This window comes from Equus caballus, chromosome 7 (assembly GCF_041296265.1).
Source record: "Equus caballus isolate H_3958 breed thoroughbred chromosome 7, TB-T2T, whole genome shotgun sequence".
NCBI classification, from domain to species: Eukaryota; Metazoa; Chordata; class Mammalia; order Perissodactyla; family Equidae; genus Equus; species Equus caballus.
The window spans coordinates 84,720,967-85,005,361 of NC_091690.1; the positions used below are offsets into that span (position 1 = coordinate 84,720,967).

The window sequence follows — 284,395 nt, forward strand, 5'->3', positions numbered from 1 at the left end:
ATTAAAAAAACAAACAAACTTGAAAATTATACGTATCCAACTTTTTGTCCATTAAAGTTTTAAAAAATCTTAGGGTTTAAAATGTTCTGGAGTAAATGAACGAATTGAATTGAAGTAACTCAAATGTTTGTTGAGCATCTATTATATGCAAGCACTGAGCCAGGTAAATGAGTACACTACTGAAAAATAAAACAGTACCCCTTGCCCTCCTTGAATTTCAGCCTAGTGAAGAAGAAAGGTAATAAACAAATGAATAATTAAATGCAAATGGTGATAAGCACCATGAATGAACTAGACTTGGTGCCATGACAGAGAGTAAAGGCGTACGGGGAGGGGATGATACCCTCTTTCAATAAGATGTCAGGGAGAGCCTCTTTAAGGCCAAGCTGTTTAAGCCAAGATTGAAAAGTGAGATGCAGCCAGATGTACTGAACAGGTGGAGCCGCGCGTGCGCAGGTTCTCCCCTCTGGTGTCTGCAGAACTGAAGACATGTCAATGACGGTGGAGTTCAACGATGGTGAGGAGAGGAAGGTGTGTTAATAATTCACATAGTGCCTAATAGGATGCTGTAAGGGGTCTGGATTTTATACTGAGTGCAATGAGGGTGCCAGACAGGATTTTAAATAGGATTGGGATGAGAATTGGACGGAAGTTGTGATTAAATTTACAATTTCAAGAGATTACTCTGGTTGCTCTGTGGTGAGTGGATAGGAAGGATGCAATGGATAGCATCCAGGAGACCCGCTAGGAGGTTCTTGCAGGTGAGAGATGAGCGTGAGTCCAGGCGAGAGATCAGGGTGACTTGGACGAGGATGGTGGCATAGGGATTTGATCTGTAGGTGCGACTGGAGGTGGAGGGTAAAAAAAGATAAGAGTCAAGGATGACTAACTGTTGGCTGCTCCTGTCTTGAGGGCACTTATGTAAAGGCTTCTTTTTCTCTTTGAGTTTATGTCCTCTTGGCCTTAGATTCAATGACACTGAATATGATCAAGAGCACATTTAAAAACCTGCAATTCCCATAGCAGCTATCCAGAAAATGTACAAAATGAAATTTGCATTCCTCACCATTACAGGTCGTTACATTTATCCTACTAGGCGGCAATCCTACATTCTTAGTTCTGGTGCTAAAGTTTATTCATCTCTGTATCTTTTGCCATACTTAGCACTCTCAACACAAAATTGATGATCAACTAATTATATGGAGAACTAAACTGAGGGAAATTAAACACCCTCAAAGTTGGCAGGTCTATCCTTTGAAAATGGTTTCAGAATTTGGGAAGAGGCAAAAAGTCACTAGGAGTTGGACGTAATAATAGCTCTATTTAAAGGCATGATGTGGCCGTAAAGTAGTGAGTGATCTTCTTGCATAGCTCATAAATTGACTGAAAAGACAACTCCCAGAGAGGGGCTACTTCCTCCTCAAACCCGTGAATCCACATACCAAGCTGCATGTGCCCATTGATTGAGTACTTACAATATTTATGGTACTATCTGGGCACAGGAGATATAAAGCTGGATAAAATATGGGCCCCCAAGACTACTTATGGTGACCCTTCCTACATAATGCACCCATAGCAATCTATACTTCCTCCATCAAAGCATATATCTCACTTCGTTGCAGTTTTTTGTTAGTCTGTCTTGCACTAAACAAGGCTGACGTGCTCCACAAGAGCAGAGATGTGTGTATTTTTTGTTCAGATTGTATCTTTTGCCCCTAGCAGTGCCTGGCACGCGGTAGAGTGGTTGTCTTTGGCTTCGCCTTCTTTGATAAAAGCACCCTCTTTCCCGTGAAGCATCCATTCCATGTGGTTTACTTAGCTCAGACCTCATCTGTATTCAAGAGTTGAACAAATCAGAGTTCTCCCGGAACTTTCCAGTCAGGGATTTTAAGGGGAAGACTCTTTCCTCTGGGTTTAGCCAAGCTGCAAATGAATCTTGGCAGCCCTCAGGCCTGCCACATGAATGCTATTGGTACCCCACCCAGATCCCCTGCACCAGGGAGATTAGCATAATCCTTCCCCCATCTCACAGCCCCTGCCTGACTGACGAGGTGCAAAAGGCAGACCCTCTTGCCTCAAGGTGGGACAAACTCTGTGGTATGATTTATGCTCCGGATCTCCCCGTGGGAAAAGGCTGAAGCTAGCCTCCCGCTGAGACCGCATTGTTGCTTAACTTTCTTCCTCTGCTTCCCTCACACACCTTTTCCTGAAAGCATTCCTTCAGTAAATCACTTTCATAAGAATCCTACCTCAGGCTCTATTTCTAGGGAACTTAACCTAATCAGCCTGTACAAAAGAAAAATGAATACTAATGACATGATTTGAATGCCTGTGTCCCACCTCGTACTTTTTACTTAGGTGAGCTAGTTTGTTTAAGCCATTTGGATTTGAGTTTATGTCATTTGCATTTAAAAGAGTCCTGACATTTAGCAGCATTCTATAAATGTCTGTTGACTAGTATATTGAATTATAAATAGAGTAAGTGGAAATATAGGTGAGGATGGAAACATGGCGAGCCAGTTTGTTTAAGCTACTTGGATTGGGTTTCTGTCATTTCCATCTTAAAGAGTCCTGACATTCAGCAGGCATTCTATAAATGTTTGTCGAATAAGTATACTGAATTATAAATAGCGTGAAATGGAAATAGAGACGAGAATGCACTGAATATCACTGAGTGTTTTGAGGAGAAATGGTAATTTACGCTTATCTGAGCCTGTAAGTGTGAATAGTAGATCAGCAGGAAGGTGAGCAGTGGGGATATCCTAGGCCTAAGGAACCTTTGTAAGAAGAAAGGTTTAGCAATTTGAAAGTACTATATGGTGTTTGAGAAAAAATGAGTTGTCCTACTTGGGTAGAGAAAAGGAGTGAAAAAATGCATACTTTGTCGAAGCAACAAGTCTTTGAGATTGCATAGGAGGATAGGCAGACCATCACTGGCCTGCACTACCAAGATCGTGGGTAATGCTGACAGGTAGGCTATGAAAGAAGGTACCAGATGTACAGACAACACTCTGACATGTTTGGGATCCAAAGGGAAAGACATTGCAGCCAGTGTAATCAAGCTGTGGCTGGTAGTCATGGTCACATGCAATCGGGCTAAAGATCTGCTGAGACCCATTGATTTTGAGGTATGTTCTTCACCCACATGAGAGCTCAGTGCACAAACGTCAGTCTCCTTGGTATCATTTCGTCCTGATCTGTTTCACTTGGGTGATGTGAGAGCTGGCCTGTACAGAGTCAAATACATTTATTTTGATCATGTTAAGTCATCATCAAAGTCGTCAGATTTTTTTCAGAAAACAATATCATAGGTATACAGTACTATTCATATTGATTGCTCATAATACTGCCTGCTCCCACAATGTATAATATGAATATCCATGGATATAGCCAGATGCTCTCACATGAATTATCCCATTTAATCTGTACAATCGTCCAACAAGCTCAAAGAAGTTTAAACTTTACGAAAGCCACTAGACTTTAGACCATATCTTCTTTCTTCAAGTTCATGCCTCTTTCTAATAACTGAGAGTAGTCTCATGGTGACTCCTATGCGCATTCAATAAATATTTGCTAAGATGAGCTGAAATAGCTCCATTCATTCTTGGTTCTTGTTTCTCTATGCTCCTCAGGACAGTGGCCTTCTCCATCTGACACCTGCCCCAGCATGGAGGGAGGCAGGCTTCCCTTGACAGTAAGCGCTCTTCCTCAGCTGCTTTTCCTGCTGGAAGAGGCTGACCCTTATCCTACGTACCTTTTGGGCGTCTCACAGAAATTTCAAACTTAACATGTCTAACATGGAATTCTTTTTTTTTTTTTTTTGAGGAAGATTAGCCCTGAGCTAACTGTTGCCAATCCTCCTCTTTTTGCTGAGGAAGACTGGCCCTGAGCTAACATCCATGCCCATCTTCCTCTACTTTATATGTAGGATGCCTACCACAGCGTGGTGTGCCAAGTGGTGCCATGGCGCACCCCAGGATCCAAACCGGCGAACCCTGGGCTGCCGAGAAGCAGAATGTGGGAACTTAACCGCTGCGCCACCGGGCCGGCCCCATATAATGGAATTCTTGATAATTTTTTAAACCTGTATATTCTCTAGTTCTCTCCCACACTTCCCCATTTTAGCAAATAATGCCAACACCCAATGAGTTATTAAAGCCAGAAACTTGAGTGTCAACCTGTTAATTTCACTTCCAAAATACATCTAGAATCTTTTCACGTCTCTCCATTTACCTCCCCTAGTATCATCCTAATCTAAGACATCCTTCTTTCATTTTGATAGCTGTAATAGCCTCCTATCGGGACTTTCTGATTCTAATCTTGTTTATTCTATACACCCAATCCACTCTACACACATTAGCCAGAGTGAGCTTTTAAAAACGTAAATTAGATCACGACATTCTTTGTTTTAAAATCCTTTAATGGGGCCAGCCTGGTGGTACAGCAGTTAAGTGCGCACATTCTGCTTTGGCAGTTCGAGGTTCGCTGGTTCAGATCCCAGGTGTGGACATGGCACCGCTTGGCAAGCCATGCTGTGACAGGCATCCCACATATAAAGTAGAGGAAGATGCGCATGGATGTTAGCTCAGGGCCAGTCTTCCTCAGCAAAAAGAGGAGGATTGACAGCAGATGTTAGCTCAGGGCTAATCTTCCTCAAAAAAAAAAATTAAATGTCTTTATTAAAATCCTTTAATGGCTTCCAATTGTACTTTGGATAAGTCAGTTCTCCAGTAACCTACAACGCCCTGCTTCCCTCTCCAGGATCACTGTCTTCTGTGCACAGTACACTCTAGACACATTGGCTTTTTGTCAGTTCCTGGGGTACATCCAGCTCTTTCCTGCCTCAGGGGCTTTGCTGTTGTACTTTCTCTGCTTGGAATGCTCTTGACAGGGCTATTTCTCCCTTGTTCTTCATGACTTGACAAAACTTCAACTCTCCAAGGGGGCTTTCTATAAAACTCTTATTGACAGTAGTTGTCTCTGATAGTCTCAATTATGGCACATTTTCCTTTTCTTTACAGAAATCTATAGTTATTTGCTGTAATTATTTTATTATTTGTGAAATTCCTCGTTATATGTCTCCTGTGCAAGAAAGTAAACGTCTTGAAGGCAGTGACATTGTGTAGTCTTGCTTATATCACTAATTCTTGGCATACAGTAGGCCCTGAATAAATATTCTTTAAGTCAACAAATGATTGAACGATCTCCCATCTAATTGAGAAGGCTGTAAGATCCAGTGTTCATCATCGTCTTCATGCCACTTAGGTGACCACTGACCTAGCCCAGCTCAGAGAGAAAGTGTAGAAGTTTGAGAACTATACACAGGAAGCCAACCTATCAGCCTCGTTGTAGTGGAAACATTATAGGACTTGGAGTCACAAGACCAGCATTCTAATTTGGGAGAGTTACCGAACGCTTCTGAGCCTCCGCTCCCTCATGCATGAGAACTGCGATCGTGTTGCCTATCTTGAAGTCCCAGGATCTTGTATCCACAATGCCTGACATATAATAGATGTTAAAAATATGATTGTTTAATTAATAAAATCATAATACGATGCTACAGAGTTTCTGTAAGAATTAAATGAGATATACATGTGAGTTTTGGGTGTATTATAAGTGCTCCTTAAATGCTTATCTCCTAGAACATGCAGTTGAAAGAAACTTAAAGTTGCCTTCTTATTCAAAGCAGCTCTGAAGAAGAACAAAGTCGGAGAACTCACACTTCATGATTTCAAAACTTACTGAAAGGCTACAGTAATCAAGGCAGTGCAGTACTGCCTAAGACTAGGTATAAAGATCAATAGAATAGAGTTGAGAGTCTAGAAATAAACTATTACATTTATGGCCAGTTGATTTAAAAAAAATTTTATTGAGGTAAAATGTCATAACAAAATTTATCATCTTAATGATTTTTAAGTGCACAGTCCAGAGGTATTAAATACGGTCATAATTTTGTGCAACCATCACCACCATTCATATCCATAACTTTTAGTCTTACAAAACTGAAACATTATACTCATTAAACAATAACCCTCATTTCCCCTCCCTAGCCCCTGGCAGCCAGAATTCTACTTCCTGTCTCTATGATTTTGAGATACCTCATATAAGTAGAATCATACAGTATTTGTCTTTCTGTGACTGACTCATTTCACTCAGCATAATGTCTTCAAGGTTTAACCATGTTGTAGCATATGTCAGAATTTCCTTCCTTTTTAAGGCTGAATAATATTTCATTATATGTTTGTGCCACATTTGGCTATTCTGTTCATCCATTGATGGACTCTTGGGTTACTTCTGTGTTTTAGCTATTGTGAATAACACTGCCATGAACATGGGTGTACAAATACCTGTTTGAGTCCCTGTCCCCAATTCTTTTGGATACATACCCAGAAGTGGAATGCTGGATCATATGGTAATTGTGTTTTTAATTTTTGAGGAGCTGTCATACTCTTTTCCATAGTGGCTATACCATCTTCCATTCCCACCAACAACACACAACGGTTCCAATTTGTCCACATTCCCACTGACACTTGTTATTTCCTATTTTTTAGTTAGTCGCCATCCTAACGGATGTGAGGTGGTATCTCATTATAGTTTTGATTTGCATTTCCCTAATGATGAGTGATATTGAGCATATTTTCATGTGCCTATTGGCCATTTGCATATCTTCTTTGGAGACTTGCCTAAGTCCTTTGCCCAATTTTTAATCACGTTTGCTGAGTTTTAGGAGTTCTCTATATATTCTGGATATTAATCCCTTATCATACATATGATTTGCAAATATTTTATTCCTTTCTGTGGGTTGCGTTTTTACTCTGTTGATAGTGTCTTTTGTTCCACAAAATTAAAAATTTTTTCATTAAGTCCGATTTGTCTATTTTTCGTTTTGTTGCCTGTGCCTTTGGTGTCATATCCAGGAAATTGTCGCCAAACACAATGTTGTGCAGCTTCTGTCCTATGTTTTCTTCTAATGGTGTTGTAGTTTTAGGTCTTACATTTAAGTCTTTGATCTATTTTGAGTTAATTTTTGTATATGATGTTAGATAAAAGTCCGTTCATTATTTTGCATGTGGATATTCAGTTTTGCCAGCACCGTTTGTTGAAAAGACTGTCCTTTACCCATTGAATGGTCTTGGCATCCCTGTCCAAAATCATCTGCTGACATATACAAGAGTTTATTTCTGAGCTCTCTATGCTATTCCATTGGTCTATATGTCTGTCTTTATTCTATTATCACACTGTTTATGGACAGTTGATTTTTGAGAAGAGTGCCAAGACGATTCAATGGAGAAAGAATGGCATTTTCAACAAATGACGTTGGGACAACTGGATATCCACATACAAAAGAATGAAATTGGATTTCTACTCACATTATATACCAAATTTAACTCAAATGGATCAAAGACCTAAATGTAACAACTAAAACCACAAAGCTCTTAGAAGACAACATAGGTGTAAATCTTTGTGACCATATATTAGGCGATGGTTTCTTAATTACGACACCAAAAGCACAAGCAACCAAAGGAAAAAAAGATAAATTGGGCTTCATCAAAACTAAAACCTTTTGTGTCAAAGGACACCATCAAGAAAGCGAAAAGAAAACCCAAAGAATTGGAGAAAATATTTAAACATCATCTATTAGAGAAGAGAGTTATATCCAGAATACATAAAGAACTCTTACAACTCAACAACAAAAAGACAAACAACCCCATTTTAAAACGCCAAAGGGTTTTTAGTGACATTTCTCCAAGGAAGATATACAAATGGCCAGTAAGCACATGAAAATACGCTTAATGTCATTAGTCATTAGGGAAATGCAAATGAAAACCACAATGAGATACCGCTTTATACCCGTTAGGATGGCTATTAAAAAGATACAAGATCCTGGGAGCCAGCCCAGTGGCACAGTCTTTAAGTTTGCACATTTCGCTTTGGCGGCCCAGGGTTCACCGGCTTGGATCCCGGGTGTGGACACGGCACCGCTTGGCAAGCCATGCTGTGGCAGGCGTCCCACATATAAAGTAGAGGAAGATGGGCATGGATGTTAGCTCAGGGCCAGTCTTCCTCAACAGAAAGAGGAGGATTGGCAGCAGATGTTAGCTCAGGGCTAATCTTTCTCAAAAAAAAAAAAAAAAAAGGATCAATAAGAGTTAGTGGAAAAAAAAAGAGACTGCAACAAATAATGCAGAAAATCATTTAAAGAAAGAAACGTGATGCAAAAGAAAAAGGGTTAGTGAGGATGTAGAGAAATTGGACTTTGATAACTTGCTAGTAGAAATGTAAAATGGTGCAGCCATTTTGGAAAACAACTCTGTATTTCCTCAAAATGTTGAATATAGAGTTGCCATATAACCCAGCAATTCCACTCCTAGATACGTATCTAAAAGAACTGAAAATACATCCACACAAAAATTTGCACACAAATGTATTCATAAAAACTAAAAAGTGGAAATAACCCAAATAACCATCAAGTGATGAATGGATAAACATCATGTGGTATATTCTTACAATAAAATATTATTCAGCAATAAAAAGGAATGAAGTACTGATATATACCACAGCACAGATGAACCTTGAAAACATTACGCTAAGTGAAAGAAGCTAGACACAAAATACCAAGTATTGTATGGTTCTTTTTATATGAAATATCCAGAGGGGTAAATCCATTGAGGCAGATTAATGGTGGCCAGGTGCTGGAAAAGGGGGAATAATGGGTATAGCCTCATTAGCTATGACTGCTAATGGGCATGGGGTTTCTTTTTGGGGTGATAAAAATATTCTGAAATCACATAGTGGTGATAGTTGCACAACTCTGTGAATATACAAAAACCCACTGAATTGTATACTTTAAAAGGGTGAATTTTGTGGTATGTGAAATATATCTCAATCAAGCCATTATGAAAAGAAAAGAACATTTATCCAAAGACCTCATTTTAAATGTGAAGAAACTGAGACCTGAAGATTTGAGTGTTTACATATATACCAGTGGTTTTCTCTTCAAATGATAGTATTATGAAAGTATAAAGGCAAGCCACAGGCTGGGAGAAAATATTTGGAAAAATATATCTGATAAAGACAATTATCCAGAATATACAAAGTACTCGGTGATAAGAAGACAAAACAACTCAATTTAAAAAAAAAAAAAAAAAAGAGTAAAAGATTTAACGATATCTTCTTTGACCAAAAAAAGATATAAAGAAGGCAAATAAATACAAGGAAAGATGCTCAGCATCATTATTGATTAGGGAAATGCAAATTCAAGCCACTATTAGATACTTCTTCACACCTACTAGAATCGCTAAAATGAAAACGACTGACAACACCAAGCGTTAAAAGGTATATGGAACAACTGGAGCTCCCCATGTTGCCAGTGGGGATGGGAACTAGTACAGCCACTTTAGAAAACAGTTTGTAGTTCCTTATAAAATTAAACATGCACTTACTTTCTATCCCAGCAGTCCCACTTCTAGGTATTTATCCAAGATAAATGAAAACATATGTTTACTCAAAGACTTGTATATAAACCTTCATAGCAGACTTATTAATAAAAGTTAAAAAAAATCCTAGGAATGACCCAAATGTTCAACAACTGGCAAAGAGATAAAAATTGTGATATACTCATGCAATGGCATACGATTTAGCAAAAAATTAAAAAACTACTGATATGCACAATGTTGATGAATTTCAAAAACATTATGCTAAATGAAACAAGCCAGACACGAAAATTTTGAAAAGGCAAAATTTTCAAATTTTGTGGTGATAAATATCAGGTCTGGGTTTTCCAAGGGCCAAGGATAGGAAAGGAGATTGTTTACAAAGGGGCAGGAGGCATCTCGTATGGTGATGGAAATGAAATGTTCTATATAACGATGATGGTGGTGGTTACAGGACTATGTACATTTTCGGAACACATCAAATTACACTTAAAAATGGTGAATTGTATATACCAATAATATCTCATTAAAGCTGATTTTTAAAAAGAGCATCACCCAAAAACCTCAGTTAAGGATGAAAAGTTGAGAGCTAAAAGTGAGTGGTCACACAGGTAGCAGAAGTTCGAAGTTCACCAGCATTAGGACAGTCCTTGACTCCTCATCTGGGCTTATTTGCATTATAACTTGTAGGTTTTTTCAGAAAGGAAAGCATCAAATGTACTTTTATTTATTTATGTGTGTCCCGGGCCCCCCATTTTGCTAGATCTTCTCGGGAACGTGGTAATTAAAGGTTTATATTATCAGGTTTGTCTTCTATTTAGCTCAACCTAGGATCAAACCTCTTGATAATAAATAATACATTGGAGTCGTCAGTTGAATGATAGATTGTCTTAGAGTTTCTAAATCCCTTCAGGAAAAGGGGACTAAGAATTCCCCTGTTCACTTTTAAACAGGCTAAGAAAAACTGAGAAAGTCTCAGACAGCGGTTTGATAGAAACGAAAGGTGTTATTTCCAGACTTGTGACTTGTTTTGTGCTTCTCTATTGCCTTCTCCAAGAGCAAGTGAATACCTGAGAACTCAGGTTGGTGAAGGATTTTTTGCAGACTTCGTTTGGAAAACGCAGGGGAGCCCCCTGGTGCAGCTTCTTGTTACTGCACGTGAGTGAGACTGCCATCAAGCGGCGAGAAGAGAACCGCGCGGGGACCAAACAAATAAAAGGACTAATTTGACATTTTGCTGCTTCATATGCTCCTGATCCTTTGTGTTCATAACAGTGACCAGCCAGGCTAATGCGGAATGTGTTTGAATTGGATGTAATTCAACAAGAATTATTAAGAGTCTATTATTTTGCAGGTGTTAGACCGACGCGTGAAGAATGGATACTTGGAGACAGATCACTTTAGAATCAAAAGTTAAATGTTACAAAAACGTATGGCTTACAAAGTGCTTTTATGCAAATTATTGGGTTTGATTTATTAACAGCTCTACTGGGTAGGTATTATTATTCTAACTTTACAGACGAGGAAACCAAAGCTCAGAAAAGCAGAGATTCGCCCAAGATTAGTTTTTTTCAGAAAGCACTTTAAAATTAAATGCCTTCTATTATGTACCTCCCCCTTGGCCAAGTCCCAGGCATACGAGGGGAGATAAGTTCAAGAATCTTGGGACCAGCCGGGTGGTGTAGTGGTTAAGTTCGAGCGCTTCAGTGGCCTGGGGTTTGCAGGCCTAGATCCCTGGTGCAGACCTATACACTGCTCAACAAGCCGTGCTGTGGCAGGACCCCATGTACAAAGAGGAAGATTGGCAACAGATGTTAGCTCAGGGCCAATGTTCCTTGCCAAAGGAAAAAAAAAAAGAATCTCACGGTTCATTGTAAATATCTGATTATAACACAGAGAAGAAAGCCCCCAACTGTGATAGGGAGAGTTGGGAAATATTTCCTAAGGGTAATGAGTTGAATCTCAAAGAGTGTAAATGAATTTGCTATGTAGAGGAGAGGGGGAAGAGGTTTCCAGGCAGAAAAAAAAATGTCATATACAAAGATATGGGAGTACAGAAAGCGAGGCATGAGAGAAGGGTGAAATTTCCATTGACTGGAGAGAGCATCACGTACATGAGGAGACGTCCTGAGGCTGAGCCTGGGAGTCAAAGTAGCAACCAGATTGTAAAGGGCTGCTATGCCACTCTAAAGAGTTTGGATTCTCAAATCTCTTGTGTGTTTCTACTGCTTACAAAATCAGCTGAGTAATGTTTTAAGAAGATAACTCTGGAGCCAATGTGGAAGGTACCCTGGAGGAAGCTGGGGGCTGTTGGAATAGTCAGGCATGAGATGATGACAGTGTCAACCAAGGCTGACACGATGAGGATGAGGACAAACAGGCAGAAGTAAGAGATACTAGGAATCACACTTGTCAGAAGCAGGTATTCAGTTGGATTTGGGGGGCTGGGAGAAAGGGAGAGGCAGACGACGACTTCAAGTTTGACTTCCTGGGTGGATGTGAACACTGCCATTATTTACACATAGGGCATGGGATTGGGAGCCAGTAAAGGAGGGATCCAGAACTCAATCTCAGGCCAACTGACTCCAAGCCTTCTGCTCACTGTACTCTAACATACTGTGTTTTACAGGCTAGCAATGCCAATTGTGGTAGAAAAATATTAATGAAAGTAATTCAAAATTCCTACAGAAACAAATTCCGCAATATAACTAAATTATTATATTATCATAGCCTCTTCTTTGAGTAATAACTTCTCAAGAATATATCCCTTTAGGGGCCAGCCTGGTGGCACAGAAGTTAAGTTCGCACGTTCTGCTTCTTGGTGGCCCGGGGTTCGCCAGTTCGGATTCCGGGTGCGGACATGGCACCGCTTGGCACGCCATGCTGTGGTAGGCGTCCTGCATATAAAGTAGAGGAAGATGGGCACGGATGTTAGCTCAGGGCCAGTCTTCCTCAGCAAAAAGAGGAGGATTGGCAGCAGTTAGCTCAGGGCTAATCTTCCTCAAATAAATAAATAAATAAATAAATAAATAAATAAATAAATAAAAAGAATATATTCCTTTAAAGTCCTAATATACTTATGTCACTTCCTCTCTGTCACTAATTCCCTGCTAGGTCTTGATCTACTTCCAGAGAAGTTATTTATATAGAAAACTTGGATATATGCTATCTAGTCCGAGTTATATTAATGTAATGGCACAGAAGTCAACTTGCTCAGGTTCAGAGGTGCTCACTCTGCCTGACGATACTGTAAGCCCCCTAGCCACCTAGACCTGTCACTATCTGTCAGTGATCCACCTCTGGGTGTCACTTTTTCAGTCACTGCACCGTGCTGGCCCCTACACCAGGCACTCTGCATACGGTAGCTGATTAAATTCTCCTGAGGAAACTATTAAGGGCTGGAAGACCCAGAGAGTCTGAGTGACTTGTTGACAGTCCCACAGCTTGAAGTTTATGTGCAACTATTCCCACACCTGCACTTCCAGTTGAAACACTGCAAATCCCAGACCGTGATCTCCAACACTCTGCCAGCCAGCCCCACCCAGACATCCTTCACATGCCTCATAACAAAATGCCTAACATCAAGTTCACTATTTTTTCCACAATCTACCACTCCTCTGTTTCCTATCCTAGTTGATGGAATCAGTATAAACGTGATTACTCAAGTGAGGAATCTGGAAGTCTCTTAATCTCCTTGTTATCTTCACCGTATCCAGGAACCTAACCTCTTTTTTTAGGAAGATTAGCCCTGAGCTAACTGCTGCTAGTCCTCCTCTTTTTGCTGAGGAAGACTGGCCCTGAGCTCACATCCGTGCCCAGCTTCCTCTGCTTTATATGTGGGACGCCTACCACAGCATGGCGTGCCAACCGGTGCCATGTCTGCACCCGGGATCTGAACAGGTGAACACCAGGCTGCTGAGAAGCTGAACATGCGCACTTAACTGCTGCACCACTGGGCCGCCCCAGAACCTAACCTTTTTCACCTCACCTTCCCAGTCATCTACATTTACTTTAAAACTTGATTCACTATATAATCATACATGTTTTCTTAACTTGAAAAATAATTTCTAAAATCTGTCTCTCTGGCTGGTGCATCTCAATAAAACTGCCACTTGTGGGACCGGCCCAGTGGCACACCCCAGATCCAAACCGGTGAACCCCAGGCCACTGAAGCAGAACGTGGGAACCTAGCTGCTGTGCCACAGGCCAGCCCCCGTAGGTTCTTACTACTTTACTTCTCCCACTGCAATAAAAATTCTTTATACAGTATGCGTGGAAGAACAGAACAGACTGCCTAGGTTTGTATCCCGACTCTGCCACTTTCAGCTGTGTGACCCAGGCAAGTTACTTAACCTCTCTCTCTCTGTTTCTCCATTGGTAAAATGAGGATTGTGGGCCAGCCCTGAAGGCCTAGTGGTTAAGTTTTACACACTCCACTTTGGCAGCCCACGTTCAGTTCCTGGGCGTGGACCTGTACCACTCACCTGTCACTGGCCATGCTGTTGCAGCAGCTCACATACAAAAAGAGGAAGATTGGCAATGGGTGTTAGCTCAGGGCAAATGTTCCTCAGAAGAAGAAGAAAAAAAAGAGGACTGTAATAGTACCCACCTCATAGACGTCTTGTGAAGGATTAGATGTAAAGAGTTTGCATATTGTTAGGTGATTAAGAAGTTTGTTATTAGGGCTGTCCAGTTGATTCCGACTCCTGGAGACCCTATGTACAACAGAACCGGACCTGGTCCAGTCTTTTTGCACCGTCCTCTCATCTTCCAGCACTATATCAGACAATGCTCCACTGCTATTCACAAGGTTTTCATGGCCAATTTTTTCAGAAGTGAGTGGCCACGTCCCTCTTCCTAGTCTATCTTAGCCTGGAAGCTCTGCTGAACCTGTCTACCATGGGTGACTCTGTTGGTCTGAGAAGTACTGGTGGCATAGCTTTCAGCATCACAGCAACACACAGCCACCACAGATCACAACTGATGGGTGGGTGGTGTGGTTCCCTGAATGGAAAACGAACCCAGGCCACAGTGGTGAAAGCACCAAATCTTAACCACTAGACCACCAGGGCTGGCTGATTAATAAGTGGTAGCTGTTTATTACTCTTCTGATTATAAAAATATATACACTCATCATTCCAAAAATTCAGCAATATATAAAAGTAAAAAAAAAAAAAAAAGTAGAAACCACTCAAATGATTCTATGACCGTTGCTAGCATCTTGGTGAAAATCCTTCCAGTCATATTTTTATGTGAATGTGTGATGTGCAGAATCTGAAATTTACCCCGGAGGGGGAAGAAAATTTATATAAGGAGCACTGGTATCTCCAAGAGACAAGTTCCAGATCCTTCTTTGATATTCACTGTTATTGAAGCAGTGGTCTTAAACAATTTGGAGTGGCAAGCAACTGGTCCCTAAGACAAAAAATGCCTGTAACCATCAAAAACAGAGAAGGTGGTGGACTGGCTTCTGCCCTGCAACTCAAGTGAGGAAAGTTTAGGGTCTGTGGGCCAGCAGACACCAGTCTCTGTTTCAGTATGTATGAGAGGAGGCTTGTGATCCTAGCATGCGGTGAGTGTGTAAACAATAGAAAAGCCTGTCCATCAAGATCTAAGTTGGAAGTCAAGATCTGCTTTGGAAAGCAGTGATGCATTTGATCCTCAAGCTTTCTTAACAGTGACAAGCAGCATTAATTCAGAAGACCCATGTGTGGGGGACTGGAATTGGCCACCCCAAGATATGTCTGTTTGGCATGGGGATAATTTGGGGCTGGTTACTTTTAAAAACTGCAGACAGGAAAGAAACTCTGAAAAGCAGAGTTTACTTACCCTTTGTTAAGAGACACTTACATTGTTAAGGAAATCTCCATCTTTAAAGGTGTCTCCCTCTCTGTACAGGAGGAAGGGGGATGATCTTATGTCTAGAAACTCTTATCAATGTGGAAGGCAGGGACTCAAGTCTACATAATAACCTGACTCCTGTTTACTGTACTTGTGTGGTAATCTCCCATGATTGACTCCCCCTACCCCCAATATCCTCTTTTGTCTTTAGCTGAAGATGATATTTAAGGTGGTGGCTTCTGCCATTTTGGCGAGTTGCTCAGGTTGCCTGAGCCTCTCCCATGTATACATGTTATAAAGCTTTGTTTAATTTTCTCCTGTTATTCTGTCTCATGTGAATTTAATTCATTCTCTGGCCAGAGGAACCCAGAGTGGGTAGAGGAAATGTCTTCCTCCCCTACACATGTGAGAGTCTTGTCATTTAAGGAATAATCTACCTTTGCACCTTCAAGCAAGCTGAACCCAAAGCTAGAAAGAAGAAAATAATAAAGACCAAAGCAGAGATAAACAAAATACAGAATGAAACACAGTAGGAAAAAAATCAGCAAAAGTAAAAGTTGGTTCTGTGAAAAGTGACATTGAGGAATGTCATTGAGGAATCTTGGGGCAGGAGACCCAAGAAAGAAAACAATTTGCTGCTAAAATGAGAAGAACAGAATTGAAGCTATTATCATTTGAACAATAGAAGAAGTATAACTTTATTTTATAGTAAATGAACAGGGCATACTTGTTATTGATCTTTGTGAAATATTTTACATACATGAGATCATACATACATGACATTTTATAACTTGCTTTTTTCCCTCAACAATATGTTGTGGACATCTTTCCATGAAGTAAATGTATAAATGTGTATTTGTATCATTTTTATCAGCTGCACGGTACTCCATTATACGCACAACCAGTATATTCCACTCCGCAAAATCAGGATATAAATACTGTGACAGCTCATTCCTTTTTTCAATAAATTACTAGTGCCCCCATCCACTAGAGCAATAGAAGATTCCTTATCTCCCTCTTAGGCTTCCTATTTTCCTTGATTATCCAAAATTCTAGGGCCTTACATAATATAAAAGGAAGGTCATTTGTCTTCCACTTCCCAGTAGGGAGATCTTGTTGGTTCTCTCTGTCTTTGTCCTCCCCTGTCTTTCCACTGATGGCTCTTGCATCTAAGTCTGCCCTATTGTGGTTCTCAAACTTTATAAGATTATAGGATTATGAAATAATTTTCAATCCAAATATCTGATGAAGTTTGGTAACATTTATCTTCCCAGCCCAGGAGTTCAATGTGTTATCATGCCCTTAGGCTGCTCTCAGGTTCTCAGAAGATGATAGGGAACCCAGTGATTAGTATCGATGCTGCCTGAGTCATGATGTTTACTTCTCTGTGAATTTCAACTTAAATTGCTAAACTGCCTTACTCTTGCCAGTGCCCTCCTCCTAGGGACTTGGTCCCTGTTCACTGCCTGGTGGCTGTGGCCTCACCGATGGGGCCCTCAAAAGTTTCCCTTTTAAAACCCCATACCTGGATTATAGCTGAGCTCATTCTTTAGATGTAATGCCTTGTTGGCCTGGTATCGCCCTCTCTCAGTCCAAGGAGTCCTGGCCAAGAATACTAAACAAGAGCGTCTGGTCAGGAACCAGAGCAAGTCTTCAGGACCAAAACTGACATTGTCTGGAGATGCAGCGTGGTGTGTTGGTGCAGTAGTCATGGTGATGCGCTCTTCGCTCCCCGTCTGCTTCCAGCCCAAGCGTGGTAACTCCATTCCCCTTAGTATAGGAGCAGCTGAATCCTGGCAATGAAACACAAGGGGAAGGCTGCTGAGGGAGCCAATGAAGAAGACTTCCTTATTCCTAAAATAGAGACACAGAGAGAGATGGCCCCTCTTCCTTTGGACATTGTGATGTTTAAATGAGATGCCTGGAAGCACTTCAGCCTCAAGCCAATCCACTCTGGAGGAAAGAGCCAAGGGAAGTACCCAGAGGTAGGCAGGAATCCAGGCACACTGACCCGAAAGGCTACCTTACCTCTAGACTTAGTAAGTGGGAAAGTATAGTTGCTTACAGTTTAAGACTGTTTAAGGGAAATTTCCTGTTACTTGAAACCCAAAATGCTATGAATCTTTCATGTGGATAAATTACTTAGCATTTTTGAGCCTCAGTTTCTTCATCCAAAACAATCCCTACATTCCTGTATTTTGAAGTTTAAATGAGCTTTGTCATGTACGTCCTCATGAGGCTATCGTTACTAGAGTAAAGATAATACTTCTTTGCCCTCTTCATAAGCTGGCTCCGCAGTGAGCTGCTCAGGTCGTTTGGACTCTATTTCATATTCTCTAAGGAATTCAGTAGCATGCAATCTGGACTGCAGACTTTAAAACCAGGTAAATCTCAGTCAGCTCCACAGAGCTGTACGGCAATGTGGTAGAATGGTTAGGAAAGTGGGGTCAGAAATCAGACCGCCCCAGTTCGAATTATTGTGCTCTTGGGTAAATGGCTTAACTTCTCCAAGGTCCAGTGTTCCCAGCTATATGTTATAGATAATAGTACCTACTTCAGAAGGTTGTTTTTACATCCAAATGTGGTGATCTACATTAAGCTTTTAACCCTTTGACATAGTTGACAGTAAAAAAAACAATGCTATTATTACTTGGTCACAGTAGTATAATGATTTGTTGGTATATCTTTAATCTCTGTTACTTAGCATCTAAAGTTTTCCTGTACAGGTTTCTGTGAAATTCTGCAAAATATACTGAACTTGAAATGTGGCTGTCTTATTTTTCTCACCCTTTACTATTATCAAGTATCATTTTGAGTTCTTTCTCTTAAAGTTTCTAATTTTGTGTTTGAGACTTCTGAGTCTATTTTTGAAGTGGCTCACATGCCTGGAAAGAGAAAGGACTGAATTCAGAACAAAGGGTCAGTGACTGACTGAGCAGACTTTACCCCTCCCTTCCCCACTCCTAAGGCCTAAAGGAGAGCGGTGACTAAGGGGATGAAAACATTATTCACACAGATGAGGCGTCCCCAGAGGCTGCTTCTCCTGAGCTCAGCCTCACTTTGAAAGCTGTCCTGAGCTGGAAGAACCAAGGACATGGACCAGCACAGCTTTAGGATCCTTCCTTTTTTCTCTCTCTCTTTTTCTTTCTTCGCCTGACTCCTGGTTTGCTCTATCAATTCAGCTAATTCTGACTCAAGAGACAGTTTCTTTTAATGCTTGCCTACCTCTGCCTTACAGAAAAGAGGTGCCCAAGAATCACACGGACCATTAGGTGTGAGGACCCTTAGGGCTGTGAGGACTCAGATAACATCCAACCCAATCTCCTTATTTGATATTTAAGAGACGGGGCTCCTCAGTGTCTAGTGATCACACAGCTACTTAGTGAGTAGAGTAAGGACTTAAACCCAGGTGTGGACACTCTAGCCAGTGCTCTTTATTTTTATTCAATGAGTTAATCTGGCAAGAATTGCTAAGGAAATCATATTTAGGTAATACTTAGTAAATGCTATGGACAGGTCAGGAGCTGAGCCAAATGCATTTATATTATCTCATTTCATCTTTACAACTACCGTGTGAGAGGTCTGGAGAGGTTTAGTGACTTGCCAAAGGTTATAATGGATTCTAAGTGGAGAAGTTGGGATGTGAAACTACAACATCTGAGTCCAAATCCAGAGTTCTTAGAAGAGAAAATGTTTGTGCTCAGTCTACCTACACTTCCTCCTTCCTCCCAGATGCATACTTGCATGAGCATGGGAAAGATTCAATGAACAGTTCCCTCTCTCCCTTCAATCAATCACACTGAGAAAAGCGAAACATTATTTATTCACGAACTTCAGAGTTTTTAAGAAAATTCTCCTAGGGAACTGGAGCCTCTAGTCTCTAGCTACGGAAAGTGTGGTCTTCACACCAAGAGCGTTGGCATCTCCTTGGAGCTTGCTAGAAATGCAGACTATCAGGCTCCACTCCACACTCCCCGAATTGGAGTCTGGAGGTGAACGGGCTCCTCAGGCGGGTCATGTGCGTCTTAAAGTGAAGGAGCTGCGCTCCAGCCTGACTGAAGATGAAGGATTCCTGACTTCTGGAGATCAGACAGCATCGTTACCAAATTTCTCCCTGACGTGATGAAATTTCCACATAATTATGTCCAAACCACCGTCTCAAGAAGTCACAAAAGAAGAGCCTTTTGGAGAAAAATAAGATTAATACTAGACAGTATATCTTGCTAAAGCCAAAGAGACCTGAAATCAACTTGAAAGCCTTTTTAAAAAACTAGCAAAGAATTTAGACAGAGAAACTTCATCCATACCTCAAACCACTGAGTCAAACGAAGATAATAAAATATTTATCGAAAAAAATGAAACCATGAAGGGAAAAATATTTTATAGGCATTTTACATAGTTTAGTTTCTCATCACATCATTGAATCCTTACTGTATATATAAGGAAAGTGAGGAAGAAGATGTTAGATAAATTGTTCAAAGGCCATGCAGACTTGTCTCTGAATCCAGGTTTGTCTGATTCTAAAGCTCCCTATATCGCTCCCTGTGTATGACCCACATATATTGTGCCAGGTGCTGTAGAAATCCAAAAGCAGTACCAATTTCCTCAATTCTAAGATGCATATTTTTTTTTCCCCACAGCTTAATGTTTCTGAAGTTAGGATGCCTCTTAAAACCAATGTCAAAGGAAACTTGCCGAGGTGCTAAGAAAATTCAATGTAGACGGAAAGTTTTTTCAACAAATAGTGCCAGAAAAACTGGATATCAAACTGAAAAAAATGAATCTTGATCTATACCTCACACCACACACAAAAACTAATTTGAGATGTATCATAGACTTAAATGTAAAAGCAAAAACTATGAAATGTGGAAGAATATATTTGCAACCATGGGAGGGGTAAATATTTCTTTAAAAAGCCACAGAAAGCACTAAACAACCTCAGGGCCATTAGGATGTCTACCATCAAAACAAAACAAAACAAAACAGCAAATAACAAGAGTTGGCGAGGATATGGAGAAATTGGAATGCTGGTACACAGTTGGTGGGATTGTAAAATGGTGCAACTGTTATGGAAAGCAGTATGGAAGTTTCTCAAAAATTAAAAATAGAACTAGCATAGGATCCAGCAATCCCACTTTTGGGTATATATCTGTAAAAATTTAAAGCAGAGTCTCAAAGAGATACTATTCACAATAGACAAGAAGTGAAAACAAACCAAAGGTCCATTGACAGGTGAATGTGTAAACAAAATGTATATACATACAATGGAATATTATTCAGCCTTAAAAAGGAAGGAAATCTTTGCACATGCTTCATCATGGATGAATCTTCAGGACCTTATGCTAAGTGAAATAAGCCAGTCATAAAAAGACAAATACTCTATGATTCCACTTATATGACATCAAATTAATAAACAGAAATCTCATTAAATTGGAGCCAGGAGGCCAAAAGGGGAAGCTCTTACGCCTTATGTCAACAGCAGAGCCCAAAAGGGAGAAGAAAGACTTCCTCTTCTTGAGCAGCAAGAAGCTCAGACAATGAGAGACTGTCACAACTAAGCCAATAAAAAAGCTACTACACCTCGAGCTCTTTGTTTATGATAGCCCTCTCCATTTCCTCTTCCCCTCTGTAAAAGTGCTTCTCCTCCCTTGCTTCTGGGGGGCTGGCACATGGTTTGCTGTGGTTACAGACTCCAAATTGCAATTCTTCAATAATCCTGAGTAAACCCGTTTTTGCTGGAGAAATAACTGGATGTCTATCTGTTGAAGGTCAACAACGTACACAGAGTAGTCAAACTCATAAAGACACAAAGTAGAACGGTGGGTACCAGAGGCTAGAGGGAGGCGGAAGTGAGGAGTTGCTGTTTAATGGGTATAGGGTTTGAGACTTGCAAGATGAAAAAGTTCTGAAGACCTGTTTCACAACAATGTGAATTACTTAGCACTACTAAACTGCTCACTTAAAAATGGGTAAGATGGTAAATTTTATGTTATGTGTTTTTTTACAATAAAATTCTTTAAATCTTTGCAGAAAAAAAAAGCACTTAACATAAAAGAAAAAATTGAGTAATTGGACTTCATAAAAATTAAAACTAGCCATTCATCAAGACACTGAAAAGAAAGGGAAAAGCAAATCACATATTCACAATATTCACAATACATATATCTGCAGTGGATGCTTCCCCGACTGCCAGAAGCTTTCGGCTGCTGGAAACTCAGCGGTTGAGTCTCACTTGAGACATGGTCCTTGGCCAGAAGGAGCTGTCAGGAACAGACTGCCTCTGTCCTGAAGCGATTTGGGAACAGGAATGTGGAGGTCCCTGTTATCAACTGAATCTGTTGTTCTGTGTTGAAATGTCCTCGGGACAAGAGTGTGGAGAGAGAAGAGGCTTACAATAGAGGTTTGAGGAAATCAATGTTTAGTGCTTGGGTGAAGGAGGGAGAAGAGAAGAGAGGAATAGAAAAAAGATAAGAGCATCCGGAGAGATGGGAGGAATATTAGGATTGCATGGAGACGTGGAAGTCAAGGGAAGAGGAGGCACCTAAAAGGAAGTAGTCTGTAAAATGCTGCTGAGAGATTATGTAAGGGAAAAAATGAGCAAGAGATATCAGATTTAGCAACACGAAGGTTACTGGAGACAACAAGTAAGAAGAATTTGGTTGTGTAATGGGGCCAGAAACCAGAATGAAAAGCATTAATGAGTAGGAGGTAAAGAAACAGACACAGGGGGCCAGCCTGGTGGCGCAGCGGTTAAGTGTGCACGTTCCACTTTGGCGGCCCAGGGTTTGCTGGTTCCCATCCGGGGTGCAGACGTGGCACTGCATGGCAACCATGCTGTGGGAGGCGTCCCACATATGAAGTGGAGGAAGATGGGCATGGATGTAAGCTCAGGGCCAGTCTTCCTCAGCAAAAAGAGGGGGATTGGCAGATGTTAGCTCAGGGCTAATCTTCCTCGAAAAAAAAAAAAGAAATAGACACAGCAAGTGAAGCAACTCAGAAAAATTTGCAAATGAGAAAGAGAAGAAGAATTAGGTTAGGATCTGGAGCAGCTACCTGGATTGGACATCAAAATACTTAAAAATTCAGTTTAATTATTTTTTAATAAGTAATATATTCATTTGGTTCAAAGGTTTAAAGAATTATACATTGAGAAGTCTTACTTTCACAGATGTCCTTCTATTTTCCTTAATCTATATTCCCTACCCTATCTTCTATATGTAACCACAATCTATTAGTTTTTTGGAATCTTTCCACTATTTCTCTTCTTTTTTTTTTTTTTTTTTGAGGAAGATTAGCCCTGAGCTAACATCTTCTGCCAATCCTCCTCTTTTTGCTCAGGAAGACTGGCCCTGAGCTAATATCCGTGCCCATCTTCCTCTACTTTACATGTGGGATGCCAACCACAGCATGGCTTGCCAAGTGGCGCCGTGTCCACACCCAGGATCTGAACCTGCGAACCCCAGGGCGCTGAAGCAGAATGTTCGCACTTAACTGGGCCAGCCCCTCCACTATTTCTTTAGGCAGATAAGAGCAAATACTAGTGTAAATTAATATCCCTCCCCCCTTCCTTACACAAAAGCAGCATACCAGTTTGATTTTTTTCACTTCACAATAGACCTATATATCTTTCCAGATTAGTACCGATAGAGGGACACAGGTTGTTCCCAACCTTTTGCTACTATAAACAATGCTGCACTGAATGACCTCGTACAGAAGAAAATTCACATCTGTAGGTGTATTTTTAGGCTAAAATTCTAGAAGTATAGTTTCTGTATTGGAGATTAATGCATTTTCATTTTGATGGTTATCGTCAAAATGCCTTCCGTAGGGTTTGTCCCATTTTGTTCTCCCAGGCAGTCTGTGAAAGTGCCTGTGCCCCTACCTCCAGCAACAGAAAATGCGACCACACATTTGAATTTTTGGTAATCTGATGAGTGATCATCGGTATTTTGATACACTTTTATTTTTGCATTTATCTTATTATAAAAGAGGTTGAACATGTTTTCATACGTTTAAACGTAATTTGTATTTCTTTTACAGTGAACCGTGCTTCTCACAGTCTTATGGTTTACGTCTTCATCCATTTCTCCTTTGGGTTGTTGGCCTTCTTCTTCTCAATTTCAAGGAGCTCTTTATATATTAGGGGAGAGGGAGCTATTGATCATATAAGTGAAAGAGGGATAATAAAGCAAGCGTACCCAGAAGAGATGGGGAATGAGGTCAAAGGCAAAAATGCAAATATTAGCCTTAAGTAAATATTAGCCTTTAAGCAAATATTAGCCTTCTTACTTCTTCCTTAAGTAAGAAGAAGGATACCTGCTACCTTATAACAAAAGAAACAGAACAATTGCGTGCACGTGCAGATGGGTATGAGGATGTTGTGGTAGAGAGTTTCAGGAGTATCAGTTTGTTGGTTTCTGTTTTCACAATGATATAAGAGGCAGGTTCATCTGCTGAGAACTGATGAGGCAGCAGGGGTGGGAAGAGAGAGGTTGGAAATGGAGAGGGAAGTTAGATATAGTCACCAGAAAGAGTAGAGGAACAGTAAGACTCGAGAGATGCCGTAAGTCTTGGGAAGCCCTGAAGGCTCAGCTGAACTTGGTGACCGGGAATTTAGAATGACAGGTGTAGGCCTGGCTATGTGATCTTTCTCCAGCTATGCTCAGAGGCCCATGGGAAGGCATGGTAAAGGCAGACAGGACTGAAGTTTTCATTCTGGAACTCATTTACCCGGAACTCAAGTATTTCCCCAAAATGAGCCAAAAGGACAAAGGGGCAAAGGAATATAGATCACGGTCAAGAGAATAACAGAAATGACTGGTTGCGAGTTGGATTGAGGCAAAAGGAGGCAAGAGGGTACTAAGAAAGTACATGTGTCAATAAATCAGAAGTTAGTCTGAAAAGCAAGTATATGGGGAGAAAAGCAAAGAAGCAGAAACAATGGAAGATGGTGGCTGAGAATGAGTCGTTCCATTCTGAGACAGGTCCAGGGTATAACATTGGGAGTGTCTGGCTGAGGCGAGGTCACTGAAAATAAAGAGACCAAGAAACTGAAAGCCAGGGTGTTGGATAATCGGTACTCTCTAGATTCTAAAGTTACCCCTATTGATGGCAGGAGTAAAGGTGGACAGGACAGCTGATGAGCTTATGCCTGAGTCTTCAGTGAACAAGAGGCAGTGTCTACGATGTCAAGAAATGACAGAACAAGGAAGACTAGAAGGTGATACAGCCAAATGGCATGAACTATGAAAAACAGAGATTTTTACAAACAGTTGGAAGAGTAAGGGTAAAAAAGCGGTGTTAAGGAACAGAGAAAAGAGGCTTCTGACTCTGCCTCTGGATCCTGAATATCCAGAAATCTACAGGGTTGTGAATGAATGAGCAGCCTTCACGTGAGCAGGCTGTTGTGGTATCTGATCCTCAGGGAATATCCTTTATGGATTTTAAGATTTTAATAGTGTGGAGCCATCAGAAACGCATCAGCGCTTACATACATGAAGGCCATTCTCTCTCCTGGCTGAGGACAGCCAGCTTTGAGAGTGATCTTGGCGAGGAATGTTCCAAATGTCAGCACCACATGCAGCTCTATGTCCGTCATTTCAGGTCGAGTCTTGCGAGACTGCGAATGCCCCTCAGAATTCAAACCGGAGCACAAACATGCATGACCCCTTTCCAGGGAGTAGTTTGAACATGACAGAGGAGGAGAGGATAAGGAGATGGATGTTTGAAGGAGGGGTCCTCATGAGTGAGGGAAAATGGGAGACGAGGGCACCTCAGGTAATATTAGTAGCTAACACTTATTACTGAGAGATCACCACCCGTCAGGCCCTGTTCTGAGCACTTCATGTGTAAAAACTCATTTAAACCTCACAAATAGACTAATGAGGTAAGTTCTAGTACAGTCACTCACATTTTTAAAATGGGGAGACTGAGGTAGAGAGGTAAAATAGCTTGTCCTAGTTATGTCACACAACCAGTAAACAGCAGAGCCAGGATGGGAGCTGAGGCAGTCTCGGCCCCCAAGGCCACACTCTTAACTACCCTAACTCTGCTGCTTCCAGCCAACAGCATGCAGAGACAGCCTCGGGAATCCTTAAACATGACACAGATTTTTCTGGGCTGCTGCTCTGGAGCCTTCCCATTATCCCTCAAGGAAAATCTCAAAGAAATTAGTTCCGGACTATGCAAAGAATTAAACTGCGGGAGGGAGAGACAATAGAATCAGACTGTTTACATGACAAAAAACGAAATAGGCTCAAGGGAGCTGTGTTCAATAAGGTAGGAAGAGTTTTACAGATGAAATGAAAGAGTGGAGCGGCCTGTCTGATGGCTCCTCTGTTCTCAGCCATTCTCCTGACCCGGCGCTCTAGGACTTTGAGAGAGGTAAGGTCATTCTGGAGTAATGCTGTGAGCTGAGCTTCACGACTCAGCTCTTGAAATCTAGGGGAGGGAGATGGTGGGGAAGACAGAGGAGATGCCTCTCCACCTCCTGTTTCAGTCTCAGAACTGACCTTCCAAACCTCCAGATCCACTCGATTCTTTGGGGTCTTGTGAGGAACCCAGCCCAAGCAGGTCTCTGATACTTTTCAAACAGCTGCAGAGTCTTTTCTATAATCACAATAAACATTTTTGTTTGTTTGTTTATTTGTTTGGTTTTTTTTAGCTAGTTGTTCAGGATAGCAAGTCACAAAATAGTTTGTGCTGTTTGAGACCATCATTTTCTCCCCTAGAAAAATGTCTGTATCTGTATGCAAAAAACTTTAGATGGCATATATAACCAAAGTGCTTAACTCCAAGGAGCTATTGTAAGTATTTATATACACATTTTACTCATCTATAATTTTCTCCTTTTTTGTCAATGAACATGAAACTTATGAAATAAAAAAATAAAATAGTTAATTATGAAAACATTAATAGTGGGCCATGAAACCATTCAGCAGAATGAAGTCAAGAAAATAGAAAGGGTCTTCCTGAAAACTCTCCCTTTGAGAATCCCTTCTCTCATCAAGCTTCTCCCAGGACTGTGTCCCAGAGGATAAAGTTGGAAGAATGCCACCTCTCCACTCTTCATATGTGTGCTTTCCCCATAATGACCAATCACAGCAGGGCCACATCAGTTCTCAGTATCCTTGGTTTGACTTTATCTGATATTCTCTGATTCATTCCCATCTTGGAAGCTTCAGATCTGCGCTGTCAGGCAGCCAGGAGGCCCGGGCATAGTTTTCCATGCCCACCACCATCACCTGCTGCTGAGCACCTGAGCGCGCTGCCCCCTCCCTCGGTGCTGTGCTGGCAGAGCTGATAAAGTTGTGCACTCTCCCAGACTCAGTCCCACTTGCAGCTGCTAGCACTCCCTAACACTGCAATTCTCTTATTTCTCCTCTGCCCTTTTTCAGTCATCCCTGGCCCCTCTGAGCTACTAAATTAATAAATGCCACTGACAAGTTTAATACTCTCTCTCCTTCTTCCTGTTAGGAGTGGACGAGGGCAAAGAAGGAAGACCTTCTCAAGAAAGTGATGCCCCTGAAGCTTACTTCAAAGAGGTGCAGCAACTTCCCAGTAGTTTCTCTGTTAAGAGGGACTATTTGATGAGGTACGGTCCTGGGGAAAAGCTGTAGTTTTACCTTAACCTTCCCTGCTGAGGCTTGACCGGAGTAACCAAACTAGCAACATCCATATGCCAGATGTACTCAACCTTTCCCTGTCCTTGACTTACGAAGTGACCTCAAGGTGTGGCCCAGACTCATGATATCTTTCCTTAGGTATTCTACTAAATCGGAGCCCTTTTATCCTGCCAAAACACTTAACATCATATGTGTAAGAGAATGTCTCTAGATTGTTTCACCAGGCTTCTCCTAATTGTTTCAGAAAGCTTCTCTTACCAAGCTTCTAGGGGCACCAAATGCCAATACGCTCATATCATTTAGTCATTACTGCTTCATACCATTTTTGTTCTGCTAAGAAGGACCAATTAGCCTTTTGATTAACCAGAAACACTAACAATGCCACTTAAACCAAGACAAGTGTGCAACAGGGTGATTTATTGAGAATTAAATGGAGCAAGACTAGATGTAAACACTCAACATTATTATTTATTTTCTGTTGCTTAGAAGCAGCACGCTGTGTATCCCTGAGAGACTACTACTTTTCTAAAGACTGAAAGCATCTTATCCCCAGAAAATACCCTTTCATGATGTTAAGGTTGGGTTTTCACTGTTTCAAATATCTAAAGCTTCTTAATAAGCCGTTAAGCCCATTATTAAAGAAAGTAGTGGGAAAAGGAAGCCTGGATGTTTTTTCAAGTATCAGAGGAGTGAAAAATCTGGTCCCTGGAGAGGTAGATTAAGAAAAAGTGGGAGAGAATCAGTGGAGAAGTAGGAAAGTAGTGGATTTCTTTTAGTGGTAGAAATTAAAACTACTCAAATGTAGTGCACTGGGAAGATACAGGTGGCTGCATTAAGACAGGGCAGCACCCTGAGTGCCTGTGGCAAAGTTCCCTGTGGCCGAGTGGGCACAACTGAATGGTGGTCTAGGACAGTCTAATGAGAGATGGTCCTGTGGCAAAACTCATGGACTAAAAGAGACTGAGCCTTGAGCATGTCTTCAGTAATGATCACAACAGACAGAAGGCCAGAGGTCTCTCCCCTGTTTATCCCAGAGCTGAATAAGCTCCGGAATCTTGATAAAACCCGAAGAAAGAGAAGGGAGCCGTGAAGAATGACTGATATTGAGCTTATCACTCACCTTGGCATAAGATTTAATTTGACAAAGAAAATTAAAAACAGTATCACATTCCTGGTACTGCTGTGGTACTGGGAAAGCCTGGAGGAGTCAGTTTCCTCAAAGCAAACTGGATAAATCCCCATGTTAGTGCTTAAAGACAGTCAGCCTTCTAACACAAGTCCTCTTATTGTTGCCACACCAGGTTTGTTTTTGCCCGTCACCCGGAAAGCCAAACACCGAGACAACAAGATTGCAGCAGAGAGAGAGTTTAATCACAAGGCAGCCATGTGAGGAAGCAAGAGCATGAATCTCAAATCCACTTCATTGAAAATAGGGACTCAGGGATATTTATGGGATGGGGGGCAAGGTGGTCTGAAATGTGGAGATAGGTGAGTGGAGGTGAGGAGAGGTGAGGTAATTGATGATCCACAGAAGCATGGTAAGACTCCATGCCTCTTCATAGGACACATGCTCACAAAATGGCGGTGTTAACACGATCTGGAGGTGGAGTTTTTAGCCACTTGACGTCAAAAGGTTGCCTATTGGACATCTGCATGGACAATGGGTTGATGGGTTCGTGGTCTTAACCGGCCTGGAGTGGACAAAGGTGTTCTAATTCCTGAAGAACAGCTCAAATGCTCACTACTATAGCAACCCAGGCTCCAGGGAGATCTTATCTATAGGAACCTAGCGGGAGTCAGATAGCATATTGCCTAAACAGTAAACAATGGGTGTGTTAAACAGCTAAAAGATATAATCAGTAATTGCAAAAAGGAAAAAATACTTTAGTTCCTAGCTACTTAATCATCAATGGCTAACTATTTGCCAGTTTCATTATCAGAGTCCCCAAAGATTTTTACATTATATCACACATAACATGTGTGAAAGTTAATTTGGTTGACAACTATTTTAGTTTAAATTTCTCACAAAACAAAGTCTGCAACAAGGACTTGGGTGTAGCAGGTAATATCAGGAAGCAGGAGTGAGGGAATAAAGAGAATGAGACAGATAGTGAGAAATTGCCGATAAAGGATGTGTTGTTAAGCTAGTAACTGTGTGAACAATTGGAGTTCAATCCCCCTTAGCACCCCCTAAAGAACCACACAGGGGCCTGCCCTGTGGCCGAGCAGTTAAGTTCGTGCGCTCCGCTTCGGCAGCCCAGGGTTCGGATCCTGGGCGCGGACATGGCACCACTCATTAGGCCATGTTGAGGTGGCGTCCCACATGCCACAACTAGAAAGAGCCACAACTAAAATATACAACTATATACTGGGGGGATTTGGAGAGAAAAAAGCAGGAAAAAAAAAAAAAAAAGAAGAACCACACAAAATGGGCCTCCGAATCGTCCCTCTGAAGGATGGGAGGCTAGAGCATCTTTTCACTGATTCCCATCCCTCATTGAGGCTTGCTCCCAGGAATGTTTCTGGACTACCCTATGGATGGATGATAAATCTTCCTTGGCTTCAGGAAAACCTCTGAGGCTGGACACCAAGCCACAGGGAGAGCCAGACGTGGGAGAACTTGTGCATGGGACTGTCCACCATAACTGCTACCAAAACCCAAGCTGGGCTGAGGGGCTGTGGCTTTGGGCACAAAGAGCACATGCTACATAAACCTCTACCAGGAGAGTGAATGGAAGATGTTTCATCTTTTAGAGAAGAGTCTTTCTCTCCTCCAACCCCCATCCCGGGTTGTTGGGGAGGAGGGAGGGTATCATGCGACCTGCTACCTTTGCACATGTGTTTCAACCTCAGATGACTTCCCTGTTTTCAGCAGCAGTTCTCCTTCCTGCTCTCAGTTGTCTCTGCTGACTCAGACTCTAAGGACCGTCCGAGTTTGCCAGGCCCATCTCCCTCCTGGCTATATAGCAGCCCCCTTAGTTTAGGCTGCAGATTCCTTTGTTATCTCATCTAGTAACACATCCTTGTTTATCTTCCATCTTCTAGAATTTTGTAAAAAATTTTTCATCTTCTGATGGAGAAATGTCTATCCTTTGCCCATATTTTAGTTGAGTTATTTGTCTTTCTATGATTGAGTTGAAAGTGTTCTGTGTATATTCTGGATTCTAGTCTGTTATCCAACATATGATTTTCAAATATTTTCTTTCATTATGTGCATTGTCTTTCATTTTCTCAGCGGTGTCCTTTGAAGCACAAACATTTTTAATTGTGATGAAGTCTGATTAATCTATTTTTTCCTTGCCTGCTTCTGCTTTTGGTCTCATATTTAAGAAACAATAACTTAATCCAAGGTCATGATTTACACCTATATTTTCTTCTTAGACTTTTATAATTTTAATGTTTAGATTTAGGTATTTGATTCATTTTTAGTTGATTTTCAAATGGTGTCAGATAAGGGTCCAAATCCACTCTTTTGCATATGGATATCCAGTTGTCCCAGCACCATTTGTTGAAAAAGTATTCTTTTCCAATTGAATTGTCTTGGCACCTTTGATGCAAATCAACTGAGCATAAAATGTGAGGGGTTATTTCTGGATCTTAATTCTATTCCATTGATCTATCCTCATGCCACTACCACGCTGTCTTGATTAGTATAGCTTTGTAGTAAGTTTAGAAATTGGGGAACTTGAGTCCTCCAAATTTATTCTTCTTTTTCAAGACTGTTTTAGATTGTTTGGCTAGCCTGTGTCCCTTGAATTTCCATATGAATTTTAGGATCAGTTTGTCAATTTCTGCAAATTAGTCAGCTGTGATGAAAGATTGGCACTAACTTTTCTTAATAATAGATTACCTGTAAGATACCTCATAACTGATCATAACACAGCATTTCAACATGAATATTGAGAATTATACACACATTTATTGTTATTGTTCACTTGCATTATGAAATTCTATGAAGTTGCTGTTTAGAGAGCAGTAGTTGAAAATCATAGCAGAAACTTTTAACTTTGTGAAAGTCTATTTTTTTCATATTATCCTCATGACAAATAATATTATACATATAAGAGTAATACAACATAAGATTCTTTTTATCCTTTTCAGATGCACAAGTGATATTTTTGCTGTAGAGGATAAATGTTATTAAGATGGCAGACAGATTCTTCTTTTTTTGCTTAATAACAGAGTGCTGAACAAGTATGTTCAATAAAAATATTCTCTAAAATAACTTCCTTACATTTCTCAATGACTTTGGTGTGTTTTTTTTTTTTAAAGACTTTATCTTTTTCCTTTTTCTTCCCAAAGCCCCCCATTAGATAGCTGTATATTCTTTGTTGTGGGTCCTTCTCGTTGTGGCATGTGAGATGCTGCCTCAGTGTGGTTTGATGAGCAGTGCCACGTCCTCGCCCAGGATTCGAACCAATGAAATACTGGGGCGCCTGCAGCAGAGCATGCGAACTTAACCACTCGGCCACGGGGCCAGCCCTGGACTTTGGTGTTAATCTTGAAGTTCAATTGAAAAATTCGCACATTAGTATGGAATTTCTTTTCCAAAAGAGACTTATCTGTGAATCAAATCAAATCAAATTTAATGCTCTTAAAGCAGAAAGGATACACAGGGTAGCTTCTGTGGGTTCAGCCCATCTCTTCATTGTGTAGCTCCTTAAGTGAGCTATATAATCACTGTATCCGACCCAGATAAAGTGTTTCTTTAGTTGTTAAGATGTGGCTTCCTTACCTCACCACTCATACTGTTCTCACCACGGCTTCCTGTGTTGCCACATCCAATGGTCCGTTTTCCTTTGTCTCATGTAACTTCTACACTGCGTTAGACACAATTGCCTGCTCTCTGCTTTGTGAACTTTGTCCTGTGAGCTCTGTCCAGGTATTATACCATGCTGGATCTCCTACTTTTGAACACCTCGTCTCCGTTTCTCCACTACTCTCCTCTTTCTTCCCACCGCACCCCAGGGCCATACCCTATGCTACCCTAGTTTTTGCTCACTGGTTTCACAACCATTCCTATCCCGTTATCTTCTCATCTAGGCTCATGCTTCCTCCTGCATAGAGAGTACATTTATTTGTATATCACATCACCTCCAGTACAGTATGTCTGGGTATGGACTCGCTTAGCTCTCTAGGTTAACTTCCCTTCAACTCCATTTCTTAGTGGTAACAACTATTTCCCATGGTCATTAGATTTCAGTCTCCCACCCCTTCATTTTTTACATCTAATCACTTGCCATAAAGTCCTGTAGGTATTTTGTTGGGTTTTTTTTTTGGTGAGGAAGATTCACTCTGAGCCAACGTCTGTTGCCAATCTTCCTCTTTTTTTTTTCCTTGAGGAAGATTAGCCCTATTAGCTCTATTTTGTATGCAAGTTGCTGCCACAGCATGGCTTGACGAGTGGTATAGGTCTGGGCCTGAGATCAGAACCCATGAACCCAGACCGCCGAAGTGGAGCATGCTGGACTTAACCACTACGTCATGGGGCCACCCCCGACAGGTACCTTTTGAAAAAATTCTCAAATTAATCTATTCATCTCCATTCCACTTTGACCACTTGTTCAACTGCTTATAAAACTTCTGGGAGGGCGGCCCCCAGCCTGCGCCCCGCGCCGTGGTGGCCCTGGAGCCAGAGCCCAAACTGGCTGCCTGTGTACACCTGGCCAGCACCGATGCCAAGCTGAGCGCAAAGCTGAGCCGACGGCTGGACATCAACAAGGGCGCGGCATGGCCCCGCCACTGCAAGGTCTTCAACCCCGACACCGAGTTCCCAGAGTTCAGCCACCGCCTCATCAAGGACCTGGAGAACATGTTCAAACTGTACGATGCTGGACGGGACAGCTTCATCGACCTGATGGAACTGAAGCTGATGATGGAGAAGCTGGAGGCTCCCCAGACCCACCTGGGCCTGAAGAGCATGATCAAGGAGGTGGACGAGGACTTTGATGGCAAACTCAGCTTCCGTGAGTTCTTGCTCATATTCCACAAGGCCGCAGCAGGGGAGCTCCAGGAGGATAGCGGGCTGATGGCGCTGGCGAAGCTCTCTGAAATCAATGTTGCCCTGGAGGGCGTCAAAGGTGCCAAGGAAGTCTTTGAAGCCAAGGTCCAAGCCTTGTCCTCTGCCAGTAAGTTTGAAGCTGAGCTAAAAGCCAAACAAGATGAGAGGAAGCAGGAGGAAGAGAAGAGGAGGCTCCGCCAGGCGGCCTTCTGAGAACTCAAGGCCGCTTTCAGTGCATAGTCAGGCAACCTTGACCTCCGTCCACAGCTGTGCCCCACGGATGCCCCAGCTGCGAGAGCTTTCCAGGCATCCTCACTCCTGCTGACCCGTCACCCTAACCAGCCTCCGCACCCACTGCCCAATGCAAACTCCTTAGCCTCATAGGGGTGACAGGAGATGGCTCTCATCCCAGAGTGGGAGCCCCTCCCTGACGGTCCTAGGATGAGCCAACAGCCCCCTCGCCTCTCTCTCCTGCCCACCTGCCTCTGTCCTTCTCTGTAGCCAGAACGTGCCTCTACTTGGCACCCTCTACTTGTGCCTTGGCCCTTTACCATTCCACGTTGAAGAGTGGCCTGCTGGGTTAATTTGTACAGATACTTCCTTCTTTGGTGGTCCTCAGAGAAGATAGTCCCTGGAGGGCTATGATGCTAAATGCTGCCTGTGTCCTTGGGTAATTATTCTCTGCACCTCTCTCTGGCACATCCGCCTCCTCTTTGTTTCTCATTCAGTTTCCTTATTCTCATGCTTAGCCTGATTCTGTCAATTGCTTTTGCATCTTCTTCTGTCCTTTGATGATGGTGAGGTTTAAGGGGAGCCAGGCTGGACCACTGCCCTCTCTCCAACAGGGGGCGTGGCATGCCACCGAGATGACACACAATAGAGAAAAGATGGGAAGTTCTGTTTCTTCCCATCACCTTTCTCCTGTCCTCTTAGCAACCCCCATATCCTCTACCCTCTTCATCCCCCTCCATTCATATCTTCCCTTTTCAGCCTTTTTTTCTACTCTTAAACACTGTGCTACTTAACTGTAAGAATGAAAGAATACTTAGAAGTAATATTAATGAATGGAAGAATTTCTGTTCTACATGATTCTATGCAAATTATATTACAGTAGATCCCTGACACTCCCAAGGGACAAATCCAGAGCCTTTCAGAATCCCCCGAGTCATGACCACCCTCATCATCTAGCCAGTTTCCAACGTCTGCTCCCAGGCGTTGGGGTGAAGGTGTTCCCACTCCCAGCGCAAATTTTTGTATGTTGTGAGTTCCTGGGATTGCTCACGAATGCAGGGGTTGGTTGTATTTTGAAAAGTAATTCCTAACATCATATTTATTACTTCTCTTTTGTAACTGCTGTCTTTACAATAAAGAAAATATCTGCATTTCTACCTTAAAAAACAAAACAAAACAAAACAAAACAAAAACTTCTTGTTCATGAGGTCAAGGACGACCTAGTGAGAGCTTTAATTTGCAAGGCATGCACCAACCTACAAAGCAAGTTAGGCCCTAAAAGCTGGGCCAAATAAAATGAGCTGTTGATCGAGGTTGAAGGCTTTTCAGAAGGTGTCAGAAGAACTGATATAACCATTACCTCAGGATTGTATTTCTACAGCTCTCCACCACATCTCCCGGATACTGTACACTATTAACATGTTTTGTTCACACCCACCTCTACACTTTTCAGTCTTTGGTTAGTCTGGGTTGGTGGCACTAGTTTAGTATTATCTTATTTAAAGCTTGCTGATTTACGTCATAAAGGCTTTAGTACCATTGTCAAAGCAAGAATGTAGTCTAGCATATCCCCACGTTGGTTTCCATGAAAACCAGAAGGTGAGCAGACACAAGGAGGTATCATCTTTAGCTCAAGAAGTTGTTCACTAAATCAACAGGACGGTGTCAGGAACTAGAGTTGGAGTAGAGCTTGCCAGAACCAGGGGAGACACAAACCAACAGAAAAATTCTGGGCAGGAGTTTTTCTAAGCTTCCTAGCTTTCTGCCACCTGTAAAGCAAAAGCAACTCAAACTTTCACACTGAGCTTCATCTGAGATCTTCTCGTATTTAACTTCTTACAAGGCTCAGTATCTGCGGCAGAAGAGTAGCTAACACCTAGGCAGCACTTTCCATGGGCTAGTGTATTAACCATATTTTTAATATTTTACGATGTTTTGACATCTTGAGGGGCCTAACTGGCTGAGGAGAGACTGCCCCTCTCAGAGCTATCTAATTCCCAACTTGCCTGAAAGCATGCTTTTCATACACAAACTAACCAATCTCAAGTCCATACCCCCAACCACCTCCTTTATGAAACTTTCCCACACCAAGCCAATATTTCCCCTGCCATAAATCACCCAGGGCCAGGTACCAGACAACTAGAGACCACCCCTATAGCCCAGAGCCCACCAGAATTATTCAAACTAGCAAATCTCTAAGCAGTTCCCCTGCCCTGCCTTGCCTTTCCCATGGAAAACATAAAAAGCTCTGGGTCAGGTTTCCCCCCTCACTCTTTTCTGCCTCCTGATCAACAATGGTGCTTCCCCTGTGGCCCCGCGTTATCTGGTGTGCCTCCTCCTCTCAGAAAATGTAAGTCATAAAGACTTCTTTCAATGGCATTAGCCTCTCCATGTCATCATTCAGTCACCTCCAGAAATTAAAATCCCATGAGTACAACTCAAATAGCTAGGAACCCTTCTAGTACTTTGTATAGATAAACTTGTTTAATCTTCATAACAACTCTATGATGTATATCTTATATTATCCCCATTCCAATAAGGAGGACATTGAGGTACAGAGAAGGTAAGTAACTTGCTCAAAATCCTATGAGTTAGTAGGGGAGCTGATTTGCATCTAGGCAGTCTGGTGTTAGTCTGTGATTTCACAACTACACTGTATTGCCTCTTGTGGAATTTGGAGTGTTCACGTGTTTTGGAATGAAAGCTATGGGCTCTCTATTTGTTTCCAGTCTGTATGTTTAAGTGTGTATATGGATGTATATTATGTCTATGTGATGCTTTTCTAGCTCCAGAGGGCATTGCCAAAATTATTTTCTAAAAGAGTTCTATTTAATTGGCTTAAAGAAAAATAAATTTTAACATCAATAATATATTTATGTAAAACTGAAACAATTTCCTTTTATCTGATAAAAGCACAAAGTTTTCTTGGACTATTGGTCTATTCTTCTTTTTTGAGGAAGATTAGCCCTGAACTAACATCTGCTGCCAATCCTCCTCTTTTTGCTGAGGAAGACTGGCCCTGAGCTAACATCCGTGCCCATCTTTCCCTACTTTATATGTGGGGTGCCTGCCACAGCATGGCTTGACAAGCGGTGTATAGGTCTGCACCCAGGATCCAAACTAGCAAACCCTGGGCTGCCGAAGTGGAACATGCAAACTTAACCACTGTACCACCGGGCTGGCCCTTGGTCTATTCTTGATGGGAATGTGAGGAATTTTTCTTTACCTTTTGAGTAACCTGCCTAGAAAACAAAGATTCTGTGTTTTATCAAAATAATTTCCTGTGCTCCATGTTGTCTTTATCAAGTCTTTGATTATTTAATAAACTGAATCTTCTCTACTAAAAGAGCTAAGTTTTTTGCAACTATGTAACTTTTCTGTATTTACCTTTGAAGTGTTTGTCACTTTGGTTAAATTAATAACTAACTATTGTTTCACAGTGACCTATAATCCTATTTAACCAAGTGTTTTAAATCTTTTGGTATTTTTAACAAGCTTCTCCCAAATCAAATTCTAAATGAAGTCTTGTTGACCTCAAACTAACTTTGGGATTTTCTAGATGGTCCTCGGAACATCTCAAAAGATATGTCCTCTCTCCTTATGAAAGGAAGATATTAAACTAATTAAGCTTATTTGGTATGTTAAATTGCATGGAAAGCATTTTCAAACAAGAAGTGATGCTAAACTTTCCTTATGGTATATTTGTATAAAATTTCTAAAAATCTGATATGTCCTGGTATAACGTATCAGTCATAAATTTAAAATGTATGTCACAGAAATAACCAAATTTTCTTGTCAGTTTTATTATAATGAACTCTCCTCAAATATTTTTTAAAAAGATATTTGTTGCTGCTTTTCTTGGTGAGGAAGATTGGCCATGAGCTAACATCTGTTGCCAATCGTCTTCCTTTTTTTTCCTCCCCAAAGCCCCAGTACACAGTGGTGTAACCTAGTTGTAAGTCATTCTAGTTCTTCTATGTGGGATGCTGCCACAGCATCACTTGATGAGCTGTGTGTAGGTCCATGCCCAGGATCTGAATTGGCAAACCCCAGGCCGCTGAAGCAGAACATGCAAACTTAACCACTTGACCATGGGGCTGGCCCCAAAAGGGCAGCAATTTTTAAAGTATGGTGTGAAGACTCCCTGAGGGGGTCCCTGAGGCCCTTTCAGGAGGTCCACAAAATGCTCCATTTCCCAACTACAGATGGTCACTGAATTATGATGGTTCAACTTATGATTTTTTGACTTTACCATGGTGCAAAAGTGATATGCATTCAGTAGAAACTGTACGTCAAATTTTAAATTTTGATCTTTTCCCAGGTTGGTGATATGCAGTACAACCCTTCCTCTCTGATGGACAGTGGCAGTGAGCTGCATCTCCCCGTCAGCAGTGTGATCATTAGTATAAACAACGGATACACTTACAAGCATTCTGTACCTGTACAACCATTCTGTTTTTCACTTTCAGTATAGTATTAAATAAATTACATGAAAGACATTCAACATTTTTATAGAATAGGCTTTGTGTTCGATGATTTTGCCCAACTATAGGCTAATGTAAGTGTTCTAAGCATGTTTAAGCTAGGCTAGGCTAAGCTGTGATGTTCAGTAGCTTAGATGTATTAAATGCGCTTTTGACTTAAGATATTTTCAACTTACGATGTGTTTATCCAGATGAACCCCATTGCAAGCTGAGGAAGATCTGTATATATCTGTGTGAGACCAGTTCTTCTTCAAATACTTCAACGAAAACCCTATATCACAATCAACTGAGTGCAAAAGCAGATGAGAAACCAGCTGTTTTTCTTCAAGCCAAGTATAAAAGAGATTTGTAAAAATGTAAAACAATACCACTCATCTCATTATTTTGTATTGGAAAATATAGCTATTCTTCATAAAAATATGTTATATCTGCTAACATGTAATGTGATTATTATTGTTATTTTTTTTTAAGATTTTATTTTTTTCCTTTTTCTCCCCAAAGCCCCCCCATACATGGTTGTATATTCTTTGTTGTGGGTCCTTCTAGTTGTGGCATGTGGGACGCTGCCTCAGCGTGGTTTGACGAGCAGTGCCATGTCTGCGTCCAGGATTCGAACCAACGAAACACTGGGCCGCCTGCAGCGGAGCGCGCGAACTTAACCACTCGGCCACGGGGCCAGCCCCATTATTGTTATTTTAAGTGAATTAAAAGTAAAAGTTCTGGGGCCGGCCCTGTGGCCAAGTGGTTAAGTTCGCACACTCTGCTTCAGCGGCCCAGGGTTTCGCTGGTTCGGGTCCTGGGCGGGGACATGGCACTGCTCATTAGTCCATGTTGAGGCAGTGTCCCACACACCACAACTAGAAGGACCCATAACTAAAATATACAACTATGTACTGGGGGGATTTGGGGAGAAAAACCAGGAAAAAAAAGAAGATTGGCAATAGTTGTTAGTTCAGGTGCCAATCTTTAAAAAAAAAAAAACAAGTAAAAGTTCTTAAAATGTCTCAGTTATAATTTCTAATATAAGAAATATTGATAGACATAGCCTTTATAAACAAAAACTCTTTGGGGTTCTTAACAACCTTTAAGAGTGTAATAGGGACCTGAGACCAAAAAGTTTGAGAACTGCTGCTCCAGGGATCATATCTAGAAATAGAATGGAATTGCTGAGACATAGAGTGCGTATTACATTCAACTTTAGTATATAATGCCAGGTTGTTTTCCAAAGTTGTGATATCAATTTACACTCCCATCAGCAATGGAGAGCTCTAGTTAAAGGAGCTGGTACTTTCTGATTTTTATTTGATTTGTAAAACACTCCACACTATGGCAGAGGTAGCAGATTTTTGGAGAGAGTAGAAGTGTAGCAGTCTAGGTTCCACCATTTAGCAGCAGGGCGGTCTTGGACAAAGTAGGTAACCTTAGTTTTTTCGTGGGATTGTTTTTATGACGATGTGAAATCATACATGTAAAGCACTAGAACTGTGCCCAGTACATAGTAGATGCTGTACATAATTGTGCTTAATAAATATTGGCTGTCATCATGGTCACTGTCCATTTTTATGGAAATATGGAGTTACAGCCAAGAAATGCTGTGATCAGCACTGGGATTGCAGCTATGCTGATGAAATGAGTACTCTATTTAGGCTTCACCTTGCTTTTGGTGAGGGCAGTGGGGGGAGGGGAAGTCTAAGAATATAGAATATAGAAATTGAAATATCAGACCTCCTTGTGGTGGGGGTGGAGAGTCAGAGTTTTTTCTTTTATTTAAACAAAATGAAAGCCCAGATGGTGTTTTTCATCCGTTTCGAATGAGGAATTTCCTCAATCCTGAACCATAAAAGACTCACCTGACTCAGTTCCTCATGACTCAGGAAGATGCAAGACAAATAGACTAATAAAGAGCTAACATTTATTGAGTGTTTAATATGTGCTATATACTGTTCAAAGAAACTTACCCTTTTTTTTCATTTCACTGCATAACAACTCTACCTATTGGATATTTTTCTTAGCTCATTTTACTGAGGCATGGAGAAGTTGAGTAACTTTTCCAACCCTACACATTTGTTAAGGTATTGAGCTTAGCTTTAAGCCAAGGCAATCTGACCCAAGAGCCCCCCATCTTAATTACTCCCTGATACTGCCTCCCTTGAATATATGATTTTCAAAAACACACAGTTTGAGTAGATTGGAGAGACTGATATATATTTTAGTTAAGTCAATGAACCTGTGGGATAGAAATGATAGAAATGATTTAGCTAGTGATTCAAGAGCACTTTCCCTGAAATGAGGAGGGGCATAACCCGAAGCACTTGTGTATTACTGTGCAGAGGATAAAGAATAAAGTGATCCGAGGACCAACTCTTAAAGGGCCCATGTGCTTGGACCCATGCACCCCAGGGCCCACCTCAGAAGCAGCCAGTCATGCCCAGACTAAAAGTGAAGGAGGCTCACCTGCTTATACTAAAGCATGGCCTGAGGGGCAGGTATCTAACTCAACACACACATCTAGGAGCCTGCTGGAACACTCTAGAGAGAGCTCTCCCTCTGCCATGCTCCATCTCTAGATGGAGGAGAGCTTTACATGAGTCTGGTGCCCCAGTTTTATGTCTGGTGACCTGGTTTTTGTGGCTGTCACCCAGGGGACACCACCAGATCACATGGATTTGGTGGCCAGCAAGGCTTACACTTGTGGTCCCACAGGACTGTATACATTTTCATACTTTTATAAGCTGCAGCCTTAGGGCCTACCTTCCAATCAGCTAGAATCTAGGTGCTGAGATCTTCCCTTTAGGGACACTGACAGGTCTCAGCACATCTTCAACTAGTGGGAGCTATCAAAGATATCACAGGCTGCTTGGACAAGTACAAGGATGTGAGAGACAGCAAAGAGCTGGGGCAGGGTTCAACAACAAGATTTATCTCCTACACGAGGCCACTCTTTCAAGACTGGGAAAGGTGGTTGCTTCATCTACTGTATAGAAACCAATACAGAGAATCAAGCAAAATAAAGAAACACAGGAATATGTTCCAAATGAAAGAACAAGATAAAAACCTCAGAAGAAAAAAACACTTAATTAAACAGAAACAAACAATTTACCTGATAAAAAGTTCATAGTAATGGTCATAAAGATGCTCACTGAACTGGGGAGAAGAAGGAATGAACACAGTGAGAATTTTAAGAGATGGAAAATATAAGAAAGTACCAAATAGAAGTCATGGAGCTGAAGAATACAATAAGTGAACTGACAAATACACTAGAGGGATTCAACAGCAGACTAGATGAAGTAAAAGAAAGGATCAGTCAACTCAAAGACAGGGAAGTGAAACTCACCTAATCAGAAGCAGCAAAAAGGAAAAGGAATGAAAAAAGTGAAGATAGCTTGAGAGACTTATGGGACAACATCAAATGGACTAACATTTGCATTATAGGGGTTCCAGATGGAGAAGAGATAGAGAAAGGGACAGAAATCTTATTTGAAGAAATAATGGCTGAAAATTCCCCTAATCTGGGGAAGGAAACAGACATCTAGATCCAGGAAGCCCAGAAAGTTCCAAATAAGATGAACCCAAAGAGACCAACACCAAGACACATTATAATTATGATGTCAACAAGGAGACAAGGAGAGAACCTTAAAAGGAGCAAGAGAAAAACAACTTGTTACACACAAGGGAACTCCCGTAAGACTGTCAGCAGATTTTTCAGCAGAAGCGTTGCAGGTCAGAAGGAAGTGTTACAATACATTCAAAGTGCTGAAAGAAAGAACTTCCAACCAAGAATATCTACCAAGCATCATTACCATTCAGAGTTGAAGGAGAAATAAAGAGCTTTCCAGATAAGCAAAGGCTAAAGGAGTTCATCACCACTAAACGGGCCTCACAGGAAATATTAAAGGAACTTCTCTAGGCTGAAAAGAAAGGACACTAATTAGTAACAAGAAAACATATGAAAGAATAAATCTCACTGGAGAGGTAATATATAATAATTAGTATACATAAATAAATATAATTAATCACTTATAAAGCTAATATGAAGGTTAAAAGAGCAAAGCAGTAAAAATAACTATGATTACTCAGGGCTGGCCTAGTGGTGTAGTGGTTGAGTTCACATACTCTGCTTTGGTGGCCCGGGGTTTACAGATTTGGACCCTGGGTCTGGACTTGGCACTGCTCATCAACCCATGCTGTAGTGGCATCCCACATAAAATGGGGAAGATTGGCACAGATGTCAGCTCAGCGACAATCTTCCTCAAAAAAACCCCCACAACAATTGATTATAATAATTAGTTAAGGGATACACAAGATAAAAAGATGTAAAATGTGACATCAAAAACATAAAATGTGAAGAAAATTGACAAACCCTTAGCCAGATTCACTAAGAAAAAAAGAGAGCTCAAATAAATGAAATTGGAAATGAAAGAGGAGAAATACAATGGATACCACAGAAACACAAAGGATTATAAGAGAATACTATGAAAAATTATATGCCAACAAATTGGACAATCCAGAAAAAATGGATAAATTCTTAGACTCATACAACTTCCCAAAATGGAATCAAGAAGAAATAGAGATCCTGAATACATCAAACACAAATAAAGAGATTGAAATAGTAATCAAAACCTCCCAAAAAATAAAAGTCCAGGACCAGATGGCTTCTCTGGAGAATCCTACCAAACATTCAAAGAAGATTTAATACCTATCCTTCTCAAACTATCCCAAAAAGTTGAAGAAGATGGAACACTTCCTAAAACATTCTACAAGGCCAACATTCCCCTGATCCCAAAGCCAGACAAGGACAACACAAAGAAGGAAAATTACAGGCCAATATGGCTGATGAATATAGACGCAAAAAACTTCAACAAAATATTAGCAAACCGAATACAGCAATACATTAAAAGGACCATACACCATGATAAAGTGGGGTTTTTACCAGGGGCACAGGGATGGTTCAATCAGTGTGATACACCAGATTAACAAAATGAGAAATAAAAACCACATGATCATCTCAAGAGACCCAGAGAAAGCATTTGACAGGATCCAACATCCATTTATGATAAAAAGTCTCAATAAAATGGGTGTAGAAGGAAAGTACCTTAACGTAATAAAGGCCATATATGACAAACCCACAGCCAACATCATACTTAATGGGGAAAACCTGAAAGCCATCCCTCTGAGAACAGGAACAAGACAAGGGTGTCCTCTCTCACCACTCTTACAGTACTGGAGGTTTTGACCAGAGAAAACAGGCAAGAAACAGGTATCCAAATTGGCCATCAAGAAGTGAAACTCTTGCTGTTTGCAGTCGACATGATTTTATATATAGAAAACTCTAAAGAATCCATTGGAAAACTATTAGACATAATCAACAACTACAGCAAAGTTGCAGGGTACAAAATCAACTTACAAAAATCAGTTGCATTTCTATGCACTAATAACAAACCAAGAGAAAGAGAGCTCAAGAATATAATCCTATTTACAATGACAACCAAAAGAATAAAATATCTAGGAATAAATTTAACCAAGGAGGTGAAAGACCTGTACAATGAAAACTACAAGATATTATTGAAAGAAATTGTTGATGACATAAGGAAATGAAAAGATACTCCATGCACGTGGATTGGAAGAATGAACATAGTTAAAATGTCCATACCACCTAAAGCAATCTACAGATTCAATGCAATCCCAATCAGACTCTCAATGACATTCTTCACAGAAATAGAACAAAGAATCCTAAAATTCATATGGGGCAACAAAAGACCCTGAACAGCTAAAGGTATCCTGAGAAAAATGAACAAAGCTAGAGATATCACAATCCCTGACTTCAAAATATAGTACAAAACTATAGTAATCAAAACAGCATTGTGCTGGTACAAAAACAGACACACAGATCAATGGAACACAATTGAAAACCTAGAAATAAAACCACATATTTATGGACAGTTAATCTTTGACAAAGGAGCCAAGAACATTCAATGGAGAAAGGAAAGTCTCTTCAATAAACGATGTTGGGAAAACTGGACAGCCACATGCAAAAGAATGAAAGGAGACCACTACCTTTTGCCAGACACAAATGAACTCAAAATGGATCAAAGACTTGAAGGTAAGACCTCAAGCTATAAAACTCCTAGAACAAAATATAGGCAGTATACTCTTTGAAATCAGTCTTAGAAGGATCTTTTCAAATACCGTGTCTACTCAGACAAGGGAAACAAAAGAAAAAATAAACAAGTGGGACTTCATCAGACTAAAGAGCTTCTGAAAGGCAAAGGAAACCAGGAACAAAACAAAAAGACAACCCATCAACTGGGAGAAAATACTTGCCAATCATATATCTGACAAGGGGTTAATCTCCAAAATATATAAAGAACTCACATTACTCAACAACAAAAACACAAACAACCTGATCAAAAAATGGGCAGAGGGGGCTGGCCCAGTGGCATAGTAATTAAGTTTGCACACTCTGCTTTGGTGGCCTGGGGTTCTCTGGTTCAGATCCTGGGCGCGGACCTATGCACTACTTCTCAAGCCATGCTGTGGTAGGCGTCCCACATAAAAAGTACAGGAGGATGGGCACAGATATTAGTTCAGGGCCAATCTTCCTCAGCAAAAAGAGGAAGATTAGTAGTCAATGTTAGCTCAGGGCTAATCTTCCTCAAAAAAAAAAAAGGGCAGATGATCTGAACAGACATTTTTCCAAAAAAGATATACAGATGGCCAATAGGCACATGAAGAGATGTTCAGCATCAATGGTCATTAGGGAAATGCAAATCAAGATATCACCTTACACCCATTAGAATGGGTATAATCACCAAGACAAAAAATAACAAATGTAGGAGAGGATGTGGAGAAAAGGGAATCCTCATACACTGCTGGTAGGAATGCAAACTGGTGCACGCTATGGTAAACAGTATGGAGATTTCTCAAAAAATTAAAAATGGAAATACTGTACGAGCCAGCTATCTCACTACTGGGTACTTATCCAAAGAACTTGAAATCAATAATTCAAAGAGACTTATGCACTCCTATGTTCATTGCAGTATTATTCACTATGGCCAAGAGTGGAAGCAAACCAAGTGCCCATTGACTGATGAGTGGATAAAGAAGATTTGGTGTATATATATATATACAATGGAATACTCCTCAGCCATAAAAAAAAAACAAAAACTGTCCCATTCACAACAACATGGACGGACCTTGAGTGTATCATGTTAAGTGAAATAAGCCAGACAGAGAAAGACAAACATTGTATGATTTCACTCATATGTGGAAAATAAACTAACACATAGACAAAGAGAAAAGTTTAGTAGTTACTAGAGGGGAAGGGAGTTGGGGGGGCACAAGGGGAGAAGGGACACATTTATATGGTGACTGACAAATAATAACATCCAACTGAAATTTCATAATGTTATAAACTATCATGACCTCAATAGACAAAACAAAACAAAACGAAAACATGGGGGTGGGGGAGAGTAAAAATGTTGAGCTTTAGAATGGGATCGAACTTAAGTTATCAACTTAAAATAGACTGTTGTAGATATATGTTGTTATATGTAAGTCTCATGGTAACCACAACCAAAACCCTATAGCAGATACACAAAGATAAGAGAAAGGTGTATAAGCATACCACTAAAGAAGGTCATGAAGCCACAAAGGAAGAGAGTAAGAGAAAAAGAAAGGAACAGAAGAATTACAAAATGGGCAGAAAATAATTAACAAAGTGGCAATAAGTACATCCTTATCAATAATTACTTTAAGTGTAAATGGACTAAATTCTCCAATCAAAAGACAAAGAGTGCCTGAAGGGATGGAGAAACAAGACCTATCTATATGCTGCCTATAACAAACTCACTTTAGATGTAAGGACACACACAGACTGAAAGTGAAGGGATGGAAAAAGATATTCCATGCAAATGGAAACCAAAAGAAAGCTGGAGTAGCTATATTTATATCAGAAAAAAATATACTCTAAAACAAGACTGTAATAAGAGACAAAAGTGGGCATTACATAATGTTAAAGGGGTCAATGTTAAAGGATATATATATCCTTTATATATATATAAATATACATATAGCAAATATTATATATATATATATATAAATATATAAAGCAATATATATAAAAAGCAAATATTAACAGACCTAAAGGGAGAAATAGACAGCAATACAATAATAGTAGGGAACTTTAATACCCCCATTTACATCAATGGATAGACCATCCAGACAGAAAAATCAATAAGGAAACATCAGCCTTAAATGACATGTTAGGCCAGGTGGACACAACAGACATATACAGAACATTCCATTCAAAAGCAGCAGAATACACATTCTTCTCAAGTGCAAATGGAATGTTTTCAAGGAAAGATGATATGTTAGGCCACAAAACAAGTCTCAATAAATTTAAGAGGATTAAAATCATGTCAAGCATCTTTTCTGACCACAATGGTATGAAACTAGGAGTTAATTACATGAATAAAACTGGAAAATTCACAAGTATGTGGAGATTAAACAACATGCTACTGAACAACCAATGGATCAAAGAAGAAATCAAAAGAACAGTAAAAAAAACACCTTGAGACAAATGAAAATGGAAATATAACATACCAAAATTGTGGGATGCAGCAAAAGCAGCTCTAAGAGAGAAGTTCATAGCAATAAATGCCTATCTCAAGAAACAAGAAAAATCTCAAGTAAACAACCTAACTTTACATCTCAAGGAACTAGAAAAAGAAGATCAATCAATGTCCAAAGTTAGCAGAAGGAAGGAAATATCAAAGATTAGAGCAGAAATAAATGAAATAGAGACTAAAAAGACAATAGAGAAGATCAATGAAACTAAGAGCTGATTCTTTTAAAAGATTAAAAAAAAAATTGACAAACCTTTAGCTCAACTCACGAAGAAAAAAAGAAAGAGGATTCAAATAAAATCAGAAATGAAGCAGGAAATGTTACAACTGATACCACAGAAATGCAGTGGATCATAAGAGACTACTATGAACAATTATACACCAACAAATTGGACAACCCAGAAAAATTGGATAAATTCCTAGAAACATACAGCCTAACAACACTGAATCATGATGAAATAGAAAATCTGAACACATTGATAAATAGTAATGAGATTGAACCAGTAATCAAAAACCCCCCAACAAACAAAAGTCCAGGACCAGATGGCTTCACTGTGAATTCTACCAAACATCCAAATAAGAATTAATACCTATCCTTCTCATACTCTTTCAAAAAACAGAAGAGGAGGGAACTCTCCCAAACTCATTTTATGAGGCCAGCATAACCCTGATACCCAAACCAGACAAGGACACCACAAGAAAAGAAAATTACATGGGCCGGCCCCATGGCCAAGTGGTTAAGTTCGCACACTCCACTTCGGTGGCCCAGGGTTTCACTGGTTTGGATCCTGGGCACGGACATGGCACCGCTCATCAAGCCATGCTGAGGCAGCATCCCACATGCCACAACCAGAAGGACCCACAGCTAAAAATATACAACTGTGTAACACGGGGCTTTGAGGGGAGAAAGGAAAAATAAAATCTTAAAAAAAAAAAACTTAGCAGAATGTTTGAAAAAAAAAGAAAGAAAATTACAGGTCAAAATCCCAGATCAACAAAGATGCAAAAATCCTCAACAAAATGTTAGCAAACCAAATTCAACAATATAATAAAAGGATCATACACTTTATCAAATGGGGTTTATTCCAGGGATGTAAGGATGGTTCAACATCAGCAAACCAGTCAACATGATACACCATACTAACAAAATGAAGGAAAAAAATCATATGACCTTCTCAATAGATGCAGAAAAAGCATTTGACAAAATTCAACATCCATTCATGACAAAAACTCAACAAAGTGGCTGAAGAGGGAATGTACCTCAACATAATAAAGGCCATATATGACAAGCTCACAGCTACCATCATACTCAGTGGTGAAAAGTTGAAAGCTTTTCCTCTAAGATCAGGAACAAAACAAGAATGCTGGGGCCAAGCCCCGTGGCTGAGTGGTTAAGTTTGCGTCCTCCGCTGTGGCGGCCCAGGGTTTTGCTGGTCTGCATCCTGGGCGTGGACATGGCATGGCTCATCAGGTCATGCTGAGGTAGCATTCCATATGCCACAACTAGAAGGACCTACAACTAAAAATACACAACTATGTACCAGGGGACTTTGGGGAGAAAAAGGAAAAAGTAAAATCTTAAAAAAAAAACAAAAAACAAACAAGAATGCTCATTCTCACCACTTTTTTTTTTTGAGGAAGACTAGCCCTGAGCTAACTGCTGCCAACCCTCCTCTTTATTGCTGAGGAAGACTGGCTCTGAGCTCACATCCGTGCCCATCTTCCTCTACCTTATATGTGGGACGCCTACCACAGCATGGCTTTCCAAGTGGTGCCATGTCTGCACCTGGGATCCAAACCAGGAGCCCCAGCCAACGAAGTGGAATGTGCGCACTTAACCACTGTGCCACCAGGCCGGCCCCATTCTCACCACTTTTGTTCAACATAGTATCGGAAGTCCTAGCCAGAGAAATTAGACAAAAAAAAAGGAAAAAGAAAGAAAGAGGGGCTGGTCCCGTGGCCAAGTGGTTAAGTTCACGCGCTCTGCTGCAGGCGGCCCAGTGTTTCGTTGGTTCGAATCCTGGGTGCGGACATGGCACTGCTCATCAAACCATGCTGAGGCAGCGTCCCACATGCCACAACTAGACGGACCCACAATGAAGAATATACAACTATGTACTGGGGGGCTTTGGGGAGAAAAAGGAAAAAAATAAAATCTTTAAAAAATCAAAAAAAGAAAAAAGAAAGAAAGAAAGAAAAGTCATCCAAATTGGAAAGAAAGAAGTAAAACTGTCACTATTTGCAGACAACATGACTTTACATAGAGAAACTCTAAAGACTCCATTAAAAAATTGTTAGAACTAACAAGTGAATTCAGTAAAGTTGCAGGATACAAAATCAATACATAAAAATTGACTGTGTTTCTATACACTAATAATGAACTGTCAGAAAGAGAAATTAAGAAAACAATCCCATTTACATTGCATCAAAAAGAATAAAGTACCTGGGAATAAATTTAACCAAGGAGGTGAAAGATCTGTATATTGAAAACTATAAGACACTAAAGAAAGAAATTGAAGACACAAATAAATGGAAAGATATTCCATGCCCATGGATTGGTGGAATCGATATTGTTAAAATGTCCATACTACCCAAAGCAATCTATGGATTCAATGCCATCCCTATCAAAACTCCAATGGCATTTTTCACAGAAATAGAACAAATAATCCTAAAATTTGTATGGAACCTCAAAAGACTGAATAGCCAAAGCAATCTTGAGAAAGAAGAAAAAATCTCGAGGCATAATGCTCCCTGATTTCAAACTATATTATAAAACTATCGTAATCAAAACAGTATGGTATTGGCATAAAAACAGACACATAGATCAATGGAACAGAATAGAGAGCCCAGAAATAAACTTACGCATATATGGTGAACTAATTTATGACACAGGAGCCAAGAAAATACAACGGGAAAAGGACAGTCTCTTCAATAAATAGTGTTGGGAAAACTGGACAGCCATATGCAAAAGAACGAAACTCAACCACTATCTTATACCATACACAAAAATTAACTCAAAATGGATTAAAGACTTGAATTTAAGACTGAAACCATAAAACTCCTAGAAGAAAATATAGGCAATAATCTCTTTGATATAGATCTTTGTGATAATTTTTTTAACCTGACACCAAAAGCAAAAGCAACAAAAGAAAAAATAAACAAGTAGACTACATCAAACTAAAAAGCTTCTACATGACAAAGGAAACCATCAACAAAATCAAAGGGCGACCTACCAAATGGGAGAAAATATTTGCCAACCATAAATCTGATAAGAGATTAATATCCAAAGTACATAAAGAATTCATACAACTCAACAGGAAAAAAAAGCAAACATTCTGATTAAAAATGGGCATAAGATCTGAATAGACATTTTCCAGAGATGATATACGGATGGCCAACAAGTATATGAAAAGATGGCCAATATGATTAATCATCAGGGAAATACAAATCAAAACCTCAGTGAGGGCACCTCACACTTGTTAGAATGGCTGTTATCGAAAAGACAAGAGAGAAGTTTTGGCAAGGATGTGGAGAAAAGGGAACCCTTGCGCACTGTTGGTGGGAATGCAAATTAGTGCAGCCACTATAGAAAACAGTATGGCGGGGTTTGTCAAAAAATTAAAAATAGAATTACCATATGATCCAGCAATTCCACTTCTGGGTATTTATCTGAAGGAAATGAAAATACTAACCCAAAAAGATATATGCACCCTCGTGTTTGCTGCAGCATTATTTATAATAGGTAAGATATGGAAACAACCTGAGTGTCCATTGATAGATGAACGGATAAAAAAATCGTGATACACACACACACGCACACACACACACACAATGGAATATTGTTTAGTCACGAAAAAGAGTGAAATCTTACCATTTGCGACAACATAGATGGACCTAAAGGTCTGTCCGTTCGCTTAGAATATCATGCTAAGTGAAATAAGACAAAGACAAATATCATATGATCTCTTTTATATGTGGAACCTAAAAATAAGCTCATAGATAATGGAGAACAGAGAACAGATTGGTGGTTGCCAGAGGCAGGGGGAGGGCGTGGGAGAAATGGGTGAAGGGGATCAAAAAATAAAAAGAAAGGAAAAAAAGAATAAAGCTGTACTTGGTCTCTGGACAGTCTGTCCGTCTTTTGGCAGCTCTTATCTCCCTGAGGATTTTACATGACTGAGTTGATCTTGTTCACTCCTTTCTAATTCTTTGGAACGCTTTTGACTTTGTCAGTCCTTTTCCTTCCACAGTGCCTTTCTCAGCAACCCAGGGAGGTAAGCAAGGCAGACATTCTCATTCTCGTTTTGTAAGTCCGTTAAGTGGTTTCCCTAAGGTCACACTAGAAAGCGACAGAGTCAAAATTATCCAAGGTTATTGTCTCCAGATTCTGTGCTCTCTACGTTCTGTCACAATCGACATTCTAAAATATCACCTGCCTCCTTTTCTTTGCGGTTTCTTTTTTTGCTTTTTAATTTGTCCCTTCCTTTTTCCCTAAAGTCTATTGTACTAAATAATTACACGCAGCAACAACAGGTTTTCCTTAGTATCCATGTCTACCTTATCAAGAGATCTTGATGACCCCATTCAAGTGTTTTTTAAACATTATTTGGAAACATAGCTCCTTACTGATGAATTCAAATGTTTTAGATGTTTGAAAAAACTTTTCTAATGAATTCTTTGTATGACTGAATAATTAATTCAAGGCACTTAAAAAGTATTACCTGAGATTCACGCGGCTTTCATCTGGGCAGAGTAAAATAAAACATAGTCTAATACTTTTTCCCTATTCTCCCATCCTTAGGAAGACAAGAATACAAATCAAACCTTTCTTTCAACCAAGTCACATTGACCAGTTCAGAATATATTTATTCAGAATTAAAATATATTCACTATTTAAATCTTAACTTTGAATCTACTTTTTTCTTCTTTTATTATTAGTATCATCCCTCCATGTAAAAAAATATTTTGGATCAGGCTAAAATCCCCTTTTACGGCCTTTAACAATCCGGATCTGTCCCCTGCCACTTAGGTAACCACTGATAACACTTTCATTTTTGACTTTCCGAACTTTTTTCTCGGCATTTCTGTACGCGCATGCATACATCCCCATGGGAAAGGGAAAGAAGGTCGTCTCGTACAGTTCCCCTCCCTTATTTGCGGTTTCGCTTTCCACGGTTTCAGTTACCCAATTGGGAAATTTCTAAAGCTCTTTCAAAAAGTGAAAATGGTTCTCAAAGCAGAGTTGGAGTCAGGTAAGGAAGGCACTATTTCAGAGAAAGGTACTTCAGACATATAATAATAATTAGACAAAGACTGAAAAAGAAAGCAAAATAAACAAAAACCTCCACAAAACCGAAAGTCTTCCTGAAGGTGGAGGTGAAAGGAAAGGAACTGCAAAGTCTTTTCCACGCTCTGGTTCTCGTCTATTAACTTCTCATCTGTTCAAGCTTAAAAACAAAACAAAACAAATGAAATGCAAAATAATGTCCTCTTGAATGAGGTGCTAAGCCAGAGGCATCCACGTAGCAATTGGTCCTGCTTGCTTCTTTCCTCTCTGCCTGCAATAAAGAAATTCAAAGGAGCAACTAAAGGACTACATTTCTAGTGCTAGAAAACCAAGTCACCTCATTCCTACCAAATGACCAAACACCTCTAAAGCCCCCTCAGCGTTTAGTGAACGCTTCTTTCACTTGCTCTCTTCTGGTCTTTGGACACTTGGTCTTCCTCCAGGGAAGCCTGTGGCAAATACACAGTAATACTCAGTAGAAGCAGAAACCCTGGTGAGGAACTTGGATTTCTTCTTGCATCACTGTTTACGGAGGATCAGGGAGAGGCCCTACATCAACTCTTCAGACACTGTGTTATTCTCTGTGTCTGCTCCACCAAGCTCCTTGTTGAGGTTGTGACTTTTTTGGGGATGATGTTGAATACCAGAGAGAACTATGGAGATATTTGCAATGTCACCAGACCCATCACTGGCCCCTGCTGACCGAGTAACCTTGGTTTGTATCATGTCATCACTTCACTCCATATCCCATGGCTACAGATAATTGAGTGAATTGAGTGAAGAACAACCAATACATAGGCTGGCCCACATCCTGTACAGTGGGATGGCATGAAATGCTTTGTCTTAACTGAGGTAGGGGTTTGCTTACTAAAGACTGAACCTTACAAAAAATGTGGATGTGTGAAAATTTTCAGTTTATGTATTGCAAGCACTTTCTGTCATCCAGGGTAGAAAAAACAGCTAGCTTTTGGGAGCAGACCCTCTCTGCATTCTGGGAAGTACTATTTTTCCATGACTTTTTAGTTATATTGATATAAATCAAGTATCAACTTTTCTTGGGAAATTCAATGAAAATACCAAAAACAGAGGATTTATATTGAAAAACTGTGTCCTATTTAGAATAGGTATGTTTTTTAGAAGAACCATGTCCCTGAAAATGATATTAAAGACATTTTCCCCTAATCTGTAATTAGAATAGCCTATACCTAAAAATCACTGTTTTGAAGAAATGGATGTGTTTCTGTCCAAGTAATTAAAAATAGGAAATTAGGGCCGGCCCCGTAGCTGAGTGGTTAAGTTTGTGAACTCCGCTTCAGCGGCCCAGGGTTTCGCCAGTTTGGATCCTGAGCGCAGACATGGTACCACTCATCAGGCCATGCTGAGGTGGCGTCTCACATAGCACAACCAGAAGGACCTACAACTAGAATGTACAACTATGTACTGGGGGCCTTTGGGGAGAAGAATGAAAAAAAAAAAGAAGATTGGCAACAGTTGTTAGCTCAGGTGCTAATCTTTAAAAAAAATTAAAAAATAGGAAATTAGAGCCAGAGACAAACCACAATTATCCAAAATGAACTTGACGGTTTGGTTGTAAGCCTATTTTGTGATATTGTTAAAAATTAAATGTTTCATATTTTGGCAAACGTACTCCTCATTATTTTCAAAAGAATTTTCTGGTGAGAGCCTAAGGTGAGAAAGGATAGCCTCAAGGGTGGGGGATAAAAAGAATGCGTGTTTCCACCTTCACTCACCCTGGGGAAAAAAATTCTGGAGCATAAAATGAGGACTCTGTGGGAAAGACAAAAGCAATTTTCCCTCCTGGAGCCTTGGGAATTTGAGGAACGGACCTAAGGGAGGAGAACTTTGCTCAAGGGTACCCTAGCAAGAATTAGGCTGGCCCTAGAGAAAATACCTTATATGATTACTATAATGGTGGATATATGTCATTATATACTTACCAAACCCCATAGAATGTACAAGACCAAGAATGAACCCTAAGGTAAACTATGGACTCTGGGGGATTACGATGTGTCAGTGTAGGTTCATCACTTGTAACAAATGTACTATTCTGGTGGGGGACATTGGTAATGGGGAGGCTATGCATGTGTGGGGACAGGGGTGTATGGGAAATCTCTGTACCTTCCTCTCAATTTTGCTGTGAACCTAAAACTACTCTAAAAAAAATAAAACCTTTTAAAACCACAGCGACAAACAAACAAAAGAATTAGGCTGGCCCTCACATGAGGGTAAGATAAGGCACAGTTTCCACTCTGCTGAGACAGATGGGGGCCAGCATTAGTGTGAGGGGAGCGAGGCACCCAGCGTGCAGCATTTCCGGAGCCGCTCCCTCTCAGGGTGTGCAAGTGCACAGCTGGCATCCCAGAGTGAGTACCTTCGGAAATTTTATGTCCTGGGCACCTTGCTTGCCTTCCCCCTAGTCCTGGCCCTGCGTGGCACTCTGAATTACTGGGGAATGAGCTGTGGCAAACAGAGTCTCATTCACACCAGTTTGATTGCAGAATCCTGAAAGGTTCAGTCAGCTAAAGACGAGAGCGGAGGCCAGAAGTCTGCTCTCCGAGGGGCTGCTGCATGCAATATGCTGCTTTGGCGTATTGATTACTTTGAGCTGAAGGTGCTTGAGAAACAGCAGAGGCGGGAAGGGCTCAGTGACCTCTCTGTTTCTGCCTAAAAGCAGACCATAAAACTTCCCATGAGAAAGGTGCCCTCTCTGTACCAGGAAGAGAAGAACATTCTTATCACCAGAGACCAGGAGTCAGTGCCAAAATGGAGCTGTACAAACCAACCTACTAAACAATCCTTATCTCCCATTAGTTTCTCTCGTGTATTTCTTGGTCACTTCCTCACAATTTACCATTTCTAGAAGTTTAACTTCTTTTCTTTTGTCTTGTCACTCCTCTACAAATTTATCATTCTTTGTTTTACAAAAAGTATTTAAGCTGTCGGTTCTAAATGCTTCTTCAGGTCTTCAGTTTTCCTATGAAGGCTCCAAGTGCATGTAAAAATATTAAACGAAATTTGTATACTTTTCTTCTGTTAATCTGTCTTGTGTTAGTTTAATTCTCAGTCCTGGTCACAGAACCTAAGAGGATAGAGGAAAGGTTTTTCCTCCCCAACATGGGCCATAAGTATATTGAAGAGAATGATTGGAAGTTTGAATATACAGAAACTGTGAGCTGGAGAAAAGATAAAGGGTGAGGAAGTCAGTTGGTAATAGGGAGAGAAACAGATGCAGATAGTGGATTGTGTCACATTAGAGAGAGAGTTCTTGAATTGCTCCTGCTGAGGGCCCGAGAGCTGTTTTGGATTCTGCATTACCACCCAGTCCACGGGACCCAGCCCTACCACGGTTCCCGCCATTCACGAGTGCATCTTTCTGGAGCGGCCTGCAGAAAATGTCTCTAACTTAAGCAGAAGGAAATTTATTAAAAAGGCGTTAGGGATATAATCAAATTGACAGGAGGTGGGAGAGTCAGGTTTGAGAACGGGAGGGAACCAAGACAGCCCTGGAGACAATAGCAGTCTCTGTGGCAAGAATGGTCTGATCAGGATGCTGCTACACAAGCAGAAGGGAAAACCCGACCATTGATAGCTTCAGTTTCCTTGTCCCTGGGCTAAAGATTCAAATTCCAGGGAGGGAATACACAGTGCCCTAGCTTGGGTCATAAGCCAAGTCCCAAATAATTACTGCATTAATCAGAGTAGAAGAGGCAATGGGGGAAAAAAAGGAAATTGGGGTGTTAAGAAGGGGAAAAGATGAATATTGGGAAGCCAAACGAGGAACTGTCACTGCCCAGCAAATGGCTTTTTGTCCTTTCCTGAGTTCCCATGGGCCTTCCCATGTGCCTGAAATTCCGGTCTTTTTATTTCTGTGACTACCGGAGCTGTTACCTGAATGTTTCTCAGTCTCTTGCAACCAAAACAGCTGAGACAGATTGCTGAGGAAAAGGCGCTGTTCTGTTTTCTTTGTTTGTCTCCTACAGAAATTATTAAACCCTCTCAAAAAGGCCCCAACTTGCTTCTTCAGGCAGTGTTTGGCTCTACTGGATTCTCTTAACTTGTGTCTTCTGCCAGCTTTCTCTGGGGACATTGTCCACCTAGGAAGGGAAGAGGTCATAATGGTATAGCATTTCCTTTTTCAGTTAATGCTTTAACCTGGTGTGGCTCAGAGATCAGCTCAAACAGGGGCAATACATGGGCCCTCACACTCTCTCTTTTTTTTTTTTATTGCCTTATAATTCACATGCCATAAAATTTGCCCTTTTAAGGCATGCAATTTGGTAGTGGTTGTATATTCACAAGCTTGTACAACTATCACCACCATATAATTCCAGAACGTTTCTATCAGTTACTGCCCATTGTCTCCTCCCCTCAACCCCCAACAACTACTAATCTATTTTCTCTCTCTATAAATTTGCTTATTCTGGACATTTCATACAAATGGAATCATATAATATGCGGCATTTTGTGTCTGGCTTCATTCCCTTAGTATAATGTTTTTGAAGTTCATCCATGGTGAAATGTGTATCAGAACTTTTATTTCTTTTTATGGCTAAATAATATGCCATTGTATGAATACATCACAGTTTATCCATTCATAATTGAAAGAGATTTGGGTTGTTTCCACTTTTTGGCTATTATTAATAATGCTGCTATGAACATCATGTATAAGTTTTTGTGTCAGCATATGTTTTCAATTCTATAGGGTATATACCTAGGAGTATAATTACTGGGTCATATGGTAATTCTATGTATAACATTATGAGAAACTGACAAACGGTTTTCCAGAGTGGCTGCACCATCTGCAGGTATGAGGGTTCCATTCCACATCCTCAACACTTTCGATCATTTTTATTTTAACCATTCTAGTGGGTGTGAAATGGTATCTCATTGTGGTTTAGATTTGCATTTCCTTAATGGCGGATGATGTTAAGCATCTATTTTTTTGTGTGAGGAAGATTGACCCTGAGTTAACATCTGTTGCCAATCTTCCTCTTTTTGCTGGAGGAAGATTGTTGCTGAGCTAGCATCTATGCCCATCTTCTTCTATTTTATGTGGGATGCCACCGCAGGGTGGCTTGTGTAGTGATGCCAGGTCTGCACCCAGAATCTGAACCTGTGAACACCAGGCTGCTGAAGTGGAGCGTGCGAACCTAACCACTGCAGCACCAGGCCAGCCCCTGAAGCCCCTTTTCAGTTCTATGGGCCATTTGTGTAAATTCTCTGGAGAAATGTCTAGTCAAATCCTTTGCCCATATTTTAAACGGATTGTCTTTTTATCGTTTAGTTGAAAGTGTCCCTATGTATTCTAGATATCAGTCTCTTATCTATGATTTGCAAATATTTTCTCCCATTCTGTGGTTTGTTATTTCACTTTCTTGACATTGAAGCACAAACATTTGTTTTTTTTAAATATCGGCACCTGCGCTAATATCTATTGCCAATCTTTTCTTTCTTCTTTTTCTCCTCAAAGCCTCCCAGTACATAGTTGTATATTCTAGTTGCAGGTCCTTCTGGCTGTGCTATGTGGGACACCACTCCAGCATGGCTTGATGAGCGGTGCCATGTCGGTGCCCAGGATCCGAACAAGCGAAACTCTGGACTGCTGAAGAGAAGTGCTCAAACTTAATCACTTGCCCATGGGGCCAGTCCCCGCACAAACATTTTTAATTTTCATGAAGTCCAATCTACTTTTTATTTGGTTGCTTGTGCTTTTGGTGGCATGTCTGATCATTAGCTAATCCAAGGTAACAAAACCTCACCCCTATGTTTTCTTCTAAGAGTTTTATAGTTCAAGCTCCTACATTTAGGTCTTTGATTTATTTTGAGTTAAATTTTGTATATGATGTGAGGTAGGGGCTCCAAATTCACTCCTTTGCATATGGATATCTAGTTGTCCCAGCATCATTTGTTGAAAAGATTATTCTTTTCCCCATTGAATTGTTTTGGTGCCCTTGTTGACAATCAAATGGCTGTAAATGCAAGGGTTTATTTCTGGACTCTCAATTTGATTCCATTCATCCATGTTGCTATCTTTATGTTGGTGCCACACTCTCTGGGTTGCTGTAGCTTTGTAGTTAGTTTTGAAATCAAGAATTCTGTGTCCTCCAACTTTTCAAGGCTGTTTTTGCTATTCTGGGTCCTTTGCTATTCCAGGTGAATTTTAGGATCAACTTGTCAATTTCTGCAAAAGAAAAGCTGCTGGAGTTTTTATAGGGATTGCACTGAATCTGTAGGTCAACTTGGAGAGTATTGCCATCTTAACAATATTAAGTTTTCCAATCTACGAACACGTCTTTGCATTTATTTAGGTCTTCTTTAATTTCTTTCGAAATTTTTAATAATTAAAAAAATTTATTTCTTGAGCCAGCCCTGATGGTCTAGTGGTTAAGGTTTGGCACTCTCACTACTTTGGTGCCCTGGGTTCGCTTCCTGGTTGTGGAACCACACCACCTGTCTGTCAGTTGCCATGCCGTGGGGGCAGCTCACATAGAAGAACTTACGACTAGGATATACAACCATGCAATCAGGCTTTGGGGAGAAGAAAAAAATTTGGATTCTTTCCAAAAAAAAATTATTTATAAGTATTTTATTTCTTTGATGCTTTTGAAAATGGAATTGTTCTCAATTTTCTTTTGACTGTTCTTTGCTGGTGTACAGAAGTACAATTGATATTTTGTTTTGATATAGTATTCTGCAACTTTGGTAAATTAATTCTTTTCTTAGTTGTGTGGTTTTAGTGGAGTCCTTAGGATTTTCAATATATAAGATTATGTCATATACAAGTAGAAGTGGCTTTTACTTCTTCCTTTCCAATCTGGATGTCTTTTTTTTTTTAATTAGATAATGTGGATGCCTTTTATTTCTATTTTTTTGCCTAAATACCCTAACTATAGTCTGCAGCACAATGTTGAATAGAAGTGGCAAGAACAAACATCCTTGTTTTGATCTTAAGGGAAAGCTTTAAATCTTTCACCACTAAATATGATGTTAGCTGTGGTTTTTCAGAGATGCCCTTTATCAGTTGAGGAAGTTTCCTTCTATTCTTAGTCCGTTGAATGTTTTTATCAGAAATATTGAGATGATCATATGGTTTTTAAACTTTATCCTATTAATGTGGTATATTACATTGATTTTTGTATGTTTAACCAACCTTGCATTCTTGGCATAAGTTCCACTTGGTTACAGTGTAAAATCCTTTTTATTTGCTGCTGGATTTGGTTTGCAAATACACAAATATGTAGCTATTATTTTGCTGAGGATTTTTGTGACTATATTCATGAGGGATGTTGGTTTGTAGTTTTGTTTTGTTTTTTGCCTTGTGATGTCTTTGGTTTTGGTATTAGGGTAATACTGGCCTCATAGAATGAGTTGGGAAATGTTCCCTCCTCTTCTACTTTTTTGAAGAATTTGGGAAGGCCTTTAGTAACGCAACTAAGGTCAAGAAAATGAAAGACTGCTTTGTGCTGGATAATTCTATCCTTCTGGGTTATAAGAATACAAAATATTATATACAAAGATAGACTCTTACGAACAAGATACTAAATATTTAAAAGACAAAAATCAAGCCAAGAAGTTTTCTCCCAGATAAAGTTTAAACTCTTCTAAAATTTCTAGAGATAAGCTATTTATTTAAGCTATATCACAAATTTATTTTTAGACTAATGATCATTGTGTTTGTGAAAAGAGAAATACAGCATATTCTTTGAAAAGCATTCAAGCAACACTGCAACATATTAATAAGAAAGTAAAAAAATAATCAAAATCCTATCACTCAGAAATAATCATCAGAAATATTTGGTGAACACCATTTCAGACGGTGTGCTCTCTATCACAGCTATTTAATTCCATATTTAAATGTTTTCCTTGTTTACCACTAATCCTTTTACTTTACCTTCTCTATACTTAAATCTCATGGATGTATGGATTTTATTGATAGCAGTTTTATTCTAGGACTCCTGCGTAATGTGATTCCTGAGCTCCTTTCAGCTTAGGAATGTAAATATGCTTCCTTATATGCACACTACTTGGCTGTGTAATATTCCTGTCTCACATTTTAACTTTCTAGATATTGCTGTTATCTTCTGGCATTGGATATTGCTGTGGAAGAGTGGAGGATAATCCAATTTCCTCTCTTACGGATAACCTTCTTTTTCTGTGTGGATGCCTGAATAATATTCTTTAATCCTTGAAATTCAATTTAATTTGACGTGTTTCATCTCAGGTCAATCATTTCATATCACTTTCTTCTGGAACAAGATGGGCCCTTTCATTTGCAGATTCAGTTTAATGTATTTTTTTTCTGCTGCATTTTTTAGGCTCACTCTTTTAGGGATAATAATTAATTTTATGTTGGATAATGTTTGTCCTCTGCAATGACTAACTTCTCATTAATTGCCTTGACTTTTATTTTCTTCTCCTCTGCCATTGCAATGATTAGACAGGCTTTCTTTTGTGTCAGAAATCGCATTTCAGTTGTGTCCGTTCTGTTTCTTGCTATTTCATAGTAATTTGTTAGATGACAGTTGGTGTTATTTAAGTCCTTAAATTGTTTTCTTAACTCTGTAATTTCCTTTTTCATCTCCTGTTGTTGTTTTATCTATCTTCAAGCTCTTGCTTTATTGAATGAATATTCTTATTAAATTTTCCTTAGGTGAAAAGTACTCACGAACATTTTTATTCTGTTGCTTAGTAGTGACTATGCATAGTATTTAAATAGTTACAGATGTTTCTTCTTAAACATCCCACACTGCTCTAAGTTTTCAGCATTTGAGTATTTTTAAGGAAGGGGGAGAATGTTTAATGTGGGTCCCTATTTCTATCCTGTTTTAATCCTATCAGTTATGATGCTTCTGGCCACAAATAACAGAATCTCTAGCTAACAATGTTTTCAACAATAAACACATTCTATTATCTCACATATCTAGTATCTAGAGGTAGTCAGTTCCAAGGTTGGTTTCTCAGTTTAACTATACCATGAAGGATCTAGGCTCTCCCCATCTTTCTGCTATGCCATACCTCAAAATCACAAGATGGCTGCCACGGCGCCAAGATTCAAGTCCATACACACCAGCATCCCAGGTAGCAAGAAAGGGGAAGGAACTAAAAGGGCCTCATCATTCTTTAGCTCTTTTCTTCAGAAAGGAAATTCTTCCTCAGAACCCTCTTCCTTCGACCCTCAACTCCTAAACAGACTTCTCCTTTCATTTGCCAGAATTGCATCATATGTCCTTTCCTAAATAAGTCAGTGATAAAGGAGAATTGGGTTGTTCTGATTGGTCTAAGACAGCGATTCTCAACTGAAGGTGATTTTATCCTCCAGGGGACATTTGAGAATATCTGGAAGCATTTTTAGTAGTCCAACTACAAACCAAAATTGGAGTTCCATCTGGCAAGGGTGAAGTGGGGAACAGCAGTTGAGCATATGCACTCCCTATCTATACACCATCATCTAGTGGGAGGAAACCTAGTTTTGGCTAGAATACTAATCAACAATTTATTTATCTTACCAAAAGGATTGTTAAAAAGTCTTTCCTTTGCCATAGAAAGGACAAAACAGAACTCAGAGAGATGTAGAGCTCTCAGGTATATAGAGAGAAATGCTTCAGAATCATGCAATCAGAAAAAGAGAAAAGCATTTGGGGTTTAACAAGTGAAAAATACTTGTGCAGAGTATTTGAAGAATAAACCTATGGAGGATAAAATAATCAAAACAGTCCTAAAAGTGAACTTTGTAAATAACTCTATGAATAAAAATAAGGGCTAAGTAAAACAGAGGATACGTTAGAAAAAAGGACATCTGTGGTATATAGAACAAGGAGTCCTCAAAGATACCTACGTCCTGATCCCTGGAGTCTGTGAAGTTTACCTTATATGCAAAAGGGTTTTTTTTGTTGTTGTTGTTGTTTGGAGGAAGATTAGCCCTGAGCTAACATCTGCCAATCCTCCTCTTTTTGCTGAGGAAGACTGGCCCTGAGCTAACATCCGTGCACATCTTCCTCTACTTTATATGTGGGACGCCTGCCACAGCATGGCTTTTGCCAAGCAGTGCCACTTCCGCACCTGGGATCCGAACTGGCGAACCCGGGGCGCCAAAAAGCAGAACGTGTGAACTTAACTGCTGCGCCACTGGGCTGGCCCAAAAGGCTTTTAACGATATGATTAAGTTAAGTTGTCATGAGATGGGGAGATTATTTTTGGATTATCCTGGTAGGCCCAGTGTAATCACAAAGGTTCTTATAAAAGGGAGGCAGGAAGGTCAGAGTCAGAATAAGAAATGTGACAATAGAAGAAAAACTTGAAGTGGTGTGAAGAAGGGACCATTAGCCAAGGAATGCCAGTGGCCTCTCGAAACCAGAAAAGGCAAGGAAATGGATTCTCTCCTGGAGCCTCCAGAAGGAATCTATAACCCTGCTGACACTCATCTTAGACTTGACCTCCAGAAGTGTAAGATAAACTTGTGCTGTTTTAAGCCGCTAAGTTTGCGGTAATTGTTACAGCAGCAATAGAATATCCAAGTGCAGACAGACAGAGAACAAGAACAGCATGAGACACAGCAACAGCCCATCTAGAGGACTTGGAAAATGCAAAGATAAGGGGAATCAAATGTGAATCAAAACGCAGGCTATACCTGGCTAAACACTAAGTAAGAGCTGTCATCATCTTTCATAGGGAGAAGGGAACTGGACATTTCTACAGGAATCCACTGTGTATTTGCTACAGTTTGAAATATGTATTACTCAGCGTTCTCCAGAAAAACAGAACCAACAGAAGATTTTACATATGTGAGTGTGTGTTAGTGTGTATATATTTTTTTAGCAATTGTCTTATGCAATTGAGGGGGGCTGATAAGTCTGAAATCTGTAGGGTAGGCTGGCAATTCAGGTAAGAGTCGACGTTGCAGTCTTGAGAGTCCTGTAGAGCAGCAGGCTAGAAACTCAGGTAGGGTTTCTATGCTGCAGCCTTGAGGAGAATTCCTTCTTCTTCAGGAAACTTCAGTTTTTGCTCTTAAGGCTTGAACTGATTGAACGAGGCCCACACACATTATGGAGGGTAACCTGCTTTACTCAAAGTCTACTGATTTAAATGCTAATCACATGTGAAAAACACCCTTAAACAGAATACCTAGACTGGTGGTTCACCAAACAACTGGGCACCAATAGCCTAGCTAAGTCGACACATAAAATTAACCATCACAATGCACGTATGTACATTTAACTCTATAGTACAATACATTCATTAATTATCGACAAATCCTTTGTTATGTTCATCAACTTGTCTTAGTGTTTAGATCAAGATTCATAACCTGGTATCCATGGACCTCTGGAGGGTCACCCATCTTCAGGTCTGGGGAGAGGGTTCATGAAACTTCTCTGATTATATACAGCATTTTGAGTGGATGCATTTTTCTGGAGGAAAGGTCCACAGCTTTCACCATGTTCTCAGAATCTAGAAGGGTCTGAGACTGGCCAAGAAAGGTCAAGGAGCCACTACAGATAGACATCGAAACTGAGTGAACCATTTTTGACACTTGAAGGCCTAATTCTGATGTCTAAAAAAGCAGCACCCTTACAGACTGCTCATCACACAAATAGAAAGTCCTCACCAACTGTAAATAACAGATTAAATATGCATCTCTGCTTTCCAACAAGGTTTTTCACATCTTACTCTGATATGATATTACAAGGAAGATGGAACAGTCCCACAGTTCAGTCCAAAATGAGTTTTCAGAAGCAAGTTTTTGCTTATTATAATTTTATGGGCAAGCTATTTAGTTAATACATGGCAGTGGAGTAAGCAACAGTGAGAAGGCTTTCAAAATCTTAGAAATGAGAAAGAATGCTGCCCTCTGAATCCTAAACTTACCAACTCAGCACACATGAGAAGCCAGCAAAGTGTCTCCTAGGCCCTCAGAACAGCTGTGTGGTTAAAGCGAATGAATCAATTAATAGAGGAAACTAGTATTTTAAAACAGTTCAGACTATAAAGGGCTGCACAGGGGAATTTCTGTTAAGGACATTACAGTTGTATATAGATGACACATGCATTTGTCAAACCCCATAGAATTATGCATCACAAATAGTGAACTTTTCTGCATGAAAATTTTAAAAATATCAACCAGGATGTGCAAGGATCCCAGGATGGTGTGTGGACAGTGACGAATGAATCTAATTGTATTACAAATGTATGATATAATTTCACTGAAGGAAGTGGGGAAAACAGGTGCTAACCTAAGTAACTTTGGAGAACTATGTTTTGACTGGATACTTTAAGGCTAAAGACAAAAAGAATCATATATAAGCACTAGATTCTAATTGGCATGAGTTAGCATTTCTGAAACTGCTTTACATGTATACCAGGGTAGAATAAATAAATAAGCTGTAGATGATATGAGCCAGATTTCTCACTGGCAGAGAATAAAGTTAAAAATTAATCAAGGAGAGAAGGCTTGACTGAATCCTGCAGTGCTGTGCTATAGTTGGGGATCTCTGGATGAACTAAAGTGTATTTTAATATATATGCAGATAGACACAGAGATGAATATGAACACATGCGTTTACATGTTAATGTAAATATCTATGTGCACACACACAAACAGATCGGCTCGCTCTGTTCACTGAGTGGGCCTAGGAGTGGTACCTCAGTAGCGATGAGCACATCCAAGACTCAAATCTTGGTTTCTAAATACAGTTCTCCAATAAAAGGACACAGGAGGTAACCTGGAAGAGTTCTCAAAGCCAGAAAAATCTGGCCAAAGCTGAAACAATTTGAGCAACAAAATAACGATAGTATTCAATTATAACCCAAAGAATAAAGTAAATATCCACAAGCCCATACTGATATAAATAAACAATTGAATATATAAGTAAATAGGTAAGTGAGGGAGAAAAAACAAATTTCCCTTACAGAATTCAGAACAATATTTGTGGACACTTCCCCCTCCGCGAAATAGAGCTTAATTCCCTTCTTCTTGAGTGTAGGCTGGACTTAGTGATTTGCTTCCAAAGAACAGAGTATGGGAAAGAAAAATAGTAACGTTACGGTGGAGAATACTGGCAGGCCCTACCTTAACCAAGTGGGTAAGGTCAACATCATCACTGATAAATCGTGTTAATACCATATGCCCCCTGATAATATGTGAGGAAAAGGCACTTCACCTTTGTGGTAATTTCCCCCAAAACTCGTAACTCTGGTGTAATCGTGAGAAAAGCCCAAACTGAAGGACATTCTACAAAATATCTGACCAGTACTCCTCAAAACTGTCAAAGTCATGAAAACCAAGGAAAGACTGAGAAACTGTCAAAGACTGGAGGGGATTAAGGAATTGTGATGACTAAATGCAATGTGGGATACTGGGTCAAATACTTGCATAGACAAAGGACATTAGCGGAAAACTGGTAAAATCTGAATAAAAGGCCACAGTTAATGGTATAATACCAATGTTAATTTCTTACTTTTGACAACTGTACCATGCTTGTGTAAGATGTTAACATTAGGGGAAGCTGGGTGAAGGGTGTATAGGAACTCTCGATACTACCTCTGCAACTTTTTAGTAAATCTAAACTTATTCCAGGGGCCGGCCCCTTGGCCGAGTGATTAAGATCGCGCACTCTGCTTCGGCAGCCCAGGGTTTCGCCAGTTCAAATCCTGGGCACGGACATGGCACTGCTCATCAAGCCATGCTGAGGCGGCATCCCACATGCCACAACTAGAAGGACCCACAACTAAAAATACACAACTATATACTGGGAGGCTTTGGGGAGAAAAAGGAAAAATAAAATCTTTAACATTATTCCAAAAGAAGCAGGCTCAGGAAAAGCAAATTCTGACAGAGTGTCTAGTACAAGAAAAGTGTTCTTCTGCGGGTCAGGAATATTTCCTCAGGCCTTAGCTGGCTGAAATATGCCTCAGGTCTGTCTCCTTTGGCTGGAATTCCCTGATTACCCAACAACTTTTGGACTGCTGATGCGGCCTACAGGAGGCTGTGGTCCTGGGAGGCCTGCGTTGAAGAGGGCACATGAGCATCCTGTCACTATAGAAATATATCTCCTGATTATAAATCAATCAACTGGTACTCGGGCCAATTGCACCAACCTCAGAAAATTTTGCTATTAATCTCTCACTGAGAACCTGCTCATTCTAGGGTCCAAAGTCTGCTTTCTTGTCTAGCAAGTCTCAAATTCAGGCCCTGCAATCTGATGGGTTCCCTTCCTAACTCCTGCACACTCCCACACCCAGCCCTTTATCTATGTTGTTGCTGCAGTCCCTTAGGCCTCCTGGCAGCCAGCTCTCCCAGCAACACTGCCAGTAACACCATACTTGCTATTTTGGATACCTTGGCATCCCTTCCACTTTCCTGAGTAACATCAGTACCAGTTTCAAAAGTGAGATTCCTTCAGCCCCCTTGATGTTTTTAAGTAGAAGTTGTGGCTGTATTCTGGAAAAATTAGGGCACTACACCGATAAAAAATGACTGGAATCCAGCCTTTACCAGCTTCCTACCATGTTGAAAGAAAATAAGTTGATTTTCTCTCTCCTATATAACTAATTTTTCTTTAATCTGTGTTCTTTCCTTGTGCTTTTCCTTATCATTCTACAGCTGAAGGCCTGTGTAACCTGAATTGCCACTTTTCTTTTCAGAGATGAAGAAATATTCGTATCACCTGTATATCAAGCATTAGGTCCTTCCCCCTTCTCACTTTTTACTGTTTCTAAAACTTTGCCTTGAACTTCAAGTTCTTCTGGCCACTATGGCTCTAGCTGGTTACCAATAATTTTTAGTTTAACTGTGGTACCTGAGAGTTTCCTTCCCACTCAGATTTCACCAAACCCTTGAAAACTACAACGTGTTGGCGAGTCGAGCAAAGGCAGGCAGAGCATCTTTGTACGTGAAGCCAGAATGAGAACTCAGGGTGCTCAATATTTCTTACCTCTTCATTTTTCAAATTTTATTACACATAATTTTTTTTCTGATTACTACAGTAAATAAACACTTGACTTTAAAGAAACGGATGGGGTAATTTTTGACTGACAGAATTTTTGTCCTGTTACTACAGACAAGCCTGGACTTAGAAATGCGTGACTTCTGTGTATTCCTCCCCCAGGATTGGGTAGAGCAGGAAATTTCCTTCCCTCTACACTGTGGATGAGCAGTTAACCCCACCTTGTTCTCCTCTCTGGGAGCTGATCCTTGTCAGTCTCAGGGCCTCGACTCAGTTTCCCCTTCCATTCTGGTCCCTATTTCTGTACTGTGCCCATGGTGGGAAAGGTGAGAGGGATAGCAAGCAAGAAAGGGAAGAAAAAGCCCCGTCTGCTGTTGCCATGGTATTATTCCACACCATGTCCTTCATCCCCTCCTAACTTTTATACTTCCCTTTGGTCAAGAAAGGGTGACTGGACTGGGAATTTCCAAAGCTGAGATTTTATGAAGAGGAGAAGGAGCGAGAAAGGGCAGACTCCATCCCAATACATCTTGTGACCATAATTCTGGCACTTCCTGATATACTGCCTCTCCCTTTTCCATAGAACTTTCTGTTCGGTTCTTTGTTACACTAATCTCTTGCCTCATAGTTTAGACTTTGGCCAGTTCCTTAGCCCTAAGGCCTGTCTTCCTTGCTCCCCAGCAATCCCACACCCCAGGCTGTTCTTGCACCAGTGCCAGTGCCCAGGGGAAAGGCTGTCAGAGGGAAGAGAATGGCACCTCGAGGGGGATGGTAATGAGGGAGGATTTGCTTCTAGCACTTCAAGATGGAATTCTGTCATTTACCTCAATAAACTTTAATAATATTGATATACTGCTCTCTTGGTTCATCTGTTTTATTAATAAATTACCTACTAACTTCCCAGTCTTTCCGTATTTTCAACGTAATCATATATTTCCGAGCGAAGATACTTGGTGGGCAAAGTTCAGGGGAGAAGGTAAGCCTGGATGTTTAAATTTGGGAGTTGTCAGCATGCATGTGATATCTGATACACAGACTGGAGGAAGGTGCCTGCTTCAATCCTTAGACTAAATTTTAGTAAAGCTCAATTTCCTTTTCATTTCTGTATAAATATATATTTTTAAAAATACATGTAATCGGAAGCTCTTCTATTTTCTTTCCACACATGCCTGGGGCACTGGACGCTCGCTTTGTGGAGCACTTTCAGGGATACAGAAATCCAGTCGCTGAGTTCTATGAAGTGCACATTTTGAATGTTAATACAAACTACCAAATTGCTTTTCAAGATGCAATTTACTAATTTACAAGCAGTTGATGAAGGAGTTCCTGTTTCTTCATATCCTTTCCTAAACTTCATATTATCAGACTTTATACCTGTCAGTTGTGGGCTGACCTCTCCCCTCAGGGATCGGATTCCTGCTCTAAGTGGCTCTCTCATTTGATGAGGAACTCCTCCTCTCACCTTAGCACTGAGCTTTAAGCTCCCAGAAAATAAGATATAATTCCACAGAAGTAAAATAAAAGTTTCATTAGTGGGTCAATAATTAAATATGGATTTAACTATTTATTCTTTTCTGATCCCTAGTAAATGTTTTAAACATAATCATAATATGTCATAATGTTAAGACATTGTCACAGGGGTCCATTAAGCACTATTACCTTTTACCTGGCACAAAAGTAGGCCTTCAATAAATATTTGTTGAATAAACAGAAGGAACTGTCACTACATAATCATGTACAATTACAACTGGTGTCTCTCTTGATCCCTCTCTTTTCTTTGCTTCCCAGACATAAGGTATCAAGTCTTGTCAGTCCTACTATCTTTTATGGCCCTGTCCTCCTCTGACTTCCCAATACCATTGCCCAAATTATGGCCATCTAAATCTCCTATTTTTGTTCCCCATTCTCCTGTCCCAAGTTTTTTTCCTACCTCCCATCCAATCTCCATATGGCCACCAGAGTTATCTTTTCGTTGTTGTTGTTGCTGAAGAAGATTCGCCTTGAGCTACATCTGTTGCCAATCTTCCTTTTTTGTTTTTCTTGAGGAAGATTGTCCCTGAGCTAACATCTGTGCCAATCTTCCTGTTTTGTATGTGGGATGCCACCACAGCATGGCTGACAAGTGGCATAGGTCCCCGCCCGGGATCTGACCTGTGAATGTGGGCTGGTGAAGCAGAGCATGTTGAACTTAACCACTATGCCATAGGACCAGCCCCTAGAGTTATCTTTCTAAAGCTCAATTAAATTAACATGAGTCTTCTTTCATAAAAAACTTCAATAGTACATGTCATGCGAGGCTTTTCATAATCTTTCTTTAACCTCTTTTTCCAACTTCATCTCTTACTGTGTCTCATCAAGCACTCCTGCCCTCTATCCCAAACTCGAGGAAAGTCAAGCTCTTTATCACATTTCAACTTGTTGGTTACTCTCTCCTGTTTATGTGACATTCTACATGCTCATCTTCTAGCTGGAAAACAGTCATCTGACAATACCTTGCTCATCCTTTGGGATTCAACTATTACCTCGTCTGTGAAACTTTTCTTGACTCCTCTAGGCAGCTGATCCTCAGTGTTCCCACAGAACATTCTTTTGACTCTTCTCATAGCACTTATATTTTATTGTGTTCATCTTTTTTGCCATCTTGACCAATACTGTGCAACAGAAATACAAACCACATGTAATTTTAACTTTTCTAGTAGCTACACTAAAAAAACTAAAAAGAAACAGAGGGAAAGAATTTCAATAATATTTTTATTTAACCCAAGATATCCCAAGTATTGTCATTTCAACATGTAACTAACAGAAAACTTGTTAATACGGTATTTTATCTTTTTTTTTTGTACTAAGTCTTCAAAATCCTGTGTGGTTTTTGTACTTATAGTACATGCGAATCTGGACTGGTCACATTTCAAGTGCTTAACAGCCACATGTGGTTAGCGGCTACCATACTGGACAGCTAGTGTGAGCTGCAAAAGGAATCATATCTTGCTCATTTTTGTATTCCCAGGTGCCTGATTTGTAATAAATGAATGTTAAATGAACGAATAGCTAGTGTTGATTGCTTACCATGTGAAAGGCACTGTGATAAGTCATATATATAACTGTGTATTCTTTTCCTTATCACCAAATGGTTGGTTGGCATTCAAAGGCTACTTAACAGTCATTAAGTACTTAGGTAGTCTTGGGAAAGCCACTTAACTTCTTATGATCTCTTTGTGAAAGGAGAGAGGGGATGGGCACAGTGACTCCTAAAACCAGTTTTAAAATAGTGTGGATAGAGGCCAGCCTGGTGGTGCAGTGGTTAGGTTCGCACTTACTGCTTTTTGGCGGCCCTGGGTTCGCCGGTTCGGATCCCGGGTGCAGACATGGCACCGCTTGGCAAGCCATGCTGTGGTAGGCATCCCATATATAAAGCAGAGGAAGATGGGCATGGATGTTAGCTCAGGGCCAGTCTTCCTCAGCAAAAAGAGGAGGCTTGGCAGCAGTTAGCTCAGGGCTAATCTTCCTCAAAAAAGAAAATAAATAAATAAATAAGTAAAAAAAATAAAATAGTGTGGATATAAATAAATGTAGAGGAAGAATAAGTTTTAGGGAACAATGTTGTGCAGTGGAAGGGCACATACTTTGGAATTAGACACATCCAGGTTAGAATTCACAACTCCACTACTCAGTTATGTGCTCTTAGGCAATTTAATTAGATTCTCTAATCTTCCACTTCCTTGTCTGTAAAACGAAGACAGTAATACCTACCTTGTTGTGCGGTTTGGAAATAATATCTATAGTGTTTGGCGTATTAGTATATCTTTAAAAAGTAGAAGATAGGCAGTATTATAGGTTCTGGGAAGTCTTTCACTCTATTTTCTTTTCCTTAAGAATTAATAATCTTAAAGGTAAGCCTTTAGATAGGGCTTACAATGTGCCAGAAACTGTGGTAAGTGCTTTAAAATAATAACTCATTCAGCTTCATAGCACCCCTAGGAGGTAGGTGCTGCTATTGTTATTTCCTTTTACCCCCTGAGAAACTGAGGCACGGAAGGTAAATAACTTGTCCAGAGTCACACAGAGAATAAGTCGTGGTGCTGGGATTCCACAGGCAGGATTTCAGTTCTAGAGTCCGGACTCTCATCACTATGCTCCATTCTTCTCAAGCCAACCACTGCCGAATTCATTAGGAAAAACCTGCAATTGGCTGCTCTAATCCATAATCATAATAGAGTGATTAAATGGCGCTTTTTTTTTGTGGAGAAACTGTAATCCATGCATGTTCTCTGCTCTGGAGAATAAGTGACTAGGGACTGAGTCAAAGTTTTATTTTCTTACAGTCGCACCTTTGTACATACTGGCAATGTTTTTACATGGAGGTATGGTTCGCTGCCTGAGGTTCTCCAGTCCCGGGCGTTTGTTTGCAAATATTTCTGGGAGGAGGTGTTTCCCTAGAAGCTCAAGGGTGTGCTGGTACTGATCTTAGAGACTTCAGTCACAGTTCTCAAAAAGCACCATCCAAAGAGCCAGAAATAGGAGAGTCAGAGTCTGTGGCTCGCACCTGGGACATGCTGTGATGTTGGAACCCAGAGGAGGAACAAGTGATTCTCATTTCTGGGCATCTGCAGCAGCTCTGTTCTGACTCATGTACAAAAGGAGTAAATCCCGAAAAAAGAAAAAGAAGAAAAGGAGGCAGGAAAAAGAAAAGAATAATCTCCAGGTCTCAGGGTTCTACTGAGTTATTACCACCAAGAAATGCGGTTCAAACACTGACAATGCCATCCACCAGAGAACGGCCAAACGACCTTCTCAGCAGATGTGGAAAGAAACTGGCTAGCAAGGTGGTTTCTTCTTTTCAGAATGATGCTTAGAAAATAGACAACAGATGATATTTACAGAAATGCTACAAATACTGTTCCTCTTCCTCCCAACACCTGTGAGCTAGGTAACACCAGAGACAGTTGAAAATGTGGAGGCAAAATTTTACCTCCATCTTCTCAGGGTTTTTCAGCTGGGCCTGAGAATTAAACTGATATAAGACAGATGAACCGGAGGAAAGTATACAAATTTACATGTTTTACATGATACAGGAGCTCTCATAACAAAAGACTCAAAGAAATGGCAAAGCCTATAGGCCTTTACAATAGGTTGAACAAAGACAGGCAATTGTGGGAAAGTAACTAAACCATATGGGGAAGCTAAGGGAAGATAAGAATTATTTTAACAATCCTATTTATACAGGATTTTCTTGGCTTTGATTCCCCAGTGAAGAAGGTTTCTTTTCTTCTCGTATAGGGAGAGCATCTTTCACACCGGAGCTCTTACCTCCGGTTTTCAGGAAGAAGAGGTCAGAATGCCCTCTTGCATCTACCGTTTTTAAAGTGCCTTTAGCTCAAAATAGTCCTTATACCAAAGTGGCATATTTTGGGGTGGCATATTCTGTCACCCTTCAAGAATGGGAAAGTCAAGAGTCAGGACACAGGGAATGATTTAGAAGAGCCAAGGACATAGCAGCTCCATCTTTGTCCCACCTCGATTAAGGCTGTTTAATAACTCAGGGTGAGATGATTCACCTCCAGACAAAAACTGAACTTGTTTCACAGATCTCTGAAACACTCAGAACAGATGCTGGGCATTAAGCTTCACCCTCCTTTTAGAGATGAGGAAATGAAGGCACATGGACCTGTGTGTCCATACTTGCTCAGACTGGCAACTGATGTATCAGTGGAAATGTTAGAAACTGGGCAGATTTTTTTTATGGTGAGGAAGATTGGCCCTGAGCTAACATCTGGGCCAATCTTCTTCTATTTTATGTGGGATGCGTCCACAGCATGGCTTGACCAGTGTGCTAGTTCCACAACCAGGATGTGAACCTGTGAACCCTAGGCTGCCAAAGCAGAGCACACGAACTTAATCACTATGCCACGGGGCTGGCCCCTTTATTTTGTTTATTTAATAAAAGGCTTTAAAAATATGTTTAAAGCAGACCAATTCTGGATGTCGTAATTGAGTATAGGGCAAAGCAGAGATTACCAACTGAATTGCAGAGAATAACTGCCTTCTCTAAAATTTGGCTCTCTTGAGAAAAGTTGTCTGAAACTCTTTTCTACGCTATGAAAATGAGCACTACTGTTGCCTTCTACATAGTTGTGATGGGTTCTCCATCACAACTTCTACAAAGAAAGTTATGCTCCCTTTAGTTTCATCAACATAAATATTTTTAATGTGAAATAGTTACTTTTTTTCTTTTGAGGAAGATTAGCCCTGAGCTAACTGCTGCCAATCCTCTTTTTGCTGAGGAAGACTGGCCCTGAGCTAACATTGTGCCCATCTTCCTCTACTTTATATGTGGGATGCCTACCACAGCATGGCTTGCCAAGCAGTGCCATGTGCACACCCGGGATCCGAACCAGCGAACCCCAGGCTGCCAAAGCGGAATGTGCGAAGGTAACCGCTGTGCCACTGGGCCAGCCCCCCTGAAACAGTTACTTTTAAATATTCACACTCTCGCTTGTCATGAAATGTGTAAAGATAAAGCATGATGCAAGCAATTTTTAATTTCCATGAGTTCCATGAGGGACATATGGAAGATTCTGAGCTACTCATTGCAGTGAATATAAAGATGTACAGTCATGTGTTGCTTAATGATGGGATTAGGTTCTGAGAAATGTGTCATTAGCCAATTTCATCATTGTGCAAACATCATGGAGTGTACTGAAGGGGAACAAAATCTGCCACTCAAAAAAATGTCTCTTTAACATGAGGATAATTTTAGGCTGATTATTTTTAAGAAACAAAAGACTCAGAAAATTTTTCTTGTTACCTCCCCCTTAACTGCCTAAAAGAATTCAGATAAAAACCCTGTCTCAGGGAGCGAGCTATCACCTTAGCATCACATGAACTAGGTGGCAGATAGGGAAGAACCTAGAAAAGCCTGTATGTTGAGCTCCCCTCTGTGTTTTTCCATGTCTGTGTGGCCAAACACTTGCTTTCCAATGTTTGCTTCTTTTCACCTACCTGTGAGTTGCCTTCCTTCTCTTTGAAGTCCCTGACTCTCCCCACCCCCAACATCTTCTTTTGTTTTTAGCTGAGGACAGTATTTAAGGTGATGGCTTTGGCCATTTCGGTGAGTTACTTGGTTTTCCTGGTTTTCTCCCATGTATACATGTTATTAAGCTTTTGTTTGTCTTTCTCCTGTTAATCTGTCTCACGCCAATTTAATTCTTGGGCCAGCCAGAAGAACTTAGTAGAGGAAAATTTCTTCCTCTCCTACAATACTTACACAAACCTACATGGTACTACCACACACCTAGGCTATATGGTACCAATACTACCACACACCTAGGCTATATGGTACCAATACTACCACACACCTAGGCCATATGGTACCAATCTTATGGGACCACTGTTGAATATGTGGTCTGTTGTTGACCAAAACATCATTATGAGGTGCATGAGTGTATAAGGACAAGGCAAAATGACGTGATCTTGTTTTGGAAGAGGCAAATGTGGCATAGCAGAATGATTAGGGAGTTTGCCATCAAATTGACATAGATTTCAATCCCACTTCTGCCACCCAACAGCTATGTGACTTTGGGCCAGTTAGTTGGCTCATTAAGCCTCAATTTTCTCTTCTGTGAAATTCAGACACATAGATGAATATTTACATAAGACTGCTGTGAAGAACCTCGCCAGAACTGTGTTTAATAAGACATTGACAGAAAAATATGTAAGATGAGTTAGAAATTGATACATGCTATAAGAAAAGTGTTTACTCAGAGCAGGAAGAGGTATTATTTGCATAAAAAAATTAAAGCTTAACCTTGTTTTCTGTTTTTAAAGAAGTTATGAAATTCTGAGGGATTCATAAATATCTATAACTACATTATGTGTAGCATATGTATTTTTGGTGTTTATTCCTATCTATTTTCTTAGTAATGTATGGTATCTCTCTTTAGGTTGTAAACTATAATATCACATTTTGGGCTTGGTGTAACTTGCCTTCATTTACAGAACTATGTTTCTATAGCAAGGATAAAAATACATACAGGTGTTTCATATTTGAATAAAATTACAATGCAGTTGATTCCAATATATGGTAGCCGAATTTTCAGAGCTATTGTGGAAGAAAGATAGGAAAAGCACTTGAATGCATGATTACCTTTTCCCGTATTACTACAGTTTATAGGTTAGACCCCCAGCAAAATCCTTCAACGCCTTTTGTGAAGACTATTAATTACTAACTGTTTGTAGATATATGAATTCTTTGAATTCACTTAAGAATGATAGTGCACTCTGAGCCATACAGCATGCCCAACCTGTCCTCCTTATCTTGGAGAGTACCATCTCGGAGAGTGAACTGTTGTTTTAAGTTCTCCTCCGGAAAGCACAGTGTGGGTTCTCTGCTGGAGACACATGCTGCATACTCATTGACTTGAATCAAATGAGATGACTTTATGCTCTTAATCCTCAAGTTATTTTTGAAAATCATAATGTACTCATTAAGCAATTACTTAATTTCCTCATGTGTTTTCCTCAGAACTAAGTATTAATTTATGTTTTTGTATTTATATATAGCTATTTAAGAAAATCAAGATATTTGCACGAAAATTTAAAAATTTGTCATGAAAGTATTCTCCAGAAATAGTGCCTAATTGCATATGGTTTGCTCATAAACCTCAGCAGTGGTTAACTTAGTTTGTGTCTTCTCAGAAGATGGCCTTAAATACCCCCGGCTGGGTTAGATCCTCTTTATATGTATATCCTCATCCTGCATTATAGTGGAATTATCTGTCTATGTCTGTCTCCCTGTTACACCCTATGCTCTGTGGAAGATACTGTCTTATCTAACTTTGTGTGCCTACTTCAGAGACGAGTACTTTAAACAAAGACATTTATCTGAACTGAACAACTTAACGGATAAATGAGTGAATATGAATCCTGTAATCTTTAACTGTTTTGCTGCTGCCCTTTCACAGGCTGGAATTTGGCCCAGAGTTCTTATGTTTCTTTTGGGGAGAATATTACTGACTCATTTTTCTTTTTTGAGGAAGATTAGCCCTGAGCTAACTACTGCCAATCCTCCTCTTTTTGCTGAGGAAGACTGGCCCTGAGCTAACATCCATGCCCATCTTCCTCTACTTTATATATGGGACGCCTACCACAGCATGCCTTTTGCCAAGCAGTGCCATGTCTGCACCCGGGATCCGAACCGGCAAACCCCAGGCAGACTAAGCGGAACATGTGCGCTTAACCTCTGCACCAATGGGCCCGCCCCGACTCATTCTTAAGAGTGTTTCACCTAAGCCTGGCATTTCATAAGTCTCCTACTGTACTAAGTTCTAGGCCCACACACTTTGCCTAATCCAGTAGAACGCCTCATCCCTGAGGGTAAGTAGCTGTTGGCTTTGTGTACTGCGCCCTTCTCCAGGAACAACTGTACTTACTGCTGCATTAGGAGCTCCTCCAGGGAAGAAGCCACGGTATTCGAATTAAAAGTCCCTTGGGCTCAGAATTTAGGTTAGCCACAAGGTACGCAGCTCAGCAAACTTTGTAGTTTTCAACTGGGTGCAGTGCCATGGGTGCTTTTGTGCTCCTAAGAGGGACAGGCACCGAAACAAACTCCAAATGCTCAAAGAAAAAGCACTCTGCACCATCTCAGGTCACCTTTCAAGCATCAACCTGCCCGTGTTATTCACTGTGCCAGGAGCTTTCACTCATTTTTAACCCTCACAATCTTTTTTTTCTTCCTATGGTTTGTAGTTTTTGAATGATAGTTAAATCCTAGTGAGATTGTTTATACCGTGGGAGTCACAGGGAGCCTAAGGTTATGGTAATATTACAGTTATTCTCACAATCCTTTCATTATTTCAAAAATTGAGATATTATACAAAGTGTGTTGAGTGCACTAATATGAAGTGTACAGCTCGATGAATTTTTACGTATGTACACACCTCTGTAATTACCACCCGGACCAAGAGACAGAGCCTTTCCAGCTCCCATTAGGTTCCCTTGTGTCCCTCCATCCCCCAGAGGTAACCATCATTCTAAGTTCTCTCATCATTGGTAAGTTTCGCATGAAATTTTTCTGGAGAAAGTGAAATGATTTGACCAACAGTCCTGCGGGGCTAGACCACACGCAGGCTCGGTTCCCTCCCTAATGGGCACCCCGCGGAGGTTCCAGGGGTCCAGGGAGCGGCGGCTCCGCGCTCACTGACCTGAACCAGCCCCACCAAAAGGCGCTCCGGGCCCCACGTAGGCGGTACGGAGCACGCCACAATGGCTGCCCCGGGCTCTCCCGCGCTGGCCTGGCCGTATCCTTCCCACCTTTCGAGCGGGTGCCCCTCCGGCGCGACCGACAGCCGGGCGTGGCCCTGGGCGCCACCCGCCCGAACGTCAGCAGCCAGGGTGGGGGCGCTCCTGAACCCGGGATGTGGGGCGCGCGCCCATTGGCTGCACTTCCCTCGGCGGGCCGGCCGGCCGGCCGCAGCGCCCACCTCCCGGGCGTCTCTCGGGGCTCCCATTGGCGGTTCGCATCCCACCCGCGCCTGCTCCCGCCCCCCTCCGGCCCGGCTGGAGACCGGGTTGGGGGCGGGGGTGCTGAAGCCGGGAGGAGGGTGAGCGGTCCTCCCGGTGAGGGGGCACGAGACAGCCAATCAGGGCCGGACGTGGAAAAGAAGCGCCGCGCCAGCCAGTGACATCGCGAGGTCCGGGTCGGGGCCGGCTGACGCGAGTGCGGGTGGCAGCCAATGGGCGTGCCACTGTTCGTCCGCTCTTCATTAGCCGGTCGGGGGCGGTGGAAGAGCGAGTGAGGAGAGCGCGGCGGCGGCGGAGCCATCGTGGACGGCCAGGGGGAAAGCGAGGCCCGAGCCTCTGCGTCTAGGTGAGAGGCGGGGACGCCGGGTAGAGAGGCCGGACCGCAGGCCCCTCCTCGCCTGGCCCGGGGGCCAGCGCGGGAGCCCGGGCGGCGGGGCAGGCCCAGGCGGGGGCGACCTCGGGCGCCCCTTCCCCGCCCCCACCCTCGGCCGCCCGAGCCGGGGCGCCCACCTCAGCCCGGTTGGTCTCTGCGCCCCTGGCCGGGCCGCCGCCCTCGGCAGGGCCGGCACCGCGAGTGGGGCTGCAGGGAGGAGCCTGGTTTGCAGCCGCGGAGCCCGGGGGCGCCGCCTGGGGTGGCGAGGCCGCTTCGAGGTGGCGAAGGTTGGGCGGGGTAGGTAACGGAGGAGCAGGCTCGTGTGCCCGAGGGTGGCCGCCAAGGGGGCCTGCGATTGCAGGATTCTGGGTCTGGGGTAGGAAATTACTGATGGGAAAAGGATGATGCTCAGAAAAGCGTGCCCGGAGAGAAAGTGCGGAGTCCGGGAGTGGGGTTGGCTTCTTGGAAGTAGGCATTGGCGGGGTGGGGGTCAGTGGGAGTGGAGGGAGGACAGGCTTGGGTTTTGAAGGTTATGATCTCTGCGCAAATGGGGACACGTGGATCCGAAGTGAGGGGCACCTACTGCAAACGGCAGGTGAGAGGGGAAGGTTTTTAGGTGCCGTCTGGATGGAGGCTGATTAGAAGGCGTTAGGTGGCCAGTTAGGATAAAGTCTACGGAGAACAAACGGCGTAGGTTGAGCTATGATAGCTCAAGGGTATGGACCTTTTATGAGTAATTGAGCAAGAACAGCTGTTCGTTTGGGCAGGCACGGGAGAGCCGAATGTCTCAGGTAGGAGCTAGTCAGGCAGGTTCATTGGCTCATTCGCTCCTGATCCAGGGCCCAAACACTCAGACTGGTTAACTCTCACTGCTGAGACTGATGGTCGTGTGTCTCCCCGCCCCACCCCCGCCCCCATAGTTCGTCTCATTGTTTTGCCTCAGCAGCAAACTCACCCTCTCAGAAGTAATGACACAAGGATTGTTTGATTTGGATTGGATGGCAGTGAGGAATCACTTAATGTTTTATATTAAACAAAGTGGAATGCGTTGGCTTAAAGATAACGTTGGAAGATACAGAAAATGTGCCCTACGGGGAAGTTTCTCAGCTATCTTGTTGGGCATGTGTAGTGTAGCTTAAAAATGACGCGAGATTTCTTATAGTAACACAAGTGAGAATTAGCATATAAGTACAATCTTATAGGATCAACTATTTTGATGTGGTAGAGTTTGATTGTGTATCATGCTTGTTGAGAAATTTTTCAGCCTTAGGAAGAGTTTTGTAGCTAAATAGGTTCAAAATTCTTTTCACTTAGAGAAAGACATAGTATGTGTGTATCACTGCTGTTGCCTTTTTGGAATTTTTATTTATGGGGTGTGGGTAGAGCTTGGGGCCAGAGAAGAAGGAATAGGGGAAAAAGTGACCGCCTGCTGCATTTCCAGTGGCTTTAAATGGGAGGAAGTATAGACAGTGAGGTGTACTTTCTGCTTGAAGGTAGGGTGAATGGGTTGTGAAGAGTTAAACACTTCTCGACAAACATAAGACAGTATAGTGTCAAGGACAGAAACCAAAGAGGGCATTTATTGTATAGGATGTTTGCTTATTAACTAGATCAATAAAGCATTGTATCGAATGGCTCATTCTTTAGGACATAGAAATGATTTTGTGGAAGTAATTTCTTGGTAATGCTATTCACTGATCACATTTTACCCTTAGTATAACAGAATACCTCAGTGCTGAGATGCTGAGGCGACTGGGAACAGAGAAGTAATCTGAGTGGTGTGGAGTTAATCAGGGAAGGTTTCCTGGAAGAGGTGAGTTTTGAGCCATTTTTTGAGCTAGGAGTTAGGATATGGGTTACTGGAAAACATGAGGATGAGGTTCCAGTAGTTTGGACATGCTATTGGCAACTGTGGGCAAGAGTGACAAATTAAAAATGGTTTTTAGGGAGGATTGAAGATTCAAATCAAGATTTAACGGTGTAGAAATCAACTAAACCTGTTACTGTAGCTTAGTTGATAAACGATGGTTCCACATGGTGGCTAGGAGAGAAGAATTAGAATAGTTGGTGATGGATAGGAGATAGGTAGTAAAGGGAAGCACAAAAATATTTTTTGATAGTTATGATAAGAGAATATGGTGAAAGTTTTTAAGTTGGGTTATTGAGAGGTAGATTTGGTGTTCAACCATATATGATAATCATCAACATTTTTTGAGTTCTGCATTAGATTATGTTGTTAATAATAGCAAAATTTATTGGGTGCAACTTAGTGTGAGACACTGTTTTGAGCTTTCTAAGCATCATCTTCCTTTTTCATTGTCCCTATTTTATAGATAGGGAACTGAGATTCAGAAAGATTTAATTTGCCCAGGGTCACCCATCTAGTGAGTAGCAGGTCAAAATTGGCAAAGCCAATTAGTAAATGTTAATTGAGCATCTGCTTCATGCCTGGCACTTTTGTTGAGTGCTAGAGATTTAAAGTTGACAAGCCAGTCCAAAGATTAGGCCTGAGCCTTTTTTTTTTTTTTTAAATTTCTGGTGCACATTTTTAGTTTTCAAGAGTTCTTTTTTGTTATTTGAATGTTCCTATTTTATAGTATCCTGTTGTTTTATTTTATTATTTTTTTGTTTTATTCAAGTATTGAGTCATTTTTTTAGATTATCAAGAGTTAACAGAAGAGAGCCAGTGAAGAAAGAGAAAAAGATTAATTGGAGAGACTTTTGTAGACACTGAGAAATATACTGTTTAGGGAAACTTCAGATAGAGTTTTAAGAAAGAGGAAGTGGTCAGCAGCAAAATATGTAGCTGAGAGAACAAAGATTGAGAAGAACTCCTGAGTTGAGTAAGGAAAAAAGTAATGTAAATTTAGTCTCAAGAAAGCCAGAATGAAGATATTAAGATATAGGCTGGTATTTAATCATGTTTAGTGGCAAGTGCTCTATATAAATTTAAATTTTGGTATGATCACAGTTATGGTCAAATTCTTAGGAAAGATGTAGGAATGTCCCCTTGTAATATTTTGATTTTGGGCTGATAAGATCATGGTTGGTTTAAAAATGCTTGTACTTTTTGTATTTTCCCAAGTTTAAAAACACAAACATTATTTTTATAGTTAGTGGAGAAAAATCACTCAACTGAAATGAGTTTATAGTGTGGGTGGGCTAGTCTGTACTATGTTTGAGGTAGGAGAAAAGGCAGTCTTATTTCAGTACCTACTGTAGATCAGCCACTTTGAAGGGCACATACCCATCTTGGAAATGACTGGGTTGTTACTGGCGGAAGCATCGTGACTGTATATCCTGAAAAATGGTATTTGCTTAATCTGAGGGGTCAGGCTACTAAAGCACCCTGAATCGAGGAGATATGGTTTTGGCTCTCCTGAACGTTATTTTCTTAGAGTGTAATAAATGAATTCAATAAAAAAAAAAAAGCCCACTCATACAATTGAGTCATTTTAACTGTCTTTTGGCCTTCCATCCTTTCCTCTTCCCACACATTAGTTCTATAGTTCCTCTCTTCGTTAGGTTTGTAAAGGGTTAAGATGATATGAAAGTCCTGAATTTACATGTAACTAATACTTAACTTAAACACTTAACATTCCTCATTGTTTTCTGTTCCCAATTTGAAGAAGAAAAGAGACAAATTTCAAGAAGCTTTTCTTATCAAATAATTATTTCAAAGCAAACTAGTAGGATTTGCCCTAGAAGCATTTTAGATTTATTCCAATCTCTAAAATGGAGACAGAGGAATCTTGTGGGTCAAGAGTGGGACTTAGTGTTTAGTTTAATTTCATTTGGTCCATAGGGATTGTGAGAAGAAACTTAATGTTTCATCTAGGCACTGTACTATGTTCCTTAAATAAATGATCACGTTTAATTTCTATATAGGGGCTGGCCCCGTGCCGTGGTAGTTAAGCTCGTGCGCTCGCTGGCCCAGGGTTTCATGCATTTGGATCCTAGGTGCAGACCTGCATACTGCTCATCAAGCCATGCTGTGCCAGTATCCCACATATAAAATAGAGGAAGATTGGCAACAGATGTTAGCTCAGGGCCAATCTTCCTCACCAAAAAAAATAAAAAATGAAAAAATAAAAATTTCCATACAGTTCTCTAAGGTAGATATCCCATTTTACAGATGAAGAGACTGAGGCTCAGACAATGAAGCTTAGTAACTTTCCAGAGCTGAGGGAGCTAAGTGGCGGAACTGAGATTCAGCCCTTGCTTTGTCTAACTCCAAAACTCATGCATGTGAGACAAATGGCAAGAAGGACTTGTTTTTATTATTACCTACAATTGAAAAAAATGCCCGGGCTGGCCCTGTGGCCGAGTGATTAAGTTCGAGTGCTCCGCTTTGGCAGCCCAGGGTTTCGCCAGTTTGGATCCTGGGTGTGGACATGGCACCACTCGTCAAGCCATGCTGAGGCAGGGTCCCACATGCCATAACTAGAAGGACCCACAACTAAAAATATACAACTATGTACCTGGGGGGCTTGGGGAGAAAAAGGAACAATAAAGTCTTTAAAAAAAAAAATGCCACCTAACCTTAGATATTTAGTAACTCTTTGTTACCATAGAAGATAAGACTCTGACTGTGTGTGTGGTGCCTTGTGACTCTGGCTCTTAAATGATAGGGTTTTTGTGGGTCTTATAGGATACACTATATTACGTTTAGAGGTGTCTGTTTTCCATTTTAGTAATTTTTGAAATGAAGATGTATTTTACGGTCTATTTTAAAATGTTTATGAAATGGTACTGTCTTACAGTCACGTGTCTTAGAACTGAGAAAGTGTGGTATGTGCATGTAGTCTTCACGTGTAACTGAGCAGTTTGCTGTGTGCATTTTCTTCCATCTCCCCCGTTTACTTAGCCTGTTACTTCCTTTTTTTAGTATAGTATAATACAGAATTGAAGTATATATTGATAACAAAATAGCCATTCACTTTAGCTAGTGAATATTATGGTGTAGAAGAAAATAGTTTGCTGTAGAAAATTTGCAGGGCACTGTTAATCATCAGATCTGAGTTTTAATTTTGGTTTTGCTTCAACTTGATGTGTGGCTGGAGGCAAGTCACTTCTCTCTGAGCTTTAGTTTCCTCATCTGTAGAATGAAGTAGGGAGGGGACCTTTAGGCCTGTCTAGCTTGAACAAACTATATGCCCTGTTTCTAATTAAAAACGTGGATGTCTTAGATTCCTTTGCTAAGGGGCTGGCCCCATGGTTGAGTTGTTAAGTTTGCGTGCTCTGCTTCGGTGGCCCAGGGTTTTGCTGGTTCAGATCCTGGGTACAGACATGGCACTGCTCATCAGCCCATGCTGAGGTGGCGTCCCACATAGCACAACCAGAGGCATTCACAACTAGAATATACAACTATATTCTGGGGGGGCTTTGGGGAGAAGAAGAAGAAGAAAAATCAATAACTGTATTTATTGCTTTTTACTATTTTTTTCTTGTCTCCCTGTCTTCTCTTCCTACCCTTTTTTTCATGAATTCTTGAGGGTACTGTCAGATTCTTAATTAATTAGATAAGATTTTTTTTTTTTGAGGAAGATTAGCCCTGAGCTAACTGCTGCCAATCCTCTTTTTGCTGAGGAAGACTGGCCCTGAGCTAACATCCATGTCCATCTTCCTCTACTTTATATGTGGGACGCCTACCACAGCATGGCTTTTGCCAAGCAGTGCCGTGTCTGCATCCAGGATCTGAACCAGCGAACCCCAGGTTGCCGAGAAGCAGAACGTGCGAACTTAACTGCTGTGCCACTGGGCTGGCCCTGAAGATGAATTATTTTTGATATCCTCATTTACCAAGACAGAATATCTGAGAATGTGGGTACCTAGTAAATAGTTAATGAATGAATAAATATATGCTTTATCTGAGTTAATAAATCATTTAAATAAAATACCATCAAAAAACTGTTGAAGTTTCATTGAAAGGTAGTTCTGTGTAAAGATTGAAATGTGTTGAGTAAATTTGTCTGCTCTTTACTGGGAACATGTACAAAGAAGGAAACTACTGGGTCTGTCTTTAAGAAGCTCTCTGTTCTAGAAGGAAAGGCAAAGTTCTTTAAACTGTATTATAGGAAATTGCCAATATAAAAAATACAATAATATACATATCACCAACTTTAAAAATACAATAACATATGTATAACCAACTTTAACAGTTATCAACTTGTGGTCAATCTTGTTTGATCTGTACCTCCACCCACTTCTGCTCCCCCCCCCCCTTTTTTTTTATTTTGAAGCAAATCCCTAGACATTTTTAGCAATTATTACCATTGTTAAAGAGAAAACCACAGGCCCAAAATGGCGTCACTGGTGCTGAAGCCCATGATACCAAACCTAGATTTCATACCTAACCTAATTGCAGTTACCCAGAAATGTAATCTTAATCAACCAGTCTGGAATTTTCTGGTCAGTACCAATGAGATAATCTGTCACGTGGGTCCTCTGGGCCCTCTGCTTCCTCTCCAGAGGAGGAAGAGGCAATCTGCATGATAAAACCCTTTCTGGGCCCTTCCCCCCAAACAGCAGGTCTGGCTCACAATAACCTTTTCTTTTCTCATAGCTTCTTTGCCTCACCCTCCCTCCTATAAAAACCTTCCATTTTGTGTAAGTCCTCTGGGAGTGCCTCTGCTTGCTAGGTAAGATGCTGCCTGATTCATGAATAGTTGAGTAAAGTCAATTAGATCTTCGAATTTACTGCTTGGATTTTTGTTTTTAACACTATACAGCGTTAGTGTCACAATAGACATGCTAATCTAAGTGAAATGGAAATTTGTTCGTATAAGTATATTTTGAGACTTGTATTTTTATACTGTGCTGGGCGAGAGAAATTAGGATAATAATCGGTAGGGTGGGGATAATGTAACTGGGGAGATTGAATATACATGTATAAAACAGAATGTAGCAATGCGAGATCCTATGCCAGAATTGGCGACAGAGATTCTAAGTGGAAAATGACATTATTTCTGAATGAAAGTAGGATTTAGGCAAGGAGAGAAAACATTTAGGGGGTAAGATGAGGATGATCACATGGAGAAAACATGCAGTTAGAAAAATCTAACTTTAGCTTCAAAGAAAAAGTTTTGTCTAAATCTGTATCTCTCTATATCTTTTAGACCTCTACAAGATGTTATTGACATAGTGTAGCTCTTACATCAGTACTTGAAAAAAGGCAGTTCCTGTATTCAAATTGGGACACACTACTTTGTAGTAGGACACTTTGTGTCCATGGTGAATTATTTGACACATTCCTTTAAAAAGGCTTCTGAATATCTTAGTTCCACATGTATTAATAGATCCATTTTGTCTAGAATGTTTGTGTGTGCCATCAGCTTTCAAGTATAATCATTTTGAGATTTTAAATGGTGGCATGTCTGTGTGTGTGTGTGTGTGTGTGTGTGTGTGTGTGTGTGTGTGTTTGATAACCATTTGACAATTTTAAGACTACTTTGAAATATCTAGTTTACCTCATTCTTGTCTTTGGAATTTTTGCCAGAAATGTTGGCATGACAGTCACGTGAGAAATCCTTCTTGAATTTACAGAATTCTTACCATTATACCTTATTGTTTTGGAGTATTAAATACTTTGAAGTATTAACTGAGAAATAAATCTTAAAATATATTCCATAACGCAGAGATTCTTACTCAGAGGTCGTGAACCTCTTAGCATCTCCTCAGAGCTTTGTGCTATCTCCTCAGAAAAATGTTCATCACACTTAGTTTTTCATGTAATTTCTGGGGGGTAATAAGACTCTCAGGACCCATTCATATATCCTTGGGGTTCTATGGATTCTGGTTTAATAATCCATTCTTTAATGTATTGGCAGAAAGCATACTACTAAAATTGAACTCAAATTTATTTGTTCACCTTTTACAAACAAATGGCTTTTTTTTTTTCTTTTGAGGAAGATCAGCCCTGAGCTAACATCTATTGACAATCCTCCTCTTTTTGCAGAGGAAGACTGGCCCTGAGCTAACATCTGTGCCCATCTTCCTTTACTTTATATGTGGGATACCTGCCACAGCATGGCTTTGATGAGCAGTGCCGTGTCCATACCTGGGATCCGACCCAGCGGACGCTGGGCTGCCGGAGCAGAACTTGCAAACTTAACCACCGTGCCACTGGGCCAGCCCCTCATTTTCATTATTGAGTGACAAAATTATAAAACTCATTATGCAAATACCTAATTAAAAAAATAGGCCAATTCTTATTTGGTTTATTGGGGAAAAACAAGCTGTAGCGAGTTTAATAAGTATGTAGGAATGGATTTTACCAAAGATTTTGGAATAAATGTGTGGTACTTTGTATAATGGCTGCTGTCCATCCTGAATTAACAGGAAGTAGAATATATGACTTACGAATGAATAAATTTGTAAATACTATTTTTTTCAGAGGTAAAGGAAAAAACTTCTTTGAGCCATCTTGCCCCTACGTAGTTAAGATCCGTGGAGTGTTAACCTAAAAATAGCCAAAATGAGAGGGAGAAAGGCGTTTTTTGGAGGTCAAAAATTTGGCAATTTGGGGAGCATTGATTCAGGTAGAAACCCAAATACTGTCTGATTACAGGAGAGGGGCTCAAGGTTTTTATGGGAAAAAAGGAGGAAGATGAAGTAAGTTGCATTAAAGAAGAGTTCATTGGTGCCAGATGAGGTAAGGCTAGATTTGTACTTCTTTGATTGGTTAGTAATTTGATCATCAGCAAAGTCCAGTTTCATCAGTCCGTATAAACAGTATTCTTGTCTTTACTGAGTTCTTGAAATTTTGGTGATTTGGTCCAGTTTGGAAGATAAAGAAAACAAGATGTGCAAGGCAGTTCCTCTGAAATGGCGGCTCCAGCTCTGTTTTAATATGGCTCCATTCATCTCATCTCTCACAGGAGGAAAGGATCTGTTAAAGTATTTGAGTGGGGCTGGACCCGTGGCGTAGTGGTTAAGTTCACGTGCTCTGCTTCAGCAGCCCGGGGTTCGTTGGTTCGGATCCTGGGCGCAGACCTAGCACTGTTTATCAAGCCGTCCTTTGGCAGGCGTCCCACATATAAGTAGAGGAAGGCACAGATGTTTGATCAGGGCCAATCTTTGTCAGTGGAAAGAGGACGATTGGCAGTGGATGTTAACTCAGGGCTAATCTTTCTCAAAAAAATATGTATTTTGAGGTTCACATTTGTGTTAAAATAACTGTGATACAGGGGCTTAGTGATACAGGGGCTTGCAAACGTGTATTGGACTCACAAACGATTGATTCTCAGTGGAACCCTGTCATGTGTTTATCATCCATCTAGTTCGAAGGATGGTCTTAATAAGTTTCTTATAAATATGTGGTTTAAAAAACCTGTGGATTGCACCTAAAATGTAATCATGATAATGGTTGTTATCATTAGCAGAGTCCTTAGGAGATGGGAACACGTGAATTAGCTGCTTATGGGATATTTGACTCTGTGGAGCAGTGTGTAGGCTGTTTGAAGATCACTTAATATTAGTTATATTGCTTTAAAGTGATAACCCTCTGACCTGTTGGAGTTAATAATTTTCTGAGTACCTAATGTACTACTAGGAAACAACTCATTCTAATATGTAGAAATAGATACACAGACTTTGAGAGCGAGGAGAGGATTTAAACATCAGTCATCTTGCCGCCCCTTCAGTGAATTTTACGGAAGATCACAACAGTTACTTGACTTGCCCAAGGTCAGGTGGTTAGTGGCAGTCCTGACGGTGTAGTTATTCATTACTCTGCCTGATTTTTGCTAAGTCTCTTGGGCTTATTTATTTTGGCTGTCTTTTCTTTCTGGATCTCAGTTTCTGGAGAAGAAAGTAGCTCAACACTAGAGTTTTTATTTAGCATTGTGACTTTGATTCTCAAGTGATAAATTGGCTAAAAGTTACCTGAATTTTTATACTCTAATGTTTTTACTTTGCTATTCATGTTCTCACCCCATCTTTAGCACAATAACCCATGATTACAAAGCTCTTTGGAGTAGGCTTCTTAGGAGGTTAGGCAGTTTCACACCTGGAAACAGATGCTAAGAATTGAAAAAGTCATCAAACACTTCCCTCATGTTTTCCATACCTTTCTGGGCTGATCCCTGCCTGTCAGCATTTAGTTGCAAGCTGTCTTTGAACCTGGCAAAGGTTTTTTTTTTTTAATTATTTTTTATCTTTCCTTTTTCTCCCCAAAACCCCCCAGTACCTAGTTGTATATTTTAGTTGTGTGTCCTTCTAGTTGTGGCATGTGGGACGCCACCTCAGCGTGCTCTGATGAGCGGTGCCATGTCTGCACCCAGGATCTGAACCGGTGAAACCCTGGGCCGCCAAAGTGGGGTACGTGAACTTAACCACTCCGCCATGGGGCCAGCCCCCTTTGCAAAGTTTTAAAGATAAACTGGGAAAAGATTCTTTTGGGGGGGGGTATTATTATGAGATTTAGTGGATTTAAGACATTCCTGAAGGCTTCCGACTCAAAGCTAGAGTCTGGAAGGATCATTGATGGCCAACTTCAGATAAGTTATTACTTCCATGAGGGCCCTTATTCCAAGTCCTTAGGCCGCATTTGGTTGGTGTAGTCCTGGTGGCCAGGAAGAAGACCTGCCCCTTAGTGATTTGTTAAGCAGATGTTGGTTAGAACAGTGACTTAGAACAGTGACTCTCAAGCTGTTTTAATCACGGCCCTTTAGCTAGGTCATTATTTTTTCTTTAATTTTTTTAAAGATTGGCTCCTGAGCTAACAACTGTTGCCAATCTTATTCTTCTTCCTTTCTTTTTTTTCTCCTGCTGTTTCTCCTCGAATCCCCCCAGTTCATAGTTGCATATTCTAGTTGTGAGTCCTTCTAATTGTGGCATGTGGGACGCAGCCTCAGCATGGCCTGATGAGCGGTGGCATGTCCGTGCCCAGGATTCTAACTAGCGAAACCCTGGGCCGCCGAAGCAGAGCACGCGAACTTAGCCACTCAGCCTTGGGGCCAGCCCCTAGGTCATTCTTTGGTTCAATAATTTCCACTTTCTTGTGGAATAAGAACAACTCGTTGTTCAGGTACAAGCATTTTTTAGGGAGAGGGACTTTCTACAGCAATTGTTACTGAACCAGTTACATTTTGCCTACCGCGCGAAATGCCAATCACCAAGACAGACAAATTTGCAGCAGAGAAAGGATTTCTTTACAAGCCAGCCAAGCGGGGAGATAGGAGACCAAATCTCAAATCTGTACCCCTGGCCCACCCCCGAGAATGGGGATTAGGGCTATTTATGGAATAAATGGGGCAGGGTGGTCTGAAGTGTGGGGATGAATGATCGAAGGTAAGGAAGTGCGGTAATTGATGATCTGTCCAAGTGTAGTCAGGCTTCACGGCTCTTCATAGGCCACGTGTTCACAAAATGGTGGTGTTAGCAATATCTGAGGGTGGAGTTTTCAGCCCCCCGATATCAAAGGGTCACCTTTTGGTCATCTGCACGGCCCAGTTGATGAGTCAGTGGTATTAACTGGTCAGAACTGGAAAAGGAGTCCAACTCTCAGTTCCTGAAACGCTTAAGCACCCGTTACCGTGGTGACCCAGGCCACAGAGATGCTCTCTAAGGGGTGGGCTCCAGTAATGCATTATCTAAGTACTTTTGCAAACAGCTACCTGAATATAGTTAAAGCAAGTTGGCCCCTGGTTTCCCAGTTAGGGATATGCATGGTTCCTAATTGAATCACAGAAAATAAAGTCTAGACTAGTTAAAAAACTAGGCCTCAAATCCTAGTGATGCAATTGTGTAATACATTCTGCAGGTTCAATAAAACAACTAAAACTAAAATGAGAATAATGAAGCTCATCTAATGGTAATTTTTAATTAAAAGTAAGAATAATGATAATTGAAAACCGTGACCAGCTAAAGACAACACAAATTCACTGACGGGGAGTGTCCCTCTTGAAAATTACAGAATTCCAGCTTTTGAGTCTGCACATATGGTAGGAGCTTCGCAGCATAGCGAGTTGCAGCAACTAGTTATTAATTATATACAAATTGAAGTCTTTGGTACATTCTAATAATAACATGCTCATTTTTGCAATATTAATAACTGGCTTAGTAGTTTATTCATAAGTAGCCTTATGGATCAAAGGAACGTCATGCTTTCTCAATCATTTGTGGTCCATGGGAAGTTTGGCCCATTTTTGGACAGTTAGAAGGTAAGGGGCTTTTCAGGAGCATTGTTTCCCTAGCTGTTTTGGGAAATTTGTGGAGGGCTGGGCTTGAATGGAGTTCAATGAGCCTCTTTACCTCAGGCCAGTTTGTGGTTTTTGATATGCTAATATACTGTATTGATCCTGGTTGGGGATGAAGTAGTTTTGCAACCCCATTTACCAGGATTCGGAAAATGCTGACTGGGAGGGCTGGAACCTGTTTTTAGGTTGCGCCTTGAGAACAGATTCAGAAGGTGCGTAAGAAAGTGACACGAGAAACAGGAAATACAGCAGGAACTTCAGAGCACTTTCCTGCTGCTAAGTATTGCAAGTCGTTTGCTGTAGTGATCAGATGAGTCTAAACTGCTTCTAAGCAGAGTTTGAACTACTTCTGTGACCACTGGGATACCTTGTTCTCCCAGCTTGTTTTGAAAGGTAACGAATCTTCATGAGTAGGATTTGGTAGTTTTAAATTGGACTGTACAAGATACATAATTAGTAATCTGCATGAGTCACTTTTTGGGTAAACTTGTGGGTAGTCTACACGTAGTATTCAGGGTAAATATGGTACCTTTTCCTGTTAACATCAATTTTACTGAGTAGTTTGAAATTTTTTTTTTTTTAAAGATTGGCAGCTGAGCTAACATCTGTTGCCAGTCTTTTGTTTTTTTCTTCTTCTACAAGCCTGCTGGTACATAGTTGTAAATTCTAATTGCAGGTCCTTCCAGTTCTGCTGTGTGGGACGCCACCTCAGCATGGCTTGAGAAACCGTGCTAGGTCCTCACCCAGGATCCAAACCCACAAAACCCTGGGCTGCCAAAGTGGAGCGTGCGAACTTAACCACTCGGCCACGGGGGCAGCCCCTGAAACATTTTTATATTAATCCTTAGATATATTATGGTGTAAAACACAAAACTTTCATGAATTTTTAAGCAAAATGGGATTTAGTACACTTAAAATACTAGTTTGACTTTGTGTATTGGAATATTTTATTTCACTTTTCTGAGTCTGAAAGTATTAGGATAAAAATTCCATGTCTTAACATGAAAACATTTTTGTTAATGTAAGGAGAGACTATAGCACAATAGTTTATCTAAAAAAGAATCATGTGTGACTTGTGGAAATTACTTTTTTAAATTGTTTTCCCTCAGAATGGAATCGAATACTTGTTTTCTCAACAGTGGAATGGTTTATTACCAAACTGTGTGTAATGAGAGCACAGCCCTTCTGTAGGCTTTACGGTAGAGAAGTCACCCAACTCGTGCAGGCCTTAAGGATGGAAACAGAAACAAAGGGAAATGGATATTGCTGAAAAATACAAGTTTCCTTGCCAGCAGATTGTAATTGTAATGCTGTAGAATTGACATTTTCTCTCTGACTGAGTAGAACTTGACTTTTTAATATGTCTTTGTGTTTGACTTTTACATATGACTGATTTTTCTTGTTATCTAATGTTTTCCAGGATAGTGAGGCCCTAAGGCATTTTAACTCTTGCCAAAGTGCCATGCTCACAGAGCACCATCAGTGTACAAAATAGTTGTATATTGCCCTAAGAACTAATGAACCTGTTGAGATTCCTTACCACCAGGAAGTACCTTGGACATTGAGGAAAGTAGGATACAGAGAGTTAAATATTGGTATATCAGTGTCTGTGTGGGCAAACAGAGTGGCCATTATATCTACTTCAATGAGTGCTTACAATAGGGTTGGACACTGGCATCTTTTATTGAAAAAAGAAATGTTAACCAAGATGCTACAGCCATTCTTTTGTTTGTGGAAAAATGCCTTAATAAGCCTTACTTTTTGAAAAAGGAAAAAGGAACCCACTATTCTTACCAGCACGGCTACAGTAAATAGTTTGTACATTTTGAGTTTGCGTTTTGACCCTTTAATTGTTGCTTACAGCTTTCTTTCAGAGGAGGTTTTATTTTATGTTGTCTTAATCAAAACACTAAATAAAGGTTCCACAGTTACTAAAATATAGTAGGAAAGACATTAGACCAGTGGTTCCCATCTGTCTCCAGATGGCATCTATAAGGTGAGGCCTCTTCATAGCCTGACTAAAGTAAGTTGGCTTGCTTTTGGCTAGAACTGTGTCAACTCCAAGTGGTAACTTACTGGTTAGAAGTTCACAGTTAAGTGAACATGGGAAAATGAAATTTTTTATTCAGTAAATGAGGTTATTTGGTAGACAAAGTATTTCAAAGTAGGAGGCTCGTGGGGCCGTATTTTTTAAAGTTTGAGGTGGGTAAAGAAAAGTGTAGTGAGGAACAACTCTTTGTTGTCCCCTAGCCTCATGAAATAGGTCCCACATGGTTTAAATGGTTGACAGTCTCAGGAGTAATAAGCAGTTACTTCATTGTGATCTTTGTGGCAGATTGTGTTTTCTAAAGATAGTAGTAATGATATCTCCCATCTCACGTATTCTTTCAGGGTGACCTTGACTCTTCTCTCATCCCGAGGTGGGGTTCGTGTCCCCTCTCCTTGAATTTGGGTGGTCTTGTGAATCGCTTGTAACCAATAAAATGCGACAGAAGTTATACTGTGTGACTTTCAAGGCGAGGTCAGAAAAGGTGGGAGAGCTTCTGCCTAGCTCACTGGGATACTGCTCTTGGAGCCTTTAGCAGCTTTGTAAGCACTCCAGCCTGAGATTGCCGTGCTGCAAGGAAGCTCCAACTACCTCATGTGGCGAGACCATGGGAAGAGGATCTAAGATGAGGAGCTAGAACTGTTCAGCTAGAGATGTTTACTCAAGCCCTTCCCAAATTCCTAACTCACAGATATTGTGAGAGAGGATAAAAGGATTATGGTTGTTTTAAGACACTAAGTTTTAGAGTTATTTTCTTACATAGCAATAGATAATTACAACACTTCTTTGCCTGAATCTGCTACCGTATACTGAGATTTGACAATGTGCAGATGTACAGTCAGGAATACACTCCCAATGATTTGTTCTGGGATCCGAAGATTAGCCTTATTTTGATCTTTTACCTTTGATATATAAAACTTTTTTCTACCATCCCTTCCTACAATCATTTGGAAAAGCCATTCCTTCCTTAAGAATTTGGTAGAGTGTATTTTGATAACTGAGACTGTTGTGTGTGTTGGAAAGTGTCCATGATATGTTTATTATGGCATGAGAGGATATGCATCATCTTTAGAAGGCCTTCTGCTCTCTACCTTCATTTTAGTTACTATGATATTTGTCCTTCTGTTAGCTTCCTAGGGTTGCTGTAACAAATTACCACAAACTGGATGGCTTAAACAATGGAAATTTATTGTCTCACAGCTGGGGAGGCTAGAAGTCTGAAACCCATCCTCCCTGTGAAACCTGTAAGGGAATCCTTCCTTGCCTCTTCCTAGGTTTGTTTTTCCTAAGGAAGATTAGCCCCTCACATCTGTTGCTTGTCTTTTTTTTTTTTTTTTGCTTGAGGAAGATTAGCCCTGAGCTAACATCTGTGCTAGTCTTCCTGCATCCACTTTTTATATGTGGGTCACTGCCACAGCATGGTGACAAGTGGTGTAGGTCCACGCCCAAGAACTGAACCCACGAACCCTGGCTGCTGAAATGGAGCACTTTGAACTTAACCATTCTGCCATGGGGCTGGTCCCTCTCCCTAGCTTTTTTGTTGGTAATTTTGGCATTCCTTGGCTTGTAGCTGTGTAACTCCAACTCCAGTCTCTGCTTTTGTTGTCACATGGAGTTCTCCCTGTGTGTCTCTGTGTCTTCACATGGGCCTCTTCTTATAAGGACACCAGTGATAATTGGATTAGAGACCCACTCTGTTACAGTGTGACATCAATTACCTTAACTAATTACATCTTCAATGACCTTATTTCCAAATAAGTTCCAACTCTGAGGTTCTGGAAGTTAGGATTTCAGCATATCTTTTTAGGGGGAACACAGTTCAATCCGTAACAGGCCTCAAGGGAGAGTGGTATAATTATGTTTTAACCATTTGCATATTTTTACTTCACTTTAAATTTGAATGGGGTTTTTAATCAGTACCCATGAAATTCTTTTTTCTTTTTTTTTGAGGAAGATCAGCCCTGAGCTAACCTCTGCCTCCAATCCTCCTCTTTTTTGCTGAGGAAGATTGGCCCTGAGCTAACATCTGTGCCAGTCTTCCTCTATTTTATACATGGGATGCCTGCCACAGCATGGCTTGATAAGTAGCGTGTAGGTCTGTGCTCAGGATCTGAACCGGTGAACCCTGGGCTGCCGAAGCAGAGCACTTGAACTTGACCACTGTGCCACTGGGCTGGCCCCCAGTGCCCATGAAGTTCTGTTCTCTGCATGTTAAGTCCCCCTTCCCTCCAGCATACACACGTAATGTACATAAAATTTGATAGTAGTTTTTAACTGTTTAGGCTCATTGACCCCCTTTGAGAATCTGATAAAAGGAGTGTATTCTTCCCCTAGAAAAATGTACAAATGTATGCATGGGAGTGCACACTTGCACACATATATATACAGACACATTCACAGCAATATTTTATGTGAAACTATGTTCTTGTACCCCCTACCCCCACCCCGAAACCTGTTCATGAACTTTTGGATTAGATTGTTATTAATTCCCATGGATTAGAAATACCTAATCTCCATTTCCCTTTTAGTGAAAAAATAAAAGGGAAAAAAGGAGGAAGTGGATGTATGTGCATGTGTAGGATTCCCTTGTGGTCATTGTAGCTCAATGCAGCTTTCTGGGAAATCTTCATATTTATGTGATATTTACCATGTCGTTAGACTCTTTTCCCGCCCCTATCCCCCACATATAACTTTGGCTAAGTAAAATTGTAAATAATGTCATGCTTTTCTGTAGAGAAGAATAATCTAGGTTCTTTTAGACCTGTACACAGTAAATAAACAGCCCTTTCTGTTTTGCCACAGCATTGGGTTAACTCTTCACCTCTTTAAATCCTGTTATTTTTTTTTTATTATTATATCAAGATTTTTTTTTTTTTTTAAAGATTGGCACCTGAGCTGCTAACTGTTGCCAATCTTTTTTTTTTCTGCTTTATCTTCCCAAACCCCCAGTACATGGTTGTATATCTCAGTTGCAGGTCCTTCTAGTTGTAGAATGTGGGATGCTGCCTCAATGTGGCCTGATGAGCGGTGCCATGTCCGCCCCCAGGATCCGAACCCTGGGCCGCCGCAGCGGAGTGCGCAAACTTAACCACTCGGCTATGGAGCTAGCCCCGATATCAAGATTTTTTTTGAACAGAGTAGTGTTCTAGGGTTTCTGAGTCTGTGACAAGATTATATTCTGTGCTTTTCTTCCATTGTAGTCTTTTCTCTGAAATAATATTGTCCAAGCCTCACTCCTGAACATCTTAATGGGCTTTCGTTTTAAAAATACAGATTTTTTTACACACCTTGAAAAAGCCTGTAGATCATGTCTTCGTTTTGCATTTAGCCTTTGGCATATCTATATTTCTGAAGCTTGGTGTTAATTTGTTAGTTTGGTTTTGAAGATATTATATCAAACAGGTATTTACTGTCCATATTATGGTGGTATGGATAGTATCTCTAGTGGTAGCGAAGTCATAGGCAATGAACTTTTAGACCATACTGGTTTCCTGTTAATGCCTTTCGCATTTGTAGTTCATTTTTCTGAATGTGTAATATTGGAAATCATCATTTAGAACAGGAGTTGGCAAACTGTGGCCTGCAAAACCTGTTTTCCTGTTTTTGTGAATAAAGTTTTATTGGAACACAGTCATGCCCATTTGTTTACTTATTGTCCGTGGCTGATTTTGTGCCCAAAATGGCAGAATTGAGTAGTTGCTACTAAGATTGTATGGCCCACAAAGCTGAAAACGTTTACTTCCTGACCCTTTACGGAAACCTCTGCCAACTCTTGGTTTAGAATATTTTGGAATTAATTCCCCCCTTTTAAGAATATATGAAGTTCTTTTTTTTTCTTACTTTTTCAGTAATGGAATCTAGGGGAGATTGAAAGACTAGTTAGCTCCACTTTCTGTCTGCTGGTTGAATTTCCTTCAGTGTTCCTGCCAAGTGGTGCTCCAGCTCAGGGGCGTAGTAGGACTGAGACCAAACAGCATTGGATGTGGCTGTGTTCCACACAGTTGCCCCTGATTGGGAGTCAGTCACTGACTCCCAATGGAAAGATAGATGAAATATCTTATTCTTTGTCCATTTGCTCTTCTCACTGTCTCGGTTGGTAAGTTTTGACTTTGAATTTGTTTATATGCTGAAGGCACACAGGAGCCAGTTTTTAATAGGAACACAATTAAATGGTCCCTACTTTAAGGGTTAGCTGCAGGCAGTGGAAATTTATAGGAAGCTGGATTGAATGTTAGACATTAACTTGAGACTTTCATATTCAGTGCTTAGTTTCCCTAAATAAATTTGTAGCAGCTAAAACATGGAACTAAGAGTCCTTACAAATATTGTCAGTTTTTACTGTGTGTGTTCAATACATACTGATGCAGAAAGAAACATACAGGTAGGGGCCCGCCCTGTGGCCAAGTGGTTAAGTTTGTGCACTCCGCTTCGGCGCCCCAGGGTCGCTTGTTTGGATCCTGGGCGGGGACATGGCACCACTGATCAGGCCATGCCGAGGTGGCATCCCACATAGCACAACCAGAGGCACTCACAACTAGAATATACAACTATGTACTTGGGGGCTTTTGGGAGAAGAAAGAAAAAAAAGGAGATTGGCAACAGATGTTAGCACAGGTGCCAATCATTAAAAAAAAAGCCACACAGGTAGAGCGAGTCTAGACTTCACTGCAGAACTGTATTTGTTAGTATTGTGTACTTGACTGCTTGGTGAACATAGAGGATCTCCCAGGAGATGGAGGAGAGAGCCATCTGATCTCAAGACCAACATTAGCCTGAGGGGGACGAATTTCTCACGTTCCATCAGGAAATCCAGCCTGTTAGAGTCCTGTTCATCAAGAGTTTCATAGTTAAGTAATCATCTCATTTTTAATCTAATAGATTTTCCATCCAATAAAGAAATGGAATGAAAATTTAAGTAATAAAGGTTAGCTGAAGAAAGAAAATGCCCTTTTTTCTTAACAATATGGTAGTCTTTTATTATCTCTTTAAGAAAGATTTGTCAAACTTTTCCTAATAACATGAAAATGAATTTATAAATTGTCGGAAGACAAAAGGTATTGGAGACTGGCTAATTGAGGGGAAAATTTGTGCTTTCAAATATTTATTTTGGTGCTTTCTGATTTTTTTCTATTTTACAAGAGTGGTTTTTAAAAATATATAATACATGCGCATAGTACATAATTTAAAAATGTACAAAAGGATATGTAGTGAAAAGTAAATACCCCTCATCTTTCTTGCCCAGTTATTCAGTTCTCCCAGAGGCAACCATCATCACCAATTTTTTGGCTTTTTTGTCAGAAATAATCTATATACTTATAAGCATATGCATACTTTTTTCATTCCTTTTCCCTAAAAGGTGGTATATCATCCAGTATATTACATCTTGGCCTTCAGAAAGTATCAGGAATGCTATTTCGTGTCAGTGTATGTTGAACCACTCGTTCTTTTTTTAGTTGCAAAGTATACCATTATAGGAATATACCAGTTTGTCTGCTCAGTGTGCTATTGGTGGATATTTAGGTTTTCGGTCTTTTGATATCAGTGTTGCAGTGAATACATCATTTCACACACATGCAAGAGTAGCTGCAGGATAAATTATTAGAAATAGAATTGCAGGGTCAAAGGTAACGGGCATTTAAAATTTGATAGATATTCTCCTCCGTCCCCATAGAGGTTGTACTAGTTTATAGCCCGACCAGCAATATAAGCGTCTCTGTTCTTTGTGTGTATTTCAATTATAAGTTTTTGGTGGTCTTTGTAAGTCTCATAAGTGAAAAAATGAATCTTGTAGCTTTAATTTGCAGTTTTCTGAATGAGTAAGGTTGAGTATCGTTACGGATGGTTAAGAGCTGTTTGTATTTTTTTTTCTGTTTACTTTCCATTTATATCTTTGGCCCATCTAATTAATTGTTGGTCTTTTTGTTTTTTAGTTTAATTTTCCTTTATTGTATTTTTAATTTATTGTGGATGACTAACACTTAGTATTTTCTGCTGGCACCGACACTGGAAGCTGCTTTCTGTCTGGGTCTTGCAATGGTCTTTTGATTTTTATTAGATTGCAAATGCTCTTTCTTTGTTGACAGGAATAGGCCCTTTCTCTTTGATATGATATACTTCCATTCTGGCTAATTGTAGCATTTGGAAGCATTGCATTTTATATTAGAGATCATGGGTATGTAGCATAAAGATATGTGTGTGTGTGTGTCTGTGTGCGCTTGAATGTGGGGAAATATTCTTGGTATTTTCTTTGTTCCTTTTCATTTGTCTTAAGTAAAACAGATTATTAAATAGTCTTGGCACTATCGGGAACACACAGTCTCAGTGGTGAGCTAGCAGTGGGAGTGTCTGTAGTAGAGTCTTACTATTCAGAGTGTGGTTCCCAGCATCACTTAGGAGCTTTTAGAAATGAAGAATCTCAGACCCATGCCAGACTTATTGAATCAGAATCTGTTTTAGCACTGTCTCTGGGTCACTTGTGTGCAAATTAAAGTTATGGGAGCACTAGTAGAGGGATTCATCTGGCCTGAAAGGCTGTAACCTCCCGGAGAGGTATCCAGATGACCATTTCTGAGGGGGTTGGGGTCTCATGAACTTGGCTCTAAATTGGACAAGTAAAAAGATTTGAGATGTGGGGTTTTGTGCCTGGAGGAACTGGAGCAGGGGTCTTTGGATATGGCTTTATTTAGCACTGGAATGTTTCATTTCCGTAGGGTTCCCCAGGGTCCAGAATTTATTAGGATTGAAATAAAATTTCCAAGTAGAGGTTTTATGTTTAGGACAGGGTCTGGGGAGAGGGAATTGGTGAAAGCTAGGCCGACTGTGATGAGTTCAGCCAAGAGAAATAGTGTTCAAGTCAGAGTTTAAGGCTCGGTGGGCTTAGATCAAAAAATAGAAAATATTAGAGCCCCAGAAGACTCGCTTATGCCCCTTCCTTCCTCCCCAGAGGTAACCACTGTCTGGACTTCACATGCCTAGATGAGTTGGCTTTTGTTTGAATTTTATACAAATGGAATCACAGTAGATGTATTCTTATTGCATCTAGGTTCTTTGGCTAAGATTTGAGAACTCTTCCAGTTTCATTGCTGTATAGAATTTGTATGTTGGAATATGCCATTATTTATCTGTTTTACTGTTGATGGGTATTTGAATTTTTTCTGCTTAGGATGTTGCAAATAATACTTATTTGAATCTTCTTGTTTTTCAAGTCTTTTGGTGTTCTTTAGTAAATATTGCCAAATAGTTTCCCAAAGTGATTGTACCTATTTCTGCTGCGCTGGTAGTGTTAGGAGGGCACCAGTTCTACACCATCATCTACAAGTCGGAGAAGCCGCAGGGTGGAGACGTTACCTGGGTATAGCTCCTAATAAAGCTGCCCTGAGACTGTAGCCCGATTTCCTACCTTAGGAAGCATTTGAAGGCTTGTTAATCCTTCTTTCAGCCAGTAAGGAGGTATGGCTTGTCAGTTGTTTTGTCAAGCCCTCAAAGGTTTGGTTTAAGCCTGCTTCTGCTCAAATCATTAATTTCTTTCCCAAAATTAAAAAATGAGTTTATGTACATGTGAATATAGCCGTGTATAGTGCAGAGAGAAAATAGCTATAAGTTTTGCTTTGGTAATAAAATTTTCCTCCTTGTCTAAAAGATTCTTTCCATAGAAAAGGACCATTAGATTTTTTTTTTTTAATTTTATTTTTCCTTTTTCTCCCAAAGCTCCCCAGGACATGGTTGTGTATTTTTAGTTGTGGGTCCTTCTAGTTGTGGCATGTGGGACACCACCTCAGCATGGCCTGACGAGTGGTGCCATGTCCGCACCCAGGATTTGAACTGGCGAAACCCTGGGCTGCCGAAGCAGAGTGTGCGAACACAACCACTCGGCCACAGGGCCGGCCACAGGACCATTAAAATTTTTTAAACGGAAATTTTACAGATTGGACTGACCACCAAGGGATAGTACCAAGAATTACTGCCAAAGATGTTAGGGGAAGGTGAATAAGGAAATGTAATTGTGTGCCCAGCCTTTTGTGTATTACATTTAATCCTCACACAAATGCTGTGATGTGAAGGGAGGGGGTGGGTATGCTGTCTGTATTTTAGAGATGAGGAATCTACAGAACCAAACAGGTAAGTAAGCTCACCCCCAAGATAAATGGATGAGCCTGGATTCCAGCCCAGCCCTGCTAGACTCAGAGCCCAAGGGTTCCCACTACATTCTGACATCCAGTTATCTGAAAGGCTTGTTTCCACAAAGGGACAACCTTATTTAGCAGGAAGCAGTTTATAGTAGGGCCTGGTTTCATACAGTACTGAAAATGGCTTCACTAGAGATTTAGTTTCCTAATAACTCATGTAGGGGAGGAAAGACTTTTCTTCTACCCTCTTAGGTTCAGTGGCTGGTGCCTGCTAATTAAACTGACAAAAACAGGTTAACAGGAGAAAACACATGTCTGTCTATATATACATATATATATATTTTTTTTTTCTAATATCCATGGGGGCTTCACAGAAAAGAAATGAAAACCCCAAAATGTGGTTAGACTTGAAAGGTTATATACCATATTAACAAAAGGGTGACAAATTATGGAGAAATGACAAGACAAAGGAAAATGGGTTTGGGCTTCTAGGGGCAGTAAATTGTGGGAAGATAAATATACGGGAAAACTAGTAGTAGATAAAGATTATTTTAGTAAGGTTTGTTTGTGCAGACTCATCTTGGTGCCAACTTTCCATCTTCTTCATGGCCGTAAAATTCCCCCAGGGGGTCCTCATTATGGTGGTCCTCATTTTTCAGAAGTTTCTGCTTTGAATCAGATAATGGAAGCTCCAAGAAGACTTCTTTCTGCATCTGTTGAATCTCAGTTGCCTTCAGCTCAAAGTAATCCATTTGCCAGAGTGACATATTTTGGGGATGCACTTTCTGATCCCCGTGCTCCCTCACACAAAACTTACGGTTTTCAAAGGCAGTTAAGTCCAATACATATTTTCAAAGTTCAATGATCCGTAGGATTATTTTGGTGTAGATATTTGCAGAAACGTGTTTGAATTTTGTTATTAATCTTAATCAAGACCCCAGAACTTCTTTTCTTCTACCTTATCTTACTATCTCTGCTGCCCTAGGTGTTTTGTTCCCAGTATTCCAATAATGATTCTACCTAGGTAAAGTCTGTCAGTGGGTGGGGTAGAGGAGAGTTGGAAATAAATCCACTAACCTTTGATAAATGCTTATTTCTTAACCTGAGAATGATGTCTTTTTATTCAAACTGATCATGGCAATAATTAAGTCCACCTTGATGGTTTTGGGAGTCCCATTCTGAGTTTGACAGTAAACCTCTTACATTCTTTCCCTTTGTTGGCTGCCTCTGGAACTGGCCCTCAGGGAAATGCTGGTAAAGTCTAATTGCCTTTGAATTTTAATTGTTGAAGAGTCTGCGTGAGCCAATTAATAGTCACATTTCCATAAAGCTTTGCTGGTTTGGCCCAACAACTTTTGTTATGGAATGATGTGGAATTTTAAGGTTTCTGGAGCTAGAATTTGCCTTATTTTGTGTGTTAAAATTTTCTATGGAGGACATTCTTGTCTGTTTCGGATATGCCAAGAAGGCCCTGTAGTGAAGAGTGCTGTTCATTTCCTCTTGGTAAATCGTACTGCTGTAGAAGTGGCAAGGGCCCTCCAGATCATCTGTTCCAACCTCCTCACTTTCTCTGAACTTTTTTCCAGTGCTATGCACTCAGTCCTTATCCATGAATTGGTGCCTTTACCTTACTGTAGGACCAGCAGAAATTCTTTTTTTAAAGGTATGCTTTTTGGTGAGGAAGATTGCTAAGCTAACATCTGTTGCCAATCTTCCTCCTTTTTTTTTTTTTCTCCCCAAAGCCCCAGTACATCGTTGTATATTCTAGTTATAGGTCCTTCTAGTTCTTCTATGTGGGATGCCACCACATCATGGCTTGATGAGCGGTGTGTGGGTCCATGCTCAGGATCCGAACCAGTGAACCCCACGGAAGCGGAGCTGCTAACTTAACTGCTTAGCCACGGGCCGGTCCCAGTAGGAACTTTTTACGTCCTCTGTAAATGTGGGATTTAGTGTGAAGATATTGGTTCAAACTTGGCTCTGCCCATATATGTGTGCTGAGTGATCTTGGGCAAGAAAAATTATTAAGGAGCCCTGTGGGAAACTGTACCTGAAATCATCAGAGATAGTTTTCTGTGCTTAATAAATTTTCCCTTTACTGTTTATTTTTCTCATTATTGGTGAGTCTTTTGTAACACTGGGCTTCAAGACCATGGAATTGCCTCTCATTCCTTCTTCCCACCATACCCTACTTGCCCTATGCTTGTTCACATTTGTCTTTCTGCTTAGCAAGTGTCTGACACAATTAGTTGACAGTACATTAAAAATTTTAATTAATTGAGTTGTTTTTGGCTCTAATACAGGCAAAGGAATTCCCATTTCTTGGCACTGAAGAGCTGCCTTTTTTTTTTTGTCTTTTGGTAGATTTTTGTGGTTTTCTGGTTATTATAATATCCCAGTCTCTCACTTTAATTGCTTTGTCTATTTAAAGAACTCTTAAAAAAAAGTAGAAAATGAGAGAGGATCTTGCCTGTAATCATTTATCTTAACTAAGTTTCTAAAACTAATGAGACAACAAGATTATCCTTCTCTTAATATTAGAACCTTTGTTACGAGAGTACGACTATGTCACAAGGGTACAGTTGCTATTGATTGCGTGAGTGCTGTCTTAGAAGCTCTCTGTGGTTCCCCCATTTGCGACCATTTCAGGCTCTTTCTGCCCATGAGACCCTCATGTTCTCCTTTTACAGATAAGGAAACAGCTTCAGAGTAGATCTTAGGATCTCCTGGCTTCAAAGTGGCAGAGTCTGGACTTGAAATCCTAGTAAGTGAATGTATTTTAATTTAAGTAGCTTTGTAATATTTCTCTTAATGTAAATATAAATGTATAATTAAAACCCACTGGGAAAACCCACTCTAGCAAGAAAGGCTTGAGAATAATTGTCGTATCTGGTACCCAGCATTTTGCTGGTCTTCCGAAAGATTTCTGCCTCTTTAACTTTTGAACCTTAGGATAAGGTATTTTTTTTTTTATTAAGGTTATGAAAGTTAACATCCTTGTGAAATTACAGTTGTATGTCTTTATTAGTCATGTTGTAGGTACACCACTTCACCCCTAGTGCCCTTCCCCCACCCCCCTTTGCCCTGGCAACCACAGATCAGTTCTCTTTGTCCATATGTTAACTACCACCTATGAGTGGAGTCATACATAGTTCGTCTTTCTCTGTCTGGCTTATTTCACTCAACATAGTACTCTCAAGGTCTATCCATGTTGTGAATGGGATGACTTTGTCCTTTTTTATGGCTGAGTAGTATTCCATTGTATATATATACCATATCTTCTTTATCCAATCATCAGTTGCTGGGCACTTAGGTTGGTTCCATGACTTGGCTATTGTGAATAATGCTGCGATGAACATAGGGGTGCATGGGCCTTTTGGAATTGCTGATTTCAGGTTCTTAGGATAGATACCCAGTAGTGGGATGGCTGGGTCATAAGGTACTTCTATTCTTAACTTTTTGAGGAATCTCCATACTGTTTTCCATAGTGGTTGCACCAGTTTGCATTCCCACCAACAGTGTATGAGGGTTCCCTTTTCTCCACAGCCTCTCCAACATTTGTCACTCTTGGTTTTGAATATTTTTGCCATTCTAACAGGTGTAAGGTGATATCTTAGTGTAGTTTTGATTTGCATTTCCCTGATGATTAGTGATGATGAGCATCTTTTCATGTGTCTATTGGCCATCTGTATATCTTAGGATAAGGTATTTTTTGAGGAAAATACCCAGTTGCCACTGGTAGGTGGTATTTCCTGAGGCTGCTCAAGAACGGTGAAAATAAATAGGAATCACGTGTCCTGGCCCCTCCCCGCCAGCCCAGGGGAGTGGCAGTGCTCCCGCTGTGCTCAGTACTGCAGTGCTGCAGTGACTTTTCAGCAGGCAATGGGAGCTTTAGATATCTTGCTGTGTAGGAGAATCACACAGTAGAAATCTAAACAACATGCCCTGGAAGGATTGGCAGCATCTCTTTCCTGGTTTCTGCTTTTCCGCTATCTTCTGGGCACACTGGCACGACTGTGTGGAAGATGTGACAAGTCTGAACTTCCTTTAAAAGAATTCTCATTTGTACTGGCTTTGCCACTAAGTTAGTAGGGTGGAGTGTATTGGTGGATGGGGGAATCAAGAATACCTAGAGATAGAGTTTAAAAGTACTTAGTGCTTGTAAAGTTTTTGGTGGCATTGTGATAAGGTGGGGAAATTGTAGGAATTCTGTACTTTCTTCATGAAGAAGACCATGTAAGTCATTGTAGTAGGATAAAACCACATATTAATAGCTTTGAGCTACTTACTGAAACTGATAAGAAGCAGTTTTTCTGCAACTTCCTAAACAATCTGTATATAGTTAAGCTTGAGGAGAGAGAATTAGGTTAGGTAAAAATTTTCTGCTATGTGGTGTTAACAGATTTGTTATTAAGGCTTTATAGGGAAGATGTCCTGGTAGATGAGGGAAGAAAGTATGTAGTTGTGCTTTTTTAGGGTTGAGCCAATCACATATTCAAGATATAAATCCTCCATTATTGGAAAGATCCAAAGAGGGCAGAGCAAAATGGCAGGGTGAGCTGACCTGGGACTCTCTCCCCTCCAAATTACAACAAAGGACTGGAAAAAAACCTGAATTTCAGCTAATAAACCTAATGCCAGGACGTCAGAGACCTACAGTATCAAAAAGATGGAGGATGGAGACCCTGCTGCCAGCCTCGGAGGAGGTGGAACAGGGTAGGAGAGGACTTTGCTCCCTCCCCTAGAGTCTGGGATCGCTGCCGCGGGTACGAGAAGGAGCGGGGGAGGGGCCGCACGACCAGGGGATCGTCCAGGACTCCTGCCGCCGGTACAGTGGAAACCTGCTGGCAGGGGAAAGCTTCTATGCGCGGGGACCCCATAAACCCGGGGCCTCAGGAGACCAGAGAACAGAACAGATCCGAATTCAGATCGTTGTGTGAGAAAAATAGCCCCTCCCCCTGGCAAACCGCACTGGGTGCCACCGTCTTGCCCAAAGGCGGAGAGCTCAGAACGTGCGGCTCTCAACCCCCATCTCGTGGCGACAGGCTGTAACTGCAACCGAATTCTACTACCATGCGAAAAACTGCTCCTCTACCACCCGGCAATTTATAAAAGCCCCAGACCAGAAGGAAAACAATAAAAACACAGAATTCAGTCCTGAGGACTTGGAAATAGGTAAACTAAGTGAAAATGAGTTCAGAGTAGCTATAATCAAAAAACTCAGTGAAGGTAGAGAGAAAGACAGAGAAACAAGCCAACGAGTTCTGGACTTAGTTCACAAAAGAGATTGAAATTATAAAGAAGAATCAAACAGAATTACTAGATATGAAAAATGCAATGGATCAGATAAAACAGAATATGGATTCCCTGAATGCCCATGTAGACACCACAGAGGAGCAAATTAGGATAAATTGAAGATAGACAGGCTGAATGGCTCCAGGCAGAGGAAGAAAGAGAACTAAGAGTTAAAAAAAATGAGTAGAATCTCAGAGAGATAGCAGATTCACTGAGGAGAAAGAATTTAAGGATCAGAGGAATTCTGGAGAACGTGGAAAAGGAAAATGGAGCAGAAAGTGTGCTTAATGAAGTTATAGAAGAGAACTTCCCAAATCTAGGGATTGAGGGAGAAATGTGTGTAGAGGAAGCTTTCAGATCTACTAGATTTGTCAATGCAAAAAGACCTACTGCAAGACATATAGTAGTACAGATGGCAGAAATGAAAGACAAAGAAAGAATACTCAGGGCAGCAAGACAGAAGAAAATAACCTGCAAAGGAACTCCTATCAGACTTTCAGCGGATTTCTCTACAGAAACCTTACAAGCTAGGAGAGAATGGAGTGACATATTCAAAACTTTAAAAGATAAAAATCTTCAGCTCAGAATACTCTATCCAGCAAGAATATCCTTCAGATATGAGGGAGAAATTAAATCTTTTCCAGACAAACAAAAGTTAAGGGAATTTGTAACCAAAAGTCCTCCACTACAAGAAATCCTCAAGAAGGCTCTCATACCTGAAAAAAGAAAAAAGGGAGACAGGGGTCACAAACCACAGAGTAGGGAGACAGATAAATAGAACCACAATAGGATAGCAAATATTCAACTATAGCATTAGGATAAAGGTAAGGAAACGACCAAAGCAAAGACAATCTTATCACTCTAACTACAAACTCATAACATGAGTTGGAATAAGAAATGAAAAAAATAATTTAGGAGGGGAAGAGCAAGGGGACTAAATCAGTCTAGGCCAAGTAAGTTAAGAGACCACCAGAGAATAGACTATATTATACACGAGATTCTAAATACAAACTTCAGGGTAGCCACTAAACTAAAAAACAGAACAGAGCCATAAAACATAAATAAGGAAAAATCCAAGAAACCCAGCATAAGAAATTGCAGTATTAAATGGGTAGGCTAAAGCACGCAGGAAGAGAAACGCAGGAAATTCAGATAACGAGTGACAGATTGACAGCATTAAGTCCACATGCATCAATAATCACTCTCAATGTAAACGGATTGAACTCTCCAATAAAAAGACACAGAGTGGCAAAATGGATTAAAGAACAAGATCCAACAATTTGTTGCCTCCAGGAAACACACCTCAGCTCCAAGGACAAACACAGGCTCAGAGTGAAGGGGTGGAGAACAATACTTCAAGCTAATAGGAAGCAAAAAAAAGCAGGTGCTGCAATTCTTATATCAGACAAAGCGGATTTCAAAATAAGACAGCTACAGAGAGACACAGAGGGACAATATATAATGATCAAAGGGACACTACATCAAGAAGAAATAATGCTTATAAATATTTATGCACCCAACATAGGAGCACCAAGGTTCATAAAGCAACTATTAACAGACTTAAAGGAAGATATTAAAAACAACGCAATAATAGTAGGGGACCTCAACACCCCACTCACATCAATGGACAGATCATCAACAAGGAAATAGTGGAGCTAAACGAAAAACTAAAACAATTGGACTTAATAGACATATATAGATCACTTCATCCTAAAACCGCAGAATACACATTCTTCTCAAGTGCACATGGAACACTCTCAAGGATAGGCCATATGTTGGGAAACAAGGCAAGCCTCTACAAATTTAAAAAATTGAAATAATAACAAGCATCTTCTCCGATCATAATGCTGTAAGGATAAAAATTAATTACAAGAGAAAAGCTGAGAAAGGCACAAAGATTTGGAGACTAAATAATACACTACTGAACAAGCAATGAATCATTGAAGAAATTAAAGAAGAAATCAAAAAATACCTGGAAACAAATGAAAATGATAACATGCCATACCAACTCATATGGGATACAGCAAAAGCTGTATTAAGAGGAAAATTCATCGCAATACAGGCACATCTTAACAAACAAGAAAAATCCCAAATAAGCAGTCTTAAATTACACCTAACTGAACTAGAGAAAGAATAACAAACAAAGCCCAAAGTCAGCAGAAGGAGAGAAATAATAAAAATCAGAGCAGAAATAAATACTATTGAAATGAAAAAGGCAGTAGAAAGGATCAATGAAACAAAGAGCTGGTTCTTTGAGAAGATAAATAAAATTGACAAACCCCTAGCCAGACTTACAAAGAAAAAAAGAGAGAAAGCCTAAATAAACAAAATCAGAAATGAAAGAGGAGAAATAACAACAGACTCTGCAGAAATATAACGGTTTATAAGAGAATTCTATGAAAAACTCTATGCTAACAGAATGGATAACCTAGAGGAAATGGATAAATTCTTGGACTCCTACAATCTCCCAAAGCTCACTCAAGAAGAAGCAGACAATTTGAACAGACCAGTCACAAGGAAAGAGATTGAAACAGCAATCAAAAACATCCCAAAGAATAAAACCCCAGGACCAGATGGCTTCCCTGGGGAATTCTACCAAACGTTCAGACAGTATTTAATACCTATCCTTTTCAAGCTATTCCAAAAAATTAGGGAGGATGGAACACTTCTAACACATTCTATGAGGCCAACATCATGCTGATACCAAAGCCTGACAAGGACACCACGAAAAAAGAGAACAACAGGGTAATGTTGCTGATGAACATAGATGCAAAAATTCTAAACAAAATTTTGGCAACAAGAATTCACCAATTCATCAAAAGGATCATACATCATGATCAGGTGGAATTCATACCAGGGACACAGGGATGGTTCAACATCCGCAAATCAATCAACGTGATACACCACATCAACAAACTGAGGAAAAAACCACATGATCATCTCAATAGATGCAGAGAAAGCATTTGACAAGATCCAACAGCCATTTATGATTAAAACTGAACAAAATGGGCATAGAAGGGAACTAACTCAACATAATAAAGGGCATATATGACAAACCCACAGCCAGAATCATACTCAATGGGCAAAAACTGAGCGCCATTTCCCTGAAAACAGGACCGAGACAAGGATGCCCTCTCTCACCACTCTTATTCAACATGGTACTGGAGGTCCTGGCCAGAGCAATCAGGCAAGAAAATGGAATCCAAATAGGGAGGGAAGAAGTGAAACTCTTGCTGTTTGCAGACGACATGATCTTATATATAGAAAACCCCAAAGAATCCATTGGGAAACTCTTAGAAGTAATCAACAGCTACAGCAAAGTTGCAGGGTATAAAATCAATTTGTATAAATCAGTAGCATTTCTATATTCTAATAACGAACTAACAGAAAAAGAACTCAAGAACACAATACCATTCACAATCGCAACAAAAAGAATAAAATACCTCGGGATAAATTTAACTAGGGAAGTGAAGGACCTATATAATGAAAATTACAAGGCCTTTTTGAGAGAATTGGATGACGACATAAGGAGATGGAAAGACATTCTATGTACATGGATTGGAAGCATAAACATTGTTAAAATGTCCATTCTACCTAAAGCAATCTACAGATTCAATGCTATCCCAATCAGAATCCTAATGACATTCTTTACAGAATTAGAACAAAGAATCCTAAAATTTATATGGGGCAACAAAAGACCCCGAATTGCTAAAGCAATCCTGAGAAAAAAGAACAAAATGGGAGGCATCACAATCCCTGACTTCAAAACATACTACAAAGCTACCATAATCAAAACAGCATGGTACTGGTACAAAAACAGGTGCACAGATAATGGAACAGAATTGAAAGCCCGGAAATAAAACCACACATCTATGGACAGCTAATCTTAGACAAAGGAGCTGAGGGCCTACAAAGGAGGAAAGAACTCTTTTCAACAAGTGGTGCTGGGAAAACTGGAAAGCCATACGTGAAAGAATGAAAATTGACCATTCTTTCTCACCATTCACCAAAATAAACTCAAAATGGATCAAAGACCTAAAGGTGAGACCTGAAACCATAAGGCTTCTAGAAGAAAACCTAGGCAGTACACTCTTTGACATCGGTATTAAAAGGATCTTTTCAGACACCATGTCTTCTCAGAGAAGGGAAACAATAGAAAGAAGAAACAAATGGGACTTCATCAGACTAAAGAGCTTCTTCAAGGCAAATGAAAACAGGATTGAAACAAAAAAACAACCCACTAACTGGGAAAACATATTTGCAAGTCATATATCTGACAAAGGTTTAATATCCATAATATATAAAGAACTCTCACAACTCAACAACAAAAAATCAAACAACCTGATCAAAAAATGGGCTGGAGACATGAACAGACATTTTTCTCCAAAGAAGATATACGGATGGCCAATAGGCAGATCAAAAGATGCTCATCGTCACTGATCATCAGGGAAATGCAAATCAAAACTACACTAAGATATCACCTTACACCCATTAGAATGACAAAAATATCTAAAACTAATAGCAACAAATGTTGGAGAGGTTGTGGAGAAAAAGGAACCCTGATACACTGCTGTTGGGAGTGCAAAGTGGTGTAGCCACTATGGAAAACAGTATGGAGATTCCTCAAAAAATTAAAAATAGAACTACCATACGATCCAGCCATTCCACTGCTGGGTATCTATCCAAAGAGCTTCAAGTCAGCAATTCCAAAAGTCCTATGCACCCCAATGTTCATTGCAGCACTGTTTACAATAGCCAAGACATGGAAGCAAGCTAAGTGCCCATCAACAGATAAATGGATAAAGAAGATGTGGTATATATATACAGTGGACTACTACTCAGCTGCAAAACAGAACAAAATCATTCCATTTGCAATAACATGGATGGAGCTTGAGGGAATTATGTTAAGTGAAATAAGCCAGTTAGAGAAGGCTAATCTCTGTATGACTCCACTCATATGAGGAATTTAAAAATGTGGGCAAAGAGAACAGATTAGTGGCTACCAGGGGAAAGGTGGGGTGGGGGGTGGGCACAAAGGGTGAAGTGGTGCACCTACAACATGACTGACAAACGTTAACGTACAACTGAAATTTCACAAGATTGTAACCTATCATTAACTCAATTAAAAAAAAGAGAAAAAATCCTCAATTATTAGAGGGAAAACTGCTTAGTATCTTTTTCTGTCTTAAATGCATATATATACCCAAGGAAAACTTTTTGGTGCCTGGTATCTAGTTGATGCTGGTTTTTTTTTTTTAATTTATTAATATTATCCCTAGTTTCTTTATTTTTTATTGAGGTAACATTGCCTTATAACATTATATGAATTTCAGGTGTATATCGTTATATATAGATGCTTAATTTGTTGAGTAAATTTTTACATATGATGGGGCCCAGCCCAGTGGTTAAGTTCCTGCGCTCTGCTTTGGCAGCCCAGGGTATCGCCAGTTTGGATCCTGCACAGACATGGCACCGCTCGTTAGGCCATGTTGAGGTGGCATCGCACATGTCACAACTAGAAGGACCCACAAGTAAGATATACAACTGTTACTGAGGGGATTTGGGAGGAAAAAGCAGAAAAAAATAAAATAAAATGCAGATGAAACTTTTACATATGAAGAAAATGAAACTCAGAGAATTAGATAATTTGTTCTGGGTTGTGTTCTAAGGACACTGTGTTTAACATATATTTGGTATGTAATTGTCATTAATACCTACAAGATGTGTTAGGTGTATTCATACAGAACTATTCTTCATTTCTCCCCTATGAGGTTATTAATGTTTTAAGTTTAATGCTCTATAGTTTTAATTAGACTTTTTGGTCATTGAAATCTTGAAATAGTCTTATTAAACCTTTTCCTTTTTCTCCCCAAAGCCCCCTGGTACATAGTTGTATATTTTTAGTTGTGAGTCCTTCTAGTTGTGGCATGTGGGATGCCGCCTCAGCATGGCTTGATGAGCAGTGCCATGTCATGCCCAGGATCCAAACCGGTGAAACCCTGGGCCGCTTAAGTGGAACGCGCAAACTTAACCACTGACCACGGGCTGGCCCCAACGTTTTTCTTTGGGTTGTTTTTGTTTCCTCTCTCCCCCACCTCCTCCACCTCGATTTGTGGATGTTTGGTACAACCTCAGTCTCAGCCCTACTTCTCTTTTGTCCCTAGCACCCATGCTGAATGCTCTTCTCAGCAGATCTAGATACTCAGCTTGGGAGCCAAAGTTTATGCAGGAAGTAAGACTTGTCATGACTAGCTCTGTTGTTCTGTGAGCAAATCTTTAATAACCTTGATTTCCCTGTGCTTTAATGCAGCTTCTTGATCCTGAGTTTGGTGTTTTCTATTTAGGGGGTTGGGACAGCTCTTGTCTCCTTATAGTCCTTTCCTATACTTGTTGCTTGAGTTGTTATTTCTTCTGCTACGGCTTCTCTATCAATTTAGTCTCATCTGGTTCTTCTAGAAATTCTTTACTTCATTTTTGCTTGTTAGTGGGTCTATTTCTTATTTTCAAATTGTTGATGTTTTTTATAATTATGAAAAATTTGGACATAAGACACATGTATCTACTCCCCAGCTTAAATAAAACATAAATATAATTGAAGCTTCTTATTCTCTGATTGTATTGCACTCCCTCTCATGCATCTATTAATATTATTGTGTATATACATTTCCAAACATTAAAGAGCATTGTTTTGAGTGTGTTTGAGCTTTGAATAATGACACTGCATGATTCCTTTTGTATCTTGTTTTTTTCCATTCATCATGGTTCTTTTGTTTGTTCCTTCTCTTAGTATACTATCTTTTCTGCTTTTTCAGTGGAATTTGGGTAGGAGGAGAAGTCAGCCCATATATATCTTATTATGGCTTTTTTAAAAGAGAAATTTAATTTAAGCACTTTTTGGATATATTGTCACTACAGACATGCGGGAGAAAGGACTTGGTGTTACCTCTTCTTGTTTCAACTGGCGATGATACATGAATATGACACCTTGCCATGTTATACAACCTAGGCAATTTAGTCTTGCTGCTGGCCTCTATTTGGTGTTATAAATCTTTCTGGAGACAGAGAAACACTATTCATTTGTGTTTAGGGTTTAACAGAGGTTTAAATGAAGATTTGGGTTCTTATTGCTGGAAGGAATTTTTAGAGGTCATTTAGTGTAAACTGTACTAAAGAAACCCAGGCCCAGAGAAGGGGAGTGAGTTGTCAGAGGTGATCCAGCGGGAGAACACAGGTATGAGAAGCCATAGCTTTAATTCGTTGTTCTTTCTACCTTTCTACAGTGAACCCAATGTTGAAGTCCCTTTTGTTAACATTCAACTTTGATTTTTGCCTGTCCTTTAAAATACTTATTTGAATACCAAGAGATTTTTAGTATACAAGGATGAAAGTACGTCTTTGAACTAGTGCTTGTTTGCTCTGTTTCCCTAGGATCAGGATGGTTTCAATCCCCGAATACTACGAAGGCAAGAACGTCCTCCTCACTGGAGCCACTGGCTTCCTGGGGAAGGTGCTTTTGGAAAAGCTGCTGAGGTCTTGTCCTAAGGTGAATTCAGTGTACGTTTTGGTCAGACAGAAAGCTGGACAGACGCCCCAAGAGCGAGTAGAAGAAATCATTAGTGGCAAGGTAAGTGTGGAAAATGATCATTTGGAGGAGAGAAAAAGTGTGTGTTTGGGTGTATAATTATTGTAATCATTAACATCTTGGTATATTTCCTCAGTATCCTGAAAAAAAATTAGTAAAAAAAATCTTAAAGGATGGCAATAAACTGGATATGACTTGTGATCAGTAGGAGAAAAAAAAGCTTTCCTCTATGATAGGCAAAATTCTATATTAAGTTCTAAATTGCCTTTAATATTTAGAATACTTGAGTCAGGTTATTTGTAATTAGCTATTTTAAATACTCTTCAGAATAATAGTAATTGAGGTAATTTCTAACTACCTGCTATGCTAAGACACTATACTTTGATAACACTTAAAAGTTTGTAAGCACTGATTGCTCTCCACAACTATATTAGGAGGTCACAAAGTTACGTATTCCCATTTGACAAATATGACCATAATGACAGAGGGGTCATAAAATATAAGAAATGTCGTACATTTTGACCCTTTAGAAAAATAGTGCTAAGAAAAAGTAGAAATGAGCTGGATTAAAATTATTTTACAATCATAAGCTTTTGGATTCTCTCAAAATGAATGAATTTGTCTGACATGAATTGATAGTAAGTTTAGTATAGTAGCTCTGTCATTTTTTAGTTTCTAGATAGGCATCTGGTACGTTTTAACCCTCTAGAGCAGCTATGACTGATGTTTGAAAAAAAAACCCAGAAACCTCTGAGTCACTGAGCAGTCAAAGAATTGCTGAAAAGTGTCAAAAGATACGATGATTAATTATAGATTAAGTCACTAGAGTTAATAAATAAATAATTTGTTAGACATGATTTGTTTTCCAGTCTGTTTGGATCTTTCAGTAGAAATCCGTAAAGTAGTTAATAGTGATTAACATTTATTGAGTACTTACCTTGTGCTGGGCACTGTGTGCAAAGCACCTTATATGTGTTTAATTATCACAACAACTCTTTAAGGTAGGTACGGGTATTCCCATTTCACAAGGTCATATCGTTAATGAATGTTAGAGCTAATGTCTCTGCAGTCTGTCAGTCCAACCCAGAGCTCATCCTCTGGTATGGGCAGATGTTGATAGATCTCATTTTACAAATATGGACAGTGAGTCTCAGAGGTTGTAATTTTATCTGAGGTTCTGTAGCTGATAGACCTTGGAGATAATACAGATGACTTGCTAACAAACCCCTGTTATCTTTCTACTTTGTAACATTACTTCCCCAATAGATAAGAAAGTAAAGAAAAGATGATGGAAGGCTTTGTGGTAAGTGGGTAAAGTAGTCTTTAGAGTTGGATAGCTTACTAGCTGTAAGATTTCTAGCTGATACATGCTGAGTAAAAGTAGCTTAATTTCCCAGAGCTAATGGCAGTTGGTGCCCAAGTTGACAAAAATTAAGAGAGAAGACGACAGAGAGCAGAAAAACGAGGGTGAAGGGTAGAGAATAAGAATAACATGTAACACAGCAAGAAGAGTCAGGTTATGGGTTAGGGCAGTAATGGGGAGCATATCTTCCAGGAGTGACAAGTACGATAGCAGAAGAACAATTATGAGAAAAAACGGGAAACATACACACTAAGACATGTATAGAAGTTTGGGGGTGTTAAAATATAACTTTTTAATTGTCTTAATATCACAGTATTATGATAAAATACAATAGCCAATATTCACTATGATGACATGATGAGTTAAGAAGACATTAAGCTATATGTAGAATATTTTCTTTACTGAGATATCGTGTTGTTTGAGAATGATTGCCTTTCAAATATAATTTTGGTTCAGAAAGATAAACTTCACTTCTGTGTGAAGCATCCATGTTTTCCTTGTTTGTATTTTGTTCCCCCTTATAAAGAGGTAATTTTATACACAGAGGGTTTTAGCAGTGAAGTGTAAATTAATATTAGTTTTTTCTTTTAAAAATAAATTATTTGAGGCTGGCCTGGTGGTGCAGTGGTTAAGTGCACACGTTCCGCTTTGGGGGCCCGGGGTTCGCCAGTTTGGATCCCGGGCGCAGACATGGCATCGTTTGGCAAGCCATGCTGTGGCAGGCGTCCCAAATATAAAGTAGAGGAAGATGGGCACGGATATTAGCTTAGGGCCAGTCTTCCTCAGCAAAAAGAGGATTGGCAGCAGATGTTAGCTCAGGGCTAATCTTCCTCAAAAAAAAAATTATTTGATACCATTAATAGGGAGTTAAAGAATAAAAAAAATTTATGTTTGTCTCCACTGTTTACTTTATTAATTTAGTTTGTCCTCGCTTGAAAACTTTAAATAATTCTTACTTCAACTAGAAAAACTTCTTTTCTCTGAATTACTTAAAAAAAAATCTTCTTTGAGAGCTGCTCAATGGCAGTATAATTCACGTAGCTAGTTATACCTTAGTGATGTTCTTCCCATTGCCCCAAACTCTCATGTGCTTGCGTTCCTCTCCTACCCTCCCTGCCACAAAGATATGTTGAGTCCTGCTGGTGCACTAGGGCCTGTTCAGGTGACTAAAGATGTAACAGAGAACAAAACAAAGTCCTAGCATTCGGAGAATTTACATTCTAGTCAGGGAGATAAGTTAACAAATCTATAAGGTGTTGAATAGTGATACTTGCTGTGAAGACAAGGAAAGCAGGTAAAGGGGATTGAAAGTGATGGAGGTGCTCCTTTAGATACGGTGGAAGACAGGTTCTCTCTCAGGTGACGTGTGGGGCAGAGACCTGAATGAAGTGAGGGAATCCTTGTGGGTACGTGGAGGAAGAGTGTTCAAGGCAGAGGAGGCAGCAGGCGCAGAGGCCCTGCCCTGGGTGCTGTTTGATGGGCTGAAAGATCCAGGGCAAGCTGTGGTTTTTGCCTTACTGGGAGCTGTATAAGGCATGTAACGTAGGTATTAAGTGCCGGGGTGTTCTCTACCAACATTCCTGCTTTCCCCAAGTAAGGTTTCTGCCTCCTGAAATACAATTAAAATGAGAAGAGTGTAAATAGTATTAACTTTAAACTCTTAGATTAAAGATTTACCACAGGAACTTTCCAGGTATTTATTTTTAAAAGTAAGATGTAAGTTAATATTTCAATATTTACCAACAGAAAAGGTAACTACATATTAACTGCACTTGAAGAACTTGCCATCTTAAAGTGTGGGAGGTACAGAGTTCATTTTCAGATTTTTCCCGAGAACTGAGGAGAGGGACTGAGCTGTGTTCCATATCATTTTAAAATGAAACTGTTTTGTAGACTAGTATAAGGACATTTTTAAAACACATGATATAATTTACACATTTTTTCCAAGTGACTTTTAATTATAACTCTTGAGAAAATTATTTGAAATGGTAGATTGACTGCAGTGTATTGCAGACTGATACCATTACCTTGTGGCTATACTTTTTCATGTCTGCCAAATAGGTTGGAAGATTCTGTTTATTTAAGGCAGTGATTCTCAAACTTTTGGTCTCTGGACCCCTTTGCTCTCTTAAAAATTATTGAAATTTAAGAGGTTTTGTTTTTGTGAGGTTTTGTTTTTGTGAAATTTTGTTTCAAATATCTTATTGATATTTATTGTGATAGAAATTAAAACTGAGAACCTTCTAAAGTAAAAGAATATACAAGCACACATTCCGTTAGCATCAGAGCAATGATGTCATCACACACATGACCTTTGAGAAACTCCTCTCTACACTTTTAAGAGAACGAAAATAAAAAAATGCAAATAATGTCTTAGTTTTAGTATGGTAATAGTTTTGACCTTGTGAACTACCTAAAATAGTCTGGGAGACTAGTAGGATCCTTAGACCACACTTTGAGAACTGCTGCTGTTTAAGAGTATGCAGTGTTACTTAGACAGACTTCCAGCACATTCTTATGGATGTACCTAATAAGGGAAATGTTCATGCTTTAAGGAAAGAGTTGACTTGCACAGACATCCAAAATTAATTTGAACCCGAGCTTAGCACTAAAGATTCAGAGAATGAAGTTGGAGTCAGAAACAAAAGTGATTAGAAAGCTATGAGCTCAATTTTAGTACACGTGAGGAATCTGACTCTGAAGGCATACCCCAAAAAGGAATTTCGATTATAGCATTTATTTTGGATTGAGAATAATGCTTATTTGAATATCTAAGTTCTTACAGCTCTGTTCAAAAAAACCTAAATAGTAGCAGATGCTTCTACAGAGCAACCAACTAGACTTTTCACTTCGAGTGAACTTCATGTACAGTCATGCGTCACTTATTGATGGGGATACATTCTGAGAAATGTGTCTTTAGGTGATGTCATTGTCGTGCAAACGTCACAGTGTACTTACGCAAACCTAGTTGGTGTAGCCTACCACACACCTAGGCTATATGGTACTGTCTTATGGGACCACCATCGTATATGCAGTCCATTGTTGACCAAAACATCGTTATGTGGCACATAAGTGTACCTTTGTGATAGTTCTTTGGATTGGAACTAATTGTCATATCACATTAGCTTGTCTTTGACATCATACAGCAGATACTCTTCAACATGTTGCTTTTATCTGTAACTGTGAGATGTGGGATTCCTTCTCAGAAATTTAGAAATTATCTCTATAGTTCTCAACTACTCAAATTAGTCTACATTCACCATTTTTTCTCTTTCTGATTCTCTCCTGAGTCCTTTTGGAATCTTTTGCTTCCCTGGAAACCTATGAGAAAGGGAGTCATTGAGGGGCTGTAAGGCCACAAGGCTTTTTTTAAGTAAAAATACCTGCATGTGTGTTTTGTCGCCATCTCTGCCCTTTGTTTACTCATCTTGGCATCTTATCGTGAACGATTTGTAATTGGTGTTCATTAATCTCCCTCCTAACAGTCTCTCTTCCCCTAGTGAGAGGCTGTTTATTCTTAGTCAGTTTTTATTGTTCAGAAAACATTTATTGTGCCTACTCAGTGCTGGGCACTCGACTTGATGTGGGGTGTTGAATTCAGAGATAAATAAGATAGAGTCCCAGCCTTACTGGAGACTACATTCTGGAGAGTTTTTAAGAGGGAGGAGGGAAAGAAGAGAGAGTGCAGAGGTATGCAGAGATTGGATAGGAGCAGTTGTTGAAGTTGATGTCTTGGTTGGAATTGAGGGCCTGAGTAAAATATAAAAGATTTGGGCATCCCCTCTGGGATCTGTAGGGCAGTGCTTCTAGAATTTTTCCTCTCCATTAAGTCTAATTTGTAAAGAAAATGAATATCTTCTATTTAAAGCCTGAAATTTCATTGAACTTCTGTGGGATAGCGTAAAGACATGGCCATTATTTTCAATATAAAATACTTTGTCCCCAAATATTTGTCTAAATAAGTATCGGACTCAAACACTCCATAAAATTTTGTCATTTTATTTTATGCCTTTAATTCCGTCCTAGCACATCCTGCCACTTAATCCTAGGGCCGCTCATTCCCCGTTACGTATAGCATTGCTGGTGAATGAGTAAAATGAGTCCTTTTTGTGTCAAGTAGCAGGGAATGTACACTTGAAGTTGGTAAGAAACTTAGAGGTAAAGCCTATTATGGTTTTAAAACAGTAAAGAGCATAGGCACAGAGCATACACTATAGTGGAACATTGTCTTAGAGCAGTTTCTCAACCTCAGCAATGTTGACGTTTTGGGCTGGATAACTCCTTGTTATGGGAGCTGTCTTGTGCATTGCAGGGATCAGCAGCATTCCTGACCTCTACCCAGTAGGTGCCAGCAGCTCCTGCTCCTTACCGCCACCCCGCCTCCCCACCCCCAGTTGTGACAACTAAAGGTGTCTCCAGACATCACCAAGTGTTCCCAGGGGCTGAAATGCCCCTAGTTGAGAACCACTGGTTTATGGGAACGTCTCTGGGAAAAGAAATTCCTTTGGATGGTGAGGATTGAATTAAAATAGCTGACTACAAAATAAATGCTGGACAGGGAGTAAAGTATATTACAGAGGGCATTAGTGAACTTAATAAAGTAGGAACTAATTGGGGTACCGGTAGGTTAAATTCACTGGAAAAGATGGTACTGAATAAAGAGATGGTGGCTAGAGAGGGGAGGAGTATCAAGTTTGAGATGTAACTTGTGAAGCAGCACGGTCATGTCTTGGTAGTAGTGGTAGAGATATCTGATATGAGGGGGAATTAAAGGTCGTTGGCAATCTGACAGAACAAAAAAGTGTCAATTCAAGGTGTTACAAGTTCTTTTCTGGTCATTCTTCAGCTTCCTTTATCTCTGCTTGCCCCTTGAATATTGGTATTCTTCAGAGTTTTTCCCTAGGCCTTGATCTTTTCTTACTAGGTCCAGATAGGTGATTACTCAGCATCCTCTGTTTAATGTGAGATGAATGGTTGTATTTTAAATTAGATTTGGAAAAAGCTTCCTGTAGTCTGGACCTCAGACCTCAGCTGCTCATCAGTGCTGCTACTTGGATGATCTTCTACCACAGGCTACCTGTGTGTGGTTAGTAAAATCGCTGTCAGTAGTCTGGCTCTCCCCACAACTCCAGACCCACAGAGCCAGTTAACCTCTGCTAGACCTATCATCTGAGGTGTCACATAGGCACTTTACACTCGGCATTCACAGAACTGAACTCATATCTCCATAACTGTACTTCTTTCTCTTCCACTGGTTTCCACCTAATGAATTTATTCACTTAACAAATGTTTATTATGTCTGTATCTTGCCAGGCATTCTGCTATCTAGGGCTTGTATGCTGAGCAAAACAAATGTGATTCGTGTCCTCATGAAGTGTACCTTCCTTATCCCTCATATCGTCATTGGCCAAGTCTTACTGAATTTTTTTTTTTTTTGAGGAAGATTAGCCCTGAGCTAACATCTGCTGCCAATCCTCCTCTTTTTGCTGAGGAATACTGGTCCTGAGCTAATCTCCGTGCCCATCTTCCTCTACTTTGTATGTGGGACGCCTGCCGTAGCATGGCTTGCCGAGTAGTGCCATGTCCACACCCGGGATCCGAACCCATGAACCCCGGGCTGCCGAAGCGGAACATGCGCACTTAACCGCTGCGCCACTGGGCCAAACCCTTACTGAATTATTTTTAATTCCCAAACAAATTAATGTTCTCTCACTTCAGGTGGTTATACATGCTACTTTCTCTGCCTAGAACACTATTCTACTTTATAATCTCAGGTCCTTTCCAAGCTTGGGTTAGTTGTTTTCTCCTGTATAGTCCCAAAGCACTGTAATATTACCCCTATTTGATTAGTTATAACTCTGTTTTAATTGTTAGTTTACTTGTCTAGTTTGTCCTGGTACAATCTAAATAGCGTGAGGCAAAGGTCGTTTCCGTGTTTTCTCAGTGTCTAGAAGGTCTCTGACTCATCTGAAATGCTTAGAAAATATTTTATGAATTAATGTAAGAACACGTTAGTATTGAAGTCACTAGCTAAGAGTGGTGGAGGGAAAGACTGTTACCTACTAGAAGTCATTTAGGAAAGTAAAAGTGAGTATACAACACGTATGGACTTTCTTCCCAGATCGAGAATCCTTGCTTAAACTGCAAATATGGCCTTTAGATGAAGTGGAGAGTCAAACTGTAATAGAGCAGTAAGCTAGAGGTAGCATCAATGTTTGTCTGTAAAATCTAGAATAAAAAATTTGACTTGCAATTGAATATACCTCTACACTATAATCACCTTGGGATCTGATTCTCTAGTTAAATTTATTCCTTTGAGTATACTTAAGAAGTATTCAATTTTCAGTTTAGAATCCTGTGTATGCACATGTGATATTTCTCAAGTTCGTTCAGATTTTAATCTGCATATTTGCTTACCAACTTTTTTTCCTTTAACATGTTTACTTTTTTTTCCCTTTTAAAAAATTTGTTCTAAGATTTTAGGTAGAATAGGAATCATGATATTTAACTCTAATCTACTGAAAGGGAATACAACCAAAATAAAAGGAAGTGATAAATTAAGGTCTGGATTTTAGAAACCTGAATGATCATGGTGGACATTGTCCCGATGTCGGTACTGCTTCAGGCCTATCCCACTGGGTAATATAATCTAATCAACAAAAGCATGAACAGTTCAAATTTAACTCTGCAAACTACCGTCTCTGTGTCCTCAGCAAGTTGTTTACCGTTTCTGTGTCTCAGATTGCTTGTCTCTAAACTGGGGATACTAAAGTGGGCTTCATAGAGTGTTTTCTATGCAGAATGATAGCAATTAAGAAGAGCAACCTTAGGATTTGCATAGTTGAAGTTTTTAAAATAGTGATTCTTGGTGGGGAAAAGGGGATGACAATGGGTTTTAGAAAGTTGAAAAATACTGCCCTAAAAGTTTTTCCCCTTTGATAGCTCTTTGACAGATTGAGAGATGAAAATCCAGATTTTAGGGAGAAAATTATAGCAATCAACAGTGAACTCACCCAACCTAAACTGGCACTTAGTGAAGAAGATAAAGACATCATCATAGATTCTACCAATATTATATTCCACTGTGCAGCTACAGTAAGGTTTAATGAAAACTTAAGGTAAGTAAAGCTATTTATGTATTTGAACTTCAGCATAGTTAAAAAATCTAATTTGAATTCTACTTTATAGTCGAGTTGTTTTGAAAGTGATTTGAAGCTGTTTGCCCTATGTGAATTGCAGCTTTCAGTGTCCTACAAAATGCTAAAAGAATTTCCTTCTTTGTATCAGTTTAGAAACACTGGATAGCTAGCGTGTTTATTGGACGGAGTTGCCGCGAATTGAAATAGTGAAAGGGAGAAGGCAAGAACTGGAAAGTGTGGAGAAGAAGAAAGAGAAGTTGACCTTGGCTAGAGTGTTATCTTACAACTGATAGTGTTTGCTTCCTCTTCCCTCCCTTCTTTCAGAGGCCTGGATCCCAGCAGCTTTATTTTTCTCCTCCATACATATCCATCTGAAAATTTTAACAAATTAGGCTCAGGTTTTGTAGACTAAGATAAAATGGCTTATAAATTTAAGTCATACCTTGTTTTTGTTTTAAAACTTTGGTAGCAGTGTTGGGGCAGGGTACAGTAGGCGTAAGTTTAATTTAAAAAGCATTTGGAATTCCTTCAAGGTGCCTGTTTCAGGAAGAAAATTATGTTCTTAATGTTCACTGTTTTTTTAAAAATCTAACAAACATGTATTTCAAGTAATTGTGCTTTATTCAGAACACTCTTTTTGATAGTATGTCCAAAATTACAGTTTTATAATGTTAATCTAATTGTATGGTTTTATGCCGGTTACAATGGTGCAAGCTTCTTTCAGTTTCACAATTACTCGAAGGCCTTTTTCTTAAAATGTTTTTAAATTAAAATCTGATTATAAAAGGCTTTTAGATTATCTCCCATATTGTCTTTAATATAGAAGTATAAACCTTAATTGACATAGTACAATATGACAGTTCAGTGCCAATGCCTCATAATGTGTTTTGCTGTATCCCAGGGGAGGGTGCTGTAATAGTTCCTTACATTTCTGTAGTAGTGCTTTATAGTTTTCAGGGCGTTTTCTCATTCATTATTTTATACCGTGGTAATGTTACCCATTATAATCTTATCGGCAAATCCATTTTATGCTTGAGTGCTGAGGCAGCACTGTGTACTGGAAAGGGCATGAACTTTGGAATTATGTACCTTAATTCTGATCTTGACTTTATTGTTTATTATCTGGTGGTGATAATTTATTTACTTTTTAGTTCTTTCCGTGCAGCCATTATGTGTTCATGATTCAAAAGTGATAAAAGAATCTTATTAGACCTATAGTATTATCTCATTTTCATAAAATATGTATATGCATATATCTGTACTTAGGTACGTGTCTTTCATTATGTGCTAGTTATTATCTTTGGGTAGTGTGATTACAGGTAGGTTTTTTGTATGAAATAGTCTAACAGATTTTTTCCCCCCATAGTTCTGGCTTTCATTATTTTTTTTCATAACTAAAGGAAAGAGTTCACACAGCCCTATGAAACTGTTTTCAAAAAAAAAAGTATGCACATACTGGATAATTGTGGTATAGTCCTCATTGGCTTAAAGGGGAAATTAGGTGCTTTTAAAGGCGAAATTGATTTGCAAATAAGCAACATTCCTTAGGGTGAGACTCATCAAAGTTACCTTTATGAGGAAGACCAAAGGAGGATACTTTTCTCTCTTTCTGTTCCCCGCAGGGTAAGCAAGGCCGCTATTAATGAAAGGGAAATCTCTTCTTTATTACCCTTTCTTCTTTTACTGGAGATACCATTGTGGAAGGGCAGAGAAGTGAACAAGAAAATTTATTGCTTGTTTCTTCCTTGTCAAGGCTTGTATGTTTAATGACCTAACCCTAGTCATTACATTGAAATTATTGTTTTCTGTGAAGCAATTTTAATGGATATTGATGTCTCAGTGGTATATTGCAACATTAGATTTGGACCAGACATTCTAAAATACTATAGGTTGACGTATAATAACTACTTACAAAACAATTACTCTTTATAACCATTTTTTAAATTAACCCACAAATAAAAAATGACACAAAACCTTTACTGCCAGGGCAAAAAAGTCCAGATTTTACTCCCAACATGATATCCAATATTTTGGGAGAAACCAAGATAAACTGCACACAGATCCTATTTGCAAAGTCCATATAGTCAAATAGAGGAGATAGGTTATGCTTAAATAAGCTTAATATAGGATAGAAAATAAGGAGTTACTGAAGAGCACACGTCAAGTTGAGTTGAGATGTATAGAGGTCATTTTTTTTCACATATGGTGGTTTGTAAGCCTTCAGGTAGGAAAAAAAATGGATATTTAGATTAGGAATTGTAAAGAAATACTGAGGATAATAAAGGGAGTTACTTAAATAGTTGATCCTGGGGTGTGGTATACCCTACGTAGTAAGGAAAGTGAAGATAGGACAGGGCCAGTGGAATTGAGAGTAAAGAAGTATCAAGAAACTAGAGACCATGGTGAGGACAGAAAACAGGCTAAAGGGGAGAAGTGGAAGGACAGAGAGATGGTGTGGTCTAGGGAAAATTCTTAGTGTGAGATTTCAGAGATGGAGCAATTTGGGGGGTTAAGTCTCAGGATATGAATATGAGAGTAGGTGTTCAGAAAGGAGTGGAAGTAAAGATTTATGATTAGAAAAGATCAAGAAACTGTTGAGTCTAAGAACATTGATTCTCAAACTTTAGAATGTATATGAACCATTCCTGGAAAATGTGTTAAAAATGCAGAATTTTGGACCTGTACTTGCCAAATTGAGATCTTCTAGTTTTGGGATACCCAGGAATCCTCATGTTTAGCAAGAGCCTTGGGTGTGATTTAAATTATGGAAATTTGAGTCTCCTATCCTAAGATTGATTAATTGGTCCCTAGACATCTGTGTCTATGTTGTCATTAAATTTAAAAAAAAATCAGGTGCTGGCCCTGTGGCTAAGTGGTTAAGTTCGCATGCGCCCCTTCAGCGGCCCAGGGTTTCACCAGTTCGGATCCTGGGCAAAGACATGGCACCACTCATCAAGCCATGCTGAGGCGGTGTCCCAAACAACCAGAAGGACCTACAACTACAATATACAACTATGTACTGGGGGGTGGGGCTTTGGGGAGAAGAAGAAGAAGAAAAAATCAACAGCAGTAGTGAGAAGATCTTATCCAGGTAATATTTTCTCAGAGGTGGGGAAGGGGAAAGAGAAATCAGAATGGCCTGGGCAATTTATTTCAAATATAGTTTCCCAGGCCTCCATTCAGATATTAGAAAGTGTCTGAGGATGAGGTCAAGCAATCTACATTTTCAGTAAGCCCCCAGCTGTCTGTCATGCCAAGTGTGATATCTCTAGTTTAAGGTCTTAGAAATATTGTCAACATAGATTTTGAACAATCCAGGATGTCTGCAGAAGACAAGCGAACAAGAAAATTTATTGGCATTTCAAGTTGTTTTCTTTTTATTTAAAGTGGTTTCTATGTCTGTATTAATGGTGGACTATAATTACAAAGATTTGTTCATTTTGCGCTTCCTTCCAAAAGCCATGCTATTTAAGATGCATTTATGACTATATAACCAAACATAATGAGAACGTTATTTTTGTTTAATACTAAATGCTTTCTGATCTGACATGTCATGGTCTCAGCCTGAAGTTTAATGGAGTAGAGATTGGATGGTGGTAGAATAGAGTGAGGTTACTAGCCTGGCGGAGATACTAAGAGTTACTTCTGCGGGTACAGAATGCCTTCAGGTTTGGGCTCTCAGGTACAAATGGGTGGGTAGGGGGTGGGGGTAGGCAAGGCCCAGGAGTGTTTCCTCTCTCAAGTTATTTCTTATTTTCGGTGACCCAGAAGCTCTGTCACCATCCTCAGGAGCCTGTAACAGAATATCCTTTGTGTACTGCTGTGAAAACAGTACTCTCCCTACCCCCATTGTTTTGCAAGTGCGAAAGAAAATAACACGTTGCCTTACAGTCTCGTGGACAGTGTCCTCTCTGTGAAATGTCTTTGCTGGATTTCCATTTGAACAGATTTTACCCTCTCAGTTGAGATAAGGAAGAAAGAAAATACGTTCATGATTGTAAGACCCCCCCAACCCAATTATTTCATTAAAAAAAGTTCCTTCTACTGTGTGTTCATAGCTTCTCAGATACTATTAAATTAGAATTAAAAATAAGGCCCAGGAGTTTTTCCTCTCATGAATTATGCTTGTTTCTGGTGACCCAGACTGGTTGTCCTGTCCTTAGGAACCTGTAACAGAATATTCTCTGTGTGCCTCTTCCAAGTCTGTGCCCTCCCATCCCCATTGTTTTACAGATGTGATAGCTTCACAGTCCTGCTCTGCAGTCAAGTGGCCCAGATTCCATCTGTGACATGTCCTTTTTAAAAGAATAGTTGGATTTTTTCTTCTTAAATACTGAAAATGTTAGAATTTTGGAAAGTACTCACTATTTTTATTTCTAAAAAAATTTCCTTGTCCATCTTTGAACATATATTGTTTTATATGAAATGTAAACAGAATTTTAATTTTATTTATAGAAACAATTTCTCTGTTTCTAATTATTGTCATAGTTGCAGTTTTCATGATGTGATGCTATTTCATCATGTTGATATAAGGTTCACTTAGTATAGCAAATTTAGGGAATTTTCATTTCTTTTTGTTTGAAAAGTTAATTTTTCTTCTGAGTTACAATTTCACTAGATGGACTAGATTAATAACGGCATCACTTCTGTAATTCCTGGTACTCTGTCCGGTCTCTTTCAGATCAGTTGTAGCAATTTATAGTGTCACCAACAGTATATTACTTTGCTGGTTTTACCGTAGTATTACTAGTTTGAGTATTTCATCTTTTTTTCTCAAATAACAAACTATAAACAAAAGTTTAATAGGAAGCAAAAAACTACTCACCATCTCATTATCTTAGTATTTATTGAATATCTGTTTTTGAGACTATGTTGAGAATAATGCTAAATACTTGCAAGCTATTTATTTCATTAAAAATTATGCAAGTCCTAGTAGGTAGACTCCATTATTGTTCCCTTTTACAGGTGAGGAAACTGAGACCCGAGTAGCTTGAGTGACTTTACAAGGTCACCTAATCCTAGCTGATAGGTAGGCCAAGTCAGGATTTGAACTCAGGTCTTATTCCATCTTGTTCTTAATCTTGATTTACTTCATAATCTATGTATTTTTAAATATTCATACAGATTTTCCATGTTTTTATAGTTGTCATATAATTATTTTAATGGCTATATTCTTTCATTGTGATAAAATGCCTACTGTGTTAAACCTTCTCATTCATAGTGAATATTTGGGCTCTCTAGGCTTTTGCTATTACTAGATGATGCTTCACTGATTATTTTTTTCCATATATACTTTTGCATTTGTGAAATTATTTGCTTCAAATAAATTTCAAGAAGGAAATATATAAATCATCTTGGGATCTTGCGTGTGCCTCTTGTACCAAATGTACCAGTTTTATGAGAATACCCTTTTGAATTTTGTAAGATAATCTTATAAAGGTGTTTGAATTAATTGCTACAAAGAGGGAAAAAGTATGTTCTAACTTGATTATATGTTAATATAATTTAATGTTTCCAGGTTTTCTTTGACTGTTTTACCATTGTTGGTGACTCAGCCTTAGCATTTTAGAATTGTTTAACCATTCTAGTTTCTTTCTTTCTTTTGAGGGCATGACAATCAAGTTTATTAGCGTGATCTTGCTTTCACTGCATATTTCTGATTAAATATGTTTATGGAAAAATAGCCCAATTCATATGAAGACGAAAAAATTTAGTTCACTTCATTTTCAAACCATATTGTTAATAAATTCTTCTTTTTATAATAATTGCTTCATTTCTGTAAGTAATTGCATTTCTGTATTCACAAAAAGAAGGGACAGGAAGAAAAGATTTTATGACTGTTCTCCAAAAGACCTGGGGAAGCCAGATTCCCGTCCAGGTCATTGCCCCTGGTAAGCTTAGGTAAAACATTCAATTCAGATAACCATTCTGGTTTCTTCTTGTGGTACATCCATATCATGAAACTGCGTACTTTTAAAAATCAAGATGCAAGAGAAAGCTCACATGACTTCAAAATATATACATAAAAGCCAAAGACAGCAATTATTTGTGTTTATTTCTGGGTAATTTAAAATTTTTACTTTTTACTTTTTACAATTCTAATATGAAGTTTATTTTATAATCAGAAAATCTTTCTTTTTAAGCACAACTGAGAATGGATGTACTTCATACTGAAATAAAATACACAAAATCAGAGCTAAAGGATCAGTTGTAAAGAAACAAAAATCTCTCTGTCTCTGTCTGTCTTTCTCTCTAATGGAAATAAGATTTTTTTTATCAGGTGAAATAAATGACATAGCTTCCAAACTTTTCATTGTCGTCTTTTCTTTTACAGAGATGCTGTTCAATTAAACGTGATCGCTACACAACAGCTTATTCTCCTTGCACAACAAATGAAGAATCTGGAAGTGTTCATGCATGTATCAACAGCATATGCCTACTGCAATCGAAAGCATATTGATGAAGTAGTCTATCCACCCCCTGTGGATCCCAAGAAGCTGATTGATTCTTTAGAGTATGTTTGTTTGAAATTTGTATACATTTGCTTTGATCCCAAAACTTTGGATCCAAGTTTATCTATTTATATATATCTCTTGGTCTATTTCATCTCTCTCCCCTCACCTCTTTCTACCCACACATATGTACATACATTTATCTCTTTATTTTTCAACAAGTTATTACTTTACTATGGTATGTTCTTTTTATTGTATAGATTTAGGTCTAAATGACTGTTGGTGAAGTCAGTTGTGGAGCTTCCACTTTTGTCCAAGTATGATGGTTGGAAGAAGGCCTGTGAACAACTCATCCATGATACTAGGACCACTGTTTTCCAGAAAATCAATCCTAGTGACTAAGTAGTACCTGATACCTATGGAGACTGATGACTGCCTTCATTAGCAAAGTTCTAATTTATTAAATATTATCCTTTTTATTTTGCCCAATGGAGTATATCTATAGAGGGGCCTTTAATTATTAGGAAATCTGAGGAGACAGGATCCTTTCATTGGTACTCCTAGTGTTACTGTTTATCGTCTTTCTGAGGACTAAGATCCTATTAGCAGTTATTGCATGAGAAATATTTGTAGGGGGCTGGCCCCGTGGCCAAGTGGTTAAGTTTGTGCGTTCCGCTGCAGGCTGCCCGCTGTTTCGTTGGTTCGAATCCTGGGCGTGGACATGGCACTGCTCATCAAACCACGCTGAGGCAGCCTCCCACATGCCACAAGTAGAAGGACCCACAACGAAGAATATACAACTATGTACTGGGGGGCTTTAGGGAGAAAAAGGAAAAAAATAAAAAATCATTAAAAAAAAAAGAAGTATTTGTGAGTATTTGATGGATAGGGAGTAAGTGAAGTATGCTTATACAATGGCGAAGATTTCATTTGCTTCTCATCAAGTGAAACAGACAAGATCAGAGCAAAAACAAAAGAGGAAGGCTCGTTGTTTTCTTTTATAGATTATAATTATAGAAACATTCTAGTATTCATCATGTCTTCATATATTTGTTAATCTTCATGTAATGTCCCTGTAGAGCTTTTTCTTCCTTTATGCTTCTCTGTTTCCCCTTAGATCTCCTTTCTTCCCAGAGATCCTGTCCACTCTCAGCTTGTTAGTTACCATCCTGTGTTTTCTCAGTTGCATTCTTTTCTTCCCAAGGGTGTACAGAGTGTCCGTAGCTGTTCACAGCTCCTTCTCCAAGTTTTCTCCTAAAATAAGCCCACAAGTCCTTTTCTTTAAGATTTTTCTGCTAAGCACTATGAGGAAGCAGATAGATTGTAAGAAAGTTAGTAAATATGGTAGCTTACCAAGAAATTCTTATGGTAATTCCCTAGTTTCTGTTTTCTGACTCCCTTTCTTAGCTGGTCCCAAGTATCTACCTCATCTTCCTCTTAGATCAGTAGGCAGAAGTGTTTAACATCTCTAGGAAAAGTTGAATATGGGAGTTAATGAAGCTTTTTACTTTTTCTCTTATTAGCAGTTGGTATTTCTAAACATCTAGGTTGCTGAGAAAGAGCCAGTAACCTTCTAATTCTTGATTTCCTTTCTTTGCTTACAAAGTGATTTAACTAACAGGTAATTTTAAGTTAACTCATAGATTGGCTCTATAAACCCACTCCAGTGATAAGGCTTACTGGCTAAAGCCTGTCCTTGGTTTAGCCTTTCCTTTTTTTTAAGGAAAATTAGCCCTGAGCTAACAGCTGCTTACAGTCTTCTTTTTGCTGAGGAAGACTGGCCCTGAGCTCACATCCGTGCCCATCTTCCTCTACTTTATATGTGGCATGCCTACCACAGCAGGGCTCACCAAGTGGTGCCATGTCCGCACCTGGGATCCGAACCGGTGAACCCTGGGCCGCTGAAGCAGAACATGCGCACTTGACCACTGTGCCACCGGGCCAGCCCCATTTTTTTCTTTTTAAGTGTAGTAACTATCTCTTCCATTTTTCAAAACTATTCTCCACTATGGAATTTTTCCTAAGTTGAATAGCAACCTTCCTTCAATTTCGTTAATATTCTTTTCCTTCCACACACAAAAGCTTCTACATACAGAAGAAAATTTATCTTGATAATCTCCATTTTGTGCTTCCTCATAGGTTAGTATGGGTATCATTAGAATGTGACAGTATACTGAGTATACAAGTATGCATACCATTATAGACAATAAAGAAAAGTATCTGAAAACAAGTACATAACATACTGGAGTCAGAAATTTAGACTGAAAAAGAACATAGATATCATCTAGTGTGTCACCCTCCTTTTACAGATTATCAGAGTAGACCTTTTTTTCAGAGACACTGAGAAAATTCGAGGAATTTTATCACTCCATAGTAGGTTGCTAATTGAATTTTTATAGCATGGTTCAATTTATTTTTATCGTTTATCCTAGTATTTGTTAATCTTGCTAGTGACAGCATACAGTTTTCAGTGCTTCACCTTAAATATTTAGATTGCTGGACGCTTTATATTAATTGTAAGTGGATGTTCACTGCAAATGCATATAATTAACATGTTACACTGTTAGATGGTCATATACAGATCTATAGTTCCTAATCTGAAACCCTTGGGGCCAGATGTATTTTGGAATTTATTTGAACTTGAGAAAGGAGTATAATCTATGTTATGTATAATATGAAATAACTTCAGGTAGATCTCTGGTAGCACAGCTGATCAAACGCATGTGAAGTATATGAATATTACACTAAGCAGTATTTTAAAAAGACCATAAATCAGTTCAAATTAGCTTTTGGTATCTGCTGTATGATTTATCAGAGAACTCTAGGTTTTCAGACCTTTTTGGGTATAGAAATTGGATAAAAGAGATGTGGACTTGTAGTTGATATTTCCTGAAAGTGAGACCAACTTCCATATTTTTAGTAAAAGTTATCAAATCATTTGAGTCAGAGCAGCAGATATGTTTGAATGTGCAAAGTTAAGTGGTTTTTCATTTTATAGTAAAACATCTGAAAATCTTTTTTCCATGCAATTTCTTTGTTTACCAGGTGGATGGATGATGGCCTAGTAAATGATATCACACCGAAATTGATAGGAGACAGACCTAATACATACATTTACACAAAAGCATTGGCAGAATATGTTGTACAACAAGAAGGAGCAAAGCTAAATGTGGCGATTGTAAGGCCCTCGATTGTGGGTGCCAGTTGGAAAGAACCTTTTCCAGTAAGTTGTTAGAAATCTTTGTAAATAATTGGAGTTGAAAATTTTAAGTTGTAACTCGGTATAAAAAGAGTTGGCAGTTGTTTAAGAGCATGTGTTACTATAGCAATGCTGTTTTTTATTCGCAGAGACACTTCTATTGGTACTTTTATTTCTGATGTAATCCTGCATGTATAAAAATGCAAATCACCGTTTACAAAATCATAATTGAAATTTAAAAGGCTATGACGTTGTCTCAAGTCAAAGGAGACCATACCTTCTGACTTTTCTTTGTGACTGACAAGAGACTGGACTCGGACGCATCAACGTTTGTTAGCTTTGAAAATTATTTGCTGGTTAGCTTCCCTGCAGAGGTGAAGGGAATAAGGATGAGAATATTCAGGATCTTATTTTATTTCATTTGCTTTTTAGTACCGAAAAGAGGCAGGCCTTCCGAGAGATAGACTCCACCCTGTATAGATCACAAGCTAAGAAAGATATCCGAGATTTCTATGATAATTTGCTGTAGAAAAGCTGGGCATTATGGTATTTCTGACTCCCTGGAAGAAGACAAAACATCGATAGAAACTAACAGCAAAATTGATTTAGGAGAAACATCGGTTTCTAGAATGGAAGTAGGTGATAGCATCTCTTTAGTTGCTTTGACAATTGTTCTATTTTCCTGTTTTATTCAGTAATTTTGAGGAGGATGTGTCATTTCTCCCTAATCTCAGGATAGTGCATCAGTAAATAGCACAAGACCAAACTTGGACAGGCTTAATTTAGCAAAAATGTGTGATAGGTATAAACTCATTTTCATAAAGTTCTCCTTGTGGAGAGTTAATGGAAGAGTAGGTGACCCCTTGAAAGTGACTTGACTTAGCCATTTGCGATCCGAGTTCCTGGAAGACTGCTTCCACTTGGGACAGGGAGAGAGATTCTGGCCTGAATCTAGTCTATTTTTTAGTTTTGGGAAGAAAATTACCGTATATATGTGGAGTTGTAGATTTCAAAATAAATCTCTAGTTTCATAATATTTCTAAGCTCCCTTTTTTTAAATTTTTGGTATTAGGGATGGATTGATAACTTTAATGGACCAAGTGGTCTCTTTATTGCGGTAAGTAAACCTTTTGATTTATTTAATATTCTATATATTTTTTTTCTGTTTTTTGAATATCTTTATATGTAAATATGCACTCTGGCTTGTATGTCTTAAGGTGTTGTTTTTAATTTCAACAAAGGCAGGGAAAGGAATTCTTCGAACAATGCGTGCCTCCAACAATGCCCTTGCAGATCTTGTTCCTGTAGATGTAGTTGTCAACACGAGTCTCGCGGCAGCCTGGTATTCCGGAGTTAATAGGTATATGAAGTGACAGTGTCACTTGTTAAAAATATGGTAACTGAGAAGAAAAAACAGAGCTACTGACTAATGTTCATTAATCTGTCGGTCCTTATATTCCCATACCAGTATATATGGGCATTATCACTTCCAACTGCAAGAGTTGGTTTATCACATATGATATAGCAAGTGGTTTCATCAGCAATAATTAAGCATTAAGGTTAATTGTCATGTACTGTACCTATAGGATGGACAAGTTCATTAAAGATTAAAAATGAAAATAATAAAACCTGTTCCCCCTGGATGATTTTTTCCTTAATCCAAACTAAAAGGTGGTATAAACTAGGCATATATAAAAACCTGAAATTCACAGAAAATGACTTCCCTATATCAAACATGGCACACTAGAACAGCTTTAATCAACTCATGGGCCTCGTTTTAAAAGGGAATAGTAGCATTTACAAAGAGCACCTAAACTTTAACTTTCTCAATAGTTTTTTTTCCTAATTCATAAACTGCCCTTATTTTTGAAGTCAGAATTTATTAGATGCTAAAAAGAAGGATATGATTATATGAATATATTGTTTCTAATAAAAGAGAACTCAGTCTGTAATTTTTTTCAACTGGAGCCTCTGAAAATGGGAAGGAGATTGGAAGAGCTGAGACTGTTATTTTCCTTGCATTTAAAAACAAACAATCCTGCTAATACAAGGAGGAAAAATAGGAAAAGAAAAAAAATCTGTATTTTTTAATGTTATTTTTTTGGTAGAGGAGGGAAAAAGGGTGATTGTAAATATTCCTTCAGATAGGAAAATTCATCTTTTAAGGATAATTTTAAAAATAATCAATGTAGAAAAGGTACCCATCATCCTCATTTCTTTCTGCTTAAACGTCATAAGATTTAGATTAGCTAGGTTGGGCCCCTTTCCACTTTTCATTGCTTTGATCTTTGTTTTGCAGACCAAGGAACATCATGGTGTATAACTGCACGACAGGCAGCACCAATCCTTTCCACTGGGGTGAAGTTGGTATGATCTTACCTGTGTTTTTGAATCTTAGAATAAATCTTAAAGAACTTAAAATATTTACTGAGTTTTTTTGTTAGAGTAACCCACGAGGCATTAAGGCCACTGAGTTACCAATTCTTATTTTAATTGCCATCTTAATGTCTAGCAATACTGCCTTGTGGTCCTTATTAATGTTTCACAAATTTGAAAATATCGTTCTATTTCCTCCCTGTCCCACTGTTGTCTGACCTATACTGTTTTCTGCTGCCATCTGCAGCAGCCCTCATAGATGCCGTGGCATGGAAACAGTACTTTTTTTTCCCCTCATGGCACTGAATCCTGCTATTGCCTATCCAGAGGCAGTATCCCTTCCGACTACAAGAGTTGGTTTATCGCAGGAGATAGCTAATGGTCCCAAGAGTAATAAATGAAGGAGTTAGCAAGTAGGAGACATATTGCCAGAATATTTTCTATTACATTTATTAATGTATTTAAATTCACAGCAAGTAGTGTGTATGCTATGTTACTTGTTCTAAAATAGGAATAGTATAACTTAAAGCCTACTGAAATTGAATCATTTTTAACTTGTGGATTTATGTTTTCAAATTTAAAGTAAAATATATTTATGGAATTGATTTAGTAATAGGTCTTACTTTAACTCTCATTGAACAATTTTTGTTACCCTTGCAGAACAATTTTGATTTTAAAGTAAATCTTTTATGTTATTTGTCTTAGGGTTTTTTAATGGCATTTTTTATTTCAAATTAAAGATTGTTAAGAGCATATAAGAAAAAATCTAGGATGATTTTAAGTTTAATTATTTAAATAATATTTAATTATATTTATATAAAATAAAGTTTTAATAATAAAGTGTTTTAAGAATTTTAAAACTTTAAATGAGTTAGGTTTTTTGTAACCTTTCATTGTGTTGTACAGTTTAGTAAAAATCAAGTCAAGCATTGTTTTTTTAGTGACTATCTCAGTATACATTTCTATTAAAGTGTTAACATAGATGATAATAGATTTGATTGTCTTGACATTTCATAACCTAAATAAATTACAACAGAAGTTAATTTCGGGTTGTTTTAAGCTTGTTGACATATGTTAATTTGAGCAACTTAATTATTCATACGCAAAGGATGATGATTTTCCTTTTCTTTTTTAAGTAAGTACAGTAATAAGAATCGGAAAAGAGGAACAGAAAGAAAGAAGCTATCGTGAGAGGTGAAATATAGAAAGTAACATTGTAAACTGACATAGGTAAAACATTAAAAGGATTTTTAAGAGTGAATTTTAGCAAAAATTCATTCATCTAATTAAAATTCATAAATAGTGGCAGTTGTAACACCACTGGAGTTCAACAGTCTACCACCCGTATTCTCTGAGCTACTGTAGAGAGTAGAAAAAAAGTGTTTTTAAATGAGTGATCTCTGACATCTTTGGTAAAATATTTTGCTTTGTGAAAACATGATTTTTTGTTTTTCAAAACTTCATTACATGGTTATTATCAAAGCTGTTACACAACTTTTCTTCCTCAGAATACCATGTAATTTCCACTTTCAAGAGGAATCCTCTCGAACAGGCCTTCAGACGGCCCAATGTAAATCTAACCTCCAATCACCTTTTATATCACTACTGGATTGCTGTAAGCCATAAGGCCCCAGCATTCCTGTATGATATCTACCTCAGGATGACTGGAAGAAGCCCAAGGTAATGGTGACTAGCTCTGTCTTATCTGTTCCTCTGACTGTTAAACAGCCCATGCTTACACTAAAATGCTATTAACTCTGTATTTGTTTATGCCTATGATAAGGCTTAATGGCCTTTCGTGAATGAGAAGACTCTTGAATTTAAGACTTTGTCAGAAAAGCGAAGGTAGTGTTGTAATTCACTCTATTTTATTCTAAAGTTTGGTTGATAAATTACTGTCATGTGCTGAATTCTAGGACTAACTTTAGATATTGTTTCTGAATAACAAATAACATTCAAAATGCTTTGACGCTTATTTTTCCTACAGGATATTATCTAAATCATTCCTTCAAGATGAATCCTTTAAACCAAGTGTTCAGGCGCCCCAATATTAAGTTCTATTCCAACAACTTATTGCTTCATTATTGGAAGGGTGTCAGACATACAGTACCTGCATTATTGCTCGATCTTGCACTCAGGTTGACAGGTCAGAAGCCGTGGTAAGAAGAATAGGAGTAAATACACTATGTATTGGTAAGGTGGTGGAAGCTTGCTGGAAAGACGAACAGTCGCTAGCATGAGCTTTACCTTTAGCATTACTAACCTGATTAATCACAATCACAATCAATGCTAGGACATTTCTTAGAAATTGGGATATTTGGGGAGGCTAAGATGTGGATCTTGTCTAATAGTGCCATTGATCTGCCCAAATCCCATAATATAAGAAATGTCCAACATCAAGGTTGTCATTGTTATTATAAGCTGAAATTGAGCCCTTCTCCTCTCCCCCTTCAAAATTTAGGGATGGGGTGATTTTATAGGGGGATTAAGGGTAAAATGTTCCTTTGCTTTAAGTAGGTTGTGCAGTTGTATATGAAAAAACATAAAATGTTTCTAGAAAATTAATTGTTTGAAAATATCTCAGCTGCCCATTCAGCTTATAATATGGTAATTACGGTTTTTGACTAATTTTCCAGGTTGAAAATGTCATAGTTTTATTAAAAAGTTAATAACAAATGGAAAACTTTCTATTTTCTTATAGTTGTTATAATAGCCTTTCTTCTCTTTTTTCTTTTTTATTGAAATCTCACAAACTTAAATAAAATCCTCCTACTGTCTTACCAAAATTATAGTGAAATGTACTATAAAAATATTTATTTTTTTTAACTACATTGGCATTACAGTGGAGCCTTTGATTGGAGAGTTCAGGATTTGAGTATTTATGTATAAAGAAGATGCTGATTCCAGAACTTCCATCAACTGCTCAAAAAATAAAAGTGAGGTATCTGCCAGTTATAGTGTATCAGGATCTGAGTTACTTGTAGGAATTTTCTGTGGATTCAGTTGTCCATTATGTTTCAAACTCTATATGTTAAATATTGAAATATGTGAGAGGGTTGAATTGAACAACTTTAGAATGGGTAAAGAAATACTTAACAGAAGAAAGACACAGAATACATCAAAGTTATTTTCAAGGGTTTCTGGAATGATCTGCAAGTGTGGTATTTGTCATTGGCAGCATTCTTTCATGGCTAAAAAGCAAATGTAAAATTTATGAGTGATGGCAAATGCATGTTTTCTTGATATTAATAAAGTTCTCACAAGTTAGAGCAGAAAAGTCAAAATTAGGTCAAAAAATTACAAGAGGTTAACTAAATCACAATGCCTTACACAGAAAAAAGGAGCTTAGTAAACTTAAAAAAAGGAGTGAATAGCCAAAATTATTAAATAATTTATAGTAGGTGTTGCAATGTAACAAGCCATCTCAAACTTAGAGGCTTGAAAACAGCAGCAGTCATTTTATTATTTCTTTTAATTATTATTTCTCTCGGGATCAGGAATTCGGGAGGGAATCAGCTGGGCATTTTCGGCTTGGGGATGTTTCATGTGGTTGCGGTCAGAAGGAGCTGAAGCAGGGTTGGTGCAGTGGAACAACTAGTATCACTCTCTTAATACGGTGTCAGGATCTCTTCATAGAGTCTCTGTACAAGCACTTAGCGGCAGCCTTAGGAGAACTGGACTGCTGGCTTACATGGTGACTGAAGGCTTCAAGGAGAATATTTTAGCAGGCAAGGTGGAAGTTACATTCATTTTCTGACCTAACTATGGAAATCATGCAGCACCCACTTCCATCTCATTCTTTTAGTTGCAGGCGAGTCATAAGTCCTCCGAGATTCAAGGAAAGGGGGTGTGAGAATGGTCAAGATCATGTTGTAAATAAGCAAGTGAGATGAAAGAAATCGTTGTGGCCGTTTTTGGAAAGTGCAATCTGCTGCAGTCAGCCTTCTGGACAGAATAATTCATACTCCTCCCACATGGAAAATACACTTGCTGCTTCCCCTCAAGACCCCTCTGGCATCAGCCTGACGCCAGTGTTTGGTCAACTGTATCTGGTGCAACTGTGGATGAGGCTCTTTAGGAGTGGTTTTACAAGTATAGTTCCTGAGTATTGGTCTGAAAGCCTGTGAATTAAAGCAACCAATTTCCAGCTTGCCATATACCCACTATGTAACGGGTGAGACAAAATTGTCTAAAATGACTTTAGACAATCTTGTTCAAAAAGAGAGAAAATGGGAGGCACACAGCAATCACTGGTCCATAACAGTTCTATCTTCCAGCCAGATATATATATATGTTTTTAGCCAGATATATTTTGATGGCTCCTTAATTAGGGCTCAGTCCTACTCTCTTGGAATTTTCTCCATGGCTCTTAGCTCTGCTCTCTGAGTCATTTTCTTTTTCCAGAAAAAAAAATTGGCCTGTGTTTGCAACTGGATAACCTTCTTACTGGATTTCCTGCTCATAAAATGTTGGGAGGCCCCAAGGCAGGGACTGGCAAACTTTTTCTGTAAAGGGCCATATGGTTTCTGTTGTACATACTTAACTCTGCTGCTAAATGTAGCTGTCACCTTGCAACTACTCAGTTGTGCAGTGATAGACAATATGTAAATGAATAAGCATGATTGTGTTCCAGTTAAACTTTATTTACAAAAATAGGTGGATTTGGACCCTAGGCTCAGGTTTGCTGACCCTTGATCCAGAGGCCTCTTCATTTTATACTGTCTCTGTCCCTTTAAGTGTAAGCTGGTAGCGTTCCTTTTAAAACTGTGGGTTTCCTGTGTATCTGTTTTAAAACAATCAGCTTCATTAGACCAAAGCCATACCCACAGATCTCTTTGAGACATGCCCTTGTCTATCTTGGGTTCCTTATGAGGTTGCTATGGGACAGTACCCTTAGATCTTAGATCCTTGCCTCTTAAACAGTAGGTTTCTGTAAGACGTTTCTTTAAGATCTGGAACGAGCCTTTTTTTGTCTGAAAGATTCTGAGGTACTACCTTAAATCTTTCCGAGGTCTTAACGAAGACTCTTGCATCCGTATTCTGGATTTGATCTATGCTCAGAAGCCATTTCTTAATTCCCGGCTGGCATTTTACATTTCCTCCACATTCCACTCGAAATGGTTCATTTTTTAAGACCGTCTCTGTCCTCTTTGAGCAGATCGTCCTGGCTGGATCACTGAGTTGATTAGGTACAGTTTCTCTTTCCCGTGTTAACGCAGGTGACACTTCTGTTCTTCCAACTTCCAGCAATATTTTCCTCACTGTTCTTTAAGCCCTCACCAATAGCTTCCTTAAAGCCCTTTAAGGCTTCTTTTAGCGTTCTTTTCTTGGTCCTTCCAGGTTTCACCAATAGTCTCCTCAAGGGCCTTCCAGATTCTGTCTGCCACCTGATCCTAAAGCCAATACTACATGCCTTAGGTTTCATTATAGCAGCCCCTTGCTCCCCGTGCTGAGATCTGTGCCTGTTATCTGTCCTGCTTGGCATATCATCTCAAACTTAGTATCTTAAAACAATCATTTTCTTTATCTCTCATGACTTCTATGCATCAGGAATTCTAGAAGACTTTGGCTAGGTAGTTCTGGTTCCTGGTCTTTTAAGTGGTTGCAGTGAGATAGGGCCAGGAGCAAGTACTCTGTGGAGGAGTGGTAAGGGAGAGAAAGCGTGCAAAGCAGCTGGCGGGGCTGGGCATCTTTCTCTCTTCATGTAGTCTCAGAGCCTCTCTGTGTGGTCTTTCCACATGGACTAGTTTGGGCTTCCTCACAGCATGGCAGCCTCAGGGGGTGCTGGACAGCACACATGGCGACTGAAGCTTCAAGGGTGAGTATTCCACGGAGCAAGGCAGACAGCTCTTCACCTTTTCTTACCTGCCCTTGGAAGTCACACAGTATCGTTTCCGCCTCAGTCTGTTGGTTGTAAATTACCTTCAGCTCTTGACAGAAAGATAGTCAAGGTGAGCATGTAGGATGGAAGATAATATTGCAGCCACTTTTGGAAATTAAAGTCTGCTCCAAATAGGAAACGTGAAACAAAGAATCTTCTTACCTGAGGTTTGTCCTGTGTGAGCCTTTCTAAGTATCAAAGCAGGAATGATCCTTGACCTCTGGGAGCTCGTAGTCTAAAGGCAGCAAGAGATGTAAAGGTTTTTTGTTTAAGTAATTTTACAAATGTCAAATACACAATCTTATAATTTATATTATTTAATTTGTTCAGATACTTACCGAGCAGGCTACAGGCTTTATACCTTATATTGGGGCCTTAATATAATGCCTATTTCCACATTGAACTAATGTTAATCATGTCATTCATGATGTCTATTTTACTCATTTACATTATTCTGAGTGTCAGCAGATAAAAATCTGACTTGTTATATCTATCTTGACATAATTATGAAAAGTACAACTCAGATATACATCATATGGATTCCTGGTTAATAGTCATTGGGATCAAGGATGCATGATATTATTGCATGTAGAAGGAGTATAAATTATTCACTCTAGCTCTTGAACTACAGTAGATATTTCGTGACTTAAAAATGACATTTAAATAAAATGGTTCCATGGTCTTGTATTTTATTTAGCTTAACTCTCTCTAGCTTAATTTCTCTGAAGCTGACATTTTTTTTTATCTGGGTGATTCTCAGCGAAGGACAATTTTGGCCCCCTCACGAGACTTTTATTTGACAGTACTTGGAGATGTTTTTAGTTATCACAGCTGGGGGAGGGCTGCTGCTTTTATCTGTTATGTAGAGGCCAGGGGTGCTGCCAAGCATCCTACAGTGCACAAGACAGCCCCCACCACAAAGAATTATGTAGTGCTGAAGTTGAGAAACCCTAGACTAGATGACCATTAAGATCTTGCCCTACACTCTAAAGAATTGTGATTGATTACTTTTTGCGGGTTTCCATAATAAGTAATAAATACTCAGAACATACATGGCAGTGTAGCCCCAGGCATCTGCTCTTATGACATATTGAACCAAAGAATGATGGTGCAAAATTTTAAGTTTCCTTTTATCCTCCACAGTATTCAATCTAGTACTTTTCTTTCTTTTGTTTTTTTAGGAAGATTAGCCCTGAGCTAACTACTGCCAGTCCTCCTCTTTTTGCTGAGGAAAACTGGCCCTGAGCTAACATCCATGCCCATCTTCCTCTACTTTATATGTGGGACGCCTACTACAGCATGGCTTGCCACGCGGTCCTGTGTCCGCACCCGGGATCCGAACCCACGAATCCCGGGCTGCTGAGAAGCGGAACGTGCAAACTTAACCGCTGTACCACCGGGCCGGCCCCTATTTCTTGATAAATATTCTGTGAACTTGGGGTTGGCCCCATGGCTGAGTGGTTAAGTTCCCATACTCCACTTCAGTGACCCGGAGTTTGCTGATTTGGATCCTGGGTGTGGACCTGTGCATCGCTCATCAAGCCGCATACTGTGGCAGCAGCCCATGTAGAACTAGAATGACTGACAACTAGGATATGCAAACCATGTATTGGGGCTTTGGGGAGAAGGAAAAAAAAGGAAGATTGGCAACAGATGTTAGCTCAAAAAACTCCCTCATCTACTTAAAAAAAAAGTTCTATGAAGTTCACACATATGTGGCCATTCAAAGTTCCTTCCTCCCCTCCAATTTTTTGTTGTAATTATTTTGGAATGGCTGAATCAGTGATTGGCTTTAGAGTAATTTCATCACTTGAATGAAGTAATTTCATCACTTGAATGAATCTGAAGATAAAACTAGGTGAGAATTGTCAGTGGAAAAGGAGTAAGGAAGAAAATCTTTTTAATAAGATGCATGTTAGAAAACCACGTTAACCAACTATGTGTATGTATGTGATTCAAGTCTACTGGCTGTGACAGTGGATATTGATTTAATTAAATCTGTTATATCTTGTTGTTTATTTTTAGAAAAAAAAATGTCTAATCTCTTTTCTAAAAGAGGCATGTCTTGCTTTTTTCCCCCCAAGTGTTTTCTATCTATAGAAACGATTTCTGTCCAGATATAGCCTCTGAGGCTTAATAATTCTTTTTGTGTGTAATGGAGATTTTATTTTGGAATTATGTTTTTGAACTATAGTTTTTCTTTTGATAGTCCATGTTGCCTCATTTTCTCTCAATAATCTGGTTTCATGATTTCTTTCTAAAAGTATTGACTGTATCATCAGGATTGCTTAGCTAATGTTACTCTTTAGACGCCCCCCCCCCCCCCCCCCCGCAATGTTATGAATTTCTGCTATTTCCCTCATTTCTAAAGACCTTAATTCTGGGACTTACTAAACTACATGTAATGCTAATCCTTATTGTGGGAATATAAATGGAATTCTTTTTAAGTATCTCTCCACAAATTATTTTTCTGTTTCTCAGAGGTTAGGAGGTTTTGGTGTGTGTTTTCTTTCAAAAAGTTTTTCCTTCCCTTTTCCTACTGATTCTAGGTGATCATTATTGTATAGCTGTTACTGCTGGGATTGGGGTTATGATATCAATGACTTACAATGAGCCATGCTAAAATGACATGATTTCAAGATTAAGGCCCCTCACCTCTTTAAAAAGAAACAAAAAATATTGAACTCCCTTATGTCTATAAGGATGGATATTGGGGATTTGGAGAGATGAGTGAATATCTTGAATATCTATTTCAGAAAGTTTTCAACATGAGTCATTGATTTCATGGCACATTCAGATGATCAAGAGTGGTACCTATCAGTATTAAAGAGAAAGTTATTTAAAATGTATAGAAGAGAGTTGATTAAATGGCAAAGGAATATTTCTGTATACTTTGCTTCTGTGATGCTGAAGAGTTGAACTAATATAATACATTATATTGTGAATTCACAGGAAATCTTAGTAAATGCAGCTGAACTAAAATGTGGTCAAAGGAACAAAAGGCAAGGGCATTCTAATTGAATCCATTTACTTGCTTAGTATTGTCTATAGAAAATTTGACCTTAAAATATTATATTTCCTTTGAAAATTAATTTCGTATATAAGCAGAACTCTGTGTAGGTAGTATTAAATTCATTTGCTGCTGCTTAAAAAAATTTCTTTTCCATTTTGGATTTATGAAATGTTCTTCCAGGATGCAGAAATATTCTTATTGCCTGCTGGTTTGGTACACTTACTGAATTATGTATTACAGTTTTACCATTAATGTCTCAATATAGAAACTGGTACCCTGGGTGGTGGTGATACTTTTCCTAATCTGTGCAAAATATGAATCTGTCAATTTTTCTTATAATACAGGATGATGAAAACAATAACTCGTCTTCACAGAGCTATGGTATTTCTTGAATATTTCACAAGTCATTCTTGGGTTTGGAATACTGACAATGTCAATATGCTAATGAATCAACTAAACCCTGAAGATAAGAAGGCAAGTATTTTCTGTTTTATATTAGATAATAAGTAGCATGCTAATTAGAGAACCATTACCAACCTGAGAAATAATTGGGTATTTTCCACAGCCATTATGCAACAAGAAAGTCGTTGATCTATTTATAGTCTCTCATTAAAGCCTCAATCATAGTTGTTGGTGGTGAAATTAAATTGCCTTGCCTTAGAATTTATAAGGTAAGTATTTGAGAGTGGCTGAGGTATTTTCAAAGTATGATCGAAACGTTGATTCTCTTTTTCCTTTTAATGTCAGGTTCAAAGAGAACTTTGACTTCTTTATGCATTTTTTTCCCCAAAACACTTTGTTTTCTTTGAGTTTTGAGGAAAACATTCTCTCAGAAGTTGTTTTTCAATATACTGTTTTACTTTTCATCATTTGACATTCTGCTGTCTGTTGTTAGTTTGAAACTTAAACTCTGTGTGTGTGTTCTTTTTGAGGTTACCTTAGATATTTTAATGTGTATACCTAACAAAGTCTAAATTAAGCAATTTCGCTAGCCTCTTCCTTGGTGATGTTTAGGACCTGAAAATATTGTAGCTGTGAGTACCACCTCTGCTACCACTAACTTACATAGTTACACATTACTTTAGTTCTCTAGTTAAGCCTCATAAGTAGAAATGATTATTTTGTTCAGTTTTATTTAGATTTATCTATGTATTTACCAATGTCTTTGCTATCAGATCTTTGAGATCATTTTCTTTCTCCTTGAAATATATCCAGAATAGCAGAATATGTTTAGTAGGGGTTTGTTAGTAGTGAACTCTTGGTCTTTGTTTGTCTAACATGTCTTTCTTTCACTCTTGTTTCTCTAACATGGTTTCAGCACATTGAAGATAGCTTTCATTTTCTATTCTGTCTTGTGCTGTTGCTGTTGAGAAGTCAGTCTAATTTGCTGCTGCTTTCTGAATGATCTGTTATTCCTGGCTCCTGTTCAGAGTTTTCTGTATGTTTGATGTTCCACGGTTTCACTATGAATGTGGCAGTAATTTAGAAAAATTTATTCTGTTTCAGTTGGACTTCCTGGATCTGAAGTTTGATGTTTTTTAGCACTTCAGGGAAATAACTATTGTTTCTTCAAATATTGCCTCATCACCATTCTCTTATCTTGTTGTGAAATTTTAGTATACGTTAGATCATTCTCTCCTCCAGGTCTTTTAACTTTAATTCCGTGTTTTGTATCTGTTTCTGGCCTGAAATCTAGATAATTCGTTAAAGTGCTATGGCAGTGTACAACTGTGTCTAAACCATCAACTGAATTTTAGGTTTCAGTTACTATATTTTTATTTTTAGAAGTTCAATTTATTTTTCAAATCTTACAGACATTTCTTAATCTTTAGAATTTTTTTCTTGAAACATGTTAAACATAATTGTTTTAAATTCTCTTTCTTATCATTCAGACTTCGAAGGGCTGTGCACCATCTGGTCTGTCCTCTGTGGTTGAAGCTGGGCCTCACTCATGACCCCTTGTTTCTTTGTTTTTTGTTGTTGTTTGTTTGACTGTGAATTCATATTCCTTGAGGATTTCTGTGGGAATTTTTTGAAGCCTAGATTGAAATTGCAGTTTTCCAGTGAGGATTTGCCTTTGCTTCCACCAATAGCCTGGTCACTATTAGCATTAACTAGCCAGGTGGCATTAACAAATCAGGACCACTTTAACATATCTGATTGGATTTTTAGCATAACTCAGGTAAATATAGACCTTAAATAGAGTGTAGGGCTGGTTCATGATTATAGTTTCTCAAAGGAGTTTTTTTTTTCCCTCATCTTCCCAGTACCAGCTTCCTTTCTCTTCTCACATCTTTAAAAAAGTTTTTTTTTTTTGAAGATTTTATTTTTTATTTTTTCTTCTTCTCCCCAAAGCCCCCCAGTACCTTCTAGTTGTGCCATGTGGGATGCCACCTCAGCATGGCCTGATGAGCGGTGCCATGTCTGCGCCAGAATCCGAACCGGCAAAACCCTGGGCTGCCAAAGCAGAGCACGCGAACTTAACCACTGGGCCACCGGGCTGGCCTCCAAAAAGTTTTTTAATAATGTTTTATTTAACCCGGTATATCCAAAATAATATATAATTTGAACAACATTTTAAGAATCATTTAAAATTTAAAAAATTATTTAAGGCGCCGGCTCTGTGGCCGAGTGGTTAAGTTCGTGCGCTCCGCTGCGGCGGCCCAGGGTTCAGATCCTGGGCGTGGACATTGCACTGCTCGTCAGGCCACATCGAGGTGGCGTCTCACATCCCACAACTAGAAAGACCTGCAGCTAAGATATACAACTATGTACAGGGTGGGTTTGGGGAGATAAAGCAGAAAAACAAAAAAACATTGGCAACAGTTGTTAGCCCAAGTGCCATTCTTTAAAAAAACAAAAAAATTTATTTAAGAGATATTTTACTTTGTATTTTTCATACTGACCCTTTGAAACCCAGTGTGCATTTTATACTCCACAACACATCTCAGTTCAAACTAGCCACATTTCAGGTGCCCAAGAGCTGCGTGTGGCTTGTGCCTACCATATTGGGCAGTGAGATCTAGTCCATTCTACTAGTTCTGCATGACAGACCTCCTCAAGTGTGCTGTTTCTCTGCCCACTTCTGTGTGTGGTAGATTTACTTCTTTTTTACCCTTGCTCTAAGGATACAACTTTTTGGGTTCTTATCTTTTTGCAGGAGTATTCTGTAAGACTCAACTTATGGGGCCATAGGCTTTATATAACCAGTCTTCCTCTCTACCTGCAGCCTGGTATCTGAGTTACCAGGGTCCTGCAGATAACCTCAGGTTGAAAGATTTATGGCTTCTGCTAAATCTAACTTTCTCCACCCCCACCCTCAACACATGTATCCCAGTGCACAACACATACTGCTCAATGGATTGTTAGCAAGTGGGTGCCTGGGTGAAGACATAGAACGTTGTTACCCCCAGAAGATCCCGTCATGCCCCCTTCCCATCCCGACCTCCTCTCTTTTCCCAAAAATAACTCCATCTTGAACTGTCACACTAAATGTTAGTTTTATCCAATTTTTGACTTTACACAAATGGTATTGTATGGTATTTTTTATTCTTCTGTTGATAAACATTTATTTCCAGTTGTTGGCTCTTGGGAATAATTCTGTGAACCATGTGTACACATTTGTGTAGAACGTATATTTAAAAATAGAATAGCTGAGTCAAAGGGTCTTCATACGTTTAGTAGATAATACCAAATAGTTTTCTAAAGTGGTTGTATCAGTTTACATTCCAAGTGGCAGTATATGAGAGTTCCTGTTAATCCACATCCTGCCCAATATTTGGCATTTTAATTTTTTATTTTAGCCACTTTGGTGGGTGTGTAGTGGTGTCTCAATGTGATTTTAGTTGCATTTCGTATTACATAAAAAGCTTATGTAGAAAAGGCAAAAGTCAATAATCCTATTGAAAAATGAGCTAAAGAGATGAACATTTTATAGAAAAGTAACTGCAAATGATTTCTTAACCATTTGAAAAGATATTTAACCCCGCTCATACCAATGGAAATGCAAATTAAAACTATATTGAGATATTTACTATTTGTCAGATTTGCAAAAATGTAAACTTTGCCAGCATACTGTGGTGAGGCCTTGGGCAAATGGACGTTCCCATACATTGCTGGTAGAAATCTCTTTCTTCATCCTTTTATTTTCAACTTTTCTGTATTCTTATCTTTCAGATATTTCTCTTATAAGCAGCATATAGGATTTTTTTTCAGTCTGACAGTTTTTGACCCTTAATTGGAAGATTTAATCCATAATGTAATTCCTGATAATTTTGGATTTAAATCTGACTCTTAGTACTTTCCTATTTGTCCGACCTGTTTTAAGCTCCTTTTTCTTTTCTTTTTGGCCTTTTTTGAGGTTATCTTTTACAATTCCTTATTTTCCCATCTGTGTTAGTTACATAGAAATAGATTCTTTTTCACTTGTTTGGGTAGCTTACTCTAGAGGTGACAACCTCCTTCCTTAATTTATCAAGGTCTAACAATATTGATACTTGCACCTTTTCTTGGACAATGCAAGGATTAACATCTATCTGCTATTATTACTACCTATTTTAATACTGTGTATGTGGCTCAAAACCATTATTCTTATTACAATCTGTTCAGTAAGTATTCATATAGATTTACTAGCATAATTGTCCTTTTATTATAAAGCTCTTCATTTTTTCCTCATCTCCAGACTTCGATCTGGAGTCATTTTCATTCTGTGTAAAGAATACCCTTTAGTGTACTTCCTCTAGTGTGGGTCTGCTGCTGGTAGCAGATTGTCTCAGTTTTTATTTTTCTGGAAACATCTTTCTTTTTCAAAGATATTTATGCTGGTATAGAATGCCACTTTAGCGGTTTTCTTTGAGCACTGGGGAGGCGTCTTCTCTTAGTCTTTTGGCTCCCAGTGCCTGTTTTGAAAAGTCAGCTGTCAGTCTAGCAGTTGTCCTTTGGAGGTAATCTGTATGGCCTTTTTCTGACATCTTGAAAATTTTGCTCTTTGACTTTCAACAGTTTTTCTCTGATATGCCCAATATGTGTGTGCATGTGGTGTATGTATGTTTTGAATCTGTGGCTTGATGTCTCATCATTTGTGGAAAATTTCTGGCCATTGTCTTTTAAGATATTGCTTCTGTTCCATTCTTTTTCACTCTTCCTGTGGGAACCCAATTGCACATACTTGAGACCTTCTCATATCTTATATCTTAAGTCAAGTCTCCATTTTATTTCACTTACTTTAATGTTTTATTTATGGTAGCTTCTTTTTTGTTTAGAACTTGCTTTTTTCAGATAAGTGATGGTATATAGTAAATAATCTATCACAATGACAAAAATTATCTGATTGTGTGTGGAGGAGCACTGAGCAGTGCATAGCCCTCTTATTTTGTCATGAAATAGCATTTTTGTAAGGTTTTCTTTTCTGCATTTATCTACTCTTTGCATCAAATGGTTGTTACTGTTGTCTAAACTCGTAAGCCAGCTTTCATAATGTATTCTTTCTCTTGATGTCCCTACTATTTGCTAGGAAAATTAATCCATGTGGTATGCAGGATGTTTAAGAAGAGAGGAGAAACTGTAGGTAGAAGAAACTGGAAATAATGTATCAATACATGTATAAATGAGGAATACATAGACCCATTTGGACAATAGGATTTTGCCTTTTTTTTTTTTTAATGGTGCAGGCTTCTTTCTCCTTACACTTCATATAATCTTTGTTAGGTGCTGACATGAGTTTTCGGATTATCTTCTCCAATGTTTCTGTGTTTAATGGAAAGTAGGGAATAGGAAGGAACTTTTTTGTGAAAGCAGTAAGACTTTAAAAGTTAATACTGTAAACATTTTGTAATCATGTCGTTTGGAATTAGCCTTTAGAAAAAGTATGAATTTCTGACTAGTTGTGAAGAAAATTAAGAAAGTGGCCAGTAACTTTTTTGTTTATGTAGACCTTTAATATTGATGTACGGCAGTTACATTGGGCAGAATATATAGAGAACTACTGTATGGGAACTAAGAAATATGTATTGAATGAAGAAATGTCTGGCCTCCCTGCAGCTAGAAAACATCTGAACAAGTAAGTTTTACATGGGTTTAATTTCATTTTCTCTTCCTTTTGAAATATTACACATCGGTTGTTTTTGGTAAGCGGGTATATTGAATGAAAGATACTATGCTAATGATCTATTGTATTTAGGAAAAGTACTTACCTTTGGACTGGAACTGAGGTAGTATTGGTTTAGCCTGAGATTGCTGAAATTTACTGTCTTCATCAGTTTGTACTGTTCCTTAGCACTATGTTCAGGTGGAATTTAGTTTTAAAAATCACTATTATCTTCCCTTATATTGCTACAGAAGAAGTAAAGATTAGGAGAAAGTAAAAATGTATTTGAAACTGGAGGTAATTTATTTATTTAAAGTTTTTTTTACCCTACTCAAATACATCTTTGGAAGAGGAAAAGAGATATAATAATACGTCATTCGGCATGGAATTTTCTTTGTTTATAAGATAGAGTTACAATTATTCTGTTAGTCTCTTTATAAAAGTAATACATAACTGATTGTTTAAAAAAAAACCTCAGAAAATAGAGAAGGAAAAATCACTGTTAATCCGTCATTCAGAGATGCAGTTAATTTTAATAGTAATCTCCTTTATTGTAGTTTCTTATACAATTTTTATAACAGTTTTCAAGACTTTCATAATATTCTTCTCATGCCTCCAACTCTAAGAGGCTTTGCCAGGCAGCTAGTTGTATAGATGAGGAATTGAGGCTTAGGGAAGTTGTGTTTGCCTTGATGATATTGTATTAAGTGGCAAACAAACTAGAACACTGATCTTTTGACTCCTAATTCATAACTCTTTTGTCTACATCCATTGTTCATATGTTGCGGTCCTATCTTGCACTGCCTGTTGAAGTTAATGTAATTTATGTAACATTATTGCATATCTAAAGATTTATATTGTTTTCTAAGACTATTAAAAAGTATCAAAAATGTTGAAACATGAGCAAGATCGTGTGCATGTTGCTCTTTGAGAATGAGAGGGTCCTCCTGTATAGAGCTAATGTCATGTTTCATTCATGAGTGAGGCTTGACCAGTTGGCCTTGGATCGTGTGATTGTCAGCTATAACTGAAGGGGTAAGTTCACTTGTCTCACAACTTGTCTTGATAGCTAAAGATGTCCAAAAAAATCTTTATTTTTGTCTGTAGGATGCTGTATATAATAAACAAACCTTTTTAGATTAGAGAGGAAGCTCCAGAAGTGCAAGGTGTGTGTCTCTTTTGCCTACAATATACTTGGTGCCTAGCACAGTCCTGGGCACCCAGAAAGATGCTCAGTAATACTTGCTGAGTGAATAAACTTTTGTCCCTAACATACCGTTTTAAAAAAACTGCTATTCATTGTCAATAGAGGTAAGACATTGTTTGATGGGCTGCTGACTAGAGTATCATAGTCAGGTTTGACTTTTGCTAATTTCTAACTTAAGGACTTCTAGTTAGTTTTTAAACAAGTTTCAAACTAATATGGATTTGAACTTTATTAGATTAAAAACTGAGCATTAATTATCTGCCATCCAGCAATATTTTATTCTTGAAAATATTGTCTCATACTTCCCTTAATTTGCTTTCCAGGTTGAGGAACATACGTTATGGTTTCAATACTATCCTTGTGATCCTGATCTGGCGCATTTTTATTGCAAGATCACAAATGGCAAGAAACATCTGGTACTTTGTGGTTAGTCTGTGTTACAAGTTTCTGTCCTACTTCCGAGCATCCAGCACTATGAGATACTGAAGACAAGAATTTAGCATTAGAACATCTATGCATACGGTGGTCTAAATGCACAAAATGTAAAATGTACTTGAGTCATCTCACCTTTTGTCAAGACATTAAACCATCTTAGATCGGAGTGTGGAGTAAATTATGGTACATTTTATGTAACATTTTAATGTTTATTCTCATAAAAACCTAGTGAACACACTGTGGTATGCCAGCTCAAATCTACAATAGCCACCAAAACCATGACTTAACATTTTGATCCCTCGGGAAAAGGGGAGGAGTGAAAGTAGGAGTGGGGAAATAGGAAAACTGACCAATATAACTGTGCAATTCTGGAACTTATTAATTAAAATATGCCTTAACATATAGTGAATTTCTAATTCTAATGTTTAGTGCACTGGGAAGCATTTATTTGGACAGGAATACTAGCTAAGTTGGTACATATTTGATTCTTCAGTGTTTGATTTTTTTCTATCGGTCAGAGTGAGTTTTAGTTTTGTTACAATTATAGCCAAACTATTTTCACATCATCCTGTTAAGTTATTGAGTGGTCTCACACATGAAAGACATGTTCTCATTTTTCTTTCTCTGATTAGAGGTCTCATCCATATAGTTTTTCTATAAACCATCAGTTGCTTCTATAATCAGAAGGCTATCTGTTATTCTAAGGACCCTACTAAATCTAAATGGGTTTAAGAATCCATATCAACATACACTGTGTGCTTTTTGAAGGAAAATTAAAGTGAATTCAGTAAGACTATTAGTATCAAAAAGAATGACAATACATTTTTCTTGTCCACATTATGACCAAATAAAAATCAATCCTGTGAGATTTTGTTCATGTTTTGAAGCTGGAGGACTTTTTGAGACTTTGGCAAGTGTGTGTGTTGGGGGGGGATTCGCCATACTTGTACTCTCCTCCCTTTATAAATTTAATAATAAGACTTTTAAAAGGCTTATAGTGTCTTTCCAATGAAACTGAAAGTGCATTATTATGGAAGAATGTATTTGCAGGTAGTCATGACATTAAGAAAATGTTCTCACGTGTGTGTAAACACATAGTAACTTTTGACCTTGAGAGCTGAATTCCTTCAAGAAAAATAAAATAATGCATAAAATAATGTGTATAAAATTAAATAAAGGACTTTATTTACATACCACATAAAGTAGCAAACTGTTGAATGAGTTTGAAGATAACGTTTATTTTTTCTGCATGTGTTTTTAGCTTTAGAAAGAACTGCATTATAGAAACAAGTAATAGCAAGAAAATTAGTGTATATTTTAAGGATACGTTATAATTCCCTTTAAACCTTAATAGTGATTAACTCTCCTTACTCTTTTAACATACATTTAGTTTAACAGATTGATCAACAATAACATGTTCTGATTTAGCTGATCCAAGTTGTACTATATTTAAATTGTTAACAGTATATCTGGAATATGTTTAATGAGGTCAGTCACAATACAAAAAAGTTAATAGAATTTTACACCTTAATTTCCTTTGTCAATTTAAATGCAATGTATAAGAAGTTTATTTTGTTATTATGAAGAAACTAAATGTAAAGAAAATCACCTTCTTCCGTGCAGGTGTGTAATCTTGAAAAGGAAAAGTGCTTCCATGTTGAAGCTAGACTTTCTGTAGTAAAACTTTTAAACATTATTTTAAAAGAAATATCTATCTAAATATATATATATATTCTTTGGAAGATACTGTGGTCTAGGATCATACCTGGGTATAAGGCGTGAGAGACCAGGACAGTGTCTAAAAATGGAATAAACGATGATGCCTTTGATTTAAAGTGGCCCACGTAATTAACTTTATACATGCTCTATACACTGAGTGCTCCATCTCTCCAAATACATTTTCATAATGTGTTGAAAACATGCTAACATTTGTATGATTTTTACACATCTGCCGAATATACTTAGAATCAGATGAATTGTCTTTGTGTCTTACGGAAGAATCAGGTATAACATCGGCAGGCATGTGACGTACATGGGGGTATATGTCTTCTGAACTGTGTCATTGTTCTTGTAATCTAACTTAAATGCTAACTGGGATGGTGCTGAGGTCACTGCATAATTTTGTGTGTTTATTTAGAATTCTGTTGTCAAAAGAAAGCTAATGAATAAATTAATACATCATTCTGGAATTTAGAGTTCTAAAATTAGTGTAAAGAGTATACAGATTGTTAATTCCCACCAACTAGACTTTAAGCTTAACTCAAAGTTAAAAGATTTTGGAAATCATTCTATTTATGTCATTTGCTAGACATGGTTTTTAGTTCTGTTTGATTAGTTTTCCTACACAAACTTAATTTTTAACAGGGTAGCCTATTAAATAAATTTAATATTTCATTTAACTCTTTTGATAAAGCTATATTGTAAAACATTTGGTTTTTTCCCCCCACTCACTCCTGATTCTTATAATTCTGGCATATGCATTTGTCGATTGTGACATTGTTGTGATTGTATTTAAATTTTATGTGGCAACATTACTATGTCCTAACACTCAACACAAAGAAGCATGGCAATACTTTCTTTGACTTAAGAATGGTATAAAATAAACACTCTTTGAATCTATGTAATAAAGGTTTGAAGCAGGGAGGAAAAAATCTTATTTCTCCCCCGTTTTTTGTGTTTGTCTGTAGGAACTGGTTCAGGGTTTTTTGATTTTTGTTTTAAATGTAAATTGATAATCTTTTATAAGAAGTAAGTAGAAGCATTATTGAGTGCCTTTTTTGTAAACCAAAAAGTAATAAATGAATCCCTATATTTCCATTATAGTATTTATTGTATTTTTACAATAATGATACTGCAAATCATACTGGAAGTCACCAATGAGATAATGTGGTTAGGATTATGGAAGCAGTCCTCAGTTATACTTCTTACCTCTTTTTAGGTGTGCTCCTTCTTGTATCCTAACTGTATTTAATTCTAAGTTTCTTACACATTGTCTTGGGGGAGGCATATAGGCAGGACGAGCACTTTTTGTTAAAAATATCATTTTTATTTATTCGCTGGAATGAGGTGGTTTTTCTGTTTTCTAAAAACAGTACCAGCAGACTGCCAGGGTGTCATTAGGCTCCAGCTACTCTCTTCCACATTAAATGATATCATATTAATTTATAGGTACATTTGTAGTCGTTTATCTGTTAAGTGTAAAGGATCATTCATTAGTAACAGAGGTTGACTGTGAAAACGGAGGCGGATGAGGCCACGGTGCAGGAGAGTGCGAGTGGCCTTCCCAGCCTGCTCTTCTAGGCGATCTCCAGCCCTGCCTTGACACCGTTATCGCTGACTTGCTCTGTTGTGAGAAAAGCTCTCTAAGCTTTTGCATGTGAAACTAGAGAAGGAAATGTGTGCTGCATAACTTGATATAGAAATGAGTTAACAGTCTCTGATAAAAGAAATACGAAATATTTTCCTATTGAAATAATATTTTTATCTTAAAGCATTTTCTAGTCGTAGAATAAATGTCTTGTTTTTATGGTGGTACCCCCTTAGCATACATCTCTGCTACCCTTAAGATTCCTAAACAAACCCTCTTTGTCAGTTGAGCATAGCTGTGCAAAATTGTTAAATAATTCCTTTGATTTTTCTTTATTAAAGAAACATTTGAGTAACATTGTTTGACGTGCTCATTTGCAAGTTTGTGGCTGTGAAATAATTTACATAGAACAATGTATAGTGATTAAGTATGAGTTTATATCTTTACTGTTAGACCTGAGCTCAGAGGAATAAGGCTATAATTGTCTTTTTTCTTTTCTTTGGTCACAGATTACAGACGATACCTATAATTTTATACAAGAAGAAGAGAGGCAGTAGAGATTTTTCTGAATTCATTAAAATATACAAACATTCCTAGTTATTTTCTTCAAAATATTTACCCAAAGATTCTCTCCTAGACATTTTAGTTTTCATGTCACAGCTTTATGGGGTTGAATTAGATGTTCTCCAAAGATGATTTGGAGGCAAATTTCCTTTATTTTCTGCTGTTATTCAGAAAACCTAATTCTCTATCTTACGTGAATCTGTGGAGAGCTTCCCTTCGATTTTGTGAGCAAGGTGTAACTAAAAAGTGTTAGGTTTGAACCGCATAAAATTGCTAATATTTGAGTCTTTGACCTATAAAGATACTTTCATATGACTCAACCTAATATTAGAGCTGGTTTTTTTTGGTTTTGTTTTTCAGCAAACACCTGAACCTAAACATACAGTTGAATGTAGTTTTATTTAAAATAGTTGTCCTGGGAGATTGTGTATTTATTTCATCAGTACTTAATTGTTTGACATTTAATACCTAATTTTCTGATTTATGTTACATCTTTCACAGGTTCCTGACATTTCTCCCAACTTGACTGTTGGTTTCTTGATAGGAAAACCTGCCTTTCCTTTTACATTGTAGAAATAGCATAGCAAACATTTCTTGAGCACTTACCGTGTGCCAGGCACTACCCTAAGCATTTTACATGTATTAACCCATTTATGCATGTATTATGCATATTTATGCATGTGTTAACCCTGACAGCAGCCCTGTGAAGGGAGCACTTCTGTTTCCTGTGTTTTATTGGTTGGTAACTGGAGCATATGATGATGATGATGATTACTGTGGTCCACTGTTAGTGGCAGAGCCAAGGTTTGAACTCAGGTAGTCAAGCTCCGAAGCCGACTACACTTGCCCACCACGCTGTACTGTCTTCACTGTGGGAACACAGATGTATCTGGACTGTTGAGAGAGGTTCCCTGACATGTTGTTTTACTAAAATGTCATTAATTGGCTCCTTTATTTCTAAAACTCAGCATTCATCCATTCAACAAATATGGGTTAGGTGCTGTGTTTTATATTGTAACGATCTGTTTGTCTGTATCACTCACCACACTCTAAGATTTTCATTGGTCCAGGACTGAATATGACACACTGCCTACCCTTTAGGATTTTATGACTTAATATAGGTAAGTAAACATAATTTTAATATAACATAAAGAAGAAAAGCACAAAATAGTAAAAGCAGAGAGGAGTGATTTACTACGTAGTGTTTTAGGGACAAGCTCGCACAAACATGATGTTTGAGTTGTGATTTTACATCAGGTTGAAAGAAATGCTCAGATTGGGAGGCATTCCAGGCATAGAGAAGAGCTTGTGTAAAGGCCGGGAAGTGTGGGGAACAGTGAAGAAATGTTAAGATGACTCAGGAAGGATGAGGCTGGGGAGGCAGTTAGGGGCCAACGGAGGGCCTTTGCTTGCTCAGAGTGCACTGTAGGCTCTGGAATGACTGTTCAAAAACTCAAGTACCCACAAGGTTTTCCTAGCCAAAGCCCACCCAATTCTTAGTAAATATGAATAGATTTTGGACTTTAAATGAACTGACCTATTACGTTTCTTTTCCAAATGAAATTCAGAGAAATAAGTCTACTGGTATAGTGTTACTAAGTCTGTTTGAGAATACAAACCACACCAGTGTCTAAACAACTGGTTTGTTTTTCAGTTTTCTGTAATTCTTAAAGTGTGATTCCTAGACCAACAGCATCAGCAGCTGCGTCACCTGGGATCTCAATAGAGATGCAACTTTTAGAACCCATCCCCGACCTACTGAGTCAGAAACTGAGGTGAGGCGCGGCAGTGTGTTCTGACCGGCCCTCCAGGAGAGAGTGATGCACGCCGACGTTGGAGAGCCACTGGCCTCTATAGTCAGTCTTCATGAGATACAGCAGGGTCCAAGCAGGGCGCATTCCTGGGATCTGAGACAAGGTCTGGAAAGTCCTCCTTGAAACTAAGAATTAATACAGAAAACATGATAGAAAACACAAAGTAATATATAGAAAAAGGTCTGGCCTGGTGCTCTAGAAGTTAGCCTTATGTGGTAGAGTTATGAGTGATCTAACCTTTTGTCCCTTATTTCAAATTTTCTAATTTTTATGCAATGAGCCTAAGTTTTTTTTAAACCAAAGCAAAGTTTTTGTTTTAAAGTAACTTAACAGCTGAGGGTGCATGAAATCTGGAAAAATAACAGCATAGAAATGTCTTTTCTCCAATAAAGAGTCAAGGTCCATTCATTCTGGATTTTTAACTCCAGATCTTGAAATGGCATTTTTGTCTTATGCTTAGGGAACGACAGTTTACTCAGCTGTGATAGCCCTTGAGATTGTCCAGGTCTTTGTTATGTTTTTGGTGTACTTGGTAAATATATTTCTTTCTGTGCTTACTAGTTTCTTACTCAGTCTTTCCCTTGTGGCTTTCTCAGCTGCAAGTGTCCATCCTGTCTATGCAGCCAGGTAGTCACAGTCCTGCATCTAGCTTAGTTTCCCTTTGTAGTTCCCATTATAATGCTCAGTTTATAGATCAATTAATTGTGAGTTTATAAAGAATCAGCTGCCACAGAGGCTGCTCAACTCTTGGTAAACTGAGAAGGTGTTCTCAGTCTATTCTGTCCTTAAAGCTGAGTTCTAGAGCCCGTGCTGTGGGACTCTCTCCTGACTGTCAGAGCGTGGTGCGGGCAGCTGGCAGTATTGCTGAGTTTAGAATGTCTTTTTGAGGAAGTCTGAAATGATCAGGGTTCTTTTGCCTTAACCTCTATGGAAACAGGACCTGCCCCATTGGAGTGAAAATACCTGATTACTTTATTTCCTCTGTTCAACTGTGAGCTCTCCCAAAGGGCAGGACCTATTTTTTAAGGTACCTGGTACATAGGAGTTACTCAATGAATGTTTCATCTGAACTGATGACGTGAGGTTTGTCCTTCCTTCGATCAGTTACAGGGTTGCTAAGCTTCCTGCTCGGATACAAGATGTACAAGATTTTGCAGTCAAGAACACTTTGCCAAAAGGAATGGAAAAGTTATTTATACAAATCACCTTTTATTTTTTCCCTCACTTAGAGATGCTAGCAAAACAGACCCCGCAAATGCCACAAGTTAGAAACTCCACATTTGACAAACTTTACCAAGTCTTTTATTCAACAAGCACTGACTAGCTGTTTGTTATCCACTAATGTAAAATCACACCAAATGCTTTCTCCTAAATTCTTAGCAGATTATAGTCAAAGTACTAACTGATGCTTGTTCTACCTGTAGAGTTTTTCTTTATGAAGACATTTATCCAAGAAATGTAGTTGTCTAGATTGAAAGGCAACTTGATTCCTGGTGTGTGCTTTAGATTAGAAAAACTCTGGGTAAGCTTTATGAATCTGCTTAGCTCAGTCATGCCAGAGTGGGTGGGCTATGCGTGTAACTTCTGACAGCACAGTAGAATGGCCTAGTGGAACATTTTTACTGGCTACGTCATCTGCCTTCTCCCCCAGCATTCCAGAATACATCTTGTAGGCTTGGGCCAATTTTTGAGGTTTTTTTCCTCTAATATAAGAGGCAGCACTCAGTGCCTTGTAAGAACTGCCCAACCTGCTCTGACAACCACTTCCACTCTCAATTCCCTCGCTGTATAATTTCAGTATTGCTCTAACTCAGACTATGTTATGAGTACTCTCCCACCTCTCATGTATTGTCAGATACACTTTACCTCCAAGTACGTTATATACATCCATACTCTTGTTAGTATAGCAGACCATCAAATTGTAGGTTATCACAGCAAATGGACAGCATCTTGAAGGAATGTCAGTACTGGGGTTCTGGAATATCTAGGGATCTTGGTATTAGGCAGACATTAGCGTAATCTCAAAAAGACACACATAAAACTGTGCCCTAGGAGGAAAATGGAGGCCCCTTATGTCCTAAAGGAAACCTTTTTTTGTTTTCTCTAAATGTAGAAAAATATATGCAAAGGGGACATGTTGACTTTGAGGGATTTTAAAACTCCAGCTCTGAGCCAGCCCTTGTGGTCCAGTGGTTAACGTTCGACGCTCTCACCGCCAAACTGCCTGGGTTCATTTCCCAGTCGTGGAACCACACCACCTGTGTGTTAGTTGTCATGCTGTGGCGGCGGTTCACATAGAGAACTAGGAAACTAACAACTAGGATGCACCACCATGTACTGCAGCTTTTTTAAAAAAAAATCTCCGGCTCTGGAACTTTTCCACAAAGCCCAGGTATGTGGCATAAATCTCGCCTCCTCTCAGAGTCACTGTTGCTTGTTTGCCCACCCTGGCCCCATCACTACTGGGCCTTGGTCATGTAGTCCCTTGATTGATCCTCTGTCAGCTCTTGCCCGTTTCCAGCTGCAGGGGGCCTTCCAGGGTCATCTCACCTTCTTCCAGGGAATTGGACTCATTTCTCTTCTAGAAGACGGGATTCCTGTAAGGTCCAGGCACATGAAGGATTTGCTGCTTTGTAAATAACTAAGCAGTTAAGGATGAGACGCTGTCAAAAGGGATTCTTGCAGGCATTGACTATCCATTGCTAACTTGCCAACCCCACTCCAATTTTATGACCCTTGTGTATATACAGATTCTTTTATTTGCCAGATAATGCAGCAAATAAACATTGCTATTACAGAAAAAATGTCCCTTAAAGAATATCAGGGAACAAAGCTTTCCCTGAAATATAAATAATAGTAAAAAAGTAGGAAGGATTTATCAAGCATTGTGCTTGTTTCATTCTTAAGTTGGATGATTTCTTGGATAAGCAGTGTCGCTTTGCAGTGTTTTATTTTCTTTGCAGTGTTGCTAGCATCTTTGAAGAATCAGGCCATGATAAGTAAAGCCCAAACTGAAGATCCCATCTGTCCCTGGAGGATGCAGATCCCTTTGCAGCCTACGAACCACCACAAGCCCAGAGTTCATTTCAGTTAACTCCCAAACCGGGGGCTGCCATACCAGGCCAGGGATCAAAATTATGAGGGTAACTTTTTAAACACAGAGGTTCCCAGGACCCACCCCCAGAGTTTTTGATTAGTTAGGTTTAGGAAGAAGCCTAGGGACCTGAATTTTTAAAATTCTCTCCCAGCTGATTCTAATGGTGCTCCAGCTTTGCTTTTCCCTCTAAACCAGTGGTGTGCAGCAGGATTGTCTGAGAAGCTCCATCAGCATAGAAATGCCTGGGCACCACTCAGGGGCTTTTTAATCAAAGATCTGGGGTGGGGACCTGGCATATGTATTTATAACAAGCCTTGTGGGTGATTGATACACCCAAGAACAGCCCAAACCTTTTCAAGAAGTTTCTTGCCACTCTTGGGGAAAAATTCCAGAATCTTTCCAAATGAGACAAAAGCAGATGACAGATGCATGCAAAATTGCAATTCTTTAGCATTTTTCAGTAAATTCCACTGCCATTTCAGTACAAACATTCTGATTGTATTTGTAAATGAACACTCCATATCTGCATCTCTAATATTCCATTGTATGGTAACTAGAGTTCAAGTACCTGGTCATTTCTAAAACTCAAAAAATGCTATTACAAAACTCTTCCATAAGGACAAAGCAGAGAAGTAGAACTGTGTAGCGGAAAGAGCATTAGTTTTGCTAGAGACTAGGTAATGAATCGACTGCCACCAGCTGTGTGACCATGAATGAGTCATTTAACCTCAGCCTCAGTTTCCACACCTGTAAAATACCTACCTGAGAGGGTGGTTGTAAGGATTAAATGATGCAATGAATATAAAGTGTGTGGATATAGTAATTGTGCAGTAACTAGTCCCTCAAAATCACCAAAACCCCAAACCATGGAATGAATTATGTTAGAATTATATTAACGTGACCCAATTTGTATTCTCCCATTTTACACTATGATTTTCCCATTTCTGATATTTCTATAACATTTTCTCGTCTTTTTATCATTAAGGAATACAAAGTCTGAACACTTTGAATAAAAATATAAAACATCAGTTCTCTTTTCCCCTGGCGATGTTAATATTATCGCTTTAATGGAGCACCTTCTCCACTGTGGCTTTTCTACAACCAACAGCTCTTGCCCACGAGGATAGAACGGGGATTCTTCAAAACATCCCCACCCAAGAACAAAATTCCCACTTATTCATTTCACCCGTGGGCAGAAGAATTCTTTTAAAATGGCCAGTTCCCAAATCTTCCATCTCCACAGATTTTGTGTCAGCCACACCTTGAGTCAACTCACCCTTTTTCTCTACCCCGGTGGTCTGTAGGCAGCTAGTTGTCAAGCAAACAATAATTTGTCTTCTTTCTGGAGTTAAAAGATTTATAACATGTGACCTGGGACCCATTTGTGTTCCCAGAACATTTCAGGAGTTTCCTTCCTCTTGCTTGTATTTAAAAGAAAGAAACCTAAAATGCAAAACTGTCAGTTTTTGTTAATTGTTTATATAACTTGGCTCCTAGAGCATTTCACATTCCATTAGCCTTGTAGTCCTCAACACTGAGAAATTAAAGGCACAAGATGATCAGTGGCCTGTAATTAGGAAGAGCCTTGAATTCTCTAGAAACAAACTCCTGCTTAACTGGAACAGAAGGGAAATCGTCGCACCCTCACACAGATACATTTAAAATCTTCCTGTCAGGTCAAAGCTCTTTCCTCAGAATCAGAAATCTTCAGAAAAGTTTCATTACAACTAGAAATTGCAGAGTACACGTGTTTGGAAATGGTTGAATCACAAGTTCTTAGCTTTAGATTCAGGTCTTTGCTGCAGGCATTCCACACAGCTTTCTTACCCTTTCTCATTTTCAAAGGAGAACATACAATGTTTCCACATTGAGTTGCCAGTTTTTCTTAACTAGGTTTAAATTATTTTTTTCCATTGCAGTTTAAGCCAGTACATTCACAAAATAAATCTAGTTACCTTTTACGTCTTTCCTTGACTAGAACTTTCTAGTTGTTTCATTTGAGTTGAGTTTCTAATTTTGATTCACAGCCCTCACTTTGGAGGTCCCCCCTTCCGCTTAAGAGGAGGGTTCTTGTGCTGAATGTTCTCCCTTTGCCCCTGCAGACCAACTCTCCTCTCCTCCACACTGCTCTTTGCCACAGCAAGCTGACCTTTGTGGGTGACACATTGGATTCCCTTGCCCTCTAGCTTCCAGTTGGATTCAGCCAGGAAGAGGCACTGGCAGGGAGGAGAGGACAGAGGTATTTATTTCTCAGTCACTGCTTCTGGGCTCTGGAATGGCAGTGGTTGCATTCTTCTGTCAAATGCCATTTTTTGTAGGTGGCCTCCCTCTCACAGCTCCACATTTCTGAGTTCCAATAATCGCCTCCTCCCCTCGCCTGCAGCTCTCCACTGTTGTTGGTGCCTGTGCTTCACCGTCCCTTACTGGCTGCCTTAACCCTGCTCATGCTTTTGTAGATAATCCCTTCCTTAAACTCTCTTCCTTTCCTCGGTATGCCGTCTATTTCCTGTCTGGACTTGGATGCAGGTTCTTGTCTACATCTTGGCAGTGCTGGTACCTTCCGCTGGTAGGGTTCAGGACCTCAGATGTAGCGGAGTAAAGCCTACTGACTGGTCCTGAAAAAATGTTCACTGCCTCTCTTTCAAGTTGGCCCCTACTTTCCTTGTCAGTACCTGACATGGGCACACCATCATTACACGGAATCATCCTTGCTCTTCCACAAATATCCCTATAGAGCAGATTGCTAAAGTCACAGATTTTGTCAACCCGCCAACATCCAGAAGGCAAGTTCTTTGCCTGAAAAGACTCCTTCCACTCTTTGCACCCAGTCTGCCGAGTCTCTTCCTCTGTCTTTACATCCCACCCACAACACACACACACACATGGTTCTGTTGTATGCCAGACAGTGGAGTAAAGTTGTTGTACGTCAATATAGTGCCCTTCATCCATTCCCGAAGATCAACTCAGCTCTGGAAGAGAATGTTCAAGGCTGTTCAAAATGGAAATTCTCTCTTATACTTGCACCTCTCTTCTCATTCCCTCCCAGCTTCTCTTGTTGTACCCCGTCAGTAAAGACCCCCTCATCTACCTAGGTAAGGTAGAAACGGGAATCATTCTCGACTCTTCCCTCTCCTTATACCAAATATTGCATCAGTCACCAAAACTTTTCCATTCTATTCCCTCAATGTTAGAGATATGTTAACTTCCTTCCATCTTCATTACTCCCACTGTGGTCCATAGACCAACACTTCTCTTGCCTGGATTATGATGACATCTTTCTAACTGATTTCTGTGCTTCTAGCCTGGTTAATCTCCAATGCATGCTGTTTTCAGCAGCCAGAATGATCTTTCTAAGTCACAACTGATTGTGTTAGCCCCCATACTTAAAACTCCATTTGTATACTGCCCCCAGTATCGAGTCCATATGTACTAACACAACTTCTAAGGCTCATTGTGATCTGGACAACACCGACTCATCTCTCATCTTCCCTACTCCTCATGTCTCAACCACTTGCTGTTCTACCACATTTATCATCTCTCTCTTGCCATGATCATGATGTTCTTCTGCCTGCAAAATTCTGTCAGCTCTCACCCATCTTTCACATTTCAGTTTAGGCATCAAGCCTGTATGAGGAATGCTTTCAACTGCAAAACCAGTTTCATCCACAAACCCAGGTTGCAGCTAAGTTTTCTTATAGAAGAAGTCTGGAGAGGCTATCTGGCTGTGATAAGCTTGAGTTCCCCTCTGATGATCCCAAATCTATATTCTCAGCTCAGACACCCCTCCTGAACTTCAGACCCATATTTCCAGAATCTGGTTAGAAATTCTGGAGCCAACTGGACTCATCTTTTGAAATACCAGGAAGTAATGAGGTCTAGACTGTCGTGGAGCCTCACTGGGGTGAAGATGCGGCAGGGGTCACCTGGAAGACTCTAGCAGGCAGGAAGGGCATTGATCCATATATCCGTCCATCTTGACCATTTCTCCACGTGTTTACCTGTGAATGTTCCTGTGCCAGGCTCTTGGGCAGGTGCTGGGAAGATAACTGTGACTCTATCACCTTCTCTGTCCTCAAGGAACTCAGAGTCAGTGTGGGTGACATCACAGGGAACATGGCATCTCTCAGTGTGACTCAGGCAGATGGTTGGACCCACAGCAAGAGGGTCTTAGTCAGTTGTTCCCACTGCTTTGGGCCCAAAAGCCAATGTCAGAGGCATTAAGAAGTCAGACCATGGGGAAAGTGCTGGCCCTGAGGCCATGAAACCATGAGCAGGACTAGGGATGATCAGAGCTACCAAGGAATAGTTCAGGCCTGGGCCCAGATATGTGGGGTGGACACAGGAGAGCTAGACCATGGGCTCTATGGGAGTCTTGGTTGTCCAAAGCCCTGGGCACAGGATGCAGCTGAGCTTTGAGGGACTGGGGAAGGTGCAGTGACTTGAGAAATGAGGGGCGAGGAAGCAGAGGCTGGGCGGAAGTGGGAGTGGAATGCAGTGAGGGACATCTGTGACGGGGGCGGGGCGGGGGAGGCGCACAGATACTGGCAGTGGAGAGAGAGGGTCAACTTCCTCCTGGGGTGGGAGGGTACTGTTTCTAAATTTTCTTCCAAAGATGGGCTTCCTTGGTGGTTCCTTAGTCTCTCCCTTGTGCCCTTGTTGCCTTCCTCCCGACCCAGGGCTGACCTAGGAAGAGGGTGGATTAACGAGTTGACTGGGGGGCTTGCCCATCAGGATCTTCAAAGAGTGAAAGTCACAGTGAATAAGAAAGAGGAAGATCAGCCCTGAAATGGGCACCTGCCTTGGACGCTCTCATTTGGCTGACTGTGACCATCAGCTGAGGGCTCCGGCCAACAGAGGGTAGGCTAATGGAGCAACGACTGGCCCTGCCAATGAAGGGAGAGGCCTCAGACCTGCCGTCTTGCTGCAGCCATTGTTTCTCAAGAACCTGCTGTTTTGGGAGCTTGACGCAGGCCCAAACTTTTCCACGGTTCTCTCCAACCTAGAAATATCTTCTCTGCTTGCTACAGAGACACAGCTCCCATATCTGAAACATACCCGCTTATGCCACCTTCTCTTCCAGGCAGATCCCGTCAGGCTGTGAGGAAAGAGGCCTTCAGAAGGTCTGGCGCCCTCCAGGCTATATGCCAACAGGAATTGCATGACAGTGGCCTAAGGAGGCCTGAGGAACCGTTTTGGAAACTTTAGCAGTAATAATATTTCTGGGCAATTGTAGGCCATTCATCAAAGCCCTGGCACTTGCTGAATATAAGGCGTAAAAAAAAGCAGTTTAAGGTTTCACAACATAATTACTTCTTGGAGGAAAGTGAAAGGAAAAAGAGAGGATTAGCATGACTGCTCAGGCTGTTGTTTTTCTGCTGGAGCCAGTTCTCTCGCACCTAGGCTGCAGGGAAAAATAAAACCAAAACAAAGCACAACTCTTCTGAGCATCCCTTGAGGGCTGCTTTGCCCACTCCCTGGTGTGGTCATTTAGTGACTTCTCCACTCTCCACAAGTTCCTACATCAGTCTGGATTCCTTCCCCTAGATAACAGAGACCCTCCGGCACGACCTCGTCCACCTACAGACTCACCTCTCAGTGCTGCTACCCTTTCCTGGGCCTCAGGAGCTGCATCCTCCTAGTTCAAGGCCAGGCCCACCCCTCATTCTCAAATGCCCTTCTGCCCTTGACTGTTCCGGAATGCCTGTGTATCAATGATTCTTTCTAACCTCTTGCTCTCTCTGCTTCCTTCCTTTTTCCCTAGCCACCTGCTCAAATGTATTCCATTGAGAGACAGGCACTCCCTCCACTGGCTCCTTCTCACACCAGCCTTCTTATTTCCCTCCCGTCACCTCCAATCTTGAAAGAACAGCCTACTTTACTATCTCAACTCCCTCACTTGCCACCCACACTTCAGCACATTGCGCTCTGGCTAGTCGCATCCAACGGATACTTGTCAGCAAGTCCTTATCTCATTTGACCTCCGTGTACCAGCTGGCACTGTTAACCACTCCATTCTCCCCAACTCTCTTCTCTCCCTTGGCTTTCCCTAACACAAGCGTACCCTGGGTTTTCCAAATCTCCTGTATTGACGTTGCTTTTTTTTTTGCCTTCTCTGTACATAAGCTCTGTCCTCAGCACTCTTCTCTCCTAGAGGCTCTCTGGCAGTGACCCATCCGCAAGCATGAGTTCCCCTCTGATGAACCCAGATCTATATTCTCAGCTCAGACACCTCTCCTGAGCTTCAGATCCAATTTTCCAGAGTCTACCTGTCACCCCTCAAGGATGTGCATAGACACTTTCAAAAAGGAACTGGTCATCTTCCCAACCTCCAATTCTCCCTTCTCCTGTATTAATCTGTCTTAGTCAATGGCCTCAATACTAGAAATCTGGTATTGTCAATGTCATTGTCAATTTTCAAATCTGGTATCAGTCAATGGCCCAAGCTAGAAACCTGGGAATTGTCCTTGCCCCTCTACTTATGAACTTGTCTCAATTCTCCCCTCTTTCAACCCTCCCCATTCCCCCTAACCTTCTCCTTTACCACTACTCAACTCTGGTGCTCATCACCTCTTACCCCTATCACTCTAATATCCTCCCTGGTAGCTCCACTTCCTCCTTTCTGGCACTCCTCAAATTCACTCTGTGTAATCAGAACAATCTTTCCAAAGCACACAGCTGATCATCTCTCTCCTGTGCTATACACCTTCAAAGGCTCACCATTGCCTTAAAATAAAACACAACCTCCTCAATATAGTCTATAAAACCATCCTTGATCTGGCTCCTGTTGACTCCTCCAGCTTTCCCTCTCCCTCTCTGCCTTGCACTTTACACTCCAGCAGCACCAAGCTGATGCTTCTGCAACTTTGCTCATGCTGTTCCTTCCATCTGGAATGTCATTCCTGTGCTTTGTTTCCCTACTCATTGTTTAAGTCTCCATTCAGATGTTCCTTCTCCAAGACACACTGGTCTGAGTTACATGCCCCTTCTTTGTGCTTGCAACTGTGATAGCTTTCATCACCACAGCACTGTAGTTACTTATGCAAAAGAGTGTTCTAGCTGAGCCTAGAATGGGAGTCAGCATTGGACTGGGCACCCTCTTGGAATCTGTTTGTATGAGCTGATATGCATGAGGGTAGTTCTGAGGGAAGCATTGAGTGTGGGATTGGAAGACAGAGAGAGAGAGAGAGAGAGATGGGAGATGGGAAGGCAGTGGGGCTGTTCATAAGAGGCATTAATTCTCTGCCATGCCCCCTGAAATGTTTATGAGTCCTGGTGGAGAGGGGAGTCACGGACCTTGTGAGACTCTGGGCTCAAGCAATACTACTTCAGGGTCTCTAGGTGACAAAGTCCAACACAAATGTAAGGAGAGGCCATTTTCTCCTCCTTTGCGAAGAACCTGGCACCCAGTATCACTCTGGCACCCTGAGGCCTAGAGGTTGGGGGGCATCCTTGACACCCAACCCTACCACGTACAGCTGCACATGGGCAAACAGACAAAGGGTCGGGAGTGGGGCTCAAGTCCACTCAAAGCAAGGAAGAGCTTTCCCTACTTTGCACAGAAGCTTTATGGTCTTGTGGCAACTATTGGAACAGCCATGACTTTTTCAGGAAGGGCACTGTCATTTCTGGGTGTCTGGAAGCTCCCTCATGCAGCTGTGAGAACAGAGGACTTTGACAAGGAAGAACCAGGACAAGCTGTAGGGAGGGGGTCAAATGTTGGTTAAACTGATGGATTAGTCCATGATTACATGACAAACTCTCCTTGGGAACTTCAAGAAATAGTTGAGGGACACTTTGCTGGGAGTTCAAGGCTCTGAGTGAGTGATTTGAATTAATGGGCTCCCATTTGTATCGCAAGCTGCTGAGGACTGGGGACATTGAGTTTATATTTTCAGTCTCCCCACAAATAGACCTCAAAATCTGAGGACCGGGACTATTCTTCTTCCTTTTTTGCTCCCTGGGGTTAAACACAGTGCCTGGACACAGCAGGTAATAAATAGATGGGTGAACCGATGGAGGAATGAAAGAAAAGACTATTCTGTTGATTCCTCGCTCGGAGTCCAAGGGATCTGGAGAAGCCACAGCAGCCCTGCACAGGCCAGTCCCAACAGCAATTAATCTCTCTTGTTTCTTCATGCAGGATAATAGCCCTCTGACAGTGAGAGACTTGGCTCTCACCCAGGAAGATGAAAGAAAAACAACCAGTGGTGGATCTGGCTTGTGCAGTGGCTCTGGTGCCTGTGAGATAAGGGCCTTTATGGTGCCCTGGGGAGAGAGAAGTGGCTTCATGAGGTGCTGCCGCCAAAGGCACAGGCTTCTCTCCCCCACAGAAGGGCCACTAAATCAGTCCATTCTTGTGCAGCCAAGGCGCCAGCCCAAAGCGAGGAATTGGCAGAGGCAGCTTTGGGCGACCCTGAAAGATAATACCCAGCCCAAACTCTGTCCCCCTTCCCGCTTCCATTCCGCAGCTCTCCTGGGCCCCTATCCGAATTGAGCGAGGGCCAGGAGGGGCGTGGGCTCGGAGCCCTCGCATCCTCTCACAGTGAGCCCGCTGCAGCCCTCTGCAGACCTTGTCCTGCCAGGTTGCTGAAAGAAGATACCTGTCTTTATTACCTGGGGGTTACCTGCCCTTGGGTCCCTTTCATGAAACCACTTCCTTGTGACCGAGAGGAGCAGGCTGGTGTAGGGGAGAGAGCAAAGGCCTTTACGGTCAGCCAGATGTAGGTTCAAGGCCGGACTCTGCCACTTGGGCACCTTAGGCAACTCATTTACCCTCTCTGAGCCTCAGTTTCTCACCTGCAAAGTGAGTCACTGTGAAGATGAAATGTGATCATGTATGTAACCTACCAGGACAGTGCCTGATTCAAAGTAGCTTGCTTAAAAAAATGCTAGCTCTTATAGTCATTAACAGGCAAGCCTGGCAGAGCAAGTTCTTTGGTCCCTTCCTAGAATGAAGACCCTGGTACAGGCTCAGAGCAAACATTCTGACGATCTAGTGGCGCCACCTTTACTTAACCTAGACTTACACGAGCAACGTGGAACTAGGGGCTGCTTTCACCGAGCTGGAGCACCAGGTCTTGGAAGGGAATTTAATTTGGCAAATGTTTTTTAAGTGCCATTTATGTCCACACCTAGTCTGGAGTTTCAAAGGGAGGATGGCGTCATTCTGCGGCCAGGGACAGGAAGACTGGGAACGGGAGCAGGAGCCCCAGGGAGAGGGGCGGGCCGCCGGAGCGCAGCTGGGCGCTGTGTGGGCATATCCAACACAGCTTGTCCCTTCAGAGCCCTGCAGGGACACCAGCTGGGTTTCAGAAACCGTGGGAGCCATTTCCCTGCAGATGGCAAGGAATTCAGTGGCTCTGGGTCACCTGCAAGAGCCGCTGAAGTCTCATAGTCCAGCCCTGAGGCCCTTCTCACCTTGGCCCTACTTTATCTTTCCACTGACACCTCATACCCACGCTTCCCCTTCCCCACCCAGACTACCAGCTCCTGAAGGGGGTGGCCACTGCCATTTCAGGCAGGACAATTCTTCATTATACACGACTGTCCTGCACATTTCTGGACATTCTACTTCACTGGCCTCCGCTCAATCAATGCCTGAATTACCACTCATTTCCAAATGCCCTCCCCCTTTTCCAAAGGTATCGGGTGTGCTTTTTGCACCTGCTTGTTCCCCTTCCTGGAATGCCCCTCCCCACCCCCACTTCTCCAGAAAGTGAACCTCTCCTTCGTGAAAACCCAGCTCCAACGTCACTTATTGGGGGAGCTCCTTCTAATTCCCTGCAGCTCAAGTCACAGACGCTGCCCCTCCCTCTGACCCGGCAGGGAGCTCCACAACTGGACAGGATGTTTTGGGGTCGGTTTACTTCCTTGCACTGCCCCTCCTGATAGGCTGGACCATGTCTTAGTAGCATTTTGAATTCCTCGCAGCCCGTAGCATCAAGCTTGAGATGCAAAATGTGCTTCACCCAGAGGTCCTCAGGCAAGTGACGCGTCTTCCTCCGCAGGGCGGGGCTGCGCTTCAGGGGACCTGGCGGGGACGGCAGCTTGGCTTCCACTGCCACCTGGCGGCGACCCAGCGCTTGGCTTTGATGCAATGGAAAGAGAGGCTGGGGCCACGGCCAGCGCCAGCCCTGGGCTCCTGAGGCCCGGTTATGGTGCCGCTCCTGGCATGAGCCAGGGTGTTACAGCAGCCATCATGAGCATGATCACCGTGACAACCACTGTTTATGCAGCTATTTACAGTTTAAAGAGCTTTTATTTCATATGCGCTATTTCACTCAAACTGCATTACAACCTTGTGAAGCTGGCAGAGCAGCAACGATTGTTCTCACTTTACAGATGAGTAAAGGGAGGTGAATAATATCAGTAACAACGACATGACATCAGCTACCGCTACAAAAATAACACCACCTCTTTTTTCACCTCCAGTCTCTCCCTTATCCGAATTATTGAGTACTTAATATGTGCCTAAGGGATTTACAAACGTCACCCAGCAGACATAACACACTCTTGAATGGAACTTTTCCTTTCTCAGAGTTTGGGCACAGCCCTAAAGCCATGTGCCCATGCATTTTAAAGCAGCGCTGTCCAATAGAAATATAATGTGAGCTGCATATGTAATTAAGATTTTCTAGTAGTCACGTTAAAAAGGAAAGGAGAAAGAGGTGAAATCAATTTTAATGAGATATTTAATTCACCCAATATGTCAAAAATATTATTTCAACACCTAATGAATATAAAAATTATTAATGAGATATTTTACATTCTTTTTTTCGTACTGAGTCTTTGAAAATTGGTGTGTTGGTTACACTTACAGCACATCTCAGTTTGAACCAGCCATACTTCAAGTGCTCACCAGCTCAGTGGCTGCCATATTGGATGGTGTGGTTCTAAAGAAAGGAATTTGGCAGTTGAAGAAGGCCATGCTAACTGGAAGTCTCTGACCAGCTTGTGAGCCTTAGCCTACCATCAATGTCTAGGCCATTTGCAAAAGGAGGCAGGGAATAAGAGGCAGAGAACTGGGGAGTGGGACTTTCTTTGGAAAGAGTCATTGGAGTGCTGTATGACTTCCTTCCCCTACCTATGGAGGAGAGGAGGGTAGTCCCCTTCCTCCAATTTGAGCCAAATAAGGGAAGCTTCTGTACAGTACAGAAGCTGATGCCTCACTAGCGCCTGGAGAAGCCAAGGAATGAGCCTGGCTGGAGTTGACCCTGATGTCAGAGAGAGAGCTGCAGAGTGAATAAGGTGGGTTGTGCTTGTGGCAGGGCAAGGGGCATGTTCTCCCTGGGACTTTAGTTGCCTCAAAGGAGCCAGCCCAGAGGACCTCATGCCAGTACCGAGAGGCTCCATGGAATGCACCAAAGGAGCCAGAGCTGAGGGGCCAGTGGGCAGCAGTCAGCCCGAGTTTGCTTCACTCGCAGCACAGGATGCAGTGGCAGAGCCCAAGGGAAGGGTTTTTTTGAGAAACCCATAAAAGTACTCCATGAGAGAAAGAGCCGGTACTTTGGCACCTGCCACCCAGAGGGTCCTGAAGCTGTATTATGTTATCTATGGAGGGCCTTCCTTGCCCTTTTCCTCAAATCTCCTGCTCCTCCTGCATGTGACCTGGGAGAAGGTCTCAAATGGCATCTTGAACTAGTAGAAGGCAATGGAGCAAGGAAGAGGGAGGAAACTGACCGTGACCTTCTTTTCCTTCTCTGACTTTTCTAGTAGTGGCAGACACTATGTGGGGGCTGGGGCAGGCAGGACCTGAATTTTTTAGAGAAGGACACAGGACTATGTAGCCTCAGCTGGGCCGTGCCTTACCTTTTGACAAGGCTTTCATTTACTTTGGTGACAATCGTTCATCCCATGAATGTTTGCTGAACATTCAACGATAGTTGTTGTTATTATCACTATACCTGCCTTTATTTTTGGATTAAAATTTATTATAATAAATAAGTATTGATAACACTATCAGCTATGATTAAGTATGAGGTAACGTTGGGAGCTTTATAATACTGACGGATTAAGCAGAGATCTCTGTTTTAAGTACAATAACCCCAGACCAAACTAGCAAAAGTGGAGAAAGTAATGGGGTGGATCATGCAAGTGAGAAATTTGCAGGTGATTGACCTCAGAGACAGTTTAATCCAGAAACTCAGACAATATTATTAGGTCTTCATGTTTTAGATTTCTTTTTTGTCTGCTTCTCTTTGTGTGAGGACCACAAATTCTCTTAGTGAAAATGGCTTCTTCTGCTGAGTAAGGAAAGATGGCTGTCCATTGCTCCAGACTTGCATCTTTCCAGCATTGTAACCCAAAGGCAAGATAGCACCTTTCTCACTGGTTTCGGTGAACGTTCCTAGGACTCTGGTCTGACCGACTCCAGTGCCCATCCTTGGAGGTGGGGATTAGGGGGAGACAAAGTTTGACAATTGACCACATCCAAAACACAAGGACAGGGGGCAAGTTCTTTGGAGAATATGAGGATGCCATTGTCAGAAGTGAGATGGAGAAGCATGCTGAGAAGATAAAACTAGACTTACCACTGTCCACTCCAGGGCGTAAGTGCAAAGTGCTACAGGAGCACAGAAGAGGGTGTGACCAACATTGCTTCCTTAAGGAATTCTCAGCAATCTTTGTTAAATACCTCACTCAAGTCCAGATACATTATGCATATTTAGTTTACGTAATAATCGTAAGTTAGATGTCTTCTATTTGTCCCTCCAGATCTGCTCTCCACCCTTCTCCATCCTGTTCTGTGCCCCAGGAGGCTGACTTATACGGACTACATCATTGGTCCCTTTGCCCTCCAGTTGGGTTTCCAATTGGGGTTGGCCAATAGAGACAAGAAGTTGGAGGGAAAGAGAAGGATGAGTTGGGGTATTTACTCTCCAAGTTCCCTTAATGCAAGATTACTCAGGCTGTCCTTGTCCCTCCACTGAAGGTGGTGTGGCTCTGCACACAGTCACCTGCTGTACAGGTTTGTACTCTCACTCCCTCTCTTCAGGCTCAGGGCAGGTAACATCCCCGCTGTACTAGCCTGAGGCACTGTACTATTCCTTGTGATTTTCCTATGTCCTGCTCATCTTCTTACATAAAACTTTCTTTTAAACTCATCTTAATTTGAGTACACTGTTTGTTACCTGCCAAGACCCCAAGTAACATAAAACCTGTCTGCAAAGCAGATGAAAATGAGTTGGCTGTGATTGTCATTGAACTGCATTGACTCCTGTGGCCTCTGCTTTCTTTTCTAAGTGGTCACAGACCATTCTCTTTCCTTGTTCCTTCTAGACTCTTGTAGAGAGACATTGTCAAGCTTGGCAGCCTGTATCTTTTGGAACACCCTGTTAAAAAAACATCACCACATTTGCTAGTCTCAGTTCTTTAATATCCTCCACTGTCCTCTAAAGTACTCTAGAGGTTTGGCCATTTCATCCTTTCAGTATTTCAGTCAGAATAACCCAGTTATGCTGCGGTAACAAACAACCTCCAACCTTCAATGGCTTAAGATAAAACAAGTCTATTTCACATTCCTGCTACATCTCCATCGTGGCTTGGCGGAGGGCGCTGCTCGCAGCAAACACTCGGGGACCCAAAATGATGGAGCTGCCACAACTCACATGGTGCCGGTCATTGTGCCAAAGGGAAAGAGAGTTCTGCAGGGTCCTGCATGGACAATTAAATGTTAGGCCTGAAAGTGACACCACACTTGTCACAATGTCCCATCCCTCCACAAGGAGCCCAGGAAGGCAGTCTACTGAGTGCCTGGGAGGTGCCTCTTTTGTTTCTAACTAGGGTGTGAGCTCTCTTGGGATAAAGTGATTTTGCACCTCTTCTTTCTAGAGTATATCTGGACTCAGATCATGCTCAGTAATTACCCACTTGGGGGGCAGCTTGTGCCACCACGATTTTCATAGTGAATGACATTTGAAAGCAGGGAGGTGTGCTGGGGGTTAGGCTTCACCAGCAGTTGCTAAGATTTTAGTGTGTGTGTCTGTGTGTGTGTTTTAATGTCAATGGTAAATACTAGTTCTTCCAGTAGTAAAATCTCATACAAAAGGTAAAAAGCATAATATAGAAGGAAAAATGCATCTTCTAGATGTATCAGTTCTACGATTAGGTTTATTTAGAAGTAAATACACAATGTGGTTTGGAACCAGCACAATGCCTGGCCCATATTAGGCTAAATATTTGTTGAATGAATGAGTATCATCATCTGGCTTATTCACTTAGCCTCGTATATCAGCTTTTCCTCATGTTGCCAGGCAACAGAGAGCATCTGTTCACTTACACATAGTATAACATGGAGCAACTGAACTACATGCAAGATAATGCCAATAAAGTGAAATACTGAGGATTCTTATTGAAGCACAAAAACAGTAGAATCTGAGGGAGAAAGACTTTAACGGTAAAGAGGGCAAAAGAGTGGGTGGGAGACCACATAGGCCATACCTACCATTTGCTGGCCACTGCTGACCTCACCTATGAAACCTCAAATCTCCCAGGCTTCACCAGCCTGAGAGTAGAAAATACAATTGAATGAACACTGAATTTCACATTTTGATTGCTGTGAGTCCCGTCTGCTCATGAAGGCTTTCCAGGTGGTCTCAAAGTCACCCAAAGGTATTTCTGCTTGCCTGTGCTCAGGCTGAGTCCATTCACGCTTTTCTACTCCTTGATGCAGGTTGGTGTCCACAAACCATCTTGTCCCTGCTAATAGCGCCCTTGGTTTAATACACAGCTCTGTCAGGTGCAGCTATCTGTCCTCTGTTGGTGGTCCCCTAAGTGCTCAGTGGGGAGTCAGGTGTGGTATGAACACCCCCCCTCCCCAGCTCTGAGTTATGTTGGGTCACCTGGCTCCTGAAGCAGCATACAGGCCTTCAAGGACCTTCAAGGACAGAGTATCCTCAGCTTCTGACTCTATCCTCCCCACTCCCCACCCCCACCCTACTCCTCACCTCTAAGCTGATGCTATTCTCCCATCTGCCACCCCTACCACATCCTACCTTCCATCGTGCACCCCTAGTTGGTGATGGCTCAAAACTGGTCACTCAAACCAGACCAAGGGTCTGTCAGCATTTTCTTCTCCCACCTTCGTCCCCATCTTTCCCTTTCCCTGGCCAGGGGCCTCTGTACCCCACCCACACTCTCTCATCCTCTCAGGATTGTCAACTCCAGCAGATGATGCTTGGGTAGAGTGTTAGCTAATTTCACTTGCTAAGTACGAACTGTGGACCCAGCCAAGAAATCCTATTCACTTTCAATATTTCATTTAACTCTGCAAATTAAGCAGTCATTATGCCAAGAGGTCACTAACCTTGCCCAAGGTCAAACAAGTAGTGAATGGTAAAGGCAGGATTTAAATCCTTGCCTGCCTTTGCGTTCTCTTTCCCCTAACAGCACGCACTGCGACCCTGTTAAGATGAAAATCAAATGCAGAAATTAGCTGTTTCAAGTCAAAATTCTTTAGTTCCCTTTCTCACCCCAAATTTGTTATTCTCTGTGCATTCCTTATCTCGGTAAATGGTGCCACCACCCACTCAGCATGCTCATGCGGAAATCAGGATCATTCTCCATCCTGCTCAGCAAGTCCTGTCAGTGCTGCTTAAAAATGTGGCTCCGGGGGGCTGGCCCCATGGCCAAGTGGTTAAGTTCGCGTGCTCCTTTTCAGTGGTCCAGGGTTTCGCCGGTTCTGATCCTGGGCGCGGACATGGCACCACTCATCAGGCCGTGCTGAGGTGGCGTCCCACATGGCACAAGCAGCAGGACCTACAACTGGAATATACAACTATGTACTGGGGGGCTTTGGGGAGGACAAAAAGGGGGGGGGGGGAAAAAAGATTGGAAACTGATGTTAGCTCAGGTGCCAATCGTCAAAAAACAAAAATGTGGCTCAGACCCATCCAGCCACCACACTGCTACTCCCTCACGCTGGTCCAAACCACTGCTACCCCTCTCCTGGCCTACCGCTAATGACCTCCTAGCTGGTCGCACTTCCAGGCTCAGCCTACTTAATTCTCTGTAAACAAATCCCCCATTATTGGGTCTCCTACACCATGCTGGCCTCTCTTGTGTTTGTTGATCGTATTTCAAAATACATGCATGTTTCTCCCGGACCCACCCTGCACTCACTGTTCTTCTACTGGAGCCTGAGGGCCTCTTTCTTTCTGGATCTGGACAACCAGACCCAAGTCCCCGACTGTGGAACTGGGCACAAAAGCCTGCAGATATTCAACTGCAAGCAAAGAAGAAAATGTTGCTGCTCTAAGCATAAGACTGAATATTCCAGTGCAAACTTTCAGAGTGAGTGATTTTTTTCTTCTTTTCAAGAGATGAAAATAGGTCAAGTCCTGCCCTGGGGAGAAGATGAGGGGCAGGTACAGATGGAAAAACTTGTCATGCCCTGTGGACATGTCCCTTTCTATGGCCCAGCACCCTCAGTAACTCCCAGAATGCGAGGTGGGGGATCTTGGTGTCTTAAGGGGTGCGGGGGACAAGAAGAAGAACCTTGCCCTGTGCAAGGGAGGGCTCGATGGAACCAACTTGTAATTCCCACTGAGCTGGGACAGCTGTGAAACACATTTGTGAGGTTGTTTGATTAACGTCTTTCTCCCTAACTAGACTGTAAGCTCTGTGAGAACAAGACAGGACTGGTTTTTTGTTTTGCTTTGTTTTGGTTTTGGTGAGGAAGATTTGCCCTGAGCTAATATCTGTTGCCAATGCTTCTCTATTTTTTGCTTGAGGAAGATTAGCCTTGAGCTAACATCTGTGCCAGTCCTTCTCTATTTTGTGTGTGGGCTGCCTCCACAGCATGGCTGATGAGTGGAGCAGGTCCACACCCAGGATCCAAACCCTTGAACCTGGGCTGTCTAAGTGGGGTGTGCAGAACTTTAACCACTCGGCCATGGGGCCAGCCCCAGGACTTGTTTTTGCTGTTTGACTCAGCAGTGTCAGACACATGGTAGGTGCTTGATCCGTACCTGTTGAGTGAAGGAAGGAACAAATTATATGAATATGTGTATGTGGGTGTGTATATTTACAAACATACATGCAACATGTATACACACACATACATAAATATATGCATATGTTGATATACACAAGGTTGAGGCTTCAGTTGGTCAGTGTCCACACTTATTCAAATATAACATTAACTGGTAGAATTTTACTGAAGTACAGAAAGGGCTTAAAAAGGTGATAAAACCCCTAAACCTCTGTGTGCCGTGGTAAGAGATCCTTGCTTCTTTTATCCCGGCTGGGAGATGCTTCAAAGCACTGATTTTCCCTGAGGGTGGGCATGTGCTCCAACCCACTGGTTCAGAATCTTTCTGGGCAGTGTGTGTGATCTAAATGTATCATCGCTTTGATTTAATTTTTCATCAAAATATTTGGTTTAACATTTCAAACTACCTTAGAAAAAGAGGGTATGGGGTTTTTGTGCTTAGCAAAAGAGGAGAGAGGTTAAAAGCGGTAGGAAAATACCATTCTTAAGTGAGAAAACCAAGTACCACAACAAAGAGCTTGTCATGTATATTTTTATCATCATTTAAAAAATCTGATTGGAGATACATGGTGTTGGTTAGGGGGTCAATTCTTTCTTTTTTAAAGATTGGCACCTGAGCTAACAACTGTTGCCAATCTTTTTTTTTTGTCTTTCTGCTTTTTCTCCCCAAATCCTGGTAGATAGTTGTATATTTTAGTTGTGGGGCCTTCTAGTTGTGACATGTGGGATGCCGCCTCAGCATGGCCTGATGAGCGGTGCCATGTCTTGCGCTCAGGATCTGAACCAGTGAAACCCTGGCCGCTGCAGCGGAGCACGAACTTAACAACTCGGCCGCGGGGCTGGCCCCGGGTCAATTCTTTCTAACACAAGAAAAGAAGCTTTTTGAAGAGATGTAACTGTCTCCTTCAACGGTGGAGATTAGGGTTAGGTTGTAGATGAGCCAGGACTGCATGGAGTACACGGCTTTAATACCAGCAGGATAAAGACAGGTGTGGCCGGGGAAAAGTGGCACCCAGTGATAAAGGAGCCCTGGAGAGAGCTGACACAGAGCAGATGAAAGAAATAGGAGAGTAGAGTGGAATACAGTTGTAGTCGCTCAGAAACTGCAGGAAAGAGATAGCAGATCAGAGATAAAAAGTTTATATGATGAAAATAAATCTACTATGGTTATTTGGGTGTTAGAAACATCACACTCCAAAACAAACAGATTTGGCTTAATCTTTTATCTGCCAGAATTTATGAAAAAAGCAAAGGCACATTGCATGTGCCTGTGTGTGTGTGCATGTGTGTGCTCGTGTGCATGCCTATATGCACTCTTCCTGTAGTGATTGTGCAAGAGCCCTGGGGACTTATGGGTATCCCCAAAGAAGGCTCTTTGCAGATGAGTGCAGCTCTTGGTACCCCTTGCCCATGTCCTGTCAGATCCATTCAGAAGCAGTGGGCACCAAGCATGTTCTAATAAGCTCAGACATAGAGATCTTTGCTAAGATTCCTAAGCCCTGTTTCTTGGTGTCCAGTGTCCTTAGCCATCTCTGTTTGAAGCCTCTAGTAGTTTTTTGCTACTCAGCATCCATTCCCCTCTTATTCTGGTTACAGCACCCAATTCTGTCAGATTCAGGGAAGAAATATATTACTGGCCAGTTAGAGTACTATGTCTTGTGGCTCAGTAATTGGCAAGTACTCTATTGGAAAGCCAATGAGATTTTTTTCCCCAGACAACTGCTGGGGGAACATTACATGGAACCTGACAATGAAATCAACAGAGAAAGGGAAATGCAACGTTGAGAGATGGATAGAAATAGTCCTTGTGGTATATCTTAGATCACTGGATCAAGCCATACCTGAAGTTAGTTACCGAGGCAGTTTTTAATAACAAACCAATGAATTACCCAACTTCCTTCATTCCTCCCCCCCCTCCTCCTTAAGCCTGTTTGGCTGTGTTTTCTGTCATTTGCAATAGAAGGAATCCTAGCAGATAATGAGTCCTGCTCCTCCTGGGGGACTTTAAGTGAGGCAAAGATCATGGCCATTTATGAATCTAGCATCTCGTCTCTATCTTCCAAATCTCAAAGAATATAACTCTTTTCTGGTTTGGGTGTTTTCCCTCTTTTCAGCCCTTTGAACACCTTCCACTCTGGAATAACCCAGTGCTCGGTTCTATATGACTAGGCCCTTGAAAACGAAAGCCTGTTGTTAATTCTCCCACAAGGTCAGAGCTGCTTAGATCTCTTGGACCCAAATGCCTGGCTGTTCTTCCTGAGATGGGGGAGGGAAAATGTACCTTTTCATTCACCTACAGCTAGGGGAATAAACGAGAATAACTCTCTCAATAAATGAACTACGAGGGAATTTTAATGCTCAGGCAGCCAAGTCGTAGTGATAGAGCACCTGACCAGCGACTCACTTTTGGACCTGTGTGAAACACCGTGAGGACAGGACCGCAGAGCAAGATGGAGGTCCCCTGACCCAGCCCTTCCTGACCAGAGAACTCTTGCCAGCTGCCACTAGAGAGGCTGTCGGGGCAGATTACAGATTCAAATGCCTCCAGGGGCCAGGAAGGGGAAAAAAGGAGTGAACTCGGGGAGGATGAAGGAGCACAGGGAGTGGTGGGCACTCCTGGGACCGGGAGAGGATGGCTCAATGAAGGCGCAGTGCCGCTCGGCTCAGCCCATTGTCTCCGTGTGGGAGAATGGCACAGTGTGGCTCCCGTTTAAGAGAAACCCTAAATTTTGCAAGTTCTGAATGTTGGCAGTTAATTAAAAGAACAACAACAGCAAAAACCCCGCAAAATAGTGCTATTGAGCCAAACAAAACACACAGGCAGGCCAGAGCCATCTTTTTCTGTTCCCTTGCTTAAGTCGAAGATAAACAGTCCCTCTCAGATATCATGTTCATCAGAAACCCCAAAGATTCCCCAAACCTCACAAGCTACTAGACTGGTGCCTGGCTTGGACCACCGTAGGTGATGGGTGTCTGGATTGCTCTGTTCCCCCTTTCCAGGTGCTGGACCTCTCTCTCCTTTGGGGAATTCTCCCTCTTCACAGACATGCGCTTTGGCTGGGACTGACTCCACCCCGGAATCCAAGGGTCAGCCCAGAACCCTGGCCTAGCCCGAGACTTCATCCTTCAACCACGGTGGACTGGGGCAAAGTTGGGGAGCATGCACATTAAACCATGCCAGTGGAATAACTTCTGGATTTTTTTTTCCAAAAATTATAGGGAAAGAGAAGCTCTCTTTCCTCTGGGATCGCTAGCTACAAGGATTATGAATCTGGAGGGCTCAGTTGCCATCAACGGGAGAGGGCCTGGAAAAGAACTATGCTATCAGCAAGGAAAGCAGAAAATGGGGAGGGTGAGGTGGGAAAGAGAGAAAGACAGGGACGGAATTTGAGCCCCTGACTCCAGCTAAGCCCCAAGCCACATCCACATCTGAACTTTTGATTAGGTTAGCAAACGTTCTCCTTTTCTTAAGACAATTTTAGTTTGGATTCTCTCACTAGTAACCAAGATAAGCTCATCAAATATACACTGTTACTAAATACCTGATAGCACCTTGGACAGAACTGAAGCCTGGGAGCCCAGAGCTTTGCTGGGCTGGGAGGCGGGGACATCTGTGAATCCAACGGTGAGGCTGTAGGGAGACAGACCAGAGGAAGAAGCAGGGCTGGCAGATCCATCCTTTCAGCAGGGTTGGTGTCAAATGTGTGCTGGGGAAGCATCCCACGTTCAGTCTGTTTTGCTATAACACTTGTGTGTTTGTGAGTGATTTTGACATAAATTAGCTCAAATTTGGTTGATAAATGGTAGGAACGATGTTAGTGAAATGTGGAAGTTAGAATTCGTTCATATGTGATGCTCCCAGACTGTCAAAAGATGAAGGCAAAGTGCAGGAGCACAGCTGACCACAGCAAGCTGCGGAGGGAAGCAGTGTGGTCCACAGCTCTTACCGGCCTCCTGTCTCCCTGTCGCCTGAGCTGAGCCGTAATCTCCGGTTTAGGAATGCTTCTGCTCAGTGCTCCCATATCCTGTGTTTCCGGCGTTTCCTTATCTCCGTGACTCAGAAGTCTATAGTTTCTCTTACATCGCCTTCCACTAAGTTACTTTCTCATTCTTTTTTCTTTTTAAGGCAAAGTCTTTTGTTTTTTGCAGAATTTTTTATTTATTGGGGAGCTGAACATTCTTTTTAAACTCTGCTGGCATTTTTATTAAGATCGTTATTGCTTTTGTTAGCGCTCTGGTTGCAAAATGGCATGTTTTGAACTGCCTGCCTCACTCCTATTTCCCCCATAAGTCTTATTATTTTTAGCTTGCAATTTTGCAGAAAGTGTGCTTTTCCCCTCTCCCTCAGGAATGTGTATATCTTGTTATTGCAGAAATGCTTGCTTTTTTTAAAAAAAAAAAAGCGGAATGATAGATAGCCACAGATGTGCTGACCCTGGACCATGCTGCTTCAGCTCTCATTCATTTTCTTGCTTTTATACAGTATCATCAAAGTTCAACTTATCTTCTTATCATCTTTTTGTTTAGTGTTGAAATATAAAAAGACTTGTACCTGATTCTTGGGTCCTAATAAGCTGAACCCAGAAGCTTTTCTGGATCCCTGAATCCAGTTTTCAAACCTGAGAGACCTTGCTCATGCTGTGCCCGTCAGCATCCAGGAGGAGCCTTCAAGCAAAACCATACACACCAACAACGCAGCATAAGCAGATGCTACACACTGTAAATGACACAGGATGCAGGCAGCTGGAAAATTGTGCTACAAAAATAAACACCCGGTTTCTGCAAATTGGGCAACACGCATTAGCCCTGGGAAGCTCGTCTTCATGGTTAGGTAGTTAAGCCGCTGATTAAAGGCACAAGACCATTTAAAACACCTGCTGCTTCTATGGTCTGTTTATTTTAAACTTTGGCCAGGAGATGGCGCTCTTGAACGTAAATTGGTGGAGGACCCCGCAGAGTCGGGGCTACAAGAAGAAATTGAGCACCTGCAAATACTTCCTTCTTAAACTAAGAAAATGACTTGGATTTTCCGAGGGGGAGAGGAATGCAATTTTAAAACCAGCTAGAGGCCGAGTGGCTGAGAACATCATAACACCACCTGTCATTTTTTCATTTGGTTTCAAGATCCAGTTAATGCCGATTAGCGGTAGGGGCAGGTACAGCCCCAGTGCTGTGATGTTAAACCAGGAAGTAATAATATTCTGAAGTAAAAAAAAATACAGCATTTGAGGAGGAACTGGTTTTAGAGCTTACCATATTAGAACAAAGGCAGCTGGGCAGACCAGAGTGTGGTCGACCTGGACTTAAATCTTGTACACAACTGCTACATGTCATGGCTACACCTTCCAGATATGACTTTGCGTGTTGTCAGAGGCCTTCAAAGCCATTATGCCCAGGACTAAATAAGCCAGGAGATTTTGGAGCCAAAGAATTTATGTATCTTCAAATACTGCTTTTTAGGCAGCTTCCATGTGTATTTGAAGAGCTAGTTCTAGAATGTGCGGTTTGAGGTCTGAATCTTACATTAAGATGTGGGTCCAAGAGAGTGACATCCTAAAGCAGAACCATCACAATGCTGCTGATGGCTTGCCGTGTGCCCAGGGTCCCGTGTGAGGTGCTCTGAATGGGGTTTCTCTCTCACTGGTTACTAAGACATCAAGAGGTGGTTACTCCTATTATCCTCACTTGACAGATGAGCAAACAGAGACTTAACGAGGCTGAACAACTTGCCCAAGGTTAAGAAGGTACCAATATTCCAGCTAGTAAATTATTCAGCTGGTTCCAGAACCCACACTAATTTCTATGTTGTTCACATCCCCCAAGAGCTGCTGCTGTCTCTTTTCTACTTAAAACCTTCTGAGGTCTTTCACAGCCCACAGGACAGAAGCCACATCCCTTAGCCTGACACTCAAGATCTTTTAGGGATCAGTTTCAAGCAAGAGCAGGTTAGAGAAATGGCAGTGATTTTACCTAAGGCCGTGTCTAAGGCAGTGACCACCGACTCCTGTCACTGAAATTGCTTTGAAGCACGCACCCACAACGTGAGTATTAATTCATAAATTATTTACAGATTTTCTTGTCAATTCATGCATTAAATATTATTAAACCTTAATTTACTTCTAATTTTGAAGAAATTCTAGATAATGTCTAATATTTCCTTCCTGCACTCCAGTGGAAGGTCTTGTTCATACCTTGCTGAGCACAGCCCGTGCATATTTTGGAAATCACTAGCCCAAGGTGAGGTCGGCTGCACCTGGCTCTCTGCTCTGAGACAGAGATCCTCTCTTGTCAATACTTAGAAGAGCTCAGGCCCGGAGAAGCGCTGGGGCTGGCATGCTTGTGCTGAATAAGCAGGCCATCCTTTTCTTGACATTGTGTTGCCTTGACTCTTCCTGATGGGACTCCGAGCTCCTGGGAGGGGTGAGGGGGCTAGAGAATGATCACACTTTGTTAAATTCGTATCTTTAAGAGCCCCTAGTGCTTACCCCCGTTCTAGCAAAGTGGTTAAGGACATGGACTCTCCCATCTGGTGTCTGGGTTGGAATCCTCTATCTGCTGCTATCAATGTGACCGTGAGCAAATTGCTTAGACTCACCAAGCTTCAGGGACCTCATCTGTAAAGTGGGGGAACACGGTCTCCAGTCAGCATTGTCCTGAGGATTTGTTGGGTGCTGCATGTAAGGCAGTCGGTAGTCACAGGGCCTTGCGCTTAATAAGCGTGTTAGCTGGGCTCTTATTATCTCAGGACCTGGCACAGAGGAGACGTTCAGCAATGCTGGTTGAATCAATGACAGACAGAACTATCCTTCAGGAGAGGAACCCAGTCTCTCTGTAGAGTCACGATCCTGGCACCCAGAAGGGGCAAACAGAAACACCTACTCTCTTAGGAGGGGGGGTCTAAACTGGTCCGTGCCTAGTGGGGGTCAGGTCCCCTTTGACATGAACTCCAGATGGAATTTTCCTTGACCTCAGCATTTCTCCCATCTTGGAAGGTTTGTTTACACCCCTTACCCTTTGATGGTCCTGGGGAAAGCATCTTCTGCTGCTCTTGCTTAATTGTCTCCTAAAAATCCAAAGAAAGTAGATAATTGCTCCAGGAGGAAATATCACTGGGCTTTGAGTCCTACAGCCGCATTACAGCGGTGTCAGCATTTCTTACCAAGTCCCCCAAACACACGCTTTGCACAAGTGCTCTGTGCCTGGCTCATTATTTTGAGACATTTGTTAAGATGTACGCTTTCTTTTCCACGGTCAGAAACTGCTTCCCCCAAGAGTGCTTCCCTCCTTGCTTCGCTCCGGTCTGTCTTGGTGGGACTGAGGCTGAGTTCACTGGACAGTGAGCTCAGGTCAATTTTCAATTTGTCGCTGCTCCTGAGTGGAGGCAGATTCTGGTCGTGGAGATGTTCCCAGCGGGAAAAGGACAAGGAATGTGAAAATCTGAGATGCGTTAAAAGGTCATCACAACAAAGAGCAAATATAAATGAACTTAGTTATTTTACCAAAAAATGCAGATTAAGCTTACTTTAAATTGAGTTTTTCTTATTTTCGTGAAGTTTAAAAGTTATTGTCCATCATTCTCAAAATGAGAAAAACAGAATGGCTGCTTTCCTGGGGCCACACTTATTGGGCCCTCACTTTGTATAAGAGATTTAAGCACCAGTTCCACCAATCTGTCTCCTCAATAACCTAAAGGTGCTGGGGTGTTAGCTTCCAAAGAAAATCTGAGGTTGGGTTCTGGGGCTCACCTGCGTGAAGTGGATGGTGTGCCCCAAGGGCAAGACAGAAAGAGAGCATTAGAGATTAGGGTCCTTGAAATGGAAGGGAGGGGTCCAAGCATCAAGGATGACCCTGTATGAACTGATGGATACTGCCCAGGAGCCCAGTTGGGATTAGGGGGAGGCACAGAGAGCAGCAACATAAAAGGGTACGATTTCCAAAATAAGAAAAAAAGTAACATCAGAAAACAGTATGGTGGTTCTTCAAAAAAAATAAACAGAATTACCGTTTGATCTAGCAATTCCATTTCTAGGTATCTACCCCATAGAATTGAAGGCAGGAATTTAGATAGATAATTGTGCACCAATGCCTTCAGCAGCACTAATCACGATAGCTAAAAGGAGGAAGCAACTCAAATGTCAGTTGACGGAGGACCGGGCAAACAAAATGTGGTCTATACATGCAATGGAATACTATCCAGTCTGAGAAAGGAAGGAAATTCTGACACATGCTACAACATGGATGAGCCTTGAGGACATCATGCTAAGTGAAATACGCCAGTCACAAAAGGACAAATACTGAAGATTCCACTTTCATAAGGTACCTGGAGCAGTCAAATTCATGGAGACAGAAAGGAGAATGGTGGTTGTCAGGGGCTGGGAGCAGAGGGAATGGGGAGTTATTGTTAAAGGGGACAGAGCCTCAATTTTACAAGATGAAGACTTCTGGAGATGGACGGTGGTGATGGTTGCACAATAATGTGAATGTAGTTAATGCCACTGGATTGCATAATTAAAAAAGGTTAAAATAGTAAATTTTATGTTATATGTATTTTACTACAATTTTTAAAAAAGTAACATCCACCCAGGGGTGGGTCACAGGGTAGCTGCCTTACTGAAGACGTGTGTCATAAGGTGAGAAGCCTATTCAGACACACATCCTAAGGTATTCTACCAACAACAAGGTGGTCTGAGAATCAGAACTTCTTGGAAGGTGGTGGGCAGCGGGCAGGCTGCGCTCTCAGCTGCTGCCGCCTCTGAAGGGACGCCGGCTTCCCCTTGTGGCCCCCTGGGTGGTGGCTCATATTCTTCCTCTTCAGTTCTCTCCGCCTCAAAGGAGTCTGCTGGTGACTCCTCAGAGCAGAAGAGGAGGCCTCGGGGGAAGCCAAGCCCTCCTGAAGCGCAGCAGAAGAGAAATCGGCTGCTCGTGTAGCTTGCCGCAGAGTCTGCGAAGTGAGGGCATCAGGGTTAGTGTGGGGAAGATCACGGGCAGAGCAGAGAGGCTCAGGCCTTCTTCCCTTGGAGGCCCAGGTGAGTGGGCCAGGCGGGGTTCCAAGTGTCAGTGTACTGGCTTTGATGTTATTTGGTGCCCCCGCCATGTGCCAAGCTATGCAATTTTACATATAAAACCTCATGCCGTCCTCCTAATAACTACAAGAAGTTGGTGCTGTTAATATCCCATAGCTAGCAAGTAGCAGAGTCAGGATCTGGGCCCAAGTCTGCCTGTTCTCCTCCATTCTGCCTCTTCTCAGCAGCCCACCGGAAGCCCACAGAGAAGGTTGCAGTTCCCAGAGGCATGCTGAGCTAGGCTACCCGATGGGGACCTGGGGTGGGGACACCTTGCTCTGAGAGTCAGTCTGCGAGAAGTCCTCTCTGACTCACATTTCATAGCGCAATGACTCTTTCAGAGTCACTGAGAGAGGCACCTTTGGACCCTGCCCTGAGGCCTCACTGGCAGCCCCTCTGCCCAGGGCTGGGCAGGCCTTCCACCAGCATCTCTTCTAAATGAAGATACTGCTGTGTTGATTAACTGCGGTAGGAGAGCTGAGTGGGAGGGTCTCTGATCTGCTCTCGAGAGCCCCCTGTTTCCCAGCAGCTTCCCTTGGTCTCAGGACACCCCTGACATGCACGAGTTCCTCACTCATCCCAAACCTGATCTTTTCGTTGAAGCAGGACCCTTAAGACCTGTGCTAGGAAATGGGTTCAGCCTTATTCTAGGTGACTGCTGGTGTTTGCTTGAAGGTGCATCCTTTCCTTGGTTTTTACCTGAGTTGTATATTTGTGTGTGTGTGTGTTGAACTGGGATTGGGAAGGACGAGAATGCAGGTGAGCAGAGGTCAGAGGACGCCTCCAGCCCCTCGCCTATGGAAGGGATGGCAGCCCTGTAGGTGTGTGGAAGGCAGCTCCCTACTACCCCCTCCTCACTCCCTAACACCCATCCTATGAGCCGAAGACATCTCCATCCTCCCCTCAAAGGCCTTCCCCAAACAGGTAGACTCAACTGTTCCTCAGCCCTCAAGTCTACTGCAGTACCCAAGCCAGACGACGGGATACAATAGCAGAGCAAGGAACTAGGATTTGAATCCACCTTTGCTGCTGAGTGATCTCGGGGAAGTTGCTTAATTTCTCTGAGCCTCAGTGCTCTGAACTGGATCCTGAAAGGGCATGGTGTCTTGCCTATATTAGGCACCTAATAAGTGTTGGAGAAATCAAATACAGCGGTTACAGCCTGTTTATCCTAAGGCACTGTCTCACCTTCACAGAAATGTCTGCATTCGTCTGCATGTCATCCTGGTCTGAAAGAAGAGAAACTTCTTGGTTGGGCTGGAGGACTTCTAGTCAGTAGAAAATCCAGTGACTTAGGCTTTATGAGGCTTCAGAGAGAAGCCAAAAGTGGGCTGTGCAAGGTGGGGACGCTGGAGGCAGGTATTGCTCTAGAAATACAATTACCAGGTCATGCATCTGTGCAGCACCTCTGGGTCCAGGTTTGTGTTGGGCCCCTAGAGGTGCGGAAGTGGATTAGGCAGACTCTCTCCCTTAAGAGGCTCACAGTTCAGTGTGGGGAGAGAGAGGGGAGAAAGAGAATTAACCTAGTGTCATTAGGGCTGTAACAGGGGGTTAGTAAAGAGTTGCAAGAGCTTCACTGATTTTTCTGGAATCTCCTTCTTAGAGGAAATGACGCTTGAGTTGAGGCTTAACGGGTCCCTAGGTGTTTTCCAGACAGAGATGTGTTGTTAAAAAGCGTTTCAGGCAGAGGAAACACATATAAAGGCACGGAGGCATGTTTGAGAGCTTTCCCTCAATTTCATGTGGCTGGAATATTGAGTGGAGCGATCGTAGTCAAGGGCTGAAAACAGCTAACATTTATCCAGCACTTACCTTATGCTGGCATTGTGCCAAGTGCACACTGCGTGCATTATCTAATTTAATCCCCTCAGTGATATTGTTACCCCCAATTTACAGAGGTGAAACTGAAACTTGGAAAGGTTATATAATGTGCCTGCGATCATACAACGAGACGATGGAAGAAACAGGCGTCAAAGCTGGATCTGACTCCCACTCCAGATCTCAAAAGATGCTCGTTCATGAAGAGCCCTGACTGATGGGCTCTGACGTTTGGATGCTCTTGTGCAGGCACTCCACTGTACTGTGGGGATGACCCATGGCTCCCGGGCCGTGCAGCTGAGGGAGTCGAGACAGGCATGAAGACAAGAGGTGTGAGTCACACTTGTGACCTGCAGGAGCCACCAGAGCCCTCCCATCAGTCGCTTATGCAAAGTCCTTGCTCGCTGTGGGGGATTTGTTCTCAGGAAGTCCTGGGAACAATGAGTGGGAGGGCATGGAGGAGATCTCAGCTTATCTTGCAGCCCTGTTGCCTTAGGATTCAGCATGAGTCCAGTGGGACAAGGACAATTTACGGAACAGACCCCATGCTGTGCTCAGACTTCTGCTCGCCTCTCCCACGGGCTCACTGGCTCTGAACCAAACTTGTGCTCTTGCTCTTGAGGATGGATCTTCCCAGAAGATTCCTGATGCACATAGGGTCTCGGTAGACAGTCCTCTCTAAGTATCACCGTATCTAGCTCCTAGTGCACCACAGCTTGGCGTCAAGCCGGGTTCCTCCAGCCAGGTTTTTCTTTTTGTCGGGGTATGCCCTCTGAGAAAAGGGTTCATTTCTCACATTGATGCATTTTCCATCAGCTTTATTGTGAAGACCAGTCAGATGCTTTATTGTATAAATCATCTTGAGGCCATACATTCTCAGCAGGGGCAATGTCACCCCAAGGGGGCGAAAATTGGTTCCTGGTCATGTGCTTTATGTGTAAAGCACAGACATACATATAAACAGACAGTGTATGTGTGGCCATAAAATGTCAGGGACAGAATTAGGGAAAAAAATTGCCTAAAAGTCTACTTAGGGGACAGTAATGAAAAAAAGTTGAGAAATACCCTTAAGATCCTAAGATAAAAGGAATATTTATATCAATTACAAATATATTTTCTAAGTGATTGCCTTTCTCCATGTCTATTCATAGAAGATTTCCATGTAACGGAAATATTAGTAAAATAAAATGAATGTTGAAGACTCCTGTTTCAGGGTGTGTCTGCAGATGTTAATTGTTTCAAGGAAGTCTCTTATATATACTATATTTGAGGTATTTCATATATTTGTATCTCTGTTCTTTTTTCTGAAAACATAGAAATTCCTCTATGGTTTTATTGGCACTGGTTACCATCATTGAATGTGAATGGAAAGCCCTTTAGACACCTGTGATCAATTAGCTTTTGATTATTGGCTAATTATGCACATTTAAAATATACTCAAGAGGCAGATATTTACGGTTAAGTAGAATAATTAAACTAATATTATGATTGAAAGTATCTTAATCTTTCATCAGTCCAGGGCATTCATGGAAGGAATATGTAATATTTTATTGTATATGCACAATTTACAAAGATCTTTCAAACAAGCTCCACTTGCTAATTATGTAGCTCATTGGATCCTTACTAGGGCACTGTGAGGTTGGGATTATTATATTTTACTGTTTTCATTTTAGAGCTAAGGAAACTGAGGCTCAGTCACTTTAAATGGTTTGTTCGAGAGACTTAGCTGGAACTGGTGTGTCTTAGTCAGCTCAGGCCGCCAGAACAAAATACCGCAGACTAGGTGGCGTAGGGGGCAAAATTCTTTTTCTACCATCTTCTTAGGTTCTCTGCCTGGGGACTGTAAACTGGGCTGACGAAAGACAGATTAGCAAGAGGAAAGCTGAAGTTTATTAGCATGTGCCTTGCACTTACGCGTGGGAGCATAAGAGATGAGTGACTCAAAGAATTGGTTAGCACTGGGCTTATATAGCGTTTTAGCAAAGGAGCCATCTATTTTCAGAGAAGTGACACAATAAAGGAAAAGGCCCTTGAGTCTATGGGCAGCAAACTATGGTAGACAAAGCCTGGTTAGTAAGGTTTGTTATGTAGATTCCTCTGGCTGTCTCCAGGTTGATGAGAATCTAAAGTTCTCTCCAGTGATTAACGTCCCTCCTGGTGGAGAGGGGAGGAAACTTCTGTCCTATTTTTAGGCAAATAGGAGAAGCACAGAGACCTTTTCTTGTATCTGCTTCTTCTCAGTTGCCTTCAGCTCAAAATAATCCTTATGCCAAAGTGGCATACTTTGGGGTGGCATATTCTGCTGCCCTACAGTGGCTTAAACAACAGAAATTTATTTTCTGAGTTCTGGAGGCCAGAAGTGCCAGAGCAAGGTGCCATCAGAACGGGTGTCTGGTGAAGACTCGCTTCCTAGCTAACAGATGGCTGCCTTCTCGCTGGGTCCTCACATGCCCTTTCTTTTATGCGTGTTTGCGGAGAGAAAAAGATCTCTGGTGTCTCTTCCTTTTCTTATAAGCTCACCAATCCTATCAGATGAGGTCCCCACCTTTAAGATGTCATTTCACCGTAATTACCTCCCCAAAGTCCTATCTTCAAAAAGAGTCTCACTGGGGCTTAGGGCTTCATCATATGAATTCTGGGGGGACACAACTCAGTCCATAACATAGTGGGACTGGGATTTGAATTCCTCTCCTCTGATTCTCAAGCCTGTCTTTATTGGTGCCATTACGTGACCCCTCCACAAGCTGGCATCCATCCCCTAAACCAGGGCCAGACCACTGGCAGCAAGCCTAGGCCAGGCAGGCAGCCCTCTGACCGTGGCGTGACTGCTAGGGTTTGGAGGCAGGTAGGCATCATCTGCATCAGGGGGAGGAAGGGCGGGCAAAGCAAGGTTTCCCTGGCTATGGCCGTTGCCTTAATTCAGGTGCTCATTACTTCTGGCCTCGACTATTGGGTCAGTCCGCTGTTTATTTTCGCTGCCTCTAGCCTTGTCCCACTCTATTCCATCCTCAGACAGACAAGTATCCTTTTTCTAAAATGCAAGTCTAATCACCTCTTTATTGTGCTTAAAGCTATTCAGTGTTTCTTAACATCTGGATAAAGTCTAATTCCTCAACTCTGCATTTAAGAGCCTTCACGACCCTGGCCAGGACCACAGGTCTGACATCGTCTCCTGCCTTCTCTCCTTGTATTGAACATTCTGGCCACACAAAACTCCCTTTTGTTCTCTCCAATACACTGTTTGAGAAAATGTCTATCATTAATTCAAAACTCAGCTCAGATGGCATCTCTTCTAGGAATCTTCCCTAGAAATCCCTCCCAAAAATTTTAGCCACTCTTTTCTTTCTGAAGCCGTGATAACTGATTATAAAAAGCAGTTATCCCCTAGTGGAATTGTCCCCGTTTTTACCCCCCCTAATGGAATGTGGGCCTCATGTGGAATAGGGCTCAGCAAATACCTGCTAAGCAAACGAGCGTTTTTGGTGGCTGGTCCCTCCCTCAGCTGGGTCTCTTCATCTTCTTCATCCCTCAGCAACCAAGGAAGCCAACCTATTGGTCTGGGGATATCCTACCTGGTTTTTCTCCATCTCTAAAGGCTGATGGATAATCTCAGTGAAAAAAACTGTCCCTCATAGATTGTCTGCAGTGTTAGCAAATATCACTAGGAAAACTGGATTTCTCTCTATGCTTGGTAACCATTACTTTATTCTCTCCTTTATTTGGAATAACTCTTTCTATACCTTCTGGCAGCCCAACTCCATATAGCTTGTAGAACTCTGGGGGTCTCACTGGAAGTCAGTACTTCAAGCTTTCCTACAGCCAGCCAAGGCACTTGGAAGGTCTAGGTTTGACCTGGAAGGTCAAACACCAAGCCCTAGACAATATCCCTTTGGTCAGAAGCCAGACTTGGCTCTTAACTTACCACCTGCAGCCAACTGTCTCCTGAACTAATTGGTTGGCCGACTGTTCCGGCTTTTTCTCACTGACCAGCTGTCTAACTCAGTGGTCTATCGCTTCCTTCTCTACTTGAGATACGCTGAATCTTCCACAGATGACTTCTCTGCCCGCCTCAGAGTCTACCGTTTATCCTCTCTCTTTCCTCCTTCTCCTGGAGCAAAACCACCCTCAGTGCTGACCCAAGGAGAGAAAGAACTCAGGGAACCTTAAAACTCTCCTGTTTTATTATAGAAGGGAGGAATTGCAGTCTATAACAAAATTGTCTTAACTTTAGTCAAACACACATACAATCCTGAAGATTATTAAAATGCTTCTCCATTTTAGGAGAAAGATATCTATTCCAGCCTGTGCAGAATCCACAGGGTGGTGAAGGTTCATGCATGGCTTCTCTATCCCGTCTGACCTGCCCCAGCCATCTTTTGTTGGCATGAGACCTTGGTGTAAGACTCTCAGTGTCCATATGCTAATCCCTGTGTAACAGAGAGTAACATTGTTGAACTTGCTTTCTGGAACTCTTTCCTATTTTCTACTCTACATTTTATATCTTGATTTTATTCTATTTACTATCACACTACAAAAATCTTGCATGTTTTTTCACATGATCTTCACAATTGTTATAACAATATTCATCAAGTGAATATAAATAGATTTTCAAATATTCTCCTTTATTTACTAATTATATGATGTTTTTCACTCATATATAACACTTCAGTGAAAATCTTCACAAATACAGATTTTTAAAAATTCTTTTGACTGACTTCCTTAGGACTCATTTTCAGTAATGGAATGGACTGGGTCAAAGGACAGGAGTATCACCATGACTCCTTCAAGCTATCATCATCTTGCCTTTTATATACGGCACCAACTATGTGTAGGCACCTTTATGAGAGCAAGATCTCCCACACTGAGGGCTACGCTTTCAATTTATTTTATTAATTAAATAAATATAAAATACTATTTTCGGTTCCATTTAAATTTCTATTTAAGTCATGGTCAGCCCCTTCAAAGTACAACTTCTTATTAAGGCACGGTCAACTAAGACTTTGTAAGCACCACTAACTAAACTGCTGTTCCCAAGTTCTTTTAAATCCCATTCATTTCCACTTTGGTTTGAGACTTCTTTGACCTCTGAAAACATGACATCCTGCATCTGGTTCAAGGGGGCCCTTTCCTGGCTCCCCTCTACTCTCTCCTGTCCTTGCCTACACTGGTGTCCCCAGGCAGCATCTCTCTAGATTGTGCATCAGCTCTGCCATGCAAGTTATGTCTAACTCTGCATTTCTTTCCCCTAGAAACATGTTTGACTCTGTTCCAAATGCTCAGGATTACTGTTCTTTCCAACAATGCTGTCAGAGCCCAAAATAGTTTGGAAAATGTTCTTTGGAAATTGTTTTGAAAGCCATTGGCATGTTCTTTTGAATCTTCTTATTGGTGGCAAAGCTTGGCATTTAGAAGGTAGTTTTATTTTATTTTTGGGGAAGGAAACTAGTATCTTTACATACTTTGCATATCAGACAGGACCTTGTCAGAAGCCAGAAACTACACCATTCTTTCAATGGAGAGAATTTCATAGAAAGAGAATTATTTCCCCGATAGAAGCAAACTGAGCAGGCAAAAAGGCGATACTGAGGTATCACAAAGAGAGTAGCTGCAGAAGCAGTCACCTCCCCTGGAGATGGGGGAACAGAAGGAAGACGTCAGGGTCTTAGAAGCTTGCAGAAGGGACCTGCAGAGCTGGCACTCAGCTCTTGAGGGAGGAGGCGGGCGTAAGCAAATGGTGCTCCGAGTTTGGAGTCTGGAGAAGAGGCACCTAGGAGTTGGGATTCTGACCCCGAGGAGAAGGTGCCGGTGGCTGGTGCTGCATTCCTGAGCAGGCTCCAGGAGGTTGGTTCTAAGAGGTTGGAAGGACAGCAAACCGGAAGCACCTGCCCTGCTGGAACCAGCGGCTGCTGCCAGGGTGGAGAATGTTGCTGGGGCAACGCTCATAGGAACGGGAAGCAAACAAAAGAGAAAGTCTCTATCCTTCCTCCAACCCTTCAGCTCCCTGTGGCATCCTGATAGGCAGGGCCTAAAAGGAGCCAGCTGGCAAAGGAAAAATGTCATTTGCAGAGGCTCAGCCCCAGCATCAGAAAGCAGAGCAGGGAGGAGGGGAAAATTGAGCCGAGAAACAATGGTTTAACAACTAGCACCCCAGCATGTGCCAGGAGCTCCGTAAGTATTCTCAAATATGAGATTTCCTCTGGTCCTCATGTCACCCCTGCAATTAAGGAACTCTTGCCCTAGTTCATGGATGAGGAAGTGGAGGCCCAGAGAGAGTATGTAATAACAGTGGCGCTAGAATGAAAACATATTTCTCTGTTCATGTTCACTGCTTCTTCCACTACGTCTGCTGAAGTTGAGCTTTCTTCTGGATGACAAGGGGGGTGGCTTTCTTATTTCTGAGGGGGGCTGCGATGAGGGAAGATAAGAGGGAAGAAAGGAAAGAGCCACGGAAATGGCATAAGGCTACGCCACATGTAATACAATTCTTCCCTGTAACCCATGCCCAAATCTTTAAAAAATTCTACCCGACTCACAAACATCTGGAGTAAACGGATTTCTTATGGAAACTGTTAAACAGACTTGGAGAGGAACAAGGACAGCATCTGGAGATGCAGCACAAGAGTAAGAGAGGGTAAAGCCTTTGGCAGCAGAAATCTTCGGAAGTTTCATGACTTCTCTAGGCTGTGCAATTGGTCTCTATCTTCAGACTTTGGAGGCTCTATTTGATGTTTCGATCATAACGATTTTACAGACAGAGAAGTTGAAGCTGAGAAAGGATAGGTCACGTGATGTAGCTAACAAGTTGTTCATCTTGGATGTGAACTCTGTTCTGATTCCAAAAATACTTCCTCTCCAAAAGAGAATGGAGAGCGAGGTCACAATTTATTACATACCTGGAAATATGCTAATTGATTATTTTGTTTAATCCTCACAATTTCATGAGGCAGCTACCATTACACCTATTTTACAGATGAAAAACTGAGGCTGAGACAGGCTAAATGCCTCATTCACAGCCAGCAGGAAGTGGAGCTGGAATCCCCGCCTGACTCTATTGGGCTCCAAATCCTGTGCCTTCACCCAGCGCTTCTCAAACTCCAGCATGCCTGAGAATCACCCAGGGATCCTGTTACATGCAGATTTATGCTCAGTAGATCTGGGGTGGGGCTTGAGATGCTGCGTTTCTTTCTTTCTTTCTTTTCTTTTTTAAAGATTGGCACCTGAGCTAACAACTGTTGCCAATCTTCTTTTTTTTTCTTTTCCTGCTTTTTCTCCCCAAATCCCCCAAGTACATAGTTGTATATTTTAGTTGTGGGTCCTTCTAGTTTTGGCATGTGGGACACTGCCTCACTGTGGCCTAATGAGCGATGCCATGTCCGAGTCCAGGATCCCAACCTGCGAAACCCTGGGCCGCTGAAGGGGAGGGTGCAAACTTATCCACTCGGCCACGGGGCCGGCCCCTAGATGCTGCATTTCTAGTACATGCCCAGTGCTGCTGCTGCTGCTCGTCCCTGAAGCTCACTTTGAGCAGCAAGCCTCCTCCTGATGACATCACACTGCCTCCCTAGCCTCCAAGCCCACTTGGTCGTCTTCACGTTGGGTCAGCACCGACACCCCAGGGGCCTCTTGGTCAAGCTCAGTTGTGATACGACACTCAGAGCACGTCCTTCTTCCTCTTTCCTTCCTCTGAAATTCTTCATAGTAAAATAAGAAACCAAACGATCTATCATCTGGCAGGTCATTAAGGAAAACATGATTTTTGCCCCCATGTGACTCCATTCAATTAATGAAGCTGTCATTAAAGCTCATGAATATGTCGAGAAAATTAGTTTCAGGTGTTGGATTGTTTTGGCGCTAAAATTATTTCTATATTTTTAATGAGGAATATTTGCAATATCATCACCTTACTTTCCCATCAGGGGCTTACAGCTCAGGATGCCTAAGAAGTCTGGCATATTGGGGGTCAACGGGTTGTTTCCAGGAAGCAATTAACAACAGCTTATTGTTGTCTCTTTCTGGTACCAAGAGGCTGCCCATTGAGGATGTTTCCAGAGCCGTAGCATTCTTGGGGGAAAGAGAAGCAAATGTAGGTATGAAAAGTGCTGACAACTTCATAAAGGGACCCAAAGAGTGCTAATCAGGGATCTCCCACTGACGTTGTTTTCCCATAAAATGGAAAGCCTTAAGGCAGATTCATTTTTCCTCTCTAACATAGACCATTTATTTTGTAAATTCTGGTTAAAAGAAACGTTTTAATCCAAGAGGTAAATGGGGGTGAATTAATATTTTAAAATAAAAACTGACATGTTTTCCCTCTGCAGTCCCACCTCTTTTCATTTCCTAACTTATTTCAAACTAAACCTCAGCATTCCCAGCTCTCATTGTCGGGTTGTTGTGGCAGAAATGCAAAGAGAATCAAAATAAATCTTTTTTTTTTTATTTTTTGGCTTTGGAGCTTTAAAACTGAACCAGGACTTTAACAATAAGTTTGGAAAAATACATAATAGGATAAGTTTGCTTGCTCTCCACACAGGGGAGCTAAAAGCGTCTGGGCTGGACCGTTGACAGAATTCAATGAAGTGACAGCTCAGGAGACAAAGTTCTCCGCTGGTGGGGCTCTGAGAAAGGGTCTTGTTTTGTTCCCCCATCCATGGGCTGAGACCCTAGGAGAGGAGGGGAGAGGGAAACAATCGAAACTGAGATAATAGTCCTGCTTGGTATTGGGTGTGTTCTCCACTATGAGAAGTTTCTGGGGATATCTTATGTGTCTTTTCAAATATCACTTTCTATTCTCCATGTTTTGTGTGTCAAGTAGTTGGTCATTTTTACTGTTGAATAACATGCTATGGTATGAATATGCTCTAATTTCTTTATCCATTCACTTGTGGGTGGACCTTTGGGTTGTTTCCAGTTTTTGCTATTACGAAGAAAGCTGATACGAATATTCATGTACAGCTCTTTTTCAAATAAACTTTCTAATTTTGGAATAGTTTCAGATTTACAGAAAAATTGCACGGATAATACCGAGAGTTCCTATATATCCCACACCCAGTTTCCCCTATTGTTAACTTCTTACATTAGTATCATGCATTTGTCACAATTAATGAACCAATATTGACACATTATTATCAACTACAGTTCACGCTTTATTCAGATTTCCTTCATTTTCACCTAGTGTCCTTTTACTGTTCCACCATCCCATCCAGGACGCCATATACATGAAGTTGTCACATCTCCTTAGTCTCTTCTTGGCTTTGACAGTTTCTCAGACTTACCTTGTTTTTCATGAGTTTGACAGTTTTGAGGGGTACTGGGCAGATATTTTGGGGGATGTACCTTTATTGGGATGTGTCTGATGTTTTTCTCACGATTAGACTAGGGTTATGGGTTTTGGAGAAGAAGATCATAGAGATAAAGTGCTCATCACACAGATCAAACATACATACTAGCAACGTGTGTTGGATTTTTTCAATATTTTTTCTGCATCTTTTGAGATCATCATAATTTCTCCCACATGTTTTGTTAATGTGGTGGATTATGTTAATTGATTTTCAAATATTAAATCAACCTTGAATTCCTGAGGTAAACCCCACTTAGTCATAATGTATTATCCTTTTTACATATTCCTGGATATAATTTGCTAATATTTAGTTGAGGATTTTGTGTCTATGTTTATGAGTTATATTGTTATTATATTTTCTTACAATATCTTTGTTGGTTTTCTTATCAGAGCAATGCTTTCCTCATAAAATAAGTTGAGAAATGTTCTCTTCTATTTTCTGAAAGAATTTGTAAGATTGATATCATGTCTTCCTTAAACGTTTGATAGAATTTACCAGTGAAGCTTCTGTGCTTGAGATTTTCTTTGTTAGAAGGTTTTTAATTAAAAATTCTATTTCCTTAATAGATATATGGGCATTCAGATTTATTTCTTCTTGAGTCGGTTTTAATATGTGTGTTTTCAAGTAATTTGTCCATTTCATCTAAGCTATCAAATTTATTGGTGTAAATGTGTTCATAATATTTTCTTATTATGTTCTGAATGTCCGTATGATCTCTACTGATGTCCCTACTTTCATTTTTTATATTAGCAATTGAATTTTCTTTCTGTCTCTTTCCCTTTCCTTCTTAGCAGAGATTTATCAGTTTTGATAATATTTCAAAGAATCAACTTTTGGCTTTGTTAATTTTTCCTGATGTTGGTTTTCTATTTCATTTATTTCTGCGTTTACCTTTCTTATTTCTTTCCTTCCTCTTCTTTTGTGTTTACTTTGTATTTTTTTTCCCTTAGCTTCTTAGGTGAAAATTCTGATTTTTTATTTGAAGCGGGTTTTTTTTCTACTTTAGTCATTAAAGCTATAAATTTCACTCTAAGCACTGTTGTTGCTGCTTCCCACACATTTTAATACGTTGTGTTTTCATTATCACTCATTTGAAACATAGCCCAATTTCTCTTGTGATTTCTTCTGTGACCCATGGATTGTTTAGTAGTATGTTATTTAATTTCCAGATATTTGGGGAGATTTTATAGATAGTTTATTGTTGCTGATTTCTATTCACTTGTGACCATAGATTGTATTCTACAAAATTTCACTCTTTTCAAATTTATTGTGAATCATTTTTTGGTCTTGCTATGTGACTTTGCCATTTGTTCTGCAAAAAAGATGGAATATATTTTGCCACCCTTGATTTTCGAGTTGACTATGTGACTTGCTTCAGCCGATAGAATGAGGTGGAAGTGATGGTATGCTAGTTTCAAGCCTAGGTACAAGAGGCCTTGTATATTTCCTATTGGTTTCTGGAGATTTTGCCAACCCCGTGGAAAGAGCATGCCAGGGCTAGCCTGCTGGCTTGGGGGAGGATGAGAAACACAAGGAGTAGGTGTAGCCTTAATCAGCCAAAGTCTAGTTGATCTCCAGATATATGATCAAAAATAAATAATTGCTGTTTTAAGCCACTGAGAGTTTTGAACAGTTTGTTGTACAACAAGAGCAAACTGATACAGCCACTCTCGATGACGGGAGTTTGAATGGATGCTCAAGGGTGAGCTGCTGGTCTGTACTCATTCCAGTAGGCTTCCCTGCTCTTTTGGGCTGAAGCACTGCCTGGTCTCTGTCACCTCCCTTCCAGCTGCTGCCATTACTTTACTTCTCTTAGAATATTGAAAATGGATATCAATTAGGGCATCCACTTGATGAGAGTGTTCATGGAGTTGTCCTGACACAAGCCCTATTGAAAAAGCTCAAGCATCCTGGGTGCCACATCTGGCCAGAGAGCGCACAAGTGTTGGAGAAGGGGTAGCACAACTGGGACTGTGGGGCAGAATCTGACCAGTCTCAGTTCTCTGTGAGGATTGCCCAGGGCTATGTAGAGTGTACAGTTAGAAACCTCTGCTAGCATGCAACACCTTATATTGTCCCCCAACATTCACTCAGGCTTTGGGACACCACTAACTTCAGGAGCTTATTCCCTTCCAATGTTCAAACTTGACTACCTCCAATCTGCCAAGGATGAGGCTTCTGGGACTGACTCTGCATTCAATCAGTGTCCCTACATCTTTTCTGGCATTTCCATTTTGGTAGGCAGGAAGGGGGACAGCAACCCCTTTTAGTTTTCCACCTAGCCTGGCACTGCAAGCTCCAACTTTTTCCGAGTTTATGATGATGTCTGTTTGTGTGTGTGTGCGTGCCATGTGTAAATATTTGTGTGTCTATGCACACACAAGTATACATACATACTCTTTCTCCATGCCTCTTGATAGATAGATCGAAGTATATACACACATGCATATAGATGTACGTATGCATACACAAGTATGTAAGCACATATATGCCACGTATATACATCCCACTTATATTTATTCATGCCCTATTTATTAGTCTGCTATCGTTTTTCACCTGTGTGAAATCTGGAAGAGGTAGTCTGGCTCACTCTCAACTTTGTGGGGCCTGAGGCAAGAGTAAACATGAAGGCTTACTTACCATACGACTAAATATTTAAAAGCTATAAATCCAGGCAGTAAACTGTTAAACAAAATATGTCCTATCCTCCTACCTTGACAGTTATATCTTCACAATAACCTGGAAGGCGAGGTTCAAATTTAGAACTCTCACATCCCTCAGAATTCTGTACCAAAAGTGGTGGTATGGAAAAAACTAGCCCCTAGCCTTTGGCCTGTTTTTATCTTTCCACCCCTGGCTAGTGCACATGCTAGCTCATGCATTCAAGCATCATTTATAACCTCTGCAAAGAGCCACCCTTGGCCACACTTTGGGCCTAGGCATAAGCATTTTCATAGCACAGTCCATCTTTGGAAGAAAGGAAAGGGGAAGAGGCCTGTGCAGGCCAGGAAGGTGGTTTCAGGGACATTTGGGCAGGGAATTCCAGGGTCCTAGACACCCAGGTTTGTTGTCTAGAAGGGGTAGGGGTAAGACTCCAAGTAGACATAGCTCCTTGGCCCTATAAACATTTCAACCTGTGGGGAAGTGCATAGCCAGCAAAGGAGGATATATACATATAATGCTAACAGTGCTTCACTGAGGTATAAATCCTCCTTGGTCATGTGCATTATCCTAATATGCCAGCTGCAAATCTGTTCTTTAGAATTTTTGTGTAGATATTTGTAAGTAAGATTGACTTATTTTCTTTTGGATACTACTTATTAGGTTTTGGTATTAAGCTTATGCTTGATTTATAAAATAATTTGCAAAACTTTCCACTTAAATATTCTGGAACAGTTTGGATAATTTAGGTAGGATTATATGTTCCTTGATGGTTAGGTTAGTTAGATCTTGCCTGTAAGCAACCAAGGTCTAACATTCTTTTTTATTTTTACTGTGTAGAGTGGTAGACCTATGAAAAAGCTTGCCAGTGTATTGTGTGGTTGTTAGTGTGTTCAGATTTTTCTTAAATCAATTTTGGTAATTTATATCGTACTGGAAAAATCATCTATTTCATCTAGCTTTGAAAATTTCTTGACAACATTTTACATTATATTTTATAATTATTCTTACTATTTTCACAACTATCGTTATATATTCTTTCTCATTCCTGATGTATGTATTTGTCCTGCATTTTTTCTTAGTCAAACTTGCCAGCGTATTGGGCTTATCTATCACTTCTGCTGGAATTCTGTTTGTGATTCATTATTTTCAGCATTTTATCTTTATTAATTCTGTCATATTTCTTTGAGTTTATTTTGTTTTGTTCTAATCTTTTAAATTGAATGCTTGGCTTTTTATGTCCAAATTTTCAAATGCAAATACCAAGGAAAGAGCAGGTGCAGGAGTGTAAATAGGAAATGAAGCCAAGGGTCAAAAGGAGGATGGGATGTCAGGTGGAGGGGAGGGGTGGGCACCACGGGGGAGGGGCTGGGAGTGTTATGACAAGCAGCATGGAATGTGGGAGGCTTGGTTGTCAGGGTGGCATGTTAGGAAACATTGCCATCAGGGCACCCTGCCTCCTCAGCTCTGCATCCAGTCCTGGCTCCATGTGGGCCCTGAGCACATCATGAAGAGCTTGCCCAACACCCAAGAGAAACCCAGACCTACCATGTCTACTACATTTTTGATCCAAGATTTTCGTTTCATAGCCCCCAAAAGAATTCAGTAGGGAAAAACATAAGGTGGCCAATTTTTATTTTGTCAAGTAAGGCTATTAAATATACAGATACACCTTTTTATTAGCACAGTGATGAAACCAGATTTAGGATATTTGAACAGACAAAAATAATAAGGTCAAAATCACAGAATAACAGTTTTATTTAATTTGCAATGTAGTTTGCAGAATGCTAGCTCTAGCATCACAAAGCAGAGTAGAGAAGGGTGAGTTTAAGCTGAATAACAACAGCTTCGTGACCAGCTCACTTGCTGGGCGTGGGGGAAACGGCGAGCCCTACTTGCTTTAAGTGAAAGTCCTCAGATTTTGTACTTTAGGAGTATGCATGCAATGGAGTTTGAAGACCTACCACAGGGACCATGACTCAATTTTGTTATCCCGAGCCTTGAAAATTAAGGTGAACCCACAGTGCCAAGCACCCAGCAGTAACAATGTCAGTCCTCTCAGGAAGAAGACATGGTCGTGTATGCCACACATTATTCCTACAAGCAATTTTGTAAAGACAGCATCCTGGACTGGCTCAAAACTAACCAGGAACACAAGGAGACAAAACAATGAGAACAAAAACCGTCAGAGGCAGAACCAATAGGGCTTCATATATTAGAATGATCAGATATAGACTTTAAAATAGTGGTGATTACAATGTGCATGGGGATAAAATACAAAGTCTAGAACTTTAGCAGAGAAATAAAGCCTACTAAAAAATACCAAATGAATATCTTAGATATCAAAACCAAAGTTAAAGATTCAATGAATGGGTTTAACAGCTAATGAGAGAATTAATACTTGAGAAGACAGATTGAGAGAAAGCATCCAGACCGAAACACAGAGAGGCAGAAGTAGGAAAAACACAGAGTAGAAGATAAGAGACAAAAGGATATAGGAATAACCCTATAGTTGTAATGTTTATGTGATTGACATTCCAGTAGGCAGAAGAGCGAGGGAGGAAGGGAAGGAGAGAGAGACAGAGAGACAGGGAGAATAGGAAAGAAACAATATTTGAAGAGACAGTGGCTGAGAAATTTCAAAACTGATGAGAGATATGACTCCAGTGTTTTAAGATTCTCTATAAATGTCTGGCAAGATCAATAAATAGAATTCCACATCTAAGCACATCATATAAAGATGCTGAAAACCGAAGACAAAGAGATAATCTTAAAATCAGGACCAGAACAAAGATATGTTACTTTCAAGACACAACAATTAGTGGAATAAGAACTTCAAAGGGCTAAAAGAAAATAACTGAAACTTAAAATTTTATAACCATCAAACACATCCTTCAAGAACAAATATGAAATAAACACATTTTTGGACTGATATAAATGGAGAAAATTCATAACTAGTAGACCTGAACTAGAAAAAATATTAAATTATGTAACTTAAATTAAGTAAGGAGAAATACAGAGCAATAAAAATGAGTAAACATTTATTTATTAAATAAATAAAGTAAATACAAATATTTACTGTACAAAACTTTAAAATATTTACTGTGTAAAACTATTTAAAATATTTACTGTATAGCATTGTTTAAATTAGATTTATAAATAAATTATATGATGAAAAGCATGTAAGTCAGAAGGAGGTAAATAGAGTCGAAATGTTGTAAGATTCTTACATTGTCCAAAAGGAAGGTAAGAATACCAATTAATATTAGATTTGATCAGTATACAAAAATCAGCTGCATTTCTACACACTAACAATGAAGTGGCAGAAAGAGAAATTAAGAATATAATCCCATTTACAGTTGCAACAAAAAGAATAAAATACCTAGGAATAAATTTAACAAAGAAGTGAAAGACCTGTACACTGAAAACTATAAAACATTGTAGAAAGAAATTGAAGAAGACACAAAGAAATGGAAAGATATTCCATGCTCTTGGACTGGAAGAATTAACATCGTTAAAATGTCCATATTTCCTAAAGCAATCTACAGATTCAGTGCAATCCCTATCAAAGTTCCAATGACATTTTTCACAGAAATAGAATAAAGAGTCCTAAAATTTATATGGAACAACAAAAGACCCTGAAGAACCAAAGGAATCCTGAGAAAAAAGAACAAAGCTGGAGGTATCACACTCCCTGATTTCAAAATATACCACAAAGCTACTGTAATCAGCACAGCATGGTACTGGCACAAAAACAGACACACAGATCAACGGAACAGAATCGAGAGCCCAGAAATAAACCCACATGTCTATGGACAGCTAATTTTTGACAAGGGAGCCAAGAAGATACAATGGAGAAAGGAGAGGCTCTTCAATAAATGGTGTTGGGAAAATTGGACAGCCACAAGCAAAAGAATGAAAGTAGACCATGACCTTATACCATGCACAAAAATCAACTCAAAATGGCTTAAAGACTTGAATGTAAGACTTGAAGCCATACAACTTCTAGAAGAAAACACAGGCAAGTACGCTCTTTGACATGGGTCTTAGCAGCATATTTTCAACTACCATGTCTGACTAGGGAAACAGTAGTAAAAAAATAAACAAATCAGACTACATCAAACTAAAAAGCTTCTGCACAGCAAAGGAAATCATCAACAAAGTGAAAAGACAACTTAACAATTGGGAAAAGATATTTTCAAATCATTTATCTGATAACGGGTTAATATCCAAAATATATAAAGAACTCATACAGCTCAACAACAAAAAAACTAACAACCCAGTTAAGAAATGGGCAAAAGATCTTCACAGACATTTCTCCAAAGAAAAGGCATGTGAAAAGGTGTTCAGCATCACTAATTATTAGGGAAATGCAAATCAAAACTAGGAGATATCACCTCATGCCCATCAGAATGGCTATAATTAACAAGACAAGAAATAACAAGTGTTAGAGAGGATGTGGAGAAAAGGGAACTCTCGTACACTGACGGTGGGAGTGCAACCTGGTGCAGCCACTGTGGGAAGAATATGGAGATTCATCAAAAACTTAATAGAACTACCACATGATCCAGCTATTCCACTGCTGAGTATTTATCCAAGGAACATGAAAACATAAATGAGTAAAGATATATGCACCCCTCTGTTCTTTGTGGCATTATTCACAACAGCCAAGACTTGGAAACAACCTAAGTGCCCTTCAAGGGACTAATGGATAAAGAAGATGTGGTATACATACATAATGGACTACTACTCACCCGTAAAAAAGATGCCAATTTGTGACAACATGGATGAACCTTGAGGGTATTATGCTAAGTGAAATAAGTTGGAGGGAGAAAGTCAAATACTGTATGATGTCACTCACAAATAGAAGATAAAAACAACAGCAAACAAACACATAGAGACAGAGATTAGACTGGTGGTTACCAGAGGGGAAGGAGGGAGGGAGGAGGGTGAAAGGGTTAGTTAGGTACGTGTGTGGTGATGGATGGTAATCAGTCTTTGGGTGGTGACCATGATGTAAACTACACAGAAATCAAAATACGATGATGTACACCTGAAATTTATAAAGTGTTATAAACCAATGTTATTTTAATAAAAAATAAATAAAATTAAAAGAATATTAGATTTGATAAGTTGATAAACCATCGTGTAATCTCTAGGGTACTACTAAAAGAATTATAAAGCAGCATTTGGCTTTGCAGTTAATGGAAAGGAAAAATTGAACAATTAAAAAATTTCAAGAAAAAGTAGGAAAAGAGAAAAAAGGAAGATAGAATGTGGGGCATAAAGAGAAAACAAATAGTAAAGTGGTAAATTAAAACCCCCATGTATGGGTAATTATAATAAAGCAAATGGACTAAATATTCTGATTAAAAATCAAAGATTACTAGACGATTAAAAACTCAATCCATGCTTTAGATGAGGCAGACATAAAACATAAGGAAACAGAACAAAAAGAAAGGATTGAAAAGAGACATGTCATGCAGATACTCATCAAAGAAAGCTGATGTATATTCTGAATATGAGCTTTTAGTGCATTCTGTGTGTTCTAAACCAATTCTTCTCTCTCTCTTCCTCTCTCTCTGTAAATCAATAAGAAAGAGACAAACAATCCAACAGAAAAATGAGCAAGAGAGTTGAACAGGTACTTCACAAGAGCATATCCTAAATGACCAATAAATACATGAACATGTGCATAATCTCAGTAGTAATCAGGAAAGTGCAAAATCAAGCCACAATCGGATGCCACTGTCTGTCACAATGGCTAAAATTAAAAAGATGAATGATAGCAAATTTTGCCAAAGATGTGGATCAATAGGAATTTGTATGCATTGTTTGTAGGAGCAGAAATTGATAGAACCATTTTGAAAAACTGTTTGGCATTAGCAATTAAATACAGAGATATGTATACCTAAGAACCGGCAGTTTCACTCCTCGGATCTGCCTGGATTCGTTTCCTAGGGTTGCCACATCAGAGTTCCACAAACTCGGTGACTTAAAACAACAGAAATTGATTCTCTCACACTGGAGCCTAGAAGTCGGAAACCAAGGTGCTGGCAGGGAAGCTCTAGGAGAGGCACCTCCTTGCCTCTTCCAGGGTCTGGTTTCAAGCATTCCTCGGCGTGTGGCAGCAGGACTCCAATTTCTGCCTCCCTCTTCACATGGCCGTCTTCCCTCTGTGCGTGTCTGTGTCCAGCGGTCCTGCTTGTAATGACATCTGTCGTATTTGATCCCGGGCTCACCCTAATCCAGTATGACCACATTTTAACTCACTACATCTGCAAAGACCCTATTTCCAATTAAGGTCACGTTCCCAGTAGCAGGGGTTAGGTTTTCAGCAAATCTTTTCAGGGGACAAATTCAACCCACAATGATACCCAACAGAAATACATGCACATGTGTACTTTGAGACATGTGCAAGGATATACATAACAGCGTTATTCGTCATAACCCCAAACTGGAAACATTTCTTATATTATTAGTAAATTGTGGTGGTATAGTCATACAATAAAATACTATATGATATCTGAAATGAATAAATTATAGCTATGCACAACAACATGTGTCTCACAAACATAATCTTGTTAAGAAGCTAGACATGGAAGAATACAGACTGTATTAATCCATTCATTAAAAGTTAAAAAAAAAAAAGCCTAGCTATATTTTACTATTTGGGGATACATACGTAGATGGTTAGACTAAAAAGAAGTTCAAGAAAATAATTTCCGTGAAAGTCAGGATGGTGGTTACCCTTGGAGGAAGGGAAAGGGTTGCAGTGGGGGAGGGGCATGAGAGGGGCTCCTGGGTGTTGGCGTTTTCTATTTCTGGATCTGTTTGCTGGTTACAAAGTGTTTACTTTGTGATAAATCACTGGGTCATATACCTTTATTTTGTTTACTTTTCTGTATTTGTGTTTTATTTCTCACATGTACATGTACACACATTTAAAAAAAATTTATTGAGTTTATGATAGTTTACAACATTGTGAAATTTCAGTTGTACGTTATTGTTTGTCAGTCGTGTTGTAGGTGCAACCCTTCACCCTTTGTGCCCTCCCCCCACCCCGCCTTTCCCCTGGTAACCACTAATCTGTTCTCTTTGTCTATATGTTTAACTTCCACATGTGAGTGGAGTGATACAGAGATTGTCTTTCTCTATCTGGCTTATTTCACTTAACATAATTCCCTCAAGGTCCAACCATGTTGTTGTGAATGGGACGACTGTATTCTTTTTTATGGCTGAGTAGTATTCCATTGTCTATATATACCATTTCCTCTTTATCCAATCATCAGTTGATGAGGACTTAGGTTGCTTCCACATCTTGGCTATTGTAAATAATGCTGCAATGAACATAGGGGTGCATGGGACTTTGGGAATTGCTGATTTCAAGTTCTTTGGATAGATACCCAGTAGTGGGATGGCTGGGTCATATGGTAGTTCTATTTTTAATTTTTTTGAGAAATCTCTGTACTGTTTTCCATAGTGGCTGCACCAGTTTGCATTCCCACCAGCAGTGTATGAGGGTTCCTTTTTCTCCACAGCCTCTCCAACATTTATTACTTTTTGTTTTGGTTATTTTTGCCATTCTGACAGGTGTAAGGTGATATCTTAGTGTAGTTTTGATTTGTGTTTCCCTGATGATCAGCGATGATAAACATCTTTTCATGTGCCTATTGGCCATCCGTATATCTTCTTTGGAGGAATGTCTGTTCATGTCTCCTGCCCATTTTTTGATTGGGTTGTTTGATTTTTTGTTGTTGAGTTGTGTGAATTCTTCGTATTATGGAGATTAACCCTTTGTCAGATATATGACTTGCAAATATTTTTTCGCAATTGTGGGTTGTTTTTTTGTTTCAATCCCGTTTTCTCTTGCCTTGAAGAAGCTCTTTAGTCTGATGAAGTCCCATTTGTTTATTCTTTCTATTGTTTCCCTTGTCTGAGAAGACATGGTGTCTGCAAAGATCCTTTTAATACTGATGTCAAAGAGTGTACTGCCTATATTTTCTTCCAGAAGCCTTATGGTTTCGGGTCTTATCTTTTGGTCTTTGATCCATTTTGAGTTTATTTTTGTGGGTGGTGAAAAAGAATGGTCACTTTTCATTCTTTTATAAGTGGCTTTCCAGTTTTCCCAGCACCATTTGTTGAAAAGACTTTCTTTTCTCCATTGTAGGCCCTCAGCTCCTTTGTCGAAGATTAGCTGTCCATAGATGTGTGGTTTTATTTCTAGGCTTCCAATTCTGTTCCATTGATCTGTGCACCTGTTTTTGTACCAGTACCATGCTGTTTTGATCACTGTAGCTTTGGAGTATGCTTTGAAGTCAGGGATTGTGATGCTTCCAGCTTTGTTCTTTTTTCTCAGGATTGCTTTAGCAATTCGGGGTCTTTTGTTGTCCCATAGGAATTTTAGGATCCTTTGTTCTATTTCTGTAAAGAATGTCATTGGGATTCTGATTGGGATTGCGTTGAATCTGTAGATTGCTTTAGGTAGTATGGACATTTTAACTATGTTTATTCTTCCAATCCATGTACATGGAATGTCTTTCCATTTCTTTATGTTGTCATCAATTTCTTTCAGGAAAGTCTTGTAGTTTTCGTTGTATAGGTCTTTCACTTCCTTAGTTAAATTCACCCCAAGATATCTTATTCTTTTTGTTGCGATTGTGAATGGTAACACAAACATTTTTTTAAAAAAAGAAAGAAAAGAGTGAGTCTAGAAGGTTAGTGGGTTTGAGGCCATCTGGGTTACAGTTATAATCAAACAAGCCAAACCAAAGCAAGTATAATTAAGTTTAGTAGAAACTACATATTGTTCTCAATTCTGTCTACTAACCTGGATGGATGTGGCCCTGCCTCCAATGTCTCCTGAACACAGTTTCAAAAATGTTAATTTATTCAATACTACGTTTTTGAGACCCCGCAATGTGCTGGACACTGTGATGTGCCTTTCCTCTGTGTTGTGTTTTTATGGAGTTTGGAGGAAATATAGACGATTTTGGTTTGAATAGCTACTAATCTCAAATTTCTGCACAGAAAGAATCTCTTTCCCTTCCGCCATCCCCACCTTTACCTGCGCTCGAGTTGGAATGATTAAAACTTGCGAAATACTCTGTATTAAAGCAGATAGGAAGCACATATCCAAAAAATATCATAGCCAGCTGAGATCAGGGTGAGAAAGGCTATTGAAAATCGGCGGCAGCCTGAGTTGAGGAGTTGATGTGCATGTTCTCTCAATATTTAAGTTTAGATAAAGATTCTAAATCTTACTGCTTGAAAACTATCCCAAAACCCAAAGTGCCAGCCCCACTGGCCTGCTTTCTTTAAGAATCCAGGTCATCAAATCTCAACAATGACAGCTACAAAGCACGTGAGACTAAAAGGAAACTTAGGAAGACATTTACTGTTTCTTAAACTTTTCTTTTAATTATCTTCCATGCCTGGCTGGAAATTCATTACATATGATGTTGCTGTCTTATTTAATTGTGTGTTTGGGACTAATGCATCTGTAGAATATGCCACAAGTAAATTTCCAGGAGTCTGGTTTGCCCAACCTTAAGTAAATCCATGTTCAGGTAGTGATGCGCCAAGACTCCAATCAGCTTGTCTTCAAAGCCTCTCTCTCTTTTGAGAAGCCATGAGCTTCTGGAGGTGGAGACCATGTTTCCTTCTCTCACCAATGCATACTCATTACCCAGCACAGTGTTAGGCAGGCAGTACACACTGAATACTTGTTGAGTTGTTGACTGAGAAAAGGAAGGCACAAATACTTGACAAAACATGTTTTCCTAGAATAGGCAATGATATTTCAGAGTGGTTCCATTTAACTTGTATTTAAACCAAAAAAAAAAAAAAAAGGAAAAGGCCCTGACTTTTGGACTTTCATTCATGCAATCAACGAATTTTTATTGAACACCTATGTAGACCTTAGGAATATATAGTACTTTGGATGATAAGAGCTAGAGGAAAATAAAGAAAAGTAATAGAAGTGTTGGGGGTAATTTTAAATAGAGTGATCAAGGAAGGGCTCACTGAGGTGATATTTGAGTAAAGATCTGAAGGAGGTGAGGGAGTGAGGCATGTGCTATATCTGGCAGAAAAGCGTTTTAGGCAAAGAGAATAACACGTGCAATGGCCCCGAGGCAGAGAATCCTGGGAGAATTCAAGAAAAAGCAAAGAGCTCAGTGTAGCTGCAGCAAAGTGAAAAGAGGAGAATGGTAGGAGGTGAGGTCAGAGAGGTAACTGATCCAGACCGTGCAGGGCCTCATAAGCCATTGGTTTTTGATTCTGAGCAAAAGATTGACAAGATCTAACTTGCTTTTTAAGAGGATCACTTTGATGGCTTTATTGGGAATAGACGTGAGGATCAAGAGCAGGAACATATGGCACCAGAGCTAGCCTATGGAAAATTCTACATCAGATACATACAATTGTAAGCAGAGGATTCGGTTTTCACTGAGGCCAAGTCAAAATAGTGGTTCTCTCCTTTCAGGACTATATTCGACGATAGAGTAGATACAACTATAATTACACAATATTTCTTTTTTGATGAAAATATGTATTAGCAATGCATGAATATACTACTGTAACTGAAATTTGGAAAGATGTTTTGGAATGTTTAAAATGAGGGAGAAATTATAGAATACTGTTTTGAATGTTTTTGAAGGATACCATTTGTCATCTTTAAATGTATTTTTTAAAGAACTGAGAGAAGATTTGGATAAAAATCAATGGAATATGAAACAGAGACAATAAAAATGAACAATGAAATCAATAGAAATTATTTTGATACTGAGAAGTGAATTGTAACAGATTTTTCAGATTGTACCTAAAGCAGTAATTCATGAAGAGAAAGAGAGAAATTTAAAATGGAAGTTATAAACTTGATAATTCAGTTAACTTTGATAATCCAATTAATGAAGAGAAGTGATTAAACATATTGCTAATTTAGCAAAAATATTGACATTAATGAAGGTAATATAAAACTCAAAATATACTAACACAACAAGATGCCAACAAAAACTGGCCTAAAGAGTGTTACCAATTCAAAAAGTATTTAGGTTCAATCATAGAACAGAAAAGCTTGAAATGTTCTGAAATCTTACAGTTCATACATGAAAGAAACTTGAGGGAAGTTTCCCCAAATTTGAAAGCAATTCTAAAAATTTACATGACATTACCAACAACAAGTTGTGAAACTGAAAGAAACTTTTCTGAAATATCAATATTAAAAATCTACTTTTCACCAGCCATGCCGGAGGAAAGACTCAATTGTCTTTTTATTTTTGGTGTAGAAAATGAAGAGTTGGTCAATGGGTTTGTACCCAAAAAATGGTAGGAAAAAGCAGTCAAGTAGTTAATTAATCAAAGTATTATATTACGTTTCTGGATTTTGTGATGTTCCTGGCTTTTGTTGCCTTTTTAAAATTTGGATCCAGTTGTGATTTTTTTCTCATTTTTGTTAAATTAATTAAACAAGGAGGCAGTTATACTGAGATGGTTCTAATGAGGTGGTGGCCTGCATAGCAAACCGATATCTAATGCCTCAAGTTTACAAAATCGAAAACTTGACAACCAATCAGAAACAGCCAACTAGGCTTTAAGCTAGAGCCAATCAAATCATTTCTTTCCTTTGCTGCCGGCCCCTTCTCCATGTCTCTCCTCTAGCTCCTGACAGCAGAATGCTTCTAATCACTCCCAGTTTGGCGTGGCCTGATTTGAATTGATTTTTGCTGAAATTAACTCAAAATTTTTAATACGCTTCAGTTTATCCTTTAATATTCTAAATAAATATTTACCTTATGCGTACTTCTTACTGCACTTTTTTTTTTTAAAAAAAAGAGGGACTCCCAAATTGTATGAGCTTCAGTTCCCCAAAATCTAGATTCACCCCGATCAACAGGTTGATTTCTGTGTGTTATAAGATTGAGAAAACAATTGGATGTCCATAGTGATAAGGAGAGACAGTTATACAAATTTAGAGTTCAGGGTAGAGGTTCAAGTTGGAGAAATACATTTGTGAGCAGTGTGCTGTCCATATTCCTGTGTATGGTTTTTCCACACCACCAAGCGATTAACTTGATTCTCCACAAACACTGTCCGGGTGTCCCACAAATTTAACTCAGTTCTGACACTACCTGGAGATAGCGTCCGATTCCACAGTTTAAGGGCTCAGTCCCACAAGACTGACCCCCTCCCACTTCAGATGCCAATCTGTAAAGAGCATACAAAATGGAAGAACTCATGCTAAGGACTTGGCACAGGAAAATGGAGTTATGGGCATAACTGGCAATGCCCAAAACCACAGAGACACGCAGAGATAACCAGATGGTGTGACTGCAGACCTGGATAAGATTTGGAAGCAGCATGAAAGGAAGGGATGATGGCACACCAAGGCCAGCGAGCCATACCTGAGAGAGGAGGACACACTGTTCATTACCTTGCTGATTTCTGTGCCGCTCCCTGTCCCCTTCAGCTGGACTGATGTCCTGTTCTGACTCATTGGATCATACCAAGGACTTTGTGGACTCTGGTTGGTAACTCCTTGCATATTGAGTGCTGTATTTGGTGTTAATTGATACGTTCTTGTGATACTTGTGTGATTCAATGTGTGATGTTTCATTGAGTCTTTATTAAGAGATGCCAGGTTGTTATTCCTGGACCTCAGTCATTTGTGAGGAGATCCTTTGAATTTACCCTAATAAATTCTGGCCTTGTGGAAAAACACAAAGGTGAGTGGACAATCCATTATTAACCGTTCATAACACAATCACAGGTCCAGGTTGTTACCTGTGCTTCTGACCCACTGGCTGTAAATCAGAGGTCCCCTCAACCCCTCCTTGGGTTTGATTGATTAGCTGAAGCGGCTCACAGAACTCAGGAAATCAGTTTACTGACTAGATTACTGGTTTATTACAAACCATATTAAAGGATACAAATGAACAGCCAGATGAAGAGATAAATAAGGTAAGGTCCCGAACGCAGGAGCTTCTGTCCCTGTGGCGCTTGGACCCTGGCACGGGAATGTGTTCTGGTTCACGACCTGGAAGCCTTCAAACACAGGGGTTGTTATGGAGGCTTCATTACATGGCCATGATTGATTAAATTTTGGGCCACTGGCAATCAATTCAACCTCTATGGCCACTCTTCTTCCTGGAGGTTGAGAGGGTAGAACTGAAAAGTTCCAACCCTCTAATCACTTGGTTGGTTCCCCTGGCAACCAGCCCCTCTTCCTCAGATGTTTTCGAAAAGCGGCTTTGTTAACATAACGAATGACACCTTTATAGCTCTCGTCATGTAGGAAATTCCAAGGGCTTTAGGAGCTCTGTGCCAGAAACTGGACAAAGACCAAATATATATGTTTTTTAATATAAATCACAGTATGACACATATCTAGATGGCATTTAAAGCCACAAGGGCCACATTATGACTTTTGTAGGCCCTAGGCAATTTTGCCTATGTGGGCCCCTTCCTCCATTAAAATAGATATATATAGTAACTGCATATATCAAGATGATTGCAACCTAGGCTGAATCTATTATTATCATATTCATTTTTTTCTTCTAACTTTAAAATAAATTAAGATATTTTCATGGGCCCCCGGAAGTATTGCATAATTGTTAAAGTAACTAGATTAGGCCCAAAATGGAGTCATTCATGCTAAGTTCCATGTCAGCAAACCAAAACTTTAATAAGGAAGGCCTAGGCCAACCAGTCAGTGCTTGCCTGCTCAGCGTAAGCTACCTGACCCGGCTTCAAGACTTCCCTTTGCTCCACAGAAGGAAAGTCACCAGCAAATGCCAGTATAACTTCCTTGCTCCTGCTCACTTTGGCCTACAAAAATCTTTTCACTTGCACAGCTCTTCAGAATCCTTTCTATCTGTTGGATTAGGTGCTGCCCAATTCATGAATCACTGAAGAAAAGCCAACTAGATCAGTAAATCGTCTGTGGAAAATTTTCTTTTAACATATTCAGGTTTGCATATGTCCTTCTCCGTCTGGCTTATTTTGCTTAACATCATACCCTCAAGGTCCATCCATGTTGTTGCAAATGGGACGATTTTGTCTTTTTTATGGCTGAGTAGTGTTCCATTGTATATATACACCACATCTTCTTTACCCAGTCATCAGTCGATGGGCACTTGTGTTGGCTCCACGTCTTGGCTATTGTGAATAATGCTGCAACGAACATAGGGATGTGTAAGTCTGTTTGCATTGTTGCTTTCAAGTTCTTTGGATAGATACCCAGTAGTGGGACAACTGGTTTGTATGGTATTTCTATTTTTAATTTTTTGAGAAATCTCCATTCTGTTTTCCATAGTGGCTGCACCAGTTTGCATTCCCACCAGCAGTGTATGAAGGTTCCCTTTTCTCCACATCCTCTCCAACATTTGTTATTTTTTGTCCTGGTGATTGCAGCCATTCTAATGGATGTGAGGTGGTATCTCAGTGTAGTTTTGATTTGCATTTCCCTGATAATTAGCGATGTTGAACATCTTTTCTTGTGCCTATTTTCCATCTGTATATCTTCTTTGGAAAAATGTCTGTTCATATCCTCTGCTTGTTTTTTGATTGGGTTGTTTGTTTCTTTGTTGTCGAGTTATGTGTGTTCTTTATATATTTTGGAGATTAACCCTTTGTCAGATATATGATTTACAAATATTTTTTCCCAGTTGATGGGTTGTCTTTTCCTTTTGTTCTTGGTTTCCTTTGCATTGCAGAAGCTCTTTAGTCTAATGAAGTCCCATTTGTTTATTTTTTCTTTTGTTTCCTTTGCCCGAGTAGTCATCGTATTTGAAAAGATCCTTCTAAGACTGATGTCAAGGTGTGTACTGCCTATATTTTCTTCTAGGAGTTTTATGGTTTCACATCTTACCTTCCAGTCTTTAATCATTTTGAGTTAATTTTTGTGTGTGGTGAAAGATAATGGTCTACTTTCATTCTTTTGCCTGTGACTGTCCAGTTTTCCCAACACCATTTGTTGAAGAGAATTTCCTTTCTCCATTGTATGTCTTTAGCTCTTTTGTCAAGGATTAGCTGTCTGTACATGTGTGGTTTTATTTCTGGGATTTCAATTCTGTTCCATTGATCTGGGTGTCTGTTTTTGTGCCAGTACCATGCTGTTTTGATTACTATAGCTTTGTAGCATATTTTGAAGTCAGGGATTGTGATGCCTCTAGCTTTCTTCTTTTTTTCTCAGGATTGCTTTGGCTATTCAGGGTCTTTCATTGCCTTATATGAATTTTAGGATTCTTTGTTCTATTTCTGTGAAGAATGTCCTTGCAATTTGGATTGGGGTTGCATGGAATCTGCAGATTGCTTTAGGTAGTATGGACGTTTTAACTATGTTTATTCTTCCAATCCATGTGCATGGAATATCTTTCCATTTCTTTATGTCATCATCGATTTCTTTCAATAATGTCTTATAGTTTTCATTATATAGGTATTTCACCTCCTTGGTTAAATTTATTCTAGATGTTTTATCCTTTTTCTTGTGATTGTAAATGGGATTGTATTCTTGAGTTCTCTTTCTGTTAGTTCGTTATTAGAGTATAGAAATGAACTGATTTTTGTACGTTGATTTTGTACCCTGCAAATTTGCTGTAGTTATTGATTATTTCTAATAGTCTTCTGGTGGATTCCTTAGGGTTTTCTATATATAAAATCATGTGGTCTGCAATCAGTGAGAGTTTCATTTATTCATTGCTTCTTTGGACTCCTTTTCTTTCTTTCTTTTTTTTTTGCCTAATTTCTCTGGCCAAACCCCCCAGTAATGTGTTGAGTAAGAGTGGCGAGAGTGGGCACCCTTGCCTTGTTCCTGTTCTCAGAGGGATGGCTTTCAGTTTTTCACCATTGAGTATGATGTTGGCTGTGGGTTTGTCATATATGGCCTTTGTTATGTTGAGGTACTTTCCTTCTATACCCATTTTATTGAGAGTTTTTATCATTTTAGGACTGCTTTTGCTGCATCCCATGTGAGTTGGAATGGTGTCTCTTCATTTTCATTTGTCTCCAGATATTTTTTTATTTCTCCTTTAATTTCTTCAGTGATCCATTGGTTGTTCAGTAGCATGTTGTTTAGTCTCCACATATTTGTCACTATCCCAGGTTTTTCCTTTTCTTTCTTTCTGTTTTTTTTGGTGAGGAAGATCGGCTCTGAGCTAACATCTGTGCCAATCTTCCTCTATGTTGTATGTGGGATGCCGCCACAGCATGGCTTGATGAACAGTGTGTAGGTCCATGCCTGGCATCTGAACCAGCAAACCCCAGGCTGCTGAAGTGGAACACGTGAATTTAACCACTATGCCATCAGGCTGGCCCCATATTCCAGCTTTTTTCTTGTAGTTAATTTGAGTTTCATAGCAGTATGTTTGGAAACAATGCTTGACATGATTTCAATCTTCTTAAATTTGTTGAGGCCTGCCTTGTCCCAACATATGGTCTATCTTTGAGAATATGCCATGTGCACTTGAGAAGAATGTGTCTTCTGCTGTTTTTGGATGGAGTGTTCTATATATATCTATTAAGTCCATCTGGTCTAGTTTTTCATTTAATTCCACCATTTCCTTGTTGACTTCCTTTCTGGATGATCTACCCATTGATGTAAGTGGGGTGTTAAGGTCCCCTACTATTATTATGTTGTTGTTAATATCTCCTTTTAGGTCTGTTAATAGTTGCTTTAAATACTTTGGTGCTCCTGTGTTAGCTGCATATATATTTATAAGTGTTACGTCCTCTTGGAGGAGTGCCACTTTTGTCGCTATATACTGCCCCCCTTTATCTCTCATTGCCTTTTTTTATCTTGAAGTCTACTTTGTCTGATGTATATACAGCAACATCTGCTTTCTTTTGTTTGCTGTTAGCTTGGAGTTTCACCTTCCATCCCTTCACTCTGAGCCTGTGTTTGTCTTTGGAGCTGAGATGTATTTCCTGGAGCCAGCATATTGTTGGGTCTTGGTTTTTTGGGTTGTTTTGTGTGGGGAAGATTGGCGCTGAGCTAACATCTGTTGCTAATCTTCCTCTTTTTGCTTGAGGAAGATTGTTGCTGAGCTAACATCTGTGCCGATATTCTATTTTGTATGTGGGTCGCCACCACATTGATGAGCAGTGTGTAGGTCCACACCTGGGATCTAAACCTGAGAACCCTGGGCCACCAAAGCAGAGCATAGTGGTAGTATCTGGTAGCAGATTCCACCTGCTGCCACTGGGAAGGGGGCAGGACCTGTGTATTCTGAGTATTCTGAACCCGCCATGATCTCTGGCAGCTGTGCCTGTCCTTTGGAAGCTATACTTACAGAGTCTGTCCGCATTTGCCCACTGGCCACCTCTGTTTTACAAATGCTGTGTGCAGGCACTCTGGTGGGGGTCCCTTGCTCTGGCTCACCTGCTGAGCTGGTCCACCAGGCAGGGGGAGAGGCACTTTCTTTCATGTGTGTGATCTCAGGTGAATTTGCTATTGGGCTGCTCTGCTTGGTAAATACGCCTCCATGATTGCTTAGCCTCCTCAATGTGGATCTTTCCCATGGGCTGGGAGGCCACTTAGAGAGTGAAGGTATTCCCGCAGAGGACTGCACCTCCTCCCTCTCTTCTCAGAGCTGCATGTGGTCCAGCACCCCAGGTCGCTGCCAGTAGAGGGGAGAGAGGAGATCCTCTTATCTCCTTCCACTGCCTCCCAGAGGGTCCAGCACCTCCACCTTCAGACATATGGCTGCATGGTTTTCTCAGATGTCTGTTGGGTTGTATGACTGTCCCCTGTTGGTTTATGAGTGTCTTTTTCATTGTATCTTAGATGGGAGTCTAAAGGGGAGAGCTCATTCTACCATCATGCTGACGTTACTCCTCAACATCAATCTGATGTAAGAGCCAGCACTTGGGATGGGGGCCAGTGTACCAGGTATTTCCTCTAAGTCATACCAGCCTGGGGCAAAGTTGGGGTACTGGCAGCCAAATACCAAAAAATTTTTTAAATTAGTTATTTCACTTTTCTTCACTGGCCACTCTGTGGGGTCACCTGGCATTGCCTAGGTCTCTCCTTGCAAGGGCAACCAGGAGCAACTGCCTCGGACATGAGTGACTGCCCTGGGAGAGCCGTCCAGTGGCTCTCAGCTTCTTGTTCCAGCCTTGCTCCAGGTGCACAGCTCTGCAACAGCTTCCAGAAGAATCCATATTCTACCTCCCAGTTAAAGCGTAGACCCTCTAAGGCCACACTCATTAAAGTGACACATTAAAGGGACCTTACAGCATTTTTAGTCTAATTCCCTACCTGATGCAGAGGCCCTTCAGAAAATGGCATTCTACTTTGAAATGACACAGCATTTACCACCCCAAAAGCAGCCTATTCCATTTTGGCCCTTTTCAATGAATAGAATGTTCAGGCTCATTGAACTGAAACCCCCATAGCTTCCTTAGCAGCATTCCTGCCACGATTTTGTCATCAGTTTACTAACATCAGTGGCCACCAGTTATATGCCATAGGATGTTTCTCTGGTGACCAGCATTCAGAGTCTCTCTTATGAAAACAGCTGATTCAAGCCTGGTGCAGTCTTACTAATCAATTTCTTCTTCTATACACATTATTTATAAATGTTCCTCTATCGCATTATTAATTAATTCTTTCTTTCTTTTATCCAGTCCATCAAGCATTAAATAAATTATGGAACCTACTATGTGTTGGGCACAAGTGTTATGGTCACATTGTTAAATGAGTCCTGTAAGGTCTTACTCCCGAGGACCTTATTGGCTAGAGGGAGATAGAGCCAAGGAAAGAGGCTGTAATTCCAAAGCGAGTCAAATGCTCTGTTATGGGAGTTATTAGAGTACACTGGAGTTCATGGCTGGGCCACCTCACCTTATTTGAATTATAATACCAGAAATCAAGTTGCTGATTTTTTAAGGTCCACGCTAGATGCAAATGTAAACTCCACTCACCTTGGATAAATTTGTGTAGGTCCACGTTTCATCAATCTTTCATTTACAGACCATCCCCAGTGGTGAAGCACATGCATAAGGCATACTCAGTGTCAAGCAGTCACAGAAGGAGGAAATAAATGGCTGATGGGGGTGGATGGGTAGGGAGGAGGGCCCTGACCCTGGGTACTTTTTACTGCTATCAAATTCCAGACTCATGGGTCTTTCTCTAGTGGGAAATGTTACTTCTCAGAGCGATGTAAGTTCCTGGGCCTCTGCTGATACAACAGAAGCACTTTTTGTCCATTGATTATTCAATGAAGGAGCAAGGTCAGAAACATAAAGCACAAATATTTCAAAATATACATATACAGGGTTTAGTCAGTTTCCTAATTTTGTTGTTGTTGTTCACAGATCCAGTAAGCCTAGGTGAAGGTGGAAGCCATCAGGAGGAAGATGTTTTCTTAGGACACTGTTACATATTTCGAGAAAAAAGTGATCACTAAATTTATTTCCCAGATGTCAAATTACATAAGTTAAGAGCTTCCTTTCACCGATAGCATTCCTAGCCTCAGGCCATTTTCATAATTTTTACATTTTCTTTAACTTAATGAAATCTACTCTAATTGAAAAAACAAGGTCCCTGTAAGTATGTTCCAAGTTATGGCTGAGGGAAGAGGAGGGGTCTAATTATAGAGATCTCCTGTGGGGAAGGACGTGGCTAGGTTTTAATCTGAGCTTCTCACCCTCGTGTCACGTGATCTCCAGCAAGTTCCTGAGCCACTCCACAAATGTGGGTGAAAAGAGTCTCCATGTCATGGGATTGGTGTGCGCCTCAGCCAGCCATTCATTCACTCAAGAAATCTTTACTGAGCACCCACTCTGAGGCTCCAAATCCTCAGGACTTTCTAGATGCTTGGGATACACCAGTGAAAAGATGCACAAAGATCCCTGTTCTCGTGGAATGTACATGGCACAAAGGATGATGGTAAACAATACGTGGAATTAACAAGTAGCTTGTACAGAAAATGACGAATGTCAGAAAAAAAGAAAATATGATAGGGCCTGGGGGATCTGGTTGGGCAGGATGGGGCTGTGCAGGTCCCACTGTTAAACAGGGTGGTGTAGGTAGGCCTTGTTGAGAAGGTGAGATTTGAGCCAGGACTTGAAAAACGTAAGGGCATTACCAAGGGGAGTGGTTAGGAGAAGACTCTCTCAGGCAGAAGCAACAGCCAGTGCAAAGGCCCTGAGGTGGGAAGTTTCCTGGCATGTTTGAGGGTAAAGGAGGCCAGTGTATCTAGAACAGAGTAAAAAAGGAGCTGAGGGAAGTGGGAGTCCGGGGTCTCAGAGAGTTGTGTAAGGCCTTGTAGGTTGTTCTGAGGATTTAGGCTTTTACTCTGAGCAAAACAGGGAAGCAGTGCAGGATTTTGAACATTAGTTTTGAGCATAGGAGGATTTCCTGGCTACTGTGTTGAAAATAGACTTTTAGGGAGCAAGAGGCTAAGAGGTAGCACTAGAGGTGAGAGGTGATAGTGACCCAGAAATAACAGGAAGTGGCGAGGCTCTAGACAAATTCTGGAGGCAGGGCTTAGCCTGATTTCCAGGGATGGGATACAGAGCGTGAGCATGTTTGTGAGGAGAATCAGGATCTCAGCTTGGCTGTGTTTAATTTGAGATGTTTGTTACACACCAAAGTAGAAATGTCAAGAGGCAGCTGGATATGACTCTGCAGTTTGAGAAGGCAGTGTGAGATCGAGATATAACTTTGAGAGTTATTAGAGACCCAAGAAAATATGTAGAAAGTAATTTATTGAGAGTAATTGGTATTTTGTTGCCATTATATTTTTCCTTCCACATCTCTACTCCATGACAATAAAGAGAGTGAGGCTTTTGTTTCCTTCTGTCTGAGGGGGAGCTTTGCCATGCAAAGTATCTGTTGGGTGAAGGCAACCCCCTTTCATTGCTTGTGTCTTCAAAGGCTTAGAGTTTCTGAAAAGGGCCTCCCAGGGAGGTGTATGTAGCAGGCAGCTTGTTTGGGTAAAGTTCATTCTCCTTGTCACTGTTTAAGTCAGTCAAGGATTCATCAGTCAGCACATGACTTTCCCCTAACCTCAGGACTTGGTTCAGGGGTGGCCCAGTTTGTCAGAAGCTTAAGACATTTGCTGAGGGTTCTAAGATATCCATACAGCCTCTCCTCTTGGACAGTGTGGTGTGTGTTTGTGGAACCTGGAACTGACACAGCCATTTTGCCCCCATGAGAAAAGTAAGCTTAAGGATTAGGCTGCCATGAAGAGGAGGGGATAACAGAAGAAGATAGCAGAAATGAGGCATATTAATTATCTATTGCTGTGTTGACAAATTATCCTGAAACTAAGTAGTTTAAAACACCAGTTATTATTTCATTCAGTCTCTTTGGATGATGAATTTGGGAATGGCTAAGCTGGGTGGTTCTTGTACTCAGGGTCTTTCGCGAAGTTGCAGTCAAGATGTCAAATGGGGCTGCACTCATCTGAAGGCTTGTCTGGGGCTGGAGGAGAGGATTCTAAGATGGCCCTTTCACATAGATGGCAGGCTTGTGATGGTTGCGAGTACGACCCTCTCTATGAGGCTACCTAAGTGTCCTCACCACAAGGTAGCTGACTTCCCCAAGAGTAAGAGACCTGAGAGAGAGCAGGAAGGAAACTTCAACGCCTTTTATGTTCTAGTCTCAAAAGTCACGCACTATAACTTCTGCCACGTTCTATTCATTACAAGCAAGCCAGTAAGTCCAGCCCTCACTCAATGGAATTAGGCTTCACTTTTCGAAAAGAGAAGCATCAAAGAAATTCTAGACATATTTTAAGACCACCACATGTGGTGCTAGATCTCTTCATACATGAAGACTTTCTTACCAGTAAGTAAATCAATAATTTTCTCACATTTTTGAAGCCAATTTGGGTTAAGTTTTTAAAATTTACTGTAGCTGAAAGCGTTCTAATTGATGCAGGAGAGTATTAGTTGAAGTAGCTGATCTGGAAGAGGATAAAATTCCCTAAAGCTGGGAAGGATATGGGTTTTTTGGGAGGTGATAGGGTTTCCAAGAGAGAAGGGGAAATGATAGCTCCTAGGGAGACTGGACCTTCTCCAGTGGGGCTCCCCGACTCCAGGAAGATCCATGGGCCCAACCCTGGCACTGTACTAATCATGTCTCTTATTTGCTTTATTCTGATGCAGGGACATCTGGGGCCTTGTTCTCACTTTGGAGGGACTGCTCCTCCCATGGTTAGCCAATTCCTAGAGACAGTCAACAATTCACCCACGAGAGTGCTTTTCAAGTACAAACCAACCAATGCAGGGCCCACACCCTAACCACCTCCTTTATTGGGCTGTCACACTTTGGATCACTATCCACCTGCCCTAATCACCATAGGGCCAGGTCCTAGACAACTATGGACAACCTCTATAATTTCAGAGCTTACTGAAATTCTTCAAACTAGGCAATCATAAGCCTCCTTACCATGTCTCCCCTGTTCCCTCCCGAAGAAACTATAATAAAAGGCTCCTATACTCAGTTCCGCCATCTCCCTCTGCCTCCTGACCAACCTAGTTGCCTCCCTCTGTGGCCCCTGCAGGTATGGCATGGCATGCTCCTTGTTCTTGGAAACTATGAGTAACAAACTATCTTTTCAATGACAATTGTGCCCTGATCTGCTGGCCTTACTAAATCTCAAATTTTCCATTAATACACTCTGTTTTAAATCAGGCACACAATCCATGGAACTTCCCACCTCCAAGGGACCATGTGGATGTTGCCAAAGGGTATATTGGCTATGATCAGTATTGTCCCTTTCTGAATGATCTGGACTATGTAAGGCCCTAGGGGAAAGTGGGGGGCAGGAGCTGGCTAGTGGAGGTAGAGTCAGATTTAATATAATTTTAAGAACATGTTAAGAAAATTGTGGTGATTAAAATTTAATATCTATTGCATATAAATTTGTTTTTTGAAAAATCTAGGATAATTCTAATAAGCAGTGATTAGAATTCATTTGTTGGTTTTAATTTTCAAAGTAATTTGCAAAGATTTATTTTTAAAAATCTCTAGCCCCTCCCATCTTCCCCTTTTGACCTCATGACACATATAAACACTGGGATATGTGAAAGCATTTGGCAACAATTTTTGCTACACAGATGGTGCACGCCTCACCTCATCTACAAAATTTGCCAAACATGTTGAGTCTCCTTACTTTAAAAATATTGTACAATTATTTTTGTAAATTTAATCGTGAGTTCACTTCATTTAGCATTTCAGTTTGACCTTTCTGGAAACCTACTGATTTATCTAAAATCTGAATCTCAACCATCTCTATCTAGTGGGTGAAGGGCTTTAATTTTTTTATTTGGATCTATTTATTTCTTCTGGATAAGACAGTGATCTTCCTTCTTAAAAGCGTCTTTCAACAAACTTTGCTTAAGACTGATGTTCCAAAATAGGTTTTTTTCTTCGTATTCATTCTAACACATTCCTTGGAGTGCCTGTCCCAGGCCCTTTCTCTATCAAGTCCCTATCTTCAAGCTGTCCTATCATTGTCCTCAGTAAATGACTGTAGGACCTTCCTCACTGATGAGATGGAAGCTGAAGGAGTTCCTTTGTCCACCCTCAGGTTCCAAATTCTCTGGGTCTCTGTGTTAAATTCTTTCACTTTTCTTCAAATGTCAGAGAAAGGGGTTGAGTGAAGGTATTGTTCCCTTAAGCTAAACCATTCCTTTCAGCCCCTTGAGGAAAAAGGACTTCGATATCCATCACCTCTCATGCATCTCTCATTCATCATCCATCCATCTGGCCAGCCATCCAAAACTAATTAGTGAGCACCTACTATTTTTGGGAACCAAAGATGCTTAAGACACTGTCCTTGTCTTAAGGAATTGAAAGGAAGACTAGGTTTATTAGCAAACCAAAAATTACAAAAGTGTGTACAAAAATACCTAGATAGCAGAGAGGTAATGATAATTTACTGTGGCATAGGGTGGTGTTTCAGTTTTCTAGTGCTATGTAACAATTCATCCCAAAATTTAGTGGCTTAAAACAACAATGATTTATGATTTTTCATGAGTCTGTAATCTGAGCTTGGAGTAGCTGGGAAACTATCCTGCTTTATGTGTTGCCTCCTGGGGCAGAAAGTCCATGATGGTTCTTCACTTGCATGTCTGTTTATTCATCTGGGATGACTAGAAGAGCTCACTGCTGGCCAGGCATCTCTCACCTTCCATGTGGGATCTCCACCTGGCTTTCCTGGATTTCTTCATAGCGTGGCTTTTTGAAGATAGTCAGCCTTCTTTCAGCAGATAGCCTCTAAGAGGGAGGATGCAGAAGCTGCTATTTCTCTTAAAGCCTGGATTTGGAAGTGTTAGAATGTCACTTTCACCACATTCTATTGTGAAATAGGTTACAAGTCCAGACCAGATTCAAGGGGAGGAGACACAGATCTCATTTCTTGAGTGAAGTGCTATGCATGTACATGGAGGGAAAGCATTTATGGCAGCCATATTTGGTAATTGCCAAGGAGGAAAGGTCAGGGAAAGCATTGTAAAGAAGTGATTGAGGGGCCGGCCTGGTGGTGCAGCAGTTAGGTTTTCACGTTCTGCTTCAGTGGCCTGGGTTTTGCCGGTTTGGATCCCGGTTGTGGACATGGCACCACTCGTCAAGCCATGCTGTGGCAGGCATCCCACATATAAAGTAGAGGAAGATGGGCACAGATGTTAGCTCAGGGCCAGTCTTCCTCAGCAAAAAGAGGAGGATTGGGGGCAGATGTTAGCTCAGGGCTAATCTTCCTCACAGGAAAAAAAAAAGTGACTGAATTGGCCAAGGAAAAATTGTCCAAGCATAAACTGACTTATTCTTCTGGCCTCTATGAATAAGGGCTTCCCATCCCCATCGACTCTTACCACTCCCACCCCGTTGCTCAGAGAACCAAGCATGGTTCACATCTGCATAAAGATAAGACATGGACCATAGATATTTGAGATATGAAAGAGTCTATTGTCCATGCTAGGCCCTTCTTGATTAGCTTGACCCACAGTTTTTCTCTCCATGTTGCTAGAATTTCTTTTTTTCCCCTGTGACATACTCTAGTCAATACTAAATTTGTCAATGACCTGAAGAAGAAGTATGTCTTGTAGACAGGAAAGTAGGGCTGAGAGAAGCGTTGCAGTGGGCTCAGGGAGAGTGATGAACACTTGGCCTCTTTTGGTCCCACCTGGAGAGGAAACTGGAGAGAACACAAGGTATACTAGGAGCCCAATTTATAGGCGAGAAAACAAAATGGTGCCCGTAGAAGGAACCAGACTGGGAGTTGGGTGGGAAGCAATGTGGCCATCCCTGATGAGGCCTGCCAGCTCTCTGGAGCCAGGAATTTCCTGCTGCCTTTATGGAAACACGGACTCTGGAAACTTGGCTATTTCTATTCCTGTGGGACTAGGAGCTCATTTCTGTAGCCTTAAAAACTCTGGAAATCATGTTACTTCTATTTGGGGGAACTATTTCTTTGTTGTTCTCTCTCTGGGTTTAGTGACGTTTCCTCGGAATTTCCATCTTTCTCAGCTGTGCTAAATGGGGCTAAGGGTAGGGCCAGAATCATAGACTGGGAGCTGTGCTATACCCTCCCCCCAACTTTCAGGGTCTGTATGGCGGCAGGGGCAGGAAAAGCAGGGGGGAGTGCTCAACAGGGAGATGAGAGGCTTTGGGGGGCCCTTTGGCCATGTCTACTTGCCAGAGTCTCCCCCTAACCTCTTCTCAAACTGGGAGTTTCTGCATTGTACTTTCATTTCTTTACAGGAGACTGTTGCTAAAGTCCAGGTGGAGATGGAGGGTGTGAACTAAGCTAGTGCATTGGAGAGGAATTGCCAGGCATCTCTGTGCACGTCCACCCTCCACCTCGCACGCACACACTTGGACCTCCTGCCTGGGCGAAGGCAGCTCAAACTTTCTGCTTTGTTTGCCCAGCAGCTCGTTTTCCCATCCTGCCGGACCCCTGCACTTTTTCAGGGCACTGACAGCTGTGTCTGGGAGCAGCCCTCTGCCTGGGAGCTGCCTTCTTTCTTAGCACCATTTAAATAGTCCCTTCTAAGTCAGACGGGGCATCTCGAGGAATCGATTGCAACTTCAGAATCCAGATGCCACTGTATCCAGTCTAAAGACAAATGGGATGGCACAGTTCGTTGCCCTTAATGAAACAGAGGAATTGGAAATTAACAGCATGAACTACGAGCCCCAAAGGACGCCTCCCTGTTGGAGGTCCAAGCTGGGCAGCATGTCACTGTGGCTCTTGGAATAGGCTGTTCAGAGAGAAGACAGGACCAAGCTGACTCTCCATATCTAGGGGGTCCAAATGGTTTTTTGTTTTTGTTTTTTATCCAAGTGTTTTGAGAACTAAAAATTTCTGAGAAATTTTGATAACGAGGCAGGGAGAAAAACGGAAGAAAAGAATCACTATAACTTTAAGAGGCCAAAATTACTATCGTGCCCATTTTACAACGGCATGGGGACATGAAGGCTGGTCCACTTTTATATAGCCTACAGTGGCAGAGATTTCAACCCGGGACTCTTTGGCCCTAGCTGGTCCCCCTCCCTGATTAGGAGCCCACTAGCATGCATGAGCCATCAGGAGCTCTTGGCAGGGCCCTTCTGCTGCTCTGTCCCAGGATGCTGTCCCAGGCCTGGCCAGCTCCCGACTCTCTCCTTTTCCTTTCCCTGGTGCAAACTCCGCTGACTTGGCCTGCTTTCTCTCCTAGGGGTCTTCCATCACTCCCTCCACCTGGTCTTCTCCCCTAGTCTCAGATGCGCAGTGGGCTGCAGTCTATCCAATTCCCTTCTTCCCCCCTGCTCTCGAAGATAAGCCACCTACACCTTTTGTGTTTTAAGGATTTCACCGTAGGTCTCTACAGGGACTCAGAGAGTGACAGAAATAGGAGCTTGGCAGTCTTTACAGTCCTAGTCTTGGGTCCAGAGTCCCTGACCCCTAGTGAAATGGATAAGGAAAGTCATGGTGACCATCAAACGTCCATTTTTATTTTAGAAAGTGGAGTGCTCTATCTCCCCTCTCTTCCCACTATGTCCCAGCTTATGGGTGAAAATGGGGATGCTTTTTCCCCTTCTTTCTAGGAAGCTGCTTTCCAGTCAAAAGACTCCAGCCCCGCTGAGCACTGGAGATTTCCCGCCTCACCTGAGCAGTTTGTCTCTCCGGAGCCTTCCAGGATGGGAATCACTCAATTTCCTGGCTTCTGCCATTCCCAACTTGTCCTCTGGGGGTGCTGTCTCATTATGGTTGGGCCCCAATCCTTTGAGGCCACGAGGACCCTGGCTAATGAATGGGCAGTTGTCCCTGGCTGAGTAGGACACTGATCTCAGGAGGGACCACAGGCCACTGAAGATTGAGGAAGTCAGTCCCATCAGCCAGGTCACTCACCAAGAGGTCACAGATTTTCTCAAAATCTAAAGCATTCAATTTTTTATTGTCTAGGAAAAGGCTCACAAGGGAATCTGAGTCATGAACAAAGAGGGAGACTGCTGTGGATTTATATTCTTTGTTCTTTCTTTCTCTCAGTGGGGAGATGATACAATTAGGTTGGAATAGAATAGGTGATTGTCTCACCAGGTGCTTCTTGGGGGAAAGCAGAGATGGTGTATATTGAAAATAGCCTAGTATCAGCCACAGCTGTAGAGTGGGAGGGAGACAGCATTCTCAGCGGGCAATGAAAGTCGGTTATTCATTACCACCAAGACTTGACAGTACACTGAACACACGACATTATATTTATGCTACATAAAATAATGTGATACAATTTTTATGACCCAATTTAATCCAGTAGAGGGTATCCGTTTAATAAAGACAAGGACAATAGAATTAAAATTATCTATAGATCTACATAACAAAAGGCTAGTAAAAAGGGGCATTGTACTAATTTGACAGAAAATAGATAGCATTGTCATAAAATTTGTAAAATGGAGAGAAACTGCCTCACTCTGAATTTGTATGAGTTAAGTTGACAGGTGCTGAGATATGTAAAAGGTAAAGAAAAGAAAATGACATGGCCGTCTTTTCTGAAGTCCCACACCAAGCACAAGTTCTTCTCGTTTAGTCATTCTTCTGACAGCAAAACGGAGTATCTGCTGTGAAAAACTTTAATGGTTTAACAACTATTCAACAAACAAGCCAACTTTCCTAAAGTAGTGTCAGATTTTTCAAAGTTGAATTTCACTTCATGTTGGTACCTTGCTTACCTTCTAGATATCCATGACAACTGGCTGGAAATGGCTAATACAAACATAGAAATATTAGCACTAGCTGCTCCCTGGACCCATGGAGAGCTGTGGGCTCAGACTGAGGGTGATTTTGCTGAGGATGGAAAATTCACGTGCCATGTGGGTGGATCTCAATTTCATGCCACCCGTCAACGTTTATGGAACTCCCCCTAAGAGTCCACCTCAAGGCTGGGTTTGGTGGGGACACAGAAGAGTCTGTGACCTGGTCTCTGCCATCAAAGAGCTCACAGCCTGAAAGGGACGCGAGTTACTCTGATGTAAGGGCTTTCTTTTAAGGGTTTGGAGTCAAGGATAAATCCTAATGTGCTTTGTTCATTCTGCCTAAAGGTTTTGCTTACCCCCGTGCCTGGTAACATGGTGGTGTCAGCCCCTCAAGTCTCTTTTTCCTTGTCCATCAGTTGACTCCCTTGAACTACCCACCTTCCCTTCCAGCCAGAGCCCCACCCTGGATCGATCCAGCTGTTGGCTTCCTTTACTCCTCATAGGTACAGGGGTAGATTTGGGGCTGTCAAGGATCTAACCTTTGTCAGACTATCGTCAAGTCCTGAGCTCTTTTCTCCCCAGAGTGGCCCTCAGTCCCTGCCCCTCAGAACGCCAGGGCCTCTCTGAGGTGCTTCAGGGCGGACTGCAGCGGGGGAGGAGAAAGACGGAAGGCTGAGCAGGTCGGCTCAGGCCCTCTCCCCTGCCACCATCAGCGTAGCCTGTGTCCATCTCTACATAAACACTGGCAAATCCATATAAGGCTCTGCAAGGATGGAGCCTAAGAAGCAACCATTGGATTTGACCATTAGGTCTGTGTGGCCTATGTGGTTAATTTTTTTTTTTAAAGATTTTATTTTTTTCCTTTTTCTCCCCAAAGTTCCCTGGTACATAGTTGTATATTCTTCGTTGTGGGTCCTTCTAGTTGTACCATGCGGGACGCTGCCTCAGTGTGGTTTGATGAGCAGTGCCATGTCCGTGCCCAGGATTCGAACCAACGAAACACTGGGCTGCCTGCAGCGGAGCGCGCGAACTTAACCGCTTGGCCACGGGGCCAGCCCCACTATGTGGTTAATTTTATGGGTTAACGGGGCCATAGGGTACCCAGATATTGGGTTAAACGTTATTCTGGATGTATCTGTGAGGGTGTTTTTGGATGAGATTAGCACTCGAATTGGTAGACTGAGAAAAGCATATTGCCCTCCCCAGTGTAGGGGGGCATCACCCAATCCGGTGAGGGCCTGAATAGAATGAACAGGAGGAGGAAGGAAGAGTTCACTCTCTGCCTTGTCGTTGTTAAGCTGAGCCCTCAGTTTTTGGCCCTCCAACTGGGACTCTCACCATTGGCTCCCCTGGTCCTCAGGCCTTTGGATTCAGACAGGAACTGCAGGATTGGCTTTCCTGGAAGATTTTGGGACTCCTCAGCCTCCATAGTCACGTGAGTCAATTCTTACATAAATTTCTTTCTCTCTATCTACATCCTATTGATTTTGTTGCCCCAGAGAACCTTGATTAATACATGGTCTTAGATCCGTTTCAGAGGAGTGGCGGGGGCAGAAATCAGATTGCAATGAGTTGACAGGAGGTGAGGAAGTAAAGACGGTAAATATAAACTTATTTTTTCTAGAACAGATGTAAGGAAGTAGCTTGAGGGGAGGGCAGGGTATAAGATTTAGGAAGCATTTCCTTTGAGAATTTGTGAGTTTGGGAGCAGAGAGGAAGCTGCCCACAAGTTGAGCAGGAGTCACTGAAAGTATGTGTGGGAAGGGCAGTTGTTGGTGCATCGTCCCCAGGAAGTGGTGGGGAAGGAGCCAGGAGCCCTGTCTGGTTGTGTGAACTCAGACAAGTGACTTACCCTCTTGAACCTCCATGCCTTCGTTTGTAAACCGGACATCACAGTGCCCACTCCACTGGCTTGCAAGGATTAAATGAGATGGAGTGTGGAAAGCAGATAGCATAGAACCTGGTACATCAGAGGCAGCCACTGCTCCCTTTCGCCCTTCTCTCTCAGCTCTCTGACACCATTGTCCACTGTCGCCTAGTTTCCACAACTCTGTCTGCACCTGTGATTGGAGTCAGGTAGATGGGGGTTTGAATCACGGTTGTAGCATGTGCTGACGTTAGTCAGCTTATCCAATCTACCTAAATCTCGGGCTTGACATCTGTAAACTGGGATAGTCTTTCTACTTTAGGGTTATTTGTGAAGGTTAAATGAGACAGTATACATAAAGCGCATAACGCCGTATCTAACTCACATGAGATATGGTCAGGGAAAAAACAGTTCAAGCGGCTCAATAGAGGCTAAAGGCTTTATTCAGTGGACCTGACAACCAGGTGTCTCCGAGCCCAAGCAGGATTGTCATTTTATGGGGTGAAGAGCAGAGGGCTACACGTCCCTGTGGTTCGGCTCAGGAGTCATTTCTGTCACTAACTGCTGTGAAACCTGCGTTCGGAACCGTGCCTCTTGTTCAGGATCGTTTGCAACCCCAGAACAGTTTTCTCAAGAGCTGGTTTTTTAAAACTTTGCAGCTTGTCTGCTAGTCAAGGGTCAGGGAAGGAGGGAGGGAGCAGAAAAAAGAGGCAGGTGGTAAAAAGAGGAAAGGGGATAAGGGTTGAAGCAATGAAACCTGGGATCCTCTATCACATCTGCTTTAATTCTCTTATAATATGAAGTCAACGTGCTGAGCGAATGAATAAATAAATGCATGTCTGGCCTAGGAGCTACCTTAATACATTTACATGCGATACAGAGATATCCAAATGAAAATTCTGCTCACCCGTGCTTGTTTTTAAAGACAAGACTTTGTACACACATATCTATATCTCCCGGGTTTCCCCAAGCTCTCTGCCCTACAGAGTCCCCCTTTCTTTAAATATCAAACCAAAATTGCCAAGATTCCCTCCTTGGTGATTGCAGGAATTCTGGTCTTCCATGGGGTTTTTCTCAAGAAGTATTTTTGAGATTTCTCCAACATTGTGTGAGCCAGACATGGGTCCACTGTTTATCACCTCTGGCCTCTGGGTCATCCTTGCCACCTTATAACGTTTTTCTAGGTTCTCCAGATTCTCTCTTTTCTGTCTGGTCTCAAGTCCTTTCCTCTTTCTCTAGGACACTGCTAAGCTCAAGTCATAAATTTCAACAAAACGAAGGTTTGGTGGAAACAACTTTAATATATAAAAAACAAATCTTAACAGAGTCCTGGGCATCTCCACCCCTAGCCATCATAAGACATAGCTCCTGCCAGGGGTCAGCCCTCTCCCTGGCTTCCTGCTGCCAACTGTTGAGGGCCTAGCTCGCTATGATCCCATGTTAGCAGACAGGAGTCATCCTCTCTGTCCAAATTCAGGCCTCCAACATCCTTTGGGGCCCACCAGGAGGTGAGTGGGAAAGCCTGGACTTGCCTCACTTCCAGAGTCCTCCCTGTCCTCATCAATGTCCCTTCCCCCATAGAGACAGCCATTACTAACCATAGAGTGGTTTAACTCCTCCGTGTGTCTACATTCAGAAATAGTAGAAAAGGCTTTATCGTTGTCAAACCAAACTGCTGCCTTGAAGTGTTTCCCCCTCCCCCAAAAATATTAGTCTTGCCCTAAAAATGACGTGTTCGTGGCTCATGGCTGCTCTAACACATTGCCACAAACATGGTGGCTTCAAACAACATAAATTGATTTTCTACAGTTCTAGAAATCAGAAGTCTGAAAGGGGTCTCACTGGGCTAAAATTAAGGTGTCGGCAGGGCTGCCTTCCTTTTGGACGCTTTAGGACAGAATCTATTTTCTTGCCTTTTCCAGCTTCTACAGGCCACCAGCGTTCATTCCTTGGCTTATGTCTCCTGCCATCGTCAAAGCCAGCAATGGCCACTTGAATCTCTCCCTCCTCTGAAGCTCACTCTCCCGCCTCCCACCCAGATGATCCAGGACGATCTCCCATCTCAAGGTTCTTGAGCACATCTGCCAATTTGCTTTGCCATGTAAGGGAACATTCTCACAGGTGCTGGGGATTAGGATGTGGGAGGTGGACGGTGGGGGGAGCGTTCATCAGTCTATCACAGGTGAGTTCTCCTTCACTACTTAAGAAACAGGAAACTCTTGATAGCTTTAAAATACAGAAGTGGTTTGTTCTGAGTACATGTATAAATAACATCATAAAATGGAGACATGTTTATTGCGGGAGTTCTTCATGGGAAGAGAGCTGCATTTGTCTGGAAGAAAGAAGGCAATAAGGTGTGTGGCGGGAGGAGGGTTTTGGAGGGAGGTGTGGAACGTGAGTGGGGGTTGGGTAGAGAAGTGAGACTCAAGGCATTTTAAAGTAAAAAAAGGTGGTCACTACAGTGTGCTCTAAGTAGGGTGGAGCTGGTTAACCTGAGGACCCTTTGTTTTCAGAACAGAGTAATGGAGTCAGTTTGCCAACGTGAGAATAGGAATGTGGCAGAGCTACTTAATAGAAGAGATAGGAAATTGAGATCCTCAAAGGGAAATTTAAGGTGAAAGGATTCAGGAACTGAGTACTGGTGGGACAGCGAGAGAAAGAAAACAACCAAACTAAACCAAACCAAAGAGACAAATAAACAGAAGACAAAGCTGCTGGCTAGATTGGACAGCGGAGATGTGGGGTGTGAGGACTCCTTCCTTCATTTTGGGGGATCCTCATTCGAGTCTACATTGCTCACTAAGGTCACAGGGGAGAAAGAGGGGAGAGAAGATGAAAAAACATGCTGAGTGCTACACCCGGGGTGATTCATGGTGAAGGCAGGATTTAGAGACAAGACAACCAAGAGGCCTGAAGGATTCAGGGACAGAGAACAGGTTGGGTTGCTGTTAACGCAGAAATTAACTGTATTGCCTCCCATTATACTTAGCACTGAAATCCTTGTCTGGTCTCTGGGAATGGTTCACTCCATCTGGCCACCGCCACCTTTCCAACTACACCCCTTTCAGCACTCTCTTCCCTCATTACAATCTGGATACTATCTTCTCTAAATTGAAGATCCAAGGCGGTCCTAATTTTTATTTGTTTATTTATTTTTATACCCATCTCTGCAACTAGTCTATAAACTCAATAAAGGTATGTATGTGTATGCTTTTTTTTTTTAATTACTAAATAGCCAGGATCTAACCTTGAACCTGGTACACAGAGAGCTACATGGTATTTGTTGAATGAATGAATGAACCATCTCTGGCTTGTTCCCTTTCATTTCCTTTTTCAGCTTATCTCTAAGTCGCAGTAGGTTCTTCCTTTGTTCGTTTCTAACACTCACCTCTTCTTATCCATGCCTACCGCTCTATCTAAAGGAGGTGCAGAAGATAATGAAATGGATCAGACCCTGGTGAGCAGACAAGCATACCAGGGGGGAGCAGGTCCTGGTGATAAGCCCCACCTCAGGTGAGAGGGGGCACGAAGTACCACGTGGGAAGATGGAATCCAGTGCCTGGAGCTCATGGTCCAGACAGGTAATGTGGCCATGTGCTGCTATACAAGAAGGAACAGGTGGGTGTTCTGGCAGTTGTTGGGACCAATGAGATATTGGAAGGGAGGCAGATGTCTGGAGGACTCGAGGCTTGGGACTCAAACTAGACCATGTATGTCTTTCTGTGTGTATGGATGTATGCATGCTCACACACACTTACATAGGGAAAAAGAATAGAATCAGATGGAGGGAGGGTGGTTGTCACACAAATAGCATAGCAGCCTTCATACAAGAAGTGGTCCCGTGAGTCATTAACTCTCGTAAGAACAAGATGAGTCTCTAAGTTTACTGATACGCATCAAGTGTTTTCAACTATGGAACAAGTGTGTTTGATGTGAAGGAGAAAGCCAGGAAGATTCATCCTACACTAAAGTTTGATACCTTTTCAACTCTGGACTATTAAAATAAACTTTAATTTCTGCCCACTCTCATCCCACCTGCATAATTTATCTAGGTCCATTTGCTAGAGCGCTGACCCAATCATGTCATTTTTGCTAAACTTTCCATGGCTCCCTATTGCTAACAAAAGTAGAAACTTCTTACTCTGGCATTCAAAGCCCAACCCATCTCCACTCTGTCTTGCCAGTTTAATCAGATCCCTCTGTTCCCATAATATACATTGTCCTTTTCTGCTGTCATTTCTTTGATTTGGCTATTTCTGTACTCTTGAAGGTTTTCCCCATTTTGACTCCTGGAAAAGTCAGCTCAGTGCTGTAGGGAAAGACATATCTGGGATTCAACTTTGGTTCTATCTTCTAGTAATTGTGGTTTTGGGGTATGCTGTTCAACCTCCCAGAGCCTTACTTTACTCATTAGTTAAACGGGGATGGCAATACTTGTTTGGTAGGGCTATTGGCAGGATGAAGTGTGATGTTGCATCCTAGTATCTGGCACATAGTTGGTGCTCAAAACTGTTGCTGTCCCATTCTTGAAACCCATCTCAGTTGACATCTCCTTCAGGCACCCCTCAACCACATGTGGTCTCATTTCTCTGAGACCCCGACAGATATTTGTTGGTACTTCTCTATGGCATTTGCATTTTCTGTATTTTATTAAGAATGTCTGTGCACTTTTTCCATCTCCCTCTTTAGATTTTAAGCTCTTGAAGGCAAAACCTGAATAGTCTTTGTCTTCGCAGCCTCTGCAGAAGAACTGGTGCAGTGACGTACAGCCATGCTCAAAGTATTTAATAAACATTTGGTGAGTTTAATTGAAATATCCATAACAACCTGATCCCATTGTCATTCTGAGAAATATCAGTCTTAAGAGCCGTAATTGTCCTAGGGTATCATGCATTATTCATGCAAAAGTTACCCTTAATGCTGTGGTTTCTTGGTCCGCCATCAGAGAAGAAGGGAGAACAGTGGTGTGGGCTGGACACATTTGCTTTTCAGAAGATCTGGTCTGTCTCCCCATCAGCCTGTTCTAGCCCCAGTGGGGTTAGCTCAGCATTGCCAATCACCGAACCAAAGTTCTTGTAGTTTTCTCTTGTAGAAGCTCTGGCAGGAATATTGGCCATTCAGTGCAAGTCCAGCTCAAATATATTATCTGTTCTTTTTACATTTTTAATATTTCAAAAAAGGGAAACTCTAGCACTAAGTGCTAGATCCGGGAGAGAGAAACTATTTATTATAAGAAGACATACACTTGGCATTAAAAGAAAATGTTTGGGGAAAGGAGTTGCATATAGAAAATCTGGATTGGGAGTGGCTGGACCCTCCACTAGAAGACACATACAGAATCTTTATTTTTATTTCTTAACTTGTTAAAAACTTTGAGGTTTTGTGCTGTCACTGAGTAGGTGGGCCTGTGATATTTATGTAGCTGATTTCATGTACTATGACAGTCGCATCACAATTCTGACAGTTAAAAACCCATCTCATCCCGCTGGGCTGTTGATGTAATGTTGGTGTGTTCTGGGAGCATCCTGAGCTGCACTTAGAGAACTAAGGATTTTCAAAATCTTTTTAGAATTTGAAGCATACTTATTTCAAATTGATTTACTTACAAAATGACATGTTTCTGGAAGGACTGAACAATCAGCTAGAGACCATTTTGAGCTGTGTCAGGAAAACCCACAGTCTCTTCCTTACATATGTTATTCTTGCCAAATTCCCAGCAGGCCCTCCCTAGGCAAGCCACCATATCTTTGCAGATGTTGCTCCCTCTGCTAGCACACTTCGCATCCCTGTACTCAAGGGGGACAAGGTCATCTTCAGCAAAGGTCAAACATCATCTTTCTCAACCCAGGCAGAGTGAATTGGTCCCTCTTTTTCATTCCCTCATAATTTTAAACCCTTCTTTCTAGTTGCTGCTTTTTATTTGCCTGCAGCTATTTGTTTATATGCCCGTCTCTTTTTCTAGATTGCGAAGCCTTTAGTGACAGAGATGATTTTCTTTTCTCAGACTACTTTCCTGTGTCTCTGGGTATCCCATGACCTGCATGAAAATGAAAACAACACGATCCGCAAGTCGGTCTCAAGGAGTTGGCAGTGATGAATACAAACAGAACAGCTTACAACTCTGCTCTACAATGGTTAGAATCATGGAAAACTGTAAAAAAAAAAAAAAAAAAAGTAAAACAGGTACTATGGAAGATGATAACTGTGAAAGACAAGGTAGATACAATCCAAATATACATGGAGTCCAAAAGCGAAGTGGACAAGGATGCTTCCTGCCTTCCACCGCTGCCTCCCGCACTTGATGTAAATGAAAAATAAACATCAGCGGTGTTGAGTCGCAAGAGGGACCAATTCACCGCCCTCCACTCCTTTTTTATTTACTCTAGGTTCTCATAGAAACCACCCTTTTCCACTTACGTTATTTTTACACATCTTCAAAATAGGTGTTTGAAAGAACAGTTATATTTCAAATGAAATAATTGGTTTCACTGTGCATTATTTATGCATTTCTGTAGTCAGAATTTCTCCTTTTAATACTCGTCAATCTAGATGAAGCCCTCCAATGATTTCAACAGAAGAACTATTTGAGTTGTATATTTCTGAAAATTTTCAGGCCTTAGAATGTCTTTCATGAAAAAATAATAGGTTGACGGGACATAGCCACTTTGTGTCACTCTCTTTTTCTTTAAGGATTTTGCAAATAGAATTCACTGGCTTCTGACACTGTAAGTTGTAGTAGAGGAATGTGAAATTATCCTAATTCGGGCCCATTGGAATTTTTTGTATGGGTAATACATCTTCAAGAGATAAATGCATAGCCGAGAGATGGTGGATAGATATTGTGAAATATCTATGTCCCCCAATCCTATTTCTCATCCACCCATTTCCCACCCCCACCTCACCACAGGTAATGACTATGACTGTCTCTAGCTCAGAGAAATAACTACTAGAAGAAGCTTCTTATGCACCAACAAGGAAACATAAATTTATATTCTTAGTTCCCCCCTTTACAAAACAGGTAGGAGGGGAAGGAGTAAAGATAATTATTTTAATTTGGTTGGAGTGAAAGCAGGGTGCAGAAGACACAAAAAGAGGTATATAAGCTCTCAGATTAAGCTAATGATTAACGAAAAAGCATGAAGGAAGTAAGAAAATCCAAAAAGGACCTAACTCCTTATCTACCATAAAAGAAAGTCTGAAGTTGTGCTGGAATGGATAGATATAAATTGATGGTTACGGTACTCTGAATGTTTATGGAAGGTCTGAATTTAATGATGAGTAATGTTAAAACAGACTATTTACGCTCTAAATCATACTAGAATAAAAAAGAAACTAATGTTGCTCATATATCAAAAATCCATAATAGAAAAGGGACCTTAAGGAAAAATAATGTTTAAAAGCATAAACTAGGTAGGCAGACCTAGTATTGCAACAATCATCATGCTATCCACTTTGAAATAGTGGTTTGATAAATTATAGTTTATTGGCCCTTTGGAAGGTGGTGAAGATAAAGGAAATAATCTTTGTGAGGGCTGAGGGGTGATGAGAAAAAGCATTGAAGACGTGAAGTAAAGTAAAAAGCTATATGCTTTGTACATTGCAGTTATGAAATAAATCTGGACAGATGGAGGGCCATGTGGCAGGCTGGTGTTGAAATTACAGGATTTATTTTTGTTGCTGTTTTTCTTAATTAAATTTTTTAGTCTTGTTTTACCTTTTCCTTCATTAAAGTAAAAATTATAGTATCAGTGATGATAATCTATGAAACCAACCTAAGATGTATTTTTAGAAGGTTAAAAAATCTCTTCCCACTGTCCTCTATTCTAATCCCCCTGAGATTATCAACATTAACAGCCTTTGTATATCTTTTCACAATTTCCTTTATGCTCAAACAAACATGAACTCACATATTTAGGACATTTTTGGTTGGTGTTACTGTTTGTTTTCATAGAAATGGAATTGTATTATAAATGTAACTCTGCAAATTGCTTTTCTCATTTAACAATACACCAGGGACAGTGAGAGAGAGATCCATTTCAATATTTTTAACAGTTGCATAATAGTTCATAGTGTGGATATATCACAACTGAATCAAGAACATCCCTTATTCCTGGACATTTAGGTTCTTCCTAGGTTTTTGCTTCTATGAACCACAATTTGGTAAATATCCTGGTACATATATCCTTATGCATTGGAGATTTTATTTCTATTTCCAAAGTGGGATTTATGGACAGTTGGTTGTATTGTCTGTTAAGAAAGAAAGAACTTGGAGGAAAAAAGTGAGCTTTTGTAAATTCGTGCATGTTTACTTTTGTCCTTGTTTTCTGAGATGCTCATTCTTTGCAGGACCAAAGATAAAAGTTTGAAGCTGACTTCTTCCAGGCCCCATTGTGGTCCATTCTGGATGAAATTTTAGGTCAGAAGACTAGGAACACATACATTTTGAGGGAGAAAAGAAGGGTAATAGAAGGAATCAGAGAAGAACTGATCAAGGCCAAAGGAGGAGAGAATTTGAAGAAAGAGAGGTGGTTGGAGGAGTTAAATGCTGCAGAGACACAAAGGGGAAGAGCTTCTTTTATTGATGGGGAGGAGGGCTGTTCACAAAATTTCTTATATACCTCTCCTGGGCACAAGGTAAGTGGTACATCCATTCCTTTGATGCTAGGCATGGCCATGTGACTTGTTCTAGTGAATGAAATGAGCGCAGAAGTGACATGTGTCACTATGAGGTAAGAGACTTTGAGAGTTGGTGCTCAATTTTCCACGTCTCTTTCTCTCCATCACAGTGATTGGTGACATTCCAGATATGGAGGCTACAAACCAGAGTCCCTGAGTGAGGATGACATGTGGCAGAGCCCCCTTACCTCCCAGCCAATGTGGGATGGACACACATAGCATAAGTGAGATATAAACCTTGTTGTTTTAAGCCACTAAGGCTTTAAGGTTGTTTGTTACTATAGCATAACTTAGCCCATCCTGACTGATACAGTCACCTAGGAAAGAAATTCAATTGAGAGATGCTGAAATCACATCTCAGGGGAGTAAAAGGTAATTGGATGATAGCTCAGGGGGTTAACAAGTGGGTGTGTAGTAAGGACGTGTAAGTAGCAAGTGTTGAATTTCTTTCAAGGTTGCTTAGGGGCTATTAGAACCCAGTTCTGCCAATTAGTTAAATAAATGCCCTTTGGGGGAAATATGGAAATAATTCTAGAACACTTTTAAAAGAAAGCTAGAAACATTAACTGCATAAATAACGACAAAACCAAGACATACACTGTAGAATTCTTTATATATAAAGATTCCAGCAGCTTTTATGCATCTCAATGCGTACTGAAAATACAAGAATATCACAAAATAAATTCCATTATGTTTACTTCTAGGAAAAATTTTGTTTCTCCTGATGAAATACATTTCCTTTTATTTGTTAAGGAGAATTATGTCAACATCCCTACAAAACTCTTGTTCCCTGTTCTCTGTTCGTCTTGACTACCAGACGGTTACAAAATTATCCTTTACCTGGATGGTTTGGTACAGCGCTCTCCTCTTAGGGTCTAGCTCATGGAGCAGGGGAGCATCAGGCATGGGGTCATGTCGGAAGGTCTGGAGGAATTAGACAACTCAGGGTGGCTGAGGGCAGCAAAGGTTCTGTTACTGATTGCAGCCAAGACAACTTGGGATATTTTATAACTGGAAAAGACCCATCAGAAATGCTGTGGGACTCAGCCATAGGAAATGATGAAATCCGGCCTTTTGTGACAACATGAATGGACCCTGAGGGTATTATGCTGAGTGAAATAAGTCAGAGGGAGAAAGTCAAATACCTTATGATCTCACTCATAAGTAGAAGATACAAACAATGACAAACACACACATGGAAACGGAGACTGGATTGGTGGTTACCAGAGGAGAAAGGGAAAGGGAGGAGGGCAAAAGGGCTGATTACATATGTGTGTGGTGATGGATGGTAATTAGTCTCTGGGTAGGGAACATGATGTAATCTACACAGACTTCAAAATATACTATGATGTACATCTGAAACTTATATAATATAAACCAATGTTACTGCAACAAAAATAAAATGAAATAAAATAGCAAAAAACTTAAAAAAAAACAAGAAAAAGTAATGCTATGGGACCAAAGAACAGAAGACGGGAGTTTCTACGTGTGTGTGTGTGTGTATCTATTTTACTGAGAATGACCCTTAAACCAGTAGTCACAAACCAGCAAAATCCAGCAACATCTTGAGAATCATTCAGCTATGGCTGCACACTCTCAAGGTAGAAAACAATGTTGATAAGTGTGTGGCTCCCAACAGGTAAGACCAGAACTGTCTACCACACAAGATCAGAGTTTTTTAAACTGTGGGTCACATGCTTTTAGTGGATTGTGAAATTGATTTAGAGCATCTTGACTAAAATTTTTAAAAATAAAAAAAAATGGAACAGAAAACATCAGCACGCATCCTCTCTAGTAAAGTTTTTTGTTTTTTTTTAATGACACTTTGTTTCAGCCTCTGTGTGTGTGTGTGTCCTGGGATGTGGTCAAGAATGTGTTTCTTACTGTGGATTCTGGGTCAAAACCATTTGAAAAAGCCAACCATCTAGAGCCTATAGGGAGCCTGAATTTACTCTATGAGAACTCAGACTGGTAACATTGAGAGACCAAAAGTGGGTGATACCAAAAGATGGGTGACAACCAGACATTGTCGAGGCAAGAACAGGAAACTAACACCAGTGGTAGTGGTAATACCACTGACTTTTAAGTGAACTGGGCCTTCCCAAGCATCAGACCAGAGGAAGGGGTTTCAGTGAGTGTGCAGCACTGGCATGGCAGAACATAGTTTGTTAGAGTCAATAAACGTCTAAATTGGCATACCATGTCAGTAGCAATTTGTGTTAAATCTCTCCCCTTGATCTTGGATCTATTTCCTCCTGCATAATAAGCCAGAGGGATGCTCTGAGAGAGCAAGTGAAGGTCAAACCGCAGGAGTGGGCTGAGCAGAGGGCCTGAGGTGAGGCGAGCGCAAGGTGAACAGGACTGAACGTGAGGTCAGCGAGGTTGGAAGCCTGGAGAATTGGTCGGTGCTGGGGCTTGGGGCAAAGCCCTTGAAGGTGTTGAAGACCTGTTTTTAGGTGTTCCTACTGCTCAGTGGGAGGGCAAACCTGAGAGATTAAAGTACCCAGGAGGACCAAGTATCTTCCCTGTTTGTTACGTGGCTTTTTAATTTTATTTCAGGATGACAATGCTTTTGAATCTTTCATTAAAAGCCACTTCAAATCCTTTTCCTAAACCAGTAGTATGCAAATGATGAATAAGTAAATGGAGATTGTAAGACTGTAGCTCATTTTATTTTATGTCTGACCCTCCCGTTTATACTACCCTTTGGCGAGTTTACAGGCTGTGGCTCGCTTCCTGTCAACAGAACTTTTAGAGATCATCCAGCATGCGCAGAGTGATGACCGTACTTGAGATCCACAGACACTATAAAAAGTCACAATCGTTTCTCTTAAATCATTCCCTTCTATCTCTTTAATTTTACTTGCAGGCATAATTTTCTGACCTCTGAAGTCTTTTCCAGCCGTAGAACCAGAATTATCACAGCATTGAGAATTTTTTCCCCTTTTCAACACTTTGGCTGCGCGTGGCATGCTACAAATATCATATAATTATGCGGACTAAAATTATAATTCTGGGTGTGTGCAGTGTCATCATGGTTAAGTTGCTGATATGGAAGAATTCTGTCTAGGTCGCTGTCAGTGATGGAGGGTGAAGCCTGTGCGTGTTTGAACACATCTTTTTCTCTTCATTTTCAGGAAGACTATAAGAACCAGAAGATCTTCATTAGGATGGTGGCATATTTTATTTAACCTAACACTGTTTAATAAATAGGAACACATTTAAGGCAAGATACAACATAGAACAAGATTCGTTTTTTAAAAAAACATAAATGTAAATCTTTACTAAAAAATCATTACCCTTTGTCATGATGTTAATTGCCTTTGGTTTGCATTGGAGACAGCAGAGGTGAACCTTAAAGATAAGCTGGTTTACGTGTGCGCTGGGATTTCTGTTCACCTTCCTTGGCTGGCTTGAAAAATGAAACAGGCCGTGTCCTGTGTACACCCGCAAGTACACAACTCCTCATCGCTTTGAACAGTTCCAGATCCTTAGTAATTTGAGTTTATCTCAAAAATTACTGAACTGCACGGCAAGAAATTAAACAAAAAATTACATTCATCCATCACCTTTTATGAGCCATGAAAAACTACATGGGGAATAAATCTTCGCAAGCAAGACAGTTTGTGTTATAAGTGGTTCTTCTCCCTTCAAATGCATTAATATTCAAAACCATAACCTGTCGCGTGCTCAGCTTTGTGTGAGAAGGGGAGAATCAACCCCCTCCTCCTGTTTACCGTGTTGATTAACGCTGCTCTTGTCTGTGACTGGGGTGTGGGAAGTAGTCCTCTTTCCTGCTTAAAGGGGTAGGCGCTCGGGAAACGCCCCAAAGAGGCAGGGAATCAGCACTCATTAGGAGCCGACTTGGGCCATGCTCAATCATCCTAACAATTCCAAAAGGGTTTTGAATTTCCAATGGAGGAAAATAAAGCTCAGGGAGCCTATGAAACTGGCAAGCTGACACAGCCAATGAGTAAGAGCCAGGTCTGAATCCAGCTCAGTCTAACTTCAAACACTTCTTGGATTCCTCCATGACACCCCTCTAAAAGCAATCAAAGGAATAAGGAAATGATGCCTCAAGCAACTGGAGCCCTTCAAGGGTCCACAGAGTGGAGAATGGGGCACTTTGCCTGTCACCGGTTCCTATAGATTGCTCCTTCGCTCCACTCACAGTTTGCCTAGAAGTCACCGCGAACTGTTCACTCCCTGTGTGTGATCGTCTGAATTGAGAGTGGGAAGCTGCCGTGAGTGACTCATGCCCTGTGCCCCCACACAGCCCTCAGGAGGGATGGAAAGCTCCCACCTCAGCTTGTTCTGAATAATTCATTCCTGTCTAGATGGCATCCTTGTTCCCTAGGTGTCTGGCCATAGGTCCCCGACCCCGCATCTCCAAATAGTTATCAAAGTCAGAATAAATGTCTTTCAAGCAGAAACCCACTCTCTCTACCCTTTGCAGGAGGTCAAGTTGCAGTCTCCATCAAGGGGCACTGCTAGCTTTTTCTCTGCTTGGACCTTCAACACTGGTTGGTGTTTGTGAGAAGAAACTAGAGAGTGATTCCTTCTCCCTGCTGTCCTGAGTTCAAGGCTGGTGAAGCAGCGGCCTCAGTTGGCGTCTGTGTTTGATGGCAGAGAAAAATCTTGGGCCTTTTCCACAATCAAGATCCCGTCTTTGAAACAACCAAAATTATAACTATCTTGCTGGCCCAGGGTGTCTGGTCACCACTGCCCCCACGGAACAGCAGGGCTCCGCCAGGTGACACCCTGTGACAGCTTCTATACAAAGTGTGATATGGTGAATGACATTCTTACTTCTGTCCACGTCCAGCATCCTCTGCTGGACTCACAGTGTCCACTCTGTAGCCTCCTGGACACCCCCTAGTTCCTCAGCCTCTTGTGGATCCACTGTACCCACCTCGCCAGTCAGCTTGTCTGGCTCCACCTATCAGCAGCTAAGCCTTGCTGGAGAAAAATCACACAACCGCTACAAACAGTGCCACATTTCAAACTGTCACATCTCAAGCTTTAGCCAGGCTCTCACCCAGCTTAGCCATAAACAGTCTCCTCTGGGTAATTCTCTGTCACATTCATACCCCTGAGGACCGACCTGAGCTCTTCCACTGTTGCTGGGATCACGGTCACTCCTCGTTTCCCTCCCTGACTCCAATTCCTGCAGCAGACTTCTGAGTTAATGGCTCCGAGCTCCTCAAAGGCAGGAGCCAGGCTTTGCTCACGTTATGGCAACAATGTGTTGAATAAATGATTGAAGTAAGCGAACTGAGTAAATTGTTTAACCTGGGTCCCTACAAATTCAGTCCTTTCTCCTGTGAATCCTAATCAAGGAGAAGGGAGGGAGACTAATTTAAACTGAGTGCTAAACCCTTTTTTAAACCCTGCGATCAGCACTTTCACATATATGATCTCATGTAGTCCTCACCCGTCTGTGAGCTAGATATAATTATTTCCATTTTGCACGCACAGAAAAGTTCATGGTCCAGATTCATTTACCTCCACAGCTCACACCCTTTTCCATGTTTTTGCCATCTGACTTCCCGTCTGCTCTTCCATCATTGCTCTCTTCAAATTCTCTGATGACCAAGGACGTTTACGAGCAGTGGCGTCAGTGGGAGCTCCTCAGGAGGAGGCAGCGTTTGAGTTGGCCTCTGCAGACAGCAAGGAGGGTAGGTCCCCCAAACTGTAACACTCTCTGATCGTCCATGGCAAAGGAGGCAGGAAGGGGCTGAGCCCATGTATTAATTTGAACATGTTTGATTTAGACCACAAGCGACAGACACCCAGCTTAAAATAGAGAGAAAAAAGGAAATTGTTGCATCAAGTACCTAGGAAATCAGAGGCATGTTTTTTTGTGGAACGTTTGGTTATGGAGCTCCAACCACGTCACCAGCGTGTTGCCCTTCTCCTTTCTCTGTCTAGGTTTTGCTCCCCTGGGTGTTGGCTTTATCATAAGACAGCTATCTACATGGTGGCCTCCTCTACATCTCGAGGCTACAGTGTCCTCCTGACACCGTGTTGTAGCCCCTTGTGCCGCCCCCAATCTCCCGTCTCTGTCCAGGCTCCTTCAGAGTAAGGTCTACACGGTCATCTATATTCCCAGGGCCTGGCCCACTGATCACTCTCTGAACAGATGAAGGAGTACAAGTTGCTGTTCCTCCTCACGTCTACACCGGCCAAGTTCGCTGCTGAGGGGGAAGGGGGGCAGTAAGAACAGATCTGGGGTGAAGTTTCTGTTTGTATGTCTTTCCACGTAGTTTTAAATTCTAGCTCCGTTTGCCGCTGTTCTCCGGTGATTTCTGACAGACTTTTCCTTCCTCAACCTTCAATCAAGAGTTGGGCGGGGGCGGGGGGAGGGTGGGGAGACTGCTAATGGGTGCAGGGTTTCTTTTAGAGGGGAAGAGAACGTTCTATAATTAGATTGTGGTGATGACTGCACAACTCTGTGGATAGGCTGAAAAGCAGTGAATTGTACACTTTAAATGGGTGAATTGTATGGGATGTGAACTACATCTCAATAAAGTGGTTTAAAACAAGATTTAGAGGGGAAAAAATCCAGAAAACGGTAACATTACAACATAGAATAAAAAGAAACTGCACTACATAGTGCCTTTCCCTGTATTTACTCTAACTGTAGTTACTGTGTTACTAATAGAATGTCCATACAGTTACCACATATTGCTATAGTTATGATGCATAGAAAAGGCAGGGACTTGTGTCTATTCTCTACATGGTGGTATCCCCAGTGCCTAGAACAGTGCCTGGCATATGGTAGGCGTGGTAAATTGCAGAAAATGGGCATGAATTCTTTGTAGCTCATCCCATTAAGAGGTGGAGTTTCTTTCTCCTCCACTGATCTGAGCTTGGCCACATGATTTGGCCAAAGACACAGTAGCAAATGTGATGCAAGTGGGGCTTTCAAAGTGCTGGAGGATTGAGTCTTACCCTCACCTGCTGCTGGAAATCTTTCCATCGTCATGTGAAAAACCCCAAGTTAGTCTCCCAGAGGATGACAGACCCAACGGAGCACAGATGAGCTGTCCCAGTGAAGGTCCCCCAGACCTCAACCAGTCTGTCAACTGCTGGACACGTGAATGAGGCCATGCTAGGCCACACAGTGCCAGCTGTGCCACCGGCTGACTGCAGAGATCCCCCCAAAAAGACCAGACCAGAAGAATTGCCCAGCTGACTCACTGAATTGTAAGCAAATAAAATAGTGGTTGTTTTAAACGCTAAGTTTTACAGCAATGGATGGCTGGAGCAGTAGGCAGTCGATAAGTATAGAGTGAATGTAGGCAAGCCTGCTCTGAAGGCTGGAAGTAAAGAATGAGTCCTGCTGATGGAAGCATGGGAGCCAGAGGGAGGGAGGAGAGACAACGGCAACCACCCACGATGGAAAACCCTTCTCCTCCACCTTATGAAATCCTGTGTCTTCTACACCATTCATCTGACTCTTTAGACACACCTGCCCACAAATACGCACCTAGGCAGTACTGGGCCGTACAAGCAAGCTGCAGACAGTGAGAAATGCTCCAGACAACTGTCCTAGACTGCTGGCTGCTTTGACCTCAAACTCTAGCTTATGATTGCTTGGCCCTCAGATTTCATAGTTATACTTTGCTTTTTGCTGCCACTGGTCCCTTTGGTTCTGGAAACTTCTTGGAGTCTCTTCCTTAGCTTTTTAGACTCAGCAGTCTATTCTAAACTCTGCTTGCTCCTTGGTTCTGCATTCGCAGCAGCTTTAGTCAGTCTCTAGAGGAAATCCTCTGAAAGTAGATACGTCAGACATTTTTTTTTGGAACCCGTGATACCCGAGGCCTCCTGTCACCCTGGGTGGTGGTGGGGGTAGGGACTCTACACCTGACACTTGGTGAGTGCACTGCAGTGGTACAAACCAAAAGGCTCTGTGACAACTTTCTCCAATTCCATTGGAAAGATGTTAAGGAAGCTGTTTTCCACGTGCTCCTAGGCAACATGAATTAAACTGCCACTCTACCACTGCTTTTCCTAAGAGATTCCGAGAGCTGAGATTAAGAAGTGGGCCTGGGGATGGCACCAGAATGCTCTGGAACACAATGTACCACAGGCATTTCTGGAGAAGTCTCATGACCTCCGACCTAAGGGAAGAGGACAGGAGGAGAACGGAGATGTCTGTCTCATATCTGGCCCCTAAATATGGCTGATGCATCACGTACCACACTGTGGCTGCCAAGTCAAGTTCACTTGTAACCGTCCCAGACCACAGCCAAGTTTCAAACCCGGCGTTCTCACTGTCATTTTCCTGACCTGTGTGCCAGAGCTTTTGGCTGCTTCTTGTCTCTTTAGATAAACCACTTGGACTCCCTCTTTGGCTGATAGGACTCAGCTTTCCACTCAGAATTTGAACTCAGTTTTTCCTTGGATTTTGGTGTGCCCCCAAAACCTCACATAGGAAGAGGGTTACCAATATCCTAGTTTGCCCAGTTTGAAAACGGAAACTCCTGATTCCCAGAAAACCCTTCAGTCCTGGACAAACCAGGATGGTTGGTTACCCAGGTAGGAGTGATCACCAGAAGACTCATATGGCCAGGCTGAAACACCACCCTCACACGCCCGAAGCTGGGGAAGCCCGCAATGATCCAGCATCTCCTCTGGAAGACGAGGGGTAACCACAGTGTGTGTCACATAGGGTGGTTGTGAGAATTCAGTGAGACAGAACATGCAAAGTGCTTCCTGCCATGTAGTAAGCTGTCAGTAAATATTTATTATCGCCATTGTTGTTATTGTTATTATTAATAAATTATTTAGAAACATATCCTCGAAGAGGCAAGTTCATATAATCCTTAGGAGAGTTTAGAAAATGGTGCTGAAGAATCAGTGAAAACTAATGTTACTCTAGATAAAATGAGCAAGCTCAGAATGTGGGGGCCACGGAGATCCCTACTCTCTATAGTAATAACCAAGCGAATATTATTTCATGTGAATTAAACATGGTTCACATAACTTTTGGAAAGAGTGCCTGTCCCATATTTAAGGTCTTCCCAAGGGCACTATAGAAAAGGGGCTGTTGCCAGCCCAACCCTATTACACAAAGCAAATCACCCAAGGAAATTTATGAATAAGGAGCCATATACATTTTACCTTTGGTAGCTAACGTCTATTAAGTCCCAACTGATTCAGAATCTCTGAGAGTGGATCCCAGAAACCCGCACTTTTAACACATTCCCCAAGTGATTACTCCGTGAACTGAAGTCTGAGAAGCCCGCTTTAGACCTTGGTTCCCGGCAGATGGAGCTGTTCCTTGTGCTCTCCTGTACTCCCACCGCAGCCCAGCACAGGACCTGCGTCCAGAAGGGGTTCCCCAAACGTGTATTTTTCAGTCCATCCTTTCATTTCTGATGCTAAGAATTTGGTTTGCCCAGAAAGTAGTTTTCCAGAATAAGACACCAACACACATTCTAGTCACTGAGGTGTTTGTTTAAACTAGTTTTCCACCCTAGTGGTAATGATTAGGGCTGAAAACCCTTTGAAAATTAATAAATTTCATGAGGAAAGGAACAAATTAAGTCTGTGCAGGCAAGAGGCTTCGAATAGATGGAAACAGCATTTTAAAAACAATCGCCCGATCTGCCGAGGAAGGGACACTTGCTCCTCTCAAATCAGCGCCATCTGGTTAGCCGCTGTGAGACAGAGGCCCCTCCCGAGGAGCACCAAGCACAGGAATGAGGACAGGTAATCTAATTCTCCACGACACTTCCATCTCCATTTTAATATGGAAAATCTCGATGAAATGGATTCTGCAAGAACAGATTTTCATTATTGAAAAGCCATGTCAGAATAAATTAGCATGAAGAAGAGGCAGGAAAACACTGGAGTGGATTATTCAGAACAATTTGATTATTCACCTATTGGCAAAGCTGTTTCATATGCATTTAGTAGGCGTTAGAGACACTAACTATTGTTCTTTCTGCTGGTGAAAGAGTTGAATTATCAGTCCCATCTGGCTTGTTAATCTCAGTGCTTTCCCTGCTGTTTCCAGGTCCTTCGGTTATTTTGCGTCTTGGGTCAATAGTGACGGTAGCAGAGTGGTGGTTGGAAGAGGAGTCAACCATTTGTAGGTTTGGCTCAGCCTCAGACCCAGCACACCTGAGCTAACACCTTGTAGTAATCCAGCTGGTGAATATTGTCAAAGGAGAGGGAAGAGCAAAACGGGTGCAGATTGGCAAATTTGGGGGTTGCGGGCAAGACCTGAGCTGGTCCTTTTGTGGGTGACCCAGAAGGGTGGCCCCGAGTTCTGAGCTTCCAGGGTCTCGAAGAGACAGTCAGAGATGGGGGAGACTGCTGCCAAGCTAATGTCACTGTGGTCCGGGCTCATGGACAAGCCTGCGCTCCAAAAGCCTTTCCCCTGAGGCAGCCTGGGCAAGTCTTCCTTCCCATTCTCCCCTCTCCCCACTGACTTCCCTGCCTCCCTCAGGCTGCCCTTGTCAGATTCAGATTCACCCGCTATTTCTCGAATGCCTACTCTGACACAGGCTCCTTTATAGTCGTTATCCACGTGCAACCGGCTGTTAGAAAACACACTGTAAAACGGCAAAAGCAGCCATGCAGCTCCTCTTTGCTTGATGACTTTCTGCTTTTGTACCTAAATCGCTGGCTAGAGGGCAGTACTGTGTCTCGTTCATCCGGCAACTCTCTCAGTGCTTGGTGCTTGGCAGGCACGTAATAACTGTGCAATGAGTGAGGAAGCAAGTGGGCAGTAACCCTGTGGCACTGGTCTTACTGTTCCCATTTTATAAACGTGAAAACAAACTCAGAGTTTAAACGATGGGCCTGTGGATCGCACAGCTAAGATGTGGACTGCAGAGGCTTGCCCACCTTCATCTTTGGCTGAATATCACGATGGGCGGGCTGAGGGCCCAGCCTCCACGCCCTCTTCTGTACCATCCAGATCCCATTCCCCTCTATCAGGTGGCCTTGCTCAGGGAAATGGCTGTTTTCTTCGATTCCTTCACCAGGTGAACTCAATTTAGCCCCATCCCTTCCTGGCCAGTGGCTTTTCTCAAATGACAGTTAGAGCTGGGCCTCCTCATTGCCCAGTAGCCTTTCTCTACTGATGTTCTTTCTGGTCTGAAGGCTTTGCTGGGCCCTGACTGAACATGGCTCACAGTGCCACCAGCTACTATCACTGGCGGTCTCCCCACCACCGCTGCTTCCCGCTGTGGGATCTGCAGCTCCAATCGCAGGGGCCTCCAGCATCTGCAGTGTGCGCTGGCGCCTCTGCCCTGGTCTCTGAAGGGGTGGAGCTCCGAGGGTCTCTGCCATGGATTTGCTGTCTTTCCAGGACTGTGTTCAGGGAAGCACGATGGTTCGTAATGTGGGAGACGGGGGGTCGGGGGGGGGGGGGGCGGTGGGCGTGGAACACAGTGCTGGGGAAGCTCCTAGGACCATATCATGAGGAATTGTATGTATCGTGTTATGTTAGTCTACTGTCTCTGAAGGCAGCTAACTCATAGGGTATCACCCCCAAATTTCCTAACTCACCAACTATGAGATGAGGGCAAAGCTTCTCCAATCTGAATCATCCTACGTGACTACTAATGAATCGCAGTACCTTTTCCTGCCCAGGGCCTAGACGGAGAGCTGAAATTCTCAAGACAGTCTCCCAGACAGCCACTGCCAATGGACGGGCTTGGCACATGAGATGAAATCTATTTGCCATCCTGATTCCAGGCATGCCCGCCACTTCCATAAGTGGAGAGAGAAGGATCTTGTCATTCAGGTGACCCCAATCAATCCTTCTCCTCTCTTTCCTTCCTTGCTCCAGGGATCTATATATAACAACCCTCCGGGGTTAGTCATGCATCTCACCCCCTCCCATCCCCTAGTCTTACCCAAAGGACAAACCGTCACCCACTCTAAGAACAACAGCATCTGAGCCTTCCTCAGGGGCCCTGTGCAATGGCAAACCTCTGGGTTGGAGACAGGCTTTCCTGCTCAGCTCTCTCAGGCTTTCACTTTCAATCAGGGGTCTAATTTTGCTTCTCCCATCAATAGCAAATGGTGGCGCCCCGTTTTCTAAAGTTTCATAAAGGCAGCAGGAAGTCAACGGGCATTATGCAGCCGTTAACCAGAACAGCTCTTCACTCAATGAAAGCTTATAATTCTGCCCAGAAGTTTCATCTGGGCTCCCCGGTAGTTCCGGTTTCCTTTGTCAGCAGAGAGCAGCGAGGGCTCACCACTTGGAGCTCCTCCTGGGGGCACGAAGCCGAGCAGCCCATGACTGACAGCTCCGGAAGGCGTCGCAGGGTTCCTCCCATCGCTGTCTCTTTCTGGGGCACGGGGCTGCCGGACTAGGACTCTGTTACAAATCAGAGCAAATGCAGACTGTTGTCACCCATGAGCAGAGGCTGATGTGTGAGGAATTTTAAAGTGGCGTTTATTCAGCCCCAATTAAATCCCAATTTACAAATTCCATCCGACTCCTCAACAGGAGAAAGCTCATTAAATGTTTTCACACTAAGGCAGACTAGGTGGCAGTGCTGGGCTGGGCCGCGCGGCTCAGCTCTCGAGGAAGGCTGTCAGAGCAGAGTTCTGTGGTTTCTTAGAAATGGCAAAAGGATTTATGTGGTATAACTAAGCACCAGAAAGACAAGGTTATTTCTAAGCAGGTATCAGAAAATAAAACGACAGGCATGAAATGAGAAAAATAATCTTTGAAGAGAAGCATTGGAGCAACCCAGGGGCTCACAAATCAAAAGAGAAAGCGTTTTGCCTTTGTCTTTGCTTTTTTAAAGGCCGATTCTCTCCAATTGGGGGTACCCAACGAGCATTGTGGGCCTTAGGATGGCTTGCGATTAAAGCGATTTTTAAAAGAGCATCACAGATGCAGCCTCCTGGGTTGTCTTTTAGCTACTGGATAGGCCACTAGAGGATTAGTCCATTATTTGCTCAACACCCAGCCAGGAACTGGAAATCATTAGGATATCCTAACGTTAGGACGTCCTCCCCTCCAGCCACCTCTTCACCCTCTTAGGTACCTAAGTCCAGTAGAGGCGGCACAGAACCAAATTCTCACTCTTTATTCCTGACTTGGGGTCAGCCTCAAATGTGCCCCCACGCCAACTGCTGCCCTGCTTTCCGCCCTTGTAACGGGCTGTGCTGCGAGTCCCCCTCGTACCCCCAACCTCCACCGAGGCTGAGGGCAGCTTTAAATCCAAGGCACCAGCTCCTGCCCCTCCTCCTTGGGCCCTGCTGGAGCTCCGTCATCTCTCCGGAGCCAAAGGGACCTCCCAGGCATGAGGCCCCCCAAGTATGACAATGCACCATAAAGGCTGAGGAGGAGGGCAGGTGGCAAGGGGGTCGGGGAGACCACTACCAGGTCCTCACGCCTGCCCTGGGGCTTGTCTATGACGGACCTGGGGGGTCACAGAGGATGAGTCTAGCACAGGGGGTGTGCAGAGGGCAGAGGAGGGCCAACCATCTGCTCCCTCTCTCCCTCCCTCCCTCCCACCCGCCCTTCCTCCTTGCCTCCTTCCTTTCTTCCTTCCTACCTCCCTTCCTTCCTTCCACTTACTTTTAAAAGTCTAATTAGGTGAGAGTAAAATGAAGGAGCCAGCTGGGTCCTCCACATGACTTCAGAAACAACCTCGTTTTGATCACAGTTGTTCAGTTCCCGTGGATTCACTATCCACAAAAGGACACTTTAATTATGAAGAAAAGAAACAGAAAACCTGTCTTTTCTGCAACGTTTCCTTTTGGAACGAAAGAAGCCCCATGTGGAACTCTGGGAGGTTTAAACAAGAACAGAACGTGGCAGCCTTTCATCCTGATGCGGGTTTAAAAGGCAAGGGAACGAAAAGTGCATCTGATGGAAGGAAGCTGAACACCTGTCTTCTCCACTTTTGTGTTTTGTGCTCAAACAGGAGATCTGGAGTTCCCTAAGCTGGCAGACTTCCCAGAGACCTTCCAGCCCAGGTACTTGAATACAGAGTCTCCACAGGCCTGAGCCAGCAAGATTGAGTCCTAGGCAAAGCCTAGGATGGTTGGAAGCCAAGAGCTGTCCCAGATTAAGGTAGGCAGGGCTAAGGCATACCCCGGCTAATGGCAGAAATACACTATCCAAGGAAAGAATGGAAGTCAGGAAGGTGTCGGAAAGGTGGGGTTGGGCACTGGTAGGCCTATAGTGCAAGATCATACAGTTCAATGCCTATAAAGGTCCAGCTGGTAGCCGAAATGAGGGCTGACAGTAGGGTGTAATACAGTAGGGAGTGGTGGGGACTGTGCCAAACTGGAAGCCAAGTGCCTTTGTCTGAAGGACTTAACTCTCCTCAGATCCAGTGGATTGTAGGCATGAAGGAATGCAGGCCCAGTATTACCAGGTCTTCCCATTTTTAGAGAAAAGCATGAAATCTTGATTTTTATTTGAAAGAGCTCAGTTTTAAAACACAGGGCAGGTCAACAAAATACAGGGTCGGGTCACATGACACAAGTCTGGGACTTGTATAACAATTAAATGTCAAGTCAAAATTTAAATGAAGAAATGAGAGAAGCGGGCACAAAGCTGAGGGTGGCACAGATGGGAATAGTTAGGGACCCGGGAAGAGCAGGGGTTGGAGGCAGAAAGAGCCTGCTTTATAGGAGGCAGACAGAGCATGGCCACACCACGGCTTTCAACACAACCTTTCTGCGCTGCCATGGGGCATTTCCGCCGCTAGCCCCCTCGCTGCTTCTGAAGGACACAGGAGCTCCCCAGGCACCAGTGTGAAGGCAAGGCCATCACAACAGCCTAAAACCCCTGCGGGATCAGACCCCCGGCTCTCCAGCATCGTCTCCTCCCACTCTCCCCTCCTTCCCCCTGCTCCAGCCACGTGAGCCTCTTGGTGGTTCCCTGAACACACCAGGCACATTTCTCCTTTAGGGCCTGTGCATCGGCTGTTCCTTCTGCTCAGAACACTCTTCCCTCAGATGTCCTTGTGGCTGATTTCCCACCTCCTTCCAGTCGTTTCTCAACGTCATCTTCTGGCCTCTCTATTTAAAATTTCAGCCTTCAAACTGTACCTGGTTGGCTTTCCCAGTTCCTATCTTTTTTTTTCCAAATCACTTATCACCTTCAAAATATTACACAATTTACTTATTTATTGTTTATTGTCTGTCTCGTTTATAAGCTCCTCGAAGGTGAAGATTTTTGTTGGTTTTGCTCATTGATGTCTTGCTGGAACAAAGTTTTTCACCTGGGGGGCACTCCATAAATACTTATTAAAGAAAGGATGTATTGGTCTTTCTTCCTACTGTCATGTAGCTCCGGAGATGTGGTTTTGAGGAGTTTTTCTTTTTCTTTGGTGTTTCATTCTTGCTCAGTCTTTGCCAGAATGCGCTCCAAGTCAGCAAGTGTTAATTGAGCAGCTGTGCTGTGCCAGGGATGGAGGAGAAACAGTGCCGGCCCTGGAGGAGTTTGTGATCTGAGGAGAGGCAGACACATCCCCGCGTGTTAGCTATCATTACAGGGGTGTACATAAAGTGCTATGAGAAAACAGGAGAGCCGCTCCTGCCGGGCCGGAAAAGATGTGCGGTTTACCTGCAGAAAAGGACATCGTGGACCTCCAGGGGATGGCGGTGGGGAGGGGGTGAAAGTAAATCAGCAGGAACGATGCTGTGGACTTAATTTTGTGGGGCATTTAAAATGAAGTTACTCCTAGGACCTTGGCTTATGCCTCGTGGAAAAATGTCAATTGACATTTTGGTGCTTTCAGTGACTTTGCAAATTAAATATTATAAAGACTGTCCTTTGCTCTTCCTCCTCCTCTTTTGCTTTGAGAACTTTTCCTGCAATTTGGACCTCTGACCCCTGGCTGGTAACAGGTTTCTTAGACTTGAACTGCAAGCCATGTGCTTTAGCTCATATTTTGATTGCCAACATAATTTTCCAGCTATTTTATAGAAACAAGCACTATCTCTATATGTTACTTGTATTGCGTCAGCTTTTAAAACAAAATAAACTCTTAGATACTCTCTAAGCACCTTCTTTCGCCACATTGTCTGGCATCTGACATCGCTGCACCAAAACCCTGAGGGTCTTTGTCTTTTTTTTTTCCTGAAATTGATTGAATTAGTCAACAGGCAGTCTCAGACCTAGTCAATGGAACGTGTGAATTTTCCTTTCTACACTTTCCTGGTTGTTTTCCCTACATGGCAAGAACGAAAATGGAAACTGTGATGTTGAATTGAGATGCTTCCGGAAGTAGGAGGAACTCTGACTTTTCAATCTCTCAGTTGCCCTGTGTAAAAGGAAGTGATTCTCCCCTGACTCCTGAAGCAGAGCAGAGCGTGCTCCCTCGTAAGATGTGTTTCCAATGTTCTCGTGTGACTTGAACCGATGTAAGAATAGGACTTCTCAGGAACGACTGGAGCTCCTAAACTGGCATCTTGAAGAAAGCTTCCTGTTACAAATTCAGACTTAGGCTGAGTATAATCCTTTAACCCAAAAACCTGAAATACAGATTTGGAAATCAATTAGATTTTTTCCAGGCATAATAAGCAAATACTTACTGAGTGCCTCATTGCATAGATATTCTCCCAGGTGCTGGAGATGCAGAATGAATAAGACATAGCTCTTTTTTAAAAAGGTGTTGAGTTTGTAAGTCAGGCAGCTACAGATTCACATACAATGTATATTTCTATATACACAGTATTTATATCAAATCAAAAACAGTTGCATATAAATACCAAGAAAATCACATGGCCATAGGTGAAGGTACAAGCCTTAAAAACAAACTCTTTTATTTTTTTCTAATGAAAACAGGAAACTCCTATGTACAGAGAACGTCCGAGAAAACGTATGAAGCAAATCATTTTTTGTTTCTTTGTGGAGTAAATATGAAGAATTTTTAACCCTGTGTTCTACAGAGAGACCTTTGAAAGCTGGACATAGAAAGTAAATATAAACAACAAAGTTCTTCTAATAATGGGGAGAAACTCATCCTAGTTATAATTAACACAGAAATTATTATTTTTGCCTCTCAATCCAATAGTGAAGCCAATAGCCACAGTGCTACAGGGGGAAAAGGCATTTTATAGTAAGAATTTTTATACAGGCTATTCACATAGCACACGCAGGTGAGTAAAATAATGAAGACATACCTCAAAAGTGAGAATTAAGCTGCAGTTGATGGCAACTTTGTTTCTTTGAAGGCTGAGCTTTGAGCAATTGCAGAGAGAGAGAGTAGACTGACTCTGGGACGAGGGTGTGGATCAGCATGGCATGGGTGAACATGGCAGAGGCAGGAATGACAAAGAAAGGGGATCCGGACCCTCACCAGAAAATATCAGATTTCCTGGATTGTAAGAAATCTTCAATTATAAAATACCATTAATTTACAAACAGCTCAGGGAAAACAAACATTATGTTAAAGTACACAATTTTTTTTATTTCTACTTATCTTTATCTATACCTTCCTTCTTTCAGTAATATAATCAAGTCTTGAGTCTTAGCTTTTTTCAAACAATGAATTCAGGTTTTTTTCTGAATTATTTTTGGCCCAGAGCAGCTATGCTTACCATCACATGACATATTGACTTTTTATATAGGGCTTTTGACTTCTTTGGCATCTTTATTAGCTTTAGGATTGGCAATATAATTTTGAGTCATATGAAAGAAAACCTTGTCAGCATTTCCTATTTGGCTACTGTAATCTCCTCCACTGCACACTGAATTACTAGAAATTAAATCGGTATTTTTGAGTAGAGAGACTTAAACCAAGCGCACCAAAGGGCTTTTTTCCTGGTACCCAAGATGCACAGATTAAATAAGCAGCCTCGTGGCTGAGCAGTGACTGAAAAATCATTTTCTGGGCGTGCATGTGGTATAACACCAAGAGAAGCTTAAATATGCATTTTTCTTTATTCAAGACAAAGCAGGATCTTGATCTCTAATTTCTATGAGCCACTCTACTGTGCCCTTCCTTCTAGAGCAGAAGGGAACTATTGTGCGCCTACTGTGTGCCAGGCATTGGGCTGACACCTTTTGACCATCAATTTCATTTATTCTTTACAATGTTCCTGAAAGGTATTACTACACCTTTTCTATATTTGGGAAAATGGAGAGTCAAGAAGTTATATAATCTGTTTGAAGTCACACAGAGTTCAAACATGGATTTGACTGATTCTGAAGTTCGTGAAGTCAAAGAAGACATCTTCAGTTGTGGGTATCTTCCTCTGCAATCATGTGAAGAATGGGAACCGGAAACTCTCCCAATTAGAACCATGCCATTGACAGTCGTGCTGTGCTCTGGGGCCCCATCTGTCTTGATCAGTTCACCCCACCTGGTGCCCTGACACAGGAATCGTCTGACCCAATGCCTTGTCCCTATACCTTTCTTTGACCTCAGAGGTGGATTTTCCATCCTTTAAGGCCCTTGAAGTCTTTCCTGATTGCACCCTTCCCCCAATCATTTCTTATTTGTTTCTTGTTTATAACCACAAACATTTTTGATCCTCTCTTATGCACCTGTATTCTATTTTGCATTATATAATTGTCTCATTTTTCTCCCCATAGTTATTGGGAGGTCATGAGACCAGCATTCCAACAGGCCAGAGCCCATGGTCTGTCAAAGAGGGCCTCAGAAGTACCAGCAGCATGACTGGTCTGTCTTCCCAGACACAGCAACGTTCAAGTCACATGAGCGACTGGCTACCTAGTCCACCCACAACACCTCCTTCCCAAGATGCTATGGCTTATTAGTCTGTGTACTTCCAGCCCACCACTGCCAGTCAATGCCCAGAAGAACTATGTGCCATTCAAAAGAATTTTAGGAAATCCTTCAATGTAAGAAAAACAATACCAGGTATATTCCATATATGCATTGTAACTTATATATACATAACTTATACTTGTAACTTACATTTTGTAACACCAAGATGGTGCTTCACCCTGCCTCTCTGAACATCTTTGTTCTAGAATTACATGAAGGGAAAGGGAAAGGATCTTTTCTACCTAAATTTATGCTAATCAAAAGAGAAACAGTAATAAGCCTCAAACCAAAATAGAATGCAAAAAAATGACTCCAGACCTTAGAGAAGGAAATTCTGTGTCAGAGATGGCCTCTAGCCAAACGAATTAAAGGGAGCAGAGGAAAGCTTTAAAGCCTCTGTCAGGTAGGGTGGCTTACCTGTCATGAAATCTGCTTAAAATCCCGACCCTTCTCACATTTCCACCTCCAGCACGGCAGCCTGTGCCCTTCAAGGCAACAGATCATCAAAGCCATGTCCTTGCTGTTCACCTCCCTCAACTGCGCATACTGACCCACCTTTTGTCACTTCCACCACCCACTACTGAGTCCTGATGCTCCAATATGTCAAAGCCAAGTTTTATTATAAAAGAAGCATACAACCACCCTTGATACCATGACCCACGTTAGTCGCTGTTTCTTAGAAAGTGTTGAGGTCAAAATAGTGGATATGAGGGGGCTGGCCTGGTGGTGTAGTGGCACTCCGCTTCAGCTGCCCAGGGTTCGTGGGTTTAGTTCCTGGGTGTGGACCTACATATTGCTCATCAAGCCATGCTGAGGCAGCATCCCACATACAAAATAGAGAAAGATTGGCACAGATGTTAGTTCAGAGACAATCTTCCTCAACCAAAAAGAGGAAGATTGGTAACAGATGTCAGCTTAGGGCCAGTCTTCCTCATCAAAAGAAAAAAAAAAAATGGATATAATAGGTCACCTCAAAGCTTAGGGACATTTCCAAATGCATGGGAGTCCTGTAGCAGGGAAACCTATACTAATGCCTACATGACCAGACTTATTTTGATAGAATACCACCCTCCGCCACACCCACCCAGCTTTTTTTGCTCTTGTTCTGGCTAAAGGAATTGGCCTTCTTGGGAACACAGTTTGGAAAATGTTGATGTCCCTTCTGGTTCACGTCTCTGGCCCTTCTCACCTTCTAAATTTTCTGCGAAGACTTGGGAGATCTCACCCCACTCTCCTCTCCTAAAGAAGTTCTATTTTAAGAAATACAGCTTTACAACAAAAATACAGTCAGGATATGGACTCCGACAGTCTCTGCGAGGTTGAGGCATCTCCTTACGCCTCGATAGTGCCTGAGAAGGTGGCACTCTAAAACTCCCACTTAAAGTGAAAACTCCAAAAACATTTTAGGTAAGAGTAGAGGGCTTTTTGTTTTGTGCAATAGTTCCTCATGGAAAGCTCTTTCTAGGCGGACCATTGTTCGCCACATCTTATGTAAACGCAATTGTTGTTTGGGAAGCTACCTCTTAATATACTTTCTTTCGTCTGCAAACTTTGGTCTTGATATTCAAACTTTGCTATAGATATTCAGAAAAATTTACTTCAGAGAAAAATGTCTCGTTTGAAGGACCTTGAGTGACTTCTCATTTCAAAATATGCCAGCCTGTCTATTCCTACAAGTTCAGCGGAATCTGAGCATGGCTCTCTCCAGAGCCTGCAGAGGAGGCTGCAACTTTAAATGTGCATTTATTCAGTCAGTTAGCTAGTCAATATTTATGGAGCATCTCCTCGTGCCTGATGCTGGAGATAACCAGGAAATAAGGATGGAAAAGGCCCATGAGCTCTTGGATTCTACACCCTGGTAGAAAGGAACAGGAAATAAATCAATGCAAGCATCTCAGAGAGTAATAAGTGTCCTGAAGGAAGTAAGGTAAAGAAAAACAAAGTGACTTGTGAGGCAGGAGAAGGGAGGCCCCTCTGAGGAGGTGATGCTTGAACTGAAACCTGAATGAATTGAAGGAGCCAGACTTGAGTAAGGGAAGAAGGTTGCAGACAGACAGGTGCAAAAGCCCAGAGATGGGAGCAAGCTTGGGGGTTTCCAGGTGCAGAAAGCAAGCTTGTGTGCTCGTGCTTGGAACAAGGGAGGGAGCGCCTGGGTATGAAGTTGGAGAGGTGGTCAGGGACCAGACCAGGTGCGGTCTTGAAGGCTCCGGTAAGGTACTGTGTTTTATGAGAGGGACAATGGGAGGCCATTGGAAGGTTGCATCCGGGGAGTGATATTACCTGATTTATAGATGACCAGTCTACGCCAGCCCTGAAACAACTTTTGGCAGCATTTTCTTTAGACCCTTGAGATCACCTATCCCCACCACACCCCCATCCCTACCAACCTTGGTTGAGCCCCCGAGTTCAAGGCCCTGCAGTCACCAATCCTCCTCTGGGGCTTTATCTCCCCATATCCCACTCTTTTCCCACAAAATGTTTCTCTTCTGTCCCTAGAAATCCCACTCCAGAAGAAAAAAATCCTCCTTTCTTCTCAACATCCTATTTACTTCTTTCACCTTCTTGTCTTTTTTTTTTTCAGGAGGATTAGTCCTGAGCTAACATCTGTGGCAATCCTCCTCTTTTTGCTGAGGAAGACTGGCCCTGAGCTAATATCCATACCCATCTTCCTCTACTTTATAAGTGGGACGCCTGCCACAGCATGGCTTGCCAAGCAGTGCCATGTCCACACCTCGTATCTGAACCGGCAAACCCCGGGCCGCTGAAGTGGAATGTGCGCACTTAACCGCTGCACCACCAGGCTGGTCCCACCACCTTCTTGTCTTAACCGAAAGACAAGCCAGTCCTTGAAAAGGTGCTGTTTCACTGCATCCCCCCTGGGTGTTACCAGCTTGTTCTCCTAAGGGCATGAGGTGGAAGGTGGGCATCCTCTTTCCTCTACACAGCTGCTTCCACGCACTGCTATCTCGCTCATCTTCCTTGATGATGCCCTATTCTGGTTCACAACGTATCTCTCTGGTAGTTTCTTCCGAGTCATCTGTTGGTCCACTTTCTCTGCCTACTCCTTAAGTTTTGGGGTGCTTGGAACTCTTTCCTGGACTCCCTTTCCTTCTAACATACTTCTCCTAGGTTATCTCATTTCTCCCCCATAGACTCAATCTTTATCTATAACCTGAAGATTGTCGAATCCACATTTCCAGTTCAGACTTCTTTCTTGAGTTCCAGCTTCTTAAATCTGGCTGCCTCCTGGGACCCTCCGCTTGAGAGTTCCACAGGCACTCTAAACTTAAAATGTCAAAACTAAACTAATTAATCTCAATCACCACCCAAACTGCTCCTCTTCCAATAGTTTCCATCTCTGTTGAACGGCAGGCAGTATTGTCTAAGCTAGAAACCTGTGAGTCACCTCAACTCCCCACTTCCCCTTGACGCCCAGCCATCCTCCAAGTCCTATTGCTTTTACCTAAAAATTTCTCCTATTTCCATTGCCTTACTTCAGGTCCTCATCTCCTCTTAAATGACTAGTACTAACTGAGTAACAAATCTCCTTGCCTTTACGCTTCCCTATCACATCCTTTTTCTACACAGTTACCAAGAGTGATCTTCCTTAAAACTGGAGCACACACTTCTTGTTCTTACCTGCTCAATATCTATTCATCCTTATTCTGGTAACAGTATCCTTGTGTGGAGAAACCACCTTCCCCCTATTCCCTCTAGGGAGTCTGAATGGAGGTACTGATTCTGGTTCAAGGGGTGGAGCATGAGAGCAGCCTGGCCATTCAGCACACTGAGCCCCTGCCACAGTGATTGGTTCAGAGAGGGCATGTGACCAAATTGGTCTAATCAGAATGAGTCCTGGGACTTGAGTGAGGACTGCCAGACAGAAAAGTTCTCTTTCTACCAGATTGAACTCCGGACAGACGTAGACCCAGACCTACCACCTCAACCAGCTAGGGAATGAAACCAGTATTTAAGAGAACAGGACCAAAAGATGGAGAAGGGCCATCCTGGTAACATAAATTAGTCCTATATCAACATTTGACTGAAGCCACCTTTACCCTTGCACTTTTTAGTTATGTAACCAATAAATTCATGTTTTTGCTTAAGCTCCTTTGAGTTGAGATTTTTGTTTATTTATTTTCATCATTTGCTACTAATAATTCACACTCATGCCATTCCTCTACTTCCTGGTTTCCCAATATTCTTCAGGATGAAGTTCAAAGCCCCTGGCCTGTCATGAAAATCTGTGTGATCTAGTAGCTTCTTACCTTTCCAGCTTCATCTTCTGCCACTCCCCACATCTCCCCTTAGGCTCCCATCACTTGGAACTTCTTGTAGGTTTCAGAATTTGTTATCCTTCCATTCATCATCATGCATTGCACACACAATTTCCTCTCTCTAGAACAATCTCTAGTCTACCTCTCATCACTTCCTCTTATCGTTTCTTCAAAATTGAAATCAGAGATCTTCTCTTTCAGGAAATTTTCTCTGATTCCCTTTCCTTAGTTTAGATTAGGAAACCTCCTCATGCCCTCTTGATATTATGTGTAAACCTCAATATTAACATTTATCCATTTGGGTTATAACTATCTATGTTTCTGTTTTTCTCTCTCCCATACAATAAACACCTTGAAGGCAAGATCCATGAGTCTTTGTATCCTTAAAGGTCTAGTATCATGCTTGGCACAGACTAACATCATCAGTCATGCTTGAGTCAATAAGTGCTTTTCAATGTTACTTACATCTATAGGCAGTAAGTTATAAGCTCCTTGAAGGAGGGACAATATTTTACTCTTATTTGTATCACTCATTGCATAAATTGGGCTTCATAGATTGTATGAACTTAGTAAATAAATGGATGGAGGAAATATATGCCCTCAGACTATGCTACCTGCTACCTCTCCTTGTTGTTGTCATCCACCAATTTCCTTGCCTCCCCATAGTTCCCTGTAGGCTTCAGCTCTTCAGATGATTCCTGACATTAACAACCATTTTGTTAATGTCAACATCTATGGAGAAGACACAGCCAACAGCTGGCCTCAGACATTCAGCTCCTCAGCTTTCATGATGAATTTCTTCACCCACTTCAGCTGCCAACTCTTATGTGATACCCTAGTCTAGGTCTTGTCAACACCAGTAGCTACACCTGCTCTTAAAAATATCAATTCTATGCCTCCCATAACCTCCTGCCATTCTTCCAGAACCCATAGTGCAATAATTCCTCATCCTCATTTGGACTTTCCATCTATAGACTTTACTATTTTTCACTCTTTACTACTCCCACATGTCCTCAGCTTCCTCCCTATCCACCGTACAGTCCATCATTATCATCAGAACCCTTGAGTTCAGATTACGTCCCAGGCAAATGCTAGTGCTGGCGACAGAACAGTCTTGCACTCCTGGAACTTATAGTCTAGCAGGAGAACAGACGTTAAACATGCAAGGAAACATACAGATGTATGATTTAAAATTATGAGAAGTGCTTGGAAGGGAAAGTACAGGAGGCAATGAGTTTGCATAATAGGATCACCTAGTCCAGTCTCTGGGGACAGGGAAGGCTTCCCTAAAGAATATTAAAAGACAGTCCTTTTTAAAGAATAGGAAAATATTTCTGCAGTTTAAATGTTAATTTTTTAATTATCTCAAAAATCCACTCAACTTTTACCTGGAAAAAGTACTGACAATTGCCTTCTAATGGATCTCAATATTTCCACTCTTTTCTCACACCCTCCGGGGTATACGACCCTTCCTAGGCATCCCCTGTTGTCTGTAATTTCTCTCTCTTCTGCCTTAGGATGCTTCTGGAGATACTAGTAAAATGTTCTAAATAGGTAATAAGTCTTTTGGAAACCCTGAAAATAATTATCTTTTCTCCCATGTACAACACACAGGCACAATGTCCCATGTTTGCTAATTAAAATAAAAAGCAACACCTTGGATTTTGCTATTAAAAGCAGTGTATTGGCTGGCTCACTGGTTGTCTCTCCACAAAGCTCTCTGGAAGCTGTCTTATTTATTCTTCGCCAGAAGGTGGCTCAAGCCTTCCCCAGCATCTGGGAACCTGGCTTCCTTGGACCTGTTCAGCCATATTCTGACAACTTAATGTCTGAGTCACTGAGCTTTCCTTCCTCCTGGGCAAGGGCATCTGCTGGGTTTATTACAAAATGCTGTGTTCCTCTTCCATGCCTATAAAGCCCATCCTACTGCTCCAGGGAATAAATCAGCCCCTTGTAGCCGACTGAAACAAATCACAACCATTCTCTCCTAGTCAGGACAGACTGTCTGCTGAGGGCTGGTTCTCCAAGAAAAGAATTTCCTGAGCTGCCATGTCTTGCTTCCCACTCATTGACCAGTAGTCATCCATATTTTGCCTCAAGCTTTCCTCTGGGCTCTTCACTCCTCTGGAGACAGAAGCAAAATGATCAGAACAGATAATGAGGCTATTGGAAGAACAAGAGAAAATGATTAGCTTTCCTAGACTTCAGAGCTTGAAGAGTAAAGATCTTTGATCTGGTTACTCCACATGCTTGAATAGGGATGCGTTGGAAGGCATTTAGGAGAGCAGTTAACAAGGTAAACAGAGAGAGAGAGAGAATGGAGAAAACAATACAGGGACCAAGGAAACTAGAGAACTATCTTGAATTTTAGTCACTGGGAGTCTAAGGCGTTATGATCTGCTGGAACAATCTCAGATAGCTCTTTCACCATTTGAAGAGTCCCTCTTCTCTGTGTTTAAATCTTGTAGCCTCTAATTCTTGACAGAAGCTTTCCTGGGACCCCTCTTGTGATGGGTGTGATGGTGGATGATGAATTAGATGGGAAGAGGTCAGAGTCAGATGAGCTGTTGGAAGGGCAAGATACTCGTCAAGGTGAGAGTGGAACTAAGATGAAGGCTATGTGGATGGGGAAGAGAGGAGGATTAAAAAGATCTTGAGAAAGTAGAGCTGGAAGGATTTGTAAATTACACGTATCTGGAGGGAAATCAAAAGGGAGAAGATCTAGGTTTCTGGCTTGAGCCATGGAATGCATTTTCACTGTTGCGGATAGAGGTGGATGAAGATGGGCAGTCAGCCCTGGGGGGGATCCGGGGGGGAAAGAACCTGACAGCCATTGGGATGTATGTGGAAGAGGAGCTCAGGCAGGGATGGCAGAGAGGGGCATACATTCTCACAGCCCCAACCCTTCCCAATTGGACCTAATGGCAGATACTGCTAATCAAGTGTGCCAATCTTCCTCACGGAGCTTGAACCCAGTGTCAGAACACTGCAATATAACGGCTCCTGGAAGTCATTATCAGTTAATTAAATTTAGTTCTGCGGATGAAAGCTGTTTGCTTCCTCTTTAGTCCTAGAGGTTTAGGAGCGCAGCTTATGGGTGAGAAAGCTGTGGCCCTTGCTCAGTGCCTGCCTAGCAAACTCACTGCCACCCAGGCCAGCTTCTTCACTCTCACTTCAAAACCCTGCCTTTTCTCTGCACCTGTGAGGGCTCTGGGCAACAGGGCTCAGCAGCCACGATCCAGAGGTGAGCATTGCACCACCCTGGCCTGGGCTCCTTCCCTGTCCACAGTCTTCAAACAGGCCAGGCAGCACCAAGCTTCCCCTAACCAAAGTGAAGTGTGTCCCTTTGCCCCACCCCCGCACCACCTTTACAAAACTGCCTGGACAGCGGCCCTGGCCCGTCCGAGTCTGAATCTTGGGAGGCTGAGTGAGGAGCGTCGCCCGCAAAGGGAGACAATAGCAGTATTGACCTGCCGGCAGAGCCAGGCCTGTCCCCATGCTCCGAGGACAGCTTGCAGACAGGCTTTTCCTCTCACACAATTGCTAGCTGTTTCCCATGTTCCACAAGAGAAGGGGTACACATTCCAGACAAGGGGACTATTTATTTTCCCACCGAAGGTGACACGTGGCATCTAGAGGTCAAGCCCAGGCTGGGGCCGTGTTTGCCGGGCTAAGCTTTGCCTTTTCCCAGAGACCTGGATTGTTCTGACAGCCTCCCCAGCTGTGTCCTCTGGGCTGGGAATGTTTCCTCAACTGCTCTATACAAACACCCATACTGGCTACTCAGTCTCCCGGGTTTGTTTATCAACCAAAGTCAAGGAACGATCGCCCCTCCAGAGGGTAGTGGGCTCCTGACAGCTCTGCCTCAAACAGGTGGGGGAGGGGCAAAGGTGGGACTCCCCCACCCCAGGCTGCGCTTTCTCTACATAGTCTGAGCAAGAAAAGCAGAATTTAGACTATACAGAGGGCTTCAAACCACAATTCGACGCCTTCAAAAAACACTCTGCGTGGCTATGCCTGCTGACCTTTTCCAATGGCGCGAAAATTCTTCAGTAGCCTCTGAAATAGTTGGAATATTTTTTGAGACAACAACAATAATAATGATGATGAACTTTATTTGAAAAGCACCTAACATCTTACGAGACACTTTGCAAATATTATTTCATGAAATTCTCAGTGCAACCTGGAGAGATCAGTGTGAGTAACACCACGCGAACAAAGTGTGTATTGGGCCGGGCTCTGTGCTGGCAAGAGCGTTAGGAAGCCATAAAGATGGACGGGAGTCCCTCACCCGCAGGAGCCCACTGTTCTGTGTGTGTCTCAGGATGTGGATGGAAGACAGCAGGGCCTTTTGAGTCTCTCCTGCTCAAGAGCCTCTCAAATTTTGGCTGCCATTTAGCGGAAAATTTGTGCAGGCGAGTAGGGGACACCTTTATACAAACATTGACCCTATCCCAAAACCCCGTCCCAGGCAGCAGCCAAATGTGCAGAGGTCGCCCCCAAAGCTGCCTACACCTCTCTTGAAGGGTGTGCTGACACTCTCCTGCGAAGACAGCAGCCAGGTTCATCTGGAGTGACGATCCTGATGGGAATCTCAGCTCTGCTACTTTACTAGCTGTGCGACCAGGCAAGCCCCTCAAGCAAGTGAGCAAGTGCGTGTCGGCTTCTTCATCTTTAAAAGGAAGTTACTATTATTGCTTAGTTTATATGTTGGTAGCGAGGGTTAAGTGAGTTAATGTATGCAAGTGCTTTGAATTGTATTTGTCACGTATGTAATGAATGATTAATGCATGCTATCGTTGTTGTTATTATTCTTCCAGTGACCACATGGGTGGTGAATTGGGTGAAAATAAGTTTAGAAGCATCAACACCAATTCAGGCATCAGTGAAAAAGCCAGGAGAAGAGTTAGGAGAGCCTAACTGGAGCTCTCCCTTCTTCCTTGCTTTCTCCCTGCTTCCTCCTCCACTCCCACCTGCCCTTATTCCTCCCTTCTTTCCCTTTCTTGGTAGGAGAAAGGTGAATAGGAAGTGGGAAGAGTTAAGGCAGGTTGGGTGGCCTTTGGCCAGAGCTGGAGCAGGGTCAGACCCCAGGCTTTGGGAAGAACTGAAAGGACCCATCCAAGCCCAAGACAGTGAAGGAGCATCCACAAGTGAAACCCCGGAAGGCAAGCACAAAATCCATGTGCCAAGGGCAAGGCAGGAATCAGAAGGCTGGACACAGAAAGCAGAGATTACAGGTGGCGAACGGGGTCAGGGTGAGAGCAATCAGAAGGGTCCAGAGGAACCGGCACTGACAGGCCTGGGAGGTCTGGGTGGTCTTAACCGGTCAGGGACACCACCAACACCGACAATAATAATGGCCGACATCTATTTAGCATTCACTCTGTTATGGCAGTATGCTAATCCCTTTATGTGCATTTTCATGTAATACTGAGGGGCTACTCTTATGCTTCTCATTTTGAAAGCTAAGGTTCAGAAAGGTGAGCTTCTTTTTCAAGGTCACGGGGCTGGATGTGACGGAGTGGAATCAGATCTGGGTCTGTTTGACTGTGGAGCCCATCCTCTATACTCTGCTGTCGCCCTCTACACAGAAACATCAGTGGAATGTCCCTAGGGCCCTAGTGTCTGGATGGAGCATTCCAAAGCTCACAGAGATGAATCAGACTTGGTCCCTGTTCTCCTAGTAACAGTGCAGCAGCGGAGGCCCATGGAGAACCAAAGTGCAATTTGTTAAGGACCATAATACATTTAAATTACTTTAAATTTAAATAATAAATTTGTTAAGGACCAAAATACATCTTCTGGTAGAAAGTGATCAGGGTTTTCCATAAGCAACACGAGGAATGTGAAAGAAACTTGATGGAACAGATTCTGAATTAAGGGGTGTATGTGTGGGGGACCAATAGAGGCAGCTGGCTAGTGGGGCTTTATGGAGAGACTGTCGGCAATAAAGATGAGACTGACCATGTGAGCCTGGCTCAAGGGAGAGGCAGTGCAGGAGAGCAGAAAGAGCAGGGGCTTTGGAATCAAAGAGACTGCTGCTCCCTAGCTCTGGGGCCTTGAACAAGTCTCTTAACTTGTGTAAAGTGGGGCTCCTGGTACCCACGTCAGAGGGTGATGGTGAGGATTAATCGAGATAAGGTTTTACAGAGCTGACTACAGCCTGACGTTGAGGCAAACGTGAATAAATGATGAATTGATGGAGGAGGAAGAGGGGTAGGAAGAGAGGAGGAGGATGGAGAAGAGGTGAAAAGGCAGATTGCTTGTTAGCAGCCCCCTGGAAGGGACAGCTTACGGCTTAAAGACAGCTGTGTTCTCCACTGCGGTGGAGCAGGACGGCTTTCTGGTCCCCAAATCCATGCCCTTGTGAGGTCTCAGCAACACATTGTAAGATCTCTCAGTTCTCCAGGTGCGGGGGGATGGGAGGTACACTTACATTTAAATGTAAGTGTGAAACTGCAGGGGACATGCTCTTTTAAGGAAAAGGAACTACCCCAGGAATGAGAGACTGTGTGTGTGTGTGTAGCAGGGGGCATGGAGTACGAGGGTTTGGCTTTTCACCGGAAGCTCTTAACTTAATAAGCATCTATGGAGCTCCTGCTGGCACGTGCCCAACCTCAAAGAGAAGTCTGAGCCCTAACCCATGGAAAGGACAGCGTGACAACAGGCACACGAGGAGCAGGCAAAGCAGAGAGTATTTGGAGGAAAAGGAGAAAATGAGCTATTCTGGGTAGTACAAATTGCAGAACTCAGCAGCTAATAGGGTGTAGGCCGTGAGGGGCATCGTTGCCTGGGCGTCCGCCGGCAGCAGTTCTGCCAGGAACTGGGCTCTGCTGAAGGGCCTGGGGGTTTCAGCGATGTGGACCACAGCCAGGGAGAGTTCACCGGGGGTTTGCTCCATCAGCTGGATGAGAACAAGGTGAAATGCAAGCTGGCTCAGCCCCAAGAACATGAGCTGAGAAACTGGTCGTACATTCCCCGCACGTCGCTCTCCACCCCGCCTCCTGCAGCACCTCGGGCACATTCATCCCAGATGGACCCTCTTTGTCCCACTTTCTTAACCTAGACACAGAGCTGTCCTCCTTCACTTATCAGATCCACATTTGTGACCTCACTGGGTTGGCTCCCTTCTCTGGCTGGGTCGCTGTGGGAACCTCTTTTCTTCTCTATTTTGCCTAAGGTCCCTTCCGGCCAGTGCAAGTAACAGCTCCTTCCCAGCCTGCCTGTAGCCACAGACACCTAACAAAAGAAGTTTCCTCCAAGCTTAACTTCCCTCTAGTACTCTCTGCTTCGAACCTTCCCGTTCTGGGCAGTAATCTAATACAGATGTCTGTCACCTTGGTGTCCCCAGTCCTCCAACCTGCTGGGCCATTTCCATCCTTTAATGCATAGAGACAACCGACTCCAACCCCATCCCAAATGTGGGGCGGACGGAGCACAGCATCCTCCTGGTAGCTCCAGTTTCCTACCTTTCCTGGATTTTATTTTTTTCATGATAAGTGCCATTTCCAAGCAGAGGCTTTCAGAGCTGAATAATGGTTTGCCATGCTCTCTTTCCTCTTTGCTGTGAGACTGGCCATTTTTTAGACAGGGGCTGTTCCATCAACCTGAATCTGGGTGAAGAAGCAGGAAGCAGAGTCCCCTGACCGCCTACACCTTAAACTTGAAATAAAGCTTTCTTACTGTCAGCCACTGAGCCTGACTTCTTGATCCTACTCTGTAACTTACTTCCTCGAACACCTCCTTGCTCCATTTCAGGCATCACCCCAATTTTCTCCACTTCTCCCTAGGTTCCTATTGGCAGAGGCCCCTTACAGAGTAGACTTTCCTGGAGGTTTTGGGGTAACAGGTGGATTTCAGCCCACCACAGTAGAGATCACACCTACAATCATGTCTTACCTCTCGTCTGGATCACTAATGGGTGTTTCCTGCCCCGGGAAATCACTCGCTGGCCAGTCTCTCTCTAGGCCTTGCTGTCATCTTCTCTGCTCCCAGCCTTGAGAACCTTCTGTTCCCCTCCCGTGCTGCCGGCTCCCCACCCAAACCACCAAATTCATATTAACTTCATACTCAGAACACTTCAGCCGGCCACCCTCTGCCCACAAACCCTGGATCCCTTTGCATTTCCAAAACTCACTAAGGGGCTCTGCTGACCTGTGCCATCTTTTCCCGAACTTCACCCAAAGGCACCCAAAGAAGGTCTGAAGTAACGGTTTTCCCTCTTAACATGTCAAATTCATCAGAAAGAGCTGCCTCCTTGTCAGAGGACAGCCCCCCAAGGGGTGTTGGAGTTTTAATTTGTGTGTTTTTCCTTCTCCACCTGCTGTCCCAGCTTCCTCCTCTCCACCTTCGCTGGAGACCTCCACTGCATTTCACCCCGGGTTGACCATTAGGCTGTCTGGATTCGATTCCATTTTCTTGCCTCACTGCCGTTGACCGCACACATCGCAGTGCAGGCCGGGCACCACACTCCAGCTGGCCCTGTGTCACATCCGCACTCTCTGGAGGGGGCACGGACTCTTCTTTGGAAGGCTCCAGGCAGCAAGGCCATTTGTTCAGTGAGGAGTCCCACGTCATCCCATGCTTGGGGGCTGGATGCAGAGAACGTGGGGCCATCATATAAGGGGAACATCACCATCAAAGGGACACAGGGAGGACCAGGAAATCAATAACAGGAGGGTGGAATCTAGGTGACTCTTGGCCTAGAGACTGGCTGCCTGAAGGTGACACTCATGGGAACACAAGCCGAGCAGATTTGGGGAGGAAGGGTCCATTTTAGGCATGGTAAGGCTGAGGAGCCTGTGGAACAGCCGAGGGCAAGAGGCCTTAGGGGAGGCAGCTGGGAGAGCAGGTCTGCAGCCCCTGGAGAAAACGGAAAAACGGGGGAGGGGGAGGAGAGGGCAAGAAAGCAGTGTTATCGCCAGAAAAGCCTGATGGCTTGGCTCTTCCTGAGCTCCTGGGGGACCAGCGAAGGCTCAGATCTAAGATCTCCCCCCCAAGAGGGCCCGCTGCACCCCCTGAACTGCAGTCACAGCAGCCTGCACTTAGCCAGCGCAGGCAGGCAGATAATGCGCACCGGTGTTCAAGGACAATCAGACTCAGCAAAGCGTGAAATCAGTTTTTTCCAACTAACTCACTCTGGGCTGAAGGAACAGTTTCTATCTTCAGAGCGAGAGGAGTAACCTGTCATTCCCTGAAGCAATTTACCTGTTTCAGTGGAAGCGGACGCTCCTTTAAAGATCAGGGGCCGTCTGGGCCGGGCAGGGAACTGCCCACGTGTCCAGGCACATTCACGGTATGGACGGAGCATGGAAGCCGGCTGACTCCCCTCTCTGCTTCCAGCCCCAGGGCTTGGGAGGGTGGTGGCAGTGTGAAAACAGCAGATGTTCCACAACAGCAGCCTTTCACTCATTCCTTCAGCCCAGTTTGCCTTCATTAAGCACTTTCTATGCCCTTGGCCTTGGGTCCCATTGTTTCTAAAAGAAACGGAAAAATATAGGATAGTGTTAGATGTGTAGACGCAGGAGTCAGGTTGCTGGGGTTTAAGTCCAGGCTTCACCACTTACAAGCTGTTGACCTTGAAAATTTTGTCTCCTTTCTTTCTGCCTTGACTGTAAAATGGGAATATAAAAGTTGTATCTACTTCATGAGACTATTGTAAAGACCGTTATGATTCATGTAAAAGCTCTTCGAATCGTTCCTGGAACGCTGTAAATGCTCCACAAATGTCAGTATATTCTATGGTCTGAAGGTTTGTGTCTCCTCAAAATTCCTCTGTTGAAAACCTAATGCCCCAGCGATGAGATTAGGAGGTGGGGCGTTTGGGAGGTGTTTGGGTGGTGAGGGCAGAGCCATCATGAATGGAATGAGTGTCCTTATAAAAGAGGCCCAGGGAAGCTCCCTACTCCTTCTGCTGTGTAAGGTTCTAACAAAAAGCAGCCGACTACAAGGGAGGAGACCTTCATCAGACGTCAAATCTGCCAGGGCCACGGTCTTGGACGTCTCAGCCTCCAGAACGGTGAGAAATAAGTGTTTGTTGTGATAAGCTGCCCTGTTTATGGTAGTTTTGTTATAGCAGCCTGAATGGACTAAGACAGTAGAGAAAGGTAAAGCCATTTGATCAATGTGGTACACGCAGGATTGATGGAATGATGTACCAGATTCTGTGAGGGCGTGGAAGGAGTGTCTGGATGAGCTCGTGGAGGTGGTTGTGGCTGGACCGAGTCTTGAAGACTCATCAGGAAAGCGTACAGCGTGTTCAGAGAACTGGAGATGGTTCAACTCTGCTGGAGCAAGGGAGGAAAGGTTGGCAGGGCACATTACAGGAGGCCTTGAATGCCATGCCAAGACATTTGGTATTAGGTAATGTTGTGAAGATGATTCTGGAATCGTCTCTGGGAGCTAAAATGCCATGTCATTATTCATTTGCCTTGGAAATGTTCTCTTGTCAAGAAGGTAGAATTATAGTTTGTTTATTTTTAACAAAATTGATTTTTTTCAAACCTCCCATCCTCTTTGCCAATAAACTATTGTGCCACTGATGCTCTTCATAAGCCAGTGCCTGTGCTAGCTGGAGTGTAATAATTGTTTTTCCTCATGGACTGACTGAAGCCTTGGTCTATGAGGCAGGAGTTCAGGTTCAAATTAAATGGCATTTGTCCTTATTTAGGTCCACCTGTTCTGAATATTTACAAAGCTGGAAAAAAACCAAGTGAACAAGTGGACAATCTGTGGTGGTCTTAGACTGAGGGAGAAATCCTTCTCGAAGAGGTAAGCATGCGTCTACATATGTACCCCTCCCAGGAGTCTTTCCGGGCCTAGAGGTATCTTCAAGGAGCGTTTTTAAGTGACCTCATCAGCATCCTTTCCATTTTCACCAGGCAGTGATCTTTTCTCCTAGTCCAGGGGGCACGTTCCCAAAACAATGCAAGCTGGAGAGTCACACGCATGCATTTAGGAGTACATAGGCTTTAGTGACAAGAGACCTGGGCTTGGTCCCAGCTCTGGGCCTTGTCTCCTCATAAAAAAATGGGCATCACAATCTTGCTTATCCACCTGCTTGGGTGGGTGCACATCGGAAGTACATTGAGATCTCGCTTCTACGAGAAGCGTAAGCTTGGGAGGGAAAACGGACGGGGCTGGTGTGGGCAGGCTGAGCATGAGGGGCCTGTAGAACATCGAGGGGGGAAAGTCCCGCAGTTGGTTGGATACGCCGTTAGGAACCTATAATAATCGTCACGACATACTTGTTATAAAGCTCACCCAAAATCTAGCCCTTGGAAGACCTTGATGCTGAGCTGTAAGACAGTGGCAGCAGGAAAGTGAAGCCATTGCTCCAAAGATACCTGCTCAAACCATCCTACAGGGGGCGCCACACCAAATTCTCCATTGTTGATTCAGCCCAAATTCAACCATCTGTATACCTTATGAGGAAGTAGAGAGCAGCAGAAATCTGGCACGCTGTATGTGAAATCTCTGCTTAGACAGCACGTTTAGATATTAAATGTTGAAAGAAAAATATGACCTGCCATAAATTCTCGTTATACACGCTATTGCCTTAATAATACAAGTACAGATAGGCCCATAAAGAATTTTCTGATTTGTCGTCAGTATTTAGTTTTATCTTTTGATTTATTAACTTTTTCTTTTTTCATGTGTGCTTATGGTAAACATTATAGAAAATATCGATAATTTTTTTGAAAAAGAGGAGAAGAAAAATCACCATAAATCTTACCATCCAAAGAGTACATCCTTCAAGCATTCTTTCTTTTTTAAAATTAAATTTTAATTTCTAAGTAATACACACAGAAATTTACACATCCACACATTTACAGAAAAGTTTATGATAAAAAGCAACTTGGCTCCATCTCAACATCCTCATACTGTCCCACTTCCCAGAGAGAACACATTTTAGTGGATTCTGCTTCCTGTGGTGGTTGCCTCCATAACTCATGATCTGTGCTGTCCAATATGCTGGCCACTGGCCATATGCAGCTCTTTAAATTAAAATCAATTAAAATGAAATAAAAATAAAAATTCAGTTCTCGGTCTCACTAACTACACTCAAGTGCTCAATGGCACACGTGTTTAGAAGCTGCTGTAATGGACAGAGCAGATAGAGATCATTTCCATCATCCCAGAAACTTTTATTGAACAGTGCATTCCAGATAAAAATATGATTTTACCTTTATCTCTTGGTTTATCAATTTTAGATAGTATCAACGGCCTTAATTCTGATTCTATTCAGATTTATTTTATACACTTTTAGACAAATTAAAACAACATACAGAAAAGCATATCTGTCAGAAACCTAAATCTTAATGACTTATCACAAAGTAATTCATGTTACTGCCCCCCAGAGCGATAAATAGAATCGTATGAGGAACCCAAACTCCGTCTTCTGCTTGCCCCTGGTTACTAACTCCTGTCTCAATATCTCAACTTCTACCGCCAAAAGTTGGTTTTGCCTGTTTGCAATCGTTAGTATATGGCTTCTTTCATGCAAACTATGAATGTGGGATTCACCCATATTGTGTGAAGGAGAATTCATTCACTGGAACAGTTTCCCTGCATAGTTTGCATCATACAAATATAATATGAATAGTAGAATGATCTGTTCTACTATTAGAGACATTTGAACTGTTTCCAGTTAGAGGCTGTTATGAATGATGCAGATGTGAACATTCTTGGACGTATCTTTGGACATGTGTGCGTACGCCTTTCTGTTGGGTATAAACGGAGGATGGAATTGCTGGGTCATAGGTCATCAGCTTTGGTAGCTCTTCCTAAAGGGGCTGTCCCCGTGTACCCCCAGCAGTGTTTGAGAGCGTCCACCGTTGCTCCACATCCACACTAACTCTGAATACTGTAACAATTATATCGTTATGTTTTAAATTTGCATTTCTCGGATAACTAATGAAGTTTAACATCTTTTTGATATCTACTGACTGTTTGGATATTCTCTTCTTGTTAAGTGTCTGAGTCTTTGCCTATTTTACCACTGTATTTTCTGTCTTCTTTTAAAAAATTGACTTGTAGTCATTTTTAATATTTTATAGATGTGAGCCCCCTTTCACTTATATGGGTTGACTGTATCTTCTCTCAGACCGTAGCTTGCCAATACCTTTTGAGGAAGAAAAAGTTCATAATTTTAATATAGCCCAACACACCAGTCTTCTCCTATTAGGTTAGTGCTTTTCGTGTCTTATCTAAGAAGTCTTTCTCTACCATAAGGTCATGATTACACACATTCTCATGTGTTATTTTCTAGAAGCTTGGGCATTTGCTTCTTTACTTTTATGTCTCTAACTGAGCTGCAATTTATTTTTATGTGTGATGTGAGGTAGAAATCAATTTCATTATTTTTAATATAACTAGCCAATTGGACCCATCTCATTTATTTAAAAAAACCATCCTTTCCCCATTGCATTTCAGTACCACCTTTCTCACAAGTTTCTCACACATACTCATATATATGTGTACAAATACTGCTCTGTTTCTGAATTCTCTGTCCCAGGGATAGGCAAACTAAAGCCAGTTGCCTGTTTTTGTAAGTGAACTTGTGTTGTAACACAACCGTGCTCATTCATTTGTGCATTGTCGTGGCTGCTTTCCTGCTACAACAGCAGAGTTGAGTTGTTGTGACCACCATGTGACTTGCAAAGCCTGAAGTATTCAGTATCTGCCCTTTTCAGAAAAAAGTGTATATGACCCCTGCATTCTGTTCCTTTTTTTTTCTTATTCTTGCACAAATACTGTACTGTCTTAATTACTGTCCCTTTACAATCAATCTTGATTTTTGATAGAGTAAGCCTTCCAAAGCCTTACTCTATCTCTTTTTGTTTTGCTGAGGTAACATCTGTGCAGGTCTTCCTCTGTTTTGTATGTGGGATGCCGCCACAGCATGGCTTGATGAGCGGTGTGCAGGTCTGGCCCAGGATCCAAACCCATGAACCCCGGGCTGCCAAAGCAGAGCACGCAAACAACCACAATGCCACCAGGCCAACCCCAGACATACTTTGATTATAAAAATATTTTTACACAAATTACACAGAAGGTTTTGTAACTTGTTTTATAATTACTTAATATATAGTGGAAATCTTTCCATGATATTAAACATTCTTCTATAGCATTATTTTTAATGACTTCATTGTATTCAATTATATAGACAAACTATCATTTATTTAACCAAATACATTGCTTGGCTGTATGTCTTTCTTATTTTCCTATCATTAAACTGTAAATTGCTTTTTTAGCTTGTTCATGCTCTTTCACTAAATAATGCCATTTATGGGAATTGATTCAAAGTAAATTATCTTAAATGAAAAAAATATGCGTCAAGATGTTGATCACAGAATTGTTTATAATCATGAAAAACTGGAAAAAACCAATTCACTGACACTTGGTAAATGGCCAATTATGGTACTTTCACATCTTAGAATATTATACAAATGTTTAAAACAATGGAGGAGACCGGAAATTATTATGGAATATTTTATGCAATGAAGTGTGTGTACTTTTGAGTTATGAGTATTAAAATACAGCCTTTAGGAAATGTCTAGAAGTGTATACACCAAATTTAAGTTAGTTAATCGTAGGGGGTGGTATTTATGAAGGGAGGGGAGAGAAAGAACTGTATTTGCTTTGTCTTACTTGAATATCTGAACTTATTGTAAAAATGTTTTTAAATCATTTTTTAAGATAGACTGCATGAGGCATGAAATGGTAAAATGACAATGCCCTAAGGAAAAGACAAGCCTTCTGTAAAAAGCAGCACTAAACACTTAGTTTTAAGCAAGTGCATAAACAGAGACTAAGATTAAATAAGGGAGACTGTAACGTCCCAGCTTGGCAGAAGAACATAGCACAAGAGCACGGAACCCACAGAGGGGGACCCCAGGTAGACCAGAATTATTCCCTTAGGCACTATTCCCACTATTCCGAATCCTAAATGCTAGCTCAGCGGGGAACGTGAACTGGAGGCTGTGAGTCCTCAGAGACGGGTGCGTGTAATCTGAGTGAGGTGCACGAGGCTCTCATTTCAGGGTGTGGGCTCAAGGTGATCCTGGAAGAGATCGAACACGGTTCCGAAAAATGCGCAACTTAGGGCTTTCCTGTGATTGTCTTGCGGGGACCGTAAAAACAGACTACAGTCTGGTGGATGGAATGGGATTTTTCTCTGGAGAGGGTCAATATCCCAATAGCCAAGCATCCTTGGGAAATGTCCATGAGGTGGGTCTCTGGAGTAGTGGCGGGAGGAACATCTCCCTTCCCTCTCACACTGTACCAGTGAGGTGCAGCTGAGCCCAGACACTGAGGGAGGGCTGTAGAAATTTTGGTGGCAGCTGTGACCCATCTCTGGCCATGCGGAGGCAGGTGGGATGGAGCAGAAACATTACATAGTTAGTGGTAACAGCAGTAACAGAGCAGAAAGGCTGCTCCTACAGCAGCTGACATCCACATCTGGAGGCAGTGTTTGCAGAACCAGACCTCTGACCTCACAGGGCTAGTGTCCGATTGCCAGCACCAGTATGAAAAACACCAATGCCCGGGTCTCACTCCAAACCAGTTCAATCAGAATGTCTAGGGGTGCAGCCCGTGCACCTGTTCGTTTCAAATCTTCCCAGGGGATTCTAAGACTCAGCCTGGTTTGAGGACGACTGCTCTAGGATCAACACTTCCCCACACCCTTGGGTGTTGGACTCTCATGATTGCATCGAATGAGGATTGTGCCACCCTGCAGAATAATGGTGGGTAAGAGTCTCATTCATCAACAGCAGGCCACAGAGTCCTACGAATGACTCCATTAGCCCTGGCAAGATGCCAGCCCTTCTCTTCCCTCTTTGTCAGAAAACTAATGAGACCATTTATTGGAAAGTAGAAAGCGAATGAAGATGTTTTGTAGTGTTGTGCGTCCAACGACACATTCTGCTACACTTAGGCTTCCGTCTGGGAGGAGCGAGCGAAAGGACCCCGGTAGGTGCCAGGCATTCTTTCCATATGTTCTCTTAATTTTCACAAAACACTCTGCAGAATAGGTATCACTAATAGCTCCTTTTTACAGAGAAGGAAACTGAGATGTAAAATGGTTAAGAAATTTGACCAAAATTACATAGATAGTATAGCGGCCGAGTGGGGATTTGGGCAAGGTTTATCCAGCTCCAAAGTTTCTCTCTTGTCTTTCTCTTCATTGTAACACCCCCCTCTCTCGTTCACTGTTGCACATAAAACACTTATAATAATACCTGGCAAAGAGCAAATGCTCTGTAAATATTAGCAATTCCTCCCAGGTTTTACTACTTGGGCGCCAAATCCTGAATTGCAGTAACTCAACTTTTTGTTGGAGAAAAATATAGAAGCTTAGAAGTTGTGACTGGGTGAAGAAAATTCCCCAGTCTATGGCTGAAATCCTTATTCTGAGGATGTAACATTCTGTTAAGTCCATTTATAGAAAACAAAAGATTGAGATTCAGCTTTGCTAAAACAGAATGTATATGATGGGTTAAGTGCTTTAAAAATGCAAAGTGGGTTCCAGAACTTATTGAACTCTTTTCTTAATTAAGAAAATCCTTTATCCAGCAAAGGACGTGAATGTTCACGAGTTTCAGATGATCTGAGCGATTTCCGCTCTTGGTGGCTCAGGAAGCGAGAGGCAGGCATGTGGGCTCCTCTGAGGCTCCACAAAGGGCAGAAAGAGCAGGTGAGAGCGAGTCTGAAATGTGGCAGGAAGTGAGAAGTCTATGTAAGAACCATCTCAGGCTTGGCACCATGTTACAGCAAAGCACCGACCCTCCTGGGGGGGTGGGGGGCAGCGAGGGTCTCTCCCATCACTCCTGAATTCTCTTTCCTTTAGACGGGCTCCCATTTGGCTCCAACTGTCACCACGAACCTCCTGGGGACGCTTCTCACGGTCTTTGAAGACGGGCCTTGCAGAAATGGAAATTTCTTTTAAGACAGTCTGACTTCCCAAAGAAACTTTACTAAATAACGAGAACAGAAAGGGAAAAATTATAGAAAGTGCAAGCGACATGAAGATACATCTTCAAAATGATGTTTTATATTTGTTCCTTTTGTTCCATTGTAAGTGTCTTCTGGTTCCAAAGGGTTGCTTCATGTCACATGTCCTGCATGTCTTCGTTCCTTTGCATATGCCATACCCAAACCTGTCTCCTAGACATCCTTGACACTTCAGGGAAGATGACCTACTTCCTCTCCAGCACTCCCTTTAATCTAGTCTCTGGTCTGAGGGCATGGCCTTCCTGCTAATGAGAGGCCTCTGATGGTTGACACACACACAGGAGAAACTTACTCCTCAGATGAGAATCTTGTTTCTAATCACAAAGGTAAGCTTTTTCCATTTAGATCCTAATGGAAGATCTCAAACACTAAACAATAACCACTCTACTAGACACAGAGTTACAGAAATATCATTTTTTTTGATAGAGGTATCATGAGCATGGCAAAGATTCTCTTTTTTGCTGATTCAGTTCCTGGTGGTGTATAATCACACTCTCATTCCTTATAAAGTACCTGATAATAATAAGGTCCCATTGCCAATGGGCCCCGTTACATTATAGAGTGTCAGCCATTAGCTAGGCGGGCGAGAGGGGGTGGTTCTTTATTTGTGATTTATACATTCCTCAGAAGATAAGTTCTCTGGGATTTTGATCAAGAATTCCACACTCTCAGTAGTGCCATCTCCACAGGCAAACATCACAGGCAGCTCTGGAGGCAAGAGGAGTTATTTGTTCGTACCAGGAATGTGTTTTCACGTGCTCCATAAGCTCAGATAGCAAAGGGGCTGTCATTAAGGGTAATAGGAGAGAGTATCTGCTTACGTCTGGCAATGTCACGCTAGAACACAGGTAGCCATGGCTTCTGTGAAACAATAGCATAAAATGGCAGCAGAAGATAGTCTGTGATTGAAATACAGCTGGAGCAGGTGTAAATAAAGAGGACCGAGACCAAAATAAATTACAAAGAAACTAAAAATTCAGTGGCAGAATTCACATCTACACCGGGAGGGCTTACAAGTCGAAGCAGCATTGCAGAAAATCAGATCAGTGAAGTGGAGAATGAATAGCAGGAGGTCGCCCAGAATTCAGAAAAAAACCCAAAGAGATACAAACAAAAGTAGAGAAAAAAGATCCAATCTAAGAATTACAGTTTTGGTTAAAAACAATTTAGAGGGGCCAGCCTGGTGGTGTAGTGGTTGAGTTTGTGCGCTCTGCTTCAGTGACCTCGGGTTCGCTGGTTCGGATCCTGGCGACATGGCACAGCTAGGCAAGCCATGCCGTGGCAGGCATCCTACACACGAAGTAGAGGAAGATAGGCACAGATGTTAGCTCAGGGCCAATCTTCCTCAGCAAAAGGAGGAAGATTGGCAGCAGATGTTAGCTCAGGGATAATCTTCCTCAAAAAAAAAAAAACCCACAAAAACAAACTTAGAATGGAGACAATAGTCAAAGACACCTTGAAGAAAACTTTCCTGAGAACTTTATATTTTTTAAATAAACTTTTGATTTTGAATAATTTTACATTTATGGAAAAGTTGCAAACACAGATTTTCTGTAGGCCCCTTACCCAGTTTCCTCTAATGTTAGCCTCTTCCGTAACCATGGCGCATTTGTCAAAGCTAAGTAATCAGCCTTGGTGCATGACAATCAACCAAACTACAGACTTTATGCAGATTCCACCAGCTTTTTCACTAATGTTTTTGACTATTCCAGGATCCAATCCAGGATACCACATTGCGTTTAGCCTTTATGTTTTTATGAAGATGGAATTGCAGTGGGAGACGATAGCGCTGAAGTGTCCATTCGAGCTGCTCAGATGTCACTCCTCACACCCCCACCTGTCTCACTCCCAACTTCCCTGGCCTCTGACTTTTAATTCCTCCTGAGTTTTCTCCTTGCCCCTCAGATTTGACGCACACTGTGACCTTGGAACTCCTATCAATAATGACTTTATTCTCCGTATGCACTGTATGGCCTCAAGGGCCCCGGGGAATGCCCCTCTCAGCTCCCCCCTCTATTCCAGCACGCGTGCTGCCTCCCTCAGGCACCATCACCGCAGCCTCCCAGGAGACAAGGTCAAAAACCGGTTATCATGAATTTCTCTGCTGCTGTGTATCCTGGCTCAAAAGATGATTTTGGTCTGGAGAAATCAAAGGAAAAATGAAAAATCAAAACCATTTCTGGTTGCACACAACTCAATATGCCTCCCTCTTTCCCTTGATAAATGGCAGACTTTTGAGAATGTCATTATTCCAGTTTCACAAAAGAAGAAAGCTTTTCACGGCTGGGTTTGGGGGAGTTCTCTGCTGGATATCGTCCTGTGAGTCCATGCAGCCTGGCATGGGAACCTCTACCCTGCAGAGCTGGAAACCTCCACCATCAGCTTTCTAGAGCGGATCATGCAGGAATGCCCACTCACGCTAAGGAGATCTCTAAGAAGTGTGAATAAAAGCAGAACACTGTCTCATTTATCTTTAATTTGTAACGAGCAATTCATTTATTATTAATTTAAATTAATTAAATTAATTTATAATTAATTTATTTATTCATCTAGAATGAGCAATACACTTGACAGGCAAATCTGTCGTTGTGCGGGCCTGATCAGCCAGCTCCGCCAGAGCCAGACTAGCAGACAGGGGCTTAGTGAGTAGGGGAGTGGAACAAGCAAGTTATGGACGTTGAAAATTGAATGTCATTGGGTCCTGAAAAGCTGGTGCTCCCATTCCCTCTGTCAGCACAGGCCTGTCTGGTCTCGGGCACGTCCCCGGCCTGGCCAGGCACTCTGCTCTGGGCACTGTTTGGATGGTGCTTCTCTCTGTGCTTCAACAGCTGGCCAATCCTTTGGCTCATGTATACATAATTTAGGTGTGACTATAATTTTTTCCACTCTTGTCCAGATCTGGGAGTCATTCTGGCTCTGTGAGCTGATGATGGTTATGACCAACCATACGGGAATCTGTATTTTAACCTCCAAAGACTCACTCACTTCCAAGTCCCATGTGCGCATGTGTGTGTGTATGTGTGTGTGTATTTATGTGTGTTACTCACTGTCATGTGTTCTGTCTACGTTCCCTTGAATGTAGCTCTCCTTGACCCCAGAAAAGTTGGGAGGACCTCAAACAGAACAGCAAGGGCCTCCCCCTGCCCCCATCACCGACCTGCCAGGCCTGAGCAAGGCAATAGACACAGCAAAGACCCAAACAGACCCGGTCCCTGGCTTCGTGGAGCCTGTGGTCTGGTGGGGATACCGCCATTAATAAAATAACCATGCAGATCACCGTTAGAAACTTCATGAATGCTGTAAAGGGCAGAACAGGGAGTCACAGGCCCCTCATGAGAAACCTGCTGCAGTTCCTGGGGCTGGTAGAGTTTTCTTGAGAGAGTCATACTTGAGCTGGTATTTAAAGCTTGAATAAAAATTAACTAGAGGAAATGGGGAGGAGAGAGAGCTGGGCATCTTCCAGACGCACTCTCCACTCTTCTGCATCCTGCTCTCAGGCCCTGAAGGCTGACTGCCTGGGCATACATCTGTAGCTCCCCTGCCATCTCTGGATCTCTGCTGGGGAGTGTTAGCTGCCTAGGGAATCATGGGAGTGAGTAGTGCGAGGTCAGGGTGTGCACTCCCTGTCCTCTACCCTGTGGAGTTGCTCTGGTTGGCTGGGTCCTTTAAGGAAAAGTCACTATTCCCACGCTCTCTCTCCAGTAGTACTGACCCGGACACCAGGCTTTAGAGCTCTGCTCCTGCTCCAGCTGCACCACTGCCCATGGGGTAAGAGGCCCTGTGCCTCACACCTGTGCCTCCGCTTTGTGTGCCTGCACCCCAACTCTGGTCCAGAGTGGGGACTGGACCAGCAGCGTTCTTAGCCCTAGGCTGAGGGGTTGGCCAGAGGGTAGGCAGTGTGCATGTGGTGGGTCCTGGGGGTAGCGTGGGCGTGGGGCTGGGGGTCCGCCTGTGTGAGTGATATCACAGGTGATTACCAGCGGAGGTAGGGGTGGGAAGAGAAGGGGGTGTGCTGTGACCGGGGGCCTAGGGCCCAGAGGTTTCCCTTCTGCTACAGAACTTCCCTTTCCCCACAGAATATTGAGCAGTCAGAGCCTTCTGAATTCAAACTCAGTCTTCCAGGTTGTTCTGAAGGTTTATTTGCCTAGAGCAACAGATAGTCTATACTTCATTTAGCAGTTTGTTAGTTTCAGTTATAACTTTCATTTATTTAGACACATGGTTTGGGAGGTCTCCAAGCGTTCTCTCGTCCTGGGCCCACAGATGTGTGGGATGAGCCTGCCTTCCGGTAACCACTCCCTCCCTCATCCCTCATCCCTTTGGGCCTAGAGGTAGGATACCCCAGGCTACTGCGCAAGCCCCTGTGCGGCCCCTACACCTACGCCTTTGTGAAAGGCCCTCTGCGGCAGACCGTCCTTGAGCTACACTTGTGAGTGGGCCGTCTGTTTCCTGTCGGGACCCTGACTGGTTCAGCAGGCTTTTCAGAAAAAGCTGCCTCCCAAAAAAAAAACACACACACAATTTTTTAACTTATACTTTTCAGTTCTTCTGCAAGCCATCAGTTGCAGGAAGCAAGGTGGAGAGAGATGCTGAAAGATGCAGGAGGGCTGGGGGTTATTGTGCCTGTTAAATCAAAGTACGTGTGTGTGTATGTGTGTGTACATGGGGAGGAGGTGTGGTGTCTCAGCTCACGTGGTGCTTTCCCTCCGAGCGCTCCCAACAGCGTGTGCACCCAATGCTCTCTGCAGGGTCTGGCTGGCGTGCGCTAACCCCTGGTGTCTACAGATGCCCTGTGAGCCAGGCTGCCTCCCCTTGCATAACAAGGAGAAGGCAGTGCCCTTCACTCAATCACTGAAGCCCCTCCTTGCAGGAAAACTGGACTCCTGTCCCCTCTCCCCCTCTCCTCAGGGACACTACTTCCCTACCGTGCTCACCTGGCCTCCCTCATGCCCCAAGTTCCCTAGGAAATACGGAGATGTCCCACCCCCTAAGGAGATGCACAAAGCCAGCTCAGACGAGGTCGTGCGTACAAACGTAAGTGGGCTGTTGAACAAGCACCACTTGTGGTGTAATCAAAATGCAATTTTATTTTTGTCTCCCACAATCGGTTTGCAATTTATTCGGTAGGGATGAATTTCCCCCTGCCTTGGAAATCTCTAGCAAGCTCACAATCATGCTGCTCGCTCTCCGGGAAGAGGTATCCCCAGGTCACTTTAAATTGCAGGCACAATCTTATTTAGTAATTAGAATGTTCAGTCCCAAACTCTAATCTTAATTTAGTTTGGTGTCTTCTCCCCCTCCCCAACTTGGGCCGACGTTAGGATGGGAGACTGCATTTGGAAAGCGGAGGGTGGTGTGGCTAGCACCCCTATTGCTCCCCCATGAGCTCCCCCATTGTCTGACCTCCCATTGTCTGTCTGCAAGGAGGATAGGAAAGGGCTTACTTGAAATGTGTGGTCTCATCTGACATCATGCTCTCTCGGCCCGGGAGATGTTTGAGCTGGCTTTTTCTTTTCTGGGGTGGTCTCTCGGACTCTCTGGAGTTTCCTGTTGGACCCCTCTCACCTGAATTTTCTCTTCACCCAAGGACATGCACCTTTTTATGGGTGGTAAACTCTTTGCCCTCCAGTCAGACGTCAGGACCTCAGGCTGCCCTTCTTGAGTGTAGCCCACATGTGTTCCATGGGAAAATGCTTATCTTTGACCGGGCAATCTCTAGAAGTGCGTGAGAACTGAAGGCAGCAGCCTCCCCTGGGTCCACCAGGAAAAAACCAGGTGGTCAGCTTCTTAGTCTTGCCATCTTCCCACCCAGGTGCCTGGATGTATGCAAGTGTGTGTGTGAGTGCGTAGTTCTCTGGGTAGCAGAGAGGAAGCCCCTGTTTACCAGGTGAGAGGGCAGGTAGTTGGGCGCTCAGTGAGTCAGGCTCTCCCCTCCTACTTGGGGGAGGGGTGGGGAGAGAGAGCCCTGCCTGACTTTCCCCACAGCATCCTTCCTCACAAACTTCTGTCTCTCAAAAAGAGTGACAGGGTTCAAGAGATAGAGAATGGTTGCCAACTATTTCTGTTGAAAATCTGCATATGGTGATTTAGCACTTCTTTTTGGAATTTCACATCTATTGCATTTTGGTATCTCCTAATTACTTGATAAGGATAGCCCAGACCCTTTCATTTTTAGTTAAACAGGAAAGAAAGGTAAATATGTGAAAGCAAAAAATAGAAGGAGAGACTCAAAGGGTTAGGGAAAGAGAGAGAAAGAGAGAACAGATCTCTCAGGATTTAGGAAGAAATACTCTTGGAACAGGTTCATGGCTGGGTGGAGCTGGATTCCACTGGCGACTTTGCTGGATCCTCATTCCAGCTCTAGAAAGGGCCCTGCTCTGCCCTGGTCCAAAAGAATATAAAAGGGGAGGAAACTTTAGTGACTCAGGTTCAGGTACGAGGACAGAATCCCAGTGTTAGGGACTAAGCCGAAAAAAAAAAAAAGAAAGGATGAGAATCATGCTTGGAGCCTCAGCAGCACCGCGTGATTTTACCTGGCCCAACAATTCCGTTCCCATGTTGAACCTTACTTACAAAAGAAAAAGGATCCATTTGGCATCAGACTTCTCGTCTGTAACACCAGAAACTAGCAGATGGTGAAATACAATATACAGACCCTCAAGAGAAAAGAACTGCAACCTCCAAATTCTGCACCCAACCAAGATATGTCCTTGTCAGATGCAAGGATTCAGGGAATATCTCACTCACCTACTCCATCTGAGAAAAATACCCGAGAAGCAGAACAAGGACCGCAAGATAAAGGAAGACGTGCAGCGAGCCTCATAACATACAGTTCAACCCAAACAGGTCACTCATTTAATTATTTATTCATTTTGCAGTTGTCTCTAGGGCATCTTCTGTGAGCCAGGCACGATTCTGTGCACTGGGTGGCAAAGAATCCAGGTAGTGCCCCTGCTGTCATGGGACGCACATTCTAGTGGAGGAGAGACAATAAACAAGTAAACAGAAGGGTTTATGATTCAAGTAAAGATAGTTCAAGAAAGAAAACTAACCAGTCAGCAGATAGGGAGGGAGGAATAAGTTGGGGTGGGCTGTTCTTTTACGTAGGATCGTTTGCGTTTTCAGGGATGGAGCATTTGAGCAGAGACCTGAGCTATGCGAAGGGGCAAGCCATGCAAGTATTTGGGGGAGGGAGAAGGGCTGCAAGCAGAGAAGCA

The 284,395-nt window shown here is 41.5% G+C and overlaps 2 protein-coding genes and 3 long non-coding RNA genes across 11 annotated transcripts in view; 3 read left to right on the forward strand and 2 right to left on the reverse strand.

Moving 5' to 3' along the window:
• Positions 1 to 15,948: 15,948 nt before the first annotated feature.
• LOC111774365 (uncharacterized) lies at positions 15,949 to 76,872 on the reverse strand. The gene is made up of 3 exons (XR_002809345.2): positions 76,686 to 76,872; positions 69,009 to 69,137; positions 15,949 to 17,068 (listed from the first exon to the last, which is right to left on the reverse strand). It is a non-coding gene; the product is annotated as an uncharacterized lncRNA (long non-coding RNA).
• On the forward strand, positions 32,638 to 33,577 carry LOC100071539 (EF-hand domain-containing protein D1). Its single transcript, XM_014741619.3, has one exon. The coding sequence runs from the start codon at positions 32,712 to 32,714 to the stop codon at positions 33,111 to 33,113; it is 402 nt and encodes a 133-aa protein (XP_014597105.1). The 5' UTR covers positions 32,638 to 32,711; the 3' UTR covers positions 33,114 to 33,577.
• FAR1 (fatty acyl-CoA reductase 1) lies at positions 76,758 to 153,439 on the forward strand. 6 transcript variants are annotated; one of them, XR_011441137.1, is made up of 13 exons: positions 76,773 to 77,350; positions 112,474 to 112,669; positions 120,933 to 121,108; positions 127,464 to 127,643; positions 130,627 to 130,804; positions 131,853 to 131,897; positions 132,022 to 132,140; positions 133,080 to 133,147; positions 134,665 to 134,836; positions 142,395 to 142,524; positions 147,981 to 148,108; positions 149,005 to 149,170; positions 149,666 to 152,594. XR_011441137.1 is itself a non-coding variant. In XM_070274807.1 (13 exons), exons 3-13 carry the CDS (start codon positions 112,481 to 112,483, stop codon positions 149,826 to 149,828), a joined length of 1,548 nt encoding a protein of 515 aa, XP_070130908.1. In that variant the 5' UTR covers positions 76,791 to 77,350; positions 102,441 to 102,514; positions 112,474 to 112,480; the 3' UTR covers positions 149,829 to 153,439. The 6 variants fall into 6 exon arrangements, 4 of the variants coding, with proteins under 4 accessions (XP_023501844.1, XP_023501842.1, XP_070130908.1 ...); XR_011441138.1 differs by lacking the exon at positions 134,665 to 134,836 and adding an exon at positions 135,144 to 135,315 and having other exon boundaries at positions 149,666 to 150,979; XM_070274807.1 differs by lacking the exons at positions 134,665 to 134,836; positions 149,005 to 149,170 and adding exons at positions 102,441 to 102,514; positions 135,144 to 135,315 and having other exon boundaries at positions 76,791 to 77,350; positions 149,666 to 153,439.
• Positions 153,440 to 192,385: 38,946 nt separating this feature from the next.
• On the forward strand, positions 192,386 to 234,840 carry LOC111774366 (uncharacterized). Of its 2 annotated transcripts, XR_002809348.2 has the most exons (6): positions 192,394 to 192,597; positions 227,969 to 228,043; positions 230,398 to 230,576; positions 231,898 to 232,056; positions 233,165 to 233,273; positions 234,480 to 234,840. It is a non-coding gene; the product is annotated as an uncharacterized lncRNA (long non-coding RNA). The 2 variants fall into 2 exon arrangements; XR_002809347.2 differs by lacking the exon at positions 227,969 to 228,043 and having other exon boundaries at positions 192,386 to 192,597; positions 234,480 to 234,649.
• A 49,167-nt stretch (positions 234,841 to 284,007) lies between these two features.
• Positions 284,008 to 284,395, reverse strand: part of LOC138925293 (uncharacterized) — a 12,224-nt gene continuing 11,836 nt past the window's right edge. The window contains exon 4 of the long non-coding RNA XR_011441227.1: positions 284,008 to 284,151. This is a non-coding gene — a long non-coding RNA (uncharacterized lncRNA). The remainder of the gene's footprint in view (positions 284,152 to 284,395) is intronic.

What these genes read in the sequence shown, in the direction of transcription:
- LOC100071539 (XM_014741619.3), top strand. Translation starts at nt 32,712, where the DNA reads ATGTTCAAACTGTACGATGCTGGACGGGACAGCTTCATCGACCTGATG.
- FAR1 (XM_023646076.2), top strand. Translation starts at nt 112,481, where the DNA reads ATGGTTTCAATCCCCGAATACTACGAAGGCAAGAACGTCCTCCTCACT. An exon ending in AAGAAATCATTAGTGGCAAG is followed by an intron (nt 112,670 to 120,932) that starts GTAAGTGTGGAA and finishes CCCCTTTGATAG; the next exon opens with CTCTTTGACAGATTGAGAGA. An exon ending in AAGCTGATTGATTCTTTAGA is followed by an intron (nt 127,644 to 130,626) that starts GTATGTTTGTTT and finishes TTTGTTTACCAG; the next exon opens with GTGGATGGATGATGGCCTAG.